The 269,055-nt window shown below is 40.7% G+C and overlaps 7 protein-coding genes and 3 long non-coding RNA genes across 26 annotated transcripts; 7 read left to right on the top strand and 3 right to left on the bottom strand.

The window, feature by feature from the left end:
- Positions 1-72,961: 72,961 nt before the first annotated feature.
- ZBTB43 (zinc finger and BTB domain containing 43) lies at positions 72,962-83,462 on the top strand. Of its 3 annotated transcripts, XR_010745081.1 has the most exons (4): positions 72,962-73,066; positions 75,310-76,539; positions 82,450-82,563; positions 83,040-83,462. XR_010745081.1 is itself a non-coding variant. In XM_066333038.1 (3 exons), the coding sequence occupies exons 2-3, from the start codon at positions 75,333-75,335 to the stop codon at positions 82,455-82,457; spliced, it is 1,215 nt and encodes a 404-aa protein (XP_066189135.1). In that variant the 5' UTR covers positions 72,962-73,066; positions 75,310-75,332; the 3' UTR covers positions 82,458-83,462. The 3 variants fall into 3 exon arrangements, 2 of the variants coding, with proteins under 2 accessions (XP_066189135.1, XP_066189134.1); XM_066333038.1 differs by having other exon boundaries at positions 82,450-83,462; XM_066333037.1 differs by lacking the exons at positions 82,450-82,563; positions 83,040-83,462 and having other exon boundaries at positions 75,310-82,101.
- Positions 83,463-83,861: 399 nt separating this feature from the next.
- Positions 83,862-97,739, top strand: ZBTB34 (zinc finger and BTB domain containing 34). 11 transcript variants are annotated; one of them, XR_010745080.1, is made up of 6 exons: positions 83,909-84,016; positions 90,413-90,528; positions 91,491-92,161; positions 92,386-92,550; positions 92,662-92,716; positions 92,833-92,971. XR_010745080.1 is itself a non-coding variant. In XM_066333034.1 (5 exons), the coding sequence occupies exons 2-4, from the start codon at positions 90,488-90,490 to the stop codon at positions 92,505-92,507; spliced, it is 834 nt and encodes a 277-aa protein (XP_066189131.1). In that variant the 5' UTR covers positions 83,909-84,016; positions 90,413-90,487; the 3' UTR covers positions 92,508-92,550; positions 95,646-97,739. The 11 variants fall into 11 exon arrangements, 10 of the variants coding, with proteins under 10 accessions (XP_066189130.1, XP_066189131.1, XP_066189128.1 ...); XM_066333034.1 differs by lacking the exons at positions 92,662-92,716; positions 92,833-92,971 and adding an exon at positions 95,646-97,739; XM_066333031.1 differs by having other exon boundaries at positions 91,491-92,550.
- Positions 97,740-100,944: 3,205 nt separating this feature from the next.
- On the top strand, positions 100,945-107,846 carry LOC136369886 (uncharacterized). The gene is made up of 3 exons (XR_010745082.1): positions 100,945-101,023; positions 103,342-103,458; positions 107,633-107,846. It is a non-coding gene; the product is annotated as an uncharacterized lncRNA (long non-coding RNA).
- Positions 107,847-109,590: 1,744 nt separating this feature from the next.
- RALGPS1 (Ral GEF with PH domain and SH3 binding motif 1) lies at positions 109,591-176,033 on the top strand. 4 transcript variants are annotated; one of them, XM_066333040.1, is made up of 19 exons: positions 109,591-109,708; positions 110,483-110,590; positions 110,973-111,023; positions 112,488-112,571; positions 113,059-113,148; positions 114,774-114,866; positions 116,699-116,825; positions 145,263-145,400; positions 147,086-147,179; positions 155,454-155,521; positions 166,936-167,062; positions 167,620-167,771; positions 168,939-168,990; positions 169,264-169,344; positions 169,873-169,978; positions 171,060-171,152; positions 171,327-171,432; positions 172,787-172,878; positions 173,254-176,033. In XM_066333040.1, the coding sequence occupies exons 1-19, from the start codon at positions 109,652-109,654 to the stop codon at positions 173,281-173,283; spliced, it is 1,749 nt and encodes a 582-aa protein (XP_066189137.1). In that variant the 5' UTR covers positions 109,591-109,651; the 3' UTR covers positions 173,284-176,033. The 4 variants fall into 4 exon arrangements, with proteins under 4 accessions (XP_066189137.1, XP_066189139.1, XP_066189140.1 ...); XM_066333042.1 differs by lacking the exons at positions 172,787-172,878; positions 173,254-176,033 and adding an exon at positions 172,063-172,754; XM_066333043.1 differs by lacking the exons at positions 168,939-168,990; positions 171,327-171,432; positions 172,787-172,878; positions 173,254-176,033.
- On the bottom strand, positions 120,663-136,493 carry ANGPTL2 (angiopoietin like 2). The gene is made up of 5 exons (XM_066333047.1): positions 135,672-136,493; positions 125,935-126,791; positions 123,116-123,309; positions 122,604-122,874; positions 120,663-122,238 (listed from the first exon to the last, which is right to left on the bottom strand). The coding sequence occupies exons 2-5, from the start codon at positions 126,740-126,742 to the stop codon at positions 122,039-122,041; spliced, it is 1,473 nt and encodes a 490-aa protein (XP_066189144.1). The 5' UTR covers positions 126,743-126,791; positions 135,672-136,493; the 3' UTR covers positions 120,663-122,038.
- LOC136369891 (uncharacterized) lies at positions 174,528-187,046 on the top strand. The gene is made up of 3 exons (XM_066333048.1): positions 174,528-174,598; positions 177,495-177,635; positions 184,239-187,046. The coding sequence occupies exon 3, from the start codon at positions 184,544-184,546 to the stop codon at positions 185,837-185,839; it is 1,296 nt and encodes a 431-aa protein (XP_066189145.1). The 5' UTR covers positions 174,528-174,598; positions 177,495-177,635; positions 184,239-184,543; the 3' UTR covers positions 185,840-187,046.
- Positions 187,047-188,934: 1,888 nt separating this feature from the next.
- Positions 188,935-197,327, bottom strand: FBXW2 (F-box and WD repeat domain containing 2). Of its 2 annotated transcripts, none has more exons than XM_066333046.1 (8): positions 197,312-197,327; positions 197,052-197,203; positions 195,000-195,417; positions 193,567-193,761; positions 192,647-192,780; positions 191,950-192,036; positions 191,108-191,277; positions 188,935-189,666 (listed from the first exon to the last, which is right to left on the bottom strand). In XM_066333046.1, the coding sequence occupies exons 3-8, from the start codon at positions 195,100-195,102 to the stop codon at positions 189,378-189,380; spliced, it is 978 nt and encodes a 325-aa protein (XP_066189143.1). In that variant the 5' UTR covers positions 195,103-195,417; positions 197,052-197,203; positions 197,312-197,327; the 3' UTR covers positions 188,935-189,377. The 2 variants fall into 2 exon arrangements, with proteins under 2 accessions (XP_066189143.1, XP_066189142.1); XM_066333045.1 differs by lacking the exon at positions 197,312-197,327 and adding an exon at positions 197,297-197,311.
- Positions 197,328-203,221: 5,894 nt separating this feature from the next.
- On the bottom strand, positions 203,222-234,820 carry GARNL3 (GTPase activating Rap/RanGAP domain like 3). The gene is made up of 29 exons (XM_066333039.1): positions 234,554-234,820; positions 232,297-232,366; positions 231,004-231,078; positions 229,520-229,619; positions 228,969-229,087; positions 228,278-228,342; positions 226,435-226,498; positions 226,167-226,193; positions 225,691-225,766; positions 225,014-225,112; positions 224,372-224,475; positions 223,073-223,181; positions 221,693-221,738; positions 219,167-219,273; positions 218,232-218,353; positions 217,475-217,579; positions 214,843-214,917; positions 213,814-213,925; positions 212,971-213,069; positions 211,940-212,056; positions 211,106-211,278; positions 210,637-210,795; positions 209,027-209,093; positions 208,297-208,404; positions 207,760-207,878; positions 207,404-207,539; positions 206,133-206,342; positions 205,718-205,829; positions 203,222-204,988 (listed from the first exon to the last, which is right to left on the bottom strand). The coding sequence occupies exons 1-29, from the start codon at positions 234,607-234,609 to the stop codon at positions 204,832-204,834; spliced, it is 2,988 nt and encodes a 995-aa protein (XP_066189136.1). The 5' UTR covers positions 234,610-234,820; the 3' UTR covers positions 203,222-204,831.
- A 9,270-nt stretch (positions 234,821-244,090) lies between these two features.
- LOC136369893 (uncharacterized) lies at positions 244,091-256,481 on the top strand. The gene is made up of 3 exons (XR_010745084.1): positions 244,091-244,182; positions 244,434-244,622; positions 256,237-256,481. It is a non-coding gene; the product is annotated as an uncharacterized lncRNA (long non-coding RNA).
- Positions 256,482-259,307: 2,826 nt separating this feature from the next.
- Positions 259,308-262,902, top strand: LOC136369892 (uncharacterized). Its single transcript, XR_010745083.1, has 2 exons — positions 259,308-260,623; positions 262,471-262,902. It is a non-coding gene; the product is annotated as an uncharacterized lncRNA (long non-coding RNA).
- Positions 262,903-269,055: the final 6,153 nt, after the last annotated feature.

Consider the following 269,055-nt stretch of genomic DNA (forward strand, 5'->3'; position numbering starts at 1 on the left):
AGTCTCTCCCACTGCAGTTTGCATTAAGGTGACACCACAAAGGGCACAGCACATCAAGAGGTTGTATCTCAGTGACATAATAAAAATCAGTTTAAAATCTTTTCACCTTTTTTGTTCTTAAAAGATTCACATGTGATTGTGAGCACAGATTTCCTTCCTCAAACTCTCCCCAAGGTCAGGGAGGAGGCACAGCCCCAAGTCCCACCTGAGGGCTAGATCAATAAAGCAGTTTTGCTCCTAGTTTCATTCCCTTTTGCTTTCCAGCTCCAAACTGCATCATCCTGTCCCACTCACACTGGTTATTGGTGGAATGTCACTAAGGAAAAATGAATTGCCATTAGCAATTGGATTCACCTAAGTCAGAATTAGCTACTCAAATATTCATGCTCTGTGTGCATCTAATATTCATGAAGGAAGAATTAGAGTTGCCCTTAGCCATTTTTGAATCTCCCCCCAAAAATAGGTGAAAGGAATCACAAAAAATGGGAGAAAAAAAAAAAAAGATGAATACATTTGGGGCTTGCTGTTGTGCATTGTTTGTGTTCTGTTTCTCTTTGGTGTCAGTGAGACAGAATGGAGACTGATTTATGTGCCACAGCTGTAGCAAACAAAAGAAGAAGAGACCAGGGAAATGGCTAGAGGTAAAAATGCCGGTGCAAGGGGCTAAAGGCCTGCACCTGGGTACTGCTTCCCATGCAGCCTCCCCCGCCTTGGAGCACCTTGTAAAATCAGATTATCTGCTGGACACAGGAGTTCAAACAGCCCTTCAAAAGATTTGTCTTAATAATTGCTGCCTTATCTTAACTTCTGGTTTTTTATCAGCCAAACTGCTGCTGGGAGGCAGATCCTGAGGATAAGGTTCTGTCACTCTTAATTATTATTACCTCTTATAATGAAAACACATTTGTTCATCCTCCCGTGCACTTGGAAGTGGTGTAACAAATGAATGTCTAGTGTTTTATCAGTATTTTTAATAACACAAAAGGAATATTATGAGTATGATCCTACTGTATAAATGATTGTACATCAAATGCTATGAAATAGGTGGCATACTTGCTTCTCATTTATTTATTTTCAAATATAAACCAATTACTCAGTAAGAATGAAACACATTTTTATGTCCTCAGAAAACCGTTCTTTCCTGAAAACCAAATTTTGCAGATAAGATGCTGTAGGGCTATTTTCCATCACAGAAAGAACGTGATAATTAGCCCCAGAACCAGCAGGTACATTCTGAAATGAGGTGATAGAAATGCTATTTCTTTGTTTACTTATGATGGGAAAATGAAACAATTCTCTCTGAAAGCGTACTAATGAATATGGCCTGTAGTATTTGTCAAAGCTACAGCCACAATATGCAGTCTTCAACTGGTTTTTCTCATACTTCTAGAACTAAATATGAATCACTTGGATAAAGTGATAGCACAGTGTCAGTTGTGTGTGTGAAGATCTCAGATTCAGAAAAGATCTGCACATCTCCTTGGCCTGCAGCTCCTTGCACAGGTCTGATTGTTCTCACAGCCATGGCCAGGGGCAGGTGCTTTTGTCACAGACAGCTCAGCGTGGCTCTTGCAGCATCACCAGGTGAGCAAGGCCCAGGGTTGGACATGGCCAAAGCTGCACCCCAAACTGCAAAGAAAATAAAAGTGGAGAATTATATAAAGCACATCGTGAACTAGAGCAATGCACGTTTCACTGCACTGAGTGATGATAGAGTCTTTGTCTGGACTTACACTAACAATATTTGATCTTTAGGTAGGAAGAGGGCATCTCATTCTCTCATCTTTAGCCAAAATGTGGAAGTGAACTGGTATTTCTGTATGCCTATGGGATGGTGCATCCACAGGAAACCATGCAGGGATCCAACACAGCATCTGCTCACTCCAAAATCTTCTTGCCATCCCTTGTGCCTGCTGGCAGATAGGACAGATCCAGTTCCTAGAAGCAGCAGGTAATGATCAGACCCTGGCATAGTCAGATGATGTCCTAAGCAAAAAGGATTCCGTAAGACAGGGCAGATAAAAGCAATGTTTTATGGCAAGCCTTTAGCAGCTGACAGGAGGGACAGGCTGGAGCTGTACATAAAGCACAGGAGCCTGGCTCAAACACCTCATGTCATCCATCAGTGACAGAGATTTCTGTCACTGTCATGGGCTTCTGTGTCCCCCCTCTTCCAAACAAATTTTTCCATATGCTGTGATATTTTACTTTTAAACAGGCTTAGGAAGAATTTTTGTCAGAGTTGGGCCATTTTTCCATTCAAATTACTTCAGAAAAGGGTAGGGCACTTAAGGGTTCCTTACAGCTTTCTACCTGAAATACTATTTCCTGAATAAACAATCAACCTCATTTGGAGCTCAACACTGTTCTTCTCCAAATTATTTTTAGCTCTTTTGCTGCTTCAGTTCAGTGTTCAAGACAATATTTTGGCACGCTGCCTCCTCCCCTCAGGTGGTGGGGCCCAGGGAGCCCATGCAGGGAGCTGGAATGAGGAAGGTGAGGAGACCTGGTCCACAGAGAAGCAGAACTGATCATGCATTGATGTCTACCTCTGTTCATGGCATTTTGGACTGAGCCTGGGGAGAGCACCTCTCTGCTTTGTGACCCTGGCTGTAACCAGACACTGACCCTTTCAGCCATGAACTTCTCTGGCCCAGCCGTGGGGACAAGTCCTGTCCATCGGGTGGGACAAGGACCTTTCCCCCGAGCAGGGGAAGGCACAGGCTGCTGCTCTGCTCTGCCACTGCAGCAATGATGTGGATCACAGAGGTTTTGTGGGCGGCTTTTTGGCGGGTTTTTCTTTTGTTTTTCTGGAAGATGTTTCACAGTGAGCCATCTGTATTATTAAAATCCCGCACAGGACATGGGATGCCTTTGCCTTCTGAACACCCATTCTGTAGCTGCCCTCTCTGCTCGCCCCAGGGCGCACGGCAGGGCTGGTGTGTAATGGTCGGGAGCTGCACACTCGCAGACAGCCAAAATCTCCCCACCACACCCCTCCGGGCAGCAGCACCACTGAGGAGACCTAATCTGTTCCTTTGTTCAGTTGGTAAGGAGCACCCCGGTGTCCAGCAGCACACAATGAGTTACCCCGGTGAGATTAGCAGAGCTCCGTCCCTGCTGGGGCATCCCGTCACACCTGTGTTGGCAGATCAGTGGCGATAAGGAGCTGCTGATAAGCCTCGCACTGAAGTGCTCTCAGGGAACCCCGAGCATTCCCTTGATCTTTCTTTACACTTCAGCACTCTGCGGAAAGCTTTTGTTTTAAGAGAACACAGGTAATTATACTCCCGGTGGCAACCACCCCTCGTGCAGGACACAGCAATGGAACCTGCTGCACACTGAAGCAGGCAAAGCACATCGGACTAAAAACAATGAATTACGTAACCCTGGATAACAATTTTTTTTTCACTTCTGTAAAGAGGGAGAAGGCCCCAGGCTGTGCACTAGGCGGAAAGAACCCGAAGTGTGCTGAAGGCAGATTCTATCAGGCCGGCAGCTCCTGGGATGCTCCAGGGCTTCGCACGGGGCACAGCCCGGCTCTGTAACTCTATAACTCGGCTCTGTAACTCTGTAACCCGGCTCCCAGAGCTCCTGCTCCTGCCTGGCTCCTGGATCAGCCTCTCCGAACACACACTCGGAACCGAGGTCCCAGCTGTGGCTCATCCGCCTGGCTTCCAAGGGGTGCCAGCAGCTCTTCTCTGAGCCCCAGCGAAGGCTTTGTGTGCTCCTGGGATCACGTCCCATTCTTAAAAATATTTCTCTTCTCACAGCTACACCAAGAGTCAGTGTGCAAAACCCTGAGAAATGAAAACCCTAGGCAGGTGTGAAATGAATGGTTTTGCCAAAGACTGAGTGTCAGTGAGGGTCTGTGTGCTGTCAGAGAGCACAGCCACGGCAGGAGCCGGAGCCAGCCCAGATTTTAATTGCTGCCGTGACACAGCCGCAGCTCCCGGGACTGCAGCTCCTCACTGCCAGGACCAGCTCCTTGAGCCCGGTAAGTCCACAGCCGACCTCCATTGCTATGAGACTAATGCCTTTTTAATGACCAATGGCTAATAATAAATCAATAGCGCCATAAAAACCCCTAATAAATAAATAGATTTTTAATTAATAGGTAACTTATTAATAATGAAGCACTGACTTTAATTATACTTGTAGCAAAAAATGCCAGTTTCTTCACTTTCCTAATTTGTGAAACTTTCATGAGGCCTTTCAAGTACAGAAGATTCCTCTAAGACAACTCGAACATGCATGAAAAAGAACAGGCTTTTGAAATCTAATCTTCTCCTGCTTAAAATAGAGGTAGTGCTGGGCTGTTGACAGTAGGTCTCTGAAGACTTTCAATATACTTTTTATTCTGTGAGTCTGGCACCACATAGGAAATTAATTCAGTGACAATATTTTCATTAGATTATAACCCAAGTTCTCAATCTTAGGCACATTTGTATGCTTGTAATACATTCTAATTACTTGTAAAGAATAAGTCTGTGTGCTGGTTGGCTTATTGAATATATTAAATTAATGAATAAATAAATTTGTCTCCATGCTGGGAACGCCACTTGACATCAAAGCTTGCTGCAGGAGGAACCAGAAATGCACTTGGTTGTGGTTTTGGTAGACAATGTGATTTGTATTGTAGGTGGACTTTTATGTCCCTCACAAGAGCGATGAGTGAAAAAAGCATCTTTTATCCCTCAAAACAGCAGAAATCAACTCTGTGAAGAAACTGCTACTATTTTGTTTATTACCTTGTTTGTTTGTTGGTTTGGTTTGGTTTGTGTGGGTTTTTTTTGTTTTGGTTTGGTTTTTTGTTTGGTTTTTGTTTTTTGGGTTTTTTGGGGTTTTTTTTATGATGGCTCCTTATTGATTTACTCAGAAGAATTGCCCTTGCTGGTTCAGCTCAGCACCTCAAATTGTTTCCCTAGGAGCCCTCAGGAGCACTCTAGCACTTTCACATATTTTAAAGTTATGCAAGTAGGAAAGAAATAGCATATACATGAATGAAAACAATGATACTAGAAAAACATGTCAGATTTTAGTATCATGTGTCTGCTCATGTTGTGGACAGTATTTTTAAGAGAGCTATTGAGCCACTATGGTGGAAAGAACAAGTTTCTCTGTTTCCTCAGTGCAGAACTGTAAGAGGCTTATCTGGACCTCTCCTTCGTGGTGTGTTCATCAACTTGTTACATACTGAATTTTCTTTTCCTGGAATGATTTTCCTCTCTGGCCCATAAGAGAAAAAAGTGCAGGTCATGGCATGCAAGGAAGCCAACCTGGTGTTCTGGAGCCAGCCCTGCTCCCTGTAGCTGATCCTCTGGAGCACTTGTGCTTGCAGCAAAATGCTTCTCATTTCTCATGACAATTGCAGCTCTTGCAAACATCAAATTTTCTGTTCAATGGTCTTCCAAGATCTGAAATGTCACAGGTTCAACTCTTTTCCTGACAGTGGGATCCCTTGACATTAGGAACTATGTCTCCAGAGCAGCTTAGCAAGGACATGGGGCAGAACCCAAGGGATGCTGTCTCTCAGTGCAAACGCAAGAGAGATACAGAAGGGCAAAGAAAACAGGTTCCTGGTGCTGGAAGGCTGCTTTTTCAGGCAAGGGACTCGGTGGCAAGGCTGGAGCAAAGAAAGGAAAATTTCTTTTCCAGCCTGTTGAAATCAGAGTCCATGGAACAAGACAATGTGGTTTTCAGTGTTCAGGCTGCAGTGCTTTGTCAGAGAACTGTTCACCCATGTGAAAACATGTAAGCCTGTCAAGCTGCCAAGTGAAACTTTGGGTGATCGGCTGCGTAAGCGCTGGTAGCACAGGATAGAGCTGCCTTCGGCTACTTTCAATTACACACCCAATTCTTTTAAGACTTCTGAATATTTGGGAAGGGAGAATATGCAGAACTTGTTTGTTTACATCAGATTGTGCTGTGTTTTCAGGTTTCTTAACTGCTTTTGGAGCATGTGAGCACAGCCTAGCCCTTCCCCTTCCACATACCTGGCAGCTTTGTCAGGACAGCAAACGAATCCTCTCCAGGAGTCAGCAGCCATGTCAGACTGAAATTGTGCAGGGTTTCGTCATTTGGACCAAGTGGGAACTGGAGCAGAGACAGGCATTAGGGAGGCCAGGCTCTGCAAAGCAGACTCTGGGTGCTGGTGCTGCTGCGCTGATGCCGGGCTGGGCAGGGACAAGGCGGCAGCCACGGGCACATCTCCCTTTCATCCTGTACCAACTGCTGGAAGCGTGGCCAGCCTCTGCTGGACTCGGTGCTGGGCAGAACAGATGGGCAGTGCACTCAGTTTCTCTCTGCCCCTTTGAGCCAGGCCAGGCACCCAGAGCTGCCAAAGCCCCCGGCTGTGCCCCGAGAATCCCCCAAGGCTCGGCAGCCTGGCACCCTGCAGACAGCACCAGGGAAATTTGGCAGGGAGCTCTGAGCATTGCATCTTCTTCAGAACTGAAACGTTTCTTTCGTGGCTTGGGATGCTCTCAGACTGGCCTGTCTGTGCAAGTAGCTTTTTTCCACAGGTGATTGCAAGTGAGGTCTTTTGGATGAGGAACTCACAGAAGTTGACAGCTTAGTTATTCTGAATTTATATACAGCTCTCTGTTCAGCACCAGGGTGGTGCTCAGCCTGCCCTAATTAGCCCAAATTACCGTAGCTACAAAAAACAGGAATTGATTCTCATGGTACCTTGCTTATCTCTACATAGAGCTACTGCAAAGACATGCCCCTGAGGGCATCACAGTAAATTTCTGAACTTCAATTCACATGTTCAAAATGTTATTCAAACTTCCACATCAGATCTATTACTGCATTCAGTAATTTTCAGCTTCTAATAAAGAACTCTCTACCTTTCTTTTCTAATCTTCTAAAAACACGTTGCAGCATTCAGCTGATAGAAGGGGGATCCTGAGGAGCCAACCCCCCTCTAAATGACCAGAACTTTACAGCTCAGGGCTGCCTTGCCCCATGACAAACCCACCCAGCCTTGCTAGTGCCTGCTTTGGCCCAAAGCTGCTTTTCCCTTCATTATTTTACTCACCCACTCCCAAAGAAGCTGTGCCACAGTGGCAGGGAAGGCAGCCTGCTCACACTGCTGATGAAGCCATGCCTCAGTTAGCTCTCAGAGGGGAGTGAGTCTGAGAATTGGAGCTGGTATCAGCAAACCTGGAATATTTGTGTTTCTGTACCAAAAGTAACAATTACACCACAAGAAGAAAAGCAAACCTCTACAGAATAAGGTAGTAAGACCAAACAGGTTTAGTCAAAGCAAAGGTAGTGTTTTATTATTCATCATTATTTTGCTGTGTCAAATTTGATAACACTGGAGAAAGAAAGGACTTTTTTATTGTAGTGGAAAATATAACGGGCTGGAAAGGAAAGCCAACTTTCTGAGCACTGGGAAAAAAGTCTAGAATTATCAGTTTTGAACCAAATGCATTAAAGCTTTTATAAATGTGATTAAAGCTTTTATAAATGAAAATACATTGGTAACATTACTATTTCAGTGCAACTGAAAAGTAAATACAAAGCTTACCTGACATGACATTTCTATGCAAAAATGATTTTGTTTTATATTTCTGAATTAAAATTAAGAATATCTGAATGAGACCTATTTTTCATCAAAAGTGCTCTTGCAAAACTTCATTGTTCCAGATACCTGTTCTGATTTTCCTATAAATAAAAGTTGGCATGTTTTATGTTTCTGAGCCCTGCATGGGTGTGGCACAAACAAGATCTTATACATGTGAAAATTCAAAGGTGTTTGTGGCTTTTCTTTCCCAGTGTTTCAGGAGAATCAAATAGTCATTCCTTGCATTCTTTGGGCTTTTCATTTACCTTTCAGACTTGTTATAGCTGCTAAGAGCATGAAAAATGAAGCATGAAGGAGAGCACAAGATTATGTAAAATGATGAGCATCATCCCTGAGGTGGGCAGATTTCACAGATATGTCCTGTGTGACAGCAGCAGGCTGAGGAGAGCCTGATTTTGACACGCAGTGCAGAGGATGGTGAGTGGAGGATGCACGCTACAATCAACAACACCCAGTGAGATAAAACAGATGCTCAGTGTACACAAATGCCCATGAAGAGGCTCTCAGGTAAGGCATGCTCAGACAAGGTGCCCCAGCTGTGAGCACCACCCCACTGGCCTGGCCTCTGCCACACAGCCAACACCAGGAAATGTCCTGGGAGGAAAAGCTGGCACTGCCAGGGTCCAGCAGCAGTAATGGTAGAATCTGCTGGGTACCACTGGGAGAAGTGTCCCACTCTATCTGCCAGAGTCACACTTGGTGAGAAGGTGCTCCTCACAGGCTGGCTTTGACATTGCTAATACCAACACAGCCACTGCTCTTGGCAGCACTTCAGAAATTGTTCCTGAACAATTTCTCCAACATATAAGGTATAAATATTCTTTTCTTCCTATCAGTCTTGCAGGTCTTTATTGTACAAACACTGTGGCCAACAAAAGCAAAATCTTGCCCTCCAGTTATGCAAAATGCCTTCAGTGCCCCTGTGGCCAATTCCCTGGATGGTGATGGAGGGCAGGACTATGCTCCTCAGGGCACAGGGTCTCTCTAGCACTTTGTCCCTGCACACCTACTCTCAGGAAGAAAACATGTACCAGAGATCCCATCCTTCTCTAAGGAACCAGCAGCCAAAACTCCACAAGTCCCAATTCACATCCCGTGTTGGTGATGCTGTCAAAACCCAACTGTTTCTTGTCTCTTTGTTAAAAATACTCATGTTGTCACCTGTGGTGGCAAGTGAAGGACATGCCAACTCCTAGACCCCCAGTCTGGTCTGGAACAGGGGTTCACAGGTGTCATAATTTCTACTATGAAAGTGCTTTTTTATCATTAGCAACAACTTAGTTTTGCATCAGACCTTGGCCCCTGCCTTGTGCTTCTCAGATTGTACATAAATATCACATATGCATTAATTCCATCAGAGACCTTTAGGAATAGCTGCCATCGTAATTTTTTCTAAATTTTTGTTCTATTTTGATTTCATGTTGATGTGGCTATCAAAGTTTTACCACATCAAAGCAAATATTGTCTGTTATGATCAAAGTCCATAGGATTTCTAATGTAATCACTATCTAAAACCTGAAGCAAATATTATGGGAATGATTAGTTTGGCTTCAGGCAACTGAATTAGAAACAAAATTCCCATTGATACGCAGTAGCATTTTGGCACATAGGTCCTAGAAGCCCTCTGGAAATCGTGGACCAGGCCAGTGGGTGATGCACCATTTCAGCACTGTGCTCAGTAATTTTATCCTCAAACAATTTTAGTTAGGGGCACTCCCAACATCTATCTCACAAATTACTGGTGGAGTCACATCCCCTGCAGCACTGCTAGGATATTGTATCATGCATCTTTTTTAGCTTATGACTGGAAAAGATAAGATCTGAAAAGAATTTGGTGGTGAGGTAGGTGATGAAATTCTGCTGCTGTGTTTGAATACATCAGGCAGGAGTTGTTTTGAGTCCTGAATATGTATTTGATTTCCACAGGCTTCCAGGTGAGCATCTTTTGCAGAGGGAGTACAAGCACTGATATGCATATAGAACACAATAGCTATCAATAATCCAATGACAACTGAAAAATCAGGGAATACATTATTCCATAATAGTAGATGAACTAAGAGTCATACATTTCTTTAACGTTAGATGCCTGTTAGATGCCTTTATTCTCTTAGCTTTGTCTAGTCTCTGTTCCCAGTCAGCCTTCCCAAGGCATCAGCTTCAAGCCTGGTTTATATGCATAGGTAAATACAAGTTAAATCATCTCTTCCAGGATGCTTATCAGCCTCTGCTGCTCTTCGCACTGAAAGTGTAATAACAGTCATACCAGCAGGGAGAAAGGGGAGGACACCACTGCAGTTTTGACCTTTTTCCAGCTCCTTTGTGGTGATCTGGCAAGGGCATACCTTTATTTAACCCACACCACTGGGCTTTGTCCCTTTGGTGTTTAGTGCAGGTGTGAACACAGGCAGTTGTTTAGATGGATATGCAGAAGAAATGCAGTTTAGTCACCACATTTGATAAACTGTGGGAAAAGCAGCCAGCTGCTGTGATGCTCTTGGTAGCAGTAGCTTTACGGAAATGAGAACACAAGGCAGTGATTTTCTGTAAGGCTCACTAGGTAAATGCTGGGAAGCAGGTAACCAGGTTAGGTCCTAATGAGACAAGCATAGGCTGCACAGGTTGTGCTGTGTCTTGCTGAGGCACAAGTGGGTAGTAGCAAATGGACATGCTGGGATCTGCTTGCTGGCTCCCAAGATGGGAGAAAGGTAACCACAAAAACACAGAGAGTGGAAAAAATTATTCTATGCTTTAAGGGCACCTACATCAAACACATCGGGGAAGCAAAGTTCCAACACAGGAAAATAGAGAGCAGCACTACTTTCTGATCGCTATTTTCTGATGGCTCATTTGCTTGCAGGTTAGTCAGACCTGCCTGTTCACTCCTGCATGGAGAGCGATCTGCCAGAGGAACTGCCAAATTACCCTGACACCTTACAGCAGGCAGCCTGTTACCTGAACACGAACCAGGCTTTGCTTTGTGCAGAAGCCTTGCAGTGAGGCAGCACAGCCACTGTGACAGCCTCCTGCGACACCACCCCTGTGCGGAGCTGGGATGCGAGGCTCACAGCTGAAAAGTGCTTTTCTCACCCCTTTTATGTCACAATGCATCTGTATTTCTAGGCAGGGGCATTTTCCCTTCTTCCATTTCACCTTACAATAAAGGAAAGCAAACAAAGAGGTATCAAGGCCCTGAACATCGAGGGGGAGGACACACACATATTCTCAGGCTGTCCAGGCTGTAGCCCCAGCATCCTGTGACATAGCAGACGCAGCTTCCCCATTGTCCGGGTGACCCCAGCTGAGCTGAGAGGAATGGCCCAGGGCGGAGGAGAGAAGGATCAGCTGTGGGCCTGATCCCAGCTGCACCAACCAGCTTTGTGACAGGCAATAAAAGGCTGAAGAAAAGACTTTTGTCCTTGATTGCGAGAGCGACGAACCTCCTCTCATTGGCGGGGATGACAATTAACCGCAGAGGATTCATTCATTGTCTGCCACTCGAGATCTCCCAGCAGTTGTCCTCTCTAGCACGCTCCAGTAATGGGCAGCACCTTGGTTTTGTCCGTGGCTTTGTGTGCCTGTGCCAGGCTGTCAGCCCCCAGGAGCCGAGCCTGTGGCACAGAGATCTCACTGAGAGACGCCTGTGGCACAGAAAATGCATGAAAAATGTTGCCAGGCCAGGCTGAAGAGTGAAGTCTCCTTCCAGTGAACCTGGAATAAACAGTGCTGGGCTGACAAGAATTTCATGGGGGCTCCATCACCCCGCAGATAAAACCCTCTCGGAGAGGACGTGCCTAGTAGGCTCCTTGTGCTGAGACCACTAGCCTGGAGTAAGTGTTATGGAAGAACTCTTGACCCCTGCAAAAGGGCATAACATGAGAGCAAAAAACAACACTGCAGCAGCCCTCCCTGCACTTTCCTGTAGGAGCAAGGACTTCCCACCGGCTCAGCTGGGAAGAATGAATCCCATTCAGGGAGGGAAACTCGGACTATTGAGGCTGCCACCAGACACCTCTTCCTGATGCTAATCCTATTCTTCTGCTGTGGATCAAGTAATTCTTGTGTGAGTATTTTTCATGGGCTAAAGAAAAAATATACTCAACCACAACAAACCTGCTGCCAGCAAATGTCAATCTTAGCTTCTTGGGTCTAAATTATAAGCACCAGCTACCTATTTCCGGCTGTCATTTTTACAGAGGTACCTCACACATTGACATGAATCTCCTGGCAGCGCTGATGCTTTGCCATCTTCCTGAAAGCAAGCATGTGCAGTCCTCCAAGACACCAGAGAAACTTTATCAGGCTCAGTGCTAGAAGGCACTGACAGCAATGTTTTAAATAATCTCTTGCAATACTTGTTTGGGAGTGCAGGAAAAGTCTCCTTGCAGAGAAATGCCGTCACTAACTTGAAGAGTTGAGAAGTACTCAGAGGATTTAAGCCTTGCTTGGCCACCAGCCTGCCCCTTCTCCAAGCACTTAAAACCCCTCCTCCTCATTCAGGGGACTCAGTCATTCTAGCAGAGGCTGGAGGGGGGCAGGGTACTCAGAGCATCCTGGCAAAACAGTGCAGAAAGTCACTGCAGGAGTGCTCCATATCTTTATGAAGCAAAGCTCTGAAATATGTTTTCAAAAATCTCGTTGCAACACTTCCAACAAACCAAATGGGTTATGTTTTATTATTAATTTTTCTTAAATGAATGCTAGCAAAAACTGTCTGAGCCATGAAGCTGATCTTCCGGAGTGGTAGACAAGGGCCCTAAATGTGGATTTATTGCCCTGATATCAACCCCTAGGTTCCCACACCCTGCCAGGGCGTCCCCACGCTCAGCCTGAGAACACAACAAGAGATTTGGTATACTCTGAGCTGCTCGACCTTGGCCAGCACAGCCCCAGCTCCCACCCACGGCTGTTCAGAGAAGAGGGGAGTGTTCCAGCAACTCCCCCCAGGCAGGGAACCTGAGCAGCCTCGGCCCCTTGCAAGCTCCCCAGTGACCCACACCTGATGAGTGACACGTCTGATCACTGTCAGTGGGATTGAGCCACTGCAGGGTTCAGCCTCAGCAATTCCTCCGGCACTGAGCTGATGTGGGGACCTGCCCACATGCTCACCTTCTTTTATGTCTTGCAGCGTATAGTTAGTGTTGATGGTGACAATTGGCAACTGTGTCATTTTACACCAGGCTGTCATCTCATCTCACAAATATCTGTAAATATTTCCTTGCCTGCCAAAGCGTATTCATTTTGCCACCATTATTAGACCCAAATTCAGCCAGAGGAATGGATACCTCCATGTACACTTGTGACTTCTTCTGAGTCCAGTTATAAGGTGCACTTGAAAATCCAAGAAATTAAGTGGCTTCCTATAGATTTCCTTTACTAAAGTCTGTCTTCTGCTTCCATAGCTCTTCATTCTTCACTGCTGAGCTGGTGCAAGATTCATGTAGAAATTGCTGCTGTGCACCTGGGTGTGTGAGGTTCCTTTCTCCAGCTGTCCTCCAGCAAGCCCAGGAAATGCTGGTCAGCAAAGATGGCATGTCGAGTTAATATTCAGATTATGAAAGAGAAGAAGGAAAGATGAACCCTATTTTGTTTCTAGCCATGATAGATGTTTAGTAACCATATCCTACTTACTTAGCGCTACAATAAATTTTGTTACTGCCCTATTCATGGCACTTTTCAGGACGTAGCTGGAACCTGGAGGCCAGAACAATATCAAGGACAGTCAGATACATTCCCACAGATTTTTTCAGCTTGGGAAGATGCTGCTTTGTAATCACAGCAGCTGGAAACACTAGAAGCCTAACTATGGTAGGGAGAACAATGTGGTAGTTAATATGCATAAAGTATAAAGTTTTATAAAGCCTTCAGTGTATGTGCTTTGTTGGAATTTACAATAATTTAAGGCGCTTATTATTCCTTCAGGCATGGAACTCATAAATATTACTCAGTGCTATTTGTCATTGGCTTCTCTGTCATGCATAAAGCAAAATTAAATACTTATCTCTATATCGTTAACGTATTAAACATTAGGATTTATGGGGTTTGAGATCTTACTTGCTCTGAGAACATTAGCTTCCTGATGAAAGATCTAAATGCAAATAGAAGGAATGCCAAAATACCCTGGAACGTAATTAAGGATACTGAGGTGCGAAGAAGCCCCAGGCAGAGGAATGTGCAGTTTTGTTTCCACTGTCATGGTGGGCTAGTTTTCTTTGTTCTACATTTTTACACACTGCCCCAATATGCCACCTTGATTCTTCGTCATGAGGTGAAGAACATATTAGTTCATTCTTATATGGATTAACAGAGTGTGTCCTGGTTTAAAATATATCCTTGCTATCTCTACTGGGAAACAATTCTAAAGTGTCTAGACTTTTTAAAAAATCATAGATCACTCTTTCCATGTGAAGAAAAAGTCTCTTGGTAGCTTTTATTTGACTTGTTGCTTTTGTTGCTACTCAAGGGTTCCTGCAAACAGGAATTGAAAGGGACAACTTTTAACCAGATGCATTTTTCTGCTGCAGAAAAGATATATTTTCTGTGCTGGTGTATATTTGTAACTAAATCTACATCCTATTTTGTCCACACCATTCAGAATTATCACTACCACACCTTTTGTCCTCCACGTGTGATGTCAAGCTGTGTCCCAGCAGCAGTGTTGGCTGCCACTCCAAACAGACAGATAGAACTTGTTTGCTCTGTAACATGGTGTATCTCATCCCCAAGGACTCAGGTATTTTATTCAGAAGACATTTTCTGCTCTACCTTGTTCTAATAGATTTAAAAGTCCTTAGTGATACACTTGACATCCACCTATGAGACTTTCTCACAGCCCTGCAATCTCACTGCCAGCCCAAGCTTTGCCATTATTCATTCCTTCTATCACTCCTGCTCTTATGATCCTGAGTAATTCCTCTCCCACTTATAAGTCTGCTATAACATCTTACTTTTAAGCCAACCAACTTCTGCCACTTTTTTCATCTCACTATTGGCCTATTTTTTATTATATTTTGATTCTTGCTAATATTTGTGACTATTTCCATTTAAGTACAAGCAGGTAATTGTATTAATCACTCTATAAAAAACCCCACAAGTTAATGAGTTCAGTCTTCACACTAATCACTGAAAAATCCAAGCTGACACTCCCCACTGTTAATGAGAATCAGAGAACACTGAGGGGGTTCCACTGCCACCATTCAGCCACCACACTGCCTTGTGTCATGATGCATGGTTGGTTCCACTTCTGTTCATCTGCATTTACTCGTCCATGATGAAGTCAGGGAGCACCAGGAGTCTTTTACTAACACATGCCAGGTACTGGAGTCACATCCTGCTCTTTGAGCATCAGCCTCATCCCAATACAGCAGTCAGAAAAAGAGGGCAGACACTGTCACTTGCTTCCCCTCAAGGCAGTTGGGAGGGAGGACTTGCATCATTCATGGCAAGATAAACACTATGATAGATTTGCCACATCTGTGCAGAGGATTAGCAAAACTTTGTGCTGTGATCCATGAAGGAGCAGCAGCCAGCTACCATCCAGCATTCAGTACTCAGCAGCTGGGGGAGCTTCTCTTTGTCTTGATAAAAGTGCCTTTCACAGGTGGAGGGAACTGATTTAATCAGACTGTTGGAGCGAGCTCAAAAAAGTTTTCTTGTGTATAGATCAAAGTACACTAGCACTGTCTCCAGAGTAGTGATGGTTGTCACACAAATCATCTCTCCCAGCTTTCTCCAGATGACGTCACTGTGGCATTTGTGACAGTCTCTTTACTCAGATCAGCCTCCAGAGAGCATGGCACACTCAGAACCCTCCAAGCTCACCGTGCTGCTGTTCTCAGCCTGTGACAGGAGCTTCCCAAGGCTGTGCTGACCTCCCTGTGTTCTGCAAAACGCCTCTGAGAACCTCACTCTAAACTTCAGGGTTTATGCAGACCAATTTATTCACAAGTCAATTTATGCTCCTGTTCCAGGCTGCTGCAGCTGCATGTGGTGAGATTTTGAGGGGAACAAGACACAGGTGGTAGCTGACTTCAGCTCTGCTTGGTCTCTGTATTATTTTCTAGGTTGAGGTCAAAGTGCTGTATCTTCCCTGGTTGCTTGTACTGTGCACAGATTAAGCGTCTTTATTATATATTAATAAGTAAAAGAACAGTGATGTCTTCACGTGATCAGAGTAAAAGATTTTTTTAAAAATTAAAGAAACTTAAAAGATTAATTTTTTTGCTTGAAATGAATACTAACTGAATGGTGAGCATTTTTGTAAAAGGAATACTAAAATAAAGATTTCCAGTATACCAGTCTTCTCTTTTAAGGAGGCCTTTCTCATTCCGTGCATTACGGATGTTTAAATGAAAGGTTACGCACAGGGTCATCAACAAGGCTCACAATGCCTCCAGCCTTACAATACACTCCACTTCAAAGGGATTGGCTGCATTCCTGAGCCTTGTACCAATAAGCACTAATAACACTGAAAAATGAAAGCTGAACCAGATGTCTCCAATAGCATTGATTCTTATTAGCTGTTCACAGCTATTCTTACACCTCTGGGCATAACGAGGCAGAGCCACGTTGGGTGTGTGGCTGTGAGCCGGTAATGCCATTGGAATGCTCTCACGCTGCTGGGAGCTGCATTCTTGACACACTGTCTCCATTCTGATCTTAAGAAAACTTCTTTAAAATGTCATTTTAAAGTGCATCAAATATGTAAACTCTTACTCAATTGGGAGAGGATTTGACAGTAACACATACTAAAAATTAACTGGAAAAAGTGACCAAATGGACAGCAGAAGTGACCCACACATTTATCTGTGTCTTGCTGATGATCCCAGAGCAGTTGAGGCTGCCCAGAATGAGTTTAGGGCAGGTCTGTGGCAAGAGAACAGCAGAACAGCAGTCAATAGTAAAAAAAACCAAGTGTGCTGCTATGCAGACAAGTAACAGCCATGAGTTCTTTACACAATCTGCTCAGTGAACGGAAGTGAAACTGCTTTGGTACAACTCAGAAGTGCAACAAATACCTGTATCTTTGTCCAGAAAGCCAGAGCCTAAAACACAAACCACTTTAGGTCTGCAGGATTCATCTGCCTGGTTTTCTGGTTCACTCTTGTTCTTGGACATCACCTTTCTGCTTACGAGAAAGGGCAGCCCTGACAGAGAGTCCACAGGGAACAGATTTTAACATAATTTAATTCACATACAATGAAGATGGCTCCTGCTGCAGAAGTGGATAATAAGTTTATTCTGAAGGTTGGTAGTGCAGGAACACCTTTCAGAGTGCACCAGCAACCTGTGTGACAACAGGAAAGGGAGAGCTGAGTAAGGAGAGATGCTATGAAACGGATGATGTGAGCAGAGCTGAAACAGCTGATAAACTCTCTGTCCTTTTAGCTGCCAATCCAAAATATTTTCTGTCACTAAAGGCTACCCAGTGAGGTGGACCCAGATGCTTCATCCAGATGAAATTTAGAATTCAGGGATTTCAATTACACATATGGTTAGTAAGAAAGCAGTGATAAAATAAGAATTTCTTATTAATAACCGAAGAATCTATTTTCCTTGGTTAATATTAAGGTTGCTGGTGCAGATAGCATGAAGATCCTTGATATTAAAAAGACGCAGTCCCTACAGTACAACTTGAAGATCATGAGCCCAAGTCCTGGCGTTGCTGCTTCCAAAGCAATGCTGAGATATGGCTTACATTAGCAAAGGAGAGTGCCATGTTTGCTGAATTGACCAGGACTTTAGACCTCTTGGCTAAGTAACAAGAATTCCAATAAAAACTTTATCTGGGATCTGATAAATTGATCCCCTAGTACTCACTAGCCAGGGAGATGGGGACCATGCACAGCTAACATGCCATGAGCCCCAGCACAGTGGTGCCAGGAGGTCCTGTGCATCCCTCCTTTACATCTCCATCCCACTGGGCAGCATAATGTTGTGCATGGAATTACTTTCTCTGGAGACAGAGCCAAAGAATCACCATGCAAGTTCTTTACCACTTGGCCATTAAATATTTTCATAATAAATCTAAACAAAAAACCCCCCAAAGACGCCATAAAAGCAGACAATGCAATTACTACCAAAAGGAAGGAAGGCCAGAGAAGAAGAAAGTTAAAAAGGCTTCTATGGAGCAGCTGTCCACATTAATAGCACAGGAAAAAGCACAAGACTTTCTGGTTCAAGGGAAATTCATCTGCTGCTCTGCTTTCCTGTTTCCCAACTAATTCCAGAGTTATTCTAAAGGCTCTGCAGTGATGAAAAGCACAGTAAAGGAGAAAGCAAGGAAGAGTGCATCAACCAAGGGAGGCTCCAGTGAACAGATATTTATTGTGTTCACTTGGATCCATTGATGAATAGCAAGCGGAGAATCATTCAGCTAATTGGAGGGAACTCAAGGCAGACAGAAAAATTTAGGACTTAACCAGAAGTAAGAAATGCTGCAATGACTTGTAAAACATGTCTGTTTGATCTTGGCTTCAGCCATCCTCACTTCTGTTTGTAAAATCCATTCCACAAGTTCTGTATTGGGTAATACCCCAAATGAGATTATTTTACACATAACTATATTTAATTTGCAGTGAGGGGAACACCTTGGTTTGTTCTATGTCAACATGCCTGTTTAATTGGACTTCTGATTATTTAATGTCACTGCTGAAGAGGTAGTTTTTATGAGGCACAAAAGAAAATTTAATGAAAATTATTCACAAGCCCAACTTCTGACTAGTAAAACCAAGAGCTTAATGTAAGAGCCGAAGTCCCCATCTGCTACTTCTCTGAAAAGAACAGCCTACATGAAGGATTTATTGTGACATTACAATGCTTGATGTCAAATAATCTAGCCAGTGGAACAATATTGCCCTAAAGAGAGCCATCAGGCCCAGTGTGACATGGGTATTTGAAAGGATTAACTGCACTTAAATCAATATGGGCAATGAAAACAGAAATAACCAATCTCTTGGCCGCTCAATTATTTAAGACTGTCTTTAGTCCCCACAGAATGGAATTAAACGCTTGTTTAAGAGGACTGACAATTAAATCTATTTCTTTAATGTCAAGATAAGGACATGGGATCTGTGACTGCAGCACAGACAGAGGAAGTGGCATGTCCCAGAGAGGAACATATAAATAGGAGATGTTGGGTGCAACTGGCAAGGGGCTTTCCTGAGGAGAGAGCCCAGCTGCTCCCCACTGGCACAGCCACCGTGTGCCATGCACTGCCTGAGAATCACAGAATCACAGAAAGGGTCAGGCTGGAAGGGACCACAGTGGGTCCCAGTGAGCAGCAACCTCACTGCTCAGTCAGTGCCATCCTAGAGCACATGGTATAGGATTGTGTCCAGGTGGTTCTGGAATATCTCCAGTGAGTGAGACTCCACGACCTCTCTGGTCTCTGTTCCAGTGTTCTGTCACCCCTCCAGGAGAGAAGTTCTTTCTCATGTTCAGGTGGAATTTCCTGTGCATCATTTTCTGTCCATTGCCTCTTGTCACTGCTCAGCATCACCAAGAGCAGTCTGGATCTATCTTCTTGGCATCCTCCCTTCAAACACTGATGAGTTCCTCTCTCAGTGACTTCTTCTCAAGGCTGAACAGGCCAACTCCCTCAGCTATCTATCAATAGGAGAGACACTTCAGTCCCTTAATCAAATTTGTGGCCCTCCACTGGATCTGCTCTGGGAGCTCCCTGTTTCTCTCGTACTGAGGAGCCCAAAACTGGACATAGCACTCCAGATGTGCCTCAGCAGGGCTGAGGAGAGCAGCAGCATCACCTCGTTGGCCTCCTCAGCCATGCCAGGCTCCGTGGCTGCTGTCAGCCTGTGCCCAGGGCTGGGGCACAGCAGCAGGTCCCGTGGCAGTGCTGGCCAGGTGGCACCTGCCACAGCCACCAAGCCCTGCACCGGGGCCTGTGGCCACGCCTGGGGGTGTCAGCAGCAAAGGCTGCAGTACAGACAGCTCCTTGGCTGTAATTTTCCCTTCCTAGTGCTATGCTTTAGGAGTGTAAAGTGTGGGCTTTAAAATTCACGGAAGACTAATAACTGAGTGTTATTGCAGCTGACAGTATAAATGTAAGATCATTTAATTGAAGTGGACTGACAATTTCCCAGTTATTTGACTTTTGAAAACTTTGTCGGACCTATCCCAATATTGTTTTTAAGACCTTTTAAAAATGTTTTACAGAGCAACCAGTGTGACCTTTCCTGCTGATACTTTTTCTCCTGAGGTGTTTGTTCATCTCAAATGGAATGAAAAAATTCCTCGTGTGAAAACTTTTAATAAGAAGTTCTATTTTTGGATGATAAAAGAGAGGTAACAGAACAGGATGTATGCAAAACATTGAATGTTCAACCATCATATTGCAGATACTCTAGGCTACAGGGAAATATCAGATGCCTGCATGTGGCCAGTTAGAGTTCTTGGCCTGAAAAGCTGAGAGATGTTCCTAAATTGGAGACAACTCATTGCAGCAGAAATCTGAGGAAAAGAAGAAGCTCTAGCCACTGTTGTCCATCACGAGTTTCAGTTTTTCCACGGCTTCTGTGACAGGTAGGGCAGATAAAAATCTGAGTTTTGATTTTTAGGTTACCTCAAAATGCAGCAAGTCTCTGCAGAAGCCCTCCTCTGCCTGATAACCACCATATGATAGCAATCCTCAATGTGCCATAAGGACTTCTTGCTGCTGTTGAGCTCCTAGTGGTGATAGAAAAGCACTTCCTAGATCTTCTGTCCCTTTTTTGTATTTTTATCTGTCCATTAAAACATAATTTGATATTAATTCCTTTTATCCAGGAAAAAAGGTGCTGTCCAGAAAAGCTGATATTTTTCTAAATACTTTTTTAAAAACAATTTGTGAAAATGTATTGCAGAAAATCATTACTCATAATCTTTGTCTTGACAATTATAAGCATAATAGCTTGGAGGTATTGTTAATTAATGATTTGTGCTTCCTCTGATGTTCTTGTCCTAACTTGTCCACATTTCGGAGTCATAGAGTAAGGTGCAAACCAAGAAAAAAAACCCCAAACATTTGTCACTTTGTAATCAGAGACTTAGATTAAAATCAGTAGATTTTATGGTTTATATGTGCCCTGACAGCTTTGCATACAATCCTCAACTTCAACGCTTGCCATTGATCCAGTAGCTGCAATGCTGAGCCTTGCCCTCTGCACCACTGGCTCAGTTGTCACCTCACTAGTTAATTTCATGCCATTATTTTTCTGATCATCCCAAAATTATTTATTTCCTGCATCAGTATTACAGAGTTGTTCGTCCTCCTTTAAAGCATTTGATTACTTTGTCTGTCCTTCCTGCCCTGTTACTCTTCACATTTCATGTGTGGAGTTCCACCACGGCTGGGGCACACATCCTTCAGCCACGCGTGAAGCCCTGTAAGCTGCAGTTATACTGACATTAACATCATTATTATCTGCCCTGATATGCTGACAGTCTTGAAATAAGACGATTCCCAACAGGTAAAGATCACAGAGGTCTGCAGAACATCAGGTACCAGTGAGCTGATGCTGGTGCACACGGTCAGAGCAGTCACAGCCACCTGCAGCGGGAGCACTGCTGGTGCTCTGAGAGCCACAGGGGCACATTTGCCATGGCAGTCTGTGCCTACAGTCACAGGCATGCACGGAGACAGTGCAAGGGACTGCCCTGCAGAGCTGAGCACCCCTCCTGAGCCACAAGGAAAGCCAGACAGAGCGCCCATCGGGGAAAGGATGCTCTGCCCTGGGCATCTGCTTTGCACCAGCAAAGTCCAGTTGGCATGGTGAGAGCTGCAGTGTCCCTTTTCCAATCCCTTGGAAACAGTTAAACAAACTTCATGGTCTCATGGGCTGTCTTCTGTCATCTAATTTCAATGCACTGATTGTCATGCTTGGTAAAATTTGCATTACACTATATGTTTATACAAGTCGGAGGCAGAAAAGGCAGATTTGATTTGTTTGTAGGTTTCAGAATTTCAGAATTCAGAACGAAGGCAGAATTTCAGAGGAGAGGAAGTTTTTTTTCCAGTATGGGCTTTTCTGTGAATTCAAATTTGGGGCATTCATTCCCTGCTAGCTTTCTTCTACAGTACCTGAAGGATTTGGATGTTGAACATTTGTGATATTTCCAGCATGATGTCAGAGCCTGTGAAGCTGAGAATGACCTAGTTCAGCCAATAATCCTCACGCAGAGCACCACTGAGCTCCAGGCATGGGACGTGGGAGGCACCAGCCCCTCCACAGACCCACTGTGCACCCATGGCACCGGAGCTCGGGAACTGGAACAAAAGAGGAACCTCTCCTTCCTTCCTGACTTGTAACCCAGCTTCAGTAGACTCCAAGGCTGGATTTCAGCCACACTGACACTGTGCCACAGGCACAGAGAGCTCTGTTTTACTTTCCACCCTCATTTACTCAAGGAGAGCTGCTGCTGTTGCTCATCGCACGCAGAACCTGTTCAAAAGCGGCGGCCGCAGCTCAGGAAACACTTGTGCAGAGCCAGGACCACGCTCCTCCTCTTCCCTCTCCTTGACCTGGAGGCCTTGTCTGGTTCCCCTGGTCGGAAGACACAAGTCTCAGCAGGAGAGCTTCGGCTAAGCTGAGGAGGGATCACGCTGTGTGTTTTCATCTCTGTCCCAGTTGTTTTGACCCAGTCACCTGTGGCTGCTCTCTGACAGGGCGAGTTCGTGCCTGCCTCTTACCACTCACTAAGTGGGAGAACTCGTCTGGTTCAGACTGTGCTGTCACTTTTTCTCATTTGACAGCAGACTGGTCTGACGTGGTTCTTGTCACTCAAGTGGTGTAGAGCACAGATCCCTTTAATCCATCTAACAACAAGTTCTCTTGTTTTCTCTCAGCACCAAAACTAATTACAAAGCAAACCACAAGTGTGTGGTTTCATGCAGGAATATAAGGAAAGAAAAGGCAGTGTTTGCATGAGGGTGTACAAAACCGCCAGACATAAAGTCTGTCACATTTTGCCTCCTTTCAGCCCGTTTCCTGCACCTGAGAGAAGACGAGGCACAGTTTAAATCAAGCTCAGTACTCAGATCCTCGTCTGGGCTCACCTCTCCTGATGCCAAACCCTTGGCTCTCGGTGGCAGGCCAATGCTGCAACTCCTGACACAGATTTTCTTCCACTGGCTTTGCTGAAAGCTGCAGCAGACTCTGCCTGTTGGTTCTGCGTCTTTGTCATTCACAGAATGGTTCAGATTATGGATTCTGTACCTTGAATCTCTGTGGGCTTGGTATTCCCATGGGCAAGCCCATCTCAGATCTGGGACACATCTCAGCCCAGGCTGGCCAGGCAGTGCTGTTCTTGCAGAATGCCCCTTATTTCTCAGGACATAACGCAATCAGGAAGCCTTCAGAAATCTCACCTGATATCTCTTCTGCATTAATGTGAACAAAATCGATGTAATCCGAAGTGAGATACTCTTTATTAATAAAAGACACGACACATCAGAGCCGGCAGTGACATGGAGGCAAAGTGTGTTTGTGCATATACCAAGAGAGAGAGGAGGGGTGTTCTGGCCTCTTTTACCAGGAATGGAAAGCACATGCAGCACATCGTGATGGACTTCTGAGTGTCTGCTGGGGAATGGACACGTTCAAACTAATTCTTATTCATAGAAGACAATAATTCTGCTTGTTCCTATATGAAACACAGGGAGTGACTTGAAATGTGATCCTGTTTCAAAATACACTTTAGCTGCAATAAAGCAACATTTCTGAAGTAAGGTCTCTCATGACTGTCACTATGGCAACCTGTGCAGTGCAGTGCAGCAGGATCTGCACTGGGGCTGCATCCCCTGGTTGTAGCTGAGGGTGATCCCATATGGCAAGGAAGCAAACACTGGTTGGAATCTTCAAAAAGGTGTTGAGCAGGACTTTTCAGCAAACTCAGAAAGTAAACTGAGGATTGGCAAACAGCTGCCTGTAAGATTACCATTTGGAAATCCTTTCTGGCCATCACTCCCCCAGCCCCTCACTGCTGTGGCACAGGGCTGATGGCTGGCAGCTGGGCTTTGGAGCAAGTGCAAGAATTGCTGCTTGCATATTTTCCTGTAGGACCACTAAGAACTTATTAATATTACATTATTAATATTAAATAGCAAATTAAGCAAGAAAACTTTTCAAGAGAGAACTTCTCAGATAAAAGGCTTTCGTGCAAAGCCCCGTGAGGTTAGCTCTAGCCCATATGCAGACAGCCCTAAAACTGGGTCTTAATTTGCCACCATGTCTATTAAAACTTCTATTCCCTCCCCTGGACCAGAAGCAAAACTGCCTCTCTCAGCATCCTGGAAAATCCATCTGTGAGCAGAATGCCCTTATTTCTTTTTTAAAGCACAGAGACTTCAAAAATACTGCAAATAACTGAGTAAATATGCCATAACTTATAAAAGGAGAAGAAATAAGTCAATGCCTCTCATAAATAGGTGAGAAAAAAGGCATTCTGTTTGTCTCATTAAAAAAAAAAAAAAACAAAACCCAAAACATCTTCAGAAGTTAGAAAAGAAACATTAAATGCAGAAAATATATCATATGTAAGATTAATACCTACGTGTTGTTTTAAGGTTGTGGTTACTTTGTTTATAACTTCAAGGAACTCAGGAGCTCTGTGAATGCAGGGCTCTCAGTCTTGGTGGAAACAAAGGGTCAAATCCCTCCTCTGGAGTCTCGAGTGACCAACCCCAGACCCAGTTCTAAGCCTTGTTCTGGCCCTTTCCCACGAGTGAGGTCAAGTTCTACCTGGGGTTTTACACTCAGGAACACTGAGTTACACAGCAAATGAAGTATTCTTCGTAACATATCTGGAAATCCCATTTTAAATTTCTACTGGGAGAATATTAGCAGTAAAGTTGCTTGGAAAGCTGATACCTGCTCTCTGCTCTGAGAACACTGCGCCCTGTGGATGCAGTCACTTGTGCTGAAGAAGAAGAGCCCTCATCAATTACATTTAAAGTTTTCGAGTTGGTCAATTATGTTTGAAAGTTTTCGAGTTGGTCAATTATGTTTGAAAGTTTTCAGTTGATAGAAGAAAACAATCATATTGTTTCTAAAAAGTGGAATAAGGTTGTCATTTGCTTGTGGGTATTCTACAAGCAGGAAAGAAGACACATTTACTTAATAAATGATTCACCATGAATTAGACACCAAATATAGAGAAAAATAAAGTTCATTAACCCAGCCATGACTCAACCTTCATGGTTTCAGCTTTCTCTTTGAAGTGGCATTTTATTAACAAAAATCAATAAGAAGATATTAGGTGCTTTTTTATTATCTCTATGACCAGTGCAATATCATCTGCTGAGACAGAGGACCAGGAGGGAAGAAAGAAGAACCCAAAATGTAGGCTCCAGAATTTCAGTGCACAAAGGTGAGGCAGAGATGCAAAGTAACTAAGGATTATTCTTACACTAAAAAGGTACCTAAAAATAATAATTGCTGTCCTTTAGCCAATGCTACAGAAGGGGTAACAGGATTCCTAGAGAATTATTGGTGCTGTAAATAGATCACTGTGTCTCTGAGATGCTCAATAGAAGCAATTATTAAAGATTATTAATATTCCAGTAATAATAACTATGCCCTTTTGAAGTAGGCTGCTCCAACCTCCCTTCACTGATCCCTCTTTAGGCCCAGTTGTGGAATGAACCAGGATTTTACTGGGATGAATTTTTGGTGTAGATTACTTTGGAAAGAGCACTATGAAATAACCAGGGAGATATTTTTATCTGCAGACCCAGGGCTTGGGGCTGGCGCAGAATTCTCTGCCAACTGCTGGACATTATCTTGCACAATTATGGCCACCAGATTGGCTCTTGGTGCATTTCTGTGCTCGGGATTTATAGAGGATGCATTTTCATTAAAAATGGCTGAGTGGTAAGATGGAGACAAAGACAGTGAAGGTGAACAAAAAGACCTGTATATTTATCAAAAGGTTTGGCATAAATATGGTGTTGGTAGAGGGTTTCAGCTGTTTTATGTCTCAGCAACAGTTTAGACAATAACATTCATATCATAGAATGGTGTAGATAATATCTGCAATAAACCCGGGTCTTTTATGTTCCCGAGCAGACAAAGCCGGGGAAGCGCATTGATAAATGAAACGGAACCTCTGCATTTCGTTGTGGTGGAGCTCCCTCTAGCTTATAGCATTAACCCCGTGTCTGTAAATCATATTTGCTCAAACTCCTACCTCCATTTTCAGGGTGGAAAAGGCTTCTGATTCTGTATTCTTGGAAGCATTTATGACATTTATAATTCATCTGGAAAAAAAAGGCTCCTAAAGCCGAGCTGCTAGCTGAATGGCATTAACAACAATGATGTCAGTAAATTCCAGACTTTTTAGAAGAGCAGTATAGAGAAAAAAATTTGTGACATCAGGGGATGTGACTGTCATAAGCACCGTTCTGCCTCCTCCAACTTTATTCTCTTTTATTTTCACACATAGAAATATACATATTTATATCTTCACCCACTTGGTTGAGACCAGTGGGTCTCAAAATGGCAGTGAGCAAGCTAGGGACGTTTTGCAAGGTAAGTTTATTTGTTAAATGAATTATAGTGCATTAAATAACAAATTTGTCTGAGGAATCCCAATTTATCCAAAATAGTCTATTCACCTTTATTTATTGACAAGAACAAATCATAAAAATTAATTAAGGAGTATCTTAGTCTGATTAAGGTATCACCATCACTTCTTTTGTGCAGAATAGTTTCTTTTAGTTGCAGAATCCACACATGTTCCCTTCTTTAAGATTCATTTGTTTTTCAAGGCTGATTTAATGGGAATAAATACTAACTACACCTTTAAGAAAGTGCAATGAATGGTCCTTTATGGAAACACGGCTTTGCTGAAATGCTAATTTGTGTAGATTAAGAAGACATTTCTGAAGAACAATATCCAAAATCTGATATGAAGCCTAAATAACTGCTGAAATGATAAGCAGGCAGATCTACAGGAGAAGAGTTAATTAAAAATCTCCAAGGCAACTTATATTCCTTTGTCACAAAAGAAAGGCTATGCTGCTGATACTGTACCTGGAAGCTGAAAAATCACCAGCTGCTGTAGCTAAGCAGAGAATAGAAAAGGATTTACTGGTTAGCAAAGTCACAAATATTCTGCATTTTAAATGCATTTGGCCACATTGCTTCATAAATATTGCTCCCTGGGTTTTCTATTTAACTTCAAAACTACTTATCCTAAGCTCCTTTACTCACTGAAAAATTAAGTTCACTCATGTTAAAATTAACAGCAAAGAATTGGCTTATTACAGACTTTGAAGAATAAATATTAAATTCTTATTGAACACTGAGACAAAATAGATGCTTTACATACCTTGTTTGTGATTCAAAAGCCTAATGAAAAATAAAGCTGTAATAGTCTTTAGGACTGAAATTGTGCCTGTATTATTATTGCTGCTTCACCACCCCAATAAATATATGAGATTAATTTTATTTTTTTAAAATTAAATATGCTATTTAGATGAGTTAATATGCTGAGATTTATACACTGAACATTCTGAAAAATATATAATCAGATTGTCAATTTATCTGCTAAACCACAGCATTGATAAAAGTTTAATTTTTTTTATTTGCTGCAGTTTACTCTTTATTAGCTAATGGGAAGTAATTCTCCACAGAAATTGCTGTAATTCAAATTACGTTTAAATGTATCCTAAAGAGATGAGTGAAAAGAGAAAAATACTGTTTTAAAGAGAAGAATATTCCACTTTGTTCCATCATTTCTCCTTGTAAATGTCATTATCTTCTCAAAGTGGTTTTGGATTTTATTATAATTAAGAAAACACAAATTTAGTAAATTCATCTTCTCAGGGATTAAAATGTTCTCCAACAAACACAGTGTAATTTAGAATGAGTTTTACAGGTAGAACTCCACAATCACAGCTTATTAGTGATGGAAAATTAAAGGAAAGAAGCCTTTTTAAAAAACATTTTTTTCTCTACCAGGCAGTGTGGCTGCTCCTGTTTGGAGCACCAGCATGACAAGGAACTGTGACAAAATCCCTTGATTTGCCCTCATGTTATATAAAGAATTCTTGCTCTTGAATGACTCGGTGTCAAAATTGCACATTCAGTTTTGTGGGCTTTTTGAATTATTTTTCCCAGTTACTTTACATGCTGAAATCAGTCTCTATCATCAAAGTTTGGAGGAGGTTGAGGGGACAAGAGTGATGCTTGCTGTCCCTCAGAATTTAGGGGAGTTTTCTAATTTTAAAGAATTTCATCCGCATGTGATCTCACAACAATCTTTTCACCTTCTTGTTTTAAAATGTATCATACAATTTAAACTGAAAAACAAGTGCAGCTTACTGTGCAGGTCAGAAATCACAAATTCTTTTGAATTGAGTATTACACTTGGAACCATGTCTCATCATCCTAAGTACCAATAGGTTTGACAGCTATGCACGGGGAGAACCGAGAAGCTCTTTTTATTAAACATGTTATTAATAAACTTGCATTCCTTAAATCATGCTCAATGCAGGGTATTTGTAGCAGACTCATAACTGCTGGCCTTTCTTAAGGATCTGTATCACACAGAAATTACTCTAACGATTTCAAGACTGAAAATTAGTTATTTGAAGCTTTTTGTTCATAAAATATAACTATCATCATACACTGCAATATTTTAAAAGGTCAAAAGCAGAATATAGAAGTCCTACAAAAATGTGTGAAATGACACTATGTCAGTGCTGTAAGGTATACTGCTTTGCTTACATGAAAAGACCTTAATTTTGAATTATCACTGCATTGAAAATGCTTTGCAGTTGATAGTAAAAAAAAATTACTTATTTTGTAGCCCATGTAGAGAGACATGTTATACATATGCTGACATCCAGCTTGGGTTGCTGTGAGCTTATAGTGATCAAAACATCAGAAAATTAGGGAAAAAATGACAATAGATAAAATGCTGCAACTTAGAATCAGTCAGCCTAGATTGGAACGATTTGGCACAAACATAGTGTGTTTATTTTTTAATCTTTTTCAATAAACATTTTCAGACTACATAAACCAATTATTTTTTAACTTAAAGGCTTGCCCTGTAGTTAGGCACACAAGTGACTTTATGCACAAAACATAAGACAAAATTGTGAAAATTCTTTCGAATTTATATTTTAAAAGAAAATTGTTCTTACCCAATTGAACATTATAATTTTTTTCTGTGGGTTCCTTATAAAGATTTTTTTTTAATTTCAAAATTCTGCTAACCTATATCCTGTAATTTTCTGCTTCTTGTGGAGTATTATTTCATCATGAAAACTGTGGTGCTCCCATGACTGACAAATCTATAGAGAAATGTACTTTTTCTCTACTTGCTATATTTCCCCTACTTGCTACAATAATTTTGATGCTTCCAAAACGAATTTCTAAACTGTACATAACCCTGAAATATTTGCCCAGGAGATGACACAAACAGGCAAGCCAGTACCTCTGAGGAGAGAGAACATGCACACATACATCCCATCAAGTATATTATTCATGCATCCAGAGACACGAGAAGCCTCTGTATAAACAAGAGTGTGGAGAACCAGAGAGATAAAAAAATGTTTAAAAAAACCCAAAAGAGACTGCAAGAGCCAGCAGGAAAGGCAGAAAGGCAATGCCACTGCTTCCCAGGTAGGGCAGGGCTCCAGGATGGGTCATCACAAGTGTCATTATATATCACCTATATATTATATATCACCTAATCACCTATTCCCTTTGTAAGGGAAGGACACTGTTAGCATGAATTTTAACTTAGCTCCACAAAAAAATTGTCTTACTCCTGAATTCTGAGCTGTTTTCCTCAGGTAAATAAAAATGGCCAGCTGGAGCAGGAGCAGCAGTGGCTCCTGTTCCTGAGGCAGCTTCACACGGTCCTACAGCAGCCCCACCTCAGCCCCAGAGAACAGGGAGGGGGCTGTGCCTTCTGTCTTCATCAACTGCACAGAAATCATGAGTGGAACAGCAATAATTTTATTTCTTGGGCTTACCTAACTCCGATGTGCGCTGGGAGATAAATTTGTTTGAACTACTTTTTCAATTTTTTTTTAGTTGAAAAGTGCTACGAATTTTTCTTTGAAACATATTTTTAAACACTTAAGAGCTAGGAAGGTCTAGTAGTTGCAAGAAACATGAGGGGGAAAGAAAGACACAATGATACAATGAGCAAAATCCAGAGATACTGGTATATTTCATTGACTGACTTCTGAACAGCACTCTATTTGTGTGTGCTTTCCTTTTGTGTTTAATGGCTCTAATAGGGTTCCTTTTTCTCATTCTGAATTTTCTCTTTTGACTTAGACATTCAGCTTCTGCATTTTAACATTCAATAGCATTTTTCAAGTTGGAGTTTTCAATTCAGAGAAGCATTCTTTATAAACAGGAATCAGAACTATATCCCATGCCTTAAATCAGAAATCCTGTTTTCTGCTCACAGGTGTTGGCATCATCTTCTGCAGAAATGCATTTTTATGCCATATGCAGATATCACATTCAGCAAAACTAGTACTGCCCCAGATTACATAACTCATATCCCTCACAGGTAATGCCCCAGGATAATCTTTGTTCTTGGCTGGGCTCTTGTCCCACTTTATTCTTTGCTCACTGAATTTTCCTCTACCTCAGCACAAATTAAATTCTGCCTCTGACCATAATCAGTGGCTCACCTCTCAGTCTCTAAAAGCGTTTGGAGGCATTTTGTCCAGCTCTAGTCTGTCACTTGGGTATCCATGCAGCTCAGGACTGCATGGGATGGCACTGGGTGAGCAGAGTGAGCTGCCAATACACCTGGGCCAACACAGATTAAATGCACCCGAGAGGAGCTGCCAGGATCAGCAGGGAAGGCAGTCATGCCAGAGTTCTCATTTGCCCATGCACTTACATCCCCAGCTTAACAGATGGAAGCAGTAATAGGCAAGTCACAGATGAGCAATACATTTCTTTGCAAACATTTGCCTTAAGGAGAGCAGATTGATTTTTCTTGTATCCTCAGAAACAGGATCTGTTGCCCCACGAAACTGTATGTAAGCTCATGAGAAAGAGGCTTAGTTAAAAATAGGATTATTAACAGACAGATCCAACTTTAGAAAAATTGTTGTTTTAAGCAATTATTACAGGATGAAAGAAAAAGTAATGCAAGGTGCACTAACCTGTAGTCATACTCGGGCTGAAAATCTCAGCAGATGAAGGCCAGCTCCTGAAGGCAGCTAGTGTAAAATAACTTGCTTCAACTGTTCTTGATTAACTCCCACTTGAAGGCACAAAGGCATCTTTTTCCTAGTCAACTAGCAGGCATTAAAAAATAGGAATAAACTAATTGAGGAACAAGGGGGAAAAAAAATTATCCTTAGAAGGAGCTTCTCTTATGTGGGGAGTGTGAGGTCCATTACTCTATGTGCATTAATTTTCCAACATAGTTAAGCAGAAGGAAGAGTTAAAAATTTTTCTCCAACTTAGTGTGGCAACTCTCCTTCCCAGGAGGACATCAGCAGGCTGAGTAGGCTGTATTCCTTGGGCTGGTGCTGCCCCAAGTGCAGACAGCAGCAGGAGTAGCCAGTGAGAACACTGGGAGCACTCACATCCCAGCTGCATCTCAGCCCTGTCTGTAGAGATGCAGCCTCAAAAGCAGAGCTTTGCCTGTGACCTCTGAGAGTTATGACAAGCTTAGCACCTGTAATCTGCCTACCAGCAGTGTGCCCCAGTGCCACTCTGGACGGGATAACAGGCTGCAGTGCGTGAGCAGAGGAATCTCTCCTTTCTTTCCCTACGTCCATCTGCAACCCTCCGTCTGAGGCTGAGGCACAGGTGTGATAATAACTTCACTGAAAGATTTCTGCTGGGAGCAAGGTAAGGACTGTCAATTCCCCAATGCCACTGCCTTTTAGAAGAGTCTATAGATAGCAAGCACAGTAGAATCTCTTTGGGCCTTTTTTCTTTTGCCATTAAATTGCACACAAGCTAACAACTGAAATGTAAATTAATTTATGCTGCAAACGGCACCTTATGTTTTGACGGTAGGAGCCTGTTTTCTGCTCAGTGAGAGAGCAAGCAGTGGTGTTGCACTCAGTGAGTGAGTGCACTCTGTGACAGGTGAGATGGACTGACCGAAGGTGTGCCTGTGCTGTGACCAGACTGGTGTCCTGTGTGTGCCAGCCTGCCCGTGCTCCGCAGTGGCCTGAGGAGCTGCGGGTCTGCTGTGTGACCACCGCAGCTTTCACAGCACAAAGCAAGGGCAGCCTGGGCTTATAGAAAGTTTTTCCCACTGACATTCAGGTTAGCCCAAAGATACTGTGAAACAGCGTGACTGTGGCCAAGGAGAGAAGCCGGAGAGCTGCCGCTTGGGAGAATGCTGGATCTTACAAGGGACATAAGGGAAAGCACTCCGGTTTCCACACGGCTTTACCTTTCCCTGGGGAGAGAATCGCACTGAGCTGCCTTTAGAGAAGCCCAGGGGATGTGGTGGTGAGGGGCTGCTCTGCAGGGCAGTGAGGATGCCGAGGCGGCGGTCCCCTCCCGCACAGGCTCCGCACGGCCCCTGGAGCTCAGGCGCTGCCGGGCCACCGCCAACCCACCCGGCACATCAGAGCGCTTTTGCCTTCAAAAGATCCTGGAGTATGAACTTCGAAATGGCCGTGTGGTTATTGTGAATAGCAGGCTGTTTATTCATGAGTGAATGGTGGTACCAATACATTCGGATATATCATTATTAAATAATTTGCCAGCACATTCTGAATTAAATTTTCTAAAAAAAAATGCAATGAACTGAGCTGAAAAGAGTAGAAAGTGTATTTAATCTCTCTTTTTCCCTTACAGTTCTGCTTAAGCAGAGTGATGAATCAGAAAAAGACAGGATTTAAAGACCGTCACGGGCTTGTCTGTGCCTTACATGCCATAAAGGACTGTTGGCCAGCACTGGAAGTTGCTGCAGCTTTGGAGAAGGATGAGAATTCATCGATACAACCTTAAAGTCATACCTCAATGTTAATTTCCAAATAATAAAGTCAAGAAGAACCAGTATAAATTCAGAGACAGTTCAGTGTGACTGAAGCCAAGAGAAACTGATGTGTGATTTAAAGAGCTCATAAAAGCAGACAACTGGCTCTAGAATCTATGGAAAGCAATAAAGCAGTTAAAAATTGTCCCAGTTGCAATGCCTATAGATTTCCTTATCTTAAATTCTTTGGCTAAACCCCTGGAGCAAATTGCAGGGCACGTGATGGGAGTTTTGTCTTTGAGGGTTTCAGGCAGTTTCCCGGCCCCTCGTCCTGACCCCTGGGCACACAGCGGCCCCGCTATGGGGGACCTTGGCTTGGCGGCACTGTCTAGACATTCCCAGCTACTATCCTTCCTGACAGTCTCATGCCAGTGGTAATTTAAAAATTGTTTGGGATAGGCTGTGCCTCATAGACACAGGGAGCCAGTAATAACCCCCAGTTCAGTGACCCTGGTCGGATCATCAAACAGACGGTATAGGAAGGCTCGGTTCAGCCTTGGGTCAGGAATCATGACCTCCCCTGACCTTTTTTGTAGATTTAAAATTGTTTTGAGAAAGAGAAGAATAAAAAAGATACAACTCCAGGCAATTCTGGAAAGCAGTCCAGCTTCCTGTACTGTACACATGCATATAAGTAACATGTTTAAACAGATGCAGCTCTGGCAGGCCTGAAAAATTAGGATTTAGGTACTTTGTGCATTTTTTTCTAATAGAGTGCACATTGCTTCTATTTACTTTGAAAACTTTGAAGTTAAAAGACACTGTATGAAAATATTATCTTCACTACATTTAATAGCAAAGACAAAAAAGAAAAGCAGGTAAATTTATTTTTAGAAAATTACGAATAAGATAAGCAAAAAAAAAAAAAAATTCCTCTACATGGATATGTTACAGAAAACTGTCTGGTGTATCAGTAGTGTGTACCAGATGAAAAAAATTAACACTGATATTACTAGACAAATTGCCTTGTAAGAATAATATGCATACAAATATAGGCTGGTTGGTTTTCAAAGGTTTCCTTTGTGTGCATAGTATTTGCAGTCACAACCAATAAAACAAAATATACTGGCACTCTCTTTGTGGTTTTGGTTTTGGAATTGCATAATAGTGACTAATATTTTCTCAAAACCTACTTTATAGTGTTTACTTAGCAGAATTTTCACGCACTGTACCTGGAAATTATGAAATTTATTTTGTATGCTTCCAAAGGGTTGTGAAGGCTCAGGAAGAAGTTTACCAGTTTATGGAAAGAGAGCAGAAGGTGTTTCTCCTCTCTAGGCTCTTATATGGGCAGGTACAGATCAGAAACACGTCAGCCAGGAGAGGGAGGACAAAAGCAAAGTTACAGGAGCTCTCCAAGAAACATAAAAGTATAAAGTGGGAAAATGAGCTGCCAGCTTCAAAATGGCACAGGATTTTACAGGGGCAAACTCATTTTTTAACAGCACCAAGGACATCAATGCGTTTGCTGTTTTACAAAAGAAAAACATGTAAGTTCCTGTTACAGAACTGAGACTGTCAGCAGAGCTCAGTTCTGATGTGGCATGGTGGGGCCCTGGGAATCTGGGCAATTCCCCTGCACAGCAGCATGTTCCCAGCAATGCCAGCAGCATGATCAGCTGGCTTCTGATCATGTCCAAGCCATCAGTACTGTCCTCACTGGCTGTGCACCGCTCCATCCCAGAGGCAACAGCAACCTCTGGCAGCTCCTGGTCTTGAAGTAAGCACCACTGGAGTTCTTACTGAGTCAGAGTTATCTCTTCAGACTCTGGTCAAACACAGGCAGCTGTCGCTGAACTCACACAGAGCCAGTTATATTCCATGTAGATTCTAAGGTTGTCTCCAAATGTTTTGGAGACACACACCAATTACATTTTTTGTATTGAAAGATTACGGCCTGGTCTAATCATGGGAGCACAGAAAACAGGGATCCTACAGGCACATCCATAATTTCCTAAGCCGGTCCTGGCAAGACAAAATTTTTGCAGTATAAACCATTCTTAGAGGGCTATTCCTCATAGAATTCCTTTATTTTACTAGAGGCAACTTTACCACTATTCTCACAGCAAATTTAAGCAAATTCTATAAAATCCAACTCCTAGGTAAAATTCTTAGACTTCCTATTCCCATAGACCAGGACAAGAATGGGGTCGTAAAGCCTGATGTCATCTCCAAGTAAGCAGAGAAACAGTATTTGCTTGCCAGAACCTATTCATATGTCAAATCCTTTATAATTTATTTTTTTTTTTTTTTTTTTTAATTCTCCAGAATTCTCTGGCAGCAGCAGTCACTGGAGAAAAGCAAATGGGAGAAGCAGGTGATTCCAGTAACTTGCCTTTCCTAGCACACTCTCTTACCATGGGCCTGATGATGCTCAGTCTTTATGATTCAGAGCTTTTGCTATCACTTTTTAATCAGTAATGGCAATTTAAAACAATTGTTGTATGGTTTCTCTCCACCCTGTTTAAAGTATCCCAGCTCCAGCCTTGCCCTTTGATGTCAGAGTGTGCTCATTAGGATGTGCAATGTCAGTAAACCAACCCACGCTCACAACTCCCATTGACTGAATACAGCAAAAAGTTCTGGTTCCCAGGGACTCCTGGAAACTGCAAATTATTAAAGATTACCCAAAATTATTGTTCTCTATGCACCCAAAGATACAGTCCTGCTACCTGAGACAAGCACCACAGGAACAGCCTACCTCAGAACTTGTGCTACAAAGGTGTTTTCCTATCTTGAGACCTGAAGATATTGTCACACTTAAACGGAAGTAAGAAGAGAAAGCAACAGAATTCCAGAGGCTAAAGTGATCATGGAATCATCCAGGGACTCACACTGGACCCGTGTCAAGCTGCAGCCCATGGGATAGCCAGCACTTTCCCATAAAAGGTAGAGAAATCTGAAAACCATCAGTAAAAGAGGAAAGTCAGTTTGGAGTGAGATACCTCCACATATGAAGCCACAGCACTGTGCACTCAACAGGGCCTGCAGGGGACTGGGCAGCACCTACAGCTGCAGGCACAGAAACATGATGCAGGGCAAGAGGAGCAGCAGTGATGGGGCAGGGAGTGGCTGGGGGACCGGCAGGGGACCCACCAGTCTCACAAACCCCCAAGCATCTTTCTCAGTCTCTCTGGGTTTACATCTCTCATGTTATGCTGGAAGTTTCCCTCTCTGGCTGCATCAGTAGTTGACTGAAACACAAATGCTGTTAGTCTTTAGAGCACACAAACAATAGGAGTTATGATGGCTCTGGAATCTACAGTGTTACTGGTGCTAATAATTAGTTACTCTGATTTTAATAAAATATCAAATAATTAAATCTGCATGGAAACATCTGTCTGGAAACCAGGCAACAAAAAGAAAAACACTCCTAAAACTTAACATCAAATTGATTAAATTTTAAGGCCTGAATTTCTGCTTCCCATGGGGGCTGGTATGGGAGAGTGAGGGTAGAGCCAGCTGGATGCTACTGTGTTTCCATGGCAACGAGGGGATTCAAGTAGCCTCTGCCATTCCCTGTGATTGGTAAAATCACTACACAGTGTAGTGGCCAAGAGAAGCAACAGCCAATAAATGCAGAAAATCCTTAAATCAAAGAGACACAGAAATAAGAGATGGAAACAACCTGTTAGACCATCTTGTTCATTCCCTGAGGCCCTGAGCAGCATTATTAACAGTCTCAAGAACCTTGAAAACCTCTAAAAATTCCATCCAAGACACATGTAAAAACTTACTGAAAGGGAGAGCAATATCTCAGGAAGATATAAAAAAATCTTTCTAATCTGCTTTCAGTAGGTGTGTGCACACTGTACTGAGCACGCTGAGACATTGGGTTCTCCAGCATTTGAGAATGGGATGCAGGGGAGAGGTTTCATGGCACTATTCATCATAACACAAGTACTTTTGCCAAAGATGAAATGTCCTATAAAAACATCCTGCCAGCTACATCCCTCCAAATTCTCCCCTCCTTGCCACGGAACAGATTTCTGTACCCTAAACCCGGAAGAATTATTTTGAAGAGCCTGCCTGTGCATTCCAGATGGTAGTTCCAGGTGTGCCATTGATAAGCTGCAGAATAAACTTAAAATAGAAAGAAGATATTTTAGATAAGCATGTGTGACAGGCATCTATCTCCAACCCTTTTGTTTTGCAGTGAGGACGAAGAGAGGAATTAGACTGAGACAAAATTTGTGAGCCCCTGTCAGGAAGACAGAAGGAATGGTCACATGTACCAAAGCATCCTGGGTACCAGGCTCAGAGAAAAAAAAAAATCATCTGTATTATTCAAGTCCTGTGGTACAAGACTGGAGAGATGTACCTAGTCTTGTTCTCAGTATTGCAAAGCACTTGAAGACATGCTGGTGGAAGCCAGTGCCCTCCTACCCAGAGTGATTTACACCTACCAGCTCAAATAAGTGCTCTTACACAAACCTGTACTGCCCCAGAGTAATTTACTAACGGGAATAGCATTAATATAGGTTTGCTCAGGTTAAAAGATGTGTCTTTTCCATAAGGATTATATGTTGTCTTTAGGCAGCGCTATGACTGCAGGTATGGTTTCAGCAGCAGCACAGATATAGCCTAAAGGAATATAGATATATCTGGGAATATAGATATATCCTAAAGAGCTGCTACCTTCACCTTGGCATTGGATTATTGCTGTGCTATGTAGCACAGTGACCCAGGCAACTGCAGTTTGTCTATAGCTACATATCAACTGCAATGGGGCATATGTCACCAAATGTTTGAGAAGAGGCTAAATACTGGAAAGACGATGTAAGGACAGGACTGTATCTCCTTCCCATGCTTACCTGTTAATCCCAGCCTCTCCTGAAATGCTAGAGCTCAGTGATGAGCCAGAGCAGCACCAGGCTCATGCCATTTTCCAGTGGTCTGCAGCTCCTCAATCTTGCCTCAGATGCATCCTTTTCTTTCCCAGCCTGACAAGGGCTAGCAAGGAAAAAGCAACTCATCTCTGGAGCAGGAGCTGCTGAGAGAATTCTTCTGTAACTGCTGATCCAAGCTCTTTAATCTGTCAGCAATTGGTTGAGGAGGAGGAGTAATGCTCAGCAGCTGACACAGAAGTGCTGGTATCTTTATAAAGCATGTGCTTTATTTTCTTGCCACCATCTATTGATCACACTTGGGCTCTCAAGAACAGAAGACTTTTCATCTCATATTTTTATTTCCATATTTTATCCCATCTGCTGTTCTTTCCAAGTGTGGGACCCTGATTATGCTAATATTCAGTCTTCTCTTTTGATAAAGAGATGTGGACTTTGAAGCTAGCACAGCCTGGGATCCTGTTACCAGGCCTGTTCCATTCCCAGTGGAAATGGGTCTTATTTTGTTTACAGATAAAAAATAAAAAAGTGGTATCATCTATTATCCCAAGGGCATTGTTTACATTAATTTATCAACTGCTTCCAAGGAGCTACAGAGTTCAAGAGCATTATTCAACAGTGAGAACCCATCCTGGATTGAGTTACTGAAAGAATTACAGCTGGCACTAAGAACTGCTTGAAATGTCTTGAGGGGGACTGCAGACAATGGGCTGTATTATTTAGCAGAATAAAGGTGAAGATACAGGGGATACTTGAGACCAAGAAGGCAGTGTCAGTGAGTCTACCACAAGCATCAGCTCCAGTTGTACTAGCAGAAATCCCAAATCAAGGAAAGAGGATGTTAAACTCGGAGAAAGCCAGTCTGCTGAAACCTCAGTGATTTTTATTCTTTCTTCTTCTTCAACATGTAGCGACATATTGGACTGTCAGACATACTCTTTGCTTACTGTTTATCAATACCTTCTTTAAAATCATTAGTGCAAAAGATGAAAAAGCATTTGAGTTAACAAATAAAACCACAATATATTTTTGGTATTTCACAGGCAGAAAATGAGAATATTTGCTGGACATTATTCTCTAGAGTCCTCATACCTAGCTAAAGAAACCAAGCACAGAATGCAAAAAAAAAATGAAAATGTTTAATTCAGGTTCTGATGCTCATTTACTATTGGGATACTTCACAATTCTCCCATTCCAAGTGGAGGTAAAATTCTTTTCCAAGACAGATGCAATATTTCCTTGACAAGTATCAAGTGGAGGAAGAACTCTGTTATCAATAGTGCTGAATGAATCTCCTGTCTGCAATTAGCTAATAAAGCATAAGAGTCTTATGCTCTGCTAGTGGGAGAGTTTTATTGCATTGTGGGTAGCGACAGTGGGCAGAGTTTTCCCATTTCACACATACTTGTAGCTCTTGGCTTGATATTTCTGCACTTGGCCAGTTTGTGGAGCACTATATGAAATTTAGTCAGATGAGTTTCTTTTACTGCCACTGTATCAGGGTAGTTCTTAGCCTTCTGAGAAAATCTACAGAGAGCAATAAAGCCAGATTGTCCAACCAAGCTCAGTAATTGGGTCAAAGCACTATTAGGGGGTTCAAAATTATTTTTCACTCAATGTTTTTTATGAGTAATTGCTCTCTACACTAAGGGGCAGCCCCTGCCTCCCTGCACTTTCTGAAGCTGGAGGCCCTTCCCCAGGAGCTGCTTGAGTCTCTGTTTCCTGCACAGCCCCACTGCCCTGTGCTGGTTCTGCTCCAGGATCGCCCAGAGGTTTTCAGAAAAGTGAGAAGATATTTCACTCCCCCTGCTTATTGACACAATTACTTGACTGGGCCATCCTGCTGAGATCAATCTCTCCTTTACTGGGACTGTGTATCTGTTCCATGCGTAGTTCCATGGAGCAGGGCTGGGCCGACTGCTCAGATCTGTGCCGCAGTTTTGGTGCTGGCTACCCCCTGCCATACCCACAGAAGCCCTTCCAGATTCACTGCACACGTTCTGGCATGCCATCTGATCCAAATTAAAGCTGGCCCACACTGGGTTCCTAGCTCAGCACTGAATTCCAGCTGCGGTAAGCCACTAATGCTGTTATACCTAGGCTCTAATTTGGATGCATTTTACCTTTCAATATATTACGTCTGAACGTTAAAACTGTCCACAAAAAGTGGACTTCTCCTGCTCCATCAAGTCAACCTGCAGCGCAGTCAACCTACAGAAAGTCAAATTTTGATGCAAATTTTCTTCTCTGCTGCCAAGGCTGAAAAAGCAAAATTCCTAGCCAGAGGGTCGAGTGGCCACAGGCATGGAACCTGTCTGCCACCAGGAACAGAGCCCCTCAGTGGTGCTGCTGACATCCACTGGGCTGTGTCCTGGGTTGGGTTCCACCTTCAACCCACCAGGATGTGGTTGTTCATAAGTCAAAGACTCAGCAGCTTATGGCGACTTTTTTTGAATTATGAAAAAGTGCAGCCCCTGACAGAGCCCAGACAAAGCCCCTGGATCTGCTGACTGAAGAGGTGTGAGGTCAAGTACAGGACCAAGCCAGATACCTTCTCCAGTAACCTGCTCAGTGGAGAAAGCACCCAGGTCCAATGCCAGCTCATTGGAGTTTGCAGGTGATTTGATCTCTTTTTCAAAAAAAAAAAAGAAAAGTCAGCTGTTTTGCTCCCTCACTCCAGCTAAATACTGCTGCTTTATGCTCAGCAGATGTGCAGGAGGAAAGATAATTTTCCATGACAGCAAGGCCAGAAGAGCTACAGAAACTCTCCCCTCCTAAGCAGCTCATCAGAAACACTGACCAGTCTGCAGAAGAGGGAAGCCAGTACGGTGGGTAATTCACTGAGGAGGCGCCTGCGTGGCAGCGGCAGCAGCTGCTGCTTCTGCTTGTCCCGAGCTGAGACTCACAATGTTGATGCATGTTTTACAAGAGTGTCTTAGGGACAGAGAGAGTGATGTAAGGTAAGAAATAAGGGGTTAGGACAAGGTTCTGGTTTCTGTAATTGTAAGTAAGCACCTTATAAAAATAATAGTAATCTTGAATGTTTCAAGAGATTAAATAAAAGCCATAATATTTAAATAATAAAAATAGAGTTGTTTAAATTTTACTTAAAAACTATAATGAAATTTCTGCAATGGGTACCTTTTGTTGTATGTCTGCAAATTATTCACATTGATCTACTAATAATAGGATATGGAATGCTTTTCATCACCAGAGAAGCTGTAGTTATTAGTCAACCTTAAGGTTGTTGGTTCAGTTCATTATTCTCAATTATGCTAATGGAAAAGCAGGTGTGGAGAAACGAGGCTGTTGAATTTCCTGCAACTACTGGAACCCAGGAGCACTAGGTACCTCCCCAGGTCTTTGCTCTTACCAGCTGTTTTTGTGCAGCTGGTCAGAATGTCCTGGATCCATGGACAGGAAATGGATGCTTGTTTTTTAAAAAATGTAAAATACATTCTAAAGCAAGGCAGCCACAATCAACCTTAACAGTACCCTCACCTCACCTACTGTTCTTCTAAGCTATAATGTGGAGCTTATTTAGGAAGCAGCTGAAATGAAAATATCCAAGTCAGGGAACATTTGCTTTCCTAAAATCTTCCCTGTTTGCAGGCAAAATGAATGGAACAAGTTGTTCAGGTGCTGTTGTGGAGTCAGGAATGAATGAGCATTCAGGCAGGTAGTCAGCAGCTCTGAGCTTCATTTACTGTTGGTCACTAGGAGAGGTTCAGGATTTGGCTCACTTACCCTGTGAGCCATGAGCTAAGCCTCAGAACACAGCAAATAGTGACAGGTGACTGTACAGGACATGCAAAAAGAAATCACATTGAATTCTGTGGGTCTCTTGCAACTAGACAAATTATGTCACGAGCTGGATTCGGTCTACTGAACAATAGTGTGTGCTATGTCCTTTCCCCACCGGGCTGGGGGCAGACAACAACATAATTAAAAGCAGTTAATAAAAAATACAGGCAAATAAGATGCCTGGCTTTGTTTGTGTTGCATTTCTATCAGCAGGTTATGAGGCAAGGCACTTCAGGATTTAAAACAGGCCAGAAAAAAATGACAAAACCCAAAATAATGCAGAAAAAAATACAAAAGTTTAGGCAATGATGCAGAAGAAAACATGCTGTGGTGTGTAAAGTGTCTCTCTGCATGCCAGAGACACCTCTGGGATGTCGGTCCCTACAAGTGGCACAAACTGCAGTGAGAATGGTTAGGGGTGAGATGGCACCCATGGGACAAATGCTGCAGTGAAGGTAGATAACAGACCCAACTGAATTGGAAGAAACTGCTCTCCTCTACCAACTGTTTCAACGGCCAAAAGCTCTTTCGAGATTCAAAAGGGTACTTTTGTATGTATATATATATATATATATATATATATATATGCACTTCATGTATTCCCACATTAGAGGTTAATCTTCCGCTACAGTTTCCTTCGTAGAGCTGTTCCTATTTGCATAACTAAAATGAAGACAGTAGAGACAGTAGAGCCTTTTGTGTGCTTTTTTTTTTTTTACTCAAGACAGGGGCACCACCTAACGGCCATCGGATCCCCGGCTTCGCTTCCCGGCAGCTGCCAGCTTCTCCCGGCTGGAAACTACAGCCAGCAGAGAAGAAATCCAGCTGTTCAGCTGAGGTACCAATTACGAGTCCTGAAAACTGGCAGGATTGCTCAGGGCATCTCACATTCCGCATACGAGCACAGCCCAAACTCTCACCCGTATGCACAAGGGACCTTCAGAAAGAAGATAAAGCCTGAGTCCCGAATTGCTGATGGCACCTGGCACAAAGCAGGGACAGCCCTGGCTCTAAGGGCTGGGCCAGCACAGCAACTTGAGAGCAGCAATGCTGTGACCAGATAAACACTCTCAGCCCTTTTGCTTTTGTGGTTGGGCACCTGTAACACCTTGAGCAGGGCAGGTCAAAACTCTCCTATCGTTAAGATCGCTCACGGTATCCGTGACCTATCTCCAGAAGAAGAACGATCTCCAGGGCTAGGAGAAGGAGAGAAAGGCACTGCTTGTGCTGTTCTGAAATCCAAATACCTCTAGTTTATGTGTTTGGAAGAGTTGAGTAACTATAACTTATTCAGGTAAGTATAAAGCTAATTACAATATTTACCAGCAGAATCTGTTACAAAGGCAGGGAGAGTATGAAGTTAGGAGAGACAATCTAAAGAGCATGTTCTTGTAACACACCTAGGAAAAAATTTATTCTATGCACTCTTCTCTTTAGCTTTAGATAAACCACTTGTTTATAGCATGCTCATGGGAAATTTAGAGATTACTCAATTTCTACGGACATTGGCGAGGCACAATTCAATTCCTTGCAGTTTTGTCAACTTGCTATACACATCAGGAAAATTTGTCCCAATTTAAAGTGCCTTTTAGGAACTACAGGGAAACTTACACAACTAACCTAACAATTACATCAGTAAAATCACATGAGAAGAAGGGCACCATGAAAGACTTTGGGACACACTTTAGGACTTGGGAAGGAACACACTTTCTGAATAATTTCTCACAATAGCTCATCAAACCTTAAAAAAAGCAATACCCCTTCTCCTTATGCTAATAGGGCAGGTTTAACTCTGGGCAAACTTTGAACTCGTGTAAATGTCATCTGTATAGTTGGGGGGAATTCTTCACCTGTAGCAAAATGCTTCTTACGCAATAGTCTTTTACCATCCATATGCCTAGACCTGTTTTAGCTTGTCATCTTTGCATAGCCATTGTTCTCCAATTAACCTGGGTTGTGGACAGTTTCTCTCAGGATCACTAGCTCCTTTATAGTTTCTCTAAATGTTTGATCCTTTTCTAACAATTTCAGTGGCTCTGTAAAAAGCACTCCCCCCATCAGCCTCACTTATTTAGCATGATATGCTAAGGAAGTGCTTTCATTTTAACATAGTCTGAAGTTCATACCAGAACTGTCAATTTTCTTTTTCTTATAAATATGACAAAGACTATGTAATCTCTGAATGTTACACAAAAACAGGTGGGAAGTTTCTGTGGCTTTCTTCTTTGCTTTCAGAGATCTACTTGTCAACCCAAAGTTAAAAAATGTCACGATTATTCCAGCAAGCAATGGCTTCTGGAGTACAGAGCCAGTGCCAGAGATACTGCCACTAAGCATGTCCAAGCTGCTTGCTTTCTCACAAAACCCCCTTAATAGCCAGATGAAGATAATTACTGCCCAAGCTGATGAAAGCACAGTGTATCTCTTCTACCTTTTGAAAAATGCCTGGCTTTGTTTGTTACATTTGGCAAACAGGGACCTAACCTGATTTCAGCCTTAATGAAGTAGCAGTGTGGGCAACTTGCTCTCTTTTTGGAAAAGAATATGTGGAACCTTGACAGATATGACCTTCACTGAAGTGCTTTTTTATAGCTTTATATTACAAAATCAGTTTGGACATAATGAATTGTTTTTACTGCCAACAGGATGTAAAATCTGCATGCGTCCTACATGCACTGCAGCAGCAGGCAATGCTCTGCACTGCTGAAGGAATCAGCTCAGGTTGGGTCACAGCAGGTCAGTAAATAATCTCTAAAGCATTCAATAATTTAAAGGGTAATTTGGTGGTCAATGGATGTCAGACCTTTGTAATTCCATAAATCATCTCTCCAAATGATCAATAACTTGCATTAAACGATGAATTTTACAGTTTCTTCATTGCCTGTCTGTCGCACATGAGCATGGATTTGAGGCAGGTAATTGTGTATGCTCCAATAATTTTATGATTTGCATAGTAAGTAAGCCAAGCTGAGTATATTCACTTGCATTGAGAACAATGTGTAACAGTGTCCTACCCAAAGAAAATGCAGTAGAACACCATCTCATGGACACAGAAGCTCCCAGAGTTTGAGATTGCTGTGTCTGGGTTCATTTGTAACCCTTTGTTCTACATAAGCTTAGTTTTTATTTCCTGATTTGCTTTGAAAAAAAATGGAGAATCTTGAAATCATGAACTGCCTGACTTCTGTGGACTGTACAACGGATTCTGTCAGCTACATAAGTGAACTGGATCTGAATTTCAAAAGTATTTTCATCTAAATATACTAACATTATTTTGACTTCCTATGAGGATTTTACTGAGCATACCCAATGATATGTAAAAGTATTTTTTAATTAATCTCCATTATATTGATCCTGTAACCTTTTGAACTGGTCGTGTTCTTTTTCTGTGCTTTATTCCAAGTAAATTTATCTCCAACAAGTAACTGCAAGGCCAGGAATATTGACATACAGACAAGGAATGGGCAAACCATGAAAAGAGAAGCTTAGTGACATCATTTTCACCTCAGGCAGAATGAGGGTGTCAGCCTCAGTGTCCCCTGTGGCCCAGAACAATGCACAGGTCCTTTCAGTCCAAGAGTCAACAGCTCTACTGGGCAGTTACACCTGGGCAAGGCAGACCTAACATGCCTAAAGCAGAGTTTCCTCACCCCAGGAACACTCACTGTCCCCCTGGGCAGCACAAAGTCACTTCATGGGCAATAAAGATCTTTTTTTCTGAGGCTTGTTAACAGACTCCACAAAACATAGCAGATAGTTTGGGGGGGTTTTTGTGGTGCTGATTTCATGTTCCCATTGCTATTATAAAACATTGAAATCTAGAGGAAACTAATATATCCATTTATTTAACCTAGAAAACTGATGAGCAGATTACCCAAGGTTACTGTACCTGCTTCAGTGATTAAACATCATTTGGAAGTCAAAGGGCAACTATTTATCGGCTGCAATGTATTTAATTCAGAGCCTTGAGCAGGATTAAATTTCTCATGGGTATTTGTGCTAATTTCAAAGGCTAGACTGACAGACAGTGTCTGAAAACAAAATTATAGAGGGATGGATTTAAACAGAATGTTTTTCTTTCCAGAATCCAAAGTGGCCTTATTTTTCAGTTGCTGGACTGAAAAATACTTCCACGTCCTTGGAGGATCAAGGGCTATCAAAACAGACAAAAGGAAGATCTGTGATTTAGTGGCATCACAGTTCACATGGTTTATATTTCTACTAAGCTCCCTGTGCTGTTTCACAGACCATGTGGCTTGGGATTGCTTTCAGACACAAAACTATGCACGGAAGTACAGATTTAGATACAACCTAAGATACATCCACAGATATTTGGTGCTTCTGAACAATCTGCATTGAATCAAACCTGCTTATATTAAAGTATTAAATACATGTTCTCTTTAGAAATTTTCAAAGGCATCTTTGGGAAGTTGTTATGTGGAAAATGTAAGTAATTGCTTTAGACCAAAAGGACACTATGCCATCTGAACAAACAGAGCCTGCAGAGTATCTTTTAGACTGAAGGACTATTTCACTTGTAATTACTACAGCAGCAGCATTGGATCTTATTACTCTAACACATGCTGTCAACAAAAGATATTTTTCAATTTCTTCTTCATTAAAATAATAATTTTTGCATTTATTCAGTTATCACAATGCATTATGAGAAAAAAAAGGTGACAGAAAGGTCTGAGATTACTCTGGAAGTAGGAGAAAGTGGAGTGTATCTCTTGAATCTTGAGAAAGTGCTGAATTTTTTTACCTGAGAAATGTTCTGGGATGAGTTGGAAGTCTCAGTTGCTGTGTCATGTAAAAGTTGCTGCGTGATGTTGTGGGTTCACTCTGGTAGCAGCTCAGCCCCACAGGCACATTCACTCACATCTCTCCCCCAGAGCAGGATGGGAACATAGGAGAATTGGGAGTGCAAAAGTAGAAACACCTGTGAGTCGAGATAGAGACAGTTTAACAGTAAAGTAAAAGCTTTGCGCACAAGCAAAGCAAAACAAGAAATTAATTAAGAGTCCTATGGGTAGGCAGGTGTTCAGCCATGGCTGGGACAGCAGGGCTCCAGCACATGTAACATGTAACAGGAAGACAAGCACCATCACCCCAAACATCCTCTTCTTCCTCTCCCTTCCCCCAGCCTCTGGTACTGTGCATGATGTGATATGATGTGGGACACCCCTCACTGCCCAGTTGGGGTCAGCTGTCCTGACTCTGTCCTCTCCCTGCTTCTGGTGTCCCCCAGACCCTTGCTGCTGGGTTGATATAAACCCAGCTCACCAATAACTGCAACACCAGGTTGTTATTAAGAGTGCTTTGGTTACATTCAGATCACAGCACCATACCAGCTACTTGGAAGAAAAGTAATGTTATCCCAGTCAAAACCAGTAAAATGAAGTACCTATAAAATTTGTTGGCCAACCATTTGTAGTTACAGGGAATGCTAGGAGAAAATGGGGATTTGTAAGAGAAAAGAACAAGAATTTTGAAATTAGCTATCCTCCTTCTTGAGAACACGCAGTGAACAAGAAGATCCAGCTTTCAGCCTTGCAATGGGCCTGTGAGAGAGAAGCATTAAAAAAATCTTTGGCTGGATTTGAGTCATTCTTCTAGGGAACAAGAATCAGTCCTGTCATGACTACTCTGACTGTTTGAGCATTTTCACTGTGTTAGGAATCAGGCTCACCCAGCTCTATTTGCAGTGTCACTTGCCAGAAAAGGCAGAGCTCATGGATGTGTGCGTCGCTGGCACAGGCATCCTGCCCAGTGCATTCCTTCAGGTCATTCCACTTTCTGCAGAAAACTGAGGCTGGACCCCTTTAGTTTTGCACAAGAGCTGCTAAAAGTGGGTGAGTAGTCAAAGCCAAAGAGCAGATCTGTGCTGATGCTGATTCCTCGTTCTGAAAAGCTCTGATCACAGCTGCAGAATTTAACATGACTTAGGATGCCAGACCACGCTATTCATTTTGAACTCTAGCAGCACCCCCCTTGATCTGCCCTCTGCTCTCTACAGGGCACTGCTGGCTGTCACAAGGCTTTGCCATGCATAGCCACACACCTGCAACCTGCACAAAGACAAAGCAACAGGGAATGGAATTTTCAGTGTAAAACAAGAAGTAAGATTCTTGGAGAAATAGGCAATTGCAGGGTTTCTTTACAGTACCTGCAGCGTCCCTGTTTCCTCGTTCCCTGGCCATGGTGTCAGCCACCCCAAGAGAATCCTCTGCTGTGCTCCATACTAGCACCTCTGAAATGGAGTGTCTGGAGACCTGCACACTGGTTCAGATCACTGCAAAACCCCCTTAGTGGTTAGTGCTGTGGGACATTAGTTCTGGATGACTAATTATTTGGTTTAAAAACAGGTCTTTTGTTTCTTGGGCTATAAAGACAACATGACCGCTTTCTGTACTTTTGACCCCAGGGAAAGAAAAGCCACAGATAATAGAATTAAACCCTCATTTCACTTGAGATAATATTTGTATTAGCTCCCTTAGTAAAATGTCATGTACACTGCCAAGTCTGCAGGTTATCACTTCCACAGTTTGAGTGTTTGGAGACAGGGCTTGAAAATAGGGGGTATTTTGGGGAAAGCTCTGAGAATTATAAGACCTGTAACTGTAGAACATTTTTCCTACTCAGTCCGACATTTCCTTCAAGACTTGAGCTCAGACATAATAACAGTTAGGATATTTTTTATTGGCCCAACACTGAAACATTATATAAGGTTTCAAGGCCACACTGATGATTTTCACCCTTTTTTTTTAAGGCTCTCTGTAGACTTTGCTGGGAAAAGAATCAACACATTCAGCTGTGATTCCAATTGTGCTCCTCTTTCAAGGCATTATTTTAAAATTTTAAGCACTAAGAAACAAGAGTGCAAGGTCTCCCCATCCGTACTCAGAGCTTTTTCCTTATAATTCTGAAATCACAGCAATAATAATAATAAAGTTTCTTGGCCAAGTATTAGTTTGAGACATTTCATTCCATTCCAGGGAAGAAATGACCACTCCCTCCCTTTTTCTGCTGCAGTCATGTTGTATTTGGATGCCCAAATTGTTTCAGGTAAGATTAGATTTTTTCCATAACATGGAAGCTAGCTCTTCCACTGCCATCTCCCCAATATGTTATGTTTTTTCCTTTGTAAATGGCAGTACACATTCTGCAAAATAAACCACTGGTAAAGAAAGAATTTCAGACTCTGACACAGGTAGCATGCTGAGCAAGTTGGGTGATCAGGTAACACAGAGGTTTTTAGACTGGCTTGTCTTGAGGAAAGAAGGAATGAGGAAATGAAGTTGAAAAACTTAGCTTGAGAAAGTACAAGCCCATTCTTTAAATATTCATTGTATCATCAGCTCTTCTTAGCTGCTGAACACCACTCCAGCCTTTCCCATGAAGAAATTGAAGCTATCAGTTCTCTACACTTTTTAGGGTGCACATGTTCATTCAATCAATATACAATGGTGTAATATTTTCCTTAATTTACAGCTCCCAAATGCTTCTCTTTTCATTTTATTTCCATGCTGGAGTTGTAGAGGCAAAGCACTAGCTGGTGTGCCTTCAGACACAAAGCTGGCTTTTGTGGGCAGGGCAGGAGACAGGCGTGTGTCCGTCAGGACAGGAGCTGCCCCAGCTCTCAGGCAGTGGAAGCCGGAGCCTTTACTCACCACTGCTCCAGAATGCTTGTGCCTCTAATTGTCCCATGGACTGTGTCCCCAAAATATTTTTTGCACTGATTTGATGCATATGTGTGCACGTGTATGTGTACAAGTGAACAGACACACACATAGATTTGTCTGGCATTATCTCAGGAATTTGGATAGATGCTTACCAGAATAATAGGCTGTGCACCACTTCAAACCTGGCACACAGCCGCCTCTGCACCCCAAAATGCACTAGATAGAAGAGTCTGTGGTCTGGAAGAACAGCTACACAATACACCATTTTTAAGGACATTAGGACATTCTGTGGCTACTGTGTATACACTGTGCTACAATAACAACAAATGCAACAGTCTCTTACTTAAAGGAAAAGCACAAGGATCATTTGAACAGAAATCTTCAAAAAAATTTAAAAACCTATAAAACTTTCCACAACAGTCTAAACAGATTATTTAAAAAAATAATACTATTAGTAAAGCCTTTAAAATTCCATATGAGAAGGATTATTCAGCCAAAATCCCAGAGAGCAGTTGTAGATAATTTCTAGTCTTACTGTTCAAGCAGAGTTTTTCCCAAGAATTTCCACTCTTCTACCTCTGTTTCCAAGAGAAAAATGAATGAATGATGGGTCTTCAGGGTTTTTTGTATTCCAAATACTTAAAATTGAGCAATACCCAGGATCCAGAAAAAAAGAAATCTTTCACGTCTCCTTTTTCAGCTTTAAAAATGCTACAGAGGATACAAACACTATTTCTTCTCTTTAGCAGGTCACTTGTAATAGACAAGCTGCTTGTGATGCATTCCATGCTGGGACCAGCTATAAGCCATGCATCTGCTGAGTTTAGGAATAAAGAGCTGGTCCATAAAATGTGGAATCAGAGGAGTGGCCTCAGGGGCATAATGGTGCATTACTGCTGTGAGATCAGAGTGTTTCACTGAAAGATATATATTGTTACAGGAAAAGGGGTTCCATGCTTTTTGATTTTGTCATTATTTATTGTGGCCATTGCTCATTTTCTGCGATGCTGGATCACATGACAGAGAGAACTGCAGAGAGTGCTCTGCAGCTTGCACTGGAGCTCATGTTATTTGCCGTGGTAAAGGAATTTTTTCTTATTACAGTAAGTTGTGTGCAAGAACTTTAAAGCTACTGCTCATCTAACTATGAAAAACATTAAGTCTGGGAATAACTAGACTCCTTTACTTCCTGACATGGTCACAGACAGGCATTTCTCCTTCCTACCTCTCTACTGAACAGCTTGATGAAGACAATCAGGACGAAGAGAGGAAGGATAAGCAGGACCCTGATGGACCTTCCAAAACAGACATCCTCACTTAACATTAGTCTCAGACACAGTTGAAGCTCTCACCACTTTTTGATATCAACAAAGGGCAAATATCCATTCTGTTCTGCTTAAACCTTAATTAATAGAAGTCCCCAGGCCCTGGGGAGGACCTTCTTACCAGCTGGCCATTATCAGCCCTAATTGTGACATTTATAGACCAAGAGCCAGTGACTAATTGTGGATACATTTCTTAGGCTTTTTCTTTTGTAAACTGTTCTCAAGAGTACAACTCATAAGTGTATCACTCCTTAGGTTTGCTGGATAAAAAATATGGATTAAAAATTGCTTGGGTTAATTATTAATTGAACAACATTCATGAATCATGATATTTATGTCCAGGAACAGAAATGTGTCTCTTTAGAATCAGATGTTTGTATACATTCCTGCAGCTGGATGTGCAGATTTCTGAGTGCCATTTGGTACTTCCCAGGCTCTTGGAACTGCTGCGGTACCTTCCTGCTCTGATAGGCTGTTCCTGCTTAATGACTTTATGGATAGAAGCAGCCTTGTCCAAAAAGACTAAACAAGGCTGAGTGACAAGCAGGGATGGGTTCCACACGTTGAGAGCTGTCACTTTCAGTGGGTAAATCAATACCACATTCCCTTATCTTGAAAGCTATGGGAGGACAGAGTATGTTAGCATGGAACTCTGCCTTGGCTCCTGCCATACTGCAGCTTCACAAACATCTGCCCTGCAGTGCTGTCAGTCACCTGTTGGAAAGGCTGTGGCTGGTTTGCATATGCTCATCTAGAACATGTTTGGGTATTTTTTCTGGATAAAACACAGGCAGTGGCTCTATGGACACTGGAGACTCAAGGGTGGACCTTACTGCCGGTCCCTGTGGGTTTCAGTTGGCTCCTGAAAGATAAGACCAGTCTCACCTGAAGCTGATATGACTAGAAGCATCATGAACTTCGCTCTACCTTTGCTACTTTTTGGCTCTTCAGAAGGTCCACTGGCGGCTCAAGGGGGCATTTCTGAGTATGAATTCATAGCTCGTGTCACTGCCCAGAGATGATTTTGGGAGTTACAAACTATACCAGAAAAAAATTGGCAGGAAATATACAGAATAGGATTACTAGATAATAGCTAAACCTAAGACACTGGTTTTTTAGTCCTTTTTAAACACTGGCTGAATACTCCAAATTTAAATGTTTCTATCAGGAGAAACCCTGCTACTCCTACTCTGTATCCCAAGTCCTTAGAATAGAGAGGTGTCAGTACACTTTGTTCTCAGACTTTTGCACAGATTCAGTTGCATTCAGTTATGTTGCCTAAACCCTAGAAAAGCTAGAACAGTCACTGCAGAAAAAGGTGCCTGACCAGGATGGTGTCTCCAGAGGCACTGAGCCTGCAGTGGCAGCACTGTCACCTACTGTCGTCACTGCACCCCTGCACTGCTGCCCCACAGGTGGGCAGGGGGTGAAGCCCCTCACCCTCTCCAAACACTGGGCACTGCCAGGAACAGCAGACAGGCAGGTGGATCTGCAGGCTGTGAAATGCCCAGTGCAGTGCATACAGGGTGCTTCTGTGCTACACATCTGGTTTGTAACAATGATACTCTCCTTGTAGAAAGCCTTGCCACTGTCACACAAGGTGCTCTTTATTTCTTCTGAGCAGTTCTTGGCACCTACAAATGGAGTTTCTGGGTAAGATGCCAAAATGAGCTTCATCTCTGTAATCCCAGATCAAGTAAGGGCATCCAGAAGATTAATTTAGGAATTTTCTCTACAGGGCTGCTCCTGAAGAGTTCCAAAACAGACCCAGAGACTCTAGTTTGCTCTGATTGTTTAGGTCTCACATTTTTATTTTGGACCAGGCTGTTAGGAACAAGTGTTTAAAACATCTTGAATGTTGCCTGAACTGACCCTTTCCATCCCCTGTCATTTTTTCCCCCATAGAACTCATCATCATCAGGGGGACTCATCATCATCCTCCCGCTGAGGACAGAGATTCCAGACTGAAAATTATTGTTTGAGACTGTGTGAAGGGTTAGAGGCTAAATGGGAATTTGTTTCTTATAAAAGAGTTTCTCCTGCATATTTGTCAAATGTTGACCTCAGAGTCCTATGTTTCCCATATTAGATTGATGATCTCACGAATTCTGCTAAGTGTGGTGTCTATTCTGCTAGATATGGCATCTTAATATTTCTTTTGAGTTGCATTTACCTTACATTCCTGATGGAGAAACAACAGCTGAGATTTTTATATTGCACTGGAAATTTTTATGTGTTTTGGTAAAAGTTTGTAAACCTCATTTGAAGGTAATGGGGATTTTTCCAAAACTAATATAGAGGCCTGAATATACTGCAAGGTATTTCACTGAGGCCATGCATTAATATTCTGAGAAGGTAACAGGTTGGTCAATGCCTCTAATACAAATGCCATACAAGAGAGGATATAAAATATAAAAATGGCATATATATGCTTGTGATAAAGCTAGGGTCTCAGCAAACTGGTCAGAAAATGTAATTACAGTGAGATGTAATTCAGGGAAGTGGTCTGTAGAGCCACAGACTCACACATGGGCATATATCAGATCAGCCAGCCCTAATCCACTCCAAAAATCAGTACTGAAATGGCCAAGGCCTTTCTGGACTTTGAACAAAGAAATTAGTTGCAGAAAAAGAACTATATCCATTTTGCAAGGATGAGTACTATGTTACGAGTATTTATTTTTTTGTAAAAACTTTCTTGAGCTACTTATTCTCCTGGACAGCCAAAACAGACATCCTTCAGAATATGGAATTTGAAACTCAAGAAACCATTCAGAATCAATTCTCTGTTCATATACAACCTTTATTTACTTTCAATCTGGGCTTGGGGGGGAATTGGCTTTGATTTGGGTTTGGGTTTTGTTGGTTTGGTTTTTTTGTTTGTTTGTTTGTTTTTTGTTTTGTTTTGTTTTGTTTTGTTGGGGGGTTTTTTTGGGGGGGCGTTTTTTGGGGTTTTTTGTTTTTTTAGCTTGGATTTTACAGCACAAAAAAAAAAAAAAAAAAAAAAAAACCAAAAAAAAACAAAAAACAAACCTCAGTATTGATCCTTTAAGGTTAAGAACTTGGTGCACTTAAATTATTCTAACCCAGAAAGTTTGAAATTTATAGTCCCTCTTGAACCTTTCTGCCTCACCAGCTTCCTTGGGAGGACCCTACTACAGGCTGCACGCCAACTGCAGTAAAATTTAAAGAGGTGAGAGAGAAACTTCCCAGAAAATATAAACATTTCATGGAAATGAAATAAGTCTTCCCTTATAGGAACTCACCTCAGCAAGCTTTAGATAAATGAGAAGGTATTCAGACTTTTAAGTGGATGTAAAGTGCGGCGGTTTCGATACATTTGTTCAGAGCAATGCAGAAGCGCACAGTGTCCTGGAGGGGCCGGGGCCATGGGTCCCGCTGTCCCCGGCCAGCAGCGCTGTGTCCTTCCCGATGGCAGCAGCCCCGGGCCCGGAGAGCGGACACCGGCAAAGGCGCTCGGGAACGGGCTCTGCTCTCCTCGGCCTCTCTGCTGACACGGCGCAGAGGACTCCCACGGCCGCGGGGGGAAATCCAGCGCCAGCACGGAGAGCGCTGGAAATCCCTCAGCGCCACTCGCTGGGCGCTGGCTGCGGAGGCCAACGCCTCCTGCAGCTTTGTGTGAGCCGCGTGTCCCCAGAAATCCCTGACAACATCCTTGGAGGGGCCCAGAAGCTGCTGGGAAAATAACATGATGTAGACAGGAGTGGATTTGTCAGAGGGAAACCTTTTCGGCTGTGAAGGTTCAGATTCAGCGGTGGCTCGGAAACCCCGAGGGCAGAGCTCTCTGCGAAGTCCCTTGTCATGACCACAGCAGAGGCCGGTGTCAGAGCTGATGTGACAGCCTTTGTGGCCATTCCTCTGACGTGGCCGTGCCCTGAACCAGCAGTGACTTCAGCAAAGACCGTGGGTGAGCACAGAGGGGTGTGAGCTGGCCACGGCCCCGCACACAGTGTGGGCTGCCGGCTCACACTGTTCCCTGTGAACGACGTCAAATGAGAGCGGGGAAACGTCACAAAGCCTGGATTTCCACATGCTCTCACTGACTGCACTGGTTCTGAGGTCAGGTTTTCCTTTCCCGGTTGTTTCTCCAGAAATATATAAACTCAATTTATTTAGAAACATAGTAGAAACCTATTTAGAAACGTAAGCCATGCACTATTTGTCCATAAGAAATATTTCCGTGAGTATTCAGATCAAACTTTTTCTAAAGTCTTCTTATTTTTTCTGTTTACATACCAGTCAACCTCAGACAAACCCTTGCTAAGCAGTTGAAAGCTGGCTTCATGCTAACTGACATTACCAAGGGTTTCCAGAAAAATCTTTTAAAATTAGTTTTAAGAGACAATTAAGAAGCCAGTTTGAAAAAAGTTGTCAAAACATATATATGGTAAGAGGACAATGTCAATCTTCTGCATGACAATTTGGGAAATGACCCTAGGGAAAATCATCACAGGCCATAAATCTGCATTTTAGCCTTTTAGCCAAAAGTCCTGTCTTTCTAGTTAGCTAATGGCATTTTGACAAGGCGTGCAGCTGAATTTCTTTAGAAGTGGATTTGGGGAGACTGCAAGAAAATTCAGTAGTTTAGTGGCAAAATTTTTCACACCAATGCCTTTAAAATAGGAGCACTGGTGGTATATGTCTGCTCTTTCAGAGAAGTTTTATTGTAATTTTATAGGTAAAATTTTTTTTAGCGATTTTATGAGTGAAGATGAAGCTCGAGCAAGGACATCATTACTTTAGCCAGAAGGGGACAGGGTATGGACAGAGGGGTTTTGCAATGCCCCTATGTCCTCTCTGTTCTTCTTTCTTTAAAACGTGAGCTGTCTTTGAGGTCACAGTGCTGCCCCAGCCCCCACTGGGCTCTCCCACTGCCCTGGGTGTGAACATTGCAAAGGAGGTGAGAGAACCTGCTGCTCCCGGTTGATGAAGCTGCTGCGTCCTGGAGGCATGCCTGGAGGAGGCAGAAACACGGCAGCAACTGCAGCTTCACTCTTCTCTGTGACATATGACATCCAGAAGAGAAAATACTGCCTTGTAGGGAGCATAAATCAGGCACTGCTTTCAGCTTTTAAAATGACGTAAGGTTTGTATGAATATAATTATAGCCTCTGATGCAAATAAAACAAGATGTGACATACAGAAGGCTGCCACTACTAAGCTAATGTTATAAAACTTCAGTAAGTGACTAGCAGTTGGCAGGATGTTCAAAGAAGGTTTTACTCTCTCTGACACTGATATTGTGTCTGAGATATCTCTTTTTAAAGCTTCTTGTTGAATTTTATGCTTTTAAAAACAGTGATTAGTTAAGATTGCCTTGAGCTGCATCCTTTAAGCCAAATTTATTGATTCCAAAGTACCAAATAATTTTCTTTAGTCATCAAAAACAAAGGTATGCTCCTTGTGATATTTGTTTCTTGGCAGCGTTATTGCATTTTCATACAGCAAACCTCTGTTCTATTTTCCAAATTCAGACTAATTGAGGTTATTACCTAATGTCTCTCTGAAGCCACTCTTACCTTACCTCTCTGAAAGACTGTATCACTCCATATATGCCACAGACTGACACATAGACACAGATGTGTGTGTTCACCCAGCAGCAATGAAGAGTTCAGCTTCTCCACACCCCAAACAGATCCCTACAGGGACTCTAAGACAAGAGCAGCTGTCCTGATTTGAATTTGCTTTTGTATTTTTTAATAGATTTGCTTTCCTTGTGTGTGTAGCAAAGCAGTGTTTAAATACTTGGGCAATGTTCTCTATAAGGTGTGCAGATTCCATAAGTGGATATAACAATAAACACACACATACATATGCCTGGTAAAGGTTGGGCCACCTACAGAATATTTGGAGTACTGTCCTGTCAGGAATTTGGGAGATTTAGGGATTCTCTGTAAGAAGTTACACAACTGTTCCCCATTTGACTGCTCAGATACTCACCAAGTAATCAATCACCATGACTCCTCACAAAGATAACACTCTGAGCAAGAGTAAATTAGTGATGAGATCTCTAAGGAAATATTTAAACAAATTATAATTACAAAAGTTTACTCTCTATGACACTTTCAACTCCTTATCGCCAAGTCTTCTACAGTTTGTTACCTTAATTGCAAATTGCCAAATTTCTCTGGTCTGACCTCTAAAATGATCAGAAATAAGATTTCCTGATATAGATTCTGTGTTTTTCAAGGCCAGACACTGTAAGGGTCATTCACAGCTGCCATAGTGAGATACATCATTGTCATAGAGGTTTGCACCAGTGTCTTGCATTGCTTTTACTTCAATACATATTTATTTTTTTGGCACACATTTTCCCCCTGCAAATAGAGCCTGGTGCTGACTATACTGGTCTTCAGTACTATCTCTCTACCCCTCTGTGACAGCCTGGTTTTGGTGGCAGGTGACATTTACATCTCAAGTGTCCCATGTCTTGTGATTCCATCTTGCAAAGTTTACTTGTAAGCACAGCTACTGCTGCCCAAGCAGTGCCCTCCACAAGCTCAGAGCAACACAGAACAAAGAACCAGGGTTTGTTCCCTATGCAGGGGAATTTTTACTTTTTGTTCTAGGATAAAGAATTCTATGGTGAGCTAATTCCACAAGGCAGCCTTCCTTCTGTCACCAGTGCACAGCAATTCCTGCAGATCTAAAGCAGGTCTTTACATACAGTGTCAAGCACATATTTCAGTGTCAGTGCTACTCTAGAAAATCTCCCTGACCTGTGAGAATGAGCTCTCAGAGCTACAGAGGATAGGAAGGACCCAGCAGCCCACAAAGAGGCCGGGATGAGTCATCCTAGAAGGGAATGAGAATCTGGCACCACTCAGTGTAAATGTCAGCTTCTGTGCTGCCAGAGTAGGGAGAGGATACCTACAAATCTCTGACCAAAGAAAACTAGAACCTTAGACTGGAAGATCCTGCAGGCATCCACAGGTGTGAGGTTTCTGGTCCATTGCCTTTACCATTGTTAAACCCAAAGCCAAACCCAGACAACAGGTGTCTTGCCTCAGGCTGCAGAGCAGAGTGGATGCAGGGAAGGACAGGAACACAACTAACTTGTGCAGGCTAACAGGCTGCTTTAAATCTCAGGTGTAAGGAGCTGCATTGTTATTGTTTGTCTTCCTTGGGTCATTGTAGCAAAGGCAAGGGGAACACTACAGTATGAAAAATGGGGTACACGACATAAGAGCTGGTCATATCAGACCCTGTTGTTCTGCCTTATCTCTCACTATTGCAGGCCATTTAGCCTTCACCTTCAACAGTTGTGAGAGTCTTTGAATCACAGTTGCATTCTCTCTCAAATGACTATCACCAAGGCATTTGCTGTTCTGAGTGTAATAGAGTTTTGCAGAATGCTCTATTTTCAACTGCATTGAATGAGACTATTGAGTAACCTAATATTGGCCAGTGCCAAAGAGCAGGTAACCTTCCACACTGCCAGCTCAACATCGCCCCCCATGCCTCAGCATCAACTTCACTCTGAGATATTATCACAGATCTTCTGAAGGAATTAGAGTCAAAGAGTGACAATGGCAGCAGATCCCAGCCTTGGGCAAAGTAAAACAAGGAGATGCAATTGCTGTAGCACAACAGCTGGCAGCAATTCACCCCGTTGATGCTGCTATGGCAGAAGCTCTGGGCCAGTGCTGGGAGGGCTGTGCAGCAGCTGTGGTTCACACTACTCAGTGAACAATTAATACAATCAATTACTTTCTAAGAATGTCTAATGAATCACTGGGTCATTAACCTGAACAGTCATAATGTATATTCTCAACATCAGTATTGCTTGAATAATCCCCAAGGGAATAATTAGAAGCACATCACTTGGAAGAATGCATGGTATGTAATGCATTACTGGATCCTAATAAATACAATGAACTCCTCAGCATACTGTTGGGGATTTAGAAAGAAGTCAGTGGATGGAACACAAAGAGGTCAAGACAGAGGCATGATGTGACTAGTACCTTGTTATGAGTTCAGAGAATTTTTGTATCTCTTTTTTGGCATCAAGTTTAAAGATATGAAGTAGAGAAGGAAGGAAGTTACTTAAATGGTCGTATTGGACCTTGATATGCAATTTAGTCCTCCCTGTGGCTGACCTACCAGTCTAACTTGCTCCTTATTTAATATAGACCCAGGTGTCTGCATAACCCATACTTTAATTACAATACTTAAGTTCCTTTGTAGTTACAGTTAATTCCATCCTTAAAGCAACCTAAACAGAGCTAGCTGACCAATTCACACAAAGGATACTCCAGGAAGAAATTATGCAAGAGAAGAGGCAAATTACTCTGTCTCTGTCCAGGAGAGGCACTGAACACTGAACCTCAAAAGCCTCCAATCCACCTTTGTGCCATGCTGCAAGGCACAGGACATTCATCCTCTATGCAATATTTTAAAAATCATCTAGTCCTTTGCACTTTTCATTACTACAGAAATTACAATTAGGTGTTTTGGGAGTACATGGCACGCAAAGAAAACATGACCAGCTCCTGAAGGTATGGATATATATGCTCTTTCCCAAAGGATGCTAACCATGAACAGCACAGACATGACCTATAGACGGAGCAAGATTGTGTCTTTGTCTGCCTCATTTTCCCATGCTCATAAATTACTATTGGTATAAATATTTGTTTATGTCAATATTAAGGTCTAAGCTGAGCACAGCTACAGCTTGTGTCCCTACACAATAAGAGCTGGTAGGTACGGTAGGATAGAGATATGACCCTATGACTCAGTTATTGCAAAATTAAGCTAAGCTGGCTTCTCAAAAAATCCCTTGGGTAGAAAAGCTCCCTTTACACACCTAAGACTATGAGAGGACATAAATAATTCATTGTCCTGTATCTTTCTTACTGCAGAAAAGATTTCAGGTAATGCAAGCGTAAGAAAAATAGATATACATCCACCATCCATGTTTTTTCCTCATAAGGATGAAGAATATATTAAGTGACCTTCCTCTCCAATAGGATAACAAATCTAATGCCAGCTTAGGAAACTTAAAGTTATTAGCAGTTACATATTACTGGCAACATATTTTACACCAGACAGCTATGAAAAAAAAAGTCATAAAAATGCAATTAAATGTCTGAACTGTTGCTATTTTGGAAATTAAAACAACACACGATGTGCTTGCTGCAGCTTATATTACTTACTTATGACTTCTGCAGTTATTTTCACCAGTTTAACCATGCTTCTTTTCCATAAATGTCTGCTATAAATAGGTCCTTTGGGAACCTTGAAAATAACAAGATCTGTAATAAAAAAATTAATAACACTGGGAGAAAACTCAGGTTGGAAAGGCATTTTTAGAGCACATTAAAGGGTCTATTTAAAAAAAAAAACAACCTTGCAGAGAAACACCCCAGTGCTCTCTAGCAGGTAGATCTGAACTGTCACTGCTGAGAAGTAAAAGAAGGGACACGAAGTTTTCAAGAGATTGGACTTTATGGCTACTGGGAATACTACTAGGCTCTCCAAAGCAGCATTAAAGAATTTTGTTCTCTTGATAAAATCATACAAAATACAATTGTCAGTGAACAATATCAACAGTCATGTCTACATTATTTCTACATATCAATTCTTTTTGTACATGAAAAATTCTAAGGTAGCACTCCCCAATTCAATTCACAATGAAGGTAGAATACAGATTCATTTACAGTTATGAATATTCCAACTGGAAAGTATAAGCTAATGGAGAAAAGAGTATAATATTGACAAAACATATCACAGAACATTGTCAACTAGTAGCATGCTGGATCCCGAACTTCTGTGCTTTCAAAAGATAATAGTTTTATCATTCTTGTTGCACAAAATTTGTCACACCTTTGCCTAATTGGGACATTGGTGTTGTATGTAGTAAGACTACAAAGATATTTTCCTGTTTCAGTTGAGAATGTTACCCGCTCTAAGACCGAAGAAGATGGTGTTCAGCATATATTTCTATTCCAAATACAAGGAAAAAAAGACCAAGAATGGTTATTTTGATGGAAGGTGATGAAACAAACGTTGTCAGAGTGAGTCTGACAGTTACTAAAGAGCAATAAATAGTCAGATATTTTTAACTCAGCAAAACTAAATAATTTGCATCCAAACATTCAAAAATAAATCAGCAACTGACTTGAACTTTGATGCTAATTCTTTCAAGAGGGCTTTGAACATTTGGCATTTCAGGAGAAAATTAATTTTTACTTAGAAGGAATATATGAAGTAGTCCAAGGGTTTAAAGGCAGTAAAACCAGTCTTCAGTTTCACCTAAGGCCAGCCACATCCTGGACTGCACCAAAAGAGAAGTGGGTGGCATGATGATGCTCTGCTCTTCCCTCATGAGGCCCCACCTGGAGCTCTGCATCCAGCTCTGGGGTCCTCAGCATAAGAAAGAGATGGAGCTGCTGGAGCAGTCCAGAGGAGACCACAAAGATGATCAAAGCTTGGAACCCCTCTGTCATGGGGACTGGCAAAGAGAGTTGGGGGTGTTCAGCCTGGAGAAGAGAAACCCCTTACACTAGTATCTAAAGAGAGCTACAAGACAATGATCTTAGTGCATTCTTAATGGGTCTTCCAGTGTTGGACTTCATGACTGTTTCTACCACAGATTCTGATGCTGCCTTTCTTGGGATTGAGAATGTGGACAGATACAAGACAGGAGCAAAGCTGGGAAGTATCAGTCAGTGGTGTCTCAGTAAGCCGGAGGAACAAGGGAGGGAACAAGATACACTTAAAGAAGTGCTGGAAGCAAAATCCACTTCAGGAATCAAGCAGTGGCAATTAGACATCCTTACTAAATGCTAATTGTACATGAGGTACTAAAAAATCTCAGGTTTTCTTTTCATAACCAATCATTGCCAGCAATAGTTATATAGTACTGCAGCAGTGGCATCCAAGACCTATGTCTCTGACAGCTGCTCTGGGCTCAGACCAAAATTCTGGCCCCCATACAATTAAAAGATTAAATGATTATGCCTTGTTGAAACTTTCTCCTGCTTGCCCTCTCTCAAGAATGCTGTATGTGGCTGAGAGCTGCCTTGCTGCACTTAGAAGCCAAATGGTTAAATAGTAAAGTGACATCTGGCACTCTGAAAGAGCCAAGAATGTTACTACAGAGGTCACAAGGTGAGTGGCACAGTCCCCAAATACAATTAACTCAGAGATTTCATGTAGAGTATCACATTTCTGAACATATTCTTAACATCTTGTCATATACACATCACCACTGTTACAAATGGGACATAATAGCAGTTCCCTTTGAATGCGGTTTTTAAACAGCCAATATTCTTCCAAGAAATTCCCTGGTTTTGAAAAGAATTGCATTTTTAAAGTAATATGCTCAATATGAATGAATAACAAGTTCCTGCAAGGTGTAGGCGAAGACTAACCAATGGAGACAATGACTTTTAGACAATTTCTGCCTCTTTTTTATTTAGCTCTTCTATTCACATACACATGTTGAGAATGCAGTGAAAAAAGCATTATCTACAGAAACTGAAATTATTAGGATGTAGAATGTTCTTTGAGCTTGGTGGTTTAATGTGACAACCTCAGCTGAAACGTGTGGCTGGCAATGGTGGCTGCTGCCTGCTCTGCCACTCCACATGGTCCCTGGCGGTCCCAGTCCTGCTGACAGCAGGGCCATGCTCCCATTGCTACCCAGGTACTGAAAGCAAACTAGGCACAAAAAGGAAGTAAAACATGTTAGTGCTTTCTCATAGGGAAAATGCAAAGCAAATTATTTTGGTTTGTATTTGCAATGCACTGAGTGCAGAGAGGAAGAGGTGTTGGTTCTGCTGATACATAGTAATTATATAAACTGTGATAAAGCATCTGAGCATTTTGTCTTATTTAATGAGTATATAAATACTGGTCTGTTTATAACCTAATTTCTGGAGACAGCCCTCAAATACCACCTAATTTCACTTTTCCTTCTGTGCCACACTGCTGTGCAGTCACAGCTGTAATACATGAGGAAATGCCAACAGAAAACACTTCTCTACTCCAAAGAGTTGGCTGAAGAAATGTTCATTGAGTGGTAAGAAGGGTGAGAATATACTTCTCTGGACAGAACAGTGGAAGCAAATCCAAGACTTACAGAGTAATACATTAATTTTATTATATCAGCTAATACAGGAGCATCAGACAAGCTTCTAGGTATACAGGCATTCCTCACATCTGAAATAGCAGCATATGAGAGAGGACTGAAGAGAGAAATTCAAATTGAAGAGGAGAGGCAAGATGAAGCTGAATCTTCTCCATAAGATTCTGGCTGTTGGACACTCCATGTATCTCATCTAACTTCCCTTTGCAGGGCTAGTTTCTTCCTTAACACAATTAATGCTTGTCTCATCTGAAGCAACAGTTTTTAATCCCTCTAATGGTGAAAGGAACCATGAATGCTATTTCTTTTGCAGTTTCAAATCTGGAAGCACCTGCTAGAGCATCCCATGCATTCCACAGGATGACCAGGTAGAAGAGCCTTTCCCATCCTCAGCTGCATTTGCTCTTACATTATGAGCAAGGATAAATGTAAGAGTGTGATTTTCTGTGGATTTTTTGATTTTTCATTATTACATTCTCTCTCTTTCATCTCTTCTCTCAACAAAACCAAGTTATTTACAGTAAAATTGAACACTTTTTGTTGCCTGCCTGTGGACTCACTGATATTTGCATTGTATCATTTTAAGAATGAGACAGTAGCCCTAGAGCTTAGATCTCAGTAATGTAATTCTAACTGTAGTAAGTTTGTCCAATTTTTATGAGCTACTTTTCTTTGACTAAAGGCTTCACTTAGTCTGCAGAATTTTCTGTCCCAAACCATTTGTTCTCCTAAAATATGTTCTCACTCCTCTCTAAGATTGAGGGCACCCAGACATCCTACATCCAGTGTCTGCACTTGCATAGATTTTACTTTGCACTGACTCCACATGTGAATGCCAGCAGCTCCTGGTGATCATTCCAAGAGTGCAATCCCAGCCTGAACACCACTAGCCGCTGCTGTGCTTTTGCATTTCTTTCCTTCACTGTAAGCCTTCTGTTACCAGCAGCACCGATGCCAATGGCACCTTATCACCAAAGTTATGTTTTCTCAAAATGTATGTCAGTAGAGTACATCAAAGCTACACTTACTGTAAAAGTCATACGTGATTCCAGATATACGTCAAAGCTACATTTATTTTAAAATTCACACTTGATCCTAGATAAGGTCTCTTAGTATATTCATGTATGTTTGTTCCAAATTGTCTCTTTGGATCAGTTGCTCTGTCATGTTTTCTCTGACAACATCCACTGACCAGCAGTGACACAGCAAATCCAACAAATCATTAATGGTTTTATGAATTGTAGCTAAGAGCCATCAATTCACCTAAGATGTAAATAGCCTTTACCAGCCTCATAGACTGGATGTTTCATTCTTGTAAAAACATTTGCAACTCAGTAACAGTCTATAAAAAAAAGATAAATCTGCTGCATGGCTAAAACAAGAGCCAGACATTAAAAGACTTTTCTAGCTGCAGTGTGACAGAAGTCTATTGGTCATCTCTGTCATTTTACCCCAGGTGAATGACTTGTTAAGGGGAGTACATGACTGCCTTTTCTACCACAATCCTGTCCATTGCCTGTGCTCTCTGCAGTGAAATCTGAGGGTAGAGGTCCTCCCAGTGCTTTGGAATTGTACCAGGTGCTGGTTCTTCATCACCACTTCTTCTTGAATATACCTACTGTCAATGCTGACACAGGTATAAGTCTGCCTTCAAACAATAACTGGAAATATTACTGGGATTAGCTTGCATGTCAGTGTCACTATCCAGTCACTTAACAATCACTCAAAGAAATGATATAAAATATCACTTTTTTACATAGATGAATAATAGAGTGTTTGTCAGTCACTTCTAGGCTGACTGAGCCCCTTTGACTTGCTGAAACTAGAGTCCTTTTTTTTTTTCTAAACCTCACGAGAAAATGTTGACAAAACAGGCAATTTTCTGTAATTTCTCTGCAAGCTTCTGTCAGCACAAGAGGCAGCCAGAGCCCGCTCATTTCAGATAACACCACGGGGTAACCTTTGACATCCACCCCCTCGCTGCCATCGGAGGCTTCTCTAAGTGCAACAGTTGTGTCTTTCAGGTTGCAGGATGCAGACCCACAATTTGGGCTCTTGTTCCTTGAAGGCAGCCTTTGTTTCTCAGCTGACTAAGAAGCTCTTATAAAAGGGATAAGAAATGTAGTTAATAGCTTGAGAGTGGCCTAATCATCGGCTGCTATTACCCCTCCAATATTAGGGAGGATGACAGACCTATCAATAACAGAGCCCCAGGTGAGGTACAGCAGCTGATAAGGTGAACTTTGGCTTGATCTTTGCTCTGCAGAGCACAGCACTTATTTGAAAGAGAAGCCAGTACCTATTTTTTTCTTCATATTGTGCCAAAAATCATTCAGCTGAGACGCTCCTGTTGTGTTTTTCTATCTTAAACCACAGCGATTCAACCAATTTAATTTATAAGCAGAGATGAAAACTGAAGAACTCCCCAATCAGATCATAAAAGCTAGAGATATGCACCTGCGTGATGTGTCCACTCACATGAAAGTAAAAGGAGGTGAAATGAGAAAGCAGGTCTCCATGTGCTACTCGTCTTTACGTACATGTGATGCAGCCACGTACATGCACAGATTTGCACATGCATACACATACTGGTTTCCAAGCAGATAACTTTTCCTTGAGTAAACAACATGCAAAAGCTAAACATGCAGCAAATACATCATGACATCATTTTATGGTCACAAAAAGTTAAAACGCAAGTAGAAACTACAGACTAGAGCAACTGGATATATTCTTGCTTAGAAACAAGGCTACCAAGTTTCTTCTAGTACCACATAATCTTAGAAGTCACCAGCACTGCCCTAAGAGAGGAAGGGCTGGGAGCTATGAGAGAAGGAAGATGAAGATCCAGAGTTGATGAAATGACAAGGGAGACAGGGCAGAGAGTGGATATGACTTCTCCCCTGGTGTTCTCTGCCTCCAGTGAGGAAAGGAAATGAGAACAGGCCCGTGTCACCACAGGCTTAGTTCTAGCTCTGTGGAAATGGTCGGGAGTCCTTCCACTGCCTGCAGTGTGCCAGGGTTTGGGGCTGTAAGCAACTGGTGCTCAAGCAACTGGAACTGGGGCGAACTTACCTTCCATCCTGACACTGAGAAAAGATGCAAACCACAGAGTCCTCAGCAGGCAGCTGCAGGCTCTCATTATGTTGCACTGAATGGAGGTTAGTGTTTAGAGGAGATCACAGCTAAGCAGGCTTTCTTCATTGTCAAACTATGTTTAGTTTGGTGGGGTTTGTCTTTAATCTGTTTAATCCTTTTCTTTTGAAATAAGGGAACTTCTAATATAGCCAAAGTGGATACTGCTTTTAAACTGATCCAGTTTTTTGAGAATTTTTTTAATCAAGTATTTAACTGGAGTTTTGTTACTAATGCTGGACTTACAGTAGCTAAAGCCAATATAATACTTTCCTGAAGTATTGCTCAGAACTACTTAAGCTAATATTTCCAAAGCCAGAATTCTTTAAAAAGCTATGGGTGCAATCTCAAATGGCTCAAAGCCCTGCACCTCAGAGTCTGACACTAAAGTATAATCTTTTCTAGGCAAGTTCTATGTTCTTAAACTATTGTGGCAAATCTTGCATCAACTTCTCTGACAGCAGCCTTCTTCTGAGCATAGTCCTGGCACTCTGAAAAGCATTAGAATTTATAATTCTAACACTTACGAGAGGATGCAGTGAACAGATTGGGATCTAAACCCAAGGAAACATGAGCCCAGAAGAAATAATCTCTGTGAACTCTAGCAGCATGCAAAGGTGAAGGAACCTCTCTGGCTGTGCCCAGGGGCCCTCCACGATCTTCTGGCTCAGAGGATTAAGCAGCTCTTCGCACAGAGATTGCTTCACCCTGCAAACATTAACTTGGTCTGGGACCACAGAGGGCAGCAGCTTTGGTCTGAATGTCACTGTGGTTCTGGAGGTTCAGCCTGGTCACAGCCAGGGCCTGGGGCAAACCAGCACCACGTCCACACCACCTGTGCACCTGTGTCCTCCTTTTGGCACAGCCGGCTCCCACCGTGAGGCTGCTCAGCGGCCCCGAGGGGCAGCCGGGCACCGAGGGAGAGCCGGGCACCGAGAGCCGGGCACCGAGGGGGAGCCGGGCACCGAGAGCCGGGCACCGAGGGAGAGCCGGGCACCGAGGGAGAGCCGGGCACCGAGAGCCGGGCACCGAGGGGGAGCCGGGCCCTGGCCAGCGCTCCGCTATGCCCTGGGCTGGCACCCTGACGTGCCAGACTGGCTCTGTCCCTCTGCCTGCAGCAGCACTCACCACCCTGCTCAGCCTGGATATCCTTGTCCCTTAAGAATCCGAGAGATCTGACAGCCACACCGGCGCCATGAGCTGCCAGACTACAAACAAGACCTGGACACAGGGTCTCGTTTTTTTAAAAAAAAGCGAGAACCTGTGGCTGATCTGGCCATGCTTTTTACATGCACTTCCACCAGCGTACAACTGGGTAGCTGCATGTCTTGTCAAGCCCAGGATGTGCATTTGGAACATCTTTCTTTGCCTGCTAAACTCTGTCTGTTCGAAGTGCGTCAGGGTCGACATCCCCATTGTGCCGCGGCAATACCATTAGTTATATTAAACACTCCACGCAGAAATGACAATCCAGCATATCTCCAAATTAGCCTTTTTATTGCAATCAATAAAGGAGAAAACACATGACACTAAACTATTTGGTGGCAGCTTTGTTATAAACTCATTACTGGAAAAACCTTTTAACAGACCTTTAAGCACAGGCATTGATTCCATCGCAGCAGGGTGATCTATGGAGTTAATCAGCTGAGTCACTGCAGACAGCCCTGGTTGTGTGCTGCCCTGCCTGAGACTCAGCCAGCTGTCAAAAAACCTCTTCATGTGCAGTAGAGTGGTGGCCTCACAAAAGCAAAACTAACACCATCATCAAAACCCAAACATATTGATTTTAAAGGCAGTAGTTCACATTGCAGGAAAAAAAAATATAGTTTTTTTTAAAAATGCATTTCCAGTGACAAACTGGCTGGCAACACTCACTTTGGCCTCTGCAACTCTTTAGCCTTGGGGGATGACCTGCATTCCCCAGCAGGGAATTCCTAGGGTTGTTGCAGGTTTTGGACCCACACATTCTTTGTTAGGGTGCCCAGCTAGCTCCTTGGCCGTGCCCACGAGCTCATTCACACAGCCACATAGAACTGGCCCTGCATGAGCAGATCCTACCACACTCCCAGTCTGAGCAGTTCTCAAGAGATATGCTTTTAGGAATAGAGCAAAGATTTAGAGGATCCACTCACCGGGTCAATTTTTACAGGGATGACCCTTTCTGACGCTCTACCAGTGACATGCTCAAAGTTGTAGCCATTTATTTTTGGGTAACTCTCATGCCTGTACATCTGAGGAAAGGTTAACACAGGTTTTTTTCATCAGTAACTACACTTTCAAGCCCCACTTGGGTTCCTTTTTCATTGAGGTTGCTGAAAGAGTAGACAGCACTAGTTCATACACAGTGCTCTATGTCTCGTTCCTGGCCTTGTGACAGATTTTAGACAGTAAAACACTTAGAATCAGATTGCTTCACAAGAAAGAATGAATTGAATTTTTGCAGGTATCCAATATCTAAGAGCTTTAAAGAGTCAGCATCTGATAACAAATTATTCCTGCAGGAGCCTGGTGTCCGTTTATTACAAGATACGTGTCTGTTTGCAGTTGTTGGCATCAAGCTGCTTCTTGAAAATACCAGGATATAGCATGTGATGCCAAACAATTTTTTGTCCTTTTTTTTGTCCATGATGTGTCCAGAGAGATATCTCCTCATAAGTACCTGTGCAGTTCAAAAAAAAAAAAAAAAAACCAAGACCAAAAGAAATTCAGATGGAATACAAACACATTGTGTAAAGAAATGAGAATAAGGCACATTTTTGAGACATTTTGAGAAATATTTTCCCCCTCAGAAAACATCTATAACAACCACCACAATATAGAAGTAAATTTTGAAGTGCTTCCAGCCACATCTGAACTTTCCATGCGGTGCCTCAAACTGGATGAGACAGGACAGCCCACCTGCCCACCCCTCAAGGTGCCCTTGATGTCCCACAGGGTGGCTCAGTGGCTGGCTCTGCTGCCTGCCTTCAAAGGGCTCTGTCCATCACCAGTGATGGGCAGGGCAACCACGTACTGGCCAAAGCCACCACCTCAACATCAGAGATGCATCCTACCCCTAGCTGGTGTATTAAAGCTGAGCTAAAATATTTTCCTGCTTTATAGATTTTTCTTAATGAATTTTCCCATACAGGCACTAACTTCTTTTTACAGAATTTTGTGATGATACTCAAATTCACTCTAAGGGGTGTTAATTCTGTTTATTCAAATGAAGCCAAACTGTTTCCCTTGGGAACTTTCTGCAGGTTTCTCCCTGGGATGAATTTTTTACATGAAAACATAGTTAATTTAAACTTTAATGGCCTTTACAAACAAAATTTTGAATTAAAAGATAAGTAAAGGTTTTCAACACTCTAGATAAGAACAAGTTTATGACTCACAGGCAGGTCTTATTATGACCAAGGGGCTTTTCAGCTTGTGGTAAAAGAAAATCCTGCTTCCAGGCCATTCCATACTTCATTGTGACCGAGATGTTGTAGTCTTTTGGTAGCAACAGAAACAATCTCTTACTCATATGTCCTGCGCTGAGAAGATGATTTATTTTTCTCAGTCATCTGTGGGCAATACTGCTCCTTCTTTAAAATTTCTCCTTTCATATCCCCTTGCATTCAAAACTTTCAGTAGGATTATTATTTCTTTTTGACTGTCTGTCCTGGAATGCTATTACTTTAACAGTTTGATTCTGTACATCTTCAGTTCCAAGTGATCAAAATTTCAAGGACTTAGGTCAAGGCTGCATCAGAACTGTGAAGTGCTTTGGGACCCTCCAGAATAAGAGCAGATGGACCATGCCTGGTAATATCAGCTCCTGCATTCCTTTCCTCATGTAAAACTACAAAACTTATAATAGAAAAATTGTAAGTTATAAATTATTATAGAAAAATTTAATTATAAACTTTTTCTTCCTACTTTTTCCTTGAACTGTTAAATCGACCTTGTTGCTCAACATCAGTTGAGCATCATTGGGCAAATAGGAGGTGAAATAGGTTTTCAGGAGTTTTATTTCACTCCTGAATGTGTGCAACAAACAACTAGACATAGATTTGTCCAGTATTCTCTCAAATATCTGGGAAATTTAGGAAAGACACAGTGGATCCCAAGACTGGAAACACAGCCAACAGAAGCATATCATGAATCTTTTGAGAAGTTCCTAAGTTACACATTTTCATTTAAAATTATATCCCAGTTTTCAGGTTCTCTGGGGACAGTCTGGGCATGTCATGCTTTGATCCCTCATTAAGTTCAGAAGAAAGGCAATGAAAGGAAAGGAAAGCGTTTTGTTCAATAGCCAAGTCCACCTTATTCCTGTTGCATTGCAGAGTACACTCCACCCCATTTCAAAGTGAAAGAAAGGAGATACTGCTGTAAAGTGCGCAGACTCAAACTCTGATTTAATACTGGAACAGACTCGTGCACCTATCATGAGAGATATATAAATGCAAAGCTTACAATAGTGCAGACAGTGCAGTGTGATGTGTTCAGATATAAATATAATAGAAATTTTTTGAAAATACGAATGAGGAGAAACATACAAATACTCCATATCCCAAAATTCTAAATTTTGGTCATTGCATGTTTTTTTATGATTGAGCCAATATCCAGCAAAATTAGATTCAGTGTCCTTGCTTCTTATGAAATTACACAGAGGCTGCTGCTTTATTCCTCTCCAGGACAGTAAAAAGCAATAAAATTCTTGCAGATTTCGACAGCAGGCAATTCAATAAAAGGCTATGTATATTTTATAAGTACAATAAAGACAAGTCTATAGCTGGATCATAAATGGGGGTTTGGTTGGTTGGTTTGTTTTCTGCACACATCAGTGTTGGGGTCTATTTTCAACACAGGATGGTCTTCCCAGTACACAGCCGTCCCTTTTTGGGAAGAAGCAGAACGAAATTTATTTTTTTATAATGTATTATTTAAGCTTTGCTCAAGGGATTTTGCAATGTGTGTCTGTTTAAAATTTAAAGGTGTTGTGGAACTGAATACTTTCCTGTTCTTGATGAGTGCTATAAAATTTTACAATTTTTTTGTTACATTGTAAAGTGTATCTGTCTTATCATTGTGGCATTCCCTTTTTATGAACAAACAATAAATATTTGATACACACATAATTATTTCCTAGACTTCCATCAATGCTCACTGTTTTTTTTAACTCCTCAATTATATAATGGGGAGATTAATCGATTGCTGTATTGCTGAGCAATAGTGCTACAATGTATTTAGTGACAGTGTCTGTCTGCTGAAATATAAAATTTTATACTAATGTAAAACCAAAACTGGCAATGTACAGATGACCCACCCTACATAATTACAGCTCTATCAATTTTTTCTTCTCACTTAGAGAAATTTTAACAAAGAAAAAATACCCTCCCTAATTGTCTCTGACACAAGTTCTCCACGACTGAAAATCAGCAAGAGGTTTATCTGAGCAGGGTCTGTGGCACCAAACCTCAAGTTTTCTGCAGAAGGAAACTTTTCTATGTAACTACATAGAATCCACAAGTATCAGTTTGCCTTTCTGAGTAGTTTGGTAGTTAAAGTCTGAGTCATACAGCAAAGTATAACCAGTGTCATCTTACTAGATGTACCAAGAATACAAACTTTCAGAATATATGAACACCATGGGACAGACCTAAAGACATTTTTTTCACCATCGGAGTGAAGCTAAAGCTTTGTCATAGAGTTTCTCATAGAATTGCAGAATCTTGTCATGCAAGAATTACAGAGACATTTTGTTTACCAACACAACGTGATGCAGACTATCTCCATCTCAAAATCCAAACAAGTGTGCTTTGGAAAGACACCTCTGTCAGCCTATCAAATGTCAAGAAAAAATTCCCTTTCAGCTCAATTATTAGAACATTGAATTTCTTGGTACAACAGCAAAGGTATGAAAGCCACTGCCTTAAAAATAAATTATTGAAATGAATCACAGCAGGGAGTACAGAGGAGTTAAGAAAACATACTATAATAAAAAAAAACATTCAAGGGAGGAAAATTATGGTCTCTAAGCTTAGATGAATGATCATGCGTGAATTTGACCCAAATTTCCATAACCTCAGGAAAAAGTAAAACATATAAACATTAGTTAATGCTGTTTCCATTTGCTTCCTTTGTAAAACATGAATTTTGATTTAATAAACTAGCCTTGACGCTGCAGCACTGCTCCTGCAGTCAATGTTATCACATGAAGACTGCAGAACTGATCACATGAAGGAAGTCCAGAATGCTTTTCATGCCACACTCATGTTTAATCATAACTGGCACTGGGGCAGATTTTACCTTTAAAAACAGGATGTTTTTTTCCCTGATGAAAATGCTGGAAAGCAGAAAAAGGTAGCAAAAGTAGTTGTTAATTCCCCTAATCCTGAAAAGTAAACCTTTACAGGAGCTCACAGCACAAGAGTTTCAATGCTAATTTGAGAAGTGCTCTCTGTCTCTTAACCATACAGAATGATTTTTTTCTGTATTTCAAATAATAACCATATATGACTCGCACCACAATGCCCTTCTCCCACTTATTCCATCCACTAAGTATGCTGCAGCCAGCTGCCATGTCTTGCATCCCTTTTCCCACAAATATTTCTGCAGGAACATCCTTTGTTTATTCATTACTCAGCCCTGTGGGATCCTGACTCTTAATGGGGACTGCCAGTGTTAATTCAGTATAAATGCTGAGCTAATATAATATTCCAAATCTTTCATTGATAGTGTTATAAAAAAGAGCAAGGTGGTATATTTTCTGTAAACTCGAAGAAAATTCAAGACTTCATTACTGGCAAAGGATCAGGCGGGATAGAGGGCAATGTGTTATTATTAATCTGGTTTAAGATGCTGTATCGCATAAATGCAGAAATCCATCTTAGCAAAGATTTTAGTAGCTTCCAAAAGTATGAAAGAGAAAATGAGGGTTTGGTTTGTAATTCCCCACCAGGATCTCAGAATCCTACTGCATAGCTCCGAGCTGTCCCGGGCAGCTGCGGGCTGTGCCAGCTGTACCGGCCGGCCTGCGGGCTCCAGCCTCAGCTGTGCCAAGGGTGTGCCGCGGGGCTGTCGGCCGTGTGCCCACTGGAATGCTTTGGCTGAAGGACAGTTCCCGTGCCTAAACATCGAGCCTTTGTGCGGAACGCGCGGGCCGAGGCGGCGCCTGGCGCGGACACCGTGCTTCACTTGTCGCGTCTGGCGGTCCTCTCCTGGCAGGGCCCACAGCAGCGCTGAGAGCACCGCCCTGCGGAGCGGCTGCGGCGCACAGGGAGGGGGACGGGACGGGACAGGACAGGACAGGACAGGAGGGGACAGGAGAGCTCGGCCCAGGGGGTTTTGTGGGGCGCCAATGGTTCGTACTCAGCGCTCCGGTCAAATGCAGCCGCATCCAAACGGCGCCAGCAGGGGGCGCCCCCGCCCCGGGTGAGAGCCCCCTGCCGGCAGGGAGTATCGGGGCCGGGCGGTGGTCACGTGACCGGGACGCGGAAGTGCCCGCAGGAAGGGGGGCAGCTGCTTCCGGTGCGGGCCGGGGTGGGCGCGGGCAGGGCCGGGGCCGGGGCCGCACCGACAGCGTCCCGCTATGAGAGAGGCGCCGCGACCCGCAGGTGAGACGCTGTCGCGCGCGGCCCCCGGGAGGCCGTGCTGCCGCTGGGCCCGGTCCGCGGGTCCGCGCTGGGGCGGGGCGGGGCGGCGCGCGAGGCCTTCCCAGGCTCCTCGTCCGCCGATCCCGCGCTCTGTCGGGCTGTGTCGGTGTCCCCGGCGGGACCGGGGCGGGGCCGCTCCGGCCAGAGCCTGTTGGCGGGTCCGCGCGGGCGCGGGAGGCGCTGGGGCCTGTCCGGTCCCGCGGGCTGGAGCGATTCCCGGCCGGGCCCCGGCGGTGCGGCCGCGGGAGCATCGCGGCGGCGCCGGGAGGGTGAGATCAGAATCGGCAGGCCTGCGCGTGGGGAGGGGAAGGAACTCCCTGCTAACGCTGATTAGAAGGAATGTTAATTTAAAGCAACTTTAATGTGACTTGTATGTTCTACTCAGTGTTCCAGCAGAGAGATTTTTTTTTCTTTAAGTATTAGTTCAGAGAGAAAGACTTTTTTTTTTATGAGTTTGTAGAAAAGTGCAAAATAAAACTGATTGTAGAAGGAGGAAGTGAAACTCCCTTTCGAAAACCGGTTTGGTTGACTTGTATGGCTTCGCTAATTGAAAATATTTGACTTACATTTTGTCTGCATAAATACAAAATACAAAAACGTCTTAAAATACAAAAACGTCTGCTGTCATCTGGAAATGTTTTCGTGGTGACATGCTGATTCCCTGCTGAAAGATGGCAGTTTAGATTATCAGTAATTATATATGTTGTACAGGCATCGTCTTTAAATTTCAGTTGAACATCTCTTGAAAGTTTCTTGTTTTTGTAGGGAAGTATTGAAAAATAGAATCTTAAATCTGAGAATATTCTGAAGGGAGGTAAGGAACTGCATCTGTGTAAGAAAATCTGATTGTTTCAAAAAGTAAACGTAATATACACAACATATAAGATAACTTGAAATACTTAAATAATTATGTCAAATTGTTTTAAGCAAAGTGGTAAGAAAAATTAAAAATTGAACTAGCAGGCGCAGTATTCCATTGCTCACTAGAAAAGTATTGGTAGCTGATTCTATTCTGAAGGGGTTGGTGCTTGGGAAGAGAGAGCCTGAGAGGTGCTGAAGACAGAAGATTTAAAGGTGGTCTTCTGCAATTATGTGGGTGGCAACTTGCTGCTCCATGGCTCTTCAGGAATCCCATAGCACTTTAATTTACACATTATCAAATAGAAAATTTGCTCAAGTTTAACTTACTCAAGTAGTTAATTTTTGTCTTTAATAGTGGTATTTAAATTTCTGTCATTTCTGATTGTAATAATGTGCAAATTTATCTCAAATTAATTCTAAAATTTGAAGTATGCATTTGAAAAAGTTGTATTACTGCTTAAAGGGCTTTTAAGTTTGTAGTAAGACATCTGGATTATGTGAGAATACAGATGTGAAAATCTGGGAGCTCTTAGCTGAGATTCTGGCATGTAATTGTTATGTTGTTACAAATACACAAGGAACAGGCAGGAAAAGTTCTGTGCAGCAAAGATTTCTTGATTGACATTTTAAATTCTTTTTGACTTCCCTAAAAGGAACTTTTTAACCCTAACCCAAATATCTCAATAAGCTCGGAATTAAAAACTGTCCAAGTTGTTGCTGTTCCACCTTTCAGTTAATAAAACAATAGGGAAATGTATGAGAAGGGTCATAAGCCTCATTCTTAGTGGGGTTTTGTCTGTGCTTGTGGTGTAATCCTTTGAGTTGATACAGTTGCTTCTGAAAATTTGATCTTAAGTGAAATTTTCCGTGAGTAAAATCAGTACTGGTTGGGGGATCAATGAGATGATTTTGTTGGCATTTGAAATACAGAATCTTTAATATGCTGGTACAAACTTTAGGACATCGTGGAGTTAGAACTCTACTGTATAATTCCATGAAATAATGGTTTTATTAGCCTAAACTCGTGTTTGAAATGCTTAGTCTATCCCAACGGGATAACTTGCTATTTGTAGCTCCTGCTGTACTCATTGAGTCTTCTTGGAGAGAAGAAACACAACAAAATATGCTGACAGAGTAATTTATGGCCTTAGTACAGGTTTCAGAAGAGAGAAGTGAGGTGTCTTGAGGGAAATACAACCGTGGCAAAAGGTTCTAGAATATGTTGAGTTCCATGTGAGCCTGTTAAGAAAAAAGAAAAGGCGTAGAAGAAAGTGGGAAGGTCAATACTTGACCAAGCAGAATTTCTAATTTTATTTCTTATTTTTATTTTTTTTCTCTTGCAGCACAACACTAAATTTGTAATGAAATGGAGTCTGGGTCAAGCTCCTTTCGAGTGGAATTTCCAGATTTTTCCAGCACCATTTTGCAGAAGTTAAACCAACAGCGCCAGCAAGGACAACTATGTGATGTGTCCATTGTGGTTCAGGGCCATCTCTTCAGAGCCCATAAAGCTGTTCTTGCAGCTAGTTCACCCTACTTCTGTGATCAGGTTCTCCTGAAAAACAGCAGGCGAATAGTCCTGCCCGACGTGATGAATCCCAGAGTATTTGAAAACATTCTTCTGTCTACCTATACAGGCCGGCTGGTAATGCCTGCGCCAGAAATTGTGAGTTATCTGACAGCAGCAAGTTTCCTTCAGATGTGGCATGTAGTGGATAAGTGCACTGAAGTGCTTGAGGGAAACCCAACAGTTCTGTGTCAGAAGATGAATCATGGCAGTGACCATCAGTCCCCAAGCAGTAGTAGCTACAATGGCCTTGTTGAGACCTTTGAACTTGGCTCTGGAGGACAGACAGAATTTCACAAAGTGCAGGAGCTGAGAGATGGCGAAAATGAAGAAGAGAGCTCTAAAGATGAACTGTCGTGTCAGCTGACAGAACACGAGTACCTTCCCAGCAATTCTTCAACAGAACATGATAGACTTAGCACTGGAATGACCAGTCAGGATGGCGAAGAGGGAACTAGTGATAGTGCAGAGTACCAGTATACCAGACCAATGTACAGCAAACCCAGCATCATGTCTCACAAGCGGTGGATCCATGTGAAACCAGAAAGGTTTGAACAAGACTGTGAAGGTGTTGATAATCCTTATGATGAGCACCAAGTTTCTGAATCCGTGAATGCCATCCAGGCAGATCACTCAATCCAGTCTTCGGGTGTTGAAGATTTTCACATAGGTGACAAAAAGATGGAGGCAGAATTTGATGAACAGGCAGATGAAAGTAATTATGATGAACAAGTTGACTTCTATGGCTCGTCTATGGAAGAATTTTCTGGTGAAAGGGCAGATGGAAATTTAAGTGCTCACAGACAAGATCTTATGATGGCAGCAGGCTATGGTGAAAGCATTGACATGGCTGCTGGGATTAAAGAAGAAACATCTCTCACTGGATTCTCCCATGCCGATAAGCTCTATCCCTGTCAGTGTGGAAAAAGCTTTACACACAAAAGTCAGAGAGATCGGCATATGAGTATGCACCTTGGTCTTCGACCTTATGGCTGTGGTGTCTGTGGTAAGAAATTCAAAATGAAACACCATCTTGTAGGCCATATGAAAATTCATACAGGCATAAAACCGTATGAGTGTAACATATGTGGGAAAAGATTTATGTGGCGGGACAGTTTTCATCGGCATGTGACCTCTTGTACCAAGTCCTATCAGGCTTCTAAAGCTGAACAGAGTACTACTGAGATGAACTAAGACATTAGTGCTTGCATTTGTTTAGCAGAGTAAGAAAAATAAACTAATTATGCAAATAATGTCTGGTACTTGCTATTGTACGTTGTCAAAAAAAGGTTTTAGTGAGTATGCTGGTATAAACAGATCAAATATATTTTGCTTCCTGCAGTATTCCTTCAGGTGTTCAGTGTGTGAAGTCCATGTGGTTAATCTGAAAGGTGCCTGCAAAATGAGGTCTGAGATTGATTGTAATCCAGCAGTATTCAGAAGCCGTCTTGTTTTTCTAAGTCATCTAAATTCACGGTAAAACTCTGCTCTAAATTGACAAAAATCCTGAAAATACTTAGGTGAACCAGGAATTCAGGTAGTACTTCTTAATGGAAAAGAAAACTAAGATGACCAAACTGGGTTATATTATTCACGTTTAAATGAAGGGGGAAAAAAAAAAAAAAGAGAATTCCACCTCAAGGTGAAGACTGCCAACATACTTAACATGCATCATTAGGTAGTGTGCATCATTCAGTAGCCTTTGTTGTATTGCTTAATGAAAAGCAGTGGTAAAGGTGGTTTGGCTTTCCTTTATCCATCTTCCATTTCTTAAATTTATCTTCAGTAAAACAAATGTCTAATTTTGTACTAATTTTTGTTTAGAGTCTGTAATGCACTTAGAGTTTATCACTATATAAACTTCAGTAGGTATTAAGTATACTTTATCCTTGCTCTTCTAGGGTCTTATGCTGTATGACTCATTACTTCATTAGATTTTAATTACTACATTGTGATAGCTTCTAGAAGTGTGTAATAAGTATTAAAAAAAAAGACACCAACAAAAAGTAAGGCATAACATTTGAGACTTAGTCAAAATAATCAAATATTTAAAGTGTAAATTTCTGTTCAAATTTTTATGGCTTACTACAGTAGCAAGTACCAAACTCTTGATTCATGAACTGACTTGTTATTGGTACGAAAACTTCTTTGAGAACTTCTATCTAGTTTTAGAAACCTGCTTTAGGAAAATTACATAGTCATTAATAGGTACTTATACTTTCAATTCTTTACTATTTGAATAGTAAGAACTGTAATAGAGATTCTTGGTACTGAACTACTGTGGCTGGTGATCACAAGCAGAGTTGCTTACTTCCTCAAATGAAGTAGCTTGTGGAAAAAAGTAGGAAGTATGTGATTTGGATCTTCTAATGGTACTGCAGAGCATGTGTCCCATCTGAAGATGGGATTTTTGCTGGGAAAGCAACACTTGTTCTTTGTTAGGATGAGGATCTATATGTGCAGCTCTCATTCATGGAGACAGATGGAGGAGTGTGTATAGTTCTGAGGGATGCTGCCAGCTCTGCAGATTGAGTAAAAACATCAGTTGTAAAGGTGACAACAGGATAGTGGGGTTGAAAGCTTAATGCAGTCCAATGCAAAAGCAATTGCTTCTAGGTAAGCAAAAGCTTCTTAGTAGCTTACTGAAATAAGAAAAGGAAAGAGCCTTTAAAATATGCATAGAATATAACAGAAAGAGGTGATAGCCAAGTACAGTGATGTCCACATGGGGAAAAAGTTAACTAGCATTAATGATCTAAGCTTGTCTGGCCCCACTCTGTATTAGGCACTGATGTGGGCAGAATAATGTACTGAAACAGATGACCCTGTATGGTGAAGCAAAACCACACAAAGATTATTACACTTCGGATTCTTTTTGAACTCCCAGTTACAATTTGTCTTAAGATACAACTGAACTGTATCCTGAAAATGAATGTCTGCTGCAAGCTGAGGGTTTTCCACTCAGTGAGCTATAATTACTGTAATTTCTTTACTGGCATTCTACTTATGAACTTTTTTTTCTCTAAAGAAGTTCTTAATTACTAATCTTCTAATGCTTCAAATATTTTTTCATATGGAATTTTGTTAAAAAAGATGTTCCCAAGTACAGTGAACCCGTTGCTGGCAATGGGCTTGAATGATCAGCACCACAGAGTTCCTGTTCTTAGCACTTAATTGAGCTCTACAACTACCATGGTGGCCATGTTTAACCTTTGTGATCAAGGTACTGAAACAGGGATTTTGCTCACTAACACTGTAACCTGCTTAATGTATAGAAGCACTTTGTATTTAAACTAAATGAAACAAAACAAAACAAAAAAAACAAACAAAAAGAAAAAAAAAAGAAAAAACCAAAAAAAACCCACCAAAAAAACCCCAACCAACCAACCAAACAAAAACCCAACAAAAACAAACAAACCATAAAACTTTATAAGTATGTTTTTTAAACTTAAAAATTTTATTCCGTCTGTGGTTCGTTTACACACTGCTAGCACTGTCCTTTTTAATACTAAAAAATACTATAATGCTTGCCTGTTTACATGAGGGTAGAGGAAAGGGTTCTTGCACTCCGTGGCCATATTTTTCCATTCTCCAAGGCCTTACCACATACATGGTGTCATTTCTGCAAGTACCATCATCACATTAGAAGGAAGGCATTAGAATCATAGAATGGTTTGGGTTGGAAGGAGACTTTGAAGGTCGTCTACTTCCAAACCCCCTGCCATGGATACCTTCAACTAGGCCACGTTGCTCAGAGCCCCATCCAGCCTGGCCTTGAACATGTCCAGGATGTTTATTCTTATACTCATTTCAAGAATGATCTTGTATATGACATTAGTTGTCAGCCCCTTTCCAATTGTCACTTTAGTTTTGAATAAAAAGGTTAAGGGTGCCTCTTCCATTTAACCATTAAAAAGGCTGGACAGAAACACCAGTCTGAAAACTGTGGTCAAAAAAAAAAGAAAAAGTCAAACTAGGGCCATCCTACAGAGCTGCCAGCAAAACTGTTTCTTTTACCAGCTTGGAGTGACTTTTATATGGGATATTTCAAGGTTTAACATTACTTCTATTTGCAGTTAGATTACTTTGAAATAAAGCTTTAAAATCAAATGTACTGCGAGAGACACTTTAAAGATTTTATAACAGGTTCAGTAGATCATATTATAGAACCATGTCCTTTTTTAATGACTTAGCATGAATAGTAACTTTTTAGTATTTTCCTCTTGCTGTTTTACCCCATATTATGGCATTGTCTTGAAAGTCCAACACTTGTTGCTCCATTGATTTTGTAGCACTTGGCTTTCTGCTGTTAATTTACATGAAACCAATTGATTGCAGGAAAATACTGTTCTGATTGTCATGAGATCAGGTTGAGAGGATTGATGATTTAAGGGCAGCTTGAGATACGTCTAAAATCCTTCCTTTTGCATATCACAGGTGAAACAGTTATCTTGTGGTGTTTTTCTTGAATTCATTGTCAAACTTCTAATCACCATTTCAGGTACTGGAGGGGAAAGATAAAAAATTATTTAAACCATCTTCCTCAGGCTCAGCTTAAGTCCAACACCTCTTCTCCCTGCCTTTCTAGGGAAGGGAGAAGAAGCAGTTTCCCTTGCTTTCACCAAGAGTTGTATTCAGCTCCTGCCATTTCCTTTATTAAGGTGACAGGTCACACAGGAGATTGGGCTCATATGCACACTTCCTTGTCTGATGCTCTTCATTTCTTAGTGGGTGTCCTCCGGTGCTCTGGGTTGGTCAGTGTCGCTATTCATGGTGGTACGGGGCCAAAATCCCTTCAGGGATGCGTCTGTTTCAGTTTAGTTCTTCTGTGGAACTCACTTATTTCAGAGGCGAACCTGCTCTGGGCAGGGCTTGGCTGTCGGCCAAAGTCCCTTCTCAGGCAGGGAGTGTGTCCTTCTGTGAGTATGTCTGTACATGTTCTCAGTGACTTCTTCAGGTGTTTTCCCAAGAGCAGCTCTTCAGTTTCTCCACATGTTCCCAGGAGTATTCTTCTTGCTAGCAGCTGCCACTCTTCCTTAAGTATGTTTAAGCAGAAGCATTATGTGCACCTCTGGTTGAGATTTTGGCTTGCAGTGGATTGTTCACATCCATTTTTTGTGCAGGCTGAACTTCTTTTGACTAGCACAGGGCAGCCCACAACCTCTAGTCATGTGTCGCCCCTGCAGTCCCTACCACTGGTGGCCAGTGCAGTTGAACATAGCAAGCCAAGATACACAGATGCAGCTTTTGTCAAGCTTCTGATCTTTGCTAATGGAGTGGTCTTGTTCAAGGTACGAAAAATTATTTCTTATTTGTGGGGAGGAGGGAAGTAATCCATATATATATATGTATATATAAAATATGAATGCATATGTATATGATGAATTTCATTAATCTTCCCGTATGCTTCATTACCTTTGATGATGTGGCTGTTGGCTGTAGTAGAGTGAGTGTCTTCTGAAAATCAGCAATACTGTACACCCAGGTGGCTTTCCAACTTTCCTGCTGCTTTGAAGCCATTAATTGTCCTAGCAGTGGTAAGAAGACTTAATGATATTACAGCTAAGTTCCTTTTCATTCCATATTGTAACTTTGATGTTAATTACCATGGAATCTCTGTAACTGCCATTCTGAAAAATTCAGCTATTACCAGGGTTAAAATCTGCTTAGGTGTATATTGGACACTTTTGAGGGAGAAGGTTCCTATTTCACACACCAGTGTTGGTTTGCGGGGTGCTTTTTTGTTTCATTTTTTAAACTTTCCTTGTTAGTTTTATGGGTGAGCAGATAGAGCCTAGAAAGTATTGTCAGTACAGTTTTTGGTCACAGCTTTTTTCATCTGAAGTGTGTCTGAGAAACCGTCCTGTATTATAAGCAAGGCAGATGATCAAAGGCTTATGTATTGAGTGTTCCAGTATAATTGATCCTGGAAGAATGGAGGCACATCAGGGTTTGTAATCTCAATACTTTTTCCTGGGTGCCAGCAAGGTGACCTGTCTCTGAATTATGAGAGCCTACAACACTACACTGAGTGTTTTGCTATAACAGAATTAGGACCTTTCTCAAAGCAACAAAGGAAAGTTGTTTTTTTGTCTTTTAAATGCTTCATTGGATAGCTTGGCTTCTTTAGCTATTAGCTGTAAACTGTCAGTGGCCTAGGGGAAGATGCTGGAAAAGAAAATGGTATATTTTTAATGTGATTAAATTGCAAGTTCTGATTTTTGCTTGAAGCCTGTGTCTGTCGATTGCTGCTCCTTTTTTTTTATTAATGGGATTCCATATTTCTTTCAGAAACGTAACTGTTTATGCAAGTCAAGTGATTCTTCCTTAATGAGCTATAAGTTTTTATTCTAAACAAGTCATTTATAATAGTAAATTTGCATATCTTGATATTTTGTGAGATGTTATGCCTGTATTGCAGAGGTTGGATAGTTTTGTCTATAAATATTGCTGTCCTAATTGTACAGCATGGTTTTAATTTAATGTTACTGTTCAATATTTTCTTCTTATAGAAGAGTCCCATGCCCCTTTTTTTCTATAACATGTTTTAATAAATGTTATCTGTCAACTTTGTATATGTTTTCTTAAGCTTGAATGAAAGGAATGCATGTCTAATACTAGTATTTAATATTTCACTTTGCCAAAATAAGTGCTCAAACAAAAGTACAAATCCAAGAGTTGTTGATATATAACTTTATTAAATATATTAAAAAGTGTATCTAGTAATGTGTCTTCTTGAAATAATGATAACATACCAGCCTAGTCTAAGAAAACATGAAACAAAAACCTGATTTTTATGACACAATAGGTTTGATGAATTTGTGGAATTGGACCCATTTCTTTGCTGCTTTAGGTAATTGGCTTCCATGCTAGTTCAAATTTGTCAACTAGGTTTTGTTGTAACTGTTTTTTGCAGAATGGTGACCTCCGAAGTTACAATAGAGAATGTACATGCTGATAGAAAATTCCAGAACACTCACTTCATAATAGCAGCAACCGCATGTCCCAAAGGCCTCTTGGTACATTTGAAGTAGGTACAGATAACATAGATTCTTTTTCTTGTCTAAGTATGAAAGAAATTTCATCCTGCAAAAAGTAATAAATATTAGGTTTCCCTTACCTTCCTGTGAGGATTCCTTCTCTCCTTGACTAAATTTAGGACTCCAACTGAACAATTGATTTTGTCCAGCCTCCATCTGCTCAGTCCTTGTGGAACTGTCCCAGCTGCTGCTTACTACCTAAGCAAAAAATTAGCTTGCTCTCATTGAAAGCATGTTCAGTCAATAGGAGAAGTCAATATTTGTGTAACACACTCAGTCTTGAGCAAATTCAAGTAGAATATGGTACAATAAAATTAATTTTTTATTTTGGTTACATTTTCTGAACACGGAAGAATAAGCCCAGTTTTCTGCCTGTTGAGAATTATTAGTTGAGTGTTTTTTATCTGAGTAAACAAATACAATTTGTCTCTGTGTTCTTTAACTCTGTTATTTGTGCCCTGGCCAGGATGCTTTACAGGCTGCTGCTCTATCTGATCAGCATTCAGTGCAAATGTATGAAGACTGTTGTGTCTTAAAGGGAGAGAAAGACATACCTCCAGAAGACAGAATGTGGTGTGCAGTTAGACCGGGTGGATATCCCAGCAGGAGCTACTGGCACCATTCATTTACTGTTATCAAGCAGTACACGGACTGTCTGGTTCACAGACTGAATCGTTGCACTACTTGACCTACAAGCATATGCAGGATAACACAAAAAAAAAGTTATTGTATGCTTGCTGAAGTGATTTCTGTGAGTGACAAGGCCAGAGTAACACAGGAAAACTTTTTTAATTCTTTGCTCAATAAAGGTGGCAGTTCTCAGCTGGAGTGGGGGATGTCCTCCCCCAAAAGTTCCCTCTCTGCATCTGCGACTGCCCATCGGGGTATGGCTCTGAGTGCGCGTTCTCTTCTGGAGCTGCACACCGTGAGAGTTCTCGGAAGAGCTCTGCCCGCGTACGCACCGGCTTCAGCCAATGCTCAAATCCTTCTGCCTTCGTGAGGAGTCGCGCTGCGGGGGCGGCTCCGCCCCAGGCCGGCGGCGGGGAGCTGCGGGGCGGGCTCGCGGGCTGTTCCCGGGCAGCTTCCCCGGGCGGCTTCCTCCCGGGCGGGCTGCTCCCGGGCGGGCTGTTCCCGGGCGGCTTCCTCCCGGGCGGGCTGTTCCCGAGCAGCTACCCCGGGCGGCTTTCCCGGCGGGCTGTTCCCGGGCGGGCTGTTCCCGAGCAGCTACCCCGGGCGGGCTGTTCCCGGGCGGCTTCCCCGGCGGGCTCCTCCCGGGCGGGCTCCCGGGGGCACCGCCCGCTGCCGGGGCGTCACCAGGAAGCGGAACGGCCGCCAGCGGAATCAGTTCCGGGGGCGAGTGGCTGTGGGAGCGGGCGGGAAGCGGCGGTGGGAGCGGGCCGGGCCGGCCGGGATCCGCCATGTGAGAGCCCCAGACAGCCCCAGGTGAGCGGCGCACGGAGGGCGCTCGGCCCCGGGGCGGCGCGGCGCTCCCGGATGGCGCGGGGCCGGACTCGGGGCGGTGCTGGCCCCTGACAGGCCCCGCGGGGGCGGCCACCGCGGCCCGGGGCTCGGTTCGGCTGCCTGGAGCGGCGGCAGCGGCTCCGTCGAGGTGGCTGTCGCCCGCCCGTGCCTCGGCGGGAGCTGTCGCGTTGCCCGAGTCGGCGGCTCGGGTGCCGCTGTGGCGTGCGGGGAGCGAGGGCGGACGCGCCGGTGTCGGGGTCTGCTGTTAACCCGAGCGAGGCGTAAAATCTTCGGCACAGCGGACTGGGGCGGAACGAACCTGGCTCCGTTCGGGGAGGTGTTTATTACCAGGAGTTGGGGGACCTTTCAGCTGCCGCTGTTCCGTCAGAGAAGATGGAAGTTCTAGTGAAACCCCAAGCTCTGTAACGTAAAGGTTTTTCCAAATCCCGGTAGGTGTGCATAGCATGTAGAATTGGAATTGGCTTAGAGTAAATCAGAGTTGAGAGTTAATTTGGAACAAGCCAGAACGGTCTGAGAAACATTAATGTGGATAAGCCTGGTTTTCAAGGGAAAAACAAAGTGATACAGGATTAAGCTGCACTGCAGTTGTTACATATTACAGAATACTCAACATCTGGATCAGAATGTGCCTGTGCTTCACTGCCTGTCCAGGGACAGCTCCAAACAGTTCCATCTGTCCCAAATAGTATGCTGGGAAAATACCACGAAAATATGCTCTTTGCAGCTATTGTAAATCTACTGCAAAAAATGTTGCTGATATCTAGGGAACATAGTCACTTCATTGCTTAAAAGAAACATCAGAGCCAAAAAGTCAACAATTTGATGAAAAATGGCTACTGTTAAGAAAACAAAACAAAACAAAACAAAAAAAAACCAAAAAAAAAAAACCCCAACAAAACAAAACCAAATAAAAAAACAACCAATAAAGAAAGTGGACAGATTAAAATGCACAGTAGTCATTAGGTCTTACCTTGGTTGTAAATAAAATTGTAATATCAGAAGGTTCAAGAGCTCTCTTCCCACTTGTGAAAGTTCTGGCTAAATATATAACTCGTTAGTCTCAAAATACAGGCTGGAGGTTTTTTTATAGTGGTAGTGACATCTCAAAGGTGTCAGGTATTCAGAAAATGTGGCAGTTTAGCATTACGTGATGGGATATTGTGAAATTTGGGCACAAAATAAAAGTTTCTGATCATTACATGTAAGATATTGCTGTTTTGAAGTGTATGTATCACCAACATGCCCCTTTGTTTTATTTATCTGGCACAATACATTTGTTGATACTGGAATCATAAACACATTGAATAGTTTGATTTGGAAGGCACCTTTTGATCTTGGCTTGTCTCCAGTTTGCTTCCTGGTAACTTTTTTTTTTTTTTTTTACATTCAGAAATAAGTACTTACCTGCAACTGTAGTTGTGGTAATTTGATTTCTAGAGTCAAGATTTAAGAGATTATTTCTATTGAGGTTTCTAATTTTTAGGCGAAGCTATTTTTGTGCATTGATAGGCATTTCATTTTTGCCCTTTCAGTCACTTCCACACAGGCAAGCAGATGTGAGGAAGACAGTGAATAGAATAAGGGACAAAGGTGTCACTTGGACTTCAGTTTCATTTCTTTTTTTTGGATATTTGCTCAAATAGGAGCGTCCTTTTTTTTTTTCTATGAAATTCTAAATATGCAGTTCCAACAATATCTCTGCTGCACCATGCTGACCACTGAGAATCTGTTTGCAGTGTTGTGGTATTGGCATGTGCGTATGTATGCTTGTCCATGTATATACATACATCAAAATAAATTGATTTAATTTGGATGCTGAAGTCATCCACTCTTTGGAGTGATCCTCTCTTCATCACGTTGTGAATCTTGGTGAGATAAAAATAAGCTCTTTTAAATTTTTTAAAAAGTCTGAATTAGTAAAGCTTTACTGAACTGAGTGTCAGGAGTTACTACTTTGCTCCCCAGGCAGTTAGTGAGGTTGTGTCCCACAGCACTGCCAGAGCTCCCTCCTGCCAGGCAGGAGCTTTGCTTGTGGTTTCCCTGCAGGTGTTAAGTACTTTGGGTAGAACGTGGCCTGTCCAGCTGCAGGGAAGGAATGATGATTTTCACTGAAGTATTCTAATAGCTATAGATGCAAGAGTGTAAGAGCTAAGTTTTCTAGTAACTACAGTTCAGCCTATATTCACTGGCATCTGTTTCCGAGGAAGTGGGCGTTTCCTGCATTTTTATGAGGTAAAGTAATGAAGTTTTAAATTGTCACGTAGTTGTCACTTAACAAATTTTGTGTTGTAGTCCAAACCAGACATGAAGCAGACTGACTTTCAAGGCTGTTTTCCAGTGAATAATGTGCCACGTGCACCTTTTGTTGTCTGCAGTCCTCCAAATAATTCAGGCAAACTGCCTCTTCTTTAATTCCAATGGGCACTTTGGAGGAAGTGAAGTATTAATGCAAAAAACAGTTCTACATATTTGCTTAGTGCTGTCTCTATAAGTAGAAATTTGTTGTACTTCAAAATTATCTCAGTTGTTGGGAAATTATGTGGGTTTTTTACCCTCCTTTAAGTTTGAGGGTTTTTTAATGGCTGTGAAATTAAACTCTTGGGGGTTTTATCAGTGGGGTAGCTTACCCTGCTTTGGGGATGGAGTTTCAGTACAGCAGCAGTGCTGTGTGGCAATTTAAGGTCATCCAAGAGCACTATATGTTGACCTCTAAAGGCTAATTAATATTTCACTGTTATGAGAGGTATAAACTGGTAAAATGTTCTGTGATCAGTCACTTCCCTATTTTCAAAACCGTGTCAAGGTATCCAGAGTGTCTTAGAGACCCCCCCTAGCCCATGACATACTTGATGGCAGTTTTTCTTCCATACAGCTAGTGTTAATTACTGTGGCTGTTGTAAATCTGAGGACCGATGCAAATGCAGTCTGTTAGGAGTAAGAGTGATGAAGGCTTTTGCCCAAAAACTTCCATGATCACAGCTGATAAGGTTACATTCCTAGGTTAAAATTCTCTTAAATGATGATATATATTTGCAATTATGTCCCGAGTTCTCACACAGATGGTACAGATACTAGCTCCTACAAAATGCAAGGAAAGAGTGCACTGGTTTATACAAAGACCTGTTGATTTTCTTGCTGTTGCTCTGTATTCTGAGCAGTAATGTATGGAGGGAGTATCACAGAATCATTGAAGTTGAAAAGACCTCCAAGATCATTGAGTTGAATCTTCAAGTGATCACCACTTTGTCAAGCAGACCAGAGCACTGAGTGCCACATCCAGTCGTTTCATTAAGACCTCCAGGGATGGTGACTCCACCACCTCCCTTGGTAGGCTCTTCCAATGCTTAACAACCCTCTCAGTGAAGAATTTCTTCCTGATTCCCAACCTGAACCTCCCTCAGCTGCAGGCTGAGGCCGTTTCCTCTTGTTCTGTCACTTGTTGATTGGTAGAGGCATTTTTGGTGTCATGGAGTACTTTGTTTTGGTTTTGTCTTAATTTTCATTATGACCCTCCTAGCTTTTCTATGTATTTCTGTTCTCAGACATGCTACAACAGTAATGGTTTGCAATGTGGGTTTTTTTCCAAGGGTTCCTTATTGCTGAGCTAATTTAAGAAAACACAAGGGATCTTTTCTCACGCCTTAGTGTGAGTTAAAATGAGTATAATTTGTGTCATTCACCTGGCTGTGGGAACGGTGAATCATACTTCAGTGAGTGAAGGAAATTAAACAGGTGCAGACTTCGAAGCAGAAACTAATACTATGTTGGCAGACACACAGCTTCGTGTTATAGTTATACGATGCTTCTCTGCTGCTACTGTATGATGTCAGTAAAATTAAATACCTAACGTGGTTTGTCAACATCTATTCTTGTTTTTAAATTAAATAAGAGTTTTCATAGAACATAATTTTTAAAGCAAATGTCTTTGAAATCTAATAAGGATTGTTAAGTGCCTATCACTCTGATGTTCACAGGTTACTTCAGTGAACACTTCTGTTTGAAGATATAGGGCAGCAATCCACTACTACTAAGGCCATTTTGTGAGCTACATTTGCTGTATAAAACCTTGATGAATAAATATAATGCAGATTCAAAGAGAATTTATATGACTCTTTTGAGTGTGACTGCATCGTCTCCTACGGAAATAGACATGAGACTCAACACAGAGCCCTTCTAGGACTTAGTGAACCGGGTGTCCAGTTCTGGCCTGTGCCTTCAGCCAGTTTCTTGGATACATAATAGCTATGAAAACCTTAAACGCTTTGACCTACTTTTGAGAAAAGGTTAAGAGAGGTCCTAATCGTAGACAGGTGCTTGGACTCAAATTTTACAGGACTTTGCCCTAACTTCCCACTAACTCCTAGGCAAGGGTAAAAGAAAGCTAAAGCAAAATGAAATGCATTATTTTTTAACAATGAGTGTACTTGACCCTGCTGTGAGTTTACAGAATCACAGAATATTCTGATTTGGAAGGGCCCCAGAAAGATCATGGAGTCCAGCTCAAGTTGCTTGGTTCTCAGTACCCCCCAGATGCTTCAGTTTATATATTGCAAATAAAACTGTCATAATTGTAAGCTATTGTTCTATATGACTACACTGAGCCTAAATACCACAGGTTCCCTTTGCATTAAGTAGATTGGTATAGAGTCTTGTTGTGTACTGCTTTTTAGGCAGTGTGTACTTGACCTGTTTGCTTGCTTTCAAAGCAATGCTCTGTGTTCCCTTGATCCCTGTTGGAGGTTTTTACTGCTTTTCTGCTACACTGATAAGCAGACTTACAGATCTTTAACTCCATCATCATCTCAGCTCACTGCCAGGATATACTGTTTACTCCTAGCATCTTAAGAAAAACAAGCTTCTTTGTTTCCCAAAAGCCAGATGAAACAACTCTGAGAACAAGGATGTAGAGTTACTTACAGATATGTATATGCATTTGAAGATAATGGGGTGTTCTGACAGTTGTGATGGGCAAGGATCACAGTGGATCCCTATCTGCCTGGTGTCCTTCTGGTTCTCACACTTTCTCTGCTACGTGTTGACAGTCCATTTTCATTTCAATGTGTAGCAATGTTTCAGGGACTGTGAATTTATCTTGAGATGCCATGATGAAAAGATCGTAATTTTTTTCCTCCATTGGAAGGCATAAAATGTCCATCTTCTTTTTTCTCAGATGCCTATTCTTAATTCATTCCTTCTTTCTAGACCAGTGCTAGTGGTGACAATTTATATTTTAATATTTTCTCCAGGAGTAAGTTATTCTCCATTTTGCTGGGTAAGAGCCCTTAGGGAGGTATGGGACAAGGAGAAACACCTCTCTCACATCTGTATATGACAAGCTTTCTGTACATCCTAGACTGGAATGCCAAATTATTGCTGCTGAGGACTGGTCTTTTGGTTTATACACAGTCTCTGGCCCAGGTAACTTGTCCATTCATGTAATTTCAAGTCAAGAAAAACTCTTCCTCCATTTAGCAGAGAAACTTAGTCAGGAATGGCTGATGTTGCATCTGTGCATAGCTAATAAGCCCCACAAATTAAGAGTTTCCTATGTTGGGTTTCTGAGGAGCTTGCTGCCTGTCAGACATGAGTGAAGGTGAGAGATTGTGATGGTGCATTCCCTCCTCCCTGGTGAGTCTTTAAGTGACCTTAAAACACTCATTTGTAACACAAATATGCATTCAGCTGCTGGAGCTCCTGTCTTCTGCGTGGGAATGGGATAGTGGTTCTCTGCACAACTGCCAGGGATGCTCAGAAAAGCAAAGTTAATTTTGCCATGTAATTATCCCACAGCTGGGATAGGTTATGTGTTGTGCTGTTTGATTTTTGACTTACATCAGCTCACAACTCTGAACTGTTTTGTAGCTTTGTTTGCTGAGTAAAAGATCTGTCCTGCCAAAGCCATCTGTGAATGGATTGCTGCAGTCATATCACTTCTGGTAGCCATCTTATTTCCCACCTCAGATATAAGAGCCTATAAAATGTCATTTTTCTTGCTTTTACATCTCAGCCAAAAAAACTCAGATGAAGTCCCTTTGACCCATTTTAATGGGTAATGACACTGGTAAGTTAGAGAACATGTTTAGTAAGTCTGATAACTTGGTTTTGAATGCTCTATGAGAGTTTTTGCCATTTTTTTAAGTCAAAAATAATGTCCAGTCAGGAAGCAGGTTTTTTTGCGTCTGCTGAAAAGAAGTTCCATTTGTGAAGGTTGTGAATGTTAGTTTTAAGTGAGGGTCAGCTGATAGAGCTCCAGTGCTTCCTTTTAGGCTTTTTATCCTATTTCTACCTGTCGATTTTCTTTTTAGAATACCTGGATTTTCATAATTTGATTTAAATTGTTCATATGTCCCATTACAGCATGTAACATAATAGAAAAAAAAAATCCACTAGTATATTGTGATACATTGGATATGCTTCCTGCATCTGAAGTCAATGGATGATGTTGAGATCTGTTTGTTCAATTGGAAAAGCAGGTATGGTGGCAATATAATGTCTTTAGACTTCTGCATTAATAAGAACTAGAATAGCAATGAAAGTCTGAAGGTGCTTGATTAGTGTCCAGTCTCGGAAATATGAGGTAATGTTGCAGATTGACATTCTCTGGCTGATAATGTGTGTGTGCATGGTTTTTACAATAGTAATCTGTGAAAAGTGCTTTTCTCTAGCTTTTGTTTGGGACTCTCTACATTTCTTTAAGGGCTCTCTGAATGTCCTTTCCTGACATTTGAATACCCATGGCTTTTTAGTTAGGTTAGAATTCGAATGTCAAACTTTTCTAGCTAGCGAATCACTGCTGTGTCAGATGAGATTCAAAGTTCACATGGTGGTTTGTTAAAAGCAAAAATTAAAATCACAAAAGATTTTTTTTAAAATTGAAAGTTCATGGGTGGCTCAAACATTTTTCTTTCAAATGCACACACACACATGCCTGTGACTTTTCCTTAGGAGATTTTTCAAAACTTCATGAAGTACCGTCCAACAGTCATTCTTGGGAAAAGTAATAGTGCAGTTCCCTGCAAGTAGCACTGTAATACCAGGCTTGAACACCTACTCAGGGTTCTGAAGTATTTATCTTGCCTAGTGGCTATAAAATTGATATTGTTTAGGGAGGATGGATTGTTCTGCACTTCTTGCCAGGGAATGAAATTGCAAAGTGTCTTTGAGGACAGACTGTCCCAGGGAGACTCTGATGTATTCTGAGCAATTGCATTGTGGAAGTTGCAGAGGGATAATTCAAAGTATAGAAATGCAAGAAATGTGCAGATTAAGACTCTACATTTTCATTATATTGAGTATTTATGCTAAATGTTTTGTTGTAATGCACCTTTAACAGATCAGTGTGGCGATTTAGCTTGAACATTTGCAAGCATTTGTTTTTGAAATGGAAAACTTAGTGTTCATTCTCTTATTTTAAATCTCCTAATTTTTCTTTCAGATTACTCTTTACATCTGTAGAAATGGACAGCAGCAGTTTCATTCAGTTTGATGTGCCAGAGTACAGCAACACTGTTCTGAGCCAGTTAAATGAACTCCGCTTGCAAGGGAAGCTGTGTGACATAATCGTGCACATCCAGGGTCAGCCGTTCCGCGCCCACAAAGCCGTCTTAGCTGCCAGTTCTCCCTATTTCCGTGACCATTCAGCGTTAAGCACCATGAGTGGCCTATCTATATCAGTTATTAAAAACCCCAATGTTTTTGAACAGTTGCTTTCTTTTTGTTACACTGGAAGGATGTCCTTGCAACTGAAGGACGTTGTCAGTTTTCTGACTGCAGCTAGCTTCCTACAGATGCAGTGCGTCATTGACAAGTGCACACAGATACTGGAGAGTATCCATTCGAAGATCACTGTTGGTGATGTTGATTCTGTCACTGTTGGTGCCGAAGAAAATTCAGAGAATCGCAATGGCGTTAAAGACAGCAGCTACTTTGCCAACCCTATTGAGATATCTCCTCCCTATTGCTCTCAGGTGCGACAATCAACAGCGGGCAACGATCTTCGGATGGAAACTACTCCAGGCAAAACTCTTCGTAGTCGTCTGCAAGAGGAAGGGCATTCAGACAGAGGGAGCAGCGGGAGTATCTCTGAATATGAGATTCAGATTGAAGGTGATCATGAGCAAGGAGACCTGATAGTAAGGGAAAGTCAGATTGCAGAGGTGAAAGTTAAAGTGGAAAAGTCTGACAGGCCAAGCTGCTCTGATAGCTCTTCCCTTGGCGATGATGGCTATCACACTGAAATGGTGGATGGAGAGCAGGTGGTGGCAGTAAATGTTGGTTCCTATGGGTCTGTTTTACAACATGTTTATTCATTTACCCATGCTTCGTCGCAGGCTACAGGTGTGTCAGAAACCTTTGGAAGCCTGAGCAATACAAGTCCTTCAAGGTCAATGCTGAGCTGTTTCAGAGGGGGTCGTGCACGCCAAAAACGAGTACCTGCGGGTCACTTACATAGTGATGTCCAGGGCTTGGTGCAAGGGGCTGACAGTGAATCCATGGTGAGTAATCCAGGATATGAAAATAGTCCACGAGAAAGAAATGCAAGAGGTCATTGGTATCCATACAATGAAAGGCTAATTTGTATTTACTGTGGCAAATCTTTTAACCAGAAAGGGAGCCTTGATCGACACATGCGATTGCACATGGGAATAACTCCTTTTGTGTGCAAGTTTTGTGGAAAGAAATATACCCGTAAGGACCAACTTGAGTATCATATTCGTGGTCACACAGATGACAAACCCTTTCGCTGTGAGATCTGTGGAAAATGTTTTCCTTTCCAGGGTACACTAAACCAGCACTTGCGAAAAAATCACCCGGGGGTTACAGAAGTGAGAAACAGGGTTGAGTCTCCAGACAGAACAGAAGCATTTGTGGAACAGAAAGTAGATAATGATGCTTCAGCTTCTGAAGCCATGGATTCTAGTATGGAAATTCATGCAATGTCTAACACATCTGATTAAAATCTTACATCCAAGTGAAACACAGACAAGCACATTACTAATGTATTTTTAAAGTATTTTATTCTTTCAGTAATCTTCAGTACAAGCGTAACAGCCTTTTAATTTTCCTGACCTTCTGGAAATCAGTTAGAAATGGTTTCTGGAGAAGACTTCAGAAGTATTTTCTTTGTTTTTGAAGGAGGATGAATTGTTTGGGGTTTGTTTTTTTTATATTTTAAGATGCTCAGAAAATAAAGACAGTGTTCTGGGAAAGGCTAGGAAGAGTCTGCTGAAGCGTCCCTGCTGATTGATCTGGTGAGACACAAATGCCAGTGGAGAAAGATACTAGAATAAGATTGGCAGCTCTGCTGAATGCTCAGAGAAGCTGTAATTTCCTTTATTTCTTAAATCCTATTGCTGGTAATGGGTTACACAGCAGTGAGGAGAAAGAATATTACAGCTTTGATTCCTCTCCTGTCTCAATGAAATCTCTTCACTCTTACTAACTGGTTTTGGTAGTGAGTGTGTTTATATATATAAATTCGCTTTATATATATAAAATGCTTTCACTTTCCCTGTTCTGGTTGAGGTGAATGTAAAAGTATGTCAAGGCTAATACCATATGCCACTCTATCAGCTGTTAGGACTCCTCTCTGCTTAGGGTTTAGAACTTTGGGAGGATGGTTTTGGTTTTAAACTAGTGTTGTTTGGTATTCATTTTATTAAACTATTACTTTGTGTGCAAAAGTGAGCAAAGTGAATTACCTTGTTTTAATAGCTTTGCTTTATAACATATGTAAACCAAATGCCATAAATCTATTAAACTATGGTTAAATTGTTTAAAGGTTTTGTTAGTTGTCTAGAATGCAAGCTGGACAACCTGTGGTGCTGACCTTTTTATATATATAGAAATAGATATATCTATATATATATATATATAGATATACATACACACACACACACACACATATATATATATCTATATAAAAAATATTAGCAAACCTAAAAGTAGCATTGTGGTCTAAAATGTGTTTTTACTGGCCTCAGAATCTACCTTCATTTCGTACTGTAGAACCATACCAGGTAATTAAACTTAACTTCATCACTCTTCATGGTTGGTTAAAACATGAGAGAGATGTAGTTTAAACCACAGTATTTCCAAGCAGTATTTTAATAGGTCTCTTCACAGAGAGCTGTTTTCAGGTGCACGTTGACTTCCTACTTAAATCTCCAAGTGATATGCCAACACTTGGAATTTGTACTTTTTTTGTATAGAAAAACAAATACTCTATGGGAATTTTGAGCAATATGTTATTTCATGTGTGAGTATTACAGGGTTGCTATGGCTTCTCTGTTTTTTCAGTGGTTTTTTCTCTACAAAGGAGCTACCAACAACTTTAAAAATACTCTAAATCTTTTTTGTTTCACCAAATATGTGTTTTTAATATGGTGCTAACTTCATAATTTAGGTCAGTATAATACATAAAATGTGAAACATAATCATAACGGTCAAGAAGAAGAATCCCCAACAATAGACAAATGAAAGCCCTCCCTACACAAACCAACCCCCCCAAAACCCCAGCCAATCAGGAAAAACTAGAACAAAACAAAACAAAAAAATAATAAAAAAAAGAAAAAAAATTAAAACCCACCGAAACACCCACACCAACAAAACCCATACCACAAAAAGCCAATGGCTTAAGAGACCTCAAAAGCATGGACTGGCAAACACTACTGTTTAACATTCTACCTGAATTCTATCTGATGAACAGAATTAAGTATTAAACTAATCACATACTTCTTTAGAATACAGGTTTTATATTATTGGGTCTTATGTTTGTTAAGCTGATACTGAAAATACATTTGTGAACATGCTATTTAACTCCCCAAAATTAGAAAATAAAAGCTAATTTCTAAATTATTGGAAAGGAAAAAGGCATGTTTGCTATCTTGTAAAACTTTTTGACCCCTGTGAAGCTGGGGTATATTTGTGCAGTAGCTTTATTAAATACACTAGTTCTTAATATTGTGACAGGCTGCAATAAGAATTAATCTTGCAAACATGGATTTACAGTATAACCTCCACCTGCTCCATTGGAGCAGTTTCGGTTAAATCGAGTACATCATTTGCCTCTTTGTCCTGAAACTGCCTAAATAAAGAGGCAGGGGGTGGGGAGATGTTTCTCTCCTAGAAGCAAGAACAGAAATTTTGTTTCCAGTAAGGGAAGGGATAGTCTGTGTCTAAGGCAGGTAGTCTGTATGTTTACCCACCTAAAAACGTGGTGTTTCTGATACAGTTTTTTCCTTGAGTGTTTGTTTCACGTAATTAAATGCAAACAGTATGTTTTGGTAAATTAAGTTTGAGACATGCAAAATCCAAGAAATGTACAGTTATTCTTAACCCTTTATCTTGAACCTGTGCTGTGGTGCCTTTGGTGTGACTTTTTCCCTGGAAGGATGACTTGAGGATAGCAGGATATGGGTACAAATTTATATTTCTTGAATTTCTCTGTGTCACAATCTTAGCATTATTTAAATCTAGTTCTTTGTATTTATACATGTATTAAAATGGTTTGAGTTTACCAAAGAGTGACTTATCCAAAATTGTCTCAGACAAAAGCAAACAAAAAAACCCCATCATGTTGATTGTACAGGTTCAGGTTGAAAACATTGTAACCGACTGTTAAGGGGCAGGAAATGGTCCATGTTTCTCCAAGCCGTGATTGAGCAGCGTGCGAGCCCTGCCCGCCCCGGCCGGTCCCTGCCCCGCGGAGTTCCGGACTCCAAGCCATAGCCCAGCCCCGCCGGCAGCGCCCCTTGGCAGCAGCAGTGCCACCGTGCCTTGTCACACAGCGGGCTGCCAGGACGGACACTGGCACACACACGAGGCGTCACCTGACGGAGTTGGTGCCAGCAGCCCGCAGAGCGGGAGCTGGGCCTTTAGCCAGTGGTGGAAACGCCGTGCGCTGTCTCGTGTCTGTGCAGTTCTCAGCACAGAGCTGTTACACATTTCATTTACAATAAATGCAGAAGTCAATAAAATATGTGAAGAAATATTTGACAGCAAAATAAGTAATGAAATTATACAGGCTGGTTCATAATTGAGTCTCTTCTTAACCTACCTTTTTAATTCTAAACAAATGTGAAAACAGTGACAGTGTCCTTTCCTCTAGATGCTTAACCTATTCTGACAAACTGTGAAAATAAAGGATTTTATACCTTTGCTAAAGTTTCTGGTTTAAAACTATTATTTTAGTTTTCTTTATCAGTTATCTTCCGTATTAATTCTTTTAAACTTGTAAATACATTTAGAAAACATCTTTGTAAATACTTACAGTGTGTTACAAGTTCAGTTTGGTCACTAAGGCCTCAAGATTGGCTCTGCTTTCTGAGTATGAAATCTTTGTAGCATAAAGGATACTGTCAGTTCACTGTCAGCAGGGTAGACTGTAGGCCTAAATGGAGAGTTTTAATGCAGTCTTCCCCAGCATAAATTCATGTTTTATGCTGAAGCCTTTGGTTTACTTTTAGACAACACAATGAGGCCTCTTAATGTGTTTAGGCTGAATTATGGGAAGAACAACAGGAATAAAATCAAGGGCTGGGAAAATATTGAATAAGCTTTACCTTTGAATATATATATATATATTATTTGAATTTTTGTATTAGTTTACTGTGATTCTTTTATTGTCATTTTTCTAAACAGGTTTCACATGAAACCATTAAAAGGGACTCAAATATGCAACACCTAATCTATTTTCCAAGGGAATTTTACCCTTGAATGGTGCTTTTTGACTGGTCAGGGTTATTTATTAAATTTTATATTTGAAAGTATTTGGGGAATTATGTAAATTCTTTATATGAATCTCTTTATTTCATGAATTGTAAATTTCATAATACTCAGTGATCAAATTGGAAGTTTAGTAAAGTCATTCAAAATGTTCAAACTTTATAGTCTGTGTGCATTTTACATATGTTTTATCAAGTGCCAGAATACTTGTATTTAATATTGTAGATTCAATACTACTTGCACATCCCTGGGCAGCATTAACTTAAGTTACGCGAGTTTACATTTAAAAAAAAAAAAAAAAAAAGCTAAATAAATAAGTAAGCCTGGGACATGTGTTCCTGTATTTCTTCAGGGCATGTGAAGCCACGTATCACTGACTGAGCAGGTTTGCTTCTTGCTCCTGTAGCTCGCTCCTGCTCTGGCAGATTCAGAACTGCTGACTCCCGTTCCCACAGGCCGGGGTTTCAGCCTTTGGACTCAGCCTGAGAACCTCTGGTTGTAGATCTGGTTAGAAGTATAGCTCTTGCACGATTTTAACAGTGTTTGTTTCTGACTGAAAATTTGTATTTTTAAATAACTTTTATTTGTATGGTTATTTTTCAAGATAAATAATTGAACAGTTTGAATGACTTGACTTGATGTCATTATCTTGCAATATAAACCAGGAACCTCACACCTCTGCACTTCATCGCCACGTGAAGTAAATGAAGCTAGCTAAGCTGATGCTGTAAGAATTAGTAACTTGCCATTAAGGATTATTTTACAGCATGAACTTTAATATATTTATTCAAATGATATTTTACTCTTGTATTCACTTTGGTTTTAGATTTGTGACATGAATATTTCTGTGCTGCTTTAATTTGTTCTGATGAATTTGTTTCTTGCTTGTAAATTGCTTTTTTTATGGTATAAAGTCAATCGGAATTGCTGTTTGTAAATTAAAATGCTTCTAGAGCAAGTCTGTGGTGTCAGTGTCTACATTTAAATACTTAATTACCAAGGGACTTGCATTTTAGATGCTATTACTGAAGTGTTACAAAAAGCATTTTAATATTGATCTGCCAACTAGAAATCAAGACTTTAGAGACAACTACTCTTGAAGTTTCTGTTCTGCCAGCATTAATTGCTTAGTTCTGAACAGATGATCATTTGAGTTGTGTGCTCTAAAATCTCATCCAATTTTCAGAGCAAAACAAATTACGCCGCCAGGTGGTGGCAATCCATCCATGCCATTCCAGGGCAGGTCTGTTGAGGGGGGACATCCTGCTTCATTCCTACAGCAGCATTTATGTTTTATGTTCTGCCACGTATATCAGTAGGGCTCCCAGCAAGTGTAGATATACTCCCACGAACTTGAATTTTACAGCAGCAGGCCCAGTGCAGCTGTAGGCCGTGGTTATCTTGACTGGTAGTGGGATTTGGAGGGACTGGAATTGAGTGGGTTAGTCTCTGAGTATGTCAGTGTAGCTATTCCAGCACAACCTCCTTTCAAATCCCCTTCTTACAAAGTCTGAAACTTCAAGTAATGCAGAATGGGGTAAACAAGACCTCGGAGTGAGATACACATACTGTTGCACTGGTATCCAGGCCACTGAGATGATCAGGAGGCTGGAGCATCTCTGCTATGGAGACAGGCAGAGAAAGCTGGGGGTGCTCACTTCGAGAGGAGAAGGCTCTGGGGAGACCTCAGAGCCCCTTCCAGCACCTGAATGAGCTCCAGGAGAGCTGGGCAGGGACTGGGGACAAGGGCCTGGAGTACCATGACTAGGGGGAATGGCTTCTCACTGCCAGAAGGCAGAGCTGGATGGGATATTGGGAAGGAGTTCTTTCCTCTGAGGCCCTGGCAAAGGGTGCCCAGAGAAGCTGTGGCTGCCCCTGGATCCCTGGAAGTGTCCAAGGCCACTTGGACTGAGCTTGAAGCAATGTGGTCCATGGAAGGTGTCTCTTCCCGTGGCAGGGACGTGGGATGAGATGAGCTTTTCTCATCCTAGCTGGCACATCTGAATTCAGCATCAATGGAAAGCAGACCCAGAGATTGGATACTTGTTTAAAAAGTGCTATGAAATACCTCTTTCAGCAAAGCAGAAAACAGAAGACAAAGATTTTGTAAAAAAGTTTTGTTAAGACAGCTAGGGAAAAAAATTATTTAGGGTTAAAAGAATCAGTTCTGTTCACCTGATCTTTGTGTACATGCAGACACAGGACCCGTTGCTTAACTTTTCGTAATGCAAACTTCTTGAAAACAGGTTGAGGGGAAGGTGGAATAGCCAATGAACATGACATACGGAATTTATACTCTTCCAGCAATAATCATGCAGAGAAAATGAAGCCAAATCTCATGGATGCTACATTTCATTAACTATATGAAGTAACATAGTACATTTGTATTGTGCATGGGTTTAGGAAAATAATTAAATTTAATATTATGTCAAAAGTCAGTTCAATTATAGACAGAAGCATTTCATTACAATTTAGGGAAGTTATATGGCTGATGACATCTAAAGTAACATTACTTGTCTCTGCATTCTTTTCCACCAGAGGGTGCTGGCTCGTTTTTAAAATACGTTATGTAGGGGTCATTTAAGGTGCTGCACATAGCAGAAGCCTAAAATAGAAACAAAAAAAAGAGGTTTCCAGTTCTCATTATGACACCTTCAAGCGGAACAGGTGCTGGGTGATTGCATTGTTAGCAGAGCCGTGTTTATACCCAGGGTTTCAGAGGCCATCCTGCTGTGCTGCATGAGACCTACCTGGGCAGTGAACACCACCATTTTACAGTACTGTAAGTGTCAGATTGTTAGCTCTGACAGAATCCCATAATCATTCAGATAAGAAGTTAACTAGTTTTCAGGTAGTTTTGTACCGAATTCATGTAGTAACTAATATATATTTTTTCGAAGACTGTAGCCCATGGGCTCCTGTTTTAATGTCCTGGTACAATGATACAGGAGAGAACAGGAAACATTTTGCCAGAGAATTCTGTACTTTTACTCTAGTGGGAACTGATGCTATAAGTATTAGAGGAAAGTGTGTTGCTTGGCAGTACACCAATAGGATAAACTCAAATAAGAATGTTCTATTAAATGATTGGAGATTCATATGAATTTCATTTTCTTTAGCCTCTCTGAGGCAGAGGGAATTGTAGCAAAAATACCTGCCATATCGTGCCTTTGGCTTTGATACAGTTATTGGTGTTGTGAGCATCAGGACTTGTGAGCACTTCTCAAATCCGTGTTTAAAATTGTTTTTATAGTTTATTCTCAAATTCATTTTTTCTGCCTTGAAAAGCACACTCACACACACTTAGTTGTGATGTCTAAAGATGTTTAAACTGCTCTGAGTTTGATAGGCACTGAAAACCTTTAGTAACCAGGAGACTGGAAAGACACGTTCTAAATATATTCTGGGCATCATGCAGTATCTCAAGGCTTCCTGTGCATACCTTCACTAGAGTTTGTTCTCTGACATGCAAACCTGCAGACCAGTCTGATGGGCAGGGTAGAACCCTGCACGTAGCTACCAGTCCACAGAGCCAATGTTTTCTTTCAGAGAAGCTGTAAATCAGAGAAAGGTGCACCATGCTTCTGCCTCGTAGCTTCAAGTACCCTTGTCAATTACCAAGAAGTCCACAAAGCTCTGTTGGATTGCCTTGGAAGAACACATACGGTCACTGCCTTGCAGCATCATCACCCGGACCTGAACCTGACCCCAGGTTTAGTTTGGAGGTTCGGAGAGGTTCGTCGATGCTCCGGGAAGAGAGAGGCACGGCCCATGCTGCGGCGAGGGGACGCGAACGAACGGCACTTCAGCGACTCTTCTCCGGGAGCGGCGAAGCCCGCTGCTCGGGGCCGGGCGGGGGCCGGGAGGGACTGCAGTCCATGGTATCCACGGGCTCTTGGGGAGCTGTGCCCGGACCCCCGCCTCCGCCCCGGCCCCGCGCTCCCGCCGACCTCCGGAGCCGCGTGCGCAGCCGCGCTGCCACCGCCAGGGGGCGCGGGCGCGCGGGCGCGGCCAAGGACGGCGCGGCAGCACCTGCGCTCGCGCGCTCCCGCCCCGCCCGCGCCCATTGGCGCGCGCTCCCGCGCGGGGAGACGATTGGCTGGCGCGAGCGTCAGTCCGCGCGGCCCGGCCCCACCCCGCGGTCCTCAGCCGGGCCGGGCCGCGTCCTCGGCGGCGCTGGGGCCGCCTCCCTCTCACCGGCGGAGCTCGTGGGCGTTGCTGGGGGCATCGGGCCCCGAACAGGTGAGCCGCGGGCGAGCCCTGCGTGCCCGGCAGAGAAGGTGGGACCGGCCGCCACAGCCCTTAGTCCCTCCGCCTTCTGCCGTCGCCGCTCCGGGCGTGCGTTGCGGGCGGAGCTCTGCGGCGACAGGCCCTGACGGGCGCCCACCCTCGGTAGGCGCCGCTCGCGGGGGTCGGCGGCTCCCGGTCCCCCGAGGGGCAGCGAGGGGCGCTGCCGCATCGCCGCCGGCCGTGGCGGGTTCGGGCGCCTCCTGCGCGGGGCGCGGCAGGTGCGCGGGAGGCGGGGGCGGCGCCGGGCTCCGGCGGGGCCGGGCAGCGCTTCCCCGCTCCGCCGGCGCCCGAGCAGCCCCGCGGCCCCTCTGGGAAAGGGCCCCGGGCCTCTCCCCGCCGGGCGGTGCCGCTCCGGCGCGGGGCTGGCGGTCCCCGAGGCCCTGCCCGCCCGCGGGGCTCCGGGGCCGGCCCCGTGCGGGGAGGCGGGCGGGCACGTGCGGCTGGGGCTGCAGCTGCAGTCGGCGGCGCGAGTCCGGGCCGACAGCGGGAGCGGCTGTGGTAGGGATGTGGGGTGTCGGGGGGGCAGATGGAAACCGCCTAGGGTTGGCCGTATCCCCCTCTATCTTTAGGAATAAATTTGAAAGCTGTTTTCATATCATGTGGATGAAACGGTGCGGGTTTTTTTTAAGAGCCGTGACTGCGTTCTGTTTTCAGATCACTTCAGATAGTTTTTCGTCTTGCGCCTGCAGGCTTATGTCGGCCTAGGGCTTTGGCACGTAGCGGACGGAGAAGGAAAAGATGTTGAAATTCTTGGTTATAGAAGTACATCGTGCCTTTTATCTGTGGTTTGTTGTTCTGAACCCCACAAAATGGAGCATATGTATTCTTGTAATACTAAGTATTGAAAAAATTGAAGTGCGTTGGTGTGTCTGAAACACAGGAGGCTATTCCTTGCCTCAGAAGCCTTATCTGTGAATGTTGCAATCTGCCTTTTATGTTCAGCTTTGATAGTCAGATATTTTTTCTCTTGTTGACCATTCCTGCCATCCCTAGTAGATATTCTTCACGTCTGAGAAGGACAGGAAGCCGCTGTAAAAGACGGCACGCTTGTTTGTTCATTTTCTGTAAGTTGCCCATCCTGCGTGATGTAGCACCAGTTTGAAGAAAAATAACCATAAAGCACTTTCAAACCAAGTTATTTCATTTGTTTTTCGGTTTATGTGCCTTGTTTTAATGAAGGGAGGACATACAGAAGTTCAGGTGCATAGTAATTACAAGGTTTGCACTTTTCTAAAATGCCATGTGATGCAGGGCAGACAACAGGCATCATGTCTGTAATTTGATTGAAATACTTTAGTGGATGCTAACCCATTTTTAACTTGTCATTTTGATTCTTCTATGAACTAGGATCATTTGCTCATGCAAGGTGTGCCTACTGGATGAGTTTTGGGTGTGTCAAAAGAATACTGCTTTTCCAACAAAAGATAGCTTACTTTGATGCTAGTAGGAATTTGCATATATTTATAGTCTAGAAGATAGACTTTTTTAAGGTGGAGGTTCCTTAATGATAAAAGAAAGTAGAGACTGTAGTAGAGGCACAATTGTAACACCAATTGATCTGCAGTGATTTTTACCTTTATCGAAGCTACATGGGCTTCAGTTGGATTTTCATGTAAGTCCATATGAAAGAAGCTGTCTTTGAGATTATTTTCTTCTCATTTGATGCATTATTTTATTAATTATATCAACTTTATACCAAAAGGGGAGAAAAAGGAAGGGTTATGCCTAATATAAATGTTGCCAAAATGAGTTACTTAAGCAGTATTTTTCTCAGGTTTGTTGCTAATTGTGTTTGGTGGAAGAGCTATGGCTTTATTGGCAGACACAAAGATAAAAGAATTACTGCGTTTGTGTTTGTATCCATTTTGCATTGTTTAGTTAAGTCTTGAAGAAAATGGCGTGAGGATGAGCATCATTTACAATTCATAAAGCACCTTGAAAGAAGTGAGTGAAACCAATAAACAATATGTGTTGGTTTGGACTTGTGTTGATTGACAGAGGAAGAGTTTATAAGCACATATCCGGAGTGTATTTAGCTACAAAAATTATAATACGTTGCTCTTCCCTCTGTGTTGTATATGTAGTTCTTTTGAGTTTGGGAATTTATCGCATACCAGTGAAACTAGAATGGGGAACTAACAATGAAAATTGTGAGAGAGAGGTAAGAATAAAAAAACCAGAGTGCATGTTTCAGGTGAGGAGTGCCCAGTTTGAGAAGAATTGAGTTATAAAATAGATGTCACCATAATCCTGTTTCCTGGTATTTACAGGAATGTTATGCTTTTAAACAAGAGATAAAACTGCTGAAAAGCCAGAGCTAGACCCAGCAACGGACTAATGGAGGTGTGCAGCAAAATGGGTTGAGAGCACAGCTGCCTAGTTCCACTGTAAGTATGCAATTGTATTTAAGCTTACAGGCATTTCATATCTTCACTTACATTTGATAACTAGAGATTGCAGAAGTGTGTGTCAGTTCTCTTGTGTTTAGATAAATTGAGTTGTAGTAGTATTTTACTATAATTTGCAGATACGTTTATTTTCCTGTAACTGTTCCCTGAAGATTCCCTTAAAGTATAACTTCCCTAAACATGTATCTTGGTATTCTAAGTTATTCGAGTTTGCCTGAAGGGTAATGACTTTGGAAGGAGGACTTCTGCCGGAGAGAGCACTGCCGCTCTGTCTTGGTATGGAACCTTGATGTAAAGATTTCTAGACACAGTTAAAATTCCAGTCTATGCAAAGTTCTCCAAATGTCTTCTAATTATTAGAAACTCATACTGTATTTCTTGTCTTAATTTGTTGAGGTAGCCAGATGATAATCTTTACTAGTATTAAGTACTATCTTTACTTAGTTGAATGTCAGTTTATTGTATTTCTTTGGCTTATACAAATAATTGTATAAGCCAAAGAATATATGTATAATTTTGATCGTACTGTTACTTTACATCCTGATGCAGTAAGTAATGCTGCAGATAGAAGAATGGAGAAAAGAAAACATATATATATAAAAATGGTCATTAGAGTGAACTCAGTAATCGGTGGATATAGTAAAGATCGGGGGAGGGGATAATAAGAAGAATAGCATTGGACGTTCAAGCCACCATTGTCAGCTTCCTACTCTTTCATGGTTTTAGCAACTGAGGAGCCTGTGAGATTAGAAATAATTTTTGACACCCTTTTGTTATGAAATTTTGCATACAGCTCTTAAATTAGAAAACTGAGACATTGCATTCATTATAATTTTGAAAAATAAGACAACCTTATTTTTATTCAACTTATAGAATGTTAGGCTGCCTTTTTGGTGTAGTGACTGCCACAGATGTCTTTGCATCCAGGTCACCCTATGGCAGTTATTTTGAAAAGCTGGAATTTTAACTGTTGTAGGGCAGCTTAGTGACAACAAAGGGATCAATGACGGTCTAGTGTAACATGTGACTGGTCCAGTAAAGCATGTAATAAATGCATGACCTGTGCATTAGGTATTATTTTTAATGTACTGTTAGTTGTAATTCAAATCAGTTGTGTATTCATAAAACCCAAGCATTTAGGACTTGGCTTCTGAAGTTGTTTCTTAAATTCATCACAGCAACTGCTTCTCTACTCACAGTCAAACTCTTTTGATTACATGTGCTAGAGGGGTGGAAGCAGGAGAGTTGAGAGAATTTTAGAAAGTGCCTTTTCCTGAATTAGACTTGATCCATTGGCAGGTTTTGGGAGATGATGGAAGATTCAGTTTTTTCCAGCATGTTTACTCAGGGACGATGCATGTTATTGAGGAATAGTTATTTACTTGAGTGATTTCAGTTTATGGTTAACTGAATTAATCCACAGCCCCATTTTATTTCTGTTACATTTTCATTATTCATCATTAGCTATACTAAGAAGTTTCTCAGAAAAGGATGTGCATGAAACTAAAGCTAAATTGTTCATAGTGAATTTTATCTATAGGTGGTACTGTTGCCTAAAGCACAATGAAATATATTGGGGACTTCCTGGTGAAATGGATACTGAAAATACACAAGTGTTTGCTTTGGAAGATCTTTAAAAAGCCATCACATTTCTATGACTCATCTTCTGTAGCCTAATTGCTTTTGTTCTTAATAAACTATTAGTAGGCAATTATTATTTAAATCCAGGCTTTCAAATACTCTAGAATTTTTCATGTTGTACAAAGTGTCCACCAAAGTCTAATGCTCAATTACTTCAAAAGGATTTTTTTGAAATGAAGAAATTTTTCTTATAAAGCATTATGACTACTAACACAGCTCAAATGTCTGGTCTCATATCTGTACATGAAGTATATGTCATAATATACTCAGAGTGGCATACAGATAGTTATTTTCTGAAGGAAGTGGGGTTCACATGGGTAATTTCTATAATTACTGTAGGAGATATGATCCTTTTCCCTTCCACTTTGCAGGAATCATATGTGAGGAGGTGGGAAATGGGGTTTGAGAGGTGATACTGGATGGGGCACAAATGAAGATACGTGGTGTTTGTACTTTTGGGAAAGGATGCTGTCAAGATTTAAATGGTCTTGCATCAGTGTTGCTCAGTGCTTTTGAGGTTTGTGTTTCTCTAGATTAGCAAGTATCCATGTAGTGCTCAGCAGCTGCAGCTTTTAAAGATAATTAGAAATTCTCCTCTGCAAATCCTTCCAGGATGGTTTGCTCTGTCACTGCAATGACAAACAGCTTCTAAATGTGCAAGCTCAAAACGATTTTAAAATCCTTTTGAATTGACTTCTTTTTGTTGTTGTTGTTGTTTTAATTAAAATTATGATACTGACTTAAAAGAGACATAAGGGGGGAGGAAGGTGTGTAAATGTCTAGATATGGAGAACAAGCAGTGCATTGATTTAGATACTGTGATGGTATTTGCCTTTTTGTCTTTATTACCAATAGAATAAAAAGATGGGACTTCTCCCCAGCCATCACCCTTCCCTTAAGAGGGCTGAAGCTGGATGTGATGTAGATGGTGATGCAAGTTTCACATCAGTGACTGATTGCAAGCACAGGGGCAAAAATATAACCCTGTTATTGTTTCATTCTGTTTTCATAATAGAACCCTTTTCTTCCAGTAATTGGCTGTGCTAACATCGTTTTGTTTATACTCTATGCCCTATACTCTAAAAAAAGTCTGATTTTGTCCATGGTTTCTCAAGGAAAGAAAGGTCTTAGTGGTGAATGAACATCTGGAAGAAAAGCGTAGGAATGTAGAAAAGGAAAATGAAAGCAATGATGAAGAACAGTTCACAGCTGAATATGAGCTATATATGGTGTGTTGTAAATGTGTCTTCAGGCTGGATGTTGCCAGTCTTGTGTAGTAGTATATTGCTGGTCTTGCTGAAGCAAGATTTTTTTTTTAGGTATTCTTCATTCTGATACTAAATTCTGGAAGGCATGTCCTCTGAGGAGCAGCTGAGGGCTTTGTGATTATCTAGTTTGGAAAAACGAGGCTGAGTGGCAACCTTGTTGCTCTCTGCAGCTTCCTGTGAGGAGACCTGGAGAGAGAGATGGGGCAGCACATATGGGAATGATTCAAAGCTGCACTAGTAGAGGTTTAGACTGAACATCAGTAAGCATTTCTTTAGTTGAGAAGGTGGTCAAATATTCGAACAGGCTTCATAGAGATGTGGTTGGTGCCCCGTGCCTGTCAGTGTTTAAGAGCCTTTGAACAATGCCCTTAATAACGTGCTTTAACTTCTGGTTATCCCTAAAGTGGTCAGGCAGTGAGACTAGATGATCACTGTATGGCTCTTTCAACTGGAGCTAACCTGCTCTAAATTTTTTTAAAAAAACCCTAAATCCTACTGGTTGCTTCCATTGGTTCTAACCTAGTTTATCAGTGCCCAGGTAGGGCCCTAGTTCACTGTTTTCATTGAACCAGTTTTCCAGCTAATTTAAGCTTAAGAAAGAACAGCTGTCTTTTGGTAGAATGCTGAAGTGTATTTTCCTAAATGCATGTTGCAGTTCTCTGTTCATGATTCAGTGGTATTAGGAAAACCATAATCAACTAATGAAAATAGTAAGTAAATGGCTTTTGAAATCAGCTAAGCCAGTTGAATTTTGGAGTCTGGAATGGCTGAATTAGGGCTGGTAAGAAGTGTATATAGCTCAGTATTTTTTCCTCCAATGAAAAAATCAATAAGAACAGCAGTCATCAGTGATTGCTGACACGGTTATTTTTGTATTTGCTGAAAGCAATGTGAAGAGTCAGTAATTCCCTCAGATAGCTCTGCTAGCATTCAGAAATTAGAGCACGGGGACTTTGTTGGCCAGAAGTGGTTTTCTCTGCTTGAGAGTCTCAGTGACTTTTCTTTTGAGTTGAGTAACTAGTACTGAGACTGAACTTACGAGCACTTTGCCTGCATGACATGCAGATTACTAATAGTAATATACAATTTGCATTTTACTTTAATTTCTTTACTTTTAAAGAATGTTGCCTCTGTGGCATAGATAACAAGATTTGACAAATGCTGGTAAAATAATGGCTCTAAGGTTTAATGGCTCTAATTCTGTGCTTGGTTTTGATGGGGGTATTTTTGTGGTTTTTTCCCAGTTGTTTTTGCACTGTCTTCACTTTGGCTTCAGAGAGCACTACATATCTAAATGAGTTTGTCAAACTGGCAAAGAAGAACCGACAACCTCTGGTGGTATGTATGTTTGCATCCTGATTTATCCACTTTGCTTCTGGCAGTCTATGAAGATCTACTTCAGTGTGCCCGTGAACCTTCCAAACAGATAAGATGTTTTCTTAGGTTTGATTTTTAGCACTGTTTGTGTAATGCATAATTTTAATTATTAACCTGAGCAAGTTGAAAGAAATTGTCAGAATCAAAAGCTGTGAAAAGAAGTGGTATGTAATTTTAGTGACTTTTTACCTTTTATTTCCAACACTTTGGGCCTTTGATAGCTTTTAGAATTTCAGAAGTTTCTTTTTAATGTTGTTTGTGTGAAATATGACAAGTACAGGGGAGTATTATTTTTAATATCTTCTTCTATGTTGTCTGACAGCTTCTTCGTACCATGGGCTTAGTATTAGCTCCCATGTCACTTTGTGTGCAGAGTGATGCGTTCTGCAGCTGGGGAAACACTTCAAATGATCAAGTGGACTTGACTTAAAAGGATAATTGCTTCCTATGACTTTCATGAAGGTAGCAGAACAAGCGGGTGTGTATAGGATTTTTTCAAAGATGTGAATCTTGGCGAAATCTTTGGATATAGGAAGAAGCAGTGCATTTTTAATGCTTGTGTTATATTTGGAACATTTTGGGGGGAAGGGGTAAGGCGAGGGGAATCTATTTTGATCCTGTCTAAAATGAAGGTTTCTAGCCTTGCAAGATTTATGTACGTGCTGAATGTTGAAAGGCAAAAGTGTATTAGTGGTTCTGGGTTTAGGTATTAAAGCATTTTTGTCTTACTTTGATATAATGAACATTAAAACTTGATGTAAAATAAAACTGGGCATGCTACAAGTTCACATATGGGATTTTTCTTTCCTCTTTCACAGCATTATTGATTCCCCATGTGCTGGAGAACCTATTCAGAAAGGCAGGGATGGAGGACACAAGAATATTTTTGTGGCCTTAATGTAAATGCCACATGTTAAAGAAATTACATCTACAGAATTACCTTCCACTTCAGGATTGTAAGGACTATTAAGAAGAGCAACTCCATACCTAGAAATACTTACCAGCCTGTTAGTGCTCAAAATGAGTTTATCAGGAGAAAAGATGAAAGAAATTGCATCTTGCCTTGTTTAGCAGAGAAGATTATGACATTATTTGAAGCAAAATTAGTGACTTGTTTGATGCGAGATCCTGGGCAGAATTGTTTGTCATTGTAGGAATGAGAAGTAAAGACCTCATCTTTCTAAAGAAAGTAAAATAAGAGGCTATTTTTATTCTTTGCTGTTTGCTTTTTCAGATTTTTTTCTATTGGTGCGATCAGTGTTGTGGGAGGGAACAGGAGGATGCAGAGGGAGATGTGGCAGCGTCCCTTGATGCACCTATGAGCAACTACAGATTTTGCTGAAAGAGTTCATGCACAGGAAGCAGTGGTAGTGCCTGCCATGGGCTCAGCTGTGTGTGCTGTGGGGAATGATGACACAACCATGCTGTTTCCTCAGTTAAAGGAAATCAGAGCTTGAGCTGACTTGATAGTTCTGTAAGCAGTTCATGGTAGTCTGCAGTTTGAGACTTTGTCCTGTCTAGGAGGGACTTTATATAAAACCTAATTCAACATAAATGACAAATAATACACCTTTTTCCCCCTGCATTTCTTGAGTTGAGTGGAGGTAAGGGTAAGGACTTGGCATGGCTTTAGCAATATTCAATTGTACTCCTTCACAGTTGATACCTGGAAAGGAAAAGAGCATCTCTCTCCTAATATAATCTTGTTTCCTAAGTCCTTTGCTCTGAGAAAGAAACATGAAATCTCCTGTGTTATTTGGTTATCTTCTGTGAGCATTTTGGGTTTTTTATAAATTTTATTTATTCAACAAATAATTTGCTTTGCAGGAATTTCTGTTTTCAGCCAGTGCTGGCTGAGCTGAAACTTCCTGCATCTTGTGGAGAGCATGTATAAAAGGAATGACCTCATGGCCAATGTGATGGTCACCTCCGCCACTCCAGAGGTACAATTCCTTGGGTTTTATTAGCTCCTGTATCAAAATGGAAATTTTGGCTTGCTTCAGCTTTCACAGAAGCCCTTTCCACTACTAGTCAAATGCCACACCATTTGTAAGACAAAGAACTAACATGGCAAGAGAGAAAATGTAGAACACTCCATGGTTCTTGGTGTTCACAGCCACGTTTTTTTATTGTTGTTGTTGATGATTACTCCTTTTGTTTAGTTTCAAATAGCATTTTTGACCTGTTACTCTGTAACTTAGAGCAGCTGTGTATTATTAGTGAGTTCAGAGCAATGTAATATACCATCAAAATGGAGTCAGTCAGAAATAGAACCTGGAAATATCCAGCTGTATTTTTCCTCTTTTTTTTTTTTTTTTTTTTTTTTTTTTTTTTTTTTTTTAAGATTTTGTGCATTTTAATGTTTGTATCCTTTGGACACCAGGCAGCTCTTTTGTGCTACTTCCAAAAGCTGCCTCGTTCTGTGTTGAGCTCCTGTGTTGTGCACAGCTGTTTGTTGCTCCATGACAGCCAACGGAACACTGCTTGGGAAATAGCTGCTTGAGTTTTTCTAGTTGTTTGCTTTCATCAGTTTTTGCAGAAAGAAGTTGGTAACATTTGTGAACAGTGCAAAACTAAATTTGATAATTTGGTTTCTGAAACTTCTTGAAGTTCATATGTTTTCTTGTCATTACTTAGTTTCTTTACACATATTTATTTCCTGATTTTGAGATGAAATTCGTCATTCTGCAGCTAAGCCTACTATTTTTTCTTTGTAGGGTAGTAGCAGCTCAGATTCTCTGGAAGGGCGAAGTTCAGATTATGCCAATAAAAGCTACGATGCAGTTGTATTTGATGTGTTGAAAGTAACTCCTGAGGAGTTTGCTGTAAGTAGAAATGTTATTTTTACATTTAAGCTTGTATTATATTAAGGGCTTGTAGAGTATTAAAAAATATATGAATTTTTTTTCATCAAAAAATATGAATCTTTTAAATAAACCTCTGGTGTTCTTGAAAACAAATTTCTGACTTTATGAACTTCAGTAAAATAAGCCCGTCTTGGGATTTTAATCATTTAGTACTAACCTGAGACACGTTTTACTGTATAAAGCCGTTTGCATTTTTTAAAGTCTTTTAGGAGACCCTAGCATAGGTTAGTTCTGGTCAGTGAGGAATATGTGTATGGTTTGTAGTTATTGAAGGGCAGATGGAAATATGTCATTATTAGCTCTTAATATTACATGATGTAAAATTCTGTCTTTGTTGCAGAGCCAGATAACATTGATGGATATGCCAGTATTTAAAGCTATACAGCCTGAGGTAGGTTTTCTTAAACCATCTGCTTACATCTTTTCCATGTAAAAATTCAGTGCCGAGGAAATGTGACAATTCAAATAAGGCTTTTTTGTTCAAAAATACTCGCCTTCTTGCAGTCCCCTAATATTTTTCTAGGCATTATTCCCTGTTAGCACTGTGAATCTAATCCAGCATGAGTTACTTTGGTTTGTCATCTGTTGCCAAAGGAGATGACTGTACATTGCTGAAAGTCTTCTTGTCTTGCTTTGAGTAGAGTGTTTCTTCAGGATAAGTTTATCAAGTGTAAAAATGCTCTATTCTCTCTTCAGCTGCTATTTTTCAGTTCATATCTGATTTCAGAGTTTGGCTCATACCTCTGGCTATAATCTCTATTTTAGGCTGCATCAGCTGCTGGATAAGCTTTTTAATTTGTATGATAATTTTTAAGATTCAAAATAATGCGGGGAATAAATCAGCCCAAACCCTCAAAAGTTGGTGTATTATGGTTTTTTTTAGATTTTAACCTTTTAAGAAAGACACAGAAAGAAACTCAAAAAGTTTAAAAGTGAATTTTGCATTTACTTACTTGCTATGAAACCTGCGCCATAGAATTTTATAGCAAAAAATATCTGCAAACAGTTGATTTGCTATTCTTCTTTTCCTTTGTCATTGCTTCATTTTGCTTTTTGGAAATGAAATTTCCTGAAGTGCTATTCTGGCAAATAGATGTAACTCACTGAGGAGTGATCAGAAGGAAGACTTGTATTTTCAGCTTCTGCTAGAATATAGGTCTTTGAATACATAGCAGTCACCATGAACCATTAGTAAATAAAATATACTGCACAGTATATTGTAGCAGTATAGAAAAAAAATCAGCAGGGGCATTTTGAATCACTCACTTTTATGAATTCCTATTCAGTGTGAATTTTAAACCTAGTCAAATGATTTTGCTGTAAACAGGATTTTCTGTTGTTACTCATTAGTCATCTTGCAGCCACTTAAAATCCTTAGGATACTGACCTCTTCCACTTTCCTGACAAAGGTAATTTTTTCTGTCCCAAGTAAAGTGTCTGAGATTTTTTCCACATAAACATATGATTCCTAGTATTGTAGGAGCAGACATAGACTGTTCATGTGGATAATCTTTTCTCATTTTTATCTGCAGAAGTTTTAAGTGCTGGAGATGGGGATTCAAAATATGTTTGGAACTGGAAATATTTTTCCTGCTGGTCACACAGGCGTGTACAGATCTCTAGAGTGTGTTTCATGTATCAGCATTACAAAGTGCTTTTCACAGGCAGAATTCTCTTTGGCTGACTCTGCCTTTTCATGTGAAGGTGTCTAAAATTAGTAGTGTACATTTGGAAAGTTGAACAACATTTTGATTGAGACAGAGTTATGGTTCTAAAACCAGAAGAGTAATTTAGAACTAGTGTTAAGGAGAACTCATTCCTGTTTTTAAAGGCAATTTTTAAATGTGTTTCCTAGGAACTAGCCAGCTGTGGATGGAATAAGAAAGAAAAACACACCCTCGCTCCAAATATTGTTGCCTTTACTAGGAGGTTTAACCAGGTATATAATTTGATTACTGTCATGAACAGGTACTATTTGACAGTTGTCTTTGAGTATAAAGCTAAATGGAACTACTCATGTGAATTAAAACCTATTTTTCCAAATGAGGATTAAGATTTTTAAATGACAGCCCCTGTTTTCAATTTCTTTGTCCACATTTTCATGTTGTTCCTCTAGACCATTTGTTCCTAATTATTAGTTCCTAATTTGTTTTGGTATGGTGCAACATTAGTGATTTTGTTCCTTTGTTTTCTGGGTTTCACTTGCTCATTCAGTTTTCTTGGTGTTGTCTCACTTCTCTACCTCTTATGGTGGTAATGCTTCAGGGCAATTGCAGTGATACAGATGAGAATTCATGGGATCAGAAATCTTTGCTTTCCTTACCCCTCCTAGAGCATTGTGAGAGTTTGCAAATACTTCATCTAACAGACTAATAAAGTCCATTTTTTTTTTTTTTGTAATAAAGTTGTATATGTTTACTTTATAGGTCAGTTTTTGGGTTGTACGAGAAATATTAACAGCACAGACCTTAAAAATAAGGGCAGAAATACTGAGCCACTTTGTGAAAATAGCTAAAGTAAGTGCAGATTTCTTACGCTGTTGTTTAAAAACTTAATTCCTTCTTGTTTGTTTCTGCACTACTCCTGTGAGCCCTTGTTGGATTGCAGAGCATAACAATTCTGCTTTAGCACATCTGTTACGTTGTTCCACACGAGTAAGATAAAGGCATGAGAACTGTTCTTTTCTACTTGGTAAGATGAAACTACCCAGTTCAGTGTGACTCATCTTGTACCTCAGCCTACCAAGTTTAAAAGTGGTTTGGGTTTGTTGGTGGCCAGTTTTGTATTGACAGCATCAAGTGTGGTTCTAAATTGTTCTGATTTTTGTTTCCCACCATTTTCAAACTTAACTTTTATGAAAAGAAATTTCTTCCTTTTAAAAGAGCTATTGTGAGACTTGTATTTTTGCTTGCAACATGCAGTTGCTGGTATAAAGCACTGCTGTTAAAGCTCAGTTATTTTAATGAGTTTGAGCACTGCGTTTTTCTCCTAACTTTAAAATAAACAAATAAAAAAAATTTAAAAATACTTATCTCCTTCATGGCTTGTTTCATTCCGTTTTAAATGAAACTGAGTGACACAGCACTTGGATCAAAGACCCGAGTGCTAATTTTATGTGTGTGAAATTGTGTATGTGTATAGGTAATTAAAATTATATTTTCCATGTAGTACAAAATTATTTTTTGTATGGTGCATATTTCCAATCAATTTCCTCAGCAGTTTTGTACTTTTAGAAGAAAATTTATCTGGATAAGTTACTGTCACAAAAAAATAGTCCAAGTAATAGGGGAATGTTCGACTTGGAGGTCTTAGACTGTTCTTAGAAATAACAGTTGTCGTGTTTTGTTTGGGTTTTTTCTAGCCTGCACAAGGGGGAGCACTGCCCTCTTTCATTCTACTGTTTTTTTACTTTTTTCTGCTTTTCCCTCCATGAAGTCCAGATCTTCCTTAAATGCTTCTGAGCAGTGAGTAAATGGATCACTCAAGGATGAATCCAGTCTCCTTTTCTCTCTTCTTTTACAAAGAAGCTACATGACAGCAATTCTATTTTTCTATTTTACATTTTTATGCTTGTTGTAGCAACCATTACTGTCTTGATAGCTTTATTCCGAAGTATTGTTTGCCTGAGATCAGTGTGTTTTGGATAATTGTCAACACACAGAGTAAATTTAAAGTACATTGAAGTGGGGTAAATTTTTCCTATAAAACAGGTTACAAAGGCAAAAGTTGCGTTAATTCTGAGGGTTGTCAGTATCTTTGTGTAATGTTTTTGCTTGGTTAAATCTTAAATTTAGAAAATTATGTGAATTTTTGAGAACAATGCATCAAATACTTCTTTTTCCTATTTTTGGTTCCTGAAGGAACAGCCTTAGAAAATGACAAACTGAAATCAGGTACTGTTTGTATTCTCAAAACTGAAATGCCTATTATATTGATGTGTATACTTGTAAAATTGGCAGCTTTTAAAGTGGTCTCAAGAATCTTGCACATGACAGCATTGTATCCAATGTTTTGTCTGCAGTCATAGATGAAAACTTTGTATTTTATTAATGATAAAATCATGGTTTATAATGCAACTTTGATGTTGATTGATTCTGCTTGCCTTTCCAATGTGCTAAAAGCTGTTACTCTCTTTTTTCAGAAGCTTCTGGAACTGAACAATCTCCATTCTCTTATGTCTGTGGTGTCAGCACTGCAAAGCGCACCTATCTTCAGGCTGACCAAAACTTGGGCTGTAAGTGTTGCCTTGACTCTAGTCCCTTCTGTCTTGCTTGAATTCTGAGGTTCTTTGGAATTTGTCCTATTGTGAATTCTGGAGGAAGATGCTTTTATGTTCTTGGTTTTGTGGTACTGTGGTTGCAGAAGTAGTGGTTTGTTACATGTTTTGCGAGAAGTAGAGTTTCGGCTGCATCTATTTTCCAGTAAATTTCCTGTCTCCTTGTGTGTTCTGGAAGCCACTGCTTATATGCTCAAGAAGACTTCTGTTGATAGATAATCTTAAAACAACCTTGTGCAGAATGTGCATCAGTGTCCCCTTATCCAAAACATAATGTATCATTTAATTCATAACTTAAAAGGAAGGAAAAAGGCATGTAACAAATACACAGGTGTTAATTTTATGATTATTGTGTGATGCATTTCAATTTCTATTTGTTGTAGAAAATAAAAGTATTGATAATTTTGTTTTCAGAAACTGTCTCTTGAAGGCAGAATTTCGTAGCAAAACTTAAAGTAAATTTAAATATTTCTTTAAAGAGGAATATACAATTATAAGTTATTTCTACTGTATGTAATATTTACCTAGAGAGAGGTTTGGGTAATTCTCAATTAATTAAGTATTCCATACACCATGGATCACATGGACTGTTCAGAGCTTATAAATAAGGATGGCTGTTTTTAAGTCTTAGATAAGTTTATCAAGCTTTTAAAATGCTTGCAACTATTCTATGATTTAATTGCTCAGAATAAGGTTATAATCTAATAAAAAAGTAAATGCCTGATGCTTTGAGCAGCTTGATAAAGCTGGAAATAAATAGGGAAAATAGGAAAATAGCTCATGTATGAAATAAACTATGTGACTAATTTGACTTAGACCTAAAGAGGTGCTAGGCTCTTTTTAGGCATACTAGTTCAAAAATGCAATACAATTCTCAGTACTGCTGAGAAGAAAACAGAAAAATTATTTGGATGGATTAGTTTTTATCCTTTTAATGTTACTTTTTTATTAACAGCTAGACTTAAAAGCTAAGTAGTACAAGAGCTGGAATTTTCCAGAGGAAAAGGTATACGAAGGAGTGTGCTATGGAGCAGCTGTCTGTTGTCAGAAAAGACGCATTCAAGAAGCCAGTGTACAGTGCCATAATTCTTCACTCGCTCCAACTCAATTGGCTTTTAAAACCATCTTAAAAATATTGCTGGTGTTTCTTAAATCAGCTGAAACAGGAAATGCATTCTTATAGCTGCAGTTGTGTATTTTATGTTTACTTTTCAGCCCCCTGTGACTAGGATTTTTGCATTCCTAAATGTTTTTCTAGTTTTCTGTAGTAAGTCTAATAAATAGAAAACATAGATTTAATATCATTAATATTTATTTTCCATATTCTTTTTTCAGAAAACAGTTTTGTTACTTTTAATAATGTACTGTTGAAATTGCACAATTTGCATTTATTTAGAGCATTTTCCATTGCTGTTTGTAGTTTTAAATTCAGAGGATTTTTAACAACTCTGCTAAGTTATGAGAATGTTGGTGACTGTATTAGAACATATTTTTTCTCTAAAAATTTGGTATTGTTGAGGTTATTCAAAACTGATGTAGTTATATGATAATCACTGCCAAATTAGTCAGAAATAATGGTGATATATTTTCATAGCTTAAGACCTACCTCAAATTGCCTTTTTTTAACAGGTAGCATGTTTTCAAACATTGTGCTGCTTTCGATGATGATTATGATTTTTATCTTAACAAGACTATTCTTTCCTTTACTCTGGGCAATTCAACAAATTATTGATTGTTAGTTTTGTGTGGATTTGTAATTGAAAATTTTACGATCTCCGTTTTCTCTGTAGCTTTTGAATCGGAAAGACAAGACCACCTTTGAAAAGTTAGATTATTTACTGTCCAAGGAAGATAATTATAAAAGGACACGAGAGTACATCAGAAGCTTAAAAATGGTACCTACAATTCCATATTTAGGTGAGTGTGAACAATCAGCTTATTTATCTGTAGCTTATTGACAGACTAACATACAGTGCTAACATACCATGCTGTGCACCTGAAGAACACTGTATGTAGAAGACTGGTTTACTCCATTTCATACTTGGAAAAATTCATCAGGTTGAGATTTTTATATATATGAGTATATATTTATGTAGTTTTGGAAGGAGTTATTCTCTCGCATGATGAATAAATATACATGTAATTCAATGCAAAGATGTATTAAAAGGGAGACCTACAGTTAAAATGCTGTCTAGTCTTGATATTGTCTCCTTTTCTTTTGTGACATGCACCAAGTAGCCATTTGATGAATTAGGTTTCTGGTCAGTATTTCACCTGGAAAGATTTCTGCACAAAGGTTATTGTTAATGAAAGTAGTCCAATATAACGAACTGTTTTCTGACTTTATTAGTGATTTAGTAAGATGCTAAAGAGCAGCTAAAAAGAATAAATGTTTTTAAATTGCTGATCTTGGATAGCAACAGCTCAAGAATTCTGCTTAGCCTTCCAGGGCCAGTATTGCTGTGTCTGTACTAGTAACCCTTGAAGCCTCAGTAGATTTATCTTCCATGAACATTTGCACTCTTGCTTTAAACACATGTAATCTTGTATGCACAACACCCTGCTGGCAGGATTTCTTCAACTCTGCCCAGTACCACATTCTTTGAGTTGAACATGGTAACTTTTACCTTCACTAGATAAACCCTGCCTTGTTCCTTAAACAGCTTGAGGCTACTCATGATATTATTAACTTCAGTCATTATCTATTGCCTTCACAGTAACTCTTCAATTATCACTCTTCCAAAAGGAAGAGTCCTTGGATTACTTAATTATGCCTTGTTCAGATGCCACTTGGCATCCTTGACAACTTGCCTGGGCAGCATTTCAGTCCTGTATCCTTTTTTAAAGGAACAGGGTGCACATGAAGTGTACTGCCTGCAAAATTCAAGATAGAAATGCAGGTTATATTTTATACAGTTATTTCAGGAAGCTTTTTGTGCTGTACTTGATAGTTTCTAACATTTTGTTACCTCAAAGTTTAGTAGCAATCATAAACTGTTTATTGTAATACTAAGATTATGCCTTTATTCGTGCTGGTTTGCTCTTCTTTTGTATGGAAAGTCAGGATTCTTTTTTCCTGTTGTATGTAAAACTGTCTGTAGAATTTCACCTTCTGTTTTACTGTTCAAGCAGTTTGTCTCGTAAATCCTTCTGTAATTCCTGTCAGTCTGCCCTTTTCTTTTCTCCTCTCATTTAGTAAATATCATTTGTGATATCAAAAATCAGCAGATTTTTGTTCCTGTTAATTCCCATTTTTAGATCACTTATGAATAGGTCAAGCAGCACAAGTCCTAGATGATTTTAGGAGTAACTACTGAACACAAAACAAGTGAATGAGAGTGACAAGGTGTGAAGATTTGCAGAGTTCATGGGGATCCTGTTTTGTGCTGCGGAGCCTCTTGTATCACTGCAAGAAAGTTACTTAGTTGTGAGAGAAGGGTTCCTATTTCATCTCTGGAAGCCTGAGATTGTTTGAAATGAGCTGGAGAATGTACTAGGAAATTAAAACTGCCGCTTAAGTTTTCCAGGTACCCTGGTTTATTGAATTGGCTCTCAGCCTTGTGTAAGAAATGTTTTAATACTATCCAGTTATTACAAAGTCACTCCAAGCCACTTTTATACAAGATTTAAAGTATTTCTGAAATAAATGTGTGTTACAAGCCTTATAAAAGACTTGGGTAATGAAAGTGAAAGGAAAAAAAGGGCACGTTTTCTTCCCAACACAACTGAGTTACAGGCTTGAATCTGAAGTTCTGCTGGTCTTTAGCCAGTCTCCTTGAGACTTTGAATTCTCCTGCATATGTTGTATCTTGTGTTTCATAGATGAGAGACCCTCTCCCTGCTGATGGCAAAGACTAGGCAGTGTTACTGTTCTCGTAAATTAAGGCTTTCCCTGCATTCTAGGAGGTGCAGTTGGACATTTTGTGTGACCAGATTAATAATACAGGAGACAACTACTAGTATGTTTCCAACTTCAGGCTATAATATGAGAGACTAATATATTCCTTACTGTGTTTAAAAGTACCGTTTAGACATCCAACAGTTGTTTTGTTTTCAGGCAAGTCTTTCAATTTTAAAAAAAGAGAGAAAGAAAGAAAAAAACAAATCGTGAGATTGGCAAGGCTGTGATGTGGACTGTTGGAAGTGTTTAGCCACAGTGTGATTTAGGAAAAAATAGCAGTCACATTGTTTTGAAAATTTGTGGGTGTAATTGCTAACAGTATTTTCTTGTCTTCACGGCTGGTGATCTTTTAGGTTGTCTCCATATGTTACAGAACAAAGTTGGGTATGATCTTATAATCTATAGATATATTGTGTTTGCTTTTTTTCTGCTTGGAATACGGAAGTGGGGATAATTCTGAAAACTTTGAATAATAGAACAGTTTCAGGAAAGAATTTTTGGAAATGTGTATACAAAAGAATAACTAGTTGATTTTCTTCTGAGGTAACATCAACCTTGTGGCAGGCTTTTTTCTAAATGCTATGGGTGGAGCCCCACTGTTTCAATCCTGATACACAGATAACGTATTACTTTGACAGCATTTTCTTTCTTTACTCTTCTGAAGAAGGCAGAGATAATTCAAAAATTCAGAAGAGCAACCTCAGTTTCCTATGGCACTTCTTGAAATGGAGATTTCCAGGAGCATTGAAGATTTTAGAAATCTTCATAGTGCTGCAATTCTCTCTTCTATGAACTCACCTAATGTGCTTTTGCTAATGATAGGAAAGTATGGTATGGGATTTTTAGACTGCAGTGTTGCCAAAGATGTACATGTGGGGAGAAATTAATTAATGTAATTAAAGCCTTGGGAAATAATCAGGGAAATAGTAAAAACTAAGGCCTTTCACGCTTTGTAGTAAGGTCATCTACTACAGTAGGTGGACCTAGGGCAAACCAAGTTCTGCTGTGTGCATTTTCTAAAAAATTAAGCAGAATCTGTGATTCTGCCAATGTACTTGCCAATAACTTCACAGTGTAAGTTCCAAATCCTTAATGCTTTATTATTTTTGATGTGCCAGGCTCTGTGTTTAAAATTATTTTATGCAAATATGCTAATTTTATGTAAAAAATGAGTAAGTTCTGTTCTCACATGTAGTATCTCCAGGAACTCACGAATAGAGTTCTGTGCATTATCTTTTTTTAATTACATGGATGAGCATCTAGGTAAATGACCCATCTTTTAGGTAGAAAGGTTAAGAAATATGATTATTTTAACAAAAGACTGTCAGCTTGAACATGGGTTTAAAGCCTATACTATCAAGATGTATTCCCAGCCATATGTCCAGCTACAGAAGAGCAACTGTAATAGCTTTTCTAGGGAATGCCTCATTCTTGAGATCTGCACAATGGATACCTGAAGTTCTCTGTATTCTTTCCTCAAGCCAAGCATGAAGTAGCCTTAATGCTACTAACTGTAAGAGCACTGCAGCCAGGCTTTAGGGCCAGTAGATGCACTTAATATTTCTAATCTAAAATTTAAATATTTTCCAGAATTCAGTAGACAAACCCATGGAAGATAAAGCTTGAATACTGTTTAAAAAATTAGAGTGTTTCATATAACCTACAAAAAGTTTTTCATCCTTGGGCTGTGTGGAAATTCTGTATTTCTCCCAGCTGAAAATTGTTTTGGTTTTTATGTTGCAATATTTCAACATCTCACCTGCGTGAACAGCGGTTGCCTGTCAGAGTTTGTTTGAATCAGAGGCAGACTAATGTGAAGTATTCTGAACTACAAGAAGATAAAGCTCAACATATCAAAATAACATGTGTTACTTTATTAAGGATTACAATATTGCAGGGGTAATCTAATATATTAAAAACCCTACTTTGTTATATACAACACATGCTACATCACACATCATACTGTGGTAAAGATGTGATCAGGTAATAAGGGAAAAGTATGCAAACACACACACAAATGCAGGCATACAGGCTGACCAAAAAATATGTTGAATTTCTAGAGGCTTTTACTCTGCCTCCTTTATGCATTCTTTAACTTGTATTTTTTGTAGTAGCCACTGTCTTGTAATGGGTCTGTTAACAATCTCTTACAGAAACTTACATGAGGAGAATATTAGAATTATGTCAGTCTGTATTTTGTAAGTGTGACTGACCTCTAAATATAAATGAGTAAATCTATTTAATAATTTGACAATAATGTTATAATTGTGAAATATGTTTAAAATAACTTCTTTTTCCTACTGATAAGTTCTCTATATAATTTTAAACTAAAGGCTAAGGCTATTAAATAGCTTATAAATTGGTATCTATCATTTGCCTGCAAAGTTGGATAGACCCTTTAATTTATATCCAGCCATTTCTGATTACACAGCAGATATGAAGTCAGGTACAAAATACTATAACATTTGTGTAGTATAACATTTTGGCTGTAGAGCACGTAATACCTGTATAAATCTGAATTCATTTCCATATGCAAGTAGCTACTTCATTTTGGTAAGAAAAATAATTTGTGTTTTTAATCTAAAATATTTGAATTAATGGTGAATTGTTATACGAGTAGCTTATTTAAATGCCCATAGTGAAGGGAAGAGGCCAGATTTATCAGGACAGTAACAGCTCGGCTATCTGCTTTCAAAACAGAATTATGTAGCGCTAACTTTATTCACGGTAGTTAATGAAGATTACATAATCATCACACTAATGTACATATACAAGCTACATAGTTCAAAGGATATGATTCCTGTGTCAAATGATTGCTGAAAATAACAACAGTGATAATAATAATAAAACTCTTGCTGTACAGTTTGTAATATTTCCTGTATTTGAGAATATTTATACATAACATACAAAAATACTTAAATGTGGTGGCAATATTTTTATCATCCAAACTTAATTTACAGGGAATAAAACCCAGGAAGTTTATCTACAGTTTTCATCTAAACTGCAAGTTTTAATAGTACCAAGAGGTGTTCTGAATGTTATTACAGTTAGTTTTCTTGAGCTCTTTATCCTGGGATGATTCTTGAATATATAATATACAAGCCCTCATATTTTATCAGTAAATGTACAGTATCTTACATTCCTCATTTCTGAAAAGATAATTTCAGGTAATAACATCATAGCTTTTGTGATTTTAAGAACAAAAAAGCAAACCAAGAGAAGAGTTATTTCAGTGAAATGTGTTAGGGTTAGGTCTTATCATCATAACAACTTTCTTTAATGAATATGATCCTCCCCGGAATTCAGCCCAATAAACACCATCCTGATATCGACTGCGGTAGTGTCCTCCCCGATACCAGACTCCATTGAGATTTGAGTGAGCACATGCATTGTACCACCATCCTCCCTTCTGGTAATGAGCACAGTTACCTGCAAAAGAAAGCTCCAGTTCAGGCTGAGAAGTAAATGAAAAATCTTAAAGCAAGCAAGCTAAATACAAAACTCCATTGTTTTTTTGGTTGTTTGTTTTTCTGGGCCTTTTTTCAGTAACTGTATGTTTAACATATAGATATACTGTGGTACAAAGTGAACTTAGGCTTCTTCAGGAACCAGCTAGGTAGTTAGATACTACAGATAGAATCCTTGTTACTTGCCTGAAAATCAATGTGTGTTACTGTCTCAACCCTTCATAGCATATTTTACAGACCCTTGTCTAGTGTAAAAACTTTCAGTTTTGGCCTTACTCTGTGTAAGGGTTGACACATCCGTTTGTACTTCCGAGAGGGGCCTCCTACCTGTGTATACGTCGTGGTCCCGGTCTAGTGTGGTGAACTGTTTGCCATTGTGCCAAGTAAAAGAATCTCCTGCGTTGCCATTGTAGCGTCCCAGTCTCAGCTTGTAGTACTCGCTCTCGGGCTCCAGTCTGAAGCTGGCATACTCAGCAAATACTTTTCGACCTGACCAGTCTTCCATTGTTATGAGCAGTTTGTAGTTGCCTTGATTTGTTAACCAATAAATGTTTTCTAATCCAAGCCAATATTCTCCATCTATATTACCAAATCCTTGCTGTAAAGGAAGCAAGAGAAGCATGTTAGTATCCTGCATCTGTGTTAGTGGTAAATCCAAGTGCATTCTTAAGTAGAAAACTGCTGTAACTTATTTTATAGAGATTTCCTCTTCTGGAAGGGTAAGCACACAGGTTGTTTTTCAAGTAGGCTCTTGGCTAGACTCTAAAATCACCCTTTAAATTAACTTCATCAGTATGTTTTAGAGGGTGGAAAACATTAATTAGCTCTCTTGTCCTAACCTTGTATGTCTCCCAGTTCCTGAAAAAGTTGACAGAGCCATCCAGCCGTCTCTGAATGACGGTCCAGCCACCGGGGTCATGCCGTTGGTCACACCAGACCTGCATCAGCTGGTTTGTGTTTTCTGGTTTGACAAGATAGATGGAGCTTGTGTCATGGCCATCTTCCAGCGCTTGTAGACAGTCTCTCCAGGGCCCTGTGTCAAAACAGAAAGGTTCTGCATCCAACTGTTGTTGAGCATTTCTTTAATGCAGGGCAGTATTTGAGTTGGTAGCTTTTTATATGAGATTGGTTTCACTGAATAGCATATTTGTTTTTCCTCTTATTAAAGGATGAGTATCCACCAAGTGTTTTCAAACAGATTCATTTTTTGTAACTTTATTTCTGGAACATTTCATGGTGAATTACTTTTTTTAAAAAAGTTAGATTTTTTAAAAAAATAATTTTAAGGCAGCTGTACTGGTATTTTTACCATCAATTATATCTTCGAAGAAACTAAGTATGAATGACTCTATAGATTAGTAAGAATTTCCTTTGGAAAACAAAACAGTAAGTTTGACTTTGATTCTGTCTTTGAGAAATTCGGCTTTTCAGATCCCAAAAAATGTCACTGGCACAGACATTAACAGTGGAAGCAGCAACATAAATTCAGACTGTCAGCAGATTAATAGAAGACATTTACTATTTTTCTTGTATTTTGTTCCAGTTATCATTGCACAGGTTGGCTGTGATCAGGTGGTTAGTACAGCCAGGAGCTTTGGCTAACGTTGAGAACTCAACACATAGTATGGAAAGGATAAAGTATGTGGATGTGTTTTTTCCACTGTCTGGGCAGTTGTGGTGGTGGGTTTTGTTTGTTCTGTAGGATGTTGTTTGTGGCTGTCTTTTTGGGTTTTTTTCCTAGTTCCCTCCAGACGTCTGACTAAAGCATCATTTATGGCACTAATTTTAAGGATGGGGTTTTTTTCAGATGTGCTTTGTGAATAGAGAACATTCTGGAGGATGAGGATGAGGGAAAGGTTTTACATGTTTCTTGACTGAAAAGAAGTGTCAAGAGAGGGGAAGGAGGATGCCCTGGAAATAAAAGGTTAATTAGCTTAACTTCAGTGGTTGGAAACACGCTTGAACAAATAAAAAGCTGCAGGTGAGAAAATGAGAGAATATTATAACCAATTTGTGCAGAAGAAACATGAAACTTCTTTTTCTGATAAGTTATGTGATCCAGGGAGAAGAAGCAGATGTGAAATATTATCTTAGAATTGTGGACAGCCAAAGAGACTTCCGGAGATCACTGTGAAAAACTGCTGGATAACCAGCACTTCCTCAGGTGAAGATCTGAGAGTTCTACAGGGTTGCAGACTGGTTCAGAATTAGTGTTTTACTTTTCAAAAGTGGGAAAATGTATGAGGATAGATCAGCAAAAAGTACTGTGCACCTGAAGTAATTTTTCTGTTCTGCTGTTTGATAGTGAATCCTCGGCTCCAGTTTAAGGACTTGAATGCACATGGAGGATGTGGACAATTAGCAAGTTGACAAAGAGTGTAAGGGAGTAAAGGGGAGAGGTATCTCCCTTCCAGAAAGATAGGGGAATACTATTCCAAGCTTGAACCTACTTTGAGTTTGAAGTCAAAATGCACTTATTAGAGAAGCCATGGTGTATTATTCCAAAGGAGTTGTAGTAGACCTGATCTTCGTCTGAGAATTTTTCCTTACATAGTACATCAGAATCATAGTATTTCTGGCAGAGGTTTTGCATGCCGCAATACAGGCTTTGGTGCACTATCTTTGGCAATACTGTGAAAATACTAGCAAAATTTGTTAGAGACTTAAAGACTTAAGAAACTCAATGCTTACTTGGTCAAGTTTCTTTCATTGTATTTCCATGGAGAAACAATATGGGGGTCATTTGGTTTGGTTGGTTTTTTAACATGTGGCAGTTGCATTATTTGATAATCCTAAAATATTTATTTGATGTCCTTTGGAACGTTTTGCAAATAGCCATGAAATATATAGAGTGCAGTTCCCCTGCAATACTCTATTTCAGTTAGGTCTGAGCTCAGAGATCTGTGACTACCTTTTTTCTGAAGAAGTTGTGTTGTCCACACAATGAAGAGCAAAGCTTTGTTGTATGGAATGCATAGCTGAACAGTTTTGGTTTTGGTGTTTTTTAGTTGTGGGACCACAAGTGAAACTAATTATTATTTACCTGTTATTTTGCTATCACTTAGATCAGTTGATCTCTAATGTGATTTCACATCATCAAATAATGCTTGTGGCTGAACTCCTAAAACTCTTAATAAAAGCTGTATAGTATCCCCTTACTATTCCACCATTTGCTTCCTTTTGCTCCGGTGTAGAGCATAAGTGTCCCATATAAGGTACAGAGCAGATACTTAGTCCTTTTTTAATTACACAAGCACATTATCAGATGTTAGATCAACAAATTTGTAATTACTTCACACATTTACGCAATGTCAGACTCCTTCAGCTGTCATGAATTGTAGCAGTTCAGTGTTGAGCAAAGATAAATAAAATTTAGATTACTTGATTAGTAAGATTTTTCTGAAAGTCCTTTATCTCACATATATAATACAAATGATGGGTTTGTCTTGGCAAAGTAACATGAGAAAAATCTGTGAGCATAGTGTGTTTGTCTTAGACGTTCACAATTGTTTTGCTTGCTTTCTGTGTTTCTACTACAGCATGTATGTAAAATTCACAAGCTAAATAAATTCATATGGTGTTTTTGATATTACAAATAAAATGTTGCCCACTTCATATTAGTATGAACTAATGTAAATGTATCAATAATATTACTTACCAGATGGTTTATCAGTTGAAATTGGAATACTAGTAACTGCAGGCATAGTTGGTAAGGTAGGTGGCAGAACCTTTAAGTTCTGATCACTTTGAATCTCATTAGTAGATATCTGGTTATTAATGCGATTGTATGTAGGAGGTTGGTACACTTTAATTGGTGGTTGTGGAGTTTGTGGTAGTGGCTTTATGGATGGCATTCTTTGACAATGTTCTTCTAGCTGGGCAATTATTATTGTCTGATTATTGGCAATTGACATCAAATGTTGATACTTGTGCTCTAAGTCTTTGTATTTGTTTGCAAGCTGCAACATGTCTGCAGTTTGGTTCAAAATCTTATTTTCAAGTTGAGAAAGTTCTAAGGCATTGTCACGTTTTCGGATAATTTCATGTAATAGCTGCATGTAGAGTTGTGTGACACGAGAATTCATATTTCTGCTCTCTTTTCTTAAGAGTTTAACTTCATTAACAATTCCACCATCCACCTCTACCAGTTGCTGGAGAGTTTCAATTTGTCTCTTTTGTTTAAGAAGTTCATTGTTCAGTAACTGTAATTCTTGTTTATTTACTCTGTTTTCAAGTAGAACTTCAGGCTCCTTAGAATTAACACAAATGGCACCTGTCACTCTCTGCTGAGGTACAATAAAGGTGTAAGTGCATTTGTCCTGTGTGTCACTGGAACGCTTGTATCTGTTCATATAAATGAATTCTTGAGCCTTTTCCTTGTCTTTGTCTTCAAATTCCTGTGTTTCACTTGTAGTAACTCCCACAACAGTTACTAGTATTAAACAGATGAATCTTGTTGTCATCATGATCCTCCAGTTCTGGTCAAATATTCTTCTGCAATGAACTTCTTAAAATCTGTTTTAAAATAAATTTAACAGTAAGTAACGAGTAGAAAATCAGTGTGGATTTACAAATTATAGTCTCTTCGAAAACTTACAGAGTAGTAGATAGAAACTATGTGTGCAAATGAGGTATTTTTGTTGTCCAGCATCAACTTCTGTTGACTAAAGTGGACATCATGGGGAGTAGTTCTATCTTTCTGTGGTCAGAACTATAGTTTATAGTTCATCTAAAGCCTTCCAAGAATGTAAGCAATAAATACAAGGATTTGAAGAGTCCTTTCTTCCACGCAAGTACCACAAAAATTTCCAAGATTTTCATTTAAATATTAATTACACTTTCCATTTCTTACAGTTACAAATACAGCCTTTAAATATAAACAGAATGTAAGTTAATATGCGTATTAATGCTGCCAAAAGTTCTAAAAACGTCAAACAGTTAATTTACAGTATTTTATACTGTATACAGATACTGTGAGGTGGCATGTAACAATTTTACTTGATTCAGCAGCACTGAACCTCCGTTGCTTAAAAAAGAAAAAAGGAAAAACTTACTTTACATTGGTCCTTAAGTTAAAAATGCTACTACTCAGATATTATAGGCAGTAAAACCTGTTATTTTTCTAAACTAGTAGCATTTACAACTGAAACATTTCCTATGACTGTCACTGGAGACACTCTCCCTATGCTCAGCCTAGTCATTTAACTTCAGAGTCCCTTCTTGAAAGGGGAAATATAGCTGCAGATTGATGGACAGTGATGATGCACAGTGATCTCAATCAGCTGGTAGTGTCTACTGGCATACTACAACAGTTGCCCTTTGGTGAAATTACCCTAATTTAGTTCTCCATGCAGATTCATATTTAAGGCGGACAGCTGAGGCCTTCACAATCTCAAAAAATAAGTCAATCCCCCAGAACTTTGTAGGCAACAGTAGACTTGGAAACATGGGTTTAGCATTGCCACTGCTGCCAGAAATACCCATCACAAACCACTCTCTTATCAGCTACTTGAACAGCACTTTGTCGTGTATTTCTAAAACATTTTTGTTGTTGATTTTTAATACTCATGTATATGCAACCTAGTTTTCTTAAATAGAATGAATGAAAAATGCAGTATGGAGTTTTTTCAGGGTATAAAGAGAGATACTTTTTAACCAAGGTGGTGTTGCCATCGTGTTTTCCTTTGCTTGTAAAACATTTATCATGAAAAAAAAATCAGTAAATGTATTTAAGTAAAAGTATTGAAAAAAGTATGCAAAAAAGTATTCAGTATTGAAGTATCTATTACCTTACTGCTTGTTCATCTTTAGTACAATAATTTTTTAAATTACATGAAATGGTGATAGTAACAGCTGTGAGAAACTGGAGTGAGTCCAGCTGAGTACACTCAGCATGGATAGCTGGAGGCTGGCAGGCATGATAAATGAAGAGTAGCAGGAATAGTGAGATTTGTGTAGCTTCCAGGTGAGAAGGTAAAGAAAGATATGTTCAACTACATAATGGGTATTTTTAAGGAAGATAAATTCTTTTTGGAAGTGCACAGTGAAAGTATATGGTGGATACAAATTACCTCAAGAAAAAGTTGGGTTTTAAAAAAAATGAACTTCATTGTATGGGTGACTGAGGACTGAAGCAGTATGAGCATCTCCATTCCTGGAAATATATGAAATTTTGATTTGTCCTGCAGTCTGATCTAATGTTGAAACTAGACTTGCTCTGTAAGATGAAGATAAGGTCCCATCCAGTCTAAACTGGTTTATGATTCTAGGCAACTGCTGAGTTTTAAAGAGATTTAAAAAAAAAAAAAATCAAGCTAATGACAGATATGCATCCTTTATTATTCATTCTGAGAAGAGATATGGTTGTCATTCATATTTTTCTGGTTTTGTGAAATAAACCATAGATGTTTCTGTAAAAGACTCAAAGTGAGCAGGATTTAATCCCTCTCAAAATTTTTGGATGTATACTTTTGCCTCAGTTTCTTATTTGGAATAAACTCATCTTCATTTTGCAAGTAGAAAGGAGTTGTGCTATATAGAACTTCTCAAAAATCCTGAAAACATGTCAGATGAAAATCTGGAGTTTGACATGGTTTCTCTAAGTAAATCAATGCTATTTGGAGCGCTGGAAAATACAAAACATAAATTCACCCCAGACAGCTTTAACTTGCATAATCAGCATTTGCACAGCAGGTCACACTTGGAAAACCTGGCAGTTTTCCAGGCCTCATGTTTCTGCACAGATGACTGGTTTTGCAAATGTCTCTTGCATATAGGTGTAAAATAGTTTTATTTTGGAATTTTAATATCCTTTTTTCCCCCCCCTCTAAACCTGTACTTATTGTGACCACTGAAAAGAAATCTATTCTTTTCCTCAGAGTTCACTTCTGCCTCTTACAGCATCTCATATTTTGAGTATGGCTTTGGGGTGTCCATACTTTTCTAAGCTGAAGAAAGAGCAACATCGAACAGATTTTTCCCCAGATTTTTTTAAAGAACTATGTAAAAAAATAACGGGACAGAGTTCGTCAGCCTCATTATAACATATCAGCCTAATGATCCTCTAGTCCCACTGCCTGACCATGTGGGTGACTCCTCTCTAGGAAGCCTATTCTAGGGTTTGACCAGTGCCACCACTGAATGACATCAGCATAATTAGACCATGCTGAAATGTTTCTCTGTCATGGTCTTGCCTGCATGTCTGTTGCCCTGATTTTTCAGCCTTCCGATGTTTTTACATTTCTCTACTGGAGTTCTCATGCTTGTAAAATAAAGACTGATGTTTGGTAAATAATACATTCCTTCCAGGGGGAAGGACAAATTGATAGATTTCTGGGTTGACCAGTGCACTCAGAGAGGTGTTAACTTCGTCTGCCAATCCCTGATCAAATTCCAAAGACTGTATAAGTCAGAATCTCAAAATAAAGCTTCTTCTTTTTCTTGCTTCTCAACCTGACGGGTGAGTGTAATTTTTTGTGTCTGTCTAGTGACACATGTCACCTTTTCTAAGATGTTCTTGTAAGAAAAAGTGGAAGGAAAATGGCATTGGTTAGAGAATGCCCCAGTACAAACAGAAACAAGAACCATACTGTCATCAGCTATCCTCCTTCCTGCAGTCTGTATATGATAATTTTTTAAGTCTATTACTGTCTGTATTTATTTGGTAAAAAAAAAAAAAAAAGTGTTTTGTTGCATATTGTGAAGGACGTCATGAATAAATGGCATTCCTTCCTTTCTGCAGTTGGATTAAAATGAAGTTCACATGGTCATTTGAACAACTCTAAATGATTAATCTTTCAGGGACTAAAAAGCTTATTGGAATGGAGAAAGCAGGGAGGGAAGCCAAAGAAATAATTTTAGGGAAGGATTTAATGCTTTTTTTAATACCTTTCTTTTGCGTACCAGAACATCAGATTCTTAGAACATTAGGATTCTTTCCCATGTATGAGGAAGATTGTATCTGATGGCTAGGACAATAACTTTTAGTTTTCTCCTGTGCTCAGTAATTGCAGATACTCCTTGTACTCGATTGCTGCTGTTGCTTGCTGGTCACTCAGTTCTTCCTGTTTCCCTGACTCCCTTCCCCTTGCCCTCTGCCAGTAGCTGCTCTACTGCAGTGGACTGGAAGGAAATTATATGACTAGGGCCATATTTGTTCCCAATGCAAAATTCCATTTGGGCAGCTGTAGAGTTTTGAACCTAAAAGGATGCTTGCAGGTTTGTGACAAATTTTCTTAATTACTGGAAATACAGCATTGTCTGTCTCTTATCCTTTATACATATTGACAAAACTTTAACACACTAAAAAAGCATACCAACAAAAAACAGGTGAACAAAGCACACTAAAAGGAAATTATTTTGATTAAGCATCAAATGGAGCTTCTAACCAGATTGAAGTAATTTCATTGTTTCATCTCTAGATTCTGACTTTTCAAGATGCATACTCATAAAAGCAGTTTTCATGGCAAGTGAGTTGGGGTGGACTTGCCCTAGTGCAGATGCACCAAACTTCAGTTTTGTGTATGTCTACCTGCTTGGTAGTATATTTTATTTTTATACAGGCAAAATACTTTTGTTTCCTCTTTGTCTTTTGCCAGTATAACAACTGCATTTGTATGAAAATGTTTGGCAGCATTGTTGTGTGGCATATAATTGTAGCAGCTTTATACTCCCTAGTCAGCACAAGTGCTTTTAGTTAAAATTTTGGCTTGTATACCGGATGTTTGCCTATCTGTGTATATAATTGGAAGTAGGTGGTTTGCTCATTAAATGTTTATCTGAGTAAGGATGTTTCCATGATCTGGTGACAAAAGAGGAAATAAACTTTCTGAAAGGGATATTGGATGTTTCCGCATTTGATTACTTTTTCTGTCCTTTAGAGAGAAAACACAAATAAAATCTTACTTTGGCTTTGCTTTGAAAGATTTTTCTGTTCTGTATTCTGTCTTATTTATATGCAGCTTTTCATTAGTCAAAATGTGTTGCCTTTTGATTTTTATGAATATCTTGAAATTTATGTACTTCAACAAGATTTTAGTATTTTACAATATAAGATTATACAGATATTTCACAACATATCGTTTCATCACTGTCATGATCCTGAAATTATAAAGGCAAAAATATTTCTACGTGGAAAATGTTACTGCTTGGCAAATGCTCATTTCTGTTTTCAATCAGCTTGCCTAAAGAGGGAGCATTAAAGGTAGCAATGTCAGCACTATGGTCTTTTTGGGTTTCAGCTACCTACAACGTGCATCATATTGAATAATCCAAACTGTATACCTTTTTTCATTATTTGTTGGTTTTGATGCCATGCCTTGGATGCCTCGTTTTTACTAAACAAACTGGTTAACCATCTCTTTCAGGTTTTATGAAATATCTTGCCTTTGGGATTCTGTACAGTGAAGGTCTGTTTCCATCAAATGAAAAATACGACTTATAATAACAATCATAGAATCATTAAGATTATCTGAAAATGCTGCCAGTAGCTTTTAAATGCTGTGCCTTTTTTGTTGAATGAATTTTGTTCATAAAAGAGACACTTGCCTTATTACTCTGGAAGGAAATGTGTACATGAAAGCCTTAGTATATAGTGTCGACACTCTCACATCTAGATCTCAAGTGGTTTTGCAATGTTGAGTCTTTCAATCATTGAGAGATTGGCATTTTGTGTCTAGGAGTTTATACCATATCCTTTTTATAACTGTGCTTTTCAGTGTCCTGCAAAAAGTAGAGGTAAAACTGTGGGAAAACTACTGAATGGTGGCTGAGCACTGAGCTTTATTATGTATTGCTTAACATTACAAGTAAGCTTAAGGAAGAAAGGTTTTGATGCTTAAGACATCATGTGTACTGCAGCATTTTGGAAAAGTACAAATGCAAAATAATTTGCGTGAATCTTGTGTGGAAAACCTTAACTAAGACAAACGAGAAAAAAATTCCCTGGATTTCATACCAGAATAGAAGTTTTGTATCTTAAGTTGTGTTATTATGAGTTAATTCTACAGATACAGAATATAACAGATCCCATAACAGCAGGTAAAAGCAATAGGATTGCTGCTTGCTGCTGCTTTTGTATTTCTATGTATAGTAAACTGCAACAAAGCCAGAGAAACACAGGTGTGACATTGTAATGCATTAATCTATGGAAAGGCAGCTTTTGAACGCATGGTACGTGACACTCTGGTGACCCTTGGAGACTTCTTTACAGAGGAGGCAATTTTCTGTGCTAAAACTCAGATGTTATAAGAAGAGCATTTCTGAGGACTTTAATAGCTATTTGGATTGCAGTATAGTTGAGTTTACTGCAAAGATAAGAAAAAACACTGTCTGTTTGGTTTGTGGAACTGATAGTGAGAACCTGGTATACGATGCAGAGAGCAGCCAGCTTTAACAAGCTAGAAAAGATCTTTAGTGGCTTGTATGCTGCAGCTGAGGAACTACGAAGGCATTACTAGTTTACTGGGCTATGATAATTATTATAAACAAGGTGATGAAGTGAGTTTCCTATGTACTTATTTTAAGCAGAATACTCCGAAGCTGTCAAAATAAAATAGGATTATCCATTTAAGTCATGATATCTTTGGGATAAGAGTTTTTATTTTTACAATAATCATTGTCACTCAGCCTCCCTAAAAAGGTTCCCAGAGTATTACATACCTTAGAAGTTAGTTTCAGGATTGGAGGGGTTCATTTCTTCTAATATTTCACTCCATTTTCTGTATAGGGTTTTATATTTGTGGTGTGGGTTGGGTGTTTTGGAGGGGTTTGGGTTTTTTTTTTTAAGAGGTGACCTCCATTTAATTTAAGAATGGATAGGCAAGGTCCAACACTCAGCATTTATTTCCATCTCTACCAATTGCTCTGACTGAGGAAGGGCTTACAGTCTAGAGACTGGATTGTTAAGAGTTCATGTAGTTCCAGCATGCCAGAACTGAGTGCACTGTAATTACTCTCACACATCAAAATCTTTTAGAATACCCAGACAGGTGAAAAACACACATTTAAAATGGATAACACTCATATTTTCTGAAGTGGTTGCTTTGACTATGAAGAAAAAATGATATGGTACATACAGGTGAGCTCATTCAGCTGTGCTAAATGCTACCGTTACAAAATTCAGCTCTGTGGGTTAATCAGCTCATGTGTGTGTGCTGATCATATTTAATAAATCAAGGCTAGGAGTCCTTTTGATGGGCTGTCTTTTCCTCCACACCTCTGATATGCCATCTTCTGTGCAGAGTCCTCAGGCACTGAGGCATATAAAGGAAGGCATGTTCACAAAAGGCATGATGTTGGCTATGACAGTATTTATTCTCTAAAAGACAAACCACTGTATTTTATTGTGAATTTGTACATAATTTGATAACAGTACATTCTAAAGAAGAAACATGAACAGCTAGCAATACATCTTCACTGCTTAATACTTCCGTCTTTGATATTAAAAGGTGTTTTTAAATTAATCCAGTTTTACATTTTCAATGCATTATGAAAGCAAATGAAGCAAGGGTGTTGAAAATGTGAAATCCTGCTATGAAAAATTAGAATGCTTGGGTTTGCATTTTTTAAACAAATCTTAGGTTTTTGCTTCTGCAGAATCCTTTAATAGCCAGTGTTTGTGGACTTACAGTTAGCTGGCATGTTCCAGGCACCAAGCCAGTAATATGATCTGGATTTCAAAACACCACTGTGATAAGACAAGCATGAATTTTTTTGAATCTGCTTGCTTTCCTACTCCCTGCCCCTTGTCTTAGAGCTCATGTTCTGTTTTTACTCCTTCACGTATTTTTTTCCATGGGAATTTTGTTAATTTATCCTGTCAATTTTTACCTCTAAAAGGTAATCTTCAAACTTAATATGAAATTTGCTCTTTTGTAAGAGGAGAGACTCCCACTGCTGCAGTGTTTCTTTTGGAATAAACTCATATCTTGACTTATAGATCAAAAGTATTGCTGTGAAAAACCTAGATAGTGATTTTGGTTTGTTTTGTAAAAGGAAACACCAATTCACAGTGAAAATACAGTATAGTAGGACTGAAAAAAAAAATTGAAAGTTGGGCTTTGAGTTTTAAAGTAAATCCATGGAAAGGGCTGACACATAGTACCATGCAGAGTTAGTTATGAAAACACAATACTAAACGGAATTGAAAATTTTAACTCCAAACTTATGGAGGGAATCACTTTTGTGGTCTTGCCACTAGTTACTTGCTTCTATTGTAAAAAGTGCCACACTGGCATTAACCAGTTAATTCCTTTAAGATACTTGTGTTAGAATACATTCTCTTGTCAGATTTTCTGCCCCCTTAACATGGAAATTTTAGTTCAAGCCCCAGATCAGTTTTTAAAAAGGTAATACTTTTTCTAATGAGGGGAATGAATGACTAAAGGAACACTTCAGAATGAGAGTGTCTTTATGAGGTCTTGGAGAACTTTTGTTTTGAAATACTATCAGTTGCTGCAAGAAACTGCAGATTATGTATCTTTTGTTGCCATGTAACTTTCTTCAAGTTTTGGCAAAACCTTTAGTTACAAGAAGTACAAATTTTCTTCTTGATTACTAAGAATTTTAGTTGTTTGTGGATTGTTCTTTGTGCTTTACTAAAGTTCTGTCATAGATGTGGAATGTAATTACTGAAAGAAAGCACTGCTTTTGTTGTTGCTTCCCTTAACAGCGGCCTCACCTTATTTTCACTTAATCCAATCACTACCAGAAAGTGCTCATACTGTGTGTGCTCATATGTGTGCATGCACATTGTCCATAACAGCCTTTAAACAGATTCATATTTTAATAAATGTGATGCATTTTACACGTGAAAAATAGCAGTTAGATCGTGTAATAGTTTGATGCCTGCATGAATATACTTATAAATGCTAGTTCCTCTTAATTTTTTTGTGAAATACTTCAAATATTTACTTTATAGACTGTTAAAGTATCAGAAAGTTTTGCATTTCCCTAATCAGACAGGAGTGTAAAAAAGACTGGAGGTTTCATAATTTTTAAGACAGTCCTTTAGAAAATATTATGTCTTAGAAAAATTCTTGGATGGCAAGTTTAAAGAAGAGTGAAGATCAGAGTTACGTGCAAAAATAAGCAAGGGGTTTTTTAAAAAATAAAATCGTATTCTTGAAAATAGTATCAAGGCTTCAGTGCCTGGCACGTAATGTCTCAGCTATCTTTGCAACTTTTATTTTAATATGTGACGGATTTTTTCTTTGGCCTCAGGGGTATTTTTGGTTTTCTGAAGTCAAAAAACAGGCTTGCTGCTTTATCTGAGGGAGCAGTCCTACTCTGCTAAGCTGGCATTGGCTGGGTGGCTCCGTACAGCGGGAGCTGCCCGGAGCCGCGCGTACGGAACCGCCGCCCCCGTCCGGCAGCCGGGGCTCTGCCCGTCCTTACCGCGTCTCCTGGCGCTTCTGCCGCCGCTCCTCGGCCGCTCCCGTCAGCAGCTGCCGCCGCGGCCCGACCGCGGTGACATCGCCTCGGCGACCCGCAGTCCGCGTGTGCCGTGCTGGGACCACGCGGGACGTACTGGGGAGAGAGGCGCAAATCTTTTTCTCTTCTGCGTTTTTCTTGCTCAGGACCGTTCTGGGCTCGGCAGCCCGGGCTGCGCTCCGCGTCCGAAGCGGTACCTTTCCGCGGGGCGCTCGGCGCTCCCGGCCGTCCCTTCAGGCGGCCCGGAGCAGCCTCATTTGAACCCCTGCTCTTTGTGGCAGGCTTATCCTGGCCGGGAAAGGGGGAGAGAAGGCGAAGCAGCGGCGAGCTGCCGGGTGCTGGTTGGACGGGCGAGCTGCCTCCGCCCCCGGGCCGCCGCGGCAGTGGGGCTGCCGGGAGGAGCTTCGTGCTGCGGCCACCCCGGCGGAGCCCTCCGCCCTCGGGCTGCGGCTCCCGGCCTCGGGGGAAGCCGAGTTTCGGCCGCGAGACAACGCTACTGCCGGGGTTAAGGGCGAAACTGGGGAGACCGCGAAGAACGCGGGTCCGCTTTGTTAGAACAGGCGGCAGTGAGGGTGTGTAACTGCACGGGACTCGGCCCCAAAATGTCGGGGACCGAGGGGCACTTCCTGCCTTAGGATCTCGGGCGCGGCGTGCTCAGGGATGCAGAGATGGATGTTCATCCCAGGCACTCGGGCGGGCCCGAGCGGAGCCAGCGGACTCGCTCGATGTAGCGCTGAGGGGCTCCTTTCTTAGTACTTCCTAGGTCACCTTTGTCAGGCAACAGCTCGAAAGCAGAAATAATGGACAGCAAAATTGTCCATATTCAAACAAGCTCGTAAAACATTCTAATGCAGACTGAGATTCATTATTTGGCTGAACCTCAGTGCATTTTGAATGATTCTTCATACTAGTCCTGGTAATCTAAAGCCTGTTTCTCATTTGAATGCTGGGAATTCCTACAATTTTCCTGGAACCTATCTAAAAATTTACTATTACGGAACTCTCTGTGTGAAGAACGGTTTTGGTTATTAGCTATTAGCTCCAGGTTTAAAAAAGATTTCTCCAATGAATGAATGGAAAATCTGCCTTTATAACTTGCTGGGAATCCTGCAAAGAAATTAGCAAAATTAAAAGTGAAACTTTGCAACATAAAAATGTTATTTTTTTAATTACAGTTTAGGAGATGAAATGGTGGTTTCAGTTACTGTATGTCGTTGACATCATAAGAAAGCTATATCATGCTGTAATAATGGGTTTGTTTGCAATTTGTCAGTCAGTTTTGAAGATATTTGGGGTTTGTAGAATTGGAGGAAACCAGTGTGAGATTGCTTGAATTAACCAGAGGAAAAATAAAAAGGTTTAAAGATAATGTATATAAGCTAGTTCTATTCGAGTTAAAATATGAACAACTAGTTGTTATTATAATGATAAATTATTTCCATCATAAAAGTGGATGTCAGAAAAAAGCCCGTATCTAACTATATTACACTATCAATTCAGTATGCCTTAGGCTTTTTAAGTTTTTTGTACCTTTCCTTTTATGGCATTTGATTCCTTCAACTTGCTCTTATGTTTATTATTTTCTATTTTAACTCGGAAGCTTATTCCATACTATTCTAAAGAGAGAGAATCACTGACTGAAGCGACCATTTCAGTACTAGTTAGGGGCATATTCTGGATGCTTGGGATTAAAGCAGTCCAAAGCTTTTCCAATATACCAGTTCTATACTGAAAAAGCTGGCTTAATAGAACCAAAAAGTGATAATTTTGTTAATTTTTGACAGATTTAGCAATATTCCCATTAAACTTTCTGTCAACGTGTGTATGATTCACACTCCTTCCTTCCCAAGGTGCTTTTTCAGCCTAGGATACACAGAGCTGCTCAAGGGAGGGAAGTGGGAGCAGGAAGAGCGAAGGGAGTGGGTTGCCTTGAGTGTTTGTCAGGATATTAGAGTGGTTGTTTCCTGTCGTCGTTTCCTGATCAGTTTCTCCAATTATTTGCAGAGCTAGATAGGTAGTTCTCTAGCTAGATTACTACTTGAGTGGAGTATTTAGTTTTCATTTTAGAATGAACAGTTTTAACTTCTTTGCTTTTGTAGGAAAATACAGGTTTCGAATTTGGAAGTTAGGCCCTGCAACACCAAGGTTCTTGAAAAAAACTATTTCCTGAGGATGAGGCTGTTTATTTAGGCCCATATTTATAATGTATCCATAACTACTTTTAAGCTCTTTGACATATAGTTCAGGCCCATTGATTTTAGGTCACTTAAATAAGTGCAATTAAATGCCTAAAATTTTTACTCAGTGAAGGAGCCTAGAGACTTCTCTTGTGTCTTTTCTAGTCATTAGCATTCTCTTATAGGGAATTACATTATAAATAAAATATTTGAAAATCAAAAATAGCCAGACTCTGTTTCTTTGACTGTCCTCTTTGCTGAACAAGAAATATATTTTGACACAGATCAGCCTTTTGATTTCTTTTTTGTCTTTAAAAGCTGTCTAAATAACCTGTTCCTGTAAGCTTTTGTGTGTGGGTCATTCCAAATAGCATATGACAAAGCTTATTTCTTCAACCTGCTGCAGTTTTGTCTACAGAGAAAAAGAAAAGCTGTGCTGACTTGATGACAGGGAGCTTTTATTTGGATATGCCAGGTATTTGTAGCGTAACTGAATTGTTTGAATAACTTTAGATGTTTGCTCTTTGGGGAGGACTGAAGAGAAAAACGGGATGTGCCTTTGTGTGGGCATTCTGCTTGGACCAAATGGGCATACCTTTTCCTTGGATCTGTGATATTGTGAAGTGCAGTTCACTGGATTTTTAAGAGGCTTTAGGCTGAATGACGTGATTTTTAAAAGATTCCATAGTTGATTTGTCTTTCATAGTGAAAATCTTGGCAGTCAGCTTCCATTAAAGTCTGTGATTAGAAAATAAAACATCCTACTTGCAGAAAGATACTAACATCCAGTTATGTCTGGCTGTGAAGTCTGACAGTTGTCTTCAGCGAGATAATGCAGTTGGCAAGGAGTGGTTTGAAACACTTGGCTTTGAGAATGAGTGAAAATACTATAAAACATCTGGTCATAGAAATTAACTTTGAGTCATTGATCAGAAATTCAAGGTAAGCTGAAAGAGATAAGAATGGGCCAGTCTTAAAAAGGTAAACTTTGAGAAATCAAACAGATTGTTTTTCCAGACAGGGTGCAGTTCAATTGCGGGATTCATTTGCCACAAGAACTTTCAAACCCAAAAGTTAAGAAAGGAAGTGTTTTTGTAGGAATAGCAGGAAGAAGAAAAAATGGATGGATCCAGAGAAAAAAACATTGTAAAGAAAAATTACCACCCAGACTTAAACCCAAAAGTGTTTACATAAGATCTGTCTCAGGAAGTCCCTAACCACCACTTGCAGCTGAAGGGAAGCAACATCTGGAAAACAGCTATTGTACCTTTGCCTTTTTCCTATAGTCTTTATTGAAGCATTTTCTGCTTTCTGACATTGGATAGCATATGTTGAAAAATGTTAAAATGCATCACTCTTACATCATTTAATCTCCTATAATGTATTTTTCCTGATTTTTCCTGGGGAAAGCATTAGGAAATAGCTGGGTTTGTGGGGGGAAGGAGGGAATGAGAAAAATATTTGACAGTATTCTAGAGAAAATCTGATTTGTTTAGGAGGAAAGCTTTGGTAGAAAGCTCCAGACAGCTTCAGAATTTTTTAGCCTGTTTCAGTGGATAACAAAATGATTTGAACCAGTCAGAGATGATTCACGGTACAACTTCTTGAGTGTAATTTCAGTTGAGTTCTTGGTAACATTTTCTTTCACAAACTGGTATCTTAGTTTGAAAGCTGCTTGGGTTTTGCTGTGCTTCCTGATCTGTTTCTTTATTGCTGCAATGACAAATGTGGGATGATTAATTCCAGTGGTGTAATAGAGTAAGGATACTCAGGAAAGACCATGAGATCAACATCAAATTTTAATTTTCTTAGTTGATGTTGCTGAGGTGGATTGAGCCAAAATAAGGTGCCCTCTCTAGCTCTACATTTTTATAAGGTAAATTTTGCTTGTATCTCATGAGAAAAGAGATTGCTTGAAGTACTTGCTTTATTCACAGTTAAAATCAGGGTCCATTGTCTGCTTGTACATATAGAGCCTTCCTGCTGCAGCAAATTGCTCCATATAACTGCTGTACTCCAAACTTCCCTTCAGTAATAGATATGCAGGTATAGGCTAGCATTTTTATCAAACTTGTTGTAGAACAGTAGAGCTGTGGCTTGACAAGACCCCTGGAGATACTCTGGTCTGCCCTCTGTGGAAAGCAGGGCCATAAATTAGGTTATCCAGTATCCAGTCAAGCCATATCTTGAATATTTTCAGCAAGGGAAATTTCTGTCCTCCTCTGGGAAATCTGTTTCAATATTTAAGTATATTCTCAGAGAAGAAATTTGCTTATGTGCAGATAAAGTGCCCCCCCTCCCACCCCAGTCACTTCTTGACTTGTTGGTATCACTCTGGAGAGAGTATTGCCATCTTCCCTGTGACTGCGCTGTAGGTACTGAAAGAGCAGTTAGGTTCCCTTCCTGCCCCTTCACCTTCTCTGAGCTGAACAAACCCAATTCTTTTAGCCTTTTTTCCTATGACAAGCTTTCCAGTTGTGTAATCACCTTAACGGCCATCTGTGGGACCATGTCATAAATGTGTAAAGTCTCTCTTGAGACATTTTATAATGAATAGATTTCTGTATGTTACAAATCACATGCTGTTGCCTTAGCAAAGGTCTGTCTTCAGTTTTTTTTAGAGTATTCCAAATCTTACCAAGGTTAACCAGTATATACATTTGGTTTTGTAGAAAATTTTTCCAGCCCTTAATCCATGGAAAATATCCAGTCTTCTTGAAACCAGCAATACCACAAAGCAGTTGGCTTTTTTGCCTATGAGCTAATCTCCTAACAATGGTGTCTTTGGTTTTACAAACTGCTGACTGTAGTAATTTGGACTTTCAACCACATAGTTAATTGATAAGTTACTGTCCCTCTGTCCTCTGCTTTGTTTAATGCAATACAACCACACTACTGTATGTAAGAAAATGCTTTCGTAAATATAGTTGACTACAAATTTGAAACATATCCTTGTCTCTTCTGGCTCTCCTATCAAACCAGTGTCATTATTCAATTTGTGAGGAGCAAAAATGGAAAATAGCTACTTTCCATAGATTCTCTTCTGTTTTGTGTGCCAGTTACTGCATATCTTGCTGGCCCTGCTTCCTGTACTGATGGAATGCTCTATGCCCAGGCATCTGTTACATGTTACATGGCAGCATATGTGCATTCAGGGGCTGTGAGTATCTTTGGAAGTGTACATGACTGTAAGTAGGGTACTAAATTGTTCATTAAAACATTTAACTTTTTTTTTTTTACTTCCCATTACAATATGTGTTTGTGGCTTTCACAGTAATAGTAAAATTTAGCAAATGAATGTGATAGTTTATTACAGTAGTTGATCAAAATGTTACTTAAGAATAATAAAGTCCCCAGGGTAGTGTGAAATACTTAACCAGCTAATTATTTTTTGTTGCAAAGTAGTGAATGTCTGGCTGACAAAAATATCATACAGCAGCTGTTTCCTAGCTTACTCACATTTGCAGAATTGCACAGACCCTTAACAGAGCACTATGCATGAAGATATATATCATGTATGCAATAGTAGTGTGGTTTAACCACCTAATTTTTGGTTTGTTAGCTCTACTATTTTACAGTATATTTTTATATTCATAATAAAAAAAAAGTTTAAAAAAGTACTAAGTAAAAAAGACACAGTTGATAATAAGTAGATAAACTTGACGCAAGTTTTTAGTCTTTATCAGCACAGATTTTTTTTTATGATCAGTTTTGCAACAGTGTATATTTGTGAAACAATTTTAGGTGCTGTAAGTTTTGGATTACACCTTGTGCCTACAAATTGTCATAAACCCCCAAAGAGATTTGAAATTCTGAATTATTAAGAATAGATGGTGCTGCTTGGGTCAAAGAAATCTTTGTGACAGAACAGAAAACTTGAACCCAGGCTTTCTAACTTGCAGGCAAATGTCTTAAAAAATAGATTTTTCTTTGTTTCTGTTACTGCTATTTAAAGTAATACCTGCCCAGCTTTTCTCATTAGAATAACTTTGTACATGTGATTTAGCTGGACTGATAATGTTTTGTCTTTCATAGCATATTATGTCAGTCTTTCTTAAAGAGAAACAAATTGCACTCTGTAGTTGTTCATGAACATTTTAAAGCTTACATGCTCCAGCTCAGATTCTTCAGAACTGAGTGAAGCTGAATACCACTAATTTTCAAAGGCTTGGGAGTATTTTTCTTAAGACCTCTTTGTTGGTACCCATCAACTCCAAAGTATGCTTTATTATGTGCCTCAGTGCTACTTTCTCAGAAGCTTTGAGTACTGAATAAAGAAAATAATAGGAGAAGCTTAACTGTAAATCGAGACACAAGTATACAGCCTTAAGTGTACATGCTGCTGAACACTCCAGTTTGCCTTTTTTTTTTTTTTCAGTAAAATTTAACCTTGGAAATTGTTGTCTGATGGATGGAGTACTCAAAATGTGCTATCCTGGTGGCATTGACTGCTACATTTGAAGTTCACTTTTTTGCTATACTAATGTTTTCCTGTCTTTAAACTGTTACTAATATTACTGCTTTGTTTGATCTCTCCAGTAGAAGTTTAAAAGCTTGGTGTTACAGGTTGCCAACTTAAAAATAATTGGTCCTCTTTACACAGTGATTTTCATTAATAAATGTAGTCCTGGATTATTTGGCCATACTTTTCCTTAGCGTGTGTTGTTACTTCCATGAGACCATGAACTAATGAACACTGTTGTCTGCATACAATATCCAGCTGCAAAATTAGTTCTGGTGACAATGGAGAAAAGTATCACTGGAAAATGATACTTGCCTGTGGAAGAAGCTGCCCATGAGCTCACCCTCTGGAAAATATCCCAATGGCCTCACATCCCAGCTTTTTTTCAGTGCACAGTAGCACAAATGTGAGCCAAAGTTTGAAAAGCTAATGCTGTGTGTTTGCTTTGGCATGGGGCAGCCCTGAGTCTTTCCTTTGAGAAACTGGTCTTGAAGTCTTTTGCTGAAGGGAATAATTTTGTCATTCCTCTGTGCAAAATAAACTGATTCTTATCTATACCTACTATCACATCATATATAGAGAAGAGTTTAAAATATCACTGCCCAAATTTAAAAAAAAAATCATAAAAACCTAATTATCATTTTTGCTTTAAAGGAAGAGAAGGAGAGGAACAATATGGCAAAAGTGTAGTTTGGTGTGTAATTACAAAAAATGTATTCTTTTATATTCTAGCATATTACATTCAGTTTAATTTTTTTGATATCTATCAGTTTGGGTTTTTTCTTCCTGCACCCCACTACCTTCCAAATGCCAATTTCCTTACAGCTTTATTTGGAATATTCAGGGCCTAGGCTAGCACCCTTTCATCCTTTTTCGTGCTTGTATACCTTGTTGGTCCTCATCTGTATGTTGTCCTGGAAAATAGATTCTTTGTCTTGAAAAAATGCTTACAATTGTCGCTACAGATTGGAAGTATGTTTGTACCTTTAATATCAATGAGAATAGCTGCAGACCTGTTCAAAATAGCTGGAAAGTGGCCTTGACCCAGGCTGCCGTAAGGCATGTTGCACTGTAGAGGCTGTGAGGAAATAGAATTTTCACAGCTGTGACCCTAGCTATGTTTTATGTGCCACTTGACAAGAAGGGACAGTGAAGAGCTGCTGTATGGAACCTCAGTCTAGGTAGGATCTCTAGGCCATTGCAAAACCTTGGGATTGCAAAACCTCAGGGTTTGCTCGACACTAAACTGCTACAAAGCCACTCCAATACTAGAGAAATTGGAGTTCTTCCCTCATTCTGAGGTGTAAGGTGCGTTGTGTAGGTGTTAGGATCTCTCAAGCGTGTGGGATGACGGCCGAAGCAATTCCCAGTATGGTTGAAGCCCTTGTTCAGATAAAGTTCAGAAAAGCTGAAAATAATCACTGAGGTTGTTTTTCCCCCTCTAACATCTAAGACAGACTGAGATGTGGAAACAAAGCAGGACAAAAGTGCTTTTTATGTTTCTCTAGTATGATATGTGTAATTTAGTATGAGATACAATAAACGGGTATGATTAGTAGCTTATCTTCACAGGAGTGAAAAATGTCTAAGAAACAGCAGGTATTGCTGCCTTTGACAATCTTGTAGAAAATTGTCTTCTAATCACATAAGGACATACTTTCTTCCTTTTTACCTCTCTGCTTTTGTAGATATTTTGATAATCTAGGAAAGCAAGCCCTGATTACTCCCTATTCCTTTAAACTCACTCATCCTTTGGCTTAGGAAATTACTGTAGCTGAGAGAAGTAGAATCACAGTGGCATACTTAATCAGTAGGTCCAGAACTGCAAACTACCAATATAAATTACAAAAACAGAAGGGTTTTTGTTTTGTTTTAAGAAAAGAGAGCAAACAAAATAATCACTCAAAAAATTCATAACTTTTGATGATACATCATGCTGTCTCTCTAGAGTTAGAAATGTGCAGAGAGAGAAATTAAGATAAGTTGAGAATGGTTTTTAGAAGGTACTTTATGAGATAAAGCAATAAATACCCAAGGTTACTCTTAAGATAAAACAGTTAAGATAGTCTGAGTCATATGAGCCTCTGCTTTATAAACTGTACTCATATTTATGAGATATATTTTTTCAAGATAGAGGATTTTTAATATGTGGCTCTTTCATAGTTCAAATTCACATATTGCTGGGGACTTGAGAGACAGTTTAGTTACGGCCTTATGGTTTCCAAGCAAAGCATTTAACAGTTCATAACAAACTGAATTTGTTCTGGCTTGTTGCTGCCTCTTTGTCTGTTCTTCAGTTTTCAGTGACAGGTCATATGATTTCTTCATTCATTCTTCCCTAAGCAGTGTAAGGCTTTTCCAGAATGCATGAATGAATAAGGTAAAAATCTAAAGAAATTAGGTATTGCAGCCTGTCTAATGCTGGACATAACACAGTATGATCCAATGAGCAACATACTGGTCAAGATGGCCAAGATCTGAAGAAAGATAATGTGGCAAGCTCAGCTTGAGTGAGAAGAAGTCTAGCAAGAGATTTCCACAAAGCGTTCCAAAGTCTGAGGGCAGAAAAGTTAATGGAGATCTTCCACACTGGTGGCAGACAAAGGAAGCATTGCAGTGGTCTCTGGTCATGGGAGCCAGCAACGTTGTGTCCCCCCACTGTCAGCACCACTGGCTGGGGCAGCTCTCACTCCATATTTAGTGTCCTTAAGCTTTTCTGTCTTTTTAAGAGGTGTCACAGAACTCAAGCAGTAATTATGGAATTTTTCAAAATGCAGATCCCAAGCTCTCTGTTGTTTAATGGGCCCAGACCACAGTGGGGGTAAACAGCTTCTGGCTGCTATATTAATTAAAAATTATGCCACTGTTTCTGTTTTAAACACTAGATCAATTGGTTGATTGATTTGTTTGTTTCAGGTATTTATCTCTTGGATTTAATCTACATTGATTCTGCATACCCTGCTTCAGACAGCATAATGGAGAATGAACAGAGATCCAATCAAATGAACAATATTCTCCGAATAATAGCTGATCTGCAAGTATCCTGCAACTATGGTTGGTAAATTTTGTTATGCCTATCAAGTCTTAACTAAAATTTCTTCAGTGTGAAATTGTGGAAGCAGATTTTGGCCCTCAGGGAATACAAGAGGCTAATGTTGGTAGAATTGAGCACTGCTAAGTGATGTAGCTTCCAGTTCTGTTTCGTTTCAGTCTTAACAGTAAATTGGGCAGATAAACATGTATTCTAAATTGTAAGAGCTGTAACAGAGGTTGTGTGGAGTTTACTGTTACATGTAGCATACAATGACATACTTTGAAGTGCAGCTATTTCATTTGGCTTATACACTGTTTCCACCAGAGGCAATCACAGAGAATTATCTTAATGTCTTCCCTTTACTTTGCAGTAGATACAATGTCTAGAGCGTGGAATGTGTTTATTTGGTTATCATTTTGTTGTTAGCATCCTGGTGATATATTTACAAAATGAAATACAAATATTTTGGTCTATACAGCAGCTGTTCAACTGTGCTAAGCTTTTGCATGCATGTTGCTCCTGGGTGAAGTCAGGAAAACAAGGGGTTGTTTGTTTTTGTTAACAGGATTTTACTCTAAAAATAATTTCTGCAGTTCTAGCCTGCTGGTGAAGCTGCGTATCAAGAAATGTGCTAGTTTTGGTGTCTTAATGAATACTCAGTGTACTCTTGGTGATTTAGCATGACTTTTCATTGCTTAAGCATGAAATAAGCTGAAAAGCCTTAAGTAGCAGGTTAACAATCAAATTCAGAAAATTTAAAAGCTGCAGTTTTGGAGAGCTTAAAAAAAAAGAATTGTTGGATTGTGATAAAACAAGGTGAGATGTTAACTGTGTATGCTTAAATATCCAGCACCTATGCTTTTTTGTCAACTTTGATATTTCAAAGTATTTAAAGGTAGGAACTAGGCATTATAACATACAGTTCTGAATAGCTAGATTATTCAGGTGTCATTTTCTTACTGTGAGTTTCATTTTGTCTCTGAATACTTTGGATGACAAAGAAACCTCATTATTTCATTGACCCTTTCCTTTTTACAGTTTTGGTAGCTTCCTGCAGTGCTATGCATTAATTTTGTGTGCTTTTGTTAAAATCAAGATGAAGATTAAAATATGGCCTTGAAATAATATTCTGGGATAATGGGTACCTTTAAAACAGTTACCTTTACAAGAGCACGAAAGTTCTGTTAGGTACTACAAGGCATGTTCCTGTCTGTGCACCACATGTCAAGAGTTTTTTCAGTCATTCTGAACCTAGTGTCTTTCATTCTTGGTATTCAGCATTGTGATTATTAATTAACTATTTAGTAACTTTTTTATCTCCTTAGTTCTTAGACTTCTAAGAACCACTAATACCTATGGCTGCAGGCTTTGATTTTCCCCAGAATAATGAACAAAAAATTCATACAAGTTTTGCAGCAGATAATTTTTTTCCACCAGTGAGATAGCATTTTATAAAATCCCCTAGCTTTCATGAAGATAAAATGCATCTGTATTTTCTTTACCAACTGAGAATTCACTTTTGCTCAATCAAGTCTTTAATACCTTTTCAGAGTCAAAGTAGTAGTTCTGCCTGATTTATTTTTTAAGGAGGTTCAAATTCTGTTTCCATGAAGGTATCATAAGAACCAGAAAAAAAAACCTGAAAAAATAATAATTTTGGGTGACATAAATGTTAATGGTTTTTGTTTGTTTGAACACTCCATAGATCATCTCACAACACTTCCCCATGTGCAAAAGTATTTGAAGTCTGTTCGTTACATTGAAGAACTCCAGAAATTTGTGGAAGATGACAATTACAAGTAAGTACTTTTCTTCATGCATTGGGAAATTTAACAGAAAGATTACTAAGTAATTAATCTTATTAAAAGCTGAACAAAAAGCCATTGGCTGAAGATGTTTTAGGGTGTGTCTGCTAAGTAAAGTCCAGAATGATAGTCTTTCTTTATGACTCTAAGCAGATTTACAAAGTGAAATATTCTAGTGAAAAGTAACAGTTCAGAGTAGATGAAGATCCAGTCTTTTTTCTATTGCATTCTGATTGAGTTCTGGGAATTTTGTTCAGTAACACTAAAGTCATCTCCAACATGTCCAGCATTGACTCTCTGGTATTGTGAATAATTCATTAGGAACATCTACCAATTTCAAGTTATTATTTTTAATAAGGTAATACTTATGGTTTAAGGATTTAAGTTTGGGGGGTTTAAGCATGTTAAAGCAATGTTTACAAAAGACCTTGAGAAGAGTTAACCCACACAGAGGTTTGAAGCAGATGCCAGAGAGCACACTGGTCCACATGTAAATGCGCTCTAGTTACAGGAAGTGATAATGCCTGGCCAGTAATTCTGAAAGAACAAGCAAACTAAGTCATACAGTTAGGAGCTATGGTTTTAAATAGCTCAACCAAGCTAGATACAATGCTATAAAATTAGCTAGTGACAAATAGAGTAACTATTTAGGTGAGCAGAATTAGAATTATTCAAAACAAACATATGTTCAGTAATACAATGCTGGTATAAAACATAATAGCATATGTTTTAGAGAGCAAGATTGGTAATGAACTTCCTTAAAGCCAGTCTTGTTACTACTTTTGTTAAGTACTTCAGTTAAGAACTTTGTCTCAGAATTTGTGTGTACTTAGACTGTGTGCTAATCTAGGGGTTCCTGGTTTGGATTAAAGAAACTGTTCATATTGTTCAATTTGATTTTTAGATGGAGTTTCCTGATGATGTAACAGTGATAACATCATGTATACAACAGCTTTCATGAACTCTGCTATTTCAGAAAAAATTAATCAAACAAGTGTTTTCCATAAGCATATGATACCATAACATGATATTTGTAAAACCTAGAAGTAATTCCATTCTAAATTTGAATGTTTATGTAACTGTAGCAGCAACCTTGCTAATAATGCTTGAAGATATTTGATATATCTTAAAGGTAATTTTATACTTTTTCTTTGGATTTAGTTATTTGTGAGATTAATTCAATTGAGTTTAGTGGTTTTCTTTCCAGGCTTCACTGTGGCAAGGAAAAACTGGACTAAAGTCAAAAAAGGTATTAAAAAGAGGGAAAGATTTGATTCTCACCACAGTAAAGTTGCTACAGCTTATATAGGTCGGAGAACTTTGATCGTTTTCTACCATGTTCATTTCATCAGAAAAAAACCTTTAAAATATTTTTTAAAATTAATTTAAATTCATCAAAAGTCATCCTTAAAGCAAACTCTCATTCCTCTTCCATTTTTTTTGTACTTGGTAAGAAATTTTTGGATTTTGTTTTGAGTATTTGATTTTACATTTTCGTCTCAGTTTCCCTTAATGGATCTTTAGTTTCATAGTACTTTCTGGTCCCATGACAGAAGAAACTGTAAGCCTTGAAAATTTGGAGAGTACTAAGTTTTTAGAGTGGGTAAAAATCTCTTCCATCTTTTTTTTTTGCAGTGACTGCTCTTTTTGAGCCAGAGACAGCATTAGTGCTCTCTGCAGAGAGGTATGTGTGACCTTTGGCATGAAGAACAGAACTATCTCAGTACCAGACTGTCAGGGAGAGACGCTCAGATAGTTGTCCTAAAATGTATTGGCAGAATCCCAACACACGTTTTGCCAAATGAGAACCTCAATTACACTGGAAAGGAAAATATGGCAGCCATTTTATATAAACAAAGATTTTCTCTACAACTTTTTGTGCCAGTTCAATTGCTTCCTTTAGGCTTGTGCTTGTCAGCAAGTAGGAATGCTCCAGAAAACCCCTGACAATGATGTCATATCCTAAAAATAACAGATCTTTCTTGGTCAGCCGGAATACTGTTTTCTGCAGAAGCTACTCAGTTTTAGCAGTATGTAACATTGTGGCACAATGCCACATCCTCTCCTAACCAGACATCCTTGCAGCCGTTCCTATGAATTTTTTTGCTGACCTTTTGGCATTGTTAGGTCAGGCCTTGTATTCTCAGTTATTTTTTAAGTGAAACCAGTTTGAAGACTGTTATTTGTACTACAGTATAATCTGTCTGGACAGGACAATCAGGCTGCTATCTATGCCTGTAATTTAGTTCTTCAGAGCATATTAGGCAATATAGTAGTAAGATGACTTCCAGAAAAATCAGTTTAAATTTTGGTTCAGATAGGCAAGATGCTATGGGAAAACATTCAAGAGAAATTAATAGACAATTAAAAGACTGTACTGACTCCTAGCAGTGCTGGTGCTATAGAAATCCTAGCTCTGTACCGTGTTAGTTCCAGCCCTGAGAACAGGAATTAAATGGCAGGTGCTTAGTACTTATTTTAGGTATTAGTACCTACATTATTACTTGTAACAGTGAACCTTGGTTGCAGTTCATCTTCAATAAGCCTCCCAGGCAGCTATATTCCCTGGACCTTTTCCACCAAGAATTATGGTGAAAGGTGGGGCGGAAGAAAACTTCCACTGTTATGGTTCAGTGGTTGTAATTGTGGCTTGACTGCCTCTTCCATGGGCACAAAATAGAATCATAGAAGCATGGAATTACTAAGGTTGGAAAAGATCATCAAGTTCAACCTTTGACTGATCACCTCCTTGTCAACTAGACTAAGTAAACTGTGTGCCACATGCAGTTGTTGGAATCATCACTTCCAGGGATGATGATTTCACTAACTCCCTGCTCAGCGCTTCCCAATGCCTGACAATCCCTTCTGTGGAGAAATTCTTCCTGATGTCCACCCTGAACCTCTCCTGGCACAGTTTGAGGCCATTCCCTCTTGACCTATTGCTGGTTGCCTGAGAGACAAGGCCAACCCCCCAGCTGGCTGTGCTGTCTAGTCAAGGGATTGTAGACAAGGTCCCCCCTGTGCCTTCTTTTCTCCAGGCTAAGCCCCACCAGCTCCGAGCCGCTCCTATGGCTTATCCTTTAGATCTTTTCCCAGCTTTGTTGCCCGTCTCTGGGCACGCTCCAGTGCCTCAATGTCTTTCCTGTAGTGAGGTTCCCAGAGCTGAATCCAGGGTTCAAGTTTTTGCCTCACCTTACCTCACAATACCTTGTGAATAAGGTATTCAGATAAGTTATTCTGCAGAGGGGCAATCACTTCCCTAGTCCTGCTGGCTACAGTACTTTTGACACAAGCCAGAATACCATTGACCTTCTTGTCCACCTGGGCATACACCAGCTTATATTCAGCTGCTGTTGACCAGCACCTCTAGGTCCTTTTCTCCTGGACCACTCTCCAGCCACTCTTTCCCATCCTGTAGCAATGCATGGGATTGTTGTAACTGAATTGCAGAAACCAGCACTTCGCCTTGTTGAAACTCCCATCACTGATCTCAGCCCATCAATCCAGCCTGTCCAGATCCTTTTGCAGAGCATTCCTACCCTCCAGCGCATAGCAACACTCCCACCCACCTTAGTGTCATCCATGAACTTACCAAGAGTGCACTCGATTTTCTTGTCCAGTTCATCAGTAATGATATTAAATAGGACTGGGCCCAATACTGAGCTATGGAGAACCTCATTAGGGACTGGCCCCAACTGGATGTGGCACCGTTCCCCACCAGTCTCTGGGCCCAGTCATCCAATCATGTATTTCCCAGGGAAGAGAGTGCACCTTTCCAAGCCATCCTCCAGGAGAATATTGGGGGATACTTGGAGACAGTATCCTTCCAGCAACCTCCTGTTGCTTGACCTACTGTCATAGGACCTGCTGTTTAAAAGCTAGACAGGCAGCCTAGAATGTTCCGGATATGCCAGACCCATCTCGGTTGGTATGCAGATAATGGTCAGAAATGCTTCGAGGACTGCGCTGCTCTGTGGTGACTAACATCATCCTTGTTTCAGCAAAGATGAGTAAGTTTTGTTCAGCCTCCTTATGGAGCAGCTAAACTTTGGTGTAAGACTATTCTTTATCTTCAATCATTTGCTTGATATAAGAAAAATTGAGTAACAGTGTCTGTACTGTCATAGCAATAGCTCCATCCTGTACGGGAGCACATACTTTTATGAGAGAGAGCTATTTTCAAGACTGACTCGCTATTTTATTTCCTGCATTATGTTAGGTTCCTATTTTCCTGCTTACCAGGAAGGTTACTCTCAAGTGAGCTGTGTGACCCAGCAGCAGAGTGTTATTTAAAACTAGGTTGAAATAGAGGTCTGTCCATCTTACTTTCTAGAGCGTGTTCTAGAAAATATTTTGAGTACTGGGCTTTAAAAAACCAGAAGTTGTTTAGTCATCCTTCTACTATCCAAGAACAAAGCCTTCACGTACTCTTCCTGTGCCTTCTACTTCTGTAGAAGTTTTGTCTTAATTTCCAGTGGTAGATTGGTACTTATTAATTCAGCAAATCTCTATGCTGGTTTTTTTCCTAGAGATTTTACTTCTAATTTCTATTTCACCTTAGGTTGTTAATACTGACTCCTCAGGTTTGAAATTTCAGTTTCTTGTGGGTAGTTTCTGAAGCTGATATCTAGGATTTAGCCTATGACATGTCTCTTAGGTGAACTCTTGCAGTATAATTTTGGAAAGTTGAAATTTCATATGTCAGCATTTAGACCATGCACTAAAACTAGGCTTCCTTACCATGGTAAAGCAAAGATTTTTTTTTTTTTTTAATAAGAATTCCTGAAACAAAAAAGAAATCCTAACAGTACTGTGATATTGGATGAATAGAGTGACTTCGGAGATGAATTTCTCATGATAAATGGGGCAAACACAAAACAAAGTGTCTTTATGCCTTATGAGTAGTTTATTAGGCATGCTGGAACCAAGGTAGTTTTTTATTTAAAGTAATGCTAGTGAATGACATTGGACAGTCACTGTGAGAATGTCGTTAGGTGTGTGAGAAAGTGGATGATGCATGTTGGTGGTAAGCACATCAGGTCTCAAGGTCTGCACTGATCTATTGGAAGTAGCACTCTGAGCCTTTCAACGGCCACAGATTCCGGCCACAGGAGTCCTATTTGGGAGACACTGAGCATGTGTGTGCATGCGTGGAACTTGTGCTGCTCCATGAAAAATGGAGTGTCAGAGGAATTGCAAAATCGAATTTGAGTGATGACAAACAAGGACTGATTGAAACTGTACTGACTGTCAGTATCTCTTCTTTGAAATAAAAAATGTTTTTGATTGTTTCCAGCCATCTGGAGGAGACGGAGAATAGAAGAGAAGGTGGCTTAGGAATGACATCTCATTTTCAGAATATATTCCCTTTTCTCAACAGTTTATTTTAAATATAACATGTCAGCATGAGTATTTTATATATACCAAATATATTTAGGCTCGTTTATATTTGTTCTTCTTTTAATGCATCCTGCATTTTCTTACGTTGAAAATAGATAAATTGCATTCTAGTTTTTCTGGAAACATTGTAGGATTCTGGCATCATGGAACTTGACGTCCAAGCTGTTAGAGACTTAGAAAGGGCTAAGATCAGAGTGCAGTTTAACATAACCAAACAGATAATCCACATTTTCTGACTTCACATATTCCAGGGAGATGACTAGTGGAGTGTGATGTAATCTCAAATTATTGCACTGAAGACTCATTTGTTGCTTTGTTAATGAATTTCTAAGTGCAGCACACAAGACACGTGCTTTCTAAATGGTATAATTATAGCATGTCTCTTCCTAAAACCTTGTTAAAAGCATAAAGATGTTCCGTCTTTCTTCCTGCTGTTATGTTCCTCTTTTCTTCCCTACAAGAATAATTTTAGACAGAAAGAGAGAAATATGATAGTGCAAGTAGTTGCATGGAAGTTGATCTCACTTGCTTTTGTCACTAAAGAAGGTGTAAGAATGCCCTTGCCTTAAATGTGTTATCAGGTTGTAGCACTTCCTCTGATGTGCGTATTCATAGGCAGTATTTCACCTGTGCTGTTTCCAAACATATAAGAGTTGTATTGGATCCAGGATCTTGATACACAGTAAGCTGATGAAGTTGGTAAAAATTTTGACATTAGACAAATTATTTCTGGCCTTATCACGTGTGTGAGGTAGTCCTGCCATTCTTGCTATAAAAAGTATGTGATTCTGTAAATAGTTGTCTGAAATTATAGACTGGACCTGCTTAATGAGCACAGTTCAGTTCAGCATGCTTAGGAATAAATAATATTTACATTCAGATTTAAATTCATTTTATTCTAACCAAGCGAAACATGGAGGAATGCATTACAAATCACATCACTGTAAAAGAAAGAAGCTATTGGCTTGCATGGATTGAACTGCAGTCATATCTTTTAACAGTGGACTTATTAGATGAGTGTTCCCACAGTGACCAAATAAACTGTGGCTATTGCCACAGAGGACTAATAAAGCTGAGTACGTTCTGTGATACAGGGTAAGGAAAGAGCTTCAGAGATGAGTTTCTCAAAGCTGGCAGAAACTAAAAATGCCATTTTCACGTGTGGGAAAAGACCAGTGAACATTTCCCTTTTACAGACAGACAGGAGAAATTAGCAATTTTGGAACAGTGATGGGTTATCAGAAGGAGGGTTGTCTGCTTCCATTTGGAGAAAAACTGAAATAATCTGAAATGCCTGCTTTGCCTAGGGACTTTGGTTTGTCAAATATGAGCTAACCCAGTAAAATGGGCTTCATACACAGATTTCTGAATAGCATCTGTGGCACAGTTTCTGCAGAAGATCATTAAAACAAACAAACAAACAAAACTAAAAAGCTTTCGTTGCAAAAGTCAAGCTCATGGCATGGGAATCATGAAGTTTGAATGTAGCGAGGGACTGATCAGCCTTAAAAGTGAACGAAAGAATAACTGCTGTGCAAGGGATGCAACTGGAACATTTCTATGGATATGGAAGATAAATTCACACAGCAGGGCCTTATTTATAGCAAAGGACTTAATTAATTACTTTTGCCTTTTTTCCATACTGAAAGAAATTTGCATGTGATCAACATTTGAATTGTGCACTGACTTGTATTATTGTAACTTTCTAGGAGAGTTATGTTACTGCTTCCTGGTCATAGAAATCAATTTGACAGAAAGAGAAGTAGTCTGGAAAGGAATGATTCATTACCTACTTGAAATACATTACTTTGGGTAGTTAAAAGAATCTAGTACTGTCAGAAGAATAGAAATTCCAAAACATGAAATGAACCATAGCTTTGTTAACTGACGTCACACTAAAACATAGTCGACAATGTTGGAATATTGTAGAAAAGGAATTGAAAGGTATTCCTAATAAAGAGTAATAAGGAAAGTGATGGCTGAGCCATACGTGACATTTTGAAATGCTGTCGTAGGTTTCTCCCTCCACTCCTTTGCATGTTTTTATCTGAAGTCAGAAGGCCTTTCCTTGGGGTGCACAGCAGGGTGCTGCAGCTAGAAACCTTACAGCTTTTGTGCATGTTCACTGCTGTGCAATGACAGCAGTTATTGCCTTTGGATTTATGCCTATTCCATTAAAATTTATTTAACATTGTAGTCCTTCATACCTTTTTGTCAGACTGGTACAGAGCAAAGGACTCATGAATGTCAAGTTAAGACTGCCTAAACTTGAGAAATGGCAGAAGTGATGTGCATTGAGAGATTGAGATTTGTTGGAGTGCTGAGAACACAAGAGTGAGTGAGTACATAATAAAACACATCAAGTGAGGCAACATGGTGTATACTAATTTCTTTTAATTACCCTCTTTTACTATTAAGTGTTGGTCACTTTGCCCTATGAAGCTTCATTTCTGTCAGCCGCAGTAACTAAATAGCTATTTCTTTGTGCACATTTCAACCTGGTAAATTCACTTTCATGTTTAGAGGGACGAAAATGTTAGGTTTGTATCTAAATTACTAACTTTTTGAGTTTTTTTTCCCAAGGTGAAAGACTGTATGAACTTACATTTTTAAACTGAGAAGGAGGATTAAATAATGATTTCTCTTTCTTCTTTCATATAGTTTCCTTACCATTCTTTTCTTGGTTCTGACAGGTAGTGAATTGCTTCAAAAAATCTATTGTTTTGTTACATCACAGAATAAATAACTACACTTCCAAGAAAGTAAAATTCCTCATTAGCACTGCCAAAATAATTACTTCTTCAATTTCTTTCAACTTTTATTGAGAATTTTTTTTTTGTTAATTTCTCTAAAAACTTGTTTTTTCAGATTATCTTTAAGAATTGAGCCAGGTAACAGCTCTCCTCGACTGGTTTCCTCCAAAGAAGATCTTGCAGGTATAAAACATAATTTGAAAATTTGAGTAAGGAAATAATTTTAATTACAGAAATCTTCCACTGAAGTATATGGGAAAATCCAGAGGTACATCAGTAGCATGAGTCAACAAGAAAGATTGCTAATTTGTATAAAAGCAGTTCTAGTTCAAGGGATGTCACAGGGTGTTTTCTAGTGTTGGAACAGCTGTCAGATTGTGGAATTTTGTTACAAATGCTTGAGATTCCATCATTATTTAATAAGTGAAGAAAAAACAGCCCTCTTGCCGTACAAAAAAACCAATGCAGTGAGTAACACAGGTAATTCTCTTTTGAGGTTTCCATGTGATCACATACATTTGAGACAATTTCATTGTGGAAAGCAGGAGGACAAAAGTTTTGTAGCAACAATAGCTTCTAGCAACCTCTGAAAAACAAGAGTACCATCCTTAAGTGGACAAAAACTAATCCACTGTTTATTGCTATGACCTGACTAAACAAACATCAGGCTATGTGAAATGTACTTGCTGCTATAGGAGCCATTATCTCAAAAGCCATTCTGTTTTAATCTCTTGAACCTGAGTTGCCAATTTTCTCTCTCATTATGTAAAATCATGTGTCAATTTAAAAACCCCAAAGAGTCCAGACCACATCTGACATGCAGTTTCAATTGACACTCAAAATGTCTTTTTTTCTCACCAATGAAAGGCAAAGTAAATGAGAGGAAAAAAAAAAAAAAAGGAAGATGCTAAATATAAAAAGAAGAAAAATCCTATGTGTTTTTCCTCTGCCTCCCAGTTCTTCATGTTGGCTGGTGTCAAATGACCAGTTGTTCATAGGGAACCTCTTGTTTTTCCTAGTACCGTGATTGCTATTCCCAGAGTCAGATAAACATTTCACCTTGTCTTCAATTTCTTTAAGGTGCTTTCCCTTTCCCCGCTTGATGCATTATTAATTGTTGTGTAAAATATAAAGAAATTGTTCACAGAATATATATTTTTTTAATTAGGTGAGTTCAAAAGTAGTTCTTAGTGAACACTTTTTTTATACAGAAATGCATTTGGAAGTTACCTTCCCCACAGAAGGCCTCACAGTGTTGTACTCTGTATCTGTGTCTGGAAAGGTGTTGCTAAGGTACTAGATTTCTGCTAAGCAGTGCCTGTTGCATCAAGGCTATCTCTCCAAACCCAACTCCCTGCCAGAAAGGGCAGTGAGCTGGGGATGTGCAAGAAGTTGGGAGGGTACAGCTGATTTAAGCTGCCCAAAAAGATATTCTGTACTATATGACATGCTTATCAATAAAAAACAAGAGAAAGGGGAGAGCAAGGCATTTATTATTAATGTGTTTGTCTTCCTAAGCATGGGCTATGAGGCTTGGGTTAGACCATGGCTGCTCATTGCCCACTGATGGGATGTGGAGGATAAATTTTTTGTTTGATTTCTTTTGGTTCTGCATACAGTTGTTGCCTTTTTAAATTAATTTGCCTTTATCTCAGCACACAAAGATTTTTGTATTTTGTTTTCTTCACCTTGTCCTTTGAAGGATGGGGAGTAATAGAGCAGCTCAGTGAGCAACTGACAGTCCATGAAAGTCAACCCACCACATCATGTCACATTTTCTTTTGCTTTTGTGAGGATTTGCTTTTTCATACAAGAGGCTTGAAACTAAGTCATTGCCTCTCATATTATTACATCTTTCTTACATATGTAAAGTAGACAACCTTTTTTTGTTTTCTGGCTTTCACTTTGTGTTATTCACATCTACATGCTCAACCCTTGGGCTTTGATGTTAACACTTCATTCATAGAATTATGGAATCTAATTTCAGTCATAGCAGCATAGTATGTGATCATCACCAGTACTTTGTAATTCCTAATCAAGGGCTGAGAGCTTATTAGAACTCTAATGGAAGGCAATTAAAAATACGGTTCCAAAGTTGGAAACAAGAACTTTGAGCCTGTCTCCTTGATCCAGGCAAGGAATACAGCATGATACTGCAGTGAGCTCACACAAAAAATGGAGCCCACAAAAAATGATTGGGACAATGTTCAGTAGTACCAACTTCATTGAATATATGATCCTATAGTATCTGGCAGTGTTAGGAGAGGGCAAATTTTCCCTTCTGAATCTGCAGTGCCCTTAAGTGCTCTGTAAGGTTGCTTTATTCAGAGTGAGAATTACTGTGATGACTAGAAACCAAGTAATGAGTCATTCCTATTGCTCCATTCTTCTGTTAGTATTTCCTTCGAAAGCTTGACCCTTTTGTGGATTGCTGTATTTCTTGCTCAGCTAGAGAGTTTCTCACTGCCAGTTAGACAATGAATGCCATCAGCATTTCGTAATAACCGCAGGAATTTTTCAATGAGCTGCACCTGTGTGGGCTGCAAAAATGCTAATAAATGGAATCCAACATATTTTACTGAAAATAAATTTTACTGAAAATAAATTTTACTGAAAATTTTATTCCTGGAGAAGGTTTATTAAGTTACTTGGCATGAATTCAAAATGTAATTTAACTAAGCATGAAGGCAATATTTTATTGTTTATTTCATAACAATAAATGGGAGTATAGCCGTATGTTAGTCTTGAATAATTCTGAACTAAAATACTCAGATATCAGTAATGAGATATTTGAACATGGAGAATTAAAACCAGCACATTTACAGGTACTGCTGTCAATTTTATTTGAATTCAAATGATAACTTAAAATTATTTCCGCTTCGGACATTATATGCCAGAAATAAGTCTTTTGCAGTTGGTAAGCTACAATTACAAATAATAGATGATCTCAAAATAGCGTGGGAAGTAGTTTAATATTCCAGTCAGTAGTTTAAGGTGTGAGTGTCTGATAATAGTGATTTAAAGTTAAAATAAAGGTTCTTAGCCCATAAAGTCAGTCATCAGTTCAGTTGTCTTGATAATCCAAAAGTTAATGAATTACTAATAGCAATAAGTCTAATTGAGTTCTGTCTGTGACATGCTGCCTCCTTAGAGATCAGCATGTTTCCAGAGACAGGAAAAAAGCTCAATGTCATTGGTAATAATTCCAAAGTCTATAATGGGATTAAGTGCAGGTAATAATGTCATCTTTGTGTTCTAAAATATAATTGCATATGTTGCTGATGGAAATGGATTTTACTTGCCAACACTGTGAATTTATCTTCTACCCGGTTTTCTCTCTTTCAAAAATATATTAACAGTTTACTGTAGCCAGAGACATTGTGGGTTTGATTTTTCCCCTTGAAATATCTTCGCGAGTCTGAAGCTCAATAAAAACAGTTAAATCCTACAGCATTTCTATTTGCTAAAGTCTGGAGAAAACCATGTGTCCATTTTCCACTTCTTTTGCCAGCTAGTTTTCCAGTAAATTCAAACAGGAGGCAGGCATCTGATTAAAGTGACTGTCTCACAACAAGCTATGTTTTGTATATTAGTGGCTAAGAGGGTCTCATGTAATAACCAAGTGCACATATAATTGTGAATAGTGTTTTCACAGGAAGATTTCATGTCTTTCATAATGCGGCAGAGATTCTTTTCCCTGGCAAGTAGCATTTAAGAAGGAGCTTTAAGTAGTTTAGTTGAATGCTTTCAGGAACTGTGTGATTCACACAACTTTCTTGGCAGTGACCTAAGTCTGTTCATTCTGTCTTGCTGTGGTTTGAGAGAGAGAGAGAGAGAGAATGTTGCTGGAGAGCTTATAGTATGCTAACTGTTCACAGTTTCTAGTTGAATTAGCTGTAAAAGACACCTGTGTTCTTGTCATTTATGGTATGGCTATTGGGTTGTTTTGGAAGGTATAACTCAATACATTTTCCCAGAACAAAGGAAAAGATTTAATACAATTTATGATAAATGTAAGCCTTCTAAGCAACTGGAGTTCCTCAGAGTTTGCACAGCAAGTGTAGCTCAGTAGAGAAATGTTATGTTATGCATACTCTTTCTTATCATGTTATTTGGAAAAGATCAGAGTGCAGTGCTAATCAGAACATACAAAGTGGTTACTCATTCTCTGGAATACAGTGTATTTATTCTGTCTTGAAAAACAATATAAAAATTTTAAATAATGGTAAAGTAATTACCATATCCAGAAAATTGTATCTAATACTAAATGACTCAAAGACTGGTCTTAACAATTCTGTGATTTTTAATGAACCCTTTCATTAAAGTTAACACCTAGCATTAAATTTTAGCAACAGCCAGATCTCTGCTGTGGGTAATACTTATTTTGAGGGCTTTGTTGTGCACTGGTTAGGGATGGATCCTCACTCCTTTTTTTTTTTTTTTTTTTTTTTTTTTTTTCCCCAGTAGGTCTTGGTGTAATTCTTGAGGGGAGAATAATTAGACCAGAGGTTTCATGTTACCATCATATCAGGAATATGGAGTAATTAATCTGAAACAGGTATATTCTATTCTTTGTTCTGGGGGTAGAATTCAGCCCATTGTACCAAGTCCATTCAGCTTTGAGAGCTAGATCATTACATAGAATATATATTCTAATTAATTAGAAAAGGTCAATTATTGTATGTACAGTATGTGATAGATAGGAGTTGAAAATGTAGAAACAGAAGGAAGAAAGACTGGGGATGTTTGCACATTTGTAACCCTCTGAAGTAGCTGTACTACATTAGTGATATCTCTACAGCAGTTCCAGCATTTTAGAATAAAAAAACCCCACACCATAATTTTCCATGTAAACACTGAGTTTGACATTTAGTTTTGCCATTTGTTTTACTGGTTGCCTTGGCAACTAATAAATAGTTTGTGCTAAGTGCTTTAGCAGCCAGTCATTCTGTGGAAATGAGGGTTGTCTAATCCTTGTGCAAGTTCTTGGACATTGCTTCATGTGCAGCATATCTGCTTTTCTTACACAGGACTTAGGGTAGAAATGGAAGAACTAAGTTTTCTTCACATAAATTTACAGATCGTCCAGAAAACTTTACTCTTTGGTTTCCATTCTCTTTCTCTGTGATACTTTCATGAGAAACTTCTACAGCTCTCTGGAGTATATTTGAAACATCCATATCAAACAAATCTGTGGATTCATATCAGTTCAAATCTTTGGATGTTATCAACCATTAAATCCAACTGGAATTAGTCTACTCTGGGTTTTTTCTTAATATACCAAAGCTTCACAAAAAATTGTAGAAGAATATTCTGTCAAAACAAATACGAAGTTTCTAGGGAGAGAATGATTGCATTCAGTTTTTAACTTTATCACTTTCTATTAATTTCTGTGACTTCCTTACCAGACAAGTCTAATGTCCTAGTTAGTTGATGCTTATTTTAACTACCAAGCTGCTATCTGGAGGCATGCTACAAATGTAGACCAACCAGAGGACAAAGGGCTTTTCTGCCTTATTTTTGGAGGTTTAGTTGGTTTTGGATTTTTGGTTTTGACTCTTTTTTCACAGCAGTCACCTGAAATAGTTTCTGTAAAAAGTTGGGGGTTTTTTTAGGGATTAGTTAATGTATTTGGTAGAACCCAAACTTCAATTTCCCTGCAGCTATACCCTCACAATGGATATGTCTTCATTGCCAGTCTTGATGTCACACAAGCCCATATACTGACTTGCAGATCCAACTGCAAAAACTTCAGCTTTTTTTCTGAAGTGTAAGTCTGGGATTTGCGCATTCCACTGGTTAAGTAAGGATAAGTAAGACAAATGCTGACAATCAGTGATTGCATAGAAGTGACACTTTAAATTGAAAATACCACTTCTGTCCAGGAAGCATTTGAAGACAATACACACAGGTGTGCTTCTGTGCAGTCAAAAGTACACGTGCGTGTGTGTGTGTGTGTTTTGGGGAATTTGGAGGAGCATTGGAAGGTGTGGCCAAGAACTCAGACTCATTTACTTAGTTTGCTCTTGTCTGAGAAGCAGCCATAACATCTCTTATTTGTTGTATGCATTAGTAGCCTTTTGTTGAATTGTAAAGCAATACTCTGAAAATTAAAACTGTTCTTTCACAATACCCATCATTCTAGATGTAATTTTTTTTGCATTCTTGATTCTGGGCACAAGATTAATCTAAAGTTATTTATTGTGTGTTTGTAAGTAGGTCTTTCTCTTTGAAAGTTTTATTTATCACACACTGGTTACAATAAAAAACAGAGTAGTAAAAAATAACAGTGGAGATTTAACTAGAGAGTGTGGCTTGGAATGTCTTTATTAAGTTTTAGAAACAGAGCTGGTAAGTTTTACTTCTTAACTGCTCACTAGAAAATAGTGAATAGTTGAGACTGTTTCTGAAAAATCACTCAGTTCATCATATAATATGCAACTCATTTTCAGTTTTTATTTTGCATATCTAGTACTGGTTTACTGATAGCTTTTTAATGGAGAAAAATTGTGAACTGTAACTCGCTCACCCTGCTGCTTTTTTTAAAAGCTCTGGAGACTGTAAATGTTCACATGTTTTACTGAAGGATTGCAAAAGTAACATTCATTTATAACATTTGAAGGATTATTCATGGAAAAATTATGCAAAGGAAAAAACAGTGAGATCCTTTGGGATATGTGTAAACTTTTCCAAATGTTCTTGCCACAGATCTCTGAACAGCACTCGGCTCGCTCTGATGAAGTTGTCTCACGTTCCCTAACACAAACAAATTTTTAATAACATTTTAATATTTTTATACATCATTCCTGTGCATGTCAGCATAATCTTGAAAATGATGCTGAGAAATAATGAAAACCAAACTAACCCTTGTTCATGCCAGCTGACTGGAAAATCCTGCTAAGAGTGCTTTGTCTCCATGAAAGGCAAAATAACAGAATAGCAATCATGGTAACAGTATGCACTAGGAGTGGAGCCAGAAGAGTAAAGACAAGAGTTAGCAGTAGCAGATGACTTCACTTATTGGAAAAAAGGGGCAAAGTAACTCAGTCCCAAATGAATTTAATATTGGAATTTTGTTATCAGCAGTATCAGGCATAACTTCCCCAGCTAATTGCTCAGCAGTCTGGTATGTCCATAAACATCTATTGGTCTGTGCTGCTTACCCTCTTTGGCATCCTTCTTGGCATGGGCTTTCTTTGTCTCTTACTCCTTTACAGAAATTAGGTTGTCTGCCCTCTGCCCCATAGCTCATGCTGACACTCACTGCACCCCAGACTTCTTGCTCAACTGAGTGTAGATAGCTGAGGAGAACTCTATATCATCATTCTTCTTCATAGACATTTGGCAGCAGAGCAGATACAAAGACTTTGTAAAGGTATTTAAGTTCAGATTCTTATTACCTTAGCACAGGGCTAACAGAGCTAACCTGTATAGATTTCCTTCTCTTGCCTGGGAGTTGACGAGGATGCAGAACTACATTGAAAATGGTCAGTCCAGGGATAATAATACCAGCACAGATGATATTTCTGTTTTTATCTGATCCCACAAAGCATTTTGTTTTCTACCATCATGATCATCACTGAAGACACCTAAGTAGGAATTTTACTAAGTCACAGAATCACAGCATAGTTGGAAGAGACCACACTAGATCATCTTGTCCAAGCTGCCTGCTCAAGTAGGGTCATCCTACAGCACATGGCACAGGATTATGTCCAGATGGCTCTGGAATACCTCTAGTGAAGGACAGTCCACAAGCTCTCTAGGCAGCCTGTTCCAGTGGTCTGTCAACCCAGGTCCAATTTCCTTCTTTCACAGGACTGATGCAGGCAATTGTGATTGCCATATATAATAGCAAGGAAGCCAAGCTGGACTGTTGTATTAAGCTGTAAGACTCTTACACCTGTTTCCATAAATTCTGTCCCGCTTGACGCATCACACCTTAAGCCTGGCAATATTTTTATGTGAACTGAAATTTTATTCTCTATTATTATTTTGATATTATTCATAATATTCCCTAATATTATATTGTAATCTGAGATGTGGAGTCCCTTTAGACATGCTACATCATTTGTTTCAGGGGGAGGGGGGCAATTTATTAAACCTTTTCTGTTCTGAAGCTATCCAGGTATTCAAAGCTCTTACCTAAATCAGGCAATTATCATCTTTATAATGATCAGTCTTTAGATAGTTTCATGTTGCAATCGTATCAGAGTAAATTTCAGTCCATGCTCCCTAGAGAGAGAGAAAAAAAGGCAGTGTAGAGTGAAAAGTCTCAAACCCTTATTTCTTGCTAGATAATATCTCTTACACTTTGTAGGTTTTGATAGTAACATTTGAACCCAACTGGAGTCAAATCCAGCCAACTTTGATTTTGTTATGGGTTGATTGTGTCAGCACTGGACTTGGAATTTTGCTGTTCTTTCTGACAAAGTCATTTTGATGCAGTCTCATGCTTTTGTTTCGTTGCATATCAGTGTTTTGGAACAAAATTAATGGAACTGCTTTCAGGTCTCTGGTTCTCCACAGTGAGAAACTTAAACCTTTAAACTATTATGTATTACAAAACCTAACAGTTATTTCTACATGTAGTGCAATGTGTGTGTGAAAAAGCTTTGCACTATACTGATAATCCTCTAGGGCTGTGCCTTAAGATTGCTACTCTCTACAGGCTGTGGTTTCAGTAGCATTCAGTGAACTTAAAAGAACTTAATGTCATCCACTTGAAAAAAAATGTAAATCAGGATTGAGAATTGGCGCCAGAAACATCTGAATGACACAGCAGGAAGCAATATAAAAGTGAACAAATCCTGCAGCCAGATTAAGGGACAAGCCTCAGAGTGGGCACATTAACAGTGAAGTTTATGCTGATTTTCAGATTAAACTCTTGCTGATAAATGCTGATAATTTTCAGAGAAATTCTCTTTTAGCTGCCACTGGGTTTCATTTCCAATATGTTTTAGGCTTCTGAGCAGGTAATAAATATCTCAGTAGTCCTAAGTGTTTTCCTGTTCACAAGTTGAAAAGTACCTTATGGAAAGGCTCCGCAAACAGAGCATGTAGAGCAAACTCCTTTTTTGGGAACCTAGTTCATCAGAAGAACTGGAGGTTTTCAAAGTAAAGAACTTGTAATCATTTCTGAAACTTCTGAAGGCATTTGTTTTGTCTTTGCATAAATTTTAATTTTTAATGAAAACCCACGGTAGAAGACTTTAGTGAAATGTGCATTCTTCCTACTAATGCAGCAGCTAAGATTTTTCAGACCTAATGGTGAAATATGAATCCATACAGTTTTTACATTAAACTACGCAACACATGATTGCACTCATAGTCATACTTTTTCTGTGCTTTGCCTCATGGCAGAAATGGAAGATGAACTGCTTTGGTTTTATGGAAGAAGCTTCCAGTGTTGTGTTGTAGCCCAAATGCATCAGAACTTTAGTTGTACGTGCAGCAAGACCATTATACTTGGCCTTCTCCAACATGCCAGATGTGTGTCTCTAGGTGAATCTCTGGATGAAGTAATGACTGAAAGTGCATTTTTTAAAACTGCACGTGGTCATTAGGGATAAGACCTTCTCTGAAGCTGCATGTGCCAGTGACTGATGTATGACTGTTGTGTTTCACAAATTCGCAGTTGTGTGATGGTAGCAGAGACAGGCAGGCAAAAATGCTGTCCTGATGGTATATATGACTGAGGCAAAAAACAGGCTTAAAAACTGTTTTGTTTTTGTTCTCCTACTAAATTGATGGTCTGATGAATAATACTACTGAAGGTTCCTCTAACAAATTTATCCCATGTCTCTGTATTGTTAAAAGAAGTTTTGTCTTTTTGCTTGTCTTGGGGCTCCCTTCATTATTAATTAAGCTGCATAATGAACTGTTTGCTCAAATGTGCAGAACACTCTGTGGATTAAATCTTTCCCCTTACTGCTAGGGAAAACTCTTTGCAATTTTTCCTAGTTACAATCCAGTTCACGGTGAAATTCCAGAGTCTAGGCTCTGGGGAAGTAAAAATTCAAGTAATTTGGAATTCATTTTTGTGTTTTGTACAACTTGTTATAAGTATTTGTTGCAGAGTGAGTATGGACAGGAAAGCATCTTGCATTTATTTGGTGGTTTTTGGTGTGGGGTTTTTGTTTGTTTGTTTGTTTGTTTGGGGTTTTTTTGTTTGTTTTGGTTTTTTGCGTGTTACTGGAAGAAGCTTATTACTGGTTCTCCTGTTTCTTCTTGTGTCTCATGAATCCTCAGTTCAAGGCAGAAGAAGCTGATACCTTCCTTCAGGGTAGAAAGAGTAGCCTGTATAAAAAATAGAATCTCTCAAGTAGGGAGAGACCCATAAGGATCATTAAGTCCAACTTCCTGCTCCTTGCAGGGCTATATAAAACTAAATTGTATCACTAAGAGTGTTGTCCAGACTCACCTTGTCCTCTGGCAGGCTTGGTGCCATGACCACTCCCCTGGGAAGTCATGTCTCCCAGAACCATTTCTGTTAAAAGTTCATGCTCACATCCTGTTGTCAAACTGTGCTGTGGAATGTTGGTGTTTTGGATTGGTTTTGAGGACTTTTTTTCTGTTTCAGTTTTTACTTATTTGGTGCCAGACACTTCATTGTAAAGCTTCTGATGATGATTGTACATGGCTTTTCACATCACTAAGTTTCTTCTTGTGTTAACCTTTTAATGGGTGCATTTTGGTTAGAGTCCAGAAGCTGATTAAGCTGAGGTTTCTGGAATCTCCAAGAAGTGGTTTTTGTAATGTAGAGGGAACTCTGTTCTGCTGGTACCTGGCCCATCCCAAGGAGAAAGATATGGGGCAGATGGCCACTTTCATGACCACTGTTCCCACTTTGATTGCAAGCACCAATGCCACAACTAAATGCTTTAAAAGTGACATCTCAACTGCTTGCTGTGAAGCCAAGAAGAGCCTGGCGTCTATTGAGGATGATGATAGTCTGTGTTTTCCACTGTATTGCAAAAGTCACTCCCTGCCTTTTGTGAACAGCATCAAGGAGCTGGAACAAAACCTGTTTGTCCATGTTTTCTGTGAGACCTCATAAAATCTTTAAATAGAGAGGAAGAATGATTGCAGTGAGACATCTCTAGAGCTCATAGATGTTTGAGAAGTAATACATCTGTCTGGCCATTAGGTATATTACAGGCCTTGGTTTCTCTTACATGCTCAAGCTGTGAGTCAGTATGAGCAGATTGTTTACAGTTTATTCACAACATGAAGTTGTGAACAAAATTCAAAGAATGTGTGGACATTCCTGTTCACACCTGAAGTACAAACTGACTTTTGGCTCTGCATATTACACTTTGGCACATCCAACTGTTATAAGGATGCCAAGAGTTTTTGTAGTTCATTGTTAAAAGTATGAGCAAAACTGTTTTAAAAACTACTCCAGGGAGTTCAAGATTATGGAGGTGAATTTATAACAAAAATGGATGGTGTAGCCCTAACGTGCGAGAAACAGTGCTTCAGAAATGGGGCCTTTTGGTTATCTGTAAAAATTAATTTTAATCAGTTCCTTAACATACCAGCCAATGAAATTTCTGGCATCTGCATCAGTTCAGTGTTAAATAATGTCTCTCTTTTAGGTCCATCCGACATGTCAACAGTTATGAAGTTCAGCAGGAGACCTACATGTCCTGATACCTCAGTAGGAGCAAGTCTACCTACACCTCCCGTACCAAGGCACCGGAAGAGTCACAGCCTGGGAAACAAGTGCGTAACCCAGCTGTCTCATGCTCAGGCAGTTACATGTGTCATAAAAATTTAAGATAGCAGCAGAGAACTGGCTAGTATTTGTCCTTTCCCTTTCTTGTATTGCAAGAGTGTTTCAGGCTTTACTGTGTTTTCTCTAGGTTTTCTCTTGACACTTTTGGGTTTTTTTGCTGACTCTATTCTCTAATAGTGCCAGGCACTGGCAGTACTTGAAAAGTGCTTATCCACTTTGATCTGTGGATTCCTGGTGTGTCTTCCTTTTTCTGCGTTTCTGCTTTTGCTGCCACCAAAGATGTTCAGGTTTTGCATGGAGAGGAGTCAAAGCATTTTCAACTTCCTAGCTGCAGAAATTTAGTAATTGTTACCGACAAAGAAGTAAAATCTGAAACTCATTTTGGTAGTCAGGGAGCATATGTACAGTAAGTGGTAAGGTATAATTGTCTGCTCCTTAATAACCTGCTGATGAGGCGGAGGCTGAGTGGAAATAATGTGAGCCAAGGGTTGCTGTTAGATGACAGAAGAGGGGTTTAATGTTTTTTTCTTCTTCCATGTTCCAGTATGATGTGTCAGTTGAGCATCGTGGAGAGCAAAAGCGCCACCTTCCCGACGGAGCGGCCGCGGCACCTGCTGGACGACAGCGTCCTGGAGTGCCACAGCCCCGCGCGCGGCCACGCCTCCGGCGCGCGCCTGGCCAACGGCCTCTCCATAGGTATCGTCCTTCCCGGGGCGCTGCAGACTCGCAGATACCTGAAAGTAGAGAATTAGGAACATCATTAGTTCCCGTGCAAAGACAGATTGTTTTTCATAGATGAAAGTAGATGAGAAGTGCTATCTGGTCAACGTTACCGCAGCTTTCCTCAATTACCCACTGATGCTTTTGGTAAAAGTGGCATAAAGGGAGATTGGTTTTGTAGATGCTTGGTGTGTGACACAAAGTGTTTGTGAGCTTTTACCAGGGGAAAAGTGGATTTATATTTTAAAAGCTACCTTTACACAAAGGTAGGTTTAATTTTAACTATATGTTTTAGAAGATGGGAAAATTGTTTGGCAGTACTCTCTAAGGCTTAAAAAGAAATGTAAAATGAACACATCATGGTATTATAATTAATAAAATAATTATTATAATATCAAAAAATTATTAAGGATCTGTGTTTTAAGCAAGAAAAAGCCACCTTTTAAGAGACACAAGCTATTTCTAGAATAGGAAATTGACTGTGAAAGATAGCACATTACTTGCGCAAGAGTTAGACACTGAGATGATCTTTGCACTTCTGAAAATACAGGCACAACTCACTGTGTTAAAACTGAGCATTAGAAGATCAGTCCTGGGCAAATTAAAACTATGAGCTAAATAGTTGTACCAGAAAAGGAGGGACAAATGGGTGATGGGCTTGAAGGAGAAATAGGAACTTTAGTTATGAATACTATCATGTATATATTTTAATAATTCCTAGCAACAGCATAGAGCTGACATATCCTCTAATAGAGGTGTGTTTTCTTCTTGAAAGTAAACCATGATACCATATCTAATAACTTCAGTTGACTCATGGATATCGTGGTAGAAATATTGTCTTACAAATGTTATCTATCTGAAGTGCTCAGCTTCTGAAGTAAAAGTGTGGTGAAAATTAAAGTAACAGTACACAACAGTAACATGAGTTAAGAGTGAGAGACTGTAAATGGAGAGGCTCATGTGAGCCTCTTCCAAGTAAAGATTTTACCATGAACTCTAAAACACTTCTACTTCAAAACATAATTTGAGTAAGTGATGTCCACGGTACTATATAAAAGAGTATTCGGGTGATCCACATACATTGGCTTTGTATTTTCCCATGGGTGGTTTTCTTACTCCTTCTCTGTACTACTCTCTTTCTAGATAGCAGTGAAAGCTCAGAATTTAGTGAGGAGCTGCCATCAGGGCTTGAAAGGTGAGTTAGTCTTCATGTACACTCACTGAGCACTCTACAGACTTAGCTAAGAAATTCACAAATGATCCCTAACATAGGTAAGCCCTAAATCAATAGTTATTTTTATCAAATTATTGATTAGTTAGGAAAAAAATGGCAAACATTTTGAAATAAAGCGTTGCAAAAATATTGGACCTGAAAATATTGGGAACTGTCTCTGTCATGTTTACCACCCCTAACGGTAGAAGTCTCAAACTAGACTATCCCTCATCAGATATTTGCATTCACAAACAGGGGTCGTTTATATGCCACACTGGGGCCTAACTGGAGGGTACCGATCCGGAATTCTCCTCGGAGTCGAAGCTGTATCTACAGGTACAGTTCAGGGTTTGCCTCTCACTGTGCTAAACTTCAAATTGAAAGTGTAATTTCCTAGTGTAATGTATTTGTAGTCCAAATATCCGTGTATGAGCATAACAATTTGTGAAGTCTCTTCCTCCTGCTTGTAAAAATTCCTGTTAGTGTTAAAGCAGGGTTATGGCCCATTCAGATGAAATTGAGTTTAGCTATTGATTTAACTAAGGATGTCTGACTTCCATTCTGCAGAAACCTAGGCTTTGCTTAGGGTTTTATGAAACCTTTACAGAAGCAGGTTTATCTTGAAGGCCATCTTTGATTCCTGTGACAAGTAATGATGGTAGAAGGGTACCTTCTTGACCCTTCCCCACAGTCTATTTTCTGTTTTGCTGGACAGCTACCAGTAACGTCTGTCCATGTCAGAGAGCTATAGTATGGTGTGTTGGTTTTGTTCAGTAGTAGGGCTTAAAGGGCTTTGTTAAAAAACAAAAAATCGCTGTCTTATTTGTCTGCTCAAATACATGGAGGAATGCTTTGTCTCTCCAGCCCAACAGGTGTGTGCAGCTGCACAGCAGGTGGTTCCACAGGAGTCATTACCATGGAAGGACCTTTAAGAAGAAAAACACTGCTCAAAGAAGGCAAGAAACCTACTGTGAGTGATTCTAATTATACTTATTCCTATGATCCTAATTCATTAGTGGTTGTTATAATTTTCAAGATTAGATTAAACCTGCGGCTTGATACCACACAAAACAATGGTTTTATCAATTGTATTTTCCTGATCAAAGTTATGACCAGGTTATAGCAAGGTTGTAACCTTAATGTGCCATTTGATGTACAGCTGTTTTGCTTCTCCCTGCATTTGCAAGTCACATTTCTAGCTCTGACAGCAGGGTGAGGCAATTGTGTAACCAGCTAGCAATGTTGTTAGGCCAGAAATAAATCTTGCAGCACTAGCTGATGGCCCAGAGCATCCTGATACTTTCCGGCTAAATACCTCCGACAAAGGCAGATATTGCATAATGGATAATGTCTGCATTACGTTTCTGTGACAGGACATAGAATAATAACTTTTAATGGGTTTGTAGATTACAGAACTTGCAGTGGCACTCATAAAAGACTGAAGAGGGAGATCTTCAATACAGAATTTTCAAGGGAGGGTACAAATCCAATTGAACATATTTCTACTCGGTATTTCAAAGTATATTTTGGTGCTTTTGTGGTATCACATTAAAATGGAAAGGCTGCATAGCAGCCACCCATAGCACCAAAGTCATGGCAATTCATAGCTAACCTGAATTTATGGGTTTCACATGGTTCTAGTGCTATTCATTTGGTAATTTATTTGTTTTCTGTAGAGTTGACTGATGTATTTCACATGCAGCCCAGTTCAGTTCAGAGCTAAAAGATTTGAAGAATTGCAGAGCTGTCAACTCAATAATTTTTTTTAATCAAAAGTCCAAGATCTGTACAGCAGAAGGCAGCACACTACTCTTCTCTAAACAATCAGTACTGACACTTTTAAGAGATACCCAACTAAGAAGGAATGTATTCACAGCCAGCCATCAATATTTAGGTAGGTGGGCTGATTTACACCAGGAGACACTCTTTATCTCCATTTCTTGCTTCTGAAGTTAAATTTGGTAACACTTGGACTTGCCTGTGAATAGGTTTTTGAAATGTCAGAGATATGCAGAGTTTTTCCTAATTTTTTTTTTTTCTGTTTCATTCAGCTCTCCTCATGGACTAGATACTGGGTCATGCTTTCAGGATCAACTCTTCTGTACTTTGGAGCAAAAGCTTTAAGAGGCACTGAAAGAAAACATGTAAGCTTTAAATTTATTCTAATACCAAAAATTGAATACTCGTAAGTAGATCTAGAAGGGCATCCAAAGTGTACTTTCTGTTCCAGGCTAAGCCATATTTCTGTACAACTTCTGCAGTTAAAAGTTAAACTCTTCTACAGTCTCAGCTATGACTGACTTGTCTGTCTTTTCCAGTATAAATCTACACCTGGGAAAAAAGTCTCCATTGTGGGCTGGATGGTGGCACTGCCTGATGACCCAGAGCATCCTGATATTTTCCAGCTGAATAACCCTGACAAAGGTAGATATTGTAAAATGGACAATGTCTGCGTTACATTTCTGTGACAGGAGGTAGACTAATATCTACTAATGAGCTTGTAGGTTGCAGAACTGACAGTGGAATTCATTAAAGACTGAAGAGAGATCTTCAATACAGAATTTTCAAGGGAAGGTACAAATTAAATGGAACGTATTTCTACAATATGCTGTGGTAGTTTTGTGGGGCCTACAGAGAGATTCCTTAATTTTGGCAGTTACTGTAAGTTTTGCAGACATTCCTCGGCCAGTACGAGATTGTCCATGTGTCTCCATACATTGATCTCCAAGTCTCTGAATAGCTTCCTTAAAATCCGTCAGTATCAGTCAAATCTTGACTTACACTGAGGCCGATTAAAATATCAAACCATTTGCCAAAATACGTCTGCTAAGTAATTACTTTTTAATAATTAATTTTCCAGTGCCGTAACTTTTCCCTTGATTAAACTTCAAAAACTTCAAAAGATAAGAAAACTTCCGGAGTTATTTTGTACTTTGAGTGGTTGCTTACAGGTTTTCATGTTTTCAGCATTGCTGCTGGATATGGAAGTCCCATCTACTATGTGAAGTGCATCATCTGGGTGTTAACTAAAATGCACAAAATATTTGATTGCAGGAAACAATTTGCAGTAGGACATTGAAGAAAACTAAGTTTACAAATATGAAAAACTTTATCAGATGCCTTGATGAGAAGAAAGCCAGGATTAAATTAGATCTGACCTGCGGCGTATGAATGAGGCCCCAGTTGTGGTATAACCAGAAACATTTATTAAAAGTGTATATAGCTTTTATAATATTCTCACTATCAGATTAGAATATCACGCACCTGGATAGCTAATAGTGTAACTGTTCACGCGTCTGCTAACCAGTAATATAAGGGCTCACATTCCTAATACTCACATCGGCCTTTTTTCTTTAAATCAAGTGCTTGTGTAACAATTTTTTTCTGCTATCTACTGAGGTTCTGCTACATGTTACATTTTAGAAACTTTGTTACATCTCTCCCGCCTTGACTGAATAGTCCTTGTACTTCTTAACTAAGCGGTCTTTGTTCTCTTATTACTAAGTGTTCTTTTTTTCCTTGCCCCACACCGACCTACAGGGTCTTTTTCTGTCTGCCTATGAGGCCACATATGTTCTCATACTTGCTTCAGCCAAGAATTGCTGGGTAGCATGCCTCACGTGGGCTCTGTTATAATAGCAGCATCATGTCTGAGCATTTGAAGTGCAAATCAATATAAGAGTTTACTTCAGGACTTTGGCTTCTGCGCAGAAATCAGAGTAATTTGAAACTATATGTCTGTCTGCAAATTCAGTCTTTCATTCTCTTATTTTCGCAGGCAATGTTTACAAGTTTCAGACTGGTTCAAGGTTTCATGCAATATTATGGCATAAACATTTGGATGACGCGTGCAAAAGCAGCAAGCCTCAGGTAAGGTTGTGAAACCTGTTTCTGCCCACTTTTTCCTATTTTCCAGAAAAATCCTTATTAGAAAAAGTAACTCTTTCAATATGAATGCACACACAGTCCTGTGGAGACCGACATAATTCCTCATTCTGTACATTGATCCATTTTTCAATAGGAGAAAAAAAGACTATTTAAAATTAGAGAATTCCCATCAAACCAGGTTTTGTGCAGGTCTTGCTATTGATTTGGTTACCTTAAGAGCATATAACCTCTACTCTCCGTTGCTTCAAGCAAGATACTGTCTCATGGAAAATGAAAACCATACCAGGATAGACTTGATGTTCTTGGAGATCTTTCCCAAATGTGATGACTCTATGAGTAATTTACAATCTTTTCCAGGTACCTGCTAATCTAATGTCATTCGAATAATTTCCTCTCCTACCTGGTGTGACTTCAAGTGCCAAACCGAAGAAACAGGTTATTGTTCTCTAAAGAGGAAGAGAATGGTTTTCCTGACGTGAGCCAGCCACAGATATTTCAGCACTTTCCTATGTAACTTGAAAGTGATTCTGACACAGCTTTTAAAAGCAGAAAGTGAATGTTGTCCCTAGAACCAGATAAAGTCTCATGCACTGATTGAAAGCAGACAAGTTAGATGGACAGAAGATTAATCCTGACTCCTGCAGGATTCCGAGGACTCAACTATTTGTGGTCAGAGACTGCATGAACTGGTATTTAACCACAAACGAGCATCATATCTTCTGCCTATTCTTTTTTAAATAGTTCTTTTTATTGTTAAGCTGCGTTGTGTGACTGAAGAATATTTGGCCCATGTTGGGTTTCAATTCTTTCTAATGCACAAAATGATTGACAGTGTTAACTTGCTCCAAAGTGTCAATTAGAATAGAAAATTGTGGAATAACGTTTTTATAATCTAAGTGCACTGAGTTGCTTGGCAATGTGGCTGCCTCAAGTTTTCTATCAAATCTCTGGACAATTCTGCTGTTCATATTTGAGCTATTTGGGAAAAATGTATTTTGGCATAGGACAGTTGGTTTTCTTTTTCATTCAGTTATTTTGCTCAGGAATAGCCTGGTAATGGATTTAAGGCTGTTCAGATTTATGTTGTGCTGAAGTTTGTCTTTCATTCTTTTACCAGTGGCTTAGTTGGTTATAAATTTGGTGTTTTGGTTCAGTCTGAATGTTGTTCATTTCAAATCCCTTAGTACAGGGAAGCAGGTAATCAGGTGTTAAGTATCACATGGTCCTGGCTCCTCAGAATGACTCCATATCATTGGTTCTGTTCTGTTCTGTCCTTCTGTGAAATTGGCTCCACTCAATTCCAGTGTGTGTTGCAACTTCAGGACATTAGTACTGGTAGACGGTACTGCTAAAATCATGGTGGCAGTGAAAGACTGTCTAACAGTGGAACAAGTACAAAGAAGTCTCCACATCAATATCCAGAGAACAAATGAACAAACAAAGGTGTAACTGGGCCTTCTCCTCTGAAGGAACTCCATGGTGTATTCCTGCTATGCCCTGGCACTCCTGCAGTCAGAATCTTTTTCTGTTCGTATGTTAAATCCATCACTTTTTTTGTTTGAAACTCTTTTGCCATATAGCGTCATTATTCAGACTTCATCAATCACCAGAAAACCTCTTTTGACTTTCCTAAGATTGCATAGAGGACAAATTGGCAAGTCAGTCTCCAGCTGTACAATCCAGGAACACCGTGGAAGTCAGTGTAAGTGAACAGAAGCTCTACTAGAACAAGTTGCCTTGCATTAGCAGTATGTATTCTGTGGACTTCCATGATTTCCTACATTTTTATTTCAAAACTTCTATAACAACAAGGAGAAGAAAATACCTGTATTGTTAAATGTCAGAAGTAATTTTTTTGTACTTTTAGGAGTTCATGTTATACAATCCTGAAAGCCTAATACCAGCTTTTCAAGAAAACCAGTTCCTGATGACAACTGCATTTAGATCCTGGGACATGGGAAACTGTATGTAAAGCTGATAAAGTCTATTTGATAACTGAGGAACTGTGTGAAAAGAGTGGTAATGCAAAAATATCTTTGTATAGTGTTTCTCTTTTTTTGCTAATTGAAGACAACTTTGAACTAGGAAAAACATGGCCATCTTCAAGGGCAGAGGATCTAATGCCATTAGAGATGGTGTAGAAACTTTTGAATGTGGTAACATCCTGTCACCAGTAAATGACTTCAGACTGTTAGACTGTGATATAGTGTGAATTTTTCTGCACCTGTGGATTTTTGTGATTAGTCATCAATGAAATTAAACATCTTTTTAGGATAGCACAACTGTGAAATTGCTGCACAGTGTTGAGAAATTCAGATTGATGGCAGTGAAAGAATACTAGTAAAACATCTTAAACCAATTTTAAATTAGTCTTTTAAGTATTAAACAGTTTGAAGCTGCTGATTAGAGGTATTATGATGCCATTTGGTACCATTTGCTATTACCTGGTACTTCTATGGTTAATTGAAAGCTGCTATTGAAATATAGTATGTTGCCTCTCACTACAGCATTATTACAGCATTTTCACAAAAAATATCACAAACCATACAAGTTTTCCTCCATCAAAGAGAACAACTGCAATAGTTATGTAAACATTATGTCATAATTACTATTTTCAGAATTGTGAAGATATAACAAATATAGGTAATATTATTGTTTTATTAAATGTGCAATTTTGATGTAATTCAGTGCCAAAATGCATGTTTTTCCAAATAGCACCAAAATGAGGCAAAGAAACTAGTTTTCAAATTGAGACTTGTCACATTATAATGTAAATAAATTTCAACGTTTTGGTTTGTTTTGTGTGGAAACTGTTGCACTATTTTTGGCTGTGTTTTCCAGCAGTCCACTGCATGCCATTTGTGTAAAGGATTCTTTCTATAATTCTTGTGAACTGTCTCACATGTAAGAACTCTGGCATTGGAATCTAGGTTTTTGGCAAAATATTTTGTTACCTCAGTCTCGTATCAAGTTGCTGCATTTTTCAGTTTGATACATTGATAATGATTGTTTTGCTAATTAAATACTTTAATGTAAAAAAAGTTTGTTTACTACAACAGTAATAGCATTTGGTTGTAAGTTTAAAAATGTGCAGGGTACGTATGCTGTTGACAATAAAATATTCTGAAAAAGAACAATAGAGGTACAGAAGAAATGTTTTAGCTCAAAGGCAGCATGCATGCTTTATTTATAAATGAATGGCAGTATAATCAAACAGACTTTATAGAGCAGTGTCTAGCCATTTAGTAGTATAAATACAACAGAATCAACATTTCTAGGATAAAAATTGAAAAAGCCTCCAAATTTGCAGCTTTTTCAAGTCAGATTTGCAAAGTCCAAAGAAGTAGAGACAAACTTCATTTTCTTTGCACTAAAGATTTATCTCAGCACGTTTGCAGATGACACCAAACTGAGTGATGCAGGTGCCACACCTGAAGACTGAGGCCTGGACAAGCTTGAGGAGTGGCTGGGGCTGCCATAGTTCAAAAGAACAGATCAAGAGCAACTCTGCAGAGAAGAGCTTGGAGGTGATGGTGTATGAGAACCTGGACATGTCCTGGCCATGTGTGCTGGCAGCTCAGAAGCAGCCATGTCCTGGGCTGCATCAAAAGCAATGTGGGCAGCAGGTGACCGAGGTGATTCTGCCCCTCCTTTCAGCTCTTGTGAGACCCCATGTGGAGGGCTTCATCCAGCTCTCACGTCCTTGGCATAGGAAATACACGAACCTGTTGCAGTTGGTCCAGAGAAGGGCCACTAAAACAATCAGAGCCTGGAGCACCTCAGCTATTGGGGAAAGGCTGAGACAGGTGGAATTGTTTAGCACGGAGAAGAAAACATGCCAAAGAGACATTATTGCCACCTTTCAGTACTTAAAGGGGACTTAGAAGAAAGATGGGGACACGTTTTTTTAGTAGCACCTGTAGTGATAGAAGAAGGGATAATAGTTTAAAACTGAAAGAAGGTGGATTCAGACTAGATACATGGAGGAAATATTTTGCAGGGAGGATAATGAAACACTGGGTTGGCCAGAGCAGTGGTGGATGCTCCATCCCTGGAAGTATTCAAAGTTCGGTAGGACAGGGCTCCGAGCAACGTGGTTGAAGATGTCCCTGCTTATGACAGGGGAGTTGGATTATGTGATCCGACTAATAATCATTCTGTGTTTTTATTTCTTATGCAAGGTAAATAACGTCCAGGTAATGACTGGCAATGAAGGTCCTCTAATTCCTGCAGAAACATCATTTCATGAGCAGTTGTCTGAGAGAAAAACTACATGTGAGGATGAGAGCAAAACAAGCTAATATAAAAAAAAAATACTTCTACAGCTGAACAGGGAAGCATATATCCTTTTCCTGAAGTGGACTCCTTTTCCTGTTATCCCCAACAAACAGGAAGAGTGTTTAAAAACTTAATTACTTGGTAGTCTTGAAAGTAAGTTGGATCTATAGAATTTCCCCTCAGGGTCATGTCCAGTGTTTCATTGTAAACTTTATAAAGGAAGCATGTGTAAGTGTCTCTCATATCTATGAAATGGTTCTTTTCACTAATAGCATCAGTTAAGATGGCAAAATTGACTGGAATTTTTCTCCTTTCCATAGGTAACAAGATATAAAATAACCAAAGTGAGCATGTTAGGAAGGAAAACCAACAATCACAATATCCCAGACTGACACTGTTATGGAATCAAATAGCAGGGGGGAGAGGAGACTAACTTCTGCATTGCTGTATTTCACTATAAGGTAACATGCTTTTGTCATACAACATCCAAAGATAAGTACTGAAGAGCTCATTTGATGCTCATTGTGTCCAACCATCTTGTCTTGTAACCTGGGAGAGAAAATACAAAATGAAATATTAAATAACTTCGTTCCCACTCTGTATGCAAGGCTGTGCTAGATGTGCAAGGGAAGGCACTAGTACAGCATTAGTTTTTCTTCGGAAATAATTAATGGTCGATTGTGGTATTTTCATAGATGTGATCCATTGTTCTGGAGATGTGTCTATCAAATTCAGAAAATACAGTATATCTTGGAGAGCATTTAAAGAAAAAGAAAAAAAAAAAGCCAACGTGTACAGGTCTCAGGAGACCCCACATGTAAGAGCATCTCAGATAATTATATTAGGAAGGATGGAAACACCCCTTTTGCATCAGCTAAAACACAGTGGTCCATGAGAAAGTACAGATAGTAATGAACTGGAGGAAGTATTCTTTGTATTTCTGGACTTCATCTGTAGCCACATTCTTTCTCCTAAAAATCAGGTTCAAGGAAGAGTAGACGGCGGTGGGAGAATCATTTGGTGTCGCAAATGATTACTTGCTTCAGATGATCCATGTTTCGGGTTTGCAAGCACGATGTAATTAAATATAAAGCAAATTAGGTCAGAAAACAGATTTGTTCTAGCATAGCTATAGGGAAAAATCCATCAAATTCTGCAGAACAAAACAGCAAACCCAAGGGAGCCTGGGGAAGTGGCCGGAGGCCGGCGGGTCAGGCCGCGACCCGCGCCGGAGTTCTCTCCGTCCGCGGCCGACTCCCCGTCGCTCGCCGAACGAGTGAGTCCCTTGGGGGCCGCGCTCCGGCGGCGCCGCTCGCCGACTGTCGGTGCCGATGCCTTGCACAGCGGAGGCACCGCCACGGACGAGCGGCCGACTCAGCGCGAACCGCCGCACCCGGACCACGCCGGGCGGGGTGTCTACCTGAGGTATGGCCGGGGCCGCCACCGCCTTCCCGGGCGGGAGGTGAGGGGACCGAGCGCTCCCGCCGGCCCCGGGCCGCAGGGGCGTGTTGCGGTTGCTGCTGTCGATACCGCAGACGGAGCCAGGTACGGGGCGCGAGGGTTCCGGCAGCGCCGAACCGGTTTCGCACGGCTTTGGCGGCGGGGCCCGCACGGCGCTCCGGCGGGGAAGGGCGGGTCCCGCGGGACGGGCGCGCTGCCCGCCAGCCCGGTAAACCTGCCGGCACCGCAGTGGAGGCCGGGCAGCGGCCCCTGCTCGGGGTCCTGAGACTGGCAGCGCTCGCAGGACAGGCGCGACAAATTCGGGATTTTATTTCCACTCAAGAAATAGGGTGATTATTATTGTTATTACTTTTCGGTAGTGGGATTAACCCCTCAACGGTAAGTTAAAGGTACATATTAATTATCCAAACCGAGTTAGCTTCGTCTCTGTCTGAATACTTTCTAAGGGTGGAATTTAACTTTAGATTTGAAGAATGCAAAACTCCTCCAAAGCATAGTGGGTTATTCCTGGCAGGCAGCTCAGCCCTCACCCTTGCTCTTGCAGTGGGATGCGAATAGAATCAGAAAGGCAAACATGGGAAATCCTATGGGTTTTCCCTGAGATAAAGACAGTTTTAAAGGTAAAGCAAAGCTGCATGCAAAACAGAATGTGTAATCTATTCATTATATCCCCTTAGCAGGGACTTTTCTAACCCATTTCCAGGAAAGCAGGACTTCATCATGTTGAGCAGTGACTTGGGAAAGCCATGTGCTGTCATGTCGCATGTTTCCCCCTTTCTCCTTCTTCCCCCGACTTAGATGGCTGAGCATGGCACCATATGGTGTGGAACATGCCTTTGGTTGGTTTGATTCAGCAGTCCCAACTGTGTTCCAGGCAAACTTTTTGTGCCAATGCAACTCCTGGGACAGGAGCCACAGGAGAAACAGAGATGGCCTTGACTCTGCCTAAGTACTGTTCAGTGATAGCTGAACATCAGTGTGTTTGAAGTGCTTGCTTTGGTCACAAATCACAACACCCTGCTAGCTAGTAGGAAGAAAATTAACTGGGTCCCAGCTAAAAATGTAGAGTGTGAAAGAAAAAAAGTTGAAATAACAGTCTTTGAAGTGTCATGCAGTTTTTATTTTACCTGATCTGTTTGATTTTTCAAAGGACACAACGTTTAAATGTTTATAATAGGAGGAGTTTGGCTTAGGGATGTACAGCAGATTATAATGGAGAAGTTTCGAAGTGTACAGCAAAGTGTGGGGTTTGTAAGTTCTAATGGCACACAATAAGTACAACTGTGTATTTCCAGTTGTATGACAACAATAGATTGTTCTGGCTTACTGTCTTTGTATTTAGAATAGAAATAGTTTTAATTTTTCAGAGTAGTATTTTATTAGTGGAAATATGCTGCCTTCACATTAATCCTTCAAACAATATGCTTCTGACTTTGGGTCTTATAAGAGAAAGAATGCTGCTCTGTCAAAGAACCTTTCTAAAAAAAGTAAGCTATCAAAAGATTAGCAACAGGCAACTGAGACAAAGATGGCAAATGATTGTTAATATTTGGAATTCTTATTTAGGCACCAGTGATCTGTGGTTTTGCATTTGACAAAAATCATAAACTAAAGAATAGAGAATAACTTTTCAAAAATGGTAAGTTTTGTGAGGCTGTTTTTTTAGTGGGGTTTTTAGTTAGCTCCTGGATAAATAAGGGTTAGGTTGTTTATTGTTCTTATACTGCTGAAGCTAATACTTCATATTAGCAACTGAAACTCTGCACTCACCTCCTACCTTGGTTACTTATTAAGTTGCCCTCTATCCTTACCCTAGACTGGGAAATAAAGTAATAAGATGAGAGTCATGAGGAACTTAACACAATGTAAATATTGTAAAGATACTGAAATGAGAGTATAAAAAGTCTTCAGCTGTCTCCATGAGAACAAATTACAAAGGAAGGCCACAGTGCAAAGAGGATGTGAGGGAGATTAATTATTACCCAGGAATGACTCTAGAACTAAATTAGCAATTGGTAGTTGTGGAGGGTTTTAGAAAGATGTTGGAAAAGAAGGTCTGAAAATAGAAGTTGGACAGCAAAGGTAAAAACAACATCCAATTCAAAGGTGATACAAAAAAATTCCATTTCAAAATTTTAAAAAAAACAAGCTATTGGAAGAACTTATAATGGGAGATTAATAAATGTATTGTGAGTGTAGTGGTGCAATGTGGCTAAAGCATAAGTGATTCCTTGGTTTAGAATGGGCGCAAAAGGATGATTTAAATATATGAAAGTTTTTAAGTGCATTCTTGGTCCCATACAACGTTTTAGAGTAAATTTTAGGACTGTGACCAATGAAATAAGGAGAAACATGATTCATTTGAGCAGCTCAATCTAGTGAAAGATGTCTCACCTACAGCAAGGTGTTTGGAACTAGATGAAATTTAAAAATACTGTCCAACCCAAGCCATTCCATGATTCTAACCATGACAAGAGCTCTTTATTATGACCTTGCTGCAGAAGAAAACACATTGTGTAACTGCACTTGCTTGGCGGACTGGGCAGATGTATTAATTGCTGGCTGATGACAAGCTCAGATGTATCTGTGCAATATGTTGCATTTCCAAAAAAATATAATCCTAGCATGCATTAAGAAAATTTCCAACGATGATGAGAGCTTGTTACTTGCCACATGCAAATGGATAAGGTACAGACATTTCCTGTCTCTTGTACTAGAGAGTAATGTGCCTACAGTAATGGAAACTGGGCCAACCGCACAGAAATGACTGGTTAATGAAGAGTCTTTCTTATGACATTCTATCTGACATTGTATCTCATTCAGCTGTTATGTTGAATGAAAAGCTAACAAATGTGAAGACGAGGTGATATTACTGCAGTCTGTCAGAGTGGTGGGTCAGAAGAAAGCCTGTTTACAGTTAAGTGGAATACTGCAAAGTAGCCATTGATACCATTAGTTAAATATAGCGTTAAAGCAAATCTGCATAATTTGTGTCATGTTTACTTGCAATTTAATTGGAATTTAAAAATGTGAAATCGAAATGAATTGTTACTATAAAAGAAATTCATTTAAATATGCTGAAAGCATACTTTTAAAGTTAAAACTTGCCATTTTACCCTCTCTTTAGTGAGGAAATATAAATGTAGTGTTCCTAATTACACTGACCTTATGTATTTTATGACTACATATTTGTGCTGTTTATTTAAGGAGAGCAAAATTAATGAGTCATGTTGAGCAAACCATGAATTTCAGTCATCAAATAATTACGTATTTGTTTTCTTTAAGATTCAGTGTTCTGATGTGTCTTTGAGCTCTCGATTTTGCTCTTTTTCTTGGCTCCTAGAACTCACTGTTGTTTCAGCACTCTCTCACAGTTCCTAATCAGAATCTGTATCTACATGTTCTAACTAGGCCTATAGCATGTTACGAAAAAGATGTTTGTCCAAGAAATACATAGTGTATTTTTCTAGGTTTTTTTATGTATGTGTGCAAGCTGGGTTTATATCAACATGCAAGATTAATTTTCAGAAGAAAATTTAAGTAGCTGTAAAAAAATCCATGAAAAATGTTTGATTTGCTTCGACAACTCCATACTCATCTGTATACTCATCTGTACTTTAAGTTCTTACTACACAACTGTGTACTTTGCTCAAGAGAAGGAAAACTTGTTCTTCCGGTAGGTGTGGCTGCTGTTACGGACATTAAAAGAGCAACAGCTATGTAAAATAAAATGTGCCAGGAAGGGTCTTAGGTATTGCACCAGTTTTTTCTCTCCTGGTATTGTTCTGTATTGAGCAATTCTTACAATTTACCTTAGAAGTATTTAAGTTTTTATCTGTTTAAAATAAATAATTAGTAGATTATTTTAGCAAAATAAGTTAGCAAAAAAAGAATGGAAGACTGAACAGAACTTCGCTCAGCTATCTGCTTTAAAAGGTACTTTTTCCTTTCCAGTGTTCACTGTCCAAAACACAGTTGAAAAGATATGGGGTTTTTTCTTGTAAGTTAGTTACTGCTAGAAAAAGCCGAAGAAAGAACAGTTAATACATTTATTTTGTTACTTACTGTTGACATGATTTGATGTTTGATATTTCTTTAATTAAAAATGTTTATTCTGTAAGAACAATATTTTAAGTCATAAATAGATATAACCAAGGGAAAGAATGTTAAATGTGACCTTCTCTATGTTGTAAGATTGCTAAAATTTATAACATCCTTGGAGTAAGAATGCTTGGGGGAAACCTGTACTTTAGAATGTTTCATAAAAAGACTTTTAAAGTTTGAGTTGTTTTCAGTCACAAATCTCCAGCTGGAAGTCATATGGCAATAACAGACTCTTACTATGTATTTGCAGTTCTGCTCTCAATTTTAAGGACCTATGGGGAGGACTCTCCATTTCAGAGATAGAAGAGTCAGTGCTTTCTGCTGCTCCTTTTCTGCTTTGTTCCTAGCATGATGTAGTGAGATTTTCAGTGCCCCTCTGACTATTCTTGTCCAAAAAGCAATTTCTTGGTAGCTAGGAAAGGCTACTGTAAATCACATCAGCCTTGGCATATGGGACATTTTCAGGGGTGTGTTGTGACTGTGGTTCTCCCTAGTTCACTTTTTCATGAAAGAGCAATTGTGAAAATATTGTACATTATTTTGAAGGCACCGGCAATTATTTTTCACCTGCCAGAAACATCTCGTCATTTTACTCCACACTTCCTGCTGGCAGTTGGGGAAACTCTTCTACTAATTCAGTTTTCTGGTCTGACATGAATTTGATTAATCTGGGAGAAGTTTTTCCCAAGAACTTATGTGGTACAAGCAGGCATTTGAGAAGACTTGCTGTCACTTTTCTGTTTATGGATTATATCTGAATACCTAAAGATGAATTTGTAGAGAAAACTTTCATCTAGGCTCCACTTGCAGAAGTAAGTGCTTGAAAGTGCCATAAACTGCCACTCAGGCATTAACACTTGCTTAGCACAAGTGCTGCTGAAGACTTTAGTCATCCAGCAATTCAAGACTGCCTACCTGTTCCTGCAGCAGCAGGAGTTTTAAGTCCTAACCCCCAAATCATGCCGGGAGCTGAACCAGCACTAAGGCAGTATGAAGAGGTCCAGTTCTCTAGTAAGCATTAATATGAGATGACCTTTCCTGCAACTCCTGCCTTATACAGGGCTACGTAGGGTAGAGTGGCTGAGACTGACTTTTTTACCTGCACAGATTTCACTTGCCTTCTGATGGATTGTATTAATTGACTTTCCTCTGTGTGTATGGTCTCATCTGTGGTGATCTGCAAGTTAGGGAATTCATAAATTCATGATTATATCTGGACCATAATGTGTAATCCCCAATTAGCATATTTATTATGAACTTGATTAATTCTAGATACATTTAATTTATCTGCCTCTAGCTTGTCTGTGAGAAGTCTGGTTGAGTTTGGTTTTTTTAAGCATAATTTACATACACACTGTGTAGGTGGAAAAAAAAGTTTTGCTTTGCTTTAAGAATTACTGCCTAGTTATTAAACTGGATATTCCGAAATACGGATTTTTGAAAAAAAAAAAATACTCCTTGTACTTCTGTATATAGACCTCTATTATATTCTTCTACAGAACCCTCCATGTACAGAAACTGCTCCACACATCTGACAAATAGAGGCATTCAGAGTGTCACATACAGTATCGTACATATCATTAAAGGCATGTTCTGTGACTGGTTTTTCATAAAAGCACAGTAGCCGGGTCTCTCAGTAAGTCAGTGCACCATGATAGAGACTTACCCCCACCTTGTTTGTGAAATTCTTGAGCAATGATCATGGGTCAGTATTATCTCATATCATGTCTTTTCTTTTCTGCAGATATGGGAGCATAAAGTACAAGGACAAAGACATTTGCATGCACATTTAGATACGTACAGTATGTTGTGTGCTGGGAAAAAATCTTGCTTTGCTGCTGCTGTGTGCATTATTACTGTAACTTCAATGCTCACAGTTTCTTATCTGCAGTTACAGAGACTTTCTCATCAGCCAAAAGTAATTCAAGAAGGTAGAAGGTGTAGAGGGAAAATTGCCAATAACACTATAACAGCATTAAAAGGTAACAAAACCTTTATTATATCCCCATACTTTGATGACAGAGAAAGCAAAGTCACTCGTCTGATTGGGATTGTTCACCATGAAGATGTAGAACAACTGTACTGCTGGTTCTGCTGTCAGCCCAGTGGAAAGATGTATGTATCAAAAGCAAAAATTGATATTCACTCAGATAGATTTGGATTCCCTTATGGTGCAGCAGATATACTGTGTCTGGAACCTGAAAATTGTGATCCAACACATGTATCAATTCATCAGTCTCCACATGGAAATACTGATGAGCTGCCAAAGTTTGAAATTAAAAACCGCAAGGCTGAGACCTTTTCTGTTGACTTCACTGTGTGCATTTCTACCATGTTTGGAAACTACAACAAAGTCTTGCAATTTATACAGAGTATGGAAATGTACAAGATTCTTGGAGTACAGAAAGTGGTGATCTATAAGAACAACTGCAGCCATCTGATGGAGAAAGTCTTGAAGTTTTATATAGAAGAAGGAACTGTTGAGGTAATTCCTTGGCCAATAAACTCACACCTCAGGGTTTCTTCTGCATGGCAGTTCATGCAGGATGGAACACACATTGGCTACTATGGACAAATCACAGCCCTAAATGACTGTATATACCGTAACATGAAAAGGAGCAAGTTTGTGGTCCTTAATGATGCTGATGAAATAATTCTTCCTCTTAAACACCCAAACTGGAAAGCAATGATGAACAGTCTTCAGGAACAAAACCCAGAGACTAGTGTTTTCCTCTTTGAAAACCATATCTTCCCAGAAACAGTATTTTCTGGCATGTTCAATATTTCATCTTGGAATAATGTGCCAGGTGTTAACATATTACAGCATGTATACAGAGAACCTGACAGGAAAGATGTATTCAATCCCACAAAAATGATAGTTGATCCACGAAAGGTGATTCAGACTTCAGTCCATTCTGTCCTACGTGCTTATGGGAAGAGTGTGAAAGTTCCCATGGATGTTGCCCTCATTTATCACTGTCGGAAGGCCCTTCAAGGAAACCTTCCCAGAAAATCTCTCATCAGGGATACAACACTGTGGAGATATAACTCATCATTAATCAAGAATGTTGACAAGGTGCTATCTCAAACCATTCTGTGAGCTCAAAATGGAAACCATGGTTATAAGAAGTGAAAGTGGAGTGCTACCTGTATTGTGGGAAGAGAGACACTATAATGTAAAGATAATGTTAAATTCATTTCTGCATGGAGTTTACATTTTGCTGCAATTATTTAGGGAATCTACAGCAAATAGATCTATGAATGAATCATTTAATGGTATCAAGGATCAATGCAGATTGCAGTATTTCTTCTGGGAAATGTACAATTTGTTTTCAGTTAAAACAATAAAAACCAGTATTTGTCAACTGATTCAAATAATACAAAACAGTTTTCAACCTATGTACAGAAGGTACAAATGCAGTCATTAGTATTAAAGGTAGCATTGCTTAATTCTTGCAGTTTGTAGGTCACTCGGTATCAAATTTGTATGCATCAATTTGAGTAAAAGGTAGACAAGCAATTGAGCACAATCTTCCTTTCAGTTGTAAAAAAATTACCCCTTATGTTCTTGGAAATAGCATATGTTAAAGATGTGATGGATTGTAACCCTAAACACAGATGTTGGAGTTTTGCTGATAAAAAATATCTTGTTCAACTGGACTTTGGAGACATGCAAGTTTGAGGAGTCATCACACCTGTTCTGAATTACTGAAGTGGTAAGTGCTGAATTGTGTTGGAAAGGTTTAATAGAGGCAAGTGGTACAGATTGGTCTTAAAGAAAAAGATACTTTTGTGATCTGAAAAGAACCTATTTTGAGGTGGAAAAAACAGATGCCAAAAAACTTTTATGAAACGTAATAGTTTGTTGGGTTTTCTTCCTGGTACCTTGAAGCCTTGTAGGAAAATGTTTCATGAAATTTAGACACAAGTTGGATTTTAGTCCTTTATGTGGTGGGTAAGTGGAATTATATTGCTTCCTTGATAGGCGTAAGGGTACAGAAGCTGCATTTTTTCCAGCTAAGTAGTGCTAAGTAGTGACTTTTGCTAAAGGGTCAGATGGAAACCAAAGTAAACATAAAAACCATTTGCTCACTTCTGTTTCAGAGTTTCAGTTTCACGACTTCAGTTTCTGTTTGATAAGCCTGTAGAACTTGCATTGCTTATGTTGTGGCAATGTATTAGAACCTTCCAACTGAAGACACATCTGAAGGCAGTGATAGTCTGACACATTGGTGTCTGACAGAAACGTGTGTGAGAGCAAGTATGCTTTTTAAAATTTTTGCATTAGGGTCATGTTCTCATTCCTTTTATCTACTTAGTAGTGGCACATAACTGTGCCCTTAAAGACCTCTGTCATTAGTGGATTAGTATCATTAGTAGATGCCCAAAGGGAACTTTTATTTTGCTTCACAGTGACTGCAGCATCTCCCAGTCTGTATCAACAAACTGGCAGCTGTCTTAGTATCTTGAGATTGCTGCTGTCAGTCATACAATCTTGTGTGGCAATGGGTCCATTTAGAATTTCAGACTTGTTGTTTAGAAGGGACATCTGAAAGTCCAACACCCTGCTTATAGCATGGTGCTCAGTACTTCGTCTAGGAAGGCTGGGCAACCTGTTTCAGTCTTAAACTAAGCTCACTGTGGAGAGTTTCTCTTGTTGCAGGAACCATCGACCATTGTCTTGATGCATGATGCCGAAATGAGTTGTTTTTGTTACAGATTACTAGTTAGCTGGAGACAGTAGTAGTGCTTCCCCATCCCATGCCCGTCACCTTCCCTTTCCCCCACCATTCTTTCTGGAAGGCTCAGCTTAGGTTTCAGTTTCTCAGACATCTTGAGATCCACCTCTCTGTGGACTCTGTATGATCAAGCTCACTAATAAAAGTAGTTAACCAAGTCTTCCTGAATTGCTGATTTGGAAACAAGGACATTTCTGGCATGCCTCTATTTAATCTTTCAAAGTTAATGCAGTGCAGCACAGGCAGCTCCTTCAGAAGAACGTGAGTTACTGCACACACCATAATGATACTGTTATGTTACTCCCACATTAAGAATGATGAGCACTGGGTTTCAAGACAAGGTATTGAAAACTTTCTTTTTCAAAGAAGCTTTCTTTCACTTTGGAGTGAGACATCAAAAGCTCACTTTTGTGAGCTCATCATTTATGCCTCACCCAGTGAAATTTGAATTGAGAGTGAATTTGGCTTCCAGTTGATAAAATCCTTGAGTACAGACAACATTTTTCTTATGATTTTGTGCAACTCTTACAGCATCACTCAAATACTGATTCTTGCATATGAAAACTCCCCTTCATTGGTGTAATTTATACCACATACATTTGGCCTTCACTGAGTATGAAGTATGAAATCAGGTCTCCTTGAATAGCGGGAAGAAAAAAAAATCACACTAGTAATGCTAGACAGTTTTGTCTTTTCAAGGGCGTGACTCAATCTTCATGAAAACTTGTTTTTAAGTTTTGTAAAAAAAAAAAAGACATTAAGGTGAGAGGAAGGGAGGAGGGATCAACCAAAAGCATTTCTAAAGCATGTGATGTTGTGTAGATACAGCTTTTAAGTACATGTCAAATAGCACAAAATACGTCAGCAAGTATTTGCTACACAACTTGTGTACATCAGCTCTCTTATGATGATCAATAAGACTTTTTTCTACTCCTGTGCTGTTCTTCAGACTCTTGATTTTTTTTTTCCTCAGAGATAGTGGCATTCTGTCATTTGCCCTTGCTTTCCAACTCTAGATACAGCAACTCCTTTAAACACGTATTAATTGCAACTTTTGGAGAACGTGACTGGCTGGTAGACATCATTTAATGTAAGAAAGTGACTTGCTGTAGAGACTGAAAATCACCCCCTTCATGTGAACTAAATTAAGTTTTAACACAAACTCTAGGAAACACGGACTATAAAATACCAATCAAACCATTCTGAGTCTGAGCAAGGATGATGAGTATGTCAGAGGTTCTCCAAGGTTGATCATGATTGCAAGTTCTATCAGATAGATGAAAAGTCGCATCATTCTTGATGAGGTGAGATCATACTGACGTATTCCTGAACTTACAGCATCTGATCTTAGTTAAAAGAATCATTTGATTCTTCTGTTTCAAAGGCTAAGCATTTAAAGCTATCATACGGAAAAACGTTTAGAAGAGAAAGATTCTGGAGAGAGAAAGGGAGAGGGTTTGCTATTTTCTCATTTTTGTTAAGCAGCCATGCACTGTAACCGGTATTTGCTGTTAAATGTACAAAAGCCTATGGTTCTAAAATAGTAGCTTCACCTTCTGTTTCAACAATTAAAAAAAAGGTCAGAAGTCAGGTCAAGCACAACTTGATTTTAGACTTGACAGCAGATTTGAATGGTTTAAACATTACAAGCTACACTTCAAAGCCCAAATAGGTATATTTAAACATGAATATAGACAAAAATTCGTGGTGAATACTGTTAGCATGCTGCATTGCATTATGTCCAAAACAACCCATTCCCAAATGCCCAAATAAAATAAATGATTGTGCATTGCATGATGATACCACTGGGTGTGCAACTTTGGTTCATGCAAAGTCTTGTTTTATGGACACACTGCTGATAGGCCATATATTCCTGAAGATTCTGTATGTGTGAGTTTTTCAGCCATGTTCTTTCCATAACACTAAATGGATACTATGGTCTGGCATACTGGTGGCAAAAACCAAGCCCGTATCATTCTGGCCATTTAATCCATTTAACCAAGACATTTCACCAGCCAAAAAGCTTGAACCTCTCTTTGACTTTCTATATTCTGGTAAAGGCCAGCGGCTTATCAGTTTTTCTGTCCTCAAGTCCATTATATACAGGTATCTGTTGTCAAACAGTAGAGCAAATATCTCTCCAAAGCCCAGCAGGGACACATTTGAGAAGTCTGGAGGTTTTATAACCCTAGAAGACAAGAAATCAATGTTAGAATCTCCCTTACAATGTATTAATGAGCTCTAATTACTAAACCATATCCTGTGTGTCTACAGAAAATGTGTCTAAACTCATCATCCTGAAATAATTTAGAAAGAACTGGATGCAAATCTTTAAAATAAAGCAGCTAACACTTAGCTACAGTTAGGCCTCTGATTTCAGTTCTGACTTAGTGCATTCAGGACAGATCCATCTGAACATAAGTAAAGGCTTAGGCTTGAAAGGGATTATTCTGTAGAGCACAAGAAAAAAGAGCCATTTATACATACAAACAATAGAGCAAATGTACTTGTGTTTTACAGTAAATTTTCATATAGAGTTCATGCCTCAATATCTTTAAACTAAGAGGTAAAAGCTGTTATTAGTCTTTTGATCACTCTTCTAAAAGGCAGAAGTAAAACATAGACATGCCTTCTTGTCATAAGCAGGTTAGTTAAATCATCCAAGACTGGTCCTTAGAATACTGTTTTACTGATGTTTTGTGTTAAATTAAGCATGGGGAGAAAGAAAGTATTTTTTAGTTCCCCAACACCTTTATGATGTCTTCCCGTAATAAAATGAACCTTGGAACAGAAAGTCAAGAGTTGAGTCTTCTACAAATGCCTGCACTTTTGATCATAGCATTACATAAAGCAAAGAACTGAGAGAGAAATGTGTCGGGATGAAAAATCTTCTCTCAGCAGTAAGAGACCATCTTTGTTTTTTTGAAAGATGGGAGGGTGAACTAAGAGGTGAAATTACTCAGTTATTCTTACTGATAAGAAGCACTTCTGGAGATCTTTCAAATATCCATAAATACTTAGACTATTTGAATTAAAGAGTCTGCTAGCAGTTCTAAAATGCTTTTATTTCTTTAGTAAGTTACTATCTTTAACGCCACCATTTCCAGTTCATACAGCCTGATTCTTTTTGTGGAAATGAAATGCCATCATGTTTGGTCCCTTACTGCAGTCTGATAGATTTCACAATGATTCCACAGCATTAGTAGGAGTGACAGTACTATAAGGAAAAAGAATCTTTTTGATTTCTTGTCCCATCAAAGCATCCCCAGAAATGCCTGCCTGGTTCTCTGTATAGCAGTCTCCATGGTAACATTAGCTCTGGATCACTACATTTTAACATTCACAACTACAGCATTGCAGTCTGGTGTTGTCTATACTGAAACACTTCAGGTTATGGAAGGAAAACATGGAAGAGAACTAGCATGTGGCCAGAAACAAAAACAGCAATGAACCGACTCATATATCAGATGACAAAATGAGAATTGAACTGCTCAATATGTGTAAAGCAAGATGTTTACAGAATTTTTATCAAAATTCTTTCGGTCCACATCTAAAGTAAGTTATTAAAAGTAGTATGATCTACTTCTTATTTATTTAATGAAGACTGAATCCTAAACTGAACGGTTTACCTGAGAATATCATAGCTGGCAAAGTCCCACTGGTATAATCCTAGTGCTGAACTGCACACTATGTATTTACCATCAAAGTGCAGTCTGGGCTGTAGGGAGATGCTGCGGTCTTCAGACACAGACAGTGTTCTTAAGCACTTGCAGTTTATTTCCCTTCCAATAGGCCAAATCTACAATTGAAACAGAGTTTAAGACCATAAAAAATTCCCATTATAAACTGTTACATAAATAGAGCAAGCCTCACAGTCTCTTTTTAAAGCATCAGGTAAATGTGTGCATGAGGGGTTTTTTCAGAAATATTTATCACTTTCAGGTAGGAACATCAATTCTTCAAGTGACTTTGTCTTACAGTATTGGTGCAGCACATGTTGTTTCTAGCCTAAAAAATCCCAGTGAAAATGGGTACTTTAAAGAATGGGAAAAAATAAAAAGGAAAGAAAGAAAAAAATTAATCAACCATCCAACTGGGAAAGAAATATAAGTGTTTCAGTTACGAAGCATTTCTATAGCCTCGAACTTGCAGCACTCTCCAACCCCAAAGTCCCCAACAGTAACACTATTTGCAGTTACCTGCTTCATTGTCAAGTTAGCATAATAAGCATGACCAGAAAGCACTGATTCTTTGCATTACCATTCTTGTACAGCTATCATTTAAAACTAAAGGCTAAGGTGAGCACTGAAAAATTAGCTTCCAAAGTTTCATGTTCTGTACGCAGCCTCTAGAAAGCAGGAAATGTGGGGAAAAACTAAAGCCTTCTGTTGTTTGTAAACTTCAGCAAAGCACTCAAGCCTTTTATTTCCCAATGTACCAAAATAATATATGCATGATATATGGTACATACCTTGATTTCATACTTATCTGCACTTAGGAGAATATAATCCCCAGGACTATGCATAAGAGATTTGACTTTGCACTTCTGCAAAACGACCTGTAGTTGAAGGATGGTAATGATTTATGTTGATGCTGTTAAATAAGCAAACTTTCATTTGCATTTTTCACTTCACTGACCACCTGCATAGTTGTACCCATGTATGAAGGCAGTACAAATACTTTTAGCAACTGAAGGAAAACTACAGTTTACACTCCTCTTGTTCCTACTAGTGAGATCTTACTGTATCAACAAGCAAACATACATACTGCAAGTGGACAGTCACACCCCCCACCTTTCAAGTTCTGAAATAACCAGAAGAAAGATACTGTTTCATGCTCAGATTTTTGTTATCAAGATCACTGGATTTTTTAATGTAACTTTTAAAGCCATATTCTTTCAGAACCAGTTTTTATTCAGTCTTTGAATCAAAACACTGCTTCCTAATATTAGCCCATCTGCTTTGTAATCGAAATATCTTCAATGGTCTGAAAGGTTTAATTACAGCTTAAATATTTTTTCGGTTGAAATGTTATTTTGCAGTATTTCCAGCTGTTCTTCAGATTCTAAACCTAGCTGCAGGATTAGGATTAAGAATTAAAAATTTAGAACGTGTTACAAATTTAGTGCAAACAAGTGTGTGAGATTAATTATAAATCAATATTCCCACCTTAGTGACCCATTCTGTGTGTCCAGTAAGGGTATTCAGGCACGTTCCTGTTGATAAGGCCCATACTTTCACAGTGAAGTCTGCAGAACCACTGACCAGAATATCAAGTTCATCATTGTAATCCACACTAAAAACTTCAAGCAAAGATGGAACTAAATAAGGAATACCAGTCTCTATGCATGCACTTTTCTGTGAGACACTAGTAGCCTCTCTATGAATTTAGCAGCTTCTAAATTCATAAGCTACTACATTTTTAATTTTTCTTGAACTGTACATATGAATTGTTGCTCTGGTGCCTAAGTTTACATTGCAAAATTACTGGGGAGTTTTGCCCAAATTAAGAGCATGTATATCAGTGGTTCCTTTATGGCTGGATCATGGCGAAGTTTAATTTGTGCTAGTTCCTATTTCCAGAGTTTTAGTAAGACAGTTCCACAGGATTAGTATATTTTATAAATACAAGGGGAAAAATCTACAGCTGAGCTGAAGATAAGTACATGACAATTAATTTAAATATGGGGGTAATACAAATACATATTCCCAGGTCCTATTTTGCTCTTTGCTTTAAGCACATGTCCAGTCTAGGAATAGAAAGAATGGCCATGGCTATGTACACCCTGCTATCTAAGATGTGCACCTCTTTGAGACTAGAAGCTATTGAGTAACCATGGCATTTATTGTTACTTCCATGCAATTGCAGAACACTACATGGATAAGCTTTGGCATATTCAAGGACAAGGGTATGTCTTTTCTGGTCACTTCCCCTGTTGAGGGGAACTGAGGTGACTCAGGTGACAGAGAACAGAAGCTAAACAAGCCAAAAAAGCTAGCGTGCAAAAAGCTACCTTAAATTATATTTTGTTTGATGATGATGTACATTACTTCATTGGTGAAATTACAATTTTAAAATTTCAACATACCTGCACCAGAATGTCCTCTGAAATGCTGTGTCTTTGCCCCAGAGCTCCATTCCCAACAGGCTACTGTGTTATCGAAAGATCCTGTTACAAGCTTTTGTTCATCAAACTTCACTGCAGCACAAGTGTGTGTCTGGATACCATATATGCACTGACCTGTGCTTACATCCCACAGTTTTGCAGACAAGTCATCTGATCCTAGAATACAGAAGAACAGGATAGTTGGAAGATTGGTAGATTCTGGTACCTACCTCTGACTGACACTGTCTACTGAAACAGATGCATCGAAGTGTCACATGACACACCACTCTCATGTTTGCAGAACCACTGACTATACTGCAAGCTTTAGTTTCTTTCAGGAAGGAAAGGGGTCCAACCAAATCCTGAAACACAGATGAATACCAGGCCCCATATCCTGCCCCCTTCTTTTCTCTACCTGATGTTCCTCTTTTTTAAACCTAGCTAGCTTTGGAAAGCAAAATAAAACCATGGACTCCTTACACCTGTTTCTTCTCCAGGGGATTTCAGTACAAAAGTTGTCAGAAAGTTTTGGTAATGCTGTTTTCTGTGTATAACATTCACTGCTGAGTAGCTAAGTGAAACACTGGCTAGAATCTGGTTGTTGACTTCTAGTTAGCATCCTATTTGTACCAACAAATGAGCAACTGAAGTCAATATTCCCAACTTAATGACAGTGTTACTGTCATTCCAAATGACTGGTAAATCCTTGCAATATCCTCTGACAGCAGTTAATTGTAACTCTGTTATTATTCTTTCATACTAAGGCTTCATATATGTTCTGTCTGTAACTTAAGTTCAAACTGAAATCTTTAAGTCTGTATCTTCCTCTTCAGGGAGGTAGCTGAAATTATGTGCAAGTCAGACTAGTAGCAAGGTTAAATCTAGTTTCACAGCACTTCATAAAGCACTTATGTTAAGAACTAAATGTGCTTACAGCCTTGTTTCAAGGAAGAAGATATGACCTCTTCTTCCACACTTTGGGAGACTGAAGTTCTGGCTCTCACAGCCAGAAGTACTTTTCATTGAAAGCTATCGTATAAGAGGATAGCTAACATATCTGTACTTCTCAAATGGGCTTATAGTAACAGCTTGATCAAAATCATAGAGCAATCTGGACTGGAAGGGCCCTTAAAAATCATTTTGTTCCATTCACCCTTCGATAGGCAGGGACAATGATGTTACTATTTCTTTATCCAACAAAGACACTGGTCTCCTTATGTTCTTGTTAAAGTGACTAATGAGTTTATTAGTACACCAGGTATTTCAGAAATTAAAAGTGTAAGTAAATTTGAATCATCATCTGTATTTGCACTATGAAAATAATCTGTCTGGTAAAAAAAAAGCAAATTGTCATTAATCTTATGAGGGGGAAGAGAAAACAAAGAATTTTAAGATTCCCAAATTGTCCTTCCTACCTGTACACAGAAGTCCATCTTTATAGTAAAGTGCATATACTCTGGCACTGTGTCCAATTAAAGAGGATGTCTCAAAGGCTTCGTGGTCCTTCAGTTGCTTCATCCTTAAAATAGCTTTTAGGTAAACCTTCTTCCAGTGTAGAGGATCCTGAACAGAGTCATCTATCTGCCAACCCAAATTCTTACATGCAGTCTGCCACGCCTCTGTACAGGCACTTATAACCTTGTTCCACTGCTTAGAGACGAGGCAACATGTGAGTAAGGTCTGCGGATCGAGCCATTTTAACAGATAAAAACTAAGTTCCAATGGAAGAAGTTTGAGGAAGTCCCTCTTGAGGAGAATCTCTAGATTATTGGAGAGGTGCCTGAGCTGGACTGCTCCACTCAAGCTAATCAGGTGATCCAGAGTTTCATTTTTCTGCAAGTCCGTCAGAGAAAGAAATGCAATAGAAATGTTATCAAGCCATGCTTCAAAGTCCTTTTTCCTCCATAAGGTTATGGAAAATTTACCTGTGATACATCAAAATATTGTATTAGTTCCGTTCATAAAATAAGGTACAAATCACATCTTTATTACTGGTACATAAGTATTCCAAATGGCATGTTAACACATAGACTGAAGTGACCAAATGCATTTTAAATATTCTTTAGGTTAAGACTAAGCATTTGCATGCACCCTGAACTATCATTTGTCCCACAGCAGACTTACAAGTAAATTGCATGTAGCTAGTGAACGTTAGCATTCATTATGAATGTTAACATATTTCTTGTTTTAGATTAACACTTTCAAATTCTCAGTCCAATGAGATAGCAGTTAGTTTAAGTTTTAAACCCATTACAGCAAATAAACACTGTCTTAGAGTTTATTCGTGGATTATTCTGATAAAAGGAAAGAAACAAAGCACATAAGCAAGAGTGATAAGCTAGTTACCAACATAATTTACTCATATCTTTGTGCTGAACTACTTTAAATATGAAGCAGGTAACTAGTTAGCTTAAAAAAATATAAAGAGATGTCTGACAAACTGTTGGAGTATACGTTAGTCATCTTTCTATTTGGTCCATGTAAAGACCTGAGCTTGCGCTAGTCTAGCATCAGTTTTGATGTGTCTGCACTACTTTGACCTAAATGCATTTAAAAAATCCTGTTGTTTTTTTTGGCTGGGTTTTGTGTGGTTTTTGTTTTGTTTTTTTTTTTTTTTGGAGGGGAGAGGTCCTGTTTTCTGTTTATTTCCACTGAGACTTAACTGTGAAATTGAATACCACCTCCTGAACTACATCCTGTATGCACTTATACTATCCTGTGACATCTCAAGTTCCTTCAGTGATCTGGGACCACTGATTAACAAGATAAACATCAGGTACAGTTAAAAAATCGTATTTATTTATTTATTTTCTCTGGAAGTTATAACCTGTTAGACAACTGTCTGAATTTTACAGCACTCCCAAACTGAAAGAACTGAGGTATCTGAGTGGGACTCAATAGTATGTTTATTTTTATACAGACATTTTACCATCATAAAATGAGATCTTAGAGAACACCTCTTAACAGGGCATAGAAGTACAGAGAAGTACAGTAATCACTATAAAAGGCTGCACATGGCATGCAATGGTTGCTAAAACACAAAAGAAGGTTCTGGATGTCAAATGCACAGAAACAGCTGCTCCTATTAAGTCACAAGTTGATTACAGTAACTTTTGCTGCAGACAGCACTTACCAGCTTTCCTCAGCACATATGGCAGTGAATATAGGTGCTGTTCAAACAGGCATGTGTTCTCTTTAAAACAAGTAAAAAAATTCTAATAGGCCGGCTACGAATAAAAACTCCGTAAGCCCAAAGGCGTTTGTTGTATTCAATGCATGAAGCTAATACTGAAATTAAGGGCTGCTGTGAGGCCGCTGAAACCGGTGCTCGAGCCTCTTTTCCAGTTGTTACGGAGCCAGCCCCATCCGCTCACCCCCCCGCCCCGCTCCCAATATACCTCCACAAGCAAAAGCACAGCGAGGACTGAACTCAGCGCCGCTGCTGCCGATAGCGCCGCGTCGCTCACCTCAGGTAGCAGCCCGGCGTGGGGTGTCCGTCGGCGGGCAGTCGCCACGGCTTGCACGGACTCCCGGAGCCCAGCACGGCAGGGTGCTTCCCTGCCGCCATCGCTCCCACGGCAGGACCGGCTCTCAGCACTTCCGCAGCCCGCGCCACAATCTGCGGGCAGCCACGACAGAAGGGCCACCCTCCAGACGAGACCAGGACCTCACGACCGCCCGCCGCTGAAGGGAGGAGAGAGCGGGGCCGAACCCGCGCGGGGCGAACCGCTGGCACCGGAGAGAAGCGCTCCCGGACCCGCCGCTCTCACAATCGGGCGGCTTCCGGCGCATCCGAACGTCATCAGTCCCCGCCGCCGCGCTCAGCCGCTTCCGCCCGCCTCGCTCCTGCTGCCCGGCGCCGCTTGTGGTGGCGGCCTGCGGAGAGGCGGCCAGGGACGGGTGCGGCGACGCTTCCCCACAGGCGAGACATGGCCGCTGAGGAATCTCGCTGCCTGCTGGGTTACGTCACTTCCGACTCGTACCGTAGGTTTTGGCAAGTTCCGTTTGTTAAGAATATTCCTGTAATTATTATTTTGATGAAAAATGCACTAGCATTTATCATGCTTAAAATCACATATTCACGCTCCTTCTGGGAGGGGTACGGTGTCGGTGGAACCATGCACAAATCTAACGTGGAAACTGCCTAACCCTTACCCCTTACTTGATTAATTTGGACATAATTTATTTTTTCCTACTTAACTTATATTTATTCTCTTCACTTCGTAATTGCAAGTTTTGCCTTTGCCTGGGGTCCAGCTCCATGGCTGCTGATACCTGAAGTCTTCCTACTTAAAGTGAGAGGCATATTGAATGCTGCTTGTATGTTATCGAACTGGGTTATGGCCTTCGTAGGAACCCAAAGAATTTCAGGATTTTATAGTAAGCGTCATGAATTACTTTTATTTCTTCAGTTCTTGTGGTTTTTTAATCTGTTGTACTGGTCGTAATGACCGTGTGAGAATATTAATTGCATTGGGGCCAGTGTCTTATTTTTTTAAAGATGTAAAATAAAATCTAATTTTATAAATAAATAAATACCATTTCCTTGCTCCACTCTGCCTTTTCCTTAATGGTGCATGTTACAGTGAAAAAGACCACCATGCAGCCTGGGTAATGTTAGTTTCAGACTGCAGTACTTGACATTTGTGTGGCTGTTATTTCTGGGATGCCTGACCACAGAATTAAGTCTTAATCCCAAATGAAGATGAATTCTTGGCTTTCATGAATTTAAGGGTTGTTTCCTACTGTTGTCAGGTGGCTAGGAATGCATTTAAATCACATGAAGAGTTGTAACTCTTACGAGAATGACTTTGATACTTCAGGAAAGATGATTGCTTTTTCAAAAGGAACTGCAACGTGTTGGAGACAGTAAGAATATAGGCTTAGCCAGAAAGGGAGAAAAATTATTCTGTAGCGTTAGTTTACAGAGTAAAGATCTCCAGTTGAAGCAGGTCTCCAAAAGTCTACAAGATGCCTGGAAACATAAACCAATGCTAGATTATGGCTTTTGTCAAAGATAGGTAAAGCTCAAGACACAAATCTCAATGTCATAGGTATGATACAGCACTTTAGAAAACTCACATGGAAAAAGCAGTGCTGTGTGCTACATCCTGTCTTTTTGATTTGTCATTTTACTTCTGACATTTGAAAGTCATTAGTCCTGTGTGTGTGAAAGAAACGGGTGGGGTAAAATTTACAGTTTATTACAGATGAAGGAATAAAGCATGTTTCCTCTTCACAAAGGTGATAAATAGCACTTAAACCAGTTTCAGATGCAATAGGAGTGTTTCTACTTGGAGTCATATCTAAAATACAAACCATACATGCTATCATATGGTGTTAAAAACAATGGTAATACATCAGCATTTAAGACCAGTGGTAAAGAGTCTTTGATCACAAATGTAGCAACAGTCTTAACATTATGCCATTATTAAATTACAAAGCAGCCTGCTATCATTTAAAGACAATTAAACTGACATTCCAGATTTATAACACTCTGCATAAACCTTTACATAACATTTTCCATTCAACCAGATAAATACCTAATAGAGCTGTAAATAAATATGCAGAAAATTATCTCCGTTTTCTCTTCAAGTCAGGTGCTAGTTCCACAATTACCAGTAGCAGACAGGATTCAGTCAGTTACAGGTCAGCAACAAAGTGAAGCAGCTAAGCAGTATACAGGCTGGTGAAGTTGCTGTGCTCAACTAATAAGACTAAAAATACTTTCTAACCTGCATGCAAGTACAGATGTTTGCTGCGTAATCTCTTGAGCCTTCCCATAGTGTTAATATTAGGTTCCCAGGGTAAGTTAGTCCTTCACAGAAACAGATTAAGCCTATCTGAGGAAACAGTGCTTTAACAGTTTAACAGCAAGCACTGTGCATATGAACCATGACATCAAATTGTTAACAATGAAAATAGTGTGCTACTCATTTTCATATATAAAAGGCAACAGAAAGTATTCTGAAATACCTTAACACTTGCTGACAGGATTTTTCCTTCCCCTGCCTTTTATGATCCCGTTACTTTATATTCATATATATATATATATATATATATATATATATATATATATATATATGTCAGGATTTTTAATCCCTGAAAATTTCCAGTAAAAATTACAAATATATATACCTATATACGTATATATATTGAAAACAAAATCCAAATGAAAAGGGTTATATATTTCAAATGCAGACTGAGCTAACAGCTCTGGCAAAGCCACTGCATGAGCAAGCATGAATTATAGACCCAAATCTTTAGGAAAACATGTTCAAGCCAGCCATTACTGGTCAAATGGTAGAACAGCAGAAAATACGTATCAGAAGTAGCAACCTTAACCACATATGTGACTAGTTAGGCAGTAATGTTACCCATTCTCTGCCTTCTTAAGTACTTAAGTACTGTTTAAATATTTAGTCAGTTGACTGTCACAATACTAAAAAAAAATCAATTTGAATCTATCCATTACAAATACTTGCACATTTATAGAAACAATCACATGAAGGCAGAGAACAAACCTGCTATTCATTCCAGGTGCATATTTGCTTGTATGTTATACATTGAAAAACAACAGCAAACTAAAAAAAACCAAAACCAAACAAAACCCCATAAGCCCAACCAAACAAACCAACCAACCAAAAAAAACCAGCAACAACAAAAAAACAAACCCAGCCAGCCAAAGCCCCTCTTCCAAAACCTGAAAAAAAAAAAAAAATCCAAGCAGCAAACCAACAAAAAACCCCCAGCATCAAGAAACCACACCAACCAAAACAAACAAGAATCCCTGCCACACTCTGAAACCAGTAAAGGACTATAACTAGAACAGGCCTTACTTTGCAAACCAGGAAACTGATTGTACATGTGCATTCACTGAACCTAAAGAGCAGTTCTCTCGTGACCATGAATAGCCATAGCCCTTTCAAATTGCATGTGGCTCTTTGTTTCTTATTAGAATGAAGTGTTTTGTTACCTTCAAACACATAAAATATTAATGTGTACTAGATTAAGGAACTGAACAAAAATTACTCCTAGTCTGTACTGGTTTCTGTAGTCCAAACTGGGCTTTAGGGACCTTGGGAACAGCTCATCAAAGTCTCAGCCTTAAGGGCTCCATACTCTGTGTGTGTGTGTAAGAATTAACTTAGCTCATATGTCTGGGGGCTCTTGAGTCCTCATCACACTTCAAAATTGTGGTTATGATTTATATGCATGCTGTAATTCAAATGCAGGACAAAGATGATGAGTAGCTCAAAGTAGTGCATATCCATTTTGAACAGCTTTTGAATGCTGGTGCATGGGTGTGTGTACTGGACTAAATGATAACACAGTGGTCCCTTCGACCCTCAACTATTTTGTGATTCCATGCATCATTACCCATGCTGGTGAGAACGCACAAGTACATTCTAAGTTAATTACCTGTAGAATCTGATGCCTGCCCCAATGGAAATGACATTCTTAGAGTTTCGTCAGACTAAGGCACAAGGATGAAGTGGTGACCGATACCATTTAGCCAGGAGTTAAGAGCCCTGCCACTGCCAACAAATCCAGCACATTGGGACAGAAAGTATTTCTTGCAGAAACTTGGACAGAGTCCAGAATGGGCCTTGAGTTAAACTTAGCTTGATAACAAGTGTTCAATCTGGTAACAATTCTTCACAGAAACAATTCCTTCCATCCATCTGTAGCAACATTTTTCAGTTTTCCTGTAAGAATAACACCCATCTTACAGAGTTGTAGATACAAAGGTTATCTTTTCTCCTAACCATGAGATGGTCAGCCAGCATCAAGAATGCAGCCTATAGGCAGCTTTAACATCCAGTGTGAAAGGAGAAAGGGTTGTGCTTATGGTGGACACAATTTGTGCCTAAGACTACTTTTTAAGCTGTAGAGAGTAAATGCATGCACATGCTGGAAAAACAGAGGCCAAACAACACAGCCCCAGTGCTGGAGTGAATGATACTACAGCCATCCCAGCAGCCTTCCAACAAGCCTTCTCCTCTAACACCAATCTTAAGGAGAGGTTCCACAGATTTGTAAGACCTTTGCCCTTTATAATGATGCACGAGAGCTTATGTATCAATACCACCAACTGCCTCTAGATTTTAATTAGCAGTCGAAATGGTAAGGATGATCTTTTGAGAGAAACAATGGCTAGAAGCTAATTCTCATGTGAAGAGACAGAAATCATGGTGGTGTGATCATACTACTAAAAACTCAAAGAAGTCACATCCTTATACAACAGAGGTTTCTCCTGTTACACCAGCAATTTCACATGATTGTGTTGGTATTTGTTCTTTTGATGCAATAAATGTGATAAAGATCTTCACAGAATTTGGTTCCTGTGGCTTGTGTCAAATAAAATTGGAATATTTTTTCCATGTTCTCTGCCTTCTACCTATATTCTGGGCTGTTCTCATACAGTAGGTAGGTAGTAAATTACATATACATGACTCTAAAGCCTCAGCTACCATCTCTAGGTGTCATATAACCCAAACTCTCTACTGTATCACTCTCTACTTCTTCTGCCACATTAGATATTATCCCACTATGACACTCTGATTAAGTACAGAAGCAAAAACTCAAGAAGTCAAAGCCTTGTTAAGGCACTTACTGGATATATTAAGAATGAAGACATTAATTTTTTTCCAAGATTCAGCTCCTTCCTGTCCTGTATGAGTAATGGTCTATTAAGGTCTGGTAGTCCCGGGTGTGACCTGCTTAACAGCTTGTACCTGACCCATTAAGTTAAGCTATAGCATAAAAACAGGTGGGAAGTGGGCAGGGATCCAGTTTCTGGGCTTCTCTCTTAAAATGATACCAACATCCTGTTCTAGGTATGTACCATGAAGGCAGTATAATCTGGTTTTGTCTAGCTTCAATAATCCAGTATCTAGTTCATTTGCTAGATGTCATCAATGCTGTAATTACAGGCAGACCTTCTAAGGTTTTTTCTTTCTCTCACACACACACAGATTCCCACCCCTCAACACTCTCTTAATTCACAGTAATACTTTACAGCCACTGGCTGCATTTCTAGTTCAAGAAAATAACTCCTGCTTTATAGCCCTTCCTTCTATAATCATGTTTAGGACATAATGCAAGTACTGTATCTATATGATATTCTGACTACCATCATAGCCAGTAGTCAAGCTTTCTGTCAAGCTCTTCTCATTCTTCCTGTTCTCCCTAGTGCTCTATCTCTAAGGCTACTCTTTCAGGATACCTAAGTATATGTTTGCTCAGGTTCTTCAAAACAAGATTTAAAATCTCCATATATTGCTTCAACTGCTATCAAACAATGGTTAATAATTTTAAAACATGCTGAAATAGCACAGGTGAACATCTGCAGTATATTTAAAATCTGATAGCCTAAAAAGGTAAAGCAAAGTTTCCAGTTAAAATTTTAACTAAAGCCCCAGCTTTGCAACACACTGGTACAGTTTTCAAAAATAGCCACAAACCAGAAATCAAATATTACATTGAGAAAGCTGTTCATGGAAAAAGCGGGTTCTTCTCCTTTCTAAAAATATGTAAGCACCAGCAGTGACCCCAAAAGTGGATTCAGAAGTGTTTACAACTTCCTTGAAAATAAGTACCGCATGGTACTTTCAGACTGCTTTTTTTTAAAAAAAACCTTAACTGTTGAAATAAATTAGGAATGGACGAAGTAACAGAATCTCTGGAAACAACATTCTCAAAAAAAAAAAAATCACAAGTTTTTGCAAAGACTTTGATTTGGTACTTCCTTTTAGATGCTTATTAAGGTTCACACCACTCATCTGTGACTGCAAAAACCCACTAAAAGACTAATAGACTAGACTAATCAGTGTTGAAAATATTGCTTCTTCTGTTGATTAGCCACCCCAGCTGAGAGTAAGACCAGATAAGACCTTGCATATTTTCTTGAGTGAAGCAATTCAGCCATTATATACAATAAAATGAGAAAAAAATCACTTTGCAAAACCAGTTTTACATTCAGACAGATGGCAGCAAAAGGCACGCATCTCCAGATGATCATACTTGAACAAAAGTAAAATAATGACATACAAGTGGTATTATGAAACAAAATCAAGGATACAGAAGTATTTCTACATATAGAACAAGAAACACTTGCAAATAAAGCTGAAACATCATGTATAGAAAGGCTTTCATGGAAAAACCTCAAACCCAAACAAAATCCTTGCAAAGGTGCTCAAGAGGAAAGGGTTTAAAAAAAAATCAAACTTTAAATATAAACCCCTGTCCTTTAACACAGTAAGACACAAGATGACTATTTCATCATAGAAGGCTAGCTTACTAGCAATAAAATTTCAGTCTGCATCCAGTTATGTAAAAGTACAGCTATCTGAAATAATGACTTACACTGTTGGTGCAAGTGCAGACAACAGCTAATGATGATGTCTGCATAAGAATCTTTTTGTAGTCAAAGACAATTGGGGTTGGCTCCTCTGCCTGTAATGGAAAAATCTGCAGATACACCATAATAAGAGTTTTCCAGTAGATGGACTGGGGTTTTTGTCCAGCAATTTTTGTTTATTTGTGGCTTTTTTAGGTTTTTTTTTAATTTCCAATTTTCGAGAAATATTCTGGAAGTTTGTGTTTCCTATAGAAAGTTTCTCTGTTCAGGGATTCTTTATGTCAAAAGAGTTTTCAAGTTTCTGTAGACAATGAGCAAAGGAAACACCATCTTCATATCTCACCTGATTCCACAGTGAACATACCACAGATGCATCAATTTAGGGACTGACTGCACTGTTTGAAATGATCTCACCTGCAAGTCTTTCGTTGCTGTTTTGTTTTTTAAAGACCAAAAAAACCAAAAGCAGTGATCTATGTTACAAAACTCTTCTTCCAGCATGATATACACTGTTGTAAAACAACTCGTGATAGTAATAACAGCAATTAATTTTGCTGCATGTCATTTAGGTGAGTCAAATTACAAGAAGTTTAGAACAAGTAATACTTTTTGTTTACTTCAGTTTCAGCCTTAATTTCTCATTGATTACCTACTGTTAGAATGCCACGAAAAGTAATGCTTCATTAACTGAGAAAACATACCTATGTCATAGATATAAGCACCACCAAATCAGGCTGTGTTAACCAGAACATGGGTTCTACAAGAATTTATCACCAGACTTCCACCCACATTTTACCACCAAAAGCAGTGTTTGTGACATTGCCATAGAGCTTACAGAGTTGTAAGAAAATGTGAAGTAAGGAAGAAAGGTTTTAAAAGTGTCTTCATTTTAAGTCAATGATGTCTTCATCATATAAAGAAATCAGCTGAAATGGATAGCTAGATGGTGAGCTCTCCTCCCTGTTTGCTGAAGTATCAGGATCTGAACTAGTGGAAAGATGACGTCTCTCAGTACAGCCTTCAAACGAGCTTGAGATTATCCTGCAAAGATGAAAACAGAAGTTACTGAAAAAAATACACAGGTCAGACAGGGCAGGAAGGAACAATGGCTATTTCTAGATTCAATCAAGTTATCCTAAAGATAGACACAGACCATTACAACCGAGTTTCCTCCTGTAAAATAATCAAAAGGCAGTAATGAAGCCCCTCAGGCAAATAATTTCCACATAGGGAAATACATCAAACATAGTTTTACACTGCAAGGAATCTTTTGTTTTGTTACTCCAGTCTCCTGTATCTTACCAGTATTCTGTATTCTGCCAGTACTCTATGAAACGTAGGTTATGGAAACAGTGAAAACAAGAGAATGGCACTGGGGTCAGAGGCAAACAGATGAATGCTGTGGTATTTTTTCACAAAATGTATTCTGAAAATAGCAACACAAGAGCATACAAAGAAAACAACAAAAGAGTCTGCAAAGTGCAGCTGCAGTAGTCCCAATCTTTATAACAGGCTCAGCTGCAGCAGGTCCCCACAGAATGCCATGTAGTCTTGACTTGCTCATTAGCATGTCTTTAGCAAAAAGTGTAACTGCTTCAGTACTTACAGGATTCAGATACTCTATCAAACACATCAGCATGGAACTGATGCTGATGCTGATACACATGGATATAGATCTCAGTTAGCCTCACGCCAATTGAGATAAGTATGAGCAGTCAATTCCGAAAATATTTATAGTTTAACTTAGGCTTTTTTCTAAAGTATATTTACCTGTCACTACTAGATGATCTTACGGCTCCCTGCCTGGGGTCTGACTGTCTTCGAGAAACTTTTTTTAGCTTCTGTGCACTTTCTGTCTTGGGTATAGGCTCATCCAAGAGGCCTCAATAAAGGAATAAAAGACTTAATACTTTCAACAGAAAACAAAGCATGCATGAAAATGTTAAAGTATCTGTTGCGGATTTCCATTATTAATTATTTCTACCTGGCTTAGAATATGGCCATCTTATACATGATCAAACAATAGCTATACTATTTGCAAATAATGCTTCCTCACTGTTTCTTTTTTATTTTAGTAATTTATGAAGACTAGATGCATGTTACAAACCTACCTGTCATGGTGCAAAGATCAGAAAATATACGTTTGACAATTGGTGTGTAACACTGAGGAATGAGGAGAGTTTACCCAGCAATTCTTTACGTGTTCTGCTTGCAATTTCTTTAATTTCCATACGAGATAAAGACAGTGACTGAGTAACGGGAAGAGAGGTAACGCCACTTGATGTTGTAGTAGTGATGACCTTGGGAGCCAAAGGTGACTTCAGAGGTCGTTCAATGCTTCGCCCAACCAGATTGCTGAGAGGTATTTTATACAGGTTTTTGCATGGAACTTCACCTGGAACACAGAAAGAAAGAAGAACATAGCACTTGCACGATAGAATCAGTTCTTAATAAGTCCAAATGAAAAGTTATAAGGACAAGCTATACTTGTTGAGCTGGGCACTTTTTAACTGAAATGACAAAGATCTTTCTTGCTCTAGAGACCTTTCAATACAAATAAGCTAGGGGAAGGAAGAAATAAAAGCAATCTTAGAGAGAAAAAGAAGATTGACTCTTGGCAACATGATGAATCAGGAGCAGAACCAGAAAGTAAATTTATATGACTTGCAGCTGGTACTCTGACTATTACACTGCAGTCTGTGTGGTATTTCCTATGTGTTTTAATATACTGGAAACATACCGAAGCCTAGATCTCAAGTGGTTTAAATTATGACTCCTCCCCTTAGGTAACACAAAATACCACGTTTTCCTAATTCCTAGAAGAAAAAAAACCAAACCAAATCCCAAACTTACCATTAAATAGTACTGCCTTTAACAAATTCGTGATTACCTTATCCTTTTCTTTTCTGCTAACAGTAAAGCAGCAGATTTAAGGAAGAAATGTGTACCATCTTGCATTATCTAGTTAATGTTCCCTTATTTCTCCTTTATTGTCACGCTACAGATGGACTGTTCATAGATCATGTTACACTAAATTGTCTGCACAAAGTTTTTTGAGGCTTCTTACTTTTGTTTGGCGAAAGAGCTTCAGCCATTCAGTGGTTGTTCAGCTCTTCTTAAATGAAAGGAATAGCGTATGTGAAATGTCAAGCTTTCTTACAATTTTATGCCCCTTTTTGCATTATTACTTGTGGTCATATTGCCAAAGATTCATCAAGCTACTGAGGTTTAATTCCTCCCTTCCCTCAGAAATTATTTCTTCAGAACAGTGCTACCATGTATTCAGTAAAGATACTACAGTGCAAAAGCTCAACCAACTGCTTCATACGTGTGGAAAATAGAAAATCTCTTATACTCCACACTTTCACGTAGGAACTCACTTTTTTTTACCATCTTTACTGAAGATCAGCCACACCGAGATGTGATAGCTGTTGGAATGACTAGAGATCACACTACCTTCTAGAGAAGGAAGAGGAAATTCTGGCCTTTCGTAAGCTGTCGGTGTTTGAGGAGAACTCTTTGAACTCAATTCCTTAGAGCTGCTGTCAGATGATCCACTTACTGCTGCAGTAGCTTTAAAATAAATATCAGACTGAAATGACAAATAACCCATCATTAGTACAGTGACACTTTCTTAACCATCTGATTCTCTTTGTCTTTGATATAAACTAGGACACAGATGAAGAATTATTGCAGATAAAGTAGCACATATTTAAGTTTTGTTTGTTATGTTTTTAGTGGCAGCAACTTTTAATGTCAATTAGATCTCCAACATATCACAGAAATAGTCAAAGATCATTTTTCTGTCTCACCCTTGATGCTACAAGTTGAAGCTCAGGCACAACTGCTGTGTGGACTAAGTTCCCATTGACCACTAACCGGATCTCAATGGAATCAGTAGTGAAGGCAAGAACATAAGGGAAAGCACAGACTGCAACGAAATAGAAGTTATTTAGCAAGGAAAAACGGTTAAAGCAAAAGTTCCTTGGATGCCCCATGAAAACTGTTCTTGACCTCTTCTGGCATGTTCCTTTCCTATGAAAAGCATTGTCTAACATACTGATGTACACCAAGTTACACTGAACCTGAAGACAATTTCACTCTCCATACCCAGCAGAATGTAGAGTTAATGGAAAATGACAAATGCAAAAAAGTGGAAAAAAGTTAAGCAAAGGATGAACTTGCTACCAAGGTTCCACTTTTCAAAATTATCATATTCAGAAACTTAAGTCAAATAGCATCATGAATGTAACATGCTTATTTCCAGAATACTGTAATTCCACCAAGAGACATGTGCAGGTGAAAATGGTAATGAAAAAACCATCTACTAAAAATAGATATTTTCTTACCAACAGCATAAGGAACTTGATTCCAGCTGAAGTGGAAGTCATAAGCTGATGGCTGGACCAGTGGAGAACCTCCACTGAAAGGATATACCTTTCTGTATTGACAAATATCTGTAGCAAAACAGAAAAATGAAGCAACCTTCACTTTACACTGTAAGCGACCACCACCCATTTTATAGGGAGTTTTGCAGAAGGGTGGACATTGCACACACAATGAAACATTTATGCAGGATAGCCAAACAGCTAAGCAAAATTTGCTTTCTCTGTCAACACATTGGAAAGACCAAAAGACATACATTTTAATAAGCTGTCATATTTCACAATGTAAGTATTACTGTTTCAGCAGGTATCAGGTCCTTAACTTGTCTATAGATAGAGGAACAGGCAAGAAAAATTCAGAAAGCAGTGTCTGCAGAATTGTACCTCTATGCCTTTCACCTAGCCATACGTTCACATAATTTACATTTCTTGAAGACTGTTACACACATGGGTTATTACAGACACCAAGATTTCATAAATCATATAACCTGCACATCTATAAAACTTTTAGTATGACTAAAATACCCAAATTTCTAATTTCACCACTATGTCTTCAGTTCCAAAGAATGTATTTTGACAAACTTTCCATGAAACACTAACATTTATTTTCAGGTACAGACCTAGACTGCAATGAAAGAAGATCTAAATATGCAGATTGAGCTATTACCATTTCTGGCCTTCCATGAACACTTACAGTTATAACACAACAATAGACCAGCTTCACCATCTTCATATACATCAATAGCTGCAACAAAATTAACCTGCAATGATAATGGAAAAGATTAACAAACAGGCAGAGGATACTGTGGTTATTACAAACAGGATTTACCTAAGGATTACTGAACAATCTGAGTTTACAAACTGAAAAGCAATGATGGTTAAACTACAGTATTTTTTACATAGATTAGGCTACATAAATTCTCTTCATTCCACTTTGGTTTTGTCATTTACATTTAGATTAAAAACAAACCACAACAGCCACAAAAAGTAGGATATCTGTTCAGGAAATGACACCTCACTAGTGAAATGCATAAAGTTACATTAAGGAAACGCTTCCCAAACCATATACACTTGGACAGAGAGACGGTTGAGAGACTGATTCCATGAAAAGCAGTTCTTTGACCTTCCTTGATTTAAAATTACTGTGGAGGTCAAGAACTGTCAGGCAAGCCTGAAAGTTTACACATCCATACCAAATGCATTTTGACCTATCTTTTGTAGCGACTGAAATCCATTGCTGCTCTGTTGTCCAGAGAAATAACCAGGCAACCCATTGCAACATCATAAAAATCACTATCTCAGCTCATATTAATTGTCTGCTTCACTTGCGTTCCTAAAGGCAAAAAGGATTCTGGTGTGCAAAAGAAATGAGAGTGGTGGATGGTGATGATGATGCACTTCCCCATTCTTTATTTCTAGTTCCTCCTCATCCAGATTAGGATTGATTCCCAGTGCTCAACTTGATCAACCATGCCAGGAGCACCTCTTCATCACCAGATCCAAATAAAAATACAGATGATTTAAAAAGAAAATAACCTATCAAGAACTATCAAATGAAGAAAGTAGTCCCTTATCTCATTAACAACAACAGATTAACTGTGCAAAATCTTCCTTTTTTTTTTTTTTTTTTTTTTTTTTTTTTTTTTTTTTCCTAAAGCTACATGCCCACATCCCTAGTTAGAACCTATCTTTCATGGAGCAGGAAACACTGCAACTTTTTCTGAAAACCAAGATATTTACTTAAATCCCAAACCTATGTCCTAGATAGATAGATTCAGTTATTAGTTGGCTGGACAGCAGTTTTTTTAAATAGAAGGATAAGCTATATGTAAATATTTTAGCTATAAACAAGCAAATCTGAATAAGATATTAGTGGTGAACCACTGAAGTTATTCTGATACAATTTTTTAAACAATAAAATACTGATACCACAAAAATAAAGCAAAAAGCAAACTACTGGCTAAGAAAGAAGAAAAATTAATTTTTGACAACAACAACATTTCAGAGCCTGAAACATGGGCCTTTTCCCAACATCATATCTTACAACTACCTCTCTTGGGAGTTACAATCACACCCAAAAAGGAATATCCCAAAAGGATATCCAAAAACAAATATCCCAAAAGTATCCCAAAAGGAATAAATGTCTAAGAGTGCCCTAAAGCAGCAGTTATAGAACTAAAAAGTAACACACATGACCATCTCCATAAATTACACTCCTAGGAGGTCAGTACAGCACGCACTGAGTCTGCAACAAATTACGTTCAGTGAGGGTCTGCAAAAGAAGTTTCAATGATGAAAACTTACCCTGTTTGTTTCAATGTGATGCAATCTATAGGACTCCCCTGTACTCTCATTGACTAAATCAAACTGATGCCGATACGCTACACAGATCATATTGTCACTGTCTCCAGTAGGTCCATCCACCAGCGTCATAACCACTGGAGGGTCAGAAAGGCATATTTCCTATAACATAAATAACAGAATTACTTTCTTTTTCAAGTTCCTACTGTGGGTGCTGCAGGTACTCCATGATTTTAAAGGGATGTTTTCAAACCACAGAAGCATAACAAAGAACAAGCAGAAACAATTCTTTAAAAATCTGTAAGTTTTATTTAGCATATATATGATTGAACTCCACCATATGGCTTCTCACTTTTCTTTGTCTGTAGGTTCAGGAAGATGATAAAGCATAGCCTGTTTTCCCTGCACCCCCCTCACACTAGCGGAGTGCTGCTCAGTGTGTTAAGATAATTAGTAACTAGATTACACATACCCGGATGTACTGGAACTCCTCTACTGGAGATTCAGGAGATGATAGCAGAAAGGTGCTGGTTAAAGTGTTGTGTGAATTATATTTCTTTGTGACGAGAAGTAGTTTGTTCCGAATAGCCACAACAATCCTCAGTTCGTTTCCATGGTGAGTATTAATGGCATACAAATGGCAGCCTGAGGAAATAATGTTCTAGACTCTAAGTGGTTGGGGTAGGGTCTGATTTTCTTTGTATTTGTATTACTACAACAGGGCTCTGATGGATGACTTGGCAACACAGAATTAAAAACTCCTCAACAGGACTACATGGACTTCTAGGAAAAGACTATGACTCTTTTGAAATCTACTTTTACCCTTAATCCTAAGTACATGGATTGTCACTATTCTGCAAGTTCCAGCTTTTCAAAGCAGCTTGCTTCTGAACATCAGGAAACATTTATTTCTACAAAAATAACAGGCAACACCCAGACTGATCTAAGCATTACTATTTAATGGGGATTTTGCCAGTGTTCCTCCAACTTAAAGTGTGCTTTATTTCAGTCTGACATCCCCACAAAATTCTTCTCATACCTCCCAACCCTGAAATCCTATTTTTCTCTAAAGCTTTTCATCATCAGCAATTGCCAAGTAACGTGGTTTTTTTATAACATTCAAAAATGTCATGCTGGACTGTACTAGAGTAGTTTTCAAATATAAGCTTAACAAAGTTTGAATTTACGGTCCAGAGTAAAAACTAAAGGTGAACACCTACACCTGCCTAAAGAGAGCTAATAAGCTCCTGGCAACTACCAGCATCAAATCATAGTGGATGTTTTTAACACAGGATAACAATATCACCTTTTGTTCTCTCCAGTTTATTTTCTCTGCAGTCATATTTGCTTCTTATCATTTTTTTAGTCTCTATATCTTTTTGGACAGCACTGAGTCTGAAGACAAGGATACGAGAGTCTTTCCCTGATGTATGGAGAGAACCAGAAAAAAAAAAAAAAAGTTAAAAAAGAGCATGGTAGTCTGAAAATAATACTTTCAACGAGAAGTAGCACCTAACAAACAGAGCAAAAGAAAACAAAGCATAGTACCTCTCTGGGGACAGAAGACTTATGAACTCTCTAGGATTTACAATTCTAGTAACCAATCCCTTCAGTACAGTTAGCCGAGTTTCCCATTAGGTGGTGCTGCACCAAAGAATGATTTGAGAGCTTCCAAACAGTGAAATGCACAATATTTTGCAAAAATATACAATCTTGAAAAATAACAAAAATATAATAGATAAAAACTACAGGGCAAGAATGAAAGGGTTAACTTTAAGAGCTGGAACCATCCAGGTGAGCAAATGATAACTGGATTATTAACAGAGTTTGAACCCTTCAGGATACAGAAGGGGTTTCTCTAGAAATTTCACAAACTTCCCAGATCTTAAGAAATGTCACCCATTCTCCAGGTGTCTTGAAAGAACTGCAAATGGCTCTCACATAGTCTGAGCTAGTTCTGTAAGATCTCGGCGTGAATTTCATGAGATGCAATCAAATTGGGCAACTCCCAGTGATACAGACGGAACCACGTTTTATCCAAAGCTTGGATAAACAGAACTTCAGCAAATACTGAGGAAACAGACATAACAGGGTAAAAAATAATAAACCAACCATATCTGTAATTTTTTCCTGAGTTATACATGAAGAGCCTCATCTTGCTTTGTGTATGTTCCCTTTATGTAACTCAATCATAGACTACTGCGTAAAAACCACCATACTAAAAACGTAAACATTTTATGCCCATTTAATCCTTCTAAACAAGACACAATTGTCATACATACATACCCAGCAACACCCGGAGTTATGCAAGAATCCAAGAAAAGAGACCTCTCCTACCTTTGTCTGTTCGGGCAATCAAAAGATCCAGAGCTTCCAACACATTCATCTGCTTTATTTGGAGAGTTTTATCAAATACTTGCACTGACGGTTGGCCATCTAAAAAAGAAATACATATGTATTCAAAATCCTACTAAAACTTGTTAGATGCTGGTTTTGAACCATTTCTTTCTTCTAATTAAAGTCTTGGGGTTTTTCTTACAAAAATGAAAAGGGAAAAAAAACCTAAAAAGAACCGCACAAAGCTCCTACATGTGCCACAGCATCACAGGCAATATTTTCTCACAGGGGAGTTTTATTATTGTCATGAATTAGATTAAGCAACTGAAATCTAGAAGTGACATTCCTTTGGCAAGTTTGAGAATTATGTCCAAGAACTAACTTCATTCCCTCAGTCCCGCTGGCCTAAGTAGCACACAGAGGATAATAAGGGATAGGAGTAGCAATATCACTGCTAAGGGAAGAAGCAGGATTTTATGTCATGTATGCCCTTGGCTGCATGCTCACTATTATCAAGGGCTAAGAAACCAGACAAGCCATTTAGACACTTCTTGAACCCGGGTGCGACCTCCTACGGCTTTTGAGATGGTCAAGAAAAAAACATCTGAAATAAGAAAACATTCAGAAATCTGCATTAACACTAGCTCCCCAATATGGCTTGATTCTACTGCAGAATGAATTTTTGCAACTAGGTTACATAAATGTAATAAATTTACTTGGATTAGTAACTATCCCCCTACATAAAGACCTACTAACATCTGAACAGAGTTTATGAATGTACATTTTCAAGAAAATGGTCAGATACATAAAAATTGACACAAAAACACTAGATCATTTACTAACCATCTATTAACAAGATGCCAGCATCTGTAGAAACCAGCAAGGACTGGCCCCAAGAATCTGCACAGACAACCTCATGAGGAAAATTACTGCAGAAAGACTGAGATTCCCAAGGCTATGAAGTAACATAAGGGATACATATTAAGTACACTAAAAAATACAGATCATACAGACACAGAATGTGATGGACAATGGCAATAACATGTAAATGTTTTTGGCAGGATACATTTCCAAACAGTATATTGTTGGAATTTGAAATATCAAAATTGAACTCATTGTCCTGCAGAGGACTTTCTACATCAGTTCTGGTTTGGAGACTAGTAAGTGTAAGACACACACCTGAAATCTTAGAATTGAAACACATGCAGTTGAAACTCAGTGCAACCCTCACACAATAATTGTTTTCATTTAAAAATCCCAAACCTCTACACTTAAAACATATGGTACCATTATGCATACACAGTTTGCTTACATTTTATGGTTCAGTTTGTGATGTTTAGTTCTAGCACATGGTACAGTTAAAACTGCCTTTCTGCCAAATTGTACTTCCATCCTGTGTACACTATACTTACCTTCCAGAGCCTGCCCCTCCTCTCCCAATTTATATATTAGTTGGAATCTCTGAAATTCTAGAAGCAATTCTGAAGCTTCTGTATATAAAACACATGCAGAAGAGTGCAGCTGGCATACTTCACTCCCTAATGACTTCAAACCAAATCCAGTATTACAGGAAACAAATACACAACCGAATCTTGTTTTAAACGTGCTGAAATTAAAATAAAAAATTATTGCCTATGGAAGATGTCACGTTCATCGAATTTTCTCAGGTATAAAAATGTCCATATTTGCTTTAACTTGAGAAGCGCTTCTGCCTCATGCTCATCCTTTATTAATCTAATAGTGACTGCAGAATCACTTTGACACTGTACCTTTCATTTTTTCTGCTGCAGTATCTAATTACAGAAGTAAATAAATAGATACCATACTAGATAATGTTTAATGTTTCATAACTTCTCTAACAGTTTCACTCACCTCCTTTTTATAAAAGCTTGTGGTTGCCACGTTAGCTGTGGTATCCCCTTTCACAGTGGTTTTCAATTTCAATGCCTAATACAAACAGACGTTTTATTTAAACTGAGTTTTTGTCAGCAATACCCAAACTAATGACTATATAAAAAGGACAATTTAGGGCTAGAAAGTAATTTTAGTTTGGAATTCCAATGCCATTTTAAGTAATGAAAAAAGAAGCAGAATTCTGTATCCTCAACAACATCTGCATAAACCACTAGATGTTTACTAGGTATCTTCTCAGCCAAAACATATGTTGGCTGTTTCTTTAGGTTTTTTGGTTTTGTTTTCGTTTGCTTGCTTTCTAAATGGCAACTCAGAAAATAAGAGCCAAATGTAGTAACAGATAAAAACCTCCACCTCAAACTGTAGAACCTAACCATCTACACAGTTTACTTTATAATATAGCCAGATAGAGGATCCTCTTGCCAGTTATACAAACTGACCTTTTATTTGCAAAACACCAAGGCAAACTGTATATACGTCTGTCTATATATATTGCCAAGGCATCCCAAGGACAGATCGTCACTGGACCACAAATACTTCAGTTAGAAGTAACTAGAAGCAAAGGCCAAAAACTCCAGTGAAATATCATATACACATAGTCTCATTGACTTACACAGTAAGTCTGTAGCCTATATTCCTCTTTTGCTAACTTCCGCAGCAGTATTCCTAGAAGACTGTGATACCTGGAATTGTCACAGCATTCCTTAAAGCAAAGTTTACAATTAACCTAAACCAATTTTACTGCCCTAGAGTCTACCTACCATCAAGCACAGCTCTCTGTAAAGTGGCAGTAAACACCTGCATGCATCACTTCCACATTTGCATTAAAGCACGGCTATCAGCTTACAGGGATGCACAAAATACTTTGTTGTATGAACATCTTAATTCCATCTCACCAGTCAGAAGAGATGACCTTCACAATAAATAAATAATTTAAATATACTGCTGAATCAGTCATCAGCGAATTTTGTCGACCATCTAAAAAGTCAACTGGTTAAAACTAAAGGGGAAAGATGTTCCTAGTTTGGCAAGAATGACTGAGTTACCTGGAAGGTATCTTGAAATATGGTCAAGCCTACAGTTTGTAACTTAGAGGAAAGATCTTTTAGGGAAGGGAAATAGTTAAATGTTAAAAGAACCTCCAAGTAAAACACTAACAGGTATCTGCACATTTATAATCCACATAATAGGTTTCCGTTTGATGAAGACCATATTGAGAATTGAGGCCTTGTTTAAGAAACGGGTCTCAACTAGATTTGTTACATGAGCGTCTTATCAGCATTTAATCTGGGGGAGGTGGAAGGGGCATAAGCCTACAGGTTTCCATACTTTCAACAGCCATGCTTTTCTTGTTTTTCTTTACTTCTGTAAAGTAAACATAGGAATAAATCATTGGTTACTTCTGTCTCAATATTACGCATTCAGCTTTCTTTTTTTCCCCAATGCCTATCTAAAGTGACTAGTTATTTCAAGGCGTCTGGGGAAAGACCAGGAAGAGCACAGAGGAGGAGGTTTTGGAGCTCTGCCAATGCAAGCTTCAACAGCCCTGAGATTATTTTCAACCAGCTCTCAACTGCCTAGCTCCATTCTCTACCTTCAACCACATCTAGAACTTCTCAGACTCATCTAATCTTTAACTGGCCAAGATTAAAAAAAAAAAAAAAAAAAAAAAAAAAAAAAAAAAAAAAAAAGGAGGCGAGAGGAGAATTGGGTTTTGTTGGTAGGGTGGGTTTTTGGGGTTTTTTTTGGTTGGTTGATTTGGTTTGGTTGGTTGGGAGGAATTTTTTTGGTGGGTAGGGGTTTGGCATTTTGTTTGCTTGGGGTTGTTCGTTTGATTTTTTTCTTTTAGCTTTGTTTTGGCTCTGTTAACTCCTGCTGAGTTAAATCAGCTCAGAAAAGAAGTATTCTTAAAATAAGCTGCAGACCCATGAGACCAGTCTGGATTAAGAAGAACCAAATGAGAAAGGACAGGGGAACTGATAAGCATAGGCACTGTTAGCTTTTTTTTTGCTGCCATGAACTGTCAGATCAAAGCAGACTAATCTAAATCATTGGGAGGTTGCCCTTTTCACAGAATTGAAATGTTAGTAAGTCCATAGAAGACTGCAGTCAGTATTTGGTATGTTCAAAGATATGTGGCAAACTGTGATTTTACAGAAAGATTGTCAAAATTTCTTCCTGACTAAAGAAGCCTAAGTATTTTCTAAGAAATTCAACCATAAAAAAACATACGGAGGAAATCCATGAAAGATTGTTTTTCCAAATAGGAGTCTTCTGCTTGGAGAAAGCATCTGCTGCAAGAAGCAGGGAAAGACCTTCCAGGTTTGATCCTAAGGTACAATTTTTACAACCTTCATTTAAGTCATGTACAGTATAAATATTTGTACATGTATACCTCAGGCATTACAGATAAATATTTCTATTCATATTGTATTTTAAAGTAACTTACAATAATGCAATACTACGAAACCATTTCTGATCACAGAAAACTGCATTAAATACCAATATAACTGTAAGCTAATCAAAGTCTAACAAAAGGAGTGACACAGTCTTTGCAAACATAGCTGCATACCTTCTTAACTGATCCTACCTGACCGAGCCGAACAAACTCTGCTTGTCGAGCTTCCTCTTTTTTCCGTGTTGATTTTGGGGACTCTGGTAACACATCACTGAAGGATCTTCTATTACGCATGTTCTAAAACAGAAGATGTTTCTTTCTAATTGCATAGCTTCTCAGAGAATAGAAAGTGCAATTCTTTCAATCCTTGAGTGCTTTACCTTACAGCTTGCTATAGTTTACCACTGTCATGTTCTGTACAATCACACCACATGAATACGTGACATGAATATGTGAAAAAGAAAATCTTAAGCAGATATATATCGATAAAAGAAATAAACATTGGTAGAAAAAATAGCACCTTGTTAGTTTTAGAAGTACTGAACTTTTTTTTAGCTGGTTAAGAGTCTTCATCACCTCAAACAAAGTTACATCATAGCTACTCAGGGGTAACAATCATCCAAATTGACACATAACGGAACAAATGCAGATTTTATGGTGATGAGACTAATGCCTGTATTTACAGTATCTAAGTTCCCTATTTTTTTGCAGCAGGTAAGCTTACACAAAGTATCACATGCTTCTCCTCACACCTGGCAAAGAGTCCTGTCCAGAAAGGACTGTCTGTCAGCTTTCATTTAACTGTAAAGGAAGTTGATCATTGATATTTAGCTTAGTCATATCCAATTCAGCGCTCATTAGAATTACAGTCCTTTAAAGTAACAGAACATTCAAGCTACTAGCTAGAACAGGACAGCATATGTGAGGGATGCAGAAACTTCTAACTTACGTTTCCCTTGTGTAGGTCAGGCATCATGTCTTGGTATAAAGAGCGGATCAGCATGTCTAGAGTGCGTTGACGTTTCTGAGAAAATGTTGGTGTTTCCAAGGTGGCCTTTTCACCATTTATTACTAAAAGATTATGGAAAAAAGACATATTACATAAATGGACTTCAACAATCTCCACTGACTCTAGTTTGCCTCTGTACCAAAATACCTGCTCTGCCCTTTAATAATTTAGAAATGCCTCCTTTTTGTCTTTTTTAAACTGAATAACTCTCCCTTAAGTTAAAGGAGAAGAATTAGTAATAGAAGAATTCCACAAGGCATCAGAATAAATACCTAACTAGTAAAAAAACTGAAGACAAACTGCAGGTGAATTTAAGTACTAAGCAATTTAAATAGGCAAAATGAGCTATCAAGCTCCTGTCAGGTCTAATTGTAATCAACGATCAATTCTCAAGGATTTCTTTCTTGCTGATTTAGAAGGGCAAATACGGGTCAACGAAAGCTGGAACTGAATGACTACAGAATTAAGAAGTGCTGCATAGGTGTCCTTCAGTACCTTTAAGAATACATTCAGAAATGCTGCTGTTTTCCGAGCTACTAAATTAACGCCTTCTATTACTAAATAATAAACAGCATCGTAAGTTCTTTCAGATCTCCCAAGCCCTTTACAAAAATGCAAAGCTAAATATGGCTGCACAAATTGCAAATGCAAAGGTCAACCTCCATCTAGTAGCCTGAGCAGAAATTTATTTTGTTAATCTGACTGTAACAGTTTGATGGAACTGACATCCCACCTCTGCTACAAATTTGAAAAGAATAATTTTATACAAATCAGCAAAAAAAACAAGAAAACGTGTACACGTTTTAAGCATCATAAATTTCAATTTGTCAGCACAATTATTAAGAGTGTTTCTAGCAAAAGAAAAACTGACTTACATTTCACCAACACAAAATCCCTGAATTCCTGGTGATTCGTAAACACGGGTGGAGATGGAAGGGGAGGCCCAAAGAGAGGAACGCTTTCTTCTGAAAATATTTTCAGCCTATTGAAAGTACAAATCTTTATCTGCAATGAAAGTCACATTCAAACCCTACCTTTTTTACAGACACTATTCCAAACCAAAGAAAAAAAAAGGCATCTTTTAAATGGGTATGTCCTACATTAGAATTTCAAAGGGTCTAACAAAAAAAGGATCACTTGGAATTACTTAACAGAGCAAAATTATGCTTCTTTTACACAAACTAATTGGGACACAGAATTAGAACTTAACTTTGCAGTTCATGCAGCAATAGTTTTAGTGGAACTAGCAAGATACAGTCCTGTTAAAAAAAGCTGTAAAAGAACAGGTCCTCACCTACAAAATATGTTCTCCTTACAGATTTCCACTTCACCTGTGTATTCACCACATGCATGAAATATTTGATTCTTTCAAAGTAACAATGGTTTATGATATATGAATCTGTAGCTTGGGACCAGCAAATTCATTTTCATTTAGGAAGGTGGAGTCAGAATAACGTCCATGATAGCTGGACCTGCTGAGCACTTTTGACCATAAGGAATCCAGCACAGCAATAATGAACAGCAGATACAAAACCCATGCCTATTTGTTCATCAGGGCATAGCTTCTTTAAGATAAGTAATCATTCTTGGCTATTTCCACTGGTAGTTTGCTGGAGAAAGTCTTCCAAGTGGCATGTGCAGATGACACAGGTCACAGCAAGTTAAGTGATTCTAATTAGATTCAACCCTGACATTTTACAAACCAATCAAAATTTGCATTCTCAAAAAACCAGCAGTGACTGACTGATACTGAGTCTAATGCATCTCGATGCTTTCATAAAGTTTTTTTTCCTGAAAGCTTAGAAATTGCATACAACATGAAATGCAGTACTAGATTTGTATGAATATTGGTCATCCTAATATTTGTTTCACATATTTGAGACACAGTTTCATAGATGCCCCACATCTACTATTACATCCAGGTAAAAAAGCAATCATTTATAACTACAAAAGATGTGAAATGCTCCTTGAGTAGATCAGAATGAATTATGACAGGGAAAGCCGTAATAAAACTGACTAAAAACCAGACGTATTGAGTGACGTGAAATATAGAGGCATTCTAAGCAGAAATTCAGTGTCAGAGCTCACAGCTGCATTGTATTTGAAACAAAGAAAATCTGCCTCAAAAGCCTAGCACATCCCCTGTATCTTGTGACTGAAATTTTGGCTACTTGGAAGACTGTCTTCACACACACACAACAGTAAGAGAAGGAACAAAATGTATTCAGGCCTACGATGAAAGAACAGAAGGAAACATAATTGGGCCAAGCTGAAATATAATGTTCTAAGGTTGTCATATAGAAAAAACCCTATGCGATATGTACTATGGCAAGATGCGTCAAGACTGGCAGAATGAAGCAGCTAAGATAAAATGGACTGATCTGTAAAAGCAGCCAGTTACTTAATTCAGGAGAGAGAAATTTATCTTAGTAACAGCAACTCATATCCTTCCCCACATAAACAGCAATATAAAAAGCATTTTACCATGGCTAACCCATCTAATATTAGTTTACAGTAAGGACAACAACCACTTCTTAAAGGTTAATGAGGAATGTATGTCCAGATTTCTGTCCCAAAGCAAGAAAAAGAAAGAAGTGACTGCATTTTCACTGCACACTGGAATCATGAACATGTTTTGTGCTTCTCACAAACCTGAGAATGCTGAAAAGCAGAAGCTATGAGGACAATCAACTTAAACAAATTTGCAAGAGGAAGCTTACGTGACCTTGAAGCAAAATAAAACTATACCTTTGCTTAACTGCATTACAGACATTTTCCAAAAGAAACCTTAGCTATAAATAGGAGGCAGGGGGAAAAAAAACCCACATACACAAACTGAAGTATCATTCTTCTTCTCTGGAGTTAGATTTAATGGCACACTGGAGAAATACAATGATATGTAAAATTCCGGTAGTTTTTCAGTACATGACATTCAACTACAGTAGTGCTCTCTTAAAATCCCTCAAAATGAACAAGTTTGCTCAGCTACAGCCAAACTGTGATTTGTAGTCCATGGCTATCACAACATCACATGCGTTAATTAACTTTCATCATCCACATAGTTTACTGTCATTGATATCACTAGGTCTGAAAGTTCCAAGTGTATCTTTAATGATTTTTTATATTTCACCTGAAAAACCAGTTTTGGGTTTCCCCCTTAGCTTATGCCTGTCCCAGAATTTAATTTTTCTGACAGTCAGAGACATGCTGCTTGTAGCCAGTCTAGTGACTATGCAGATCCATAGTGGTTATCAGTTTCTAAAGCTCATTTGGCTTCCAAGCAGACAGACAGGTGGACCTGTCTCTATGCCAGAAAGTCTTCCCATTGCCAAAACGTTCTCCCATTTTCTCTAAACCATCAGCAATTTATTGTGAAATTATTTGTTACAATCAGCACCTACCTGTAACTATCATTCTGCTTATTATATCTCACTAAAGCAAAAATATCTGATGTACTGTTAAGGAAGTTAAGGCAGTTCTAATACAGCTCACATGTATTTTAATAAACTTTTCTTTTTCCTGCAGTACACTGCAGATTTAATAAGGCTAACATATATTATTCAAAGTCATTGTAAATATATAAACTATTATAGACCATACAGATTTTACTGTTCATAAAGGTCCTATAGAAAAATTTTATTGTTTTAAAAATTAAGCTACTATGACAGACACAGCAGAAAACATACTATAGAAGTTTATTTTATTTGATATATTTGTGATTAAAAATTCTTTTATTTAGTTGATAAAACAGTATTGATACTGAACTTTGTTTATACCAAAGCTTTCACTGAAAAAAAGATTCCGACAAAATAATTTAGCCAACAGAAACATAAGAAAATTGAGAGAATAATTTAAAGTGCAAGTTATACTAAGGCTGATCCTCTAGTGAAGAATTACACTGTGGTAAACAACTCTTCTTAGTATTCAGGTTCCTCTGATATGTAAAGATTTTTATTATTTTTTAAATTTTTATTCATTTTTCATTCACCCCTAGCAAATGAATTCTAAGAACATTTAGTCTGCCTGAGAACTACGTGCAGAATTTTTAAGCTTTGTGATAAATTTTTAAAACTCAGCAACGGACTATAGATAGAAATTAGAGTTTTCTTCTTTTCATCCATTTCTCCTCATTCCATTCCATCTAGTCTAACAAATGTCAGGTTGAACTCTACAGATTACTACTGTTGTGACCCCCTAATTCCAAGGGATTGGCCGCTGGTTTTTGGAATCATAGTCTTCAAAATGATTTCAACCAGAAGTCTGAAAAACACAGGTTGCTAAAAGACTGGAGAATATATGGTTAATGGTCTGAAAAATTTGACAAATACTGATCTAAAATACATAAATACAAACAATAGACAGCATCTAAAAACTGAAATGCAGTATTGAGTAAAATGCCAAAATTTAATGCCAAAAATAATTTACATAACTAAGAGAAATATATTTGTGAAAAAATATATTTGTGAACTTATATTTTTTGAAAAGGTATAAAATTATATTTGTGAAATGATACAAATAAGTGTTTTCAATAAAACCATCATTTAAAACTCACATATTTGCTTTTAGCTTATCTTCTAAGGGATTTAACAAAGACTATTTGATGCTGCAGACTTGGAAACTCCTAGTCAGGCAGCTGAAGGTGAAGAATGCAAGAATGCAACTGCCCTTGTAAAATAATTTTCACTTTCATAAACAGCATGCAGGGAGGGGTTAGGGCAGAATTAAAAGTATTACTGATCTTAAAAAAAGAATAAAATTGAAAATGTCAGGAAAAAAGATACGTGTGAAATGAGAGCGAATCATGGATGGCTTGAATGCTGGAGAAGACTCTTCACCTTCCTGAAATATGATAGTGACAATGTCATTTCCAATATGTCGCTTCCTTTCTACCTGGAAAAAAAAAAAGGAAAAGAAGAAAGGAAAAAAAGAAAGAAAAGGCAGAAAAAAAGAGATTGACACAGTGACTTACAAGACATAAGTAAGTATCTTAGCAATTCTGTGACAGAATAGTAAAACAATATTCCTAAACTGCAAACAGAAGAGTTACAGTCAGCCTGACTGAGGGCAGTATAAAATCATTACCTAACTATAAGCAAGTAAACTTAGCAACAACATGGTGCACACGACAAGGCAGGTTCTAGAAGAACAGATATTGCATATGTTTAGAAGAGCACTCCTAGTTTTCATAACTATCATTCACAAACCAGGTATGGAACCTCAAGCATTCCAAAAGAGCCAATCTACTGCATGAAATAAAAGGACAAAAAACTCTGGTGTTGAGTTACTCTTAAAAAACAAAAAAATTCCTGATTGGCCACCATTTTCTTCCATGATTTTGTCATCAGTCCAAGCAAAAAGCATGAGAAAACTGACACAGAAACAGAAAAAGTACATTTTAATTATATCATCTAACTATATTACTGTAAGAATGCATAATAAATAGTAAACCAAGTAATTTGTAAGTAATTTAGGTAAATCATTATGAATGCACAATGTATAGTAAAAACATACATCTATAAAGTTTTTTTCCTCATCATAAATACAAAAAAAAGGCTTGAGCAATGAATGACAGCATATTTGAACAAGAACCCGCCTCGTTTATCCATGAGAGCGTGATGGCACTTCCTTACATTTACCAACATTACCATGCTCACAAGAGGAATTTCTTTCAAGCTACACTAATTGCTACTCACGCAGGAGATATGTGTTACACATGTTAATATTCCTACAATTCACACACAAGGCTAATTTCCAGTTCTCCTAAAATCTTTGAAGTAATAATTACAGCAGTGAAGCTCTTCAAGTCATCTGAACACCATACTTTCTCAACCACTTGTCAGTGAAGCAATTTAGATGATCTTCACAAGTATCTTTTGTACCTTAATGGAAATGATAGGATGCATTATTTCTTATAAACATCATGAAATCTTCAGCATTAGGTAGAATATTGAAGAAAAAAGCACAAAAGTCTCAAAGTTTACATTTCTAAAATATTAACAGACAAGAAATCCTTTATTTCTTATGAAGTTTTGTGATTTAACAAATAAATAGGGAAATAAAAAAGAAAGAGAACCATGTACCTGCTGTTTGTTCTCTCTAGAATACGGTAGCATGGTTGAAACATGGAACATAATTTCATGCCCTTGAAAAACTGTGTAGATGGAACAGGTTCCTGTTGTATCATCTGCAAGGGAAGACAGTATTTTAAGGAGAATGTCCTCCATGTTTTCTGAAGATCAAAAGATATTTCAAGTCCTTCTACAAAATCTTCTTTACTTATCCTTTTCTGCCTGATCCATTTTAGAAAATGTCCACACTGCATGTTTTGTGTGAGTCCAAACCCAAGTTTGCAACTAATCTGCATATTCACACTTAAAACCTACAACATCTTTCACCTACCCTCCTGAAATCACAGGTCTTGAAGTCACAATGTCCTACTATCATGAAGCAAGTAACATGTCAGGTTATTGTTCACCTCATTCCAACTTAAAATGAAACCGTTCACCTTGACAATATACGTCATAACTGCATTCCATACCAGTGACTTAAGCTGACCTGACTCTTTCCTGGTGAAGCAGAGCATTTAGTACACATACCAGGAAGTGCATTTTGGGATTGTTTAATAACTACAATATATATACAATATGCGCAGTATGCAATAAGAAGAAACATTCAGAATGCAGCTCCACACCCCCCCTTTATTGCTTCAGGTGAGTTCTTACTTTTAGTGTCCAGTCCTCCTCTGTAGCCTGACCAGCCCTTCAAAGTAATTGTGTCACCCAAGAGATGCAAAAATCTTTGAAAGCTTTCACTTCCAGTTTCTACATGTGGGAGGGAGAAATGTTACCAAAAAAGCACACACGTGGTAATAGGACATGTCTTTAAAATAACCAAAATAAGGAAATGGGTCCTGCTTCCAGGACACAAGTTCCAGCTGAATTAGTTTCCTTCCATGTCTTCCAAGCCTACTGCCTTTCTGGAAACAGCATCCCAATCTTGCAGAATAGGCATCATCATGTGACATTAAACAATGACCTCTTTTGCTAACAACAATGCTGCTCCAGTGCATAGGAGAATGCGACCGTGCCATAAAAAAGTGAAAGAACTACAGGCAGTGAGTTAATGAGCCGCCTCCTTCACTGCTTTTTTATAAAAGTTATGTCACACAGGCCAGACGAAAGATTTCACTGTCTTTCAACCTGTAATAGTAGGCTTCCTACAGCAACATCTTAGAGAATTAGAAGCCCCTATGCTACAATTTTTCACCCAACACATGAAACCCAGCAAAAGGCTGCTGATATAACAATTACCTCCCACCCTGCTTTCAGGTGTAGGCACTACCTTCTTTTTATTATTATTCAGATTAATAACACCATTAAGGAGAAGATGAAAAACTCACCATTACTGAACATTTCATCATCTGTAAGCTGACCATCCTTAGCATAAAGGACTCCAAATTTAAAATTCACAGATCCCTGAGAAATATAACCAAATATTATATGATAAACACACAATCAAGCAGAAGATCTAAAAATTTGTCTCCCGTAAGGACTTTTATAGATGTATATTTGTATACAGCCCACACATCAGAACATACACTTTATACCACCTCCCCTATACCATCTCCTAGTACATAATAACTTACCTTTACACTTTTATAGTACAGCATAAAATTGTTAATCTAAGTTGGTGATCTAGTATTATGAGATATTAAGTTGATGCTTAAAGTTATTTTTGATATCATGTCCTAAAAACATTGATTTTTTTTTTATTGTAATCAACAACTGATAGCAAAGTCATCATAAGCACGTCCAAATACAAAGCCGTATTCACTTGACAGGTCTGTGAGTTAGAAGTGGTTAAGTTTATACTTACCTCTTGCTCTTCAAGAACCAATAAATCCTGTAAATAAAATCAGTATCTTTAGCACACTTGTATTAAAGGTTCTACAAGGATGTGTTTATAAGTTTTGATTTGAAATGGCTAAAGTTCAATGGATAAAGACAGTTTAAGTAGTATTATGTATAATCATCATTATTAGCTGCTACTGGAAGAAACAAACTAGTAATATTTATACTTAATTACTTGTATTTCCAGAAAAATAATAAAGAAAAAGAACCAAACAAAAATAGTCACTTCCTACCTTTTGTATCTCAGGATGAAAAATTTCTCTTGGGCTCTTCTCAAATTTATCAAGACACATAGCACTGAAATGCAAATGAAATAGTGCTTTATAGGGCAAGTACACATTTCAATGCCAACCGATTGCACTTACAACGGGTTACAAAATTAACTGTTCGAAGAGCCTCTGCTAAATGGAAGGTTTCTTTCCATGGAAAGAAATGCCACTTCTTTCCCAAAATACTAACTTCCGACACTTCCGAAACGTCTTTTGTATTTTAGATTAAAATTAATTTTAATCTAAAATTTAATTTTAGATTAAATTAGTAAAACCCTGTGTGCAGATCAGATTTAAATTTATTTACTTATAAAGCACAGAGCTTTACTACATCACCCTTCACTGTGGCTTTAAACATAATTGTTGTAAGCATTTTAGGAGGGCTCAATAACCAATTCTATTTTTGAGTTCTCTTTCTTCTTAAATAATTCAAGGCAAGTCAAATGAAAAATGAGAAGTTCACCATCAAATTCACACACCCATGATTCACAGACAGAACAGAAAAGGTATTCACATAAAAAAAACAAGATCAACTGCCTCAATAAACAGAAATATCTAATCCATAGCATTTTTTTCTTAACTCATACTTCTGCACTTACTATTGTTTTTATGTCCCTTCCTCCCACCCACCCCCAAGCATTATAGAACTGCGCAGTATGTCACAGTGCAAAATGCAATCTGCCTGGGGCACAGCAAACTAACACAGAGGTGAAATCCTTTCACTGTTGCTTTTGTTAGATGACAGTGCAGAGATGATTTTCTTTAGCTCTTTTTGAAAGGTACTAAAGCATTCCAAAGAATGTAGAAAAAGGACACTTATTAATGCAACCAAAATTCTTCGAGACAGTCAATACCTAGATTCACACCAGGTGTGAACAGGTTGTAATGTCAAAGGACTATCAATCTGACCTGAGGGATGGCTCAAGGACTGTAAAAGCAAAACAAATAGTCAGGGATGAGTTTTTAGTCCAAGATGAAGCAGGCAAAAGGAGACGGCATTTATGCAACTGACTGTATGTGGCACAAACCCTGGGAGAATCAAGGTCTGAAAAAAGCCTACCATCTTCCTCTGTAGAATACTGGAGCATCACAGGATGAAACACATCAGGATGTTTTGGCCACAGAGTTACAACCCTAAGCTAACAGATGACAGCTTCTCCACCCTGAGATGCCTGACAAAATACACACTTGCGGGTGGAGCAGAGAGAGAGGCAGAGTTGGAAAGGGATATTAGGAAGAGTGACTTCAGTGACTGGTGGGCAGACATGGAAAATTAAGTACTTAGGCAGGCCGAGAATGCAGTACAGACCATTAGGAACACTATGCGAGCCAAAACAGTAAGAGTTCAAAGATGGCACTTAGCTCAACTTGACGAAGAAGATGAAAGGTATCTCAAGGGTTTTCAACTCACCATCCTGACACTCCAAAAAGGAGCCCCAGCCCAGGAAATCAGATTTAAGAAGCGAGGCTCGAAGGCTGATAGCCTCTCAGGCAGAGTCTGGGATCGCTCATAAATCTTGTGCAGTAGCAGGAACATCCAGATCTGTTAGTAGTGACTTCACACCAAAACGCATGGTCTGCTTCCAGAATTCTCCTTTCAAATAAGCACTGGCAGTATTAACCAGTGGCCCGTCTTCAATCAAACAAGAGACATTTGTTCCTACTCTATACAGATTACAGGTTTTTAAAACCTGCAAAATCACTCAATTACCTGGTACACATTACTTGTTTATTTAAAGACACTTTTAATGGATTCCTAGGTATACAGGCAAATATCTAAACTGGTAACTTATTTGCAAATACATACCTTAATATAGATTTCACTGATAATGTTTTTGTGGGACTGTAAGGGAGACATATTTTCTGAGTACCCTGTAAACAAGAAAAGCTGGGATATATTACAGGATATACCAACTTTTTCTGCATATTCAAATAGGAATAATAATTTTTTTTTTTAAAAAAAGGAAGAAAACCAAGGTAATTTTGCTTAGCTATATTTACTGCTGGTTTAGAGGAAAAAAAAGTCATGGGTGTTGCAAAGAAAAAAAAAGCAAACCATGTATGCCTAAAGTAGAGTTTTAAATCAACTGTTTAGATAAAAGACTCTCATGGAACATTAAGTTGAAAAAAAGTGAAAATCAGACTTGCATATTTTCTTACCATTGAACAAGAGAATTCTAAAAGCATTATAGAGTCATTGCCTAAACTGATCATAAGACGTAATCAAGAACAATTTAGGCATCATTTCTTAAAAAAAGCAGTTGTTCAAACAATTAGAAAATATCTGACATTACAGATTTCTGTCAAAAAGTTTAGTATAATGTTATCTGCAAATTTATTTTAGTTTTATCTACTATGGTAGAATTATATGTTCCTATTATATAAAATGAAAATGCATAATAAGTACTTGAATTCTGGAGAAAGAGGAAAAAGCATATGATAAACAGATCCAAAATAAACAAACAAGTCAGAACAGCAGTCAAATATTTGTTTCTTACTGTCTTTCTCCAAAGTATTGAATGGTACTGAGGAACGCGCTGATTGTTTTGGTCAGACAGTACAACAGACAGAAAGAAAGGGTTCTTCTCTGCATCTGTACCTATATAATTCTGATGAACTGTTGGGAGAAAAACAAGCAGCTCTATCAATCATAAGGAAGACACACCCACCCGCTCACATGCAGAATCAGAATGATGCCTGTAAATATATGCATCGATACATAAAAAGGGTATAATTGTTGGCATAAATAAATATGTATTTATATACAGATGTGTAAGAAAACCACCCCAAGAGATAAGTAGAGCTTTCAAAGCCAAGAAGAATTTCAAAACATCTCTTTTTGGTAGCAGGCGTTTCACTTCTCATAGACACGCATCTCGTTTTCAGGTTAAAAACACATGAAACAAGGACTTGTTTCATGTATATGACAGAAAATGTTTTAATACTAAATTAACACCATATCTTTTTCCATGTCGAAATAATAACAATTCAAAACTACAGTACATTTTCATTAGTCCAAATTCCAATCCATCCACAAAAGAATAATTACCTTTCCCTAAAAAGTACTTGAAGTACCATCTTGTATGATACTCTGGGTTTTCCAAATGCACATCCGTTCTGTGCCATGTACCCGGAGCGTAATCTGTATTCTGAAATAGAATTGGGAGACTGGTATGTTAAATGCCAAGTGAAAAAAAGAGGACAAAATATAGGCAAAAGCAAATAAAGACTGGTTGATTCACCTGAATTTTTAGCTGTACGCTGCTTTTTAAAAAGCAAGGATTTTTCTGAAGACGGTGTGTAGCCAAAAACAAAAAAAATCTCCCTCTCATTTACCCTTTTTTGTAATTTCTCTCTAAGCAGATAGTCTTAGTGCAGTCTTGTCCTAGTGTACCACTCCTACGGGTAATGTCTTAAAATGTCAGACATTAAAAAATGACATTAAAATGTCATTTTAAAATGTTGAAGACAAATGTTTTTTGTTGAATGTTTCAATGTTGAAGACAAATATTTTTAAAACTTAAATAAATTAATGCCTTCAAGTTTAATTTTCTCAATTCTTCCCAAATTAATCCTCAAAGTCTCCTTGCTTAACCAAAGCATGCTTTGGAAGTTCTTTGGTACTGTTTCTCATAAATTAAGGTAAATTCCCAAGCATCCCTCAAGTCCTTCCCCACTACGAATGAACACGCGAAGAAAAAGCCATTCTCCATATTCCATATTCCATACTCATTCTTCATTCACCATGTGGCCATTCATCACACACTCAACAAATCTTCCTGCGATACGAGCAAACTGACTTTTAAACTGCATGAAACTGAGCTAAAAAGACAGAGGACCAAACATGATCCCCCAAAGAATCAACACAGAATAGTTAGATTGCTTTCAACTCTGCAGCCCATGTTGATGCAAGCAGATGATCAGTAACAGTTTGCTCATTATTAGTTCAATATGCACTTTACCAAGATATTACAAATATTTCTAGAATACGATGTCTTCTTTCTTCCAATAGTAAGATGGTATTGACAGATGAAAGTTTTGCAAAGTATCATCAAACATGAAGGTAAGTGGAAACCTAAGTGTCAATGGAGTAGTTGCAAGGACACACTGCAAGTTTAGTGGGAAGAAAGATGAAGGGAATGAGTCTCTAAGGCTCCGCTCAATTTCTTTTTCTCTTATCTGAAGATAAGCACAGCTGCCAAAAGACATCTGTGGGTCAAAAAAATGAAGCTAAACCTCATCACGCCAAGCAGCAAACTTTCAAGCACAGAGGTCACCTTGAAAATCATAGTACCAACAGGACAGTATATTTATAGAGTGATGAACTAGAGACTGGGAAATGTCATTCAGAGGTATTTTTCTCCTCTCCTAACACGACTGAGTGAGCAAAAATGTTGCCAAAACGAAACAAAATGCCAGAATTATCAAAGTCCTCTTCCTTAGTAAATGACTGCAAATGGATCTTCCATAGGTGAAAAATAGCTGAAGCTGAATAATTTTTTCACCTTTCTATGAGTATTTTTGAGCACTTACCTCACCAGATGAGCCATTTTCCACACGGAACCGTCCAGCTCTTTGAATGGCTCCATCAGCATCACTAGATATAAGCTACAAGAGAGTTTAACATAAAGATTCTACTTCCAAAAATAGCCATATGATCAGCAATCCAAGCTTACAACCATTTCTTTTTGTTCCAGGCATCATGATTCCCCACAGAGAAGGGATCAGTCCAGCTGCTAGCAGTATGACTAAAGATTTTGAATGACCCAGTAAGAACTCTCACGAGGCATGAATGTGATGCTACTGTGGAAAACAATGAAGCAAGACAAGTTAAGTATTATTCATTTAGAAATTTGAAAGGACAACAAGAGCCTTTATACATCTGTACTCCAAAAGCAACACTTTCATAAAGAATTTTTTATGAAAAACAACCAAGAAACAAGATTATTCATGTGAATTTAACATGAATTTGTAATTTATATAACTTTTTATTTTCCAGCAAAAGACTTTAAGTACCAGGAACAAAAGAGCCTCTTACCAGAAAACAGTTTACTAGCCTTTTTGGATTAAAACATCACATCTTTTATACGGAATGTGTGGAAAGGAAAGAAAGATACCTGGTGTTCCCACAATGCAACTTCCAGAAACTAGGCCACCAATTTACATACACATTTGTAAATGTATTACCCAAGAACTTTAAAATTACAACTATAGCCAGTAGAAAACTTGTGATTTCTTCCCACAGTAACACAGCTAGAGCTCATTTTCTTAACTCCTCCCCACTTCAGCTACCCTACAGCAAATTTATGTAATTTCATTATGACCTGGTAATCATAATGCCACTGTTTTAACTGCTGACATATTTTCACAGCGGAGAACAAATTTGTATATGAGAAAAATGAAGTGCCAACTTAACCTCTGAATTTCAAGAAAATGCAGAATAACTGACAGATTCTAGGGAACCGTTTTCGAAATCCTAATTCTGACTAGTTCATTCAATTTTAAGTCCTCTCCCACTTTTACAAGTGATGTACATATAAAACTACATACACACATATGTGCACACGTGAGCATAAATACAGTATTTATATAACAATTCCTTTCCTGTTGCAATGAGATATGAATTAATAAGGTAGTAAAAAGATGTCCTATCATGGGTCTGATGTATATCTATTCAGAAGCTGCTTTATCTTAGCTTATAACTTTCAAGTCCAGCTGAGAAAGAGTATTTTCCAAACTAGATCAAATTTTTTTACTTGGAAATGAAAAGGATTAGAGTTCTGCATTATAAGCTGATAAACTGAACAACAAGCTATGTATACGTACAAGCTCCACAGATCCGTAATGCTTTCTGCTAAACTCTCCGCGTCTGCAACCCAGATCTTCAGAGACAGAGCTGGAATAGAAATGCTTCATCAGTGTACACAAGTCAACTAGCCTTACATTCCCTGCAATGCTATACCTTGCCATTAAAAAAATATCATTTCTGCTGAACAAGGTTTACAGCATATAAACTCATTGCTGCAGGAAACACTTCTTACAGCATGCACAATTTCTAGCACCCACTGCAGTCGGCTTTCACATTACTCCCAAAGGAAACGTCCACATCCTGACTGGAAGCAAAAGCTATGGTTGAATTAAGTACTTGGGCACAATGCAGTCAGAGTTCCAAAGCGGGTGGTGGCTCATAACCATGTTCAAAATGTAAACTTAATGCTTCAAAGAGGATAACTGCACTATACAACACAGTAAGACCATATTAGTAGGTTGCTACTGATATTTTTCTGTCTTTTTTCAGCCTACACACAACGAGAAACAAAACCAGTACTTTAACAGCATAAGGAAACAACAGCATTTCAGAGGTTTTCCCTCCACCACCTTAACAAAGATAGCAAACGAAAGTAATCCTAGAACACAAAGTTCAAAATCCTCCTGCACTAACAACCACATACCATTGTATCGCATTATGCACCACCTCTTCACAAGCTACATTCCAATAATTCAAAGACATAGACTGTCATGCCACGATCCACACCCTTTGGTATCAAATGCATTTTTCTGACAGCACTCTCAACAACTAAAAGAACAGGAATACATCTGAGCTAATGATTAAAACAAGACTGCTTTACTATCAATATTCTCATTCGTGTCCCAACCCAAACTACCTAAAACATACCTAACCTTCAAAAACGCTAGCAGTCCTTTTAAAAATCAGAATTACACCCAAGAGCTAATCTCTACTTCTTCTCAACCTAACTACTTTATGTCACACATCACCCGCTTCTAATCTTGTAATTAAAGCAGAATCCCACGCCAACATAAATGCTACAGAGACAACCTCATAAAAATTAGGCATCTTAGCTTCAATTTAGGCACAGGTAAGATTCACATTATCACGCTCTCTGCATAAGCACATACACTCCCTAACAAGTTCCTGCCTGCATACCTCTTCGGCTCTCCACTCTCGGTTACCACCAAGATTTGTACTCAACTCTCTGACATACAACATCTTCTAATTTAAAAAATACACTGTGACTAAAATCAGTTGTTCATATTAATTTTCTTTATTGAATTACTTCATTTTCTTCCTCAGTCTTGATCTATGTAAGAAAAACGACTGCTCCAGCTATGACAATTTTAGAGTAGTTTTCATCCTATTAAGATGAACTGCCAGCACTGAAGAGGTTAGCCCATTGGTGCCTCAGATTAGCTGGACTCAATAATTTAAAATTTACTTACATTGTAAAGTATTTAAATACAGATGCACCTTTATTCACATGCATATACCTAACCAGCTTACATGCATCTGTATAGCATCTACACAGTATACCCCACGTACCTTTCCCATTTGTCTGAAAAGACAGGTGCAGTATAAATGAACAGTAATGAGAAGAGAGGACTAGCTTCCTCCCGTTTCAACAGAAGCTTCTACAAAACAGTGCTAAAAGCTGAACAACAAAGCACAGTTAAACACATCTGGGTAAGCTAAACGTAGACGATTTTAGGATCCTAGTGTCGAATCACAAGTTCTGTCTTTCAGAAGTTCGACACTGGAAAGCACTTTACTTGGGGGTCGGGAGGGTAGTGGCAGGAGGGGGTGAGTTTGCAGATTGCACTTGTGTGATCAGAAAGATATAGCCTGCATGCCCCCTGGGCTTGCCATTATCTTTATCACCTATATGTTTACTTGTCAGTATCGGTCAATCTGTTTTCATTTAAGAAAGAGTCACGACCACTAACGCAGTCACCAATCGTGCAATTCCAGTGATATCATCCAGCGCTATCTGCTTGCACGAGCGCAACGCTGATTACGCTGCGAAACCGACTCTGAAGAGGCTTGTCCGACTCCGCCCACACCACCTGCAGCAGCCCGAGGGGGACGGCTGCAGGTCGGGGGCTCCTGCTGCTCCACCAGCCCGAGGGCCCAGCCGCTCCACACCGCGGGAGCGGCCAGCGCCGCTCGCCCGGGCGGCCCCTCCAGCCCCCCGTCCGCGGAAGCAACGCACCGCCTCACTCTCCGCCATCGCCGGTCGGCAGCGCGCCACGCCCCTCCCCACCCGAGCTTAGCTCCCGCCTCCGGTACCGCTGAGTGAGGCCGAGGAATCGGGTGGACGCCCCTTCCGCGCTGCTCAGCTCCATGTGGGCGGCCAGACGGAGGCTTCGCCCCTCCAGCGTCGCTCCCGCGGCTCCGTCCCGCGCGGGAGAGGCGCCGGGAACTCCCCGCGCACATCCCGCTACCCCGGCGCAGGGTCCCGCGCGTCCGCCCCGGCCCGCCAACCACTCATACGCCGCGTCGGCAGACGCGTCAGCCGCTGCGCCTCCGGCAGGGCTCGCCGGGAGTTGTAGTCTCGAGCCGCGAGCCACTGGTCTGTCCTCCGCTGTCGGGAGCTGCAGTCCCGCGAGGGGAGTGAACGGATCCTTCGCCCCTGTGTGGGGAGGGATCTTGGCCAGCACCGGCCCTCCCGAATGCCGGCTTTGTAAACGTCAAGGTAAAACGTCGTTTCAGGCATCTGCTGAGAGTTTTCCATGGAAAGTACTTCTATTGCACACCAGTATGCCTGCAAGTAGCAGAAACTAGTCAGTTCCAAGACAGCCAAGAGGACGGGTCAGATTTGGTGTTGAATGCCGCTCTCAAGTCTAGATGCCACATAACAATGATTTCCATTAACACTACATGACTGAAAGTGAGCTTGCATGGTGACTCGCCTGCCAGATGAAAAGCAAAGGACTACAAGACACATCTGCACAGCATTGTACTTAATACTGAGAAAAGCCAGTCATCCGACTTTGTCACAGGTCTAGTATTATAATAAAAATTTTACTTAGAAGTATGAAAATAGAAGTGCCACAATAGCATTGTCTGAAGTGTAGTCAGCATGCCATTTCATACCAATTCAATGGAGAATTTACACGGAATTGTGTAAGCTTGACTTTCAGCTGTATTGACCAAGCGAGTGAGCCGCACGGCAGCGGCGGGAGGGCTGGAGATGTGGCGGTTGGGTCTGTGAGCGCAGATTCCAATCGCGGCACAGCCGCATCCTCCAGCCTCACGGTGATCTCCGCGCAGCAGGATCATAGGGAGGGGATGAGACACCCGGCACTGGCTGGAGCGCCGGAACAGAGGAGGAACGAGGCAGAGAAGAGCCTGAGCAGGAGACGAGGCACAATCCTCGGATACACTATCGCTTTGCTGTGGAGCAGCCGCCAGCCTGCGAGACAGGAGCTGGGAAGGGACTTCAGCCTTTGGGGGGAGGCTGCCTTCTCTTTATTCTTTTAGCAGATGCTCCTTTTGGAGGAGAGATGTACCTATGTAAATGGCATTTTCAATGCAGCATGCTGCCGTCCGGGCTGATTCTTTTCGTGCCTTCTTTGTGGGTGAATAAAAAGGGAGGGAGTTGGGATCTGTGGGGTGATGATGTAATTTCGGGCACCCCAATGTTATTGGTGTGAAGATGCAGTGGAGGACAAGGTGAATAGGGTGTGAGAGGGGTTAGGTGGGTCCTCCCAAAAAAAAGGCAGGTGTACAGCCCAAAAATGCTTGTGTCTGTGAAAAACAAAGAAACAAACAACAATTCCCTTCCCCCCAAAAAACCCCACAGCAACAAAACCAACCTGAAAAATGTTAGCTTTCATTATCTTTATATATATATATAAATTTTATATAAATATATATAATATTATATAAAATATTATTATATTTAGATATAATATATAATGTTTATATAAAATATAATATATATAAATTTTATTACTATTGATTTCAAAATAGAACCCCGTATCTATTGCATTATGTACAGGATCTTGGAGGAGAAGAAATTCTAGATATAGATATACAGGGTTTAAAAATGCAAATAAAACTTTTGTATATATAAATTACACAGTAAAGGGCTTGAAAATGGAAGAAGCTGTCTCTGTGAAGGCAATAGAAATAGCTCTGACTATTCAGCTTTTTTTCTGTCTCATTGAAACACAGTCTGAGATCTTGGCTGGGACTGTAATTGCTGCTGCCAGCTGGTGATAAGTACCGCTACTGCAGCCACCCAGTGAGGAAATGCCACACTCAAAAAGGCATTATATTTTGATTTAAATTAGAGACCCCTGGAAAAGCAAAGGTGAGGTGGGATTACCTGCAGCCCCAGGCTACTGTAGTGAAGGTGATAAGGAAGCAGACAGCAAACAACTTCCACTGCTTCTCACTCCAGGAAGGGAAACATCCCTGCAGTTTCATGCCCAGCATCTCTTCCAGGCCCCACAGGCAGACAAACAGGTACCCCAAGACTGATCTCCTTTGTACTTCCAGCAGCGCAGACCCACCGGGAGGACCTGCATTCCAAGGACACGCATCAGCAACTGTCTTCCCACTTTCCACTCTCCACATTTTCCCTTTTCAGCGGCTAGCAGGTGCCACCACCTCCTCCACGACTCCCCCAGAGGCAGGAAAACTGCCTTGTAATCCGGTTCAAAACCTGCCTGGAAAGCCCAGGATGCCAAATGCCAGCAGCCATTCCTCCTGTATTTCTTGCTTACAGGCATCGTAAGGCAGTTTTGGATCACAGGTGCTTCTCTGACAAGGACAGTCCCATCTTTTTTTAGCCTGATTCAAGTTTTGGAAAGCTAAGTTTCATGAGAACTGGTTCATATTTTGATTAGTCTTAACTTGGAGTTTCCCTGGGCACCAAAATCAGGGGGTGAACCCAATGTGGCCTCAAAGGGCCGTAAGATCCCAGTATCCAAGCCTCAATTGCCTCAGGATTGGTTCGTTGAACCTTTTCAGGGTTCATTTAGCAAACTTAAAGGTTTGGTAATTTAATGATAAAAACAACCAGAAACCTATAAAAAAGAAACTGAACTAAAGCTGGCTAAAAGTGTTCCCTGCTGATTACTCATTAAAACAACTCATTCAAAAGGAGGCAGGATTGATTCGATCCTCACCAACCCACCTGGCCAAGGTCAGAGTTCTCTGCCCACCCAGGATGCAGCCACCAGCAGGGACCTTTCTCCCGCTCTCCAGCACAGGCTGCCTCCCTCCACAGACAGGGAACCGCAGCCACCCAGGGAGCACCGACTGAGTCCTGGGCTGGCAAAAGGAGAGGCAAAACTAATTTTCCGAACTCATTCTAACCTCAACAGTGTCCAAACCTGGGAGAAAGTACTTCCCACATCACTCTTGAAGTTGTCTTGCCTGTCCCTTCCAGCTTCGGAAGGTTTTCTGTGGGAGCCAGGATAATCAGTGCGCTTCAGAAGCTACACACGCCTGAAGAATTCCCTCGAGAACATGAAGCTCCCCTCCTGCATTTCATTCTTCGGTGGGCGGCTCCAAGGTGATGTCGGGAACCGCTGCCGGTCCCCCGATGGACGGGCAGAAGTGACAGGCGGGGGGTCGCGGGGGGCGGGAACGGGCGGGCTGGGATTGGCGGGGCCGGCGCTGCCTCGGGTTGTGATTGGCTGGGCTGGGCCGGCCTGGAGCATAAATAGCGTGTCCTGGTGGGGCGCGGGTGTCAGTTCGGCGGCGGGGCGGAGAGCGGTGGATGCAGTGAGAAGCAGTAGCAGCTTTTAGCAACAGGCGGTGGGAAGCTGAGGAGCTGGAGCTGAGACAGCAGAGCTGGAGAAGACACAAAGATGGTAGGGTTTGGGGTGAAACCCCTGTAGGGCTGCTCTAGGGAATAGGGAGCTGGGATGGGAACTGTGTGGATGAAGCTGAAATGACTGTAAGGGCTGGGATAGGGGATGTGGAGCTGTTGCTGCAGTAAGGAGTAGTAGTTTGGGGCTGGAATATGGGTAGAAGAGCTGTGCTGAAACAACACAGAGCTACAGTAAAAACAAAAACCATAGCCTGAGAACCAAAAGCAGCGTTATATTCCACTGCTGGGAAGAGGTGGAGACAGAAGCAAAAGAGAAGAGCTGGCAGTGAAATAAAGCTTGTGGGACTGAAGCTGAAATCACTGGGGCTGGAATGGGGAGTGCAGTGCTGCAATTGCAGTCACTGTCCGAAGGAGATAGGGAGTGTAGACCTGGGAAGAGACAGTGAAATGGGACACATACCAAGAGGGGTGCTAATGGAATAAAAATTACTGGGCTGAGGGTGGAATAGTGTTTCAAGCGCAGAAGCTGAAACCTCAAAATGAGACAAAAAAAAAAAAAGACCCTGTTGTCTCAACTTGGAGCAGTTGCACGGGGTGGAGATGGAGAGGAACGTGCATGCGGAGCTGGAAGAACCGAGCTGGCCGTAAAATAAAGCTTCTGGGTAAAGAGCTGAAATCACTGGGTCTGGGAAGGGATCTCTCCAGAGCTATAGCTCAACGCATTTTAAGCATGGTAGAGAAACCCCAAGGCTGACGTAGAGACTGTAGGATTTGCGTGCTGAAAGGAATGTAGGCCTGTGATACTGATGTTGGCACTGGCTCTTCAGCCTGAAAATGGGAGAGGGTCCGTAAAGCTGAAAGGGGATTGCTGTAAGCTAGCTCCTGAACTGCCGGCGCTACTAGGGTATTGCCTGGGTCTGCGATAGCCACTGTAGGGCTGTGGCTGAAATCACGGTGCAGTTGGAAACTGACTATGGGGCAGGCGTGGAGACAGCAAGGTCAGAGCTGAATTGCTGCTGGGCTGGTGGGGCCAAGATGAAGATCCTGCCGCTTTGACGGTGGAGAAGTTTCAGCTGCCGGAGATGGAGAAACATGCACGTGGAGCTGGAAGAAGCAAGCTGGCTGTGAAATAAAGCTTGTGAGGCAAGAGCTGAAATCACTGGGGGTGTGAACTCTATTCTAGGGCTGGAGCTCAACTCTTAGGATTTAGGGTTTGAGCATCTATTGGATGGCCCAGGAGCTGGCAGCTCTTAGTTTATTTCACTTCATTCGTTTAATGCTTTTCAATTACATCTTATGCAGTTACTGCAATTAGGGTATATAATAAGGAGAAGAGTGTTGCTTCCCTGCTGGAGTGGGAAATCCAAGCCCAGTTCCTTGGAGAGATTGAGGGGATGGGGAGCTGAGCCTCATGCTGGGTTTCGGTCATGGGGATTTGGTGAAGAAGGAGAGATTCCTCCAGAAAGTAGTAATGCCAGTTGTGCTGTCTTTGGGTGCTCCTACTCTTGAAAAAATTACCCTGGTTAAACGGGACTTGAAGAAGCAGGGGGATGTGCCAGGAGGCCTGTGCTGGGACCCTCAAACCCTGGTCAGGGATGCTGACATGTGTCAGCTCAACAGGAGGAGCACTACAGACGGGCTGTGCTGAGGCCCTTCTAATTCCAGTCAGAGATATTGGGCACTGCTGGACCTTTAGGACACTACTGAGAGGCTCCACTGTCTGATCCAGAGAGTTCTGCCATTATTTTCTGTCGTGCTTAGAATCTGGCAGGACATTATAGCCACAGCAGGTTGACACTCCCATCAGAGCAGTTGCAGTCACAGACAATCACACAGAAGCTAATCCGGGAGAGGAAATGAGCTGTGTCATTTTTCCCAATGCATTTTGAATTTATAGCAGAATCTCTCCTCTCCCCTCAGACACCATACCCTTGAATTTTGAGTTTTCTCATAAAGAATTTTCTGCCTATGGTGAAAAAAAACAATTCCCCGGCCCCACAGAGAACGGCGGTGTTTGGGGAATCCTGGAGCCAGCACGGGGGGTCCCCTCTCCCCGGCCGGTCCCAGTCAGCACGAGGAAATCGCCGCCGCCGTCCTCTCGGTGCCCGGAGCCCCGCCAGGACCCCAGCGCAGCGCCGGCTGCAGTCGGAGCAGCAGCGGCTCCTGCCGCCCGCAGCGATCCCCGTCGCGATCCCAGCTCCAACGCCGCGCTGGCCCCGCGACACACAGCCCGCTCACCGGGGGAGAGGCGGGACCGCTCGGGACCCCCAGCCGACACCGACAGGAGCCGAACCAGAACGCCCGGTCCCAGTCCCGACCCCCGTCTGGCTCCGCGCAGGGCCGGGAGCAGCCTCGGCTCAGCCGTGAGGGGCGGCGCGGGGCCGCCGGCGCTGAGGGCTCGGGGCTCCGTCCTGAGACCGGCCCCGGCCCCGCCTGGCCCCGCTCCCCCGGCACCAGCCCAGGATGCGGCCCGGCCCCTCTCAGCCCCACTCTCCCGGCACATGCAGCGGCACCCACTCGGGCCCCGCGCCGCCCCAACCTCCCCCCAGGCCCGCGCTGTAGTAGATTTCTGTTTAGTTTGCATCTTAGCAGTGAGATTTGTGCCGGAGAGGTGCTGTTGGGAAGAAAGGATGGAGTAAACGTGCTCGGGGGATCTGCAAGGAAGAACTAGGTTGCAGGGGAGGGCAGTATTTATAAACTATCTCTATATTTCCCTGTAATTCTGGATGTTTGGATTTAGCCTGGGCTTGTCAGCTGAGTCAACTCAGCTCCTGAGTTGACAGGAACAGGCCAACTCAGCTCCTGAATTCTCAATGAATGTTTGAAATACTTCCACAGAAAGACAAGGCAGGAATGATTCCAAAGGAAATATTGCAAATGGAGGGTAATGGTTGCTGGAGAATTTCGTTGGGAATTATAGATCTCCTTAGGAATAATGGACGTTTGGAGGTGGAATCCCAGTTTCAGCCTTGGGCACCTGCAGGAGAAGAGGGGTCCTTATCCATCGCAAGGAAAGCCCGGAGCCCCAGCGGGTCAGCTGCAGACAATGAATGTCCAGGGAATGAGCAGCAAGTCCCCTCTGCCCTCGCCCTCACACTCGGAGTGGCAGCAGCTGGAGGTGCGAGCTGTCACAGGATGGTGAGGGGACAGAGCAGCCTCAGGTGAGAGCTGTAAAGGAGAATGAGGGGGCAGTTCCTGCCAGGGCTGCTGAAGAGAGGAGCCTCCGCTCCCTTTGGCATGGAGCTGTGGGAGGAGAGGATCTCATTCTGGGTTCCTCGGAGCACTGGTGGGAGCCTCTCACAGGCTTTGGGGAAGCACTTGGATGTGGTACGTTGCTTCAGGACGTGCTGAGGGACATACCTTTGTGCCCAGCAGCAACAGGTGAGCCAGTGTGGGTTTGTACGGGGGTCTTGTCTCCTTTCTCTTTTCAGTTCTATCTTGGTGCTCCCAGAAGAAAAAGGAGATGATGAGGACAAAAGGAGTTGAAATTGAGGGAAGAAACTCCTGTTATTGTCTGTGTTTAACCTGGAGGGAGTCTTTCTTCACCTCAGATTCTGATAAGTAGTGGTACTTACATGTGGTTTTAATTCAATGTTATGTTCTTCATGGTACATAGCGTTTTGTTTGATTTTTTGGGGTATTATTTATTATGTGTAATTGGATTTTTGAGTGAAAATAACTTTATGGATGGGCTTGTTTGTATTTGAGGTAGAATTAATTTAAGTAGCTTTTTTTGATAGACTTCTGATATGTGTTATTGGGGTTTTGTTTATTGTATGTAGGAATTCTGATTGGGTGAGGCCAGTCTGGCTGGTCAGAGTTTGGGTGTTTTGTTATTTGCAGTTTTAAATTTTTTTTAAGCTTTTTCTGTTTACTGGTTTTAAATAACTTACTGTGTAGCCTAATTTTGCTAGTAGATGGTGTATGGTGAGGGATATGGTGTATTTATTTCATGTTAGGTTTCTTAGTTTCCATGTTGATCAGACTGGTTTTGAACTGAGTTTTGTTGTTGAAATTTTTTTCGGTGGGGTCTTATATTTTTCAAGGGGATGTTTCCTAATGTTTACAATGGTGTAACCGACTGTAGTGTGAGGTATAGGGGAGGGTTTTATTTATTTAGTGGTGGCTTTTATCATGGGGAGTGTGTAGTGTTTGCTTTGGTGGATTTCAGGTAATGTGATGTAGTTAATTTCCTAGAGTTTCCTAATGTTTCTAATTGCATTATTGTTTATTTTCTTATAGGTGTTTATTTATTTAGCTGGTTTGGCTATAATGTGTGTTTTATAGTTATGGAAAATTTGGGAGATATTGTTTATAGTGAAATGCATCTTTTGGGTTTCTGTGTATTTATAGGTGGTATTTTTGTTTTCATAGTTTTGAGGCATTATGGGTTTATTGAGTTAGGAATAATTGGTTTTGGTGTTGTAATTTAAGGGTATTTGTGCTCTTGTTATTTTTGCAGTTTGATTTGTTTGGTGTTGTCGTGGTTTAGAGTAAATATGGGAGGAACCTTTTGAATTGTGTTTTTTTGGAAAGTAAACCCGAACGATATCTCTCTTTTGAACTGGTTTGGGAAAGAACTTCTTTGGAGAAAAGTGGACGAAGCTATTTATTGAACAAACCAAGCACTCTCAAGCCTAAAGAATGAATAGCATGAAATAATAAAACTTCTTGTTATTTTTAAGTGAGATGGTAAAATAAGAAAGGCCTTGCTGTGGGTTGTAGCTGAGCTTCTTTGGTCTTTTATCAGCTCTTCTGGCATTGATAAAATTGCTGAGTCCAGGCCCTGTGGGCTGCAGGTACCGCCTCTTGGTGCTCCTCTGGGTTTTTTAGTCTGCAGCAGGTTTAAAAAGTCCTAGGTGAAAGGAGGAAAAAAACCCAAAAAAACACCCCAAAAACAGTGTGGGGAACTTCTCTGCCCTAGCTAACTAAAACTGGCTAGGAGCCAAGCAGCTCTCTGTGCTGCAGTCTGTCTGTGCTTGAGCTGAATATACTGGAGAAGGAATACGCAGGAGTGAGTACTGTTTTCTTAACACTAACTGTATGCTTTGTCTTCCCTTGCTTTGCTCTCAAGATCAGTCTGAAAGGTACAGAATGCATTTTTGAAGTAGCTATTTTACACGTTTGAGGGGTTTTGGCACTTTAAATATTTGTTTTGGAGGAAGTTTGCTTGGAGTTTAGTATTAGTTATAATGGGATTCTTTTATTTTTAATTAGGTGTTTTTAGATTTTATTGCAGTTAAAAGTTGTGACTTTTTTGTTATGTTAGTAATAGAGAATAGGTTTTCATTTTGTATGTAGTGATGGGATTGGTTTATATGGTGTACTAGTCTTGACTAAGGGTTTAAAATTCTGTGTTTTTGATGTGTTAGGTTAATGAATTTATGTAGTTCAAAAGATATGGGTTCTCTGCTTCTTATTCTGTTAGAGACAGGTCTTCAAGTTGGGGGGGTCCTGGGTATATATTTTGGAGGTTTTTTGAGAGGAATGGACATGGCATTATTTTTAGTATATTTGGTAGTTTGATTATGGGTAATAAGAGCTGGCCTTTTTTTTTTTTTTTTTTTTTTTTTGCACCCCGGAGCTGTTCTGCCTTGCTGCTTAGTCTGGGGGTAGGGGTAATAGGGCAAGGCCTGGGGTAGGGTGTAGTTGGCCTTTTGAGGGTATTCCCAGGTTGCCACAAGATGTCTGGAGCTGTCAAGTTACCCTGCAGCACTTTGGCTTTTGTCTGAACTTTCTTTCAGATGCAGCTGGATAAAATCCCTGGCAGAGCAGCCCATCCTGGGTGAGGGGGCTCCCCCGAGAAGGTCAGTCACTGTTGGTGTTTGCAGGGGAAGTGTAAATGGTGGCTGTGTTATGGTGCTGTTCTTTGTCTTTATTTTTAGGAGGTGAAGCCGGATATCAGCACTCAAGATGCAGTGGGCACGGTGAGCAGTGATGGGCCAGCAGAAGTAGTTGCTGTTGCTCAAGCCTCACTCGCTGGTGAAACTCTAAGCCTCAGTTATTGTGTGTTTTAGGCTGTGCAGTCACCTGACTACAGACCTGGTTCACCTGGCTCTTGAGCCCTCCGGGAGCATTTCAGGACTCTGTGAGGAAGCCTTGATCTTCTCCATTTGAAGGCACCATCCAGGTGGGCTTGTATAATGGCTGAGCAGTCGGGGTTAGGATTCGGGGAGGAGGAGCGAGGGTCCCCTGGAGTTTCAGCAATGCCACGTCACCTTGTCTGCTCTTAACCCAGGCACAGCCTGTGACGCCTGTGGGCGCAGCTAAAGCACGGGCCGGGACCTGGGCATTGTTAGGAGACGGTGAGTAGTAGAATTGCAGCTTTTTGGCCAATGTGCTGCTAAGATCAGCATTCATGTTGGGTCACCTTTGTTGTAGCTGACTGAGACAGCAGCCCGATGACACCAGGAATTTCCCTGAGGGTGAGGAGGCCTTTGGCACCCGGCGGCGTGGATTTGCATCCTCAGATGTCCGAGAGATAAGTGGAGGGCTACAGCTCACAGAGGGGATGAAAGCGGGGTGCCAGGGCAGGGATCAGCAGGCGGGTGTTTTGAGTCAGGTTTGGAGGTAGGGATGTCATATATATATATATAAGAAAAAGAAGAAAAATATATACATTTACATATATACACACTATATACAGGGGGCGGGACCTAGGATGACAAGGTGTGCTGGGGGGGCGGGTCCAGACCCCTAGGCCCAACCCCCAGACCCCTAACACCTGCCCACTAACCCAGACCATGCCCCTGACCACGCCCCCCCATCTCCCTCCAAGACCCCAGGCACGCCACCCTGCCCCCTCACCCCTAGGCCCAAACCCCACAGCCTAGGGTGTGGCATAGGGGTCAAAGGTCACTAGAGGTCACGGGGTCAAAGGTCACTAGAGGTCACGGGGTCAAAGGTCACTAGAGGTCACGGGGTCAAAGGTTAAAGGTCACTAGAGGTCACGGGGGTCAAAGGTCACTAGAGGTCACAGGGTCAAAGGTCAAAGGCCACTAGAGGTCACGGGGTCAAAGGTCACTAGAGGTCACGGGGTCAAAGGTCAAAGGTCACTAGAGGTCACGGGGTCAAAGGTCACTAGAGGTCACGGGGGTCAAAGGTCACTAGAAGTCACGGGGGTCAAAGGTCAAAGGTCACTAGAGGTCACGGGGTCAAAGTTCAAAGGTCACTAGAGGTCACGGGGTCAAAGGTCACTAGAGGTCACAGGGGTCAAAGGTCAAAGGTCACTAGAGGTCACGGGGGTCAAAGGTCACTAGAGGTCACGGGGTCAAAGGTCAAAGGTCACTAGAAATCACGGGGTCAAAGATCAAAGGTCACTAGAGGTCACGGGGTCAAAGGTCACTAGAGGTCAATAGGGGTCAAAGGTCAAAGGTCACTAGAGGTCACGGGGTCAAAGGTCACTAGAGGTCACGGGGTCAAAGGTCACTAGAGGTCACGGGGTCAAAGGTCAAAGGTCACTAGAGGTCACGGGGTCAAAGATCAAAGGTCACTAGAGGTCACGGGGTCAAAGGTCACTAGAGGTCACGGGGTCAAAGGTCACTAGAGGTCACGGGGGTCAAAGGTCAAAGGTCACTAGAGGTCACGGGGTCAAAGGTCACTAGAGGTCACGGGGTCAAAGGTCACTAGAGGTCACGGGGTCAAAGGTCAAAGGTCACTAGAGGTCACGGGGTCAAAGGTCACTAGAGGTCACGGGGGTCAAAGGTCACTAGAGGTCACGGGGTCAAAGGTCACTAGAGGTCACGGGGGTCAAAGGTCACTAGAGGTCACGGGGTCAAAGGTCACTAGAGGTCAATAGTAGTCAAAGGTCACTAGAGGTCACAGGGGTCAAAGGTCAAAGGTCACTAGAGGTCACGGGGTCAAAGGTCACTAGAGGTCACGGGGTCAAAGGTCACTAGCGGTCACGGGGGTCAAAGGTCAAAGGTCACTAGAAATCACGGGGGTCAAAGGTCACTAGAGGTCACGGGGTCAAAGGCCACTAGAGGTCAATAAGGGTCAAAGGTCAAAGGTCACTAGAGGTCACAGGGGTCAAAGGCCACTAGAGGTCACGGGGTCAAAGGTCAAAGGCCACTAGTGGTCACGGGGGTCAAAGGTCAAAGGTCACTAGCGGTCACGGGGTCAAAGGTCACTAGAGGTCACGGGGGTCAAAGGTCAAAGGTCACTAGAGGTCACGGAGGTCAAAGGTCACTAGAGGTCACGGGGTCAAAGGTCACTAGAGGTCACGGAGGTCAAAGGTCACTAGAGGTCACGGGGTCAAAGGTCACTAGAGGTCACGGGGTCAAAGGTCAAAGGTCAATAGAGGTCACGGGGGTCAAAGGTCACTAGAGGTCACGGGGGTCAAAGGTTACTAGAGGTCACGGGGTCAAAGGTCAAAGGTCACTAGAGGTCACGGGGTCAAAGGTCAAAGGTCACTAGAGGTCACGGGGTCAAAGGTCACTTGAGGTCACGGGGTCAAAGGTCAAAAGGTCACTAGAGGTCACGGGGGTCAAAGGTCACTAGAGGTCACGGGGTCAAAGGTCAAAGGTTACTAGAGGTCACGGGGTCAAAGGTCAAAGGTCACTAGAGGTCACGGGGTCAAAGGTCACTAGAGGTCACGGGGTCAAAGGTCAAAGGTCACTAGAGGTCACGGGGTCAAAGGTCAAAGGTCACTAGAGGTCACGGGGTCAAAGGTCACTAGAGGTCACGGGGTCAAAGGTCAAAGGTCACTAGAGGTCACGGGGTCAAAGGTCAAAGGTCACTAGAGGTCACGGGGTCAAAGGTCACTAGAGGTCACGGAGTCAAAGGTCACTAGAGGTCACGGGGGTCAAAGGTCAGCGGTCACTAGAGGTCACGGGGTCAAAGGTCACTAGAGGTCACGGGGTCAAAGGTCAAAGGTCACTAGAGGTCACGGGGTCAAAGGTCACTGGAGGTCACGGGGTCAAAGGTCAAAGTTCACTAGAGGTCACGGGGGTAAAAGGTCACTAGAGGTCACGGGGGTCAAAGGTCACTAGAGGTCACGGGGTCAAAGGTCAAAGGTCACTAGAGGTCACGGGGTCAAAGGTCACTAGAGGTCACGGGGTCAAAGGTCACTAGAGGTCACGGGGGTCAAAGGTCAAAGGTCACTAGAGGTCACGGGGTCAAAGGTCACTAGAGGTCACGGGGTCAAAGGTCAAAGGTCACTAGAGGTCACGGGGTCAAAGGTCACTAGAGGTCACGGGGTCAAAGGTCACTAGCGGTCACGGGGTCAAAGGTCAAAGGTCACTAGAAATCACGGGGTCAAAGGTCACTAGAGGTCACGGGGTCAAAGGCCACTAGAGGTCAATAAGGGTCAAAGGTCAAAGGTCACTAGAGGTCACAGGGGTCAAAGGTCACTAGAGGTCACGGGGTCAAAGGTCAAAGGTCACTAGAGGTCACGGGGTCAAAGGTCAAAGGTCACTAGAGGTCACGGGGTCAAAGGTCACTAGAGGTCACGGGGTCAAAGGTCACTAGAGGTCACGGGGGTCAAAGGTCACTAGAGGTCACGGCAGTCAAAGGTCACTAGAGGTCACGGGGTCAAAGGTCAAAGGTCACTAGAGGTCACGGGGTCAAAGGTCACTATAGGTCACGGGGTCAAAGGTCAAAGGTCACTAGAGGTCACGGGGTCAAAGGTCACTAGAGGTCACGGGGGTCAAAGGTCAAAGGTCACTAGAGGTCACGGGGTCAAAGGTCACTAGAGGTCACGGGGTCAAAGGTCACTAGAGGTCACGGGGGTCAAAGGTCAAAGGTCACTAGAGGTCACGGGGTCAAAGATCACTAGAGGTCACGGGGTCAAAGGTCAAAGGTCACTAGAGGTCACTGCGGTCAAAGGTCAAAGGTCACTAGAGGTCACGGGGTCAAAGGTCACTAGAGGTCACGGGGTCAAAGGTCAAAGGTCACTAGAGGTCACGGGGTCAAAGGTCACTAGAGGTCACGGGGTCAAAGGTCAAAGGTCACTAGAGGTCACGGGGGGCAAAGGTCACTAGAGGTCACGGGGTCAAAGGTCAAAGGTCACTAGAGGTCACGGGGGTCAAAGGTCAAAGGTCACTAGAGGTCACGGGGGTCAAAGGTCACTAGAGGTCACGAGGTCAAAGGTCACTAGAGGTCACGGGGTCAAAGGTCAAAGGTCACTAGAGGTCACGGGGTCAAAGGTCACTAGAGGTCACGGGGTCAAAGGTCAAAGGTCACTAGAGGTCACGCGGGTCAAAGGTCACTAGAGGTCACGGGGTCAAAGGTCACTAGAGGTCACGGGGTCAAAGATCAAAGGTCACTAGAGGTCACGGGGTCAAAGGTCACTAGAGGTCACGGGGGTCAAAGGTCACTAGAGGTCACGGGGGTCAAAGGTCACTAGAGGTCACGGGGTCAAAGGTCACTAGAGGTCACGGGGTCAAAGGTCACTAGAGGTCACGGGGTCAAAGGTCACTAGAGGTCACGGGGGGTCAAAGGTCAAAGGTCACTAGAGGTCACGGGGTCAAAGGTCACTAGAGGTCACGGGGTCAAAGGTCACTAGAGGTCACGGGGTCAAAGGTCACTAGAGGTCACGGGGTCAAAGGTCACTAGAGGTCACGGGGGTCAAAGGTCAAAGGTCACTAGAGGTCACGGGGTCAAAGGTCAAAGGTCACTAGAGGTCACGGGGTCAAAGGTCAAAGGTCACTAGAGGTCACGGGGGTCAAAGGTCACTAGAGGTCACGGGGTCAAAGGTCACTAGAGGTCACGGGGTCAAAGGTCAAAGGTCACTAGAGGTCACGGGGTCAAAGGTCACTAGAGGTCACGGGGTCAAAGGTCACTAGAGGTCACGGGGGTCAAAGGTCACTAGAGGTCACGGGGGTCAAAGGTCACTAGAGGTCACGGGGGTCAAAGGTCACTAGAGGTCACGGGGGTCAAAGGTCAAAGGTCACTAGAGGTCACGGGGTCAAAGGTCACTAGAGGTCACGAGGGTCAAAGGTCACTAGAGGTCACGGGGTCAAAGGTCACTAGAGGTCACGGGGTCAAAGGTCAAAGGTCACTAGAGGTCACGGGGTCAAAGGTCACTAGAGGTCACGGGGTCAAAGGTCAAAGGTCACTAGAGGTCACGGGGTCAAAGGTCAAAGGTCACTAGAGGTCACGGGGTCAAAGGTCAAAGGTCACTAGAGGTCACGGGGGTCAAAGGTCAAAGGTCACTAGAGGTCACGGGGTCAAAGGTCACTAGAGGTCACGGGGTCAAAGGTCAAAGGTCACTAGAGGTCACGGGGGTCAAAGGTCACTAGAGGTCACGGGGTCAAAGGTCACTAGAGGTCACGGGGTCAAAGGTCAAAGGTCACTAGAGGTCACGGGGGTCAAAGGTCACTAGAGGTCACGGGGGTCAAAGGTCAAAGGTCACTAGAGGTCACGGGGTCAAAGGTCACTAGAGGTCACGAGGGTCAAAGGTCACTAGAGGTCACGGGGTCAAAGGTCACTAGAGGTCACGGGGTCAAAGGTCAAAGGTCACTAGAGGTCACGGGGTCAAAGGTCACTAGAGGTCACGGGGTCAAAGGTCAAAGGTCACTAGAGGTCACGGGGTCAAAGGTCACTAGAGGTCACGGGGTCAAAGGTCACTAGCGGTCACCGGGTCAAAGGTCATTAGAGGTCACGGGGGTCAAAGGTCACTAGAGGTCACGGGGTCAAAGGTCACTAGAGGTCACGGGGGTCAAAGGTCAAAGGTCATTAGAGGTCACGGGGTCAAAGGTCACTAGAGGTCACGGGGTCAAAGGTCACTAGAGGTCACGGGGTCAAAGGTCACTAGAGGTCACGGGGTCAAAGGTCAAAGGTCACTAGAGGTCACGGGGTCAAAGGTCACTAGCGGTCACGGGGTCAAAGGTCACTAGAGGTCACGGGGGTCAAAGGTCACTAGAGGTCACGGGGTCAAAGGTCACTAGAGGTCACGGGGTCAAAGGTCAAAGGTCACTAGAGGTCACGGGGTCAAAGGTCACTAGAGGTCACGGGGTCAAAGGTCAAAGGTCACTAGAGGTCACGGGGGTCAAAGGTCACTAGAGGTCACGGGGGTCAAAGGTCACTAGAGGTCACGGGGGTCAAAGGTCAAAGGTCACTAGAGGTCACGGGGTCAAAGGTCACTAGAGGTACGGGGTCAAAGGTCAAAGGTCACTAGAGGTCACGGGGTCAAAGGTCACTAGAGGTCACGGGGTCAAAGGTCAAAGGTCACTAGAGGTCACGGGGTCAAAGGTCACTAGAGGTCACGGGGTCAAAGGTCAAAGGTCACTAGAGGTCACGGGGTCAAAGGTCACTAGCGGTCACGGGGTCAAAGGTCACTAGAGGTCACGGGGGTCAAAGGTCACTAGAGGTCACGGGGTCAAAGGTCACTAGAGGTCACGGGGTCAAAGGTCAAAGGTCACTAGAGGTCACGGGGTCAAAGGTCACTAGAGGTCACGGGGGTCAAAGGTCAAAGGTCACTAGAGGTCACGGGGTCAAAGGTCACTAGAGGTCACGGGGTCAAAGGTCACTAGAGGTCACGGGGGTCAAAGGTCACTAGAGGTCACGGGGTCAAAGGTCACTAGAGGTACGGGGTCAAAGGTCAAAGGTCACTAGAGGTCACGGGGTCAAAGGTCACTAGAGGTCACGGGGTCAAAGGTCAAAGGTCACTAGAGGTCACGGGGTCAAAGGTCACTAGAGGTCACGGGGTCAAAGGTCAAAGGTCACTAGAGGTCACAGGGTCAAAGGTCACTAGAGGTCACGGGGGTCAAAGGTCACTAGAGGTCACGGGGTCAAAGGTCACTAGAGGTCACGGGGGTCAAAGGTCACTAGAGGTCACGGGGTCAAAGGTCACTAGAGGTCACGGGGTCAAAGGTCACTAGAGGTCACGAGGGTCAAAGGTCACTAGAGGTCACGGGGTCAAAGGTCACTAGAGGTACGGGGTCAAAGGTCAAAGGTCACTAGAGGTCACGGGGTCAAAGGTCACTAGAGGTCACGGGGTCAAAGGTCAAAGGTCACTAGAGGTCACGGGGTCAAAGGTCACTAGAGGTCACGGGGTCAAAGGTCAAAGGTCACTAGAGGTCACAGGGTCAAAGGTCACTAGAGGTCACGGGGGTCAAAGGTCACTAGAGGTCACGGGGTCAAAGGTCACTAGAGGTCACGGGGGTCAAAGGTCACTAGAGGTCACGGGGTCAAAGGTCACTAGAGGTCACGGGGGTCAAAGGTCAAAGGTCACTAGAGGTCACGGGGTCAAAGGTCACTAGAGGTCACGGGGTCAAAGGTCACTAGAGGTCACGGGGTCAAAGGTCAAAGGTCACTAGAGGTCACGGGGTCAAAGGTCAAAGGTCACTAGAGGTCACGGGGTCAAAGGTCAAAGGTCACTAGAGGTCACGGGGTCAAAGGTCACTAAAGGTCACGGGGTCAAAGGTCAAAGGTCACTAGAGGTCACGGGGTCAAAGGTCAAAGGTCACTAGAGCTCACGGGGTCAAAGGTCACTAGAGGTCACGGGGTCAAAGGTCACTAGAGGTCACGGGGTCAAAGGTCAAAGGTCACTAGAGGTCACGGGGTCAAAGGTCAAAGGTCACTAGAGCTCACGGGGTCAAAGGTCACTAGAGGTCACGGGGTCAAAGGTCAAAAGTCACTAGAGGTCACGGGGTCAAAGGTCAAAGGTCACTAGAGGTCAAAGGTCACTAGAGGTCACGGGGTCAAAGGTCAAAGGTCACTAGAGCTCACGGGGTCAAAGGTCACTAGAGGTCACGGGGTCAAAGGTCACTAGAGGTCACGGCGTCAAAGGTCAAAAGTCACTAGAGGTCACGGGGTCAAAGGTCAAAGGTCACTAGAGGTCACGGGGGTCAAAGGTCAAAGGTCACTAGAGGTCACGGGGTCAAAGGTCACTAGAGGTCACGGGGTCAAAGGTCAAAGGTCACTAGAGGTCACGGGGTCAAAGGTCACTAGAGGTCACGGGGGTCAAAGGTCAAAGGTCACTAGAGGTCACGGGGTCAAAGGTCACTAGAGGTCACGGGGTCAAAGGTCACTAGAGGTCACTAGAGGTCACGGGGTCAAAGGTCACTAGAGGTCACGGGGTCAAAGGTCACTAGCGGTCACGGGGGTCAAAGGTCACTAGAGGTCACGGGGTCAAAGGTCACTAGAGGTCACGGGGTCAAAGGTCACTAGAGGTCACGGGGTCAAAGGTCAAAGGTCACTAGAGGTCACGGGGTCAAAGGTCACTAGAGGTCACGGGGTCAAAGGTCAAAGGTCACTAGAGGTCACGGGGTCAAAGGTCACTAGCGGTCACGGGGGTCAAAGGTCACTAGAGGTCACGGGGTCAAAGGTCACTAGAGGTCACGGGGTCAAAGGTCACTAGAGGTCACGGGGTCAAAGGTCAAAGGTCACTAGAGGTCACGGGGGTCAAAGGTCACTAGAGGTCACGGGGGTCAAAGGTCAAAGGTCACTAGAGGTCACGGGGTCAAAGGTCACTAGAGGTCACGGGGGTCAAAGGTCAAAGGTCACTAGAGGTCACGGGGTCAAAGGTCACTAGAGGTCACGGGGTCAAAGGTCACTAGAGGTCACGGGGTCAAAGGTCAAAGGTCACTAGAGGTCACGGGGTCAAAGGTCACTAGAGGTCACGGGGTAAAAGGTCACTAGAGGTCACGGGGTCAAAGGTCAAAGGTCACTAGAGGTCACGGGGTCAAAGGTCACTAGAGGTCACGGGGGTCAAAGGTCACTAGAGGTCACGGGGTCAAAGGTCACTAGAGGTCAAGGGGGTCAAAGGTCACTAGAGGTCACGGGGGTCAAAGGTCACTAGAGGTCACGGGGGTCAAAGGTCACTAGAGGTCACGGGGTCAAAGGTCAAAGGTCACTAGAGGTCACGGGGGTCAAAGGTCACTAGAGGTCACGGGGGTCAAAGGTCACTAGAGGTCACGGGGTCAAAGGTCACTAGAGGTCACGGGGGTCAAAGGTCACTAGAGGTCACGGGGGTCAAAGGTCACTAGAGGTCACGGGGGTCAAAGGTCACTAGAGGTCACGGGGTCAAAGGTCACTAGAGGTCACGGGGGTCAAAGGTCACTAGAGGTCACGGGGTCAAAGGTCACTAGAGGTCACGGGGGTCAAAGGTCAAAGGTCACTAGAGGTCACGGGGTCAAAGGTCACTAGAGGTCACGGGGGTCAAAGGTCAAAGGTCACTAGAGGTCACGGGGTCAAAGGTCACTAGAGGTCACGGGGTCAAAGGTCACTAGAGGTCACGGGGGTCAAAGGTCACTAGAGGTCACGGGGGTCAAAGGTCACTAGAGGTCACGGGGTCAAAGGTCACTAGAGGTCACGGGGGTCAAAGGTCACTAGAGGTCACGGGGTCAAAGGTCACTAGAGGTCACGGGGGTCAAAGGTCAAAGGTCACTAGAGGTCACGGGGTCAAAGGTCACTAGAGGTCACGGGGGTCAAAGGTCAAAGGTCACTAGAGGTCACGGGGTCAAAGGTCACTAGAGGTCACGGGGTCAAAGGTCACTAGAGGTCAAGAGGGTCAAAGGTCACTAGAGGTCACGGGGGTCAAAGGTCACTAGAGGTCACGGGGGTCAAAGGTCACTAGAGGTCACGGGGTCAAAGGTCAAAGGTCACTAGAGGTCACGGGGGTCAAAGGTCACTAGAGGTCACGGGGGTCAAAGGTCACTAGAGGTCACGGGGGTCAAAGGTCACTAGAGGTCACGGGGTCAAAGGTCACTAGAGGTCACGGGGGTCAAAGGTCACTAGAGGTCACGGGGTCAAAGGTCACTAGAGGTCACGGGGGTCAAAGGTCAAAGGTCACTAGAGGTCACGGGGTCAAAGGTCACTAGAGGTCACGGGGGTCAAAGGTCAAAGGTCACTAGAGGTCACGGGGTCAAAGGTCACTAGAGGTCACGGGGTCAAAGGTCACTAGAGGTCACGGGGTCAAAGGTCAAAGGTCACTAGAGGTCACGGGGTCAAAGGTCACTAGAGGTCACGGGGTCAAAGGTCACTAGAGGTCACGGGGTCAAAGGTCACTAGAGGTCAAGGGGGTCAAAGGTCAAAGGTCACTAGAGGTCACGGGGGTCAAAGGTCACTAGAGGTCACGGGGTCAAAGGTCACTAGAGGTCACGGGGTCAAAGGTCACTAGAGGTCACGGGGTCAAAGGTCAAAGGTCACTAGAGGTCACGGGGGTCAAAGGTCACTAGAGGTCACGGGGGTCAAAGGTCACTAGAGGTCACGGGGGTCAAAGGTCACTAGAGGTCACGGGGTCAAAGGTCACTAGAGGTCACGGGGTCAAAGGTCACTAGAGGTCACTAGAGGTCACGGGGTCACTAGAGGTCACGGGGTCAAAGGTCAAAGGTCACTAGAGGTCACGGGGTCAAAGGTCACTAGAGGTCACGGGGTCAAAGGTCAAAGGTCACTAGAGGTCACGGGGTCAAAGGTCACTAGAGGTCACGGGGTCAAAGGTCACTAGAGGTCACGGGGTCAAAGGTCACTAGAGGTCACGGGGTCAAAGGTCAAAGGTCACTAGAGGTCACGGGTCAAAGGTCACTAGAGGTCACGGGGTCAAAGGTCACTAGAGGTCACGGGGTCAAGGTCACTAGGTCACCTAGATTAAATATCAGGAGGAAATGGTTCCCTGTGGGGGCGGTGGGGCCCTGGCACGGGGGACCCCGAGAAGCTGTGGCTGCCCCGGGATCCCTGGCAGTGGCTTGGACGCTGGGGCTTGGAGCAGCCTGGGCTAGTGGAAGGTGTCCCTGCCCTGGGCCGGGGCGGGGGGGGAGGGGGTGCAATGGGATGAGCTTTCAGGTCTCCTGCACAATTTAGTGATTGTGATGGTCCTGCTGAGCTCAGTCTTGCAAATTGAGGCTGAAAGATGAGTGCTTGTAATTTACACTGTGTAAAACAAGAAGGAATGCTTAAAAATATTCTAATGCATGGGGTATTTTTAGAAAAGGGATGGGGAGAGGTGCTTCCTTTTATTTTCTTTGGAATAAATGTTCTTTCTCACTTACAGCATGGTAGAACCCCTGTTCTGCTCTGGCCGCTGAAGGACACTTGCCAAGAGATTGCTGTCCCCTCATTTGTCCTGTCCTGCATCACGAGTGTCTGCATTTACAGCTTCAAACGAGTGAGTCCCTTGCTAACCCCCCCTGGGCAGCAGCTGGAGCCTGCTCCGGGCTGGGCTGAGGGAGCAAACCCCTTGGGGCTGATGCTGCTCCACACTGGGGGTACTTGGCAAAATGACCAGCTTTGTCCTAGATTTGTTTTTTTTTTTTTTTTTTTCTACAAGGTTTTAATCATCCACTTGGTAAAAAATAAATGGTAAAGGGCTGAAACCATGACGGGCTGCCAAGTTATATAGACCAAGGACAGCTTTTTTTTTTTTTTTTTTTTTTTTTAATAGCTGTGGGTCTTAAATCTTGATTTTGAGCCTCTCTTCTTTGGCCAACTTTATTTTAAAGAGATCTTATTTTAAAGTTAGCTGCTTCAATAATGAATTGATTGTACAAATGCTCTCTAATGTCAGAAGGTTAAAGCACTAACACCAACATGCTACCTCCTTAATTTTTAGCAGCAAAACTTGATCTTTACTAAACTTAAACCCCCATTTTTTTTTTTTTTTTGCTGCGGATAAGTTAATGAAGGTGTTCATCAGCTTTTGCTGCCCTTCACTGATACTCAAGCTCAATAAAAAGTTGCTCTGCTGTTCTAAAATACAGATTTCAGACCTCCCTCATTCTCTCCAGCCTAGAAACACGTGAATAGATTTTTTGATCTTCTTTCTTTTGGTTTCTGTGGGTTTTAAGCTGCATGGTGAAAGGTGTCTGTGGACATGGCACCCAGGGAGTGGTGCTGGGAAGGGCAGGATGGGAGGTACTGTTTAGAAATCCAGAGGCAGCAGTGCATTGGGAGCTGGTGCTCCTGCCTCAGGCACACTCTCCTGGCCGGTCTGTGCAATGGTAACATTCCTGTTTTCCTACCTGGCGCTGGAGTTGGAGGAGGACCGAAGTCTTTGCATTGGTGGAAAGGGGAGCTCCAGGGAAAAACTGCTGTTTGTGTCCTCAGAGAGCAGTGGGCAGAGGCTGAGAGAAATCCTGGCTGGCTGAGGGACACTTGTGACCCCTCTGGAATAAATTCCTGCGTCTCCTCAGACCTGCCGGGTTGCAGTGGAGTTTGGATGCATCTTGCTGCAGCTTTGCTTCTTAATAATTACTGGAGATCCGTGGATTGCTGGGTGATTGCTGTGAGTTCTCCTCTTTTGTAGGAGCTGCACGGTGAGGTCAGTGTTCTGAGGGAGGCCCTGGCAAAGCTGCCGAGGGCAAGGAACACGGAGCGTCCGGGGGCCTTGGATCCCACCCGAGTTTCTGCTGGAGCGTGCTGCGTGCAGTGCTGGATGTTTGACGGGGCTTTGGGGTGCTCTCCTGCAGTCCCGGCTCCAACTTCTGCCCCTGAGCCGAGGCCTCGCCGTGTCCCAGCACTGAACCCGGCAGGCGGGTGCGCTTTTCCGGCCCTCGGATCCCACGGGCGATCCCGGATTCCCGGAGCTGCCCGAGGCACGGCCCGGCCTCTCTGCCTGGGAGCTGCACTTGAGTCTGCCTGAAGCGAGGGCGTCCTGGCCACGTTTGAAACTCTATTGCTGTTGTTTTTCCGGTCCTGATCCCGGCCCCGATCCCCTGGCCCCGGCCCCGATCTCGGCCCCGATCTCCCCGGCTCCTCTTCCCCAGCACCGGCCCTGGCCCCGTCCTGCCCCCGCCCTCACACTCAGGGTGGCAGCAGCTGCAGGTGAGAGTTGTCACAGGATGGTGTGGGGACACACGGCCCCAGGTGTGACCTGTCACAGGATGGTGTGGGGACAGAGCGGCCCCAGGTGTGACCTGTCACAGGATGGTGTGGGGACAGAGCGGCCCCAGGTGTAATCTGTAAAGGGTGAGGAGGGGACAGAGCAGCCTCAGGTGTGAGCTGTAAAGGATAGTAGGGGACAGTCCCTGCTGGGGACGGTTTAAGAGGGCAGCCTGAGGAGGGTTTTGTCAAGAGGGGTGGTTTTGCTGAGCTGCTCTGTGTGGTGACGATGCAATTCTCTTGGTGTGTCTGGGAGAGGACCTGCAGGTGGGATTATTGTTTCAGGGGGTGCTGCTGAGGAACAAACCTTCATGCCAAGTACCAGGTAATTCAGTGTGGGTTTATGAGGGGGATTTTTCTCTTTTCCCTTTTCAGCTTTGTGTTGTGAATTCCTCCCCGGTGCTCCCAGAAGGAGAAGGGGTTATGAAGGTAAAAGGAGTTCAAGTTGAATGAAGAAATTGCTGTTTTCTTATTGTCTGTGTTTAAACTGCATGGAATTCCTCCTGACTTGGAGTTTTAATACAGAGGGGTACTTCGATGTGTTTTTCGCTCAGTGTTACTGTTTTGGGTGGTATGAAGTGTTTTGTTAGATTATTTGGTGTTTTTATGTGTCATTTGTTTTTTGAGCGAAGATAACTTTAGGTGTGCATTTGTCTGTATTTGAGGAAGAATTAATTTCAATAGCCTTTTTTATAGACTTGGGATATGTGGTTTTGGGGTTTTGTTTATTGTGTGTAAGCATTCAGGTTGGCTTGGACCAGTTTTTTTCTGCTTAGTGGTTTTAAGGTGTTTTTAAATAGTTTGTTGTATAGCTCCATTTTGCTGGTAGATGGTGTATGATGAGGAATTTGGTCTATTCATTTCACATTAGGATTCCTAATTTCTGTGTTAATTAGATTGTTTTTAAGCTGAGTTTTGGTTTTGAATTTTTCTCGGTGGGGTATTATGTTTTCCAAGGATATGTTTTCTAAGGTTTATGATGTAGTTGGCTGTGGTGTGTGAAGTGGTGGAGACTTTTACCCTGATGAGTGTGTAGTGTTTGTTTTGGTGGGTTTGAGGCAGTGTGATGTAGTTCATTTTTAAGGTTTCCAATACTTACAATTGGATTATTGTTTATTGTGTTACAGGGATTTACTCATTTGTCTTGTTGGACAACAGTATATATTCCATAGTTACGGGTAATTGAGGAGGTATTGTTTGTAGTTGAATGGGTCTTTTGGGTTTGTGTGTATTTATAGGTGGTTTTGAGGCATTATGGATGCATCAGGTTAGGAATAACTGTTTTTGGTGTTGTTAATTTACATATATTTGTGTTATTTTTTATTTTTGTCGTTTGATTTGTTTGTTGTTGCCATGGTTTAGGGTAATTTTGGGAGGAAACTTTTGTATGGGTGTTTTTTGGAAAGTAAATCCAAATGGTCTCTCTCTTTGGGAAAGAATGTCCTTGGAGAAAATGGAAAAAAACCAGTTGATTTAACAGACAAAGTGTGCATAAGCATGAAGATTGAATAGCATGGAATAATGAAACTTCTTGCTATTTTTAAGTGAGATGGTAAAACTAGAAAGTCCTTGCTGTGGGTTGTAGCTGAGCTCCTTTGGTCTCTTATCAGCTGTTCCGGTGTTGATAAAATGCTGAGGCCCAGGCCCCGTGGGCTGCAGGGGCCAGCTCTCCGTGCTCCTCTGGGTTTGTCAGTCTCTGCAGCAGGTTTAATCAGTCCTAAGAAAAAGGAAACAAAATAGTCCAAGGGACTTCACTGCCCTAGTTAGGTGGAACAAGCTAAGAGCCAGGCATCTCTCTGTGCTGCAGGCATCTGTCTGTGCTTGAGCTGAATATACTGGAGAAGGAATGCACAGGAGTGAGCACTGTCTTCTTCAAACCAGCTGTGTGCTTTGTCTTGCCTTGCCTTGCTCTCAAGATCAGTCTGAAAGGTACAGAAAGCATTTTTGAAGTAGTTATTTTATGTCTCTGAGGGGTTTTGGTACTTAAAAGATTTGTTTTGGAGGAAGTTTGCTTGGGATGCTTGGTGTTTTAGGTTAGTTATAATGGGATTGTTTTCTTTTTAATTAGGTGATTTTAGGTTTTATTGCGGTAAAAGTTGTCACTTTTTTGTTCCATTAGTAATAGAAAATAGGTTTTCATTTTCTATGTAGTGATGGGATTGGTGTGTGTGGGGCACTAGTCTTGACTAAGGGTTTAAAATTCTGAGGTTTGGATGTGTGAGGTTAGTGAATTGATGTAGTTCAAGAGACATGGGTTTTCTGCTTTTTATTTGGTTAGAGGCAGGTCTTTGAGTTGGGGAGGTCCTGGGTTGATATTTTGGAGGTTTTTTAAGGGGAATGGGCATGAGGTTATTTTTATTATATGTGGTGGTTTGACTATGAGGAATAAGAGTTGGGGTTTTTTTGTGGATTTTTGCTTTTGGAATTGATGTATTTGTGTGGTTAGGGTAGTGGTGTTTCTGGTGCAGCTCTGAGCATCCGTCACTGTGTGTTTCAGGTGGTCCATTGTATGATACAGGGACCCCCTCACTGACCAGCCGGCAGATCTGCCGAGATCACGCCTCGATGTTTGGATTTCTTTATGGTACCTGACTGAGAGACAGCAGGAAGTTCCCTGAGGGCGAGGCAGCCTTCTCTGGCACCCGACGTGGAATGTCATCCCCTGACATCCGAGAGATAAGTGGAGGGCTGTGAGCCACAGGGGGGGATACAAATGTGGTGCTGGGAGTCACCAGGAGGAAGTTTTGAGTCAGGTTTGGAGATGGGGTTGTCCAAGATGTGACACCTCAGGCTACAGAGAGGGAAAATCTCATTTTTGATCCCTGTGCTGAGGTGAGCAGGGCAGAGCAGTCCTGGTGTGTGTCGTGTCACTTGTCTGTTGTGCCCTCTGTGTGTTTTGTCTTTCATGTCTTATCCCTTAGCCCTTCGAGGGCCTTATCAAAACCCTGGCATCGCTCTCAGCATCTCTGGTCTCTGCGTTCCTCGGCCAGGTGCCTTTGACTCGGCTGCTCAGACACGCACCAGAATCCATCTCTCTTCACAAGCATCCGGTCTGGTGCCTTTTCGGGTCTTGTTCTGAGCTGTGTCCACAGCTGTGCACTGCCACGATCCATACTTGAGGATTAGGTCTTTTAGGAATGCAAAGATAGGTAGAGGATTCTGACCGTAGCCTTCTCGGGCATCCATCTCCTTGGTTCTTGGGATAATCATCCCATTGTCATCTTCTTGCTGCAGGGTTCTCTGAGCCTGGTCAGCTCACCCTCAGTCTTACCTCGGTCGTCTCATCCCGAGTCCTCTTGGTCCTCAGGGTCGTTCCTCTTGCCAAGAGATTTCTGTCCCTGTTGTGTCCCCTCGTTTGTCCTGCCCTGTGTCACGGGTGTCTGTGTGTGTTTGGGCCGGAGCTGCTCTGCCTTGCTGCTCAGTCTGGATGTAGGGGTGTAAGAGGGCAAGGCCCGGGGAGTTGGAATTTGTGACGTAGGGTGTGTAGCTGGCCTGTCGAGGGTGTTCCCAGGTTGCCACAAGACTGTCTGGAACTGTCAAGTTACCCTGCGGCCCTCTGACTTTTGTCTGAACTTTCTTTCTGATGCAGAGGGATAAAATCCCTGGCAGAGCGGCCCAGGGACCGGACACCTGGGCCTGACTCAGCTCCCCACTGAGGGTAATTGGGGAAATGAGTAGGTTTGTCCTGGAGTGTTAAAACTTTTTAAAAATTTAAACTTTCTACTAGGTTTTAATCATCAACTTGGTTAAAATTAATAGTTATGGAATAAGTCATATTGTTGGCATTTTCTTCTTGAAAACATGAGGGGCTGGTAAGTTACAGGCTTCCAAGACAGCAGTTTTTTAATAGCTGTGAGATTTATATCTTGATTTTGAGACTCTCTGTTGGCTAATTGTGTGGTTAAGTCTTATTTTGAAGTCAGCTGCTTCAATAATGAATTTATACTGCAAATACCCTCTAATGTCAGAAGGTTAAAGCACCAGCACCAGCATGCCACCTCCTTAATTTTTAGCAGCAAAAATTGATCTTTACTAAACTAAAACGTTCATTTTGAAGACATAACTTCATAGAGAACAGGTCTCCCCAGGAGCTGTGTGGGGCGGTGCTGGGGGAAGAAAAACAGGGTCAGGAATGTGTGGGGCAGAGCTGGGGAGAAAAGAGGGGTTAGAAAATCTATGGGACTGGAATGGGGTCAGGATGTGGGGCACGATTGCGATCTGTGGGGCAGGGAATGTGTGGGAATGATGTTCCCTGCCCCAGACATTCTGGCCCCACAGATTTGTCTGACCCCATTTTTCTGCCCCACACATTCCTGACCCATGGATTTTCCTGCCCCGTAGATTTCCTGGCTCTGTTTCTCTCCCCCAGCTCTGCCCCACACGTTCCTTCCCCCATTCCTGCCCCGCAGATCTCTGCCCCATGGATTTTTCTGCCCCCTGATTTTCTCCCTGAGCTCTGCCCCATACATAATCCTGCCCTACACCTATCCTGCCCCACATCCTGACCTCATTCCTCTGCCCCACACATTCCTGCCCTACAGAGTTTCAGATGTCAAATACAAGTGAGTCTGGAGTTTCTCTGCATCTACTCCCACAAACTACAGGTGACTCTTGGATAGGAGCAAGTAGACCTGTTGAATTCCCACTTCCCTTTAAAATCAGAGCAGAGGAAGCAGATTTTAAATCATCATTCCATGAACTTCCCCTGACTCGATGACTGTGCCAAAAGATTTCAGTGTTAGGAATTTGTGAGCTTGTTTTCCAGGCAAGCTGGGATTTTGGTATTATTCCTTCCTTTTATTTGATGTTTCTCCTCTCTCTGGTTTTAGGAAGGGAATGTTTATTGCAAAGGCTAGTTTTCCATCCTGATTGGGATTTTGGTACGTGTTAGGGCACGTTTCCAAGGAACTTTACCACATTAATGTTGGTAAATCAGGCGTTGTTCAGCACCGTACCCACAGAATTCTGTGAATTCCCAGCAAAACTTGCCAAGTGTTTCATGGCCATGATTCATCTCTTTGTAAAGTTCAATTTGCTGCATTTGTAATTCCATGGATCCCCTTAAAACTTCAGTCCTGGCCTGGCTGCTCTTCCTGGGACACAGTGAGGTGGTTCTTTCCTGCCTTGGCACACGTGTGACTGCTCGTCCAGACTGAGCTTCCCGCTAAGATAGAATTTGTTTGCAAGCAAAACTGGGCATTGTCTAGAAAACCTTAGTTTGTGGGAGGCACTGGGTTTGTTTTCCATATTGCAGCCTAATCCAGGAAACTCCTGGAGCTGTGTTAGGCAGGGGCATGAGGGCAGAGCTGCATTTATTTAATTTTGTATTTTATTTATTATGTTTTATTTTGTCTTCTTTGTGTTTTTTTTTTTTTTTTTTTTTTTTTTTTTGTGTGTGTGTGTTATTTTCGTTAGTATTGTGTTTTTAAAACGTTTTTCTTCTTATTTTTTAATTTTAATTTTCAATTTTCTTTTACTTTTTTACCTAATTTTAATTACTTTTAGTAATTGTAGTTTTTTATTCAATTTTATTTCTTTTTATTTTTAATTTTATTTTTTTACTTTTAAATTTTATTTCCTTTTTCTATTTAATTTTGTTTCTTATTTGATGTATTTTTGTTTTATTTTTTCATGTTTTCTCTGTTCCTGTTTTCCCCAGACTCGTTCTTTCCCCGGGGCTGTGGAAGTTTGGCTGCTGGCAAGAAAGAAGTTGAGAAACGACCTCCCCGTGCCCTGGACGTGTGGATAGAATGGAGGGCGCAGTTCAGCAAAAGCTCCGTGTTTTCTGCTCGGGTCAAACAGCTGAACGGAGAAAGCCCTGAACCCCCCGGGGCCGTTTTATTCCTTTCAGCCCCCGAACAGGTCTCGTCCCACCCGTGCACAGAATCGCCAGCAGCAGCCTGATGTCGGGGTGTATTTCAGAGGCAGCCACAAAACAAAGTCGACGCTTTCTTTTGTAACTCCCCGAACCTCCTTGGTTATTATTATAGCCATGGTGGAATTAATTTGTTCTTTTAGTAAAACATTCTGTATAAAACATGTACGATATCTAATGCCTATGTCTCTTTGAAATAAAAGTATTCTGCAGCTCCGTGATTGTTTCCAGGATGACGTTAACCCCCCATCTACAAACTAAAGGGAGGAGTTCCCTGAAGGAGATGGGCCTTCTCCTGCGATGACATTACTAATGACTCAATGCTCCTCGCCTGACTGAGCCTTTATCCACACTCTGCCCCGTGGCCGTGGGTATGCCGAGTTCCCGAAAAACTAATCAGAAGTATCGGCTCTGCCCCGAGCCCCAATCAGCAGAGGAAAAGAAATGTAGATTTGAAAACAGCTGCAGAGTAGACAAGAGAAAGAGGCAACCTCTTTCCTCAAGCAGAGACTGTCTGGGGCAGAATCTGTGAGCGGGGAGGGGTGCGGCTTTGCAGTCACACCTGAGGTGTGCACCCAGCATTTAATCCCGGGGGCTAGATGCTGTCCCATTGCTGTTGGCTTTTTCCACAAAATACTGATTCACAAAATTCTAATAATGAATTGGCACTTTTAAATGAAATTGGACTCGTTATTTATAACTTTTATTAACAAAGAAATCCAAAACAAAGCAAAAAACACAAAAACCCTCACATCCACTCCCCCAAGAACAAAACACTGAAAGAGAAATTATGCCAGTAATTTTCAAATAAAAATTACATCTTGACCCCTTAGAGACCCAGGTGCATTTAATCCTCATTAAGTGTGGTTCTGATGTGTTAGGTTGATGATTTCATCTAGTTTAAAATACTGTTTATTTGTTAATATGTTAAACACGAATTAAAAAAAGTTAAAAAAATAGAAAAATAAGAAATATCAATAATAAAAATAAGTACTATATATGGCTACATGTTAAATATATTTATAACGTATTATATGCAGTAGACATAGATATGAATAAAAAAGACGAATGGTAATGATGATAAATAAAATATAAAAAAATTAATACAAAAAAAAATTGGAACATAGCTTAAACGAAAGGCTTTTTTGGTTTCAGTTTGGCTGATGGCTGGGTTCTTGCAGTTGCGGTTGGGGGTCTTTTGGGTCGTTTATTCCAGAGGATGTTCGGAAGGGCATTTTTGGCCACGCGCTTCTTTGCCTCCCGCTGTGCGCCGCTGCCCCGGGCCGGGCTGTGCGGCGGTGCTGCCACCGTGTGGGCAGAGAGCGGTACTGCAGCTCCAGCCCGCGGCAGCCCCGGGCTGCGCTCAAGGCGGTGCTGCCACCGTGTGGGCAGAGGGCGGTACTGCAGCTGCTCCCCGTGCCCGTCAGCGAGCCGCACGGCAGCCCCGGGCTGTGAGCTCGAGGGCAGTGCTGCCGCCCGACCGTGGATTTGGGGTGTCTTTGGAGGCGGATTCTCGGGCTGATTTGCGGCTGAATTTTTAGCCGACTTGGGGACAAGTGAGAGGCAATTTGGGCTGAATGCTGATTGATTTGGGGCTGATTTGTGCATATTTTGGGGCTGAATTTGAGGTTGATTTGGGCTGAATTTTGGGGTAATTTTGCTGAATTTTGGGCGCTTCTGGGCTGATTTGTGGGCTGAATTTTAGGAGAATTTGGAGCTGGTGTGGGTGGATTTTGGGGGTCATTTTGGGCTGAATTTTGAGGTGAGTTTGTGCTGAATTTTCAGTGATTTCTGGGGTATTTTGGGGCTGCTTTTGGGGCTGGTTTTGGGACTGTTTGGGCTGAAATTGGTCTGATTTATAGCCAATCTTGGGCGTGATTTGGGGGCATTTTTGGCTGAATTTTGGGCTGATTTTGGAGCAGATTTGGGGGTAATTTTTCTGGCTCTTTTGGGAGATATTTCGGTCATTTGGGGCTGAATGTTGGGCTGATTTGGGGAACATTTAGAGCAGATGTTTGGGTGGGTTTTGGGCTGATTTTGGCTGATTTTTGGGCTGAATTTTGAGGTAATTTTGGAACCTAATATTTTGGAAAATATTTTGAGTTTATTTGAGGTCAATTTTGGGGTGAATTTTCGCTGATTTTGGGTCTGAATTTGGGATCATTTTTAGGGCTGATTTTATAGATTTTGGGGCTGAATTTTGGGGGTAATTTTAGGATCATATTGCGAGAGTTTTGGAACAATATTCAGTAGGTTTTGGGCACTTGGGGGGTAATTTTGTGTTGTTTTTGGGCTGAATTTGCGGTTGATTTTGGGCTGAACTTTGGAAACTTTGGGCTGAATTGGGGGTAATTTTTGCTGAATTTTGGACTGTTTTGGACTGCTTTGGGGGCTGAATTTTAGGAGAATTTGGAGGTGTTGTGGGCTTATTTTGGGGGTCATTTTTGGCTGAATTTTGAGGTGAGTTTGTGCTGTATTTTCACACTGGTTTGTGGACTAATTTGAGGCTGGTTTTGGGGCTGGTTTGGGGAGTATTTTCGTTGATTTTTGGGCCAGTTTTGAGCCAAATTTGGGGTGGTTTTGGGGGTGATTTTGAGGTATTTTTTCTGGCTCTTTTGGGAGAAATTTGGGTCATTTGGGCCTGAATTTTGGCCTGATTTGGGGAGCATTTGGAGTAGATGTTTGGGTGGGTTTTGGGCTGATTGTAGAAGTGGTTTTGTCTGATTTTTTGGCTGGAATTGGGACAATTTGGGCTAATTTTTGCTGAATTTTGGGCAGATTTGGGGGCTGAATTTTAGGAGATTTTGGAGGTGATGTGGGCTAATTTGGGGGGCAATTTCTGCAGAATTTGGGGTTAATTTTTGGATTGTTTGGGCTGAATTTTGGGCTGAATTTTAGTCCAATTTTGAGCCACATTTAGGGTGATTTGGGGCTTGTTTTGGGGCTGATTTTGGGACTCTTTGGGCTGAAGTTTGGACTGCATTTTGGGCCAGTTTTTAGCCAAATTTGGGATGATTTTGGGGGTTATTTGGGGCCATTTTTGGCTGCATTTTGGGCTCAATCTTGGCTGATTTTTGAGCTGATTGTGAGGTAATTTTTTGCGGTATTTTGGGAGAAATTTGTGTCATTTGGGGCTGAATTTTGAGCTGATTTGGGGACCATTTGGAGTAGATGTTTGGGTGGGTTTTGAGCCGATTTTGTCTGATTTTTGGGCTCAATTTTTGACAATTTGGGGACAATTCTGGGGTAATTTTTTGGAGAATTTTCGTTTTATTTGTGGTCATTTTTGGGGTGAATTTTCACTGATTTTGTGTCTGAATTTGAGGGCAATTTTGGGCTGATTGTAGAAAATTTGGGGCTGTATTTTGGGGGTTGTTTTAAGACAATTTTAGGATAATTTTGGGACAATATTCAACATGTTTTGGCCATTTGGGGGGTAATTTTGTGTTGATTTTGGGCTATATTTGGGCTCAATGTGGGGTGAATTTGGGGTTGATTTGTGGTTGAATTCTGAGGTGTTTCTGTCTGCCCAAGAGCCCAGTTCCAGGTACTAAGTTCAGCTGGTGACAAGAGATCTACCTGAGAGGGCAGATGTCTGAGGACCAGCCAGGGACTACTGGTCTACCTTTGAGGCCAGAGGCAGGTCTGGCAGCCAGCCAGGAACAACAGGAATGCCTGATATGCCAGAGACAGGTACAAAAACGGCCCTAGAACAACAGGTCTACGCAGGACCCTGGAGCCAGGTACCAAGGCCAGCCTGGTACATAGGTCTACCCCGGAACCCAGAGCTAGGTACGAAGGCCGCCGTAGGACAACAGGTCTACCCAGGAGCCCACAACAATGTATTGACAGCCAACAACATCAGGTCTACCCAGGAGCTCAAAGGCGTGTATTAATGCCAGCTAGGGACCATCGGTCTACCCAAGAGGTCAGAGGCAGGTCTGAAGGCCAGCCAGGGACAACAGGAAACCTGAGAGGCCAGAGGGAGGTATAAAAAAGGCCCTAGGACAACTGGTCTTTCCAGGAGCCCAGAGGCAGGTACAAAGGCCAGCCAGGGACAACAGGTCTATCCAAGACCTGTGTGCAGCAGAGCTGGGGGGTGGGACATATGAGGTCAGAAAATCTGTGGGGCAGAGAAATCTATGAGGCGACAATATGTGGGGCAAGGAACATCATTCCTGCACATTCCCTTCCTCACAGATCACAAATCGTGCCGCACATCCTGAGTCCATTCCTTGCCCCACATTTCTTCCCCACACATTTCTGACCCCATTCCTGCCCCAGAGATTTTCTCACCCCTTTTTTCTCCTTTTCTCTTCTCTACACATTTCTGCCCTATGCTTTCTTGACCCATTTCTCTCCCTCAGTTCTGCCTGACATCCTCACCCTCTTCCTGCCCTATAGATCCCTGCCCCACATCTTGACCCCATAGATCTCTGCCCCACACATTCTTGCCCCATAGATTGCTCTGCCCCAGAGATTTTCTGACCCCATTTTTCTCCCTCCAGCTCTGCCTTACAGATTTTCCTGCCCCCCATCCTGCTCCCATTCCTGCCCCACATATCTCTGCCCAACACATTCCTGGCCCCATTCCTGCCTCATAGATCTCTGCCCCATAGATTCCTTCCCCTATTCCTGCCCCACACATTCCTTAATTCTGGGTATTTGGATTTAGCCTGGGATTGTCAGCTGAGTCATGAAAAAGCCAACTCAGCTCCTGAACTCTCAATGAATGTTAGAAACACTTCCACAGAAAGACAAGTTGGCAATTATTCCAAAGGAAAAGTTGTAAATGAAGGGTAATGCTTGCTGGGGAAATTCCTTAGGAATTATTATTAGGAATTATCTCACACATACAGAATTTTGGAGGCGGAATGCCAGTTTGAGCCTTGGGCACCTGTGGGAGAAGACGGGTCCTAATCCATACCAAGGAAAGCCCGGAGCCCCTGCAGGTCAGGTGCAGACAATGAACTGTCCAGGGAATGAGCAGCAAGTCCCCTCTGCCCCCGCCCTCACACTCGGGGTGGCAGCAGCTGCAGGTGCGAGTTGTCGCGGGATGGTGAGGGCACAGTGCAGCCCCAGGTGAGAGCTGTAAAGGAGAATGAGGGGGCGGTTCCTGCCAGGGCTGCTGAAGAGAGGAGCCTCCGCTCCCTTTGGCATGGAGCTGTGCGAGGAGAGGCTCTCTTTCTGGGTTCCTACAAGTGTCTTATGGAACGCCATTAAGAGCCTGTCACAGGGTCATGGGGAGCACTTGGATGTGGAACATTGCTTCAGGAGGTGCCGAGGGACAAACCTTTGTGCCGAGCAGCAGCAGCAGGTGAGCCAGTGTGGGTTTGTAGGGGGGACTTTTCTCCTTTGCCTTTTTAGTTCCATCTTGCCAGTTCTTCCCTGGTGCTCCCAGAAGAAAAAGGAGTTGTGAGCACAAAAGGAGTTGAAATGAGGACAAAAGGAGGGAAGAAACTCCTCTTCTGTTATTGTCTGTGTTTAACCTGGAGGGAATCCTTCTTCACCTAATAAGTAGTGGCTTCTAATAAGTAGTGGTACTTACATGTGGGGTTTTATTCAATATTATGTTCTTTGGTAGTATATAGTGTTTTGTTTGATTTTTTTTTTTTTTGGTCTTATTTATGTGTAATTTGGTTTTTGAGTGAAAAAACCTTTCACTCAAAGAAAATAACTTTTACGGGTGGGCTTGTTTGTATTTGAGGTAGAATTAATTCAAGTGGCTTTTTTGGATAGACTTCTGATACGTGTTATTGGGGTTTTGTTTATTGTATTTAAGGATTCCAATTGGGTAAGGCTGGTCAAAGTTTGGATGTTCTGTTATATGCAGTTTTAAATTTTTTTCAAGCTTTTTCTGTTGAGTGGTTTTAAATAATTTATTGTGTAGCTTTATTTTGCTAATAGATAGTGTATGATGAGGCATATGGTGTATTTATTTCATGTTAGGTTTCTTAGTTTCCATGTTGATCAGATTGGTTTTGAACTGAGATTTGTTGTTGAATTTTTTTGGTGGGGGTCTTATATTTTCCAAGGGTATGTCTCCTAAAGTTTACAATGGTGTAACTGGCTGTAGTGTGAGGTAGAGGGGAGGTTTTTATTTATTTAGTGGTGGCTTATCATGGTGAGTGTGTAGTGTTTGTTTTGGTGGGTTTGAGGTAATGTGATGTAGTTAATTTCTTAGGGTTTCCTAATGTTTATAATTGCATTATTGTTTACTGTCTTATAGGGGTTTATATATTCAGCTTGTTTGACTACAGTGTACGTTCTGTAGTTATGGATAATTTGGGAGATATTGTTTACAGTCAAATGGATCTTTTGGCTTTCTGTGTATTTATAGATGGTATTTTTGTTTTGATGGTTTTGAGG

Source organism: Sylvia atricapilla, chromosome 19 (genome assembly GCF_009819655.1).
Source record: "Sylvia atricapilla isolate bSylAtr1 chromosome 19, bSylAtr1.pri, whole genome shotgun sequence".
Lineage (NCBI taxonomy): Eukaryota > Metazoa > Chordata > Aves > Passeriformes > Sylviidae > Sylvia > Sylvia atricapilla.

Bases quoted from the DNA above. Each gene is read 5' to 3' on its own strand.
- RALGPS1 (XM_066333040.1), top strand. From the start codon at position 109,652: ATGTATAAAAGGAATGACCTCATGGCCAATGTGATGGTCACCTCCGCC. The intron at 110,591-110,972 runs GTAAGTAGAAAT...TCTTTGTTGCAG, and splicing joins TAACTCCTGAGGAGTTTGCT to AGCCAGATAACATTGATGGA. The intron at 168,991-169,263 runs GTGAGTTAGTCT...ATTCACAAACAG, and splicing joins CTGCCATCAGGGCTTGAAAG to GGGTCGTTTATATGCCACAC.
- FBXW2 (XM_066333046.1), bottom strand. From the start codon at position 195,102: ATGAAGCAACTGAAGGACCACGAAGCCTTTGAGACATCCTCTTTAATT. The intron at 192,037-192,646 runs GTGGGAATATTG...CTTCAACTACAG, and splicing joins ACACAGAATGGGTCACTAAG to GTCGTTTTGCAGAAGTGCAA. The intron at 191,278-191,949 runs GTATGTACCATA...TTTCAATTGTAG, and splicing joins CAGATAAGTATGAAATCAAG to ATTTGGCCTATTGGAAGGGA.
- ZBTB34 (XM_066333026.1), top strand. From the start codon at position 90,488: ATGGATGATGTTGAGATCTGTTTGTTCAATTGGAAAAGCAG. The intron at 90,529-91,490 runs GTATGGTGGCAA...TTTTTCTTTCAG, and splicing joins TTGTTCAATTGGAAAAGCAG to ATTACTCTTTACATCTGTAG.
- LOC136369891 (XM_066333048.1), top strand. From the start codon at position 184,544: ATGTTGTGTGCTGGGAAAAAATCTTGCTTTGCTGCTGCTGTGTGCATT.
- ANGPTL2 (XM_066333047.1), bottom strand. From the start codon at position 126,742: ATGATGACAACAAGATTCATCTGTTTAATACTAGTAACTGTTGTGGGA. The intron at 123,310-125,934 runs GTAAGTAATATT...GTTTTGACACAG, and splicing joins TTCAACTGATAAACCATCTG to GGCCCTGGAGAGACTGTCTA. The intron at 122,875-123,115 runs GTTAGGACAAGA...CTTCCTTTACAG, and splicing joins GGAACTGGGAGACATACAAG to CAAGGATTTGGTAATATAGA.
- GARNL3 (XM_066333039.1), bottom strand. From the start codon at position 234,609: ATGGAGCTGAGCAGCGCGGAAGGGGCGTCCACCCGATTCCTCGGCCTC. The intron at 229,088-229,519 runs GTAATTATTCTT...TTCTCCCAACAG, and splicing joins CAAGTACTTTTTAGGGAAAG to TTCATCAGAATTATATAGGT. The intron at 212,057-212,970 runs GTAGGAGAGGTC...TCCATACATCAG, and splicing joins GATTGCCCGAACAGACAAAG to GGAAAGACTCTCGTATCCTT.
- ZBTB43 (XM_066333037.1), top strand. From the start codon at position 75,333: ATGGAGTCTGGGTCAAGCTCCTTTCGAGTGGAATTTCCAGATTTTTCC.